This window comes from Caloenas nicobarica, chromosome Z (genome assembly GCF_036013445.1).
Source record: "Caloenas nicobarica isolate bCalNic1 chromosome Z, bCalNic1.hap1, whole genome shotgun sequence".
Classification (NCBI taxonomy): Eukaryota; Metazoa; Chordata; class Aves; order Columbiformes; family Columbidae; genus Caloenas; species Caloenas nicobarica.
In genome coordinates this window covers 12894506-13105692 of record NC_088284.1, presented here as the reverse complement: position 1 = coordinate 13105692, position 211187 = coordinate 12894506, and the positions used below count along the sequence as shown (strand labels likewise).

Here is a 211187-nt window from a genome sequence, read left to right as displayed (position 1 = left end):
ACATGGTCCCCTGTTCAGTGTTTGCTGAGCTGGAGCTGTAGGAAGAATAATTTCCTCAATCATTTTCTGTTACCAGTTTCTGTCATGGTCCTTAACTACAGGCAGAGTTCTGCACACATTTTCTCAATCAAATCTTGGAAAGCAAGAAGGAGCAGTAAATAATTCTTATAGATCTAATTTTTTTTTGTAAGTATAGGGACTACTACTTGGCATGCAGTTGGATTTCTGAATAATCAGTGTCATGTTTAGCAGAGCTAACAAGGAATAGTTTAAAAAGAAGATGCTAAGCCATGAGTTATTCTTTTACTGTACAATGCTAGTATGTAGATATCCAAAATTAACTACAGGAGTGCACAGTGGGGATTTCGTACAAAGGACTTCACTCAGGCTTTACTGCAGCTTAAGAGAATTTAGCACGTAATTTATGATACATCATGCTTAGTATTTTCTGAACCCTGAGCAAATATTTTACTAAATAAGCTTTACAGCACTTCTCTGAAGCAAGGAAATATTATTACCATTTTGCAGATGGGGATTTTGATAGAGAGAGAGGGAGACATATGGACTTAGGGACTCATTAGTGAGGCATTGACAGAGCCACAACTTGTATTTGGACTATGCTTACCATGTAATATTTCTATTTTGATACAAAGATCCATGAAAGCGTCCCTCTGTTTTACTTCCTTCCCTCCACCTTCTCAGGGTTTTGGAAATTACAAGTTAAGGCTGATTAAAGTAACAAATGCCACTTGCCAAAACACAGAATTTAATGTTACAGTTAAATGAAATGGTGAAATTAATTTTTTGCTTTGTACTTCATTTTATTAATAGAAAATTACAGTGAACTTTCTCAAAGCTGATGGCTTGTGTTTCTAAATGCAAAGCTTCTTTGATACGAAAGTATAAGGGAAATTGAAGCTGCTGCTTTTAGTGTAAACATTTTGACTTTTTATGGTCATTTGCAGCCTTGCCATTTGATGACAGGAATTTTCCCAGCACTTCGTTGACATCTACATGAGTCAGATTTTGAATGTGCTGTGCAGGAGATTCATGGGGATGATCAAACATGATGAGATGTAGAAACAGGTGAAATAAACCCAGTACTTACACAGCCCTTGGAATGTATGAAAGCATTTCCCTCCTCTTTCATAGTACTGTTAAATGCTATCATCAGGAATAAGTACTCTGTGATTTTGAAATGAATGCATCCAAAGTACGTAAGCAAATGGTATGAAAAGCTCGAAGCAAGAGATGCCTACATGGAGTAGCTTCTCTGTATTCCAGATACTTTAAAACAGTTCTAAGTTTAAAAGATGATTAATTTCCCAAAGCTTTGAAGCTATGAAGTCGCTGCCTATCAGCACCTAGCCCCTTATCTCTTATTTTAAACAGCCTGTTTGGGAGGAAGGTCAGAATACTGTCATCTATTATACCAACCCTGTAATCCAACCTCATTGTTTACAAGATGCTTATCCTTTACAGCCTAAATAACAGAAACCTCAGGTAAACCAAAAACCCCTGCAGATGTACAATATACTCAGCAAATGTAATGAAGTGTTTCATGTTGTGTGGTCCTTGAACTGAAACATTGCTCTGGATAATATGAATACTAAAGGACTCTTCACATATTTTACAAGCTGAGCAACCCTCAACCAGTTGGCCAGTCTTGCCCTCAGTTTGTAGTTCATGTTGTCCCTTCTACAAATGAAACATGGTTTGTATATTTCTTTCAAGAGTTGAACTATGTGAAATGTAAATTTTCTACCTTATGACATTCATTTTACAATAAAGTGACTGTTTCACAGGATGCTCAGAAGTGCCTCTGTCTTGCACTTTATACCTCAATAGAATCCATGTGTAAAGAAAATTTCCGTAGGAACAAACTTTCCTTGTAGAAGCATCGTTCAGCAGAAAAGACAAAAATTTGGACAGGGCAGGTGTCAGTCTGTCTTTAGGATAAATTGTGTCTGCTGCAGGCATAACAGGCAACAACTTGCGGCTTCTTTTTTCACTCACTGTCCGTGAAAAATGGCAGTTCAAAGCTCAGTGGCACTAGTGCCCTCCTTTCTTCCTCCGGTGTGCAGGTGTAGAGCAGAAACTTGCCTGATTCTTGAGTGACACACTGTCTGGGTGACTCAAGACTAGAGAGAGTTGCATGTGTCCGCACTAGTTAGGTCCAGGGCTGAACTACTGAGGCTTTCACAGGGCAACCAGCAAGTGAGGCACAGAACTACACTTACCCTGGTCCAGATTCCCATGGGTGTCTCGGCAGGGAGTTCACCATCGCTCACTCACTGGTGAGCTCATGCTGGTTTTGTGGCTGGAATCCTTTAGCTCAGCAGGCGCATCTCTGTTCACCACGCAGCCGTACCCCATCCTGCTGCACCACTCAGCTTCAAGCTGCCACCAGGAGTGTCAAGTCTGTACAAAGCTCCATTGCACAGCAGGAGACATCTGATCCAAACCAGGTGTGAGCCATACACTCGCACATCTGCCAGCAAGCAGACAGTACTTAAAGAAAGGGGCCTATAAGAAAGATGCAACAGGCTTTTTAGCAGGGTCTGTAGCGGAAGGACAAGGGGTAATGGTTTTAATCTAAAAGAGGGGAGATTCACGGTAGATATGAAAAATAAATTTTTTATAGTGAGGGTGGCGAAACACTGGCCCAGGTTGCCCAGAGGGGTTGTAGATGCCCCATCCCTGGAAACATTCAGGCTGGATGGGGCTCTGAGCAACCTGATCTAGGTGAAGATGTCTCTGCTCATTGCAGGGGAGTTGGACTAGATGACCTCGAAGGGCCCTTCCAACCCAAACCATTCTACCGTTCTATGAACACACATGCATAAGGAATCCATGCCAGCCATAAGAAGACCAAAAATAATGCCCAGAAGTACAAATTAACCTGTCAGCATGTTTTGAACACATTTAAGCAGTTGAGATGAGTGCTTTTGGTCAGCAGTACTGATCCTACATGGGCAGCCCTAAGGCTCGATTTCCTGGTTTGCAGAACAGTGGCTGTGAAGGAGCACGTCCTTCATGCTGCACGAAAAATATCACACAGTCATTGCTTCAGCAGGTGGATTGAAGGTGACTGCGAGTAGCTGTAGCAGCATTTGTGCCAGGTGAGGAGAAATGCAGTGTTGTCACGTACAACTGGCAGGTCTGGGTTACACGACCTCTCTCTGGAGGCTGAAAGCTTCCTCGTGAGGTTTCCCACTGATGTAAGGACTTGGAAAACTGAAAGCAAACATTTTAATTCCTTTTTTGTTTTGTTTTTCTTTATTCTCTGTTTGAAGTACCATCATCTCAAATATTTCAGAAAGGGGAACTAAAGCTTAGCAACAGCCTGACGCAAGCCCTCCAGGACTCTTTAAGGTGTTATAATCTCTCAAAGCAATGCTCATTATGAAAATGAAGCACATGATAACAGTGGTTTACTGTCTTTTGCTGCACTACAGTGTTGCTGCCTTCTGGTAGACAAGAACACATACAAGGTGCATTCATAGGGTGTTGCCATTAGTGCTGAATTTGGGAGCGGGACAATTTGGGGAGTAGCTCAGCTGACTATGGTTTAACCATCTTTTAAACCAGTTAAACGGAGTGATTAAAAAATAATCAGCAGGTCTTAAGAAGTCATCTCAGGTTGGGTAAGGCTCTGGTCTAATCACTGCACTGAAAGGAACAGGGGCCCCTGTGGAAAAAGTCCTTTTTGAGTACATGAATAAAGGCAAAGTACATTCACAGTAGAGTTCAATCAGTGTTCAAGAAGATAACAGTAAAATCTGGCATTGATTGAGTGCTTGACATAGTTAATTGAATATGTTTCTGTGACTCCTTATATTGTCAGAGAGGGTTTTGTTTAAATGAAGCATTTTAATCCAAAACCTGTTTTCCAGGTGTTCAAGAACTGAAAAACTAACCTTGATGAAGTTTTTTGCAAACAATATAGTCACTCAATATTGCTCAGTAAAAAATCCCGAAAACATCAAACTAAATGTTTAGCTGATCAAAACAAACCAAAAACCCAAAGACTCTCAATAGCAATTTTTCTAGGATTAGTTTAGAAAGCCTTGAAAGTTGTAAGATTTTTTCTGCTTCTCTGTTCTGATTATTTCCCTTAATTAATTTACACAACACATGCTGTCATGTCGAGAGTTAGGCATGTATTTAGTCCTGATAACTACACAGATGCATTTCTATAAGCTATATAACTTCTTGATGGAAATAGTTGTGAGAGGAAAAAATGGTATGTACTTGTTGAAATGCCACAGTACAGAAATCGAAGATACCCAAATGCAAATGTAAATGCTCTAAATTATTACACACTTTTTTCTCTATGCTATAAAGTTTATTTTATATTTCTGTCTATCTGTGGACCTAATACTTCTTTTAGAACTATTTATTTTTAAAGGAATAAGGTTTTCCCTGTCTGCCTCTATTAATGGAATATTTCAAAACATGTATTGGATGCCTACAAGGACTGGGGAAATCCAAATTACAGAAAAAGTTAAGGTCTAATAACCAAAGGGACAGGCAATTTGAGCTAGATGGCGGGAGAACTGTTTTGCCCTATTTAACCAACACCTGTAAAACAACTAGAAGGGAAGATTTCCTACCACATATTTCTGAATTTCTGACTTTCCCAAATGTGAACACTTGTACAAATTTCTGTTCCTCAAGGAGAGCTCTGTGGGGCTCCAAAAAAAACCAAACCAAACCAAACCAAACCAAAACCAAAAAAACCAAACCAACCAACCAACCAACAAACAAAAACAACTAAAAAATCACAATTACAACAAAAAACAAACACAAAAACAACAACCAAATAAACCACTGCACACAACAGAAAAAGCAACCTTAGCATGGCTGATACATCTAGAACTTGAACGTGCCAGAAAGCTCTGTTAAAACCTCAAGCAAACAAGTATTCTGGACTTAATAAACAGTGAAGAAAGGAAACAGGCACAAACCCATATCCTTTCCTTTGTTTGCAGGTCAACTTCAAGAGAAACTAACAATCCCTTCTCAGGTATCAAAGACAGGTTGGAAGCATGCCCAAAGGACTGTTCCTTCTTGAGTGAAGGCACGAAATCCTGGGCTCAGACCTAAACCCTTAAGGTGTAATTTTTCCCAGTGGGAAAGGGAAAGGGAAAGGGAAAGAGCTGCCAAGATTTCAGAGAGGCTGGCTTATGTAACTGGCTTCAACCATTGATTAAATTAGGGAGAACAAACCTCTTGTAATCTGTGGCAGTTTAAAGAGAATTAAACCAGTTTCCCTGTGACTGTGTAGAAAGGGCTGCTCAGCTCAGGTTGTAGAGAAACCCAGTTGCCCCAAGACCTGCTGCAGCCTAGGGCAAAGGCTGCAGCTGAGTGAAAGAAATCCATCCATAAAGAAATAAATAACAAATCAGAGACCAAAGACTGAAAACCCAGCACACTGCAGGGAAAACCGGAGTAGTACCATGAAATGGAATTGAGGGCTGGTTAAAGTGCTGAATGCTTCTCACTTTCTAGACCGTGTAGGACACTCAGCACTGAGGGCTGCTGTGCTTTAATGGAAGCTGTCAGGCAAAAAGTACTCACGAAGTACTCAAAAAGATCAAATACTAATAATAATAAAATAGGGAAAACTCTATTTTGCCAATTAAAATATTCATAGGTTTGGGGGGGATTTTGTGGATTTTTGGAGCAGGGTGTTTCTGTTGTTTTTTAATGCTGACTGCCTGTATTTTCTCAGTTTCTGTCAAGAATGGTGAGCTGCAAAAGCAGCACACAATAGGCACACTGTGCGTTCCCATCGCCCCACTGCAGGAGTCAGAGCAAGTGTCAGGTTGTTGCTCCCAGCGCGGGATCCAGGCTGGCTGGGAGCAGCAGCACAGCCCCACACACCTGCTGAGGTGCCGGGTGCCGGGAGCGACCGCTGCTTCCGCGGCCTGTGCACGAAACTGTTCTGCTTGGAAACGGAGTCATAAACAGGCACAGTCTGAGGAAACTAAGGGCAAAGGCAAAATGTCCTGATATTTCTGCTAGTTTTGGTTCACTGCTAATCTTCTCTATTACTGACCAATGGAGGATGCACCCAAATGCACTCACTGACGCTGAGGCCCCAGCTGGTGTCACAGAATCACAGAATGTCAGGGACTGGAAGGGACCTCGAAAGATCATCCAGTCCAATCCCCCCACCGGAGCAGGAACACCCAGATGAGGTTACACAGGAAGGTGTCCAGGCGGGTTTGAATGTCTGCAGAGAAGGAGAATCCACAACCTCCCTGGGCAGCCTGGGCCAGGCTCTGTCACCCTCACCATGAAGAAGTTTCTTCTCAAATTTAAGTGGAACCTCCTGTGTTCCAGCTTGAACCCATTGCCCCTTGTCTTATCATTGGTTGTCACCGAGAAGAGCCTGGCTCCATCCTCGTGACACCCACCCTTTATATATTTATAAACATTGATGAGGTCACCCCTCAGTCTCCTCTTCTCCAAGCTCAAGAGACCCAGCTCCCTCAGCCTTTCCTCATAAGGGAGATGCTCCACTCCCTTCATCATCTTCGTGGCCCTGCGCTGGACTCTCTCCAGCAGTTCCCTGTCCTTCTGGAACTGAGGGGCCCAGAACTGGACACAATATTCCAGATGCAGCTCAGAGTGTTCCACTGGCGAAGGCAATCTTCCTAGAAAGGCCAGCTAAGCCTTCCTTCACTGCTGACCATTCCCATAGCCTGGTAAGGAAAAGTATTTAACACATGGCATTTGTGGCTGCAAAACCAGTGCTTGTTTAATCCTCTGTTTAACTTAGGCAGCTCGCTTTTAAACAGTTCCCGTCTCCGCTATCCACGACGCTGCTGTAACGCGCCCGCTGCCCCAGACCCCCGCGCTCAGCCGCTGTGAACCTGCACGTGGGCTGAGCAGGACGGTCCGGGCAGGATGAGCAGCCGTGCCGGCGTCGGTGCGGCTCGCAGCTCCGCAGGCACGGCTGCAGGACAGCACCGCGGCCACCACGCAGGAGAGCTGGCACATGCCAGCACGTGCCACCGAGGGGGCTGCTCAATGCCGCTCCGGGAAGGAGGGTGGAAAACTGCCCAAACCCAATAAATGCTTTGGGGATTAATGCACTTTTTTGAATCCTCAGCACTGCTCTGCATCTGTAAAGACAGCAAAGTGCACTCACTGCATCCAGAGAGGGGAACTGCACACCATGCATTAGAAACAGAGACTCTTCATGTGGCCCAGGCTGGTCTGAAACAGTGCGAGTGTACCTGTATCTATACAATAACTGCTAGATCCCAGTTGAAGCCTTTGGCTGGCAAAAATAAAGCAATAGGTCAGCTTATTTTATGGAGGAATCTGTACTTACTGTCTGTGCCAGTTTGTGTTGTCAGGAGGTACATTTGAAGGCTGAAGATTTCCACTGGTAGTCATGAGTTTGTTGGAACATAAATACAGTGTTATTAGACCTGGCATGAAGCTCAGCTTGTCCAGTTTTCTACTCATGCAGCAGCCAGTACCAGATGCTTCAGGATGAACAATCTGTGTAAGTTACGAGAGAGGATCCACACCCACCTCCAGCACTATAAATCACAGATTAATCAGCAAGGCGTGCGTTTCAAGAACAGCTAAAACTTTCCCTAGTCTCTGCCAAAGCAGCTTCACACTGATGTCTACGAAATAGGAATGAAGAACCTGTTCTCTTTTTCAGCTTGATCACTAGTGAAGGTGAGACCTTGAGTGTTCAGAGTTGTCACTAATAACCATTAGATGGGCCCTTATTTCTTGTCAGTCAGCAAGTGAGAAAAACAAGAGAAGGTAGCTTGACCACCTTTCTCAGCAAAATGCCAAAGAACATTAAGTTTTTTCGCTTGCACTTTACAGTCAAGGCCCTCCATATCCTAATCACATTTTTTTTTTAAAAAAAGGTACCATACCTCTAAGTTAAAATCCCTTTGCGAATTTGAAACTAGGATGAAGGTTGAGAAACGCTCTTCTAAGAGGACAACTGACTGACGAATTTGATGAAATCAAATCATCATCACAGAAAACAAATAATCATTTAAACACAGTAAATAAATCTGTCTGTGCATAGGAGCGGTCCATGCTAGACCAAATCTGCCACAGAGTATGTTTTAATGTGAGAATTTGCAGGGTACAAAGAAAGAAAATGCCATACGTGTCACATGTAAAATGCAGGGAACCTTCAATGTGTCCCTCAGGTCCTACCTGCCTCCTGCTGTGGAGTCAAAATCCACGATGGGTATCAGCCTTCACCCCAAGGAAGGGAGGAACTCCTCCAGAAGGGTGCCCTTAGGGAAACCAATACTGGAGTCATTAATTTCCAGATTCTGCCATTTCCTGGGGTGAACATGCACAAATCCAGGATTGCACGAGGTCTAACTTTGGGAGTTTAACAAATTCCTTGCTCCAGCAGCAGTTGCTGAAGCTTTTTCTCTCTTGCATTCTTCCCATTATTTTTACTTTTGTCTTTTACTATGAGTCTCAAGATTGCTGTTGGGGTGCTGTAAAATGTTTTCTGCCTGCCTCAACATGTGGGGCAGGTATCCTGTGAACTCATCCAAGCCAACCCTCCTGCTTGTGAGCTGGCCTGTGGACTTGCTCATCTCCGCCACCACAGGTGTCTGAATAGACCCCTGCTGATAATTTTAGGATTCGGCATGATTCTACAATGTAGTTCCAGACCCCAGTTGCTGTATGCGCATGCCTATTAAGAAAATTATTATACTAATCTCTCAGACAACTCAATAGAGACATCAGTAAAAAAAAAAGTTTAGGAAGTAAAGCTTTTTGTGGAGATGAAGCTTGATAATACAACTGTATGATGCTGTTGATTCAACTTAAACTGCAGTGGCCTCTTCGCCTAGCCCAGAGATGAAAGAGAGGCCTGGGAGCTCTGGAAAATCAAGCATTCTTTGAAATATCTCAGTGACAAAAGGTAGATAAAATCTAGAAGGCAAAGTTATGGCAAGTTTTTTTTGGTCAGACCTTGAGGAGTAAAGTATTTTGACACTGCTCCTTTAAAGATAAAGGGAAAGGCAAGTGCTACATTTCATCTAGTAAATGATTTCTGGAATTGCATTCCTGTGCATTCATGCACAAATCAAGAACACTGTTGTGCCTCAAATATCCATAGGCCTAATGGTGAGACCCCAGATGATGTGTGGCAAACAGCGACATGTACCCTGCAGCACTGAAAACTCAGATGATGGAAGCTCAGTCTCATGCTGCACCATTTCATTTTACTTTGGACTGACAGGCAAGCACGCAGTACTATTTCCAGGCTGCCACTGATGTGAGTCCTGAACCAGGGCAGAAAAAAAAGCTCTTGCCTTCTTTCGCGTTTGTGTGGCACCCCTCCTTTGCAGACGGTGCTCAGAAACACGCCATGCGGTGTGATTTGCTAGTGGCGTGCTTTGCTGAGGAAAGAGTGACAGTCCGTACACCCACTGAAACCATCGCTTCCCAAAAAGCAACTCAGAGCAGGAGAAGCACAGAAGGAAGAAGCTGGGCTTTCAAAGGCTTGCTAGCAGAGAGGATTAATCTGTCTCTCGGCTGCCATGCCCACCGTGTGGGGTTATTCACAGCAGCACAATGTGATACCCTTACTTTTCACAGTGGTTTGCAGAATATTCGGGGCAGCAAGGGTCCAGTGCTTTTAAAACTGGGTTTCACTTAATTCCTTAGGTTTCCACTCAGCATTGGCAACAGCAGCTGCTCTGCAGTGATCAGCACTTCAAGCATCCTTCACACACTGGAGCTCGGCCCAGGCCCCTGACGGGAGATGGTCCCAGCGGCACAGCCCTGCCCCTGCCAGCCCCTCTGTGTGGGACCCCACAAAGGCAGAGAGGAGCTGGGGCGTCCGGACGGCCTTAGTGCTCTGGCCAGGCTTAGGCAGGTGCTGTGACCACCATCTCCTACAAGCAAAAGGTTCTTTTTGGTAAAAAGGATGGGGATTTTTCAGGTAAGTGATATTTCTAGAGTCGATGAAAAAAGGCACAAGAAAGCATTGAAATTTCCTATGGAAAGAACATTTTGACTTTTTTGTTTTGGTAAAACCAGAATCATTCTGTTTGTAAAATTTTAAGAGGATCGTTTTGTTTACAAGGCAGGGCTGTTTGCACTAACCTAACAAATCAGGTGAAGTTTGCTTTGGCCTCAGGGGCTCCCCTGGCACTGTGAGCTTTGTGAGACTGAAAGCATTCCAGATTTTGGGGGTGCTGGGGGAAGGCAGGAGAGTGGGGGTGCTGTGCAAAAAGTGAGTCAGCCTCAGCCTTTTCCATCCGCTGTCCTGCTGAGGAGCTGCTTACTGTGGAGCCGTAGATGCCCATCCCAGTTAGAGGAAGACCTAAGGCAACTTGTCTAAGCATTCCATGGCCTCTTCTGCTCCTTTACGGCTGCAGCTAAGCAAAGAATTGCTGTCAAATACAGCAGCAGAGCGAATGTCTGATCCCCTTCCTTTCCTCACTTCCAAACAGGGTATGGGCCACAGCTGAGAGTAAGGTTGGTGCAACCTCCCTCTATGTGTAGCCACCAGACCACCTGCACTCAGGTGCACTTTCAGCGTCTGAGACTGCTGACACGACCCTCGTGCTGTAAGCTGTGCGGGATGTTCAACACAAAACAGGTTTCAGGCATGGTGAAAGTTAAAACCCAGAGGGATGGAGCATGAGAGTCCACGGGAACTCATTCTGCCTAAGCCTCTGCTCAATGCATGAAGAATTACATTGGGCAGGATGATTTCTCCTAAGTCCTTCTCATTCTCAACATACACACTGTGTGTGCATAGGCTTTATCTATATTGTGTGTAACCTAAAATCTGCCAAACCATACACAATATTTATCTGGACCAAATCATGCAAAAATACGTGTTCTCTCCAAGTATTATCTTCACTTCTGGACATGCCACTTACAATTACCTACTGCCGTACTCACAGATATGGGGCATCTGGCTTTTTGAAGGAAATAGGTGGGTTTGTATTTTTGGGGGGAGGCAGGGTATTTTTTTGCTAGATGTTAAGGGTGTGTCCAGCCTTCCTACCTGCCAGAGCAAGTCCCAAATGAAAAAACACCCCAGGGAGCTGGAAAAGCCCTGCAAAAGCACCTATTCCCTGCTCTGTGCCTCTCACCAGTGCTTGGTCTAACCACAGCCCCGTGTGGACGGTGGGGGCTGCACAGTTTTCTCTGAGGGGCACACAGACAGCGGCCGTGTCCAGCCGGGGAGCAGCACCCCGTTCACCGCCGCACTCAGCTGCAGAGGGGTAGGAACGCACTGATGGCCTCATTCCCGTCTCTCCTCCAGGCTTTGCCCAGGTTAGTTTAGACTGAAGCCAGTTTCTCCTTTTGGTGCTTTACAGGGAGTCTATGGAGGGTCTACGTCCCTTCTCCCCACCTCCCGTTGTGTGCATGTGCTGGGGAGGCCAGGGCAGACAGAGGAGTGTGGCAGATGCTTTACTGGCCCTCCCCACTTTCTGCTCCCTTATATCCCCCCTCTGCCCCATGTGGCGGATGCTCAGGCTCCTGGTTAGTGTTATTTCCAAGCTCTTTGCAGTAACAGACAAGCCCCAAGGAGTTGAAGGGTGAACCAGGACCTGGTGGCTTTAATTGCACCATCAAAGAAAAAAACCCGTCTACTGCATGACTGTGCTGGAGGTTCTTTCCTGTCACTCTTACGCAGGTAATGCAACAATTGAGTCCTTTATTTAATTTCACTTGTTTAAACTGTCAAGAGCTGGCAACCCCTGAAAGAAAGAATTAAGTAAGAGAAGTGGAAAGAGCCCTATCTGCTTGCTCTGTTCATAGCCGTAGTCTGGAGTGCTTTCTTTCTGTGTTTGTACAGTTTCTGGTACAACATGGTCCTGACCCAACTATTCAGATGAACAAGCTGATGCTAAGGAGTTGTTTGCTGGCCTGAGTATACTTTCTTTTTGGTTGTTAATATAAATAATGATAAGTGCTGCTCACTGTTGTCGCAACTATTTCTTTCATCATTCCTCCATTTTTGCTAGGGTTGGTAACTCAGCCATAAAAAAATAGCCTCTGAATGGAAAGTTAGCACAGTCAGGATTAATAATAATTAGCATCTTAAAGAGCTGCAGGGTCTGGTCATAGATTTGGACTGCAAATATTTCTAAAAATACATGCTCTTAAATTAAAATGTATAAAAGCATCTTAAAAAAATCTTATTGATTTGAGAGATGGTTTATAGCAACCTCATAGCAGCTTTACTTACAAAAATACTTGATGTGATTTAATCTCTAAAATGTTTTAATGGCTAACGAGATTTCAGAAGAAGTACTGGTAATTATTTAGATGGAAATATCACAAAGCCTTTTAGCTTTTTATAGGACAAGAAAACCCTGCCATTTGTTGTCTACCGTTACTTGAGTGTGGTCCACTGGGAAAAACAGAGATTTTCACATTTCCTTAATATCCTCCTTGGTCTATTCTGGAATCAATATTCATTGAGACAATATCTGCTGTTCTCCATTCGCGAGCTTCAGGTATTGTGTCTGAAAAAAAAAAATCTGGAAATAAGCAGAGTTTCAGGAGTATTACCTAGACAAAGGCAGAAGAAAATCAGAGGGATGATGCAGAAAGAAGGAAATTAGAAGGGAGGGTCAGCAGGTGCCAGCATTTGACAGCACACTACATAGAAAACCAAAAAAAGCAAGGAGAGATGTGCCACAGTTGTATCTTTTTATACTGTGAAGTAACTCACACTAGTCACCTTGAAGGGTCCCACATCCAGATCTGGCAAAGACCAAGCGTTGTCACACTCCTGATGTTACTTGCTCCTGGTCTGTGGATTCACCTGCTGGTCTCTGTGTGTTTGGTAGCGACTGTCCAACTCCAAGCTGTGAAACCCTTCATGGCATCACCACAAAGGCTCTAAAGCATTTGCTCCTGGAGATCTGGGAGCCCTGGGGCAGCGAAGATAACACCTGAGATAAGAATGGGAAGAGTGAAAGAAACCATGCCGGGATCCATAGTCAATATTCAAACAGTTAAGCAGAAAACTCAAGGCCCACAGAACAGGGACTGCTGTATTCTTTCACAGCTGCAGAGGCTTTAGAGACAGCCTGTTCTAGCCAGTAAAGATCAAGGCACAAGTTTATAAACACTGCTGCTAAGCTGAGATTCACAAAGCAACGCAGTGGGAGCTGATGCACATTTTACTCTCCTTTGAAAGCCTTGGCCGAGGACCCTGTCCAGCCCCACGCGACAGAGTAGCTGGCAGCGGGTGGGCACATTCTGCTGAGGCTCTGAAACCGAAAAAAGCGTTTCACATGACATCCCCAGTCCCTCGGCACCCAGCAGCACCCGCCCTGGCCAAGTATCGGATCTGACCCAAACCCTGCCCAGGCCAATGCTCCTTTCCTGCATTTTGAAACGGCCTCTCCAGCCCAAACACAGGGAAGAGACTTCAACTAGGTTAGCCCCAGACCGGTTTTCCCAAGGATGCTGTATTTTAGTCGGAGCCCCGACAGTGGGCTTGCTCTCCCTGGCAGGGAGCTCCTGCATCCCAATGACTCGCTAACCCGGGCTGTTAGATGGGGGCAAAAAAACTCCCTTGTGCACCCGAGAGCTGCATGGGGAAGACCATCACCCCTCCCGTGGCGCGGCAGAAGGAACTCGGGAACGCATTGAGGTGGGAGGGACTGCATTGTTGGGGGTTGCGCTGCTAGGGGTGCGGGAGGGTTTGCACTGTCGGAGGGGCTATGCTCGGGGGTCTGCGGAGTTCTCACTGTCGGGGGGTGTGGAGGGATGGGGATTTGCACTGCTGGCGGTGGGGGTGTGGAAGGATGGCCCTGGGCAGAGGGACGGCCCTGCTAGGGCTGAGAGGACGGGAGGGCTGGGGGTGCCGGCGGGGGGCTGGAAGCGCGCCCTGTTGATTTTGGGCAGCGCGCAGCCGCAGTGCGGACCGCCGGCGGGTACAAAGCGGCTGCGAGAGGAGTTTGCGGGCTCCCGGCGGTGCGGGCTGGCGGGGGGGCTGGAGTTTTGCGGGGCTCCCGAGCGCCCCACCACGACCACCACCACCTCCCCACCCCCCCGCCGGCGGCCGCGGCGGGGCCCGGAGGTGAGCGGCGGGGGATGCGGACGGGGTGGGCGGGGGGCGTTCGAGGGGGCGGTGCTGCCGCTGCCCCTCTGCCTGAACGGAGCAGCGCGCCCCGGGGGCAGCCGCGGGTCCCTCCGGCGAGGGGAGCGGGCAGCTTGCCGCGGCCGTGTCCCGCTGGCAGGGGGGCGGCAGGCCCGGTGGACCGGTGTGCGAGCGTGTCGCGGAGAGCTGGTGGTGCCGGTAGCCGCTGCCCGGTTTGAGTAGAAATGCGTGGTTTTGCCTAGGAGAGCACGGACGGGCGTCTTTTGTGCATCGCTGCACCTCGTCTCTACTTCGGAGCAGCCAAAGTGCATCGCAGCCCTTCTCAGGGTGCTCGTCTGACCGGTGAGCTCCGCGGAGCAGCCACGGAGCGCCCACCGAGGGCATCGGCGGCTCCCCCGGCCCTGAGCGCCGGCTGCCGCCTTCTTGCTCGCCCCGGCCTGGAAGTGCGGGTGGGGAGCGTCTGTTCAGGGCAGAGGAGTGGGACCGGGTACCAGCGTGTGGGGAGCGGGTCACATCCACAGCAGGAGTTGTGCATCGGTGATTTCTTTAAATCAGCTGTCTTGGATATAGTCTAACTTGTGAGCCGGCACTTATAAATAGACAGTAGAGAATTTTTTTTTTTTTGGGGGGGGGTAGAAGGGAGGTCTCAGGCTTTGATCAGCTTATGAATATGCTTTAACTTGGGCTGCTCTTAATGTATCTCAAAAATCTTTTAAAGATATCCTAAAGTGTTTGAAAACTGTCTCATTCCTTCTGAAACAAAGAACGTTGTGAGGCCCTGTAGCTTGATACACAGTTTTGTGTAAAAACTATTTCAGGCATAATTACAAGCCTCAATAATGACAGCAACTTTTTTGTGACTTCTTTGGCCCTGGGTTTCACATAAGACCAGACTTAGTTTAACTTTCTTGTACTAATGTTAAGTTCAGGTGTAGTGGGCTTCTTGTTAAGTCAAAGCTCTCAAACATTTCATTCACAGCAGAGCCCATCTGTTAGTTCCGTAGCTTAGTTGACAACCTTGTATCTCTGCTAGCCAAGAAAGGTGACCATGACAATTTGCGGATTAAAAATATTGGATATATCTTAATCTTTTATTTCACTCCTTCTAGCAGGGCAACTGGATCTGATTAAAGGTTGTGTGGGTGCATGTTTTGAAGGAAAAGATGAGATAACTGGGAGGAGGCTAATCAGGTTAGTGTGAGTTTTGAAAAGGCTAAGTTAATTTAATAAGCGCCCAAAGTGTGCAAAGAAAGCCCTGCAATTTTTGTTTAGGTGGGGTTTCAAACCCTAGGGAGTGCTGCTTGGGTCTTCAGGTCTGGAGTCAGATTTCCAAAGGGAGCAGGTGCCAGTGGGGCGCAGTGGGGCTGCCCCCCATCTATGTTGCAAGTGGCATCTCTGAAATCCTGTCTCTCTTCTGGCTGGGAACACTTGCCTTGTATTAGTGACTAGATAAAATGGGATCTTCCCTCAAAACTGCCTCTTCAAGAGAAGAGGAGGTGTCCTGCGGCAGGGAAACCCAGGCCCTTAATCTATTTTGAGCAAAAGAGGTTGCAGCTCCAGTGTATGAGGCACGGGAAGGCTTGGGTGTGGGAGATCCCGTGCAGTGCTGGGTGTGGAGAAACGTGGTCACACCAGCGCGGGGGGCAGCACCCCCCAGCAGCACAAGTACAACTCCAGCTGCCACAGAGTGGCTTGGGCAGAAGCGTCGGTGGATACAGGTTCTTGCGTGCCCCAGAATCTGTGGCTTTGCTGACCATGTACTTGGTGGGATTTAATGTTATGCTAAACTCTCTTTTTTCCCTTTGCCTGACATCACAGTGAGATTTTTCCATTTTTATTGCCAGAACACTGACTAGGTAGAAATTCATGAACTGAGGTGGATGGTTCTCTAGTGACAAACATGGTCCTGCCATTAAATAAATTACTGATGACCACTCTGGGTAATTTGGTGACACCTTCTGCAATACTTCAAACTATTATGTATTAGTTTTTGAATTTGTACATACCTGCTTTCTTTTGAGATTTGGGCTTTACTTTAAAATTGCACTGGAGAAACTGAGAATAAAAGTGGGTCCTTAGATTGAAAACTAGTGTGGATTGGGTTTATGTGGTGGTTTAGCGGGTATCTAAAAAAATCCTGCCTCCTTGGGAGAACTGGCAATACATGCATTTCTCATACCACAAATTACTTTTGTATGAGTTGAGTCTGTTTAGTTGCTCTCCCTCAGTATGTGTTTGTCTTTTCCCACACTGGCAGTTCTCTTGGCTTGTAAGCCTCTGGTACAGCTTGCCGTCTCAGTTTCTGCAGTGCCCTGTATGTCTAAATAATAGATGCTGAAAGTGAAATGGAAATGTCTAAATGAAGAATCTCTTTTGCAAATGATGCAGAGCCACCATGAAGAGCTGTCAGAAACAGGCAGCTGACCCTGCTTTTACTTAGTAAAGCATTAGTTGTTAACTGAGGACAGTTGCAAATTTTCTTGTGGTGTCAGCACCTATTGTAGTGGCAGGTCACAGAGAAGGAGGGTTTTTTTCCTAGTCATTTAGCTAATGGAATTGACTAATGGACCAAAGTGAGAGTTTCAGGCGTCGCTGCTTGGACTGTCCGATCCAACTCAATTTGGCTATGTGCTTTAGAAGGGGAAGAAACAGAACTTGCAAAGTGGCTTGAAAGCTTGTGTGTATATGCACGCATGGGTATGAATTTTACCTAACTTTTTGTTGGTTGTGGCAAGATAACAAATGTTAAGCTAATAAGTAGGTTATTGTGTCATAATGATGAGGAGAAATTTGTATGGAATTACAACATGAAGTAGCGATGAACAAGTTGCAAAAAGTTTCGATTCCACTTCTTAAAGATGCAGTAAATGTGGTTTACAGATGGCTTGACGTGCCAGCTGTGTTTTTTCACAGGATCTACTTGAAAAGTTTTTTTGTTTGAGCTATATAAAAATATAAAAAGTCACAATATCTTTTTATAAATCTGATGTAAGCTCTAAAATAAGTTTGTCTTGACTAGAGATTCAGTTTTATGGTCAAACTTATAAAGTGTTTCATTCTAGTGGGAAATGATTCATCTTAAAGTATCTTAATAGTATCTGTTTGTGTGGTAGAATAATTTGTGGTGCTGTAAAAAGGCATTTAGGCATCTCACGGAGAAATCTGGGAAACCACTTAGGCTTGTCAACTCTGACACTCCACAGTTACCTCTTGCTGCCATTATAGGTACTACATATCGAGGGGAAATAGCATGCAAATTATATGGCTGTTACCAGCTGTCAAAAGACTGGGACCTGAAGGGGAGTAATAATACATGTCAAGAAGGAAAAACCAGCATAATTCATTATTTTTTAGCAATTTATATATTTTATGCAGATGACTTCTAGCAGTGTTCTACTGTGAATCATACTCCAACATCTAGCTCATTCTCTAACTATGAATGCTGCCTGTGTGTTTTACTTTGGGAAACTGTGTCTGGAATCGTAGCAGCAGTGTTGAGACTTGTAGTTAAATCTGAATACTAGTTTAGGGCATATTTATATTTTTGCTCTGCCAAAGGTTCCCTGGCAAACTCTGCAAAATAGCAGAAAGATGTATATGATGGTAGTCACTTCTTCAGCGTTAAAGATTTACTTGTCTGTGATGAGGAAAACGGTGCTGCTGTGAATGCTGAAAAATATTTCTGAGCTTTGCTAGTAATGTAAATGCTTCTGTCATACAGAATGAATGGTAAGAGCATTTGATCTCACTTCCAGGCTGTCACAGGCCCTGGGTTCTTACCCCTGTATTAAGCCAAATGACTAGTTTGGCTAAAGCACAACTTAGAAGGCGGCATCCTGTTAGACTTAAAATGTTCCCACAGGCTTCCCTTGCAGTTCATACCAATTTTTTGTCTCTTTCTGTGCTCAAAAATGTTTCTGATTTCTAATTAGAGCTGTACTGGGGAAGGAGAGCTGACAATTAAACATGAGTCATGAATGCATGTTTTGAATGTCCCTTTAATTCTTTGGAGATGTGAGTAGACTGGAGACAGAGGAGCTGGACAAGAACAGTTGGAGCTTAATTGTGGGTAAGCAAATCTGTCAAATTGAGTCTGGCTTTTTTAAAAACCAAACTGCTGTTCATGTACTTGTAGTATGTACAGGCTCCCTATTGCAACAGGAGCCAGAACTAGACCCGATATCTGCTCTGGGTTGGAGGTCGTAACTGCATTTCCCTGAAACGAGGTGTCTGGTGATGGTGGTGGGTGGTGGGGCTGGCCCAGCCTGTTTCTGAGTGCAGGGATGTTGCCTCCCACGTGTTCCTCACACAGAGACAAGTGTCTGTGCCATTCTGAAGCACTGGGCTGTTGATGCATGGCACACAGACCCCAGGAGGAATAAGTGCCAGTGACAGAAGAGTCTCTTCCATGCAAAATACGGGCTGTTTCTCCATCTTCTCTGCAGTTGTGCGTGCCATGAGCTATAGGCATCTCTGACTTCTTGGTGCTGAGTGGTGGTTGATGTCCAGGAGGCCAGTGGGGACACCTCCTTGGGTCTCTTGGGCAAATGTTCCTATCACCATGCTTCCCAGGATGGGTCACTGGTCTGCTCTGGCTTGGTGGTCTTTTAAATCTGCTTCATCATGTGCCAGTGCTCTGAAGTAAAGGATCCCCTTCCTGGCTGTGTGTGCCCTGAGCTGCTGGTGGGGGATGCTGAGGAAATACAAAACGGTTTCACTGCAGCAGCTTTTGCAGAGCTGAAGTGCAGGCGTTACTGGCGAGTCCTTCACTGCACAAACATGCCCATTCCTCGTCCCAAGGACCTGGGGGAATCTACCATCTTCTCTGCCTAAAGGGTGATGATCAGTGCAGTTGCATGAAGCAGGAGTGGTCTGACAGGAGTGGATTGTGCTGGTGCTGTGTTTTCTGAGGAAGTGAAAACAGTCAAAATTTTGGTTATTGGATGAAACGCGAGCCCTGGTAAGGCTGCTTTGTACTGAGGCGTTTTGTACCAGAGACTTCGAGCAATGTGCAGTATCCATACACCTAAGACTGATGAGGGCTAATCTGTCCTTTACCTTATGTCTTGTATGGATCTGTAATTAGTGGACATTGACTTTTAAGCCCTAAGTCCCTGGATTTAATTGTTTTTTCTTCCTGAAGACTTTAATTAGTATTCCTAAGTGTAGCACCAGATAGGGCTCCTACCCGTACAAGTGGCCAATCCTTCTCTTGGTCCCATTGAGCTGGTAGGATTCATGGCTGCTGTGCAGTGATAATGATGTCTGTAGTGTGTGAGCGTGTGGACATTTCAGCCTCCCAACTACATAGCTTGATCATCCCTCCTTCTTGAGAGAAGGAGAAACACTGATTTAGCTTTTATGTGCCTTTTCCTATTTTACATAATTTTCCAGTCCCTTTCAGATAATGTTTGCATGGTTTGTTAAAAATAGAAGTGTTTTTTCAAAGCCTTTTTCATAATTTCTACATATTTCTGATCCCTCCCCAGTTCTGCAGTGTTGTTAATGGGGGGGGGGGAGAATGTTGCCCACATTGACTCAGATGATTTCGAACCGTAAATTCCTAAAGGGGCATCAGAATTGTTTCTCCTTTATTTGGCATCCATACAAACCCCTGCACCTCCTGGCTCTTTTCCGTTGACTACATCTGCCTGTGGTACAGGGGCTGCAGGTAGGCAGTAAATCTGCGCCTAGCTGAAAGCAGCCAGCTCTCCTCTTGTACTTTTGCTGCCAGCTCCTTTGTGATGGTGCTAATATTCATGTGGCTGTGGGACGAAACAGATCGGAGCACTGATCTGGCTGGAAATGAACCTGCTAAAATACACCCCCCAGGCTATTCTTTGTGTGCACAGCATCCCACGCACTGTGCCAGCCTAGCTGGAGAGGGTGGGAGACCTCTCAGCGGCAATATAGGCTCGTGTCAGAAATTAATAGGCATGAAATCATGGTACTATGATTCCGTCTCGAGTCCGCGAAGTGCTGGAGACCGAAGTGACGTGTTCTAAATTTCGGTCCGTTAATGACCATCTTGGCAGATGGTGATCAGAGGCATCCTGGGTCTGTGGGTGGGACTGGGAAAGCTCCTTGCCTGGCGTTTCATATTCATGCATACCACCAGCCTGCAGCCTGTGCATCTCAAAGGTGGAAAAGCATAGTTTAAAACAATGATTTCCCCGGAGTTATTCTGACTCTCCCCACCCCCCTTTTTTTTTTGAACTGCAACTATTTTCCCAGTTTAACGGCTGGGAGTCTCCCCTGGAGGGAGACAATGTCAGAGGTTGAATGTGTTTGTTTAGGTGCATAAACATGGCTGTGCATGGTGGGGCTTCTGTCACAGTGTTTTCATTCACTTCATGAGCTGTTAAATGAGAAAAGGATGGGCCTCATTCCTGAGCTATTTTGGAACAGCTGTGTCAAAAAACCCCCAAGGACCTCACACAATAGTGAACGCTCTGCAAATGTTGCTCTTTTCATCCCCGTCTCAGCATATGGTGATGCAGAGGATCTCTAAAAGTTGCTCTAAACTAATCTGGTTTCGACAGAGAAAGATACATGAGTGTTTTATGCGGCCCTTCAGTATTTCTCCAAAGAGAATTTGCCAAGAAGTGGCTTTTTAGTGTTTTAAAATTGGAGTATAGCAAGTAACAAAGGGCAGTCAAGATGTTGAGTATGAGACAAAAGAATGGGGACATGACCCATGCATAATTTTAAAATGAAACAATATTGCAGAGTTTGTCTCTGATTTCCAGACTTCTGACAGAAGAGAAATTGGAACAAAAGGGCTGGTAGGTCTTGTGTGTTTTGCAGCTTGGCAAAGGCAATTTAAGCCTTTGGGTTTTTCTCACCAGTGTTTTGTTACTAACCCAGCTGCCAGCAGACAGGTTGTACTGTTTTGAACTCCTTCTCTTCAGTATCCTTGCAATGTCAGTAGATTGATATATTAAGATACAATCCACTTCCCACTGCAATCCAGCTTTTGGAAGGCTGCACTAGAGCAGAGCTTTGCTTTTTTTCCTGGCTGCATGTACCTCAATAGACAGAGCAAAATATCTGCTGAGAGAAGATGTTGAGTTTAGCTGAATCTTTCTTCGGCGTAGGAACTGATGCTGGGGTCAATCCTGCTGTGGTTTGGTTTTGGTTTGGAATTTGACTTTTCACTCCAATTACCTACCGATAGACCAAAATGTACTTGCAATTCTGCAATAAATAACTTCAGTGTTCATTGTTTACCAATGTGCATTGTTTACCAACTTCAATGTGCATTTCAGATATCAAACCACGGTGAAACTCAGGCAGTTCATTCCTTGTGACCTGTCATGTAGCTAAGTCTGAGTGCGCAGCCCTTCAGGCTCCATTAGCATGAGTTAACTTTGTAATTGGGTTTCTGGGGCAGATGGGGACAGGAAGCAGAAGCAATTGGGCAGGCCAGGCTTAGCTTTTTTGTTTGGTGTGGTGGCAGTGCACAGGAGAGCAGAAGTAAAAGATGGGTGCAGAATGGCTGGAGAAATCCTAACAAAGTGGAGGACAGTTGTCAAAACTGCATATGGACGTTACGGAATATCATGCAGCTGTACCAAGGTAGGACTTTACAGCTATATCAAAGTAGAATTTCTATAGGTCCTGTGCTTTTCAGAGCCCTTCTCTTGCTCTCTTAAACCTGCTCTGTGTTCTCCAGCTTTCTGCCCATCTGGCAGTAACACCTTGTCTTGTAGAGACTGGCAACCAAAAATGGGCTTGCTGAGTGAAGAGCGGTTGTCACTCAGTTTTGAAACCACTTCTCAATTAAGATGTTAATAGAAATGTAAGTTTTAAAGTTGATCTAAACTCCATTCATAATCTCCAGTTTTCCACAAACAAACTGAAAAGCACACAATTTCAATTTTTGCTATAATTTCTCACAGTTTTAGCCCTTAGAGAGTTTTGCAGAAAGGCCAGTTTCAGCATTAAAACAAAACAAACCCCAACAAACTAACCATAAAATGTGATGGTTCTTGAGCAAGGGAGTTAGTTTTTCAGTTTCCTTTTTAAAGGCATTAAAGGTCATCTGTCTCTTTTCAGGTGTTCATTGTGGGTTTACATGAGTGGGAGTAGAACTAAGCTGCTTCATGGAATTTTTTTAAAACCACACTTCACATTTTTCAGTAAACAGCTTTGCTTTTAAAACAACTGTCTTTATCCCAAGGCTAATCTTAAGACTTACAAAAAGCAATACAAGAAAATATTTTTTAAGTTCCATTCCTTCCTGACATGTCGTGTTGAACTTGTTCTTAAACTTCTAAATTGCCTTTTCTCTCTTTTTTTTCTTTTTTTTTTTTTTTTACTGTTAAGCTCTTAAGGAGTTTTCTTTCCTCAGATGAATCTTAGTCTAATTCTGGCAATCCGGCAATTGCTGACTGCTTTCTCCACATGTGTACTTTACCAGCAGTCTGCTTGGACTCTGTTCTGTGGATGGCAAGTCGGTAACTTAGACAGATGAGAAAATCACCTGCAAGAAGGCCCTGAATGGAATCTGCCTGAACCCAGGAGGTGCTGAAAATGATGTAGGCATGATTAGCTGCAGTTGATGCGTCTCGTCAGCATCATTTAACCAGGCTGACAAACTTCGTGCGTGCTTTTTACTTTGCCCTTGCAATGTTGCAGGCAGTTTTACTCTTTATCAAGTAGACAAGGGCTCTTACGTGTGCCTGTATCTGGAGTGGGAAGTGCCTTAGTCTCAATCCTGATCCTCTTCTGTGATTTATCACTCGGTCTTTATCTATCTTTTGTGTTTTTCTTGTAGTTTCTCACCCCATCATTGCTGCTGCTTGTGACATCATCTTTTTAAGCAATGTGCGAGATCGTCACATCAATGAAAATACTAGTGGCTGCCGGGAGCCTTCTCAGCTGGAGAAATTTAAGGAAAACAAACCCTTCTTTGTGTCCGTGCGCACATCATGATTGTCACGAGTTGTGCGGTAGGCGTGCTAAGGAGATGATGTCGAGACCCAGCACTGGGAGGTGCCCGTTGGCCACCAGTGTGAGCCCCTCTGGGGTGGCTGCAGCAACAGACAGTGTTGGTTCACTGACTCTCTGATTGGACCGAGACATGTGGACTAAGAAAATATGGTACAAATAAAATGGAGTTGTTCAAGAACCTTAAAAATAGCAGGTGACTGAATATGTTCTTCGCACTGTAAGGAATTGTTGGTTTTGGCTGAAGTAGAGTTGGGAGGATTTCAGGTCTGTTTTATCTTTAGCAATTGCATCTTTTGTTAGCCTGGGGGAGAAAAGGCTTGTTGTTGTACAGCTTAAAATCAGATCTCTAGCTCAGGAAGTGTTAAGTGCATGTGTTTATTACTCTTAATGTTGGTATATTTTTCATGTCAGCAACTAGCCAAAAGGGGACCTGCAGTTTGTTTCAGCTGGTAGAAATCAATGACAGACAAGTTTACTGCAAAGTTGCATGTAAAGTTTTGTTTCTACAAGCACGGGCTGAGTGGGACAAGATGAGACCCTTTGCTGTTTTGCAGCCTGCAGTCGAGCCTTGCGACCCTGCCGCAGACCCCCCCTTAAAGGGAATCCTGCAGCTCTGCAGCAACCTCAGCTGCCTCTTGGTCTGGTGTTGTTACCCCTGCAACCTCTCCCATCCCTCCCTACGGGGCAGCAAACCCCCCAGCCCCAGGTCGGCATTGCTGACATTCCTGAGCGCTACGTGTGCCGGCGTGCCTCTGCCTGGCTGGTCCTCTGCCCCGGCTCCGAAACCACCGGCGGCTGTGCGAGCAGCCTGCCTGCTCCTGTCCTCCCTCAATATCCATCAGAGCCCCCCTTCCGGCATAGCTCACATTCCTCAGCCACGTTTCATTCGGGAGCATGTTTTGCTTTGGAGCCTGTTACTGCTTGGTGAAGGAGTTTCCTCGTAGCTGTATGTTAATGGAAGGGCAGTGATTTGCATCCCCCAGATTTAAGCACAGTTTAACATGGTTGGTGCGGTTTCCGGGTAGTTCCAGGTCTTTTTGGTGACTACAGCTGAGTAAGGAGAGTGTGCAGTCAGGGGGCCAGAGGTTTGGCTGTGCACGATCTGAAGGAGAGCCATGGAGTCCTGGAGGAGGCTCAGTGGGTGCTGGTGTCTCTGTGACTATTGTGTGGGGAGGAAGTTTCATTGTCATTTCAGTTAAAAGACCTTTTTTCCCTTCCTCCTTCAAGCAACTTGCTAATTTCCATCACAGAAGTGAGCCAAGGATGTCTCTACTTAGTAAGTTGCAGAAAATAAGATATCTTCAACTGTTTGAGTAAAAATGAGATGATTTATGAGTTGTTTTATGTGTACTGGTGCATTCAAGTATGACTGTTAATTGAACCAGTTAATTCTGTATTACTGCAACATCCAGTTACAGCCATTCTTGTATCAGTGCTGAGAGAGTCCCATTACAAGGAGGTGGACTGGCCTGCGATACTGGTGTTGCCCTGTAGAAGAACTGGCTAGGTATGTAAAGCCTTTTCCCCAGCACATCCAGTCTTCAGAGACACTGGGCTGATGTTCCCCATGTGCTACTAACGCTCTGTCTGACATTCTTTGAGCAAATAAAAAATAGCAATAAAATAATGTATTTATGCACAGCTAGGAGCACGATAGTGCTGGCACTTTGCACTTTCTGTCGTGCAGTAGCTGCTTTGTATATATATTAAAGCTTAGTCAAAATGACTTTGATGGAGCTGGAGCATCTCATCACCTTGATTTCAACACAGAAGTTGTAAAGCTACAAAGCTGCCCTGGTATTACTGCCTTAAGTTTTTATAAATAGGGGTGTAAACATGGGAGGTCCTTGAAAATGTGACCAGTGTCTCTATGCTCTAAGTCAGAAGCAGTAGGTACCGTTTATGTGCCTTTTCTCTCTTACTTGTGTAAATCTTTGTATGTTTGCCTAAAATCCAGAGTAGTACCAAGGCGACAGAAGGGGCCAGAGTAAAGGATGGAAGTCTGTATTCAGTATCGCCTCAAGATTTATGTCTGTGCTGTGTTGCAAAATTGTAATGTTAATGCTGTTGCTCTGAACAAAAGCCATTTGTGGCTTGTTAAACTTTGGAAGAGTGTTAGGCTCAAAGAGGAACATTTTCTTTTCCTTGCTTCCCCAAGTAAAATATTCACTTGGACTATTGCTTGAATACTTAGGTTAGGTTGTCTTTGCCCTGTCAAAATCCAGTGAGGTTTTCTTTGCCAAAACTGAGGTAAGCTGCAGATAAAACTTCACACATGATGAGTTATCTTTCTAATTCGTTTAAGAATTGTGTTCTCTCACCATGAATTACATAAAAGCACTTGCTAAACTGTGTCTAGACTGCAAAGACCTGGATTTGACTGAATCTAATTAAAGCAATGGTCGCTTGCAGGTGAGGATTTAACTGCAGTATATTATCCTAGCTTTTGCTAGAAAGAGATTTGCCTTAGCTGAGATGGTTTTGACTTACATGCAGAGGTAAATTAAAGTAGGATAGCTGAAATGGTGCTCCCCCCCAGCTGCTTAGCCTGCCACGCAGGGAGAGGCATCTGCCCACAGCAGAATGGCTGAACAGCCCATGGAGATGTGGGTTAGCATAGTGTCCTGAGAAAAATTGAAATAAAGTTCCTGCTGGTTCTGAGAATTAGGAGAATAATTCTGGAGAGTTATCAGGAAGCTTATGACTGTACTCTGCAGAACTGAGGCTTCTTTAAAATATCCCAGCTGGAAATATTGGTTTTGAGGCTGGAGGTTAAACATGCTCAAGGTTCAGGTGTAACTGGTGCATGCTGGCCAACCACTCTCCTGACCAAGATTGTGAGCTCATCATCCCATCTGTGCCCATCGCCTCATCTTGACCACTTAAGCCAGGTTGATTATCAGCTGCCTGTTGATTAAGAGGGATTAAGGGGTAGCCTGGATGTCTAACACAGCTGGTTTCTCCCAGCTCTGAACACATGCCTGGAATGGAAGTTGTGGCCTTGCCTGTAGGTCCCTCCTGGGAGACGTTCAGGATAGTTTTTATTGCTGTCTGAAGAAGCACAATGTAATTTCTGGCTTCTGGTAGTTTTACCTTGTGGCCTTGAATGTTTGCCCAGATGTGTCTGTGAAGCATCTCACATCTCGGCTGTTCTCATGCATTTGCTATTCCTCTGTCTCGGTTCTCTGGACTTCTTTTATTTCCTGTAACTTTTCTTTCTAGCACACTCTTTGTTTGCTGCCCTTCAAGTTCTGCCTTCTCCTCCTCTTTTGCCCTGCTTCTGAATGCTCACTCTGTTTATTGAAAGTCTCTACGACAAGACAGAAAAGGGAGGTAACAGGAAGAAAATGGGAGAAATAAAAGGGAGAAGTGAAAAAGCTGTGCCTGACAGAATTCAGGCTCCTCTAATCTGACAAGTAAAACTTTTAGTCTTGAGAAACTGCCCTTTCCTTCATGTTTTCAGCCTGTCATAAGTTCTCTGCTAATTTTGAACTTTGTCTCAAGGGGCTATTGCAGGAGAAGTGGTGAGCCAGCTGTGCAATTCCTTCTCTTCTTTGCAAGTGGCGGAGGACCCCAAAACATAGCTGCCTCACTGTAACACAGCAGCAGTGGGAAACTACCATGACTTTTCAGGCTGCTGCAGTCTTACAAGATGTTCTACTCTGGAAATGGAAAAAGGAGACATACTGGGCTATTCTTGGTACTAAGTTCAAGCCTCAGCATTGCAAAGAAAATTTTTGTGTATCTAATAAAAGATGCACATACTACTTCATGGCAGTTTGCAGAGAGGAAACTTTTCCTGGCAAGGGGCATTGACCCGAAGTTTGTCTTGTCTGTGTGTGTCTGAGAACTTGCATTTTTGCCATCTTCTCAGAAATAGAGCAGAATCCAACCTGTGATAAAACACATGGTGGCCAGGGGTCACAACATGCAAATGCTTCGAGGCGCTGTGGGTGTTTTTGTGAGTGCCGTCTGGTCTTGCCTGTTTGCGGCTGGGTAGTGTGTGGGCTGCGGACCCGTCCCATCGCTGTCCTGTCCTCTCGCCACGGGCTGTGACCAGCTGAGCATGCAGCACAAGGCATGTACTTGCTCTGCCAGCTGCTCTCTTAAGCTCTTCCTGCTTTCTGCAGGAATCTGGTGTTTTCTTAGCTGTGAATGCTCTTCTAGCCTGATTTATGAATGTTTTTTTTCAAGTGACCTTCTGATTTCCTTTCACTGTTAACCTGTTAATTGAGAGCTGGTTGTTACAGGGCTGCTTACATTCTGGGTGAAGAATAGCCACAATTTGTGTTGTACATTCCTGACTGAATCATGTTTTGTTCCTGTGGAAAAAAGGAAGTTGTGCTCTATGACTGGCTTATACTTATCTTGGATGGCCTGGCTGAGACTGAAGTCAGGTGAGGGGAATGATGGTCATGGTACTGTCAGCACCGATGTTGAAGCTGAAAATGGAGTTACAGGCGAAGAAGGCTCCTAGGTTTTTTTTCTTTTTGTGAAAAAAATATAATATTCATCTTGCTAGACGAACATGCTGGGCTTGTCTCTGATCTAGGAAATCTCCACCAGCTCCATCCATTTCATCGACTGTTTCTTGAAAACTTCATTTTAAGTCATGGCTTAATTTCTGCCTGAGGGCAGGAAACACTTCTTTCTTTTGCTTTGCTGGCTACCTGGAGTGGCAGAGATGGTGTCAGAGGCTGAATGCTTTTTTTGCAGGTGAGTTTCTCTTCTGTGTGACTCTGGCACTCATCAGTCGCGTTCATGATGGAAGTTGCAGATCACTGAGATATTTTAACTCCTGACCTAATACCATGTGAGCATTTCCTCTGCTCTTGCCTGGTTTGCTCAGTTCGCTGTTTGGTCAGCTGCTGGGAGCTTGGCTGGAGATGGGCTGGCCTTGGCTCCCAGTTGCACGTAGAGCTGGCTCGTTGATGGTTTATTAGCCTTGTCTGGCTGCTGATGTCACTGGCAGGCGGAGCAGGAGGCTGCAGAGTTAAAATGCTGTCGGTGCTTTCAGCCCACGGGCAGGGCTGGATGGCAAAGTCCGTCAGGCTTATGGGCGAGAAAGGTGATGTGGGTGCACGCCTGGCACCGGGGAAGCAAAGCAGGGTGAGCCACAGAGCCCTGTTGTCCTTGTACCTGTGTTTCCACAGTTTGCTGAATTGTAAGCAGATTTTTCCTATTTTCTTCCATGTACATCTTTTTTTAGGTGTTCCTTTTAACCCTGATTTTTCCTTCAAGTTGCCTGTGTATTTATAATTCCTAATTCCAGTTTAACGACCTTTTTGTATGTGGGGATTGTATGTTATTTGCATCACAACAGAGCCCCATGAGAGACTTGGAGTAATGACAGCTCTGGATCTGGCATTAGGCAGTTCAAAGCACCAGGCAGGAATTTTATCAGGTTTATCCCTTTGTGCTGCAAAGTTTGAAGATGCTGATCCAGTTGGCGCTAGGCAGGTCAAGCGGCACATCTGAGAGTTGCCTAGCTACCAAAACTTGTTTTAAGGAGGAAAAAAAGAGAAGAGTAACAATTGTGTCACCAGGAGGAGTTTCAGGAGTTTAGTTTTATGCCACCTGCAGTAAAAATAAGTTAATAAACATCAAGTGCATCTCTAGGGTTAGTGAGTCACTTTTTTCTTTGGCCTTGTGTATTATGGCCAGTTCCTTTCAACAAGATTGTAGAATCAATTTCCCAAGTCTGGTAATAAAATATATCAGTTAAAATGAGGATGGAGACTGGAAGAAACTACTTAGTTCTATGGACTGTTTCTTTCAACACCTTGAATTAATAACTTTTTTTAATTAAGAGTTTGTCATACCAGAACTATGTAGCAAGCTATGCTTCTAATCTACTTCCCCTCAAGCTGCAAATCTTCTTAACTGCCAAGTGCTCTATTTGCTATAAGAAACACAGGAAAATATGAATACATCGGTACTGAGAGTATATCTGAGGGAGGATGTTGAAAGCAGCCTGCTAGTGTCGTTTTGGTGTTGTCGTTTGTTTTTCGTTTGTTTGGTTGGTTTGGTTTTTTGTTTTGGTTTTGTTTTGTTTTTAATGTTGTGTGTGTGAATGCTTCATTTTAAATGGGACAAAAGGAGATGGCTATTAAACCTCAGCTCTGCCTTCACTTTTCCCAGCTGCCGTGTCAGATCTTTAAGCTCGCTTCTTGCTTCTCTCACTTAGCTCAGGCCCAAAGGTCGCAACAGGGTCATTGCATGTAGACATCTGTGGAGAGCAAGGCACACAAAAAACATCTCTCTCTCCTGCTGCCCAAAGTTATAGTATATTTAACAGGTTTTGCTGAAGTATACCGTTCCGTCGATGTCTCCCACAGCTCCTTTCCTGTTTGAGTTTTGGTGGATCCCTGTTCCGTCAGCTTGCACCAGATAGGTAGCAAGAGAAGGAATTGCTTCTCCAGAAGAAACTTTTCACACACTGCGAATGTGAATGGACCATTTGCTCCACTCCCACCACCTAAATCTTTCCTCTCTGACTGTGCGGGATTTAGAGCCAGCTCACAAGGGCGACAGCTGGTTGGTGTCCAAAGTCCTTTGTGTTGTTTCAACTGGAATCAGGAAATGATTTGTCAGAGGATCAAAGCGCTCTTGGGTGAATTAACTTTTTTTTGCCAAACCATGGGTTGGATGCGGACATATATATTGTCTGATACTTGTATGGACTACCAGTGCTCCTGACATAGGAGTGACTTGTGTCTTTCACTCAGATCATAGTGGGGTTGGCATGACTAACTTCATAGAGCAGCCTGCAGGGACTGTTAAAGTTCACTTTTAGAAACATGGTCAGATGTGCCCGCGGTTGCACGCAGATGGACAGGAGAAGGTGTTTTAGCTCATCTCCTGATGTAACTCAAACTAGCAAAGAAGCTTCCAGTGTTGGCAGTGGCTTGTTTCTTTGCCTCCTCTTCTGCCTCTGTTCCCTGTCACTTGGCACTGCCTCAGCGTTTGGAGGCTACAGAGATGTGACTTCACCTCTGCACTGCTCTTGGGAGGACTTAGGAGCACTCACTGCACAATGCAAATATGCAGTAGGGTCAGACCACTGGACAGGACTTTGCAGCGTGCACCACCTCTGTGTGTGTGACTGTTTTACTGGAAATACCACACTGTGGAAGAGGAGTGAGAAGAGTGCGATCCGGTGCTTGGGGTCGCCTCTTTCCCCAGCGGCAGGCAGGGCATTGCTGCAGGGCCAGCTGCGTGCGTGCCTGTGCAGGCAGCAGGGCCGTGGGAGAAGCGCGAGCTGGAGGCGCAGATGGAGATGCTCCTCTGTTAGAGACTGTGTGTCGGGAGCAAACAAGGCTGGCTGAGGTCTGGGCTTCAGCTGCCTTTGGGGCTCTGGTTGGTGCGTGGGGGGTCAGGGTTGGAAGGCAGTGAGATGCCAGCTGGATAACATCACCTTTCAGCTACTGTTACAGCAAAGCTTTCTGGGGTCGCTGCCTTTAGTCTGATTAGGGATGTGACTTTGCATGACTATTCCAGACAGCAGTCCCAGTCTAATGAAGGACTGACACCTTGTCTTCAATATGTAGGAAAAGTGTTATGTTTTTTCTCAATCAGTCTTAAAGTGAAACACCCCCAAAACTCAAGTACCTTGTTTTTTCCCTGGTCTCTGATTTGAAGCACCATGTTTACCGGTCACCCTAAAGTAACTCCCCTCCCTGTACACATACTTAACCCTTTTTGGGCAGGAGGACCAGGCCCTGCCCTCCGAGAGCTACTGGGGGACATACTGCATGGTGGTCCAGCCATCTACTATGCAGCTGCTGGTACTTGAGAGGACAGTCTTTCTTTGACAGGACACCTCTACTTGACTCACAGCTTAGTCTCTTTGCACATGGAGATTTGGGACGGCAGCAGGACCACAGCCTAGCTCTGGTGCCTGCAGCAGCGATGCGAAAGGCATGTGCTGCAGGACTGCTTAGTCCCAAGCAGGTGGGGTTTGTGCTCTGGAGAGTGGGGAGGAAGCTTGCTGGTACATGGGGAGCTCTTGAGCTATGGAGTTAGTATTTGTCTGACACAAAGTTGTAAGGATGCCTGACTGATATGAACAAAGTTGAATTGAGGCACACAGAAAAGGCTTGACGTGAGCTGTTAATCAGTAACAAACTGAGTCATCCCACAACAGCTTGCGATGCCAAGTAGAGATGTGCGCAGTATAAAAGGAAGGAATGCGCACAAGTGTGTTTATTCTAAGTAGGGAAGGACTCACCCTCATTTTTACACTCAGAAAAAGGACTTTTTATTGCTTTTGAGAAGGAGCAATAGGGTGTAGTAGGAAATGTGTCCCTACACATTTTGTTCTCTGTCTAGTTCTTCAGATCTGATAGTGTTGGTGTGAAATGCTTAGTAATCGCCCAGAGGATAGCTGCATAATTCCTGATTACCCAGGCTGGGTTCTGGCCACTGGCGTTCCTGATCAAGCCTGTCTGTATCTGCAGGGTTCTCTGGCCAGCCTCTTTAAGGTTACCTGTCCAAAGAAGGGCTCAAAGCCAGTCAGTTCGTCAGAGAGGAGACTGTACACAGGAACTGATTATCCTACAGTGGTGTGTCCTATAATGGAGGATTTCTGCTTTAAAAAATAAAATGAAACAAACAGGGCTCCCCTTGTTTCCCCAGAGCAAAATCTGGTATGTTTAAGAAAGTGTCTGGTCCTTGACATTTCAATTCTTTTGCTGTTGGCTCTGAATTGCACACCTGAGATTGAACTGCAGGTGTCTTCAGTTTCAAATGAAGTAAAACACTCTTGCTTCTCAGATTTCAATTAAGTTTGTGTGCTGTGGTAAGGCCAGAAACTATAATCCTTTTTTCCAGGGGAAAAAATGTAGCTGAGGTTGCTGGGTGGGTAGAAAGAAAAGCAGTTTCAGGGTGGGGACAAAGGGACAAACAGTTGAAGTGAGAATACACAGCTGGCTAGGCTGCACATCTGCTGTGCATTCAACATGCACTCTGAATGCCCAGGAGCTGATAGCAGCAAAAAAGTCCTTTTCATTGCCTGTGCTTGCCCAGTTGGCCTGTTGCCCGCTTAGACCCAGGCAGTGTGAAGAAGTGGCCTTGGTGCTCCCTCTTTGCCCTGGGTAGAAGCAGGTAGTGAAGAGAAATAGTGCTGGGAGCATTTAAACATAACTGGAAAAGGAGGATGATATTAGAGCTACTTTGGGTGTTGCACAAGTTTATAGGTTGTCCTGCCTCATCATAAAAAAACCCACCTAAAACAAAACCAACCAACCAAACATAAGAGACAAACCAAAACCTCCATGCTTTGTGTCTAGCTAAAATGAGGGATATCAAAGTCATAGAGTGAGAAGGATGAAAGTTGCTTGGATGGTTGAGTCTTTGTGCTTGTAGGTGGGTTTGTTCTTCAAAGTTTTTATGATTGTGATGTCCCTTTGGCACTCCAAAAGGCTACAAATGAGCTGCAGGTGTTTCAGATGATACTTGATTATGGCCATATCTGTCTGCTGACAGCCAGGACTTTAACTCTTGCTGTCAGGTCTTCTCTTGTTTGTATTGTGATAGTACTACCAGAGCAGCCTTGCTAGGCAGACTGTTGCTGGTCACAGAAAGTTGAGATCCTCAGTGTTAAATTGTGCTAAAATCTCTCTTTGTGGGATCCATTAGTGTTTTTCCATTATTCCTTCTGTCTAACTCATCTCTCGTCTTAGTCCTGTTTCCAAAGAGCTTTTTATAGCCTTTTATCCAGGTTAAATGAGAAGCTAAGAGTACTGCTTCTTTAGCTTTAAGGTGTTTACCTGCCCTTGTCTTGAAATGGCATGTCACCTGCAATCTGCATTCTAGTCCTGCCTTTACAGGAAGACCTTTCTACCCTGTGGCAGCTTATTCAGAGATCATTTATTTCAGAGAAGCTTGTTCACCTAAGAGTTGATGCAAGGACTCTTCCCCGTGTAAAGTCATACCTTTGAAAGCATGTTTGCCTGTGGCATGCTGACCTCTCATCAAAATCGCTGTGCAGTGTAAGTTGGTCCTCTGAAAATTTAACCAGGCTTAAAATAACGTACGCAAGAGTGATGCTGCTTTTCTTTCATGTTTTCTTGCTGCTGATAGGGAAAATGTTACAAACTGATCTCGTGAGATGATTGTGTCTCTTAATGGCATTTCTCAGAACAAATCAAGCCTTTTTTTTTCAAGTGCTATCAAGTCCCTGTTCCTAGATAAGCAGGTACTTTGCAGTTGGAAGCTTTGCAGTGCCTGGGTGATGGGGGAATTAATTAGCAGCCTTCTTTCAAGCTGGTGTCCTTTTTCACTCTTCTCAGATTGCGAAGGGTAAGAATGAGGAGAAAAAACTCATCTGATGATCTCTTTTCTTGGCTTGGTGCTAGCCACGCTGAGGCTATTTATACCAAGCACGCTGAGCAGGATTAGGTGCAAATTTTCACCGGCTGTTCTGATGGATCCCAGGGCCTTCGCAGAGCTGGGCAGTTGCCTCCTCACCTGTCTCTTTGGTCCCTTCCCCTGGAGCAGTCCCTGTCCGTCACTCTGCTGAGAGGTGCTAGGGTGGGAGGGCACGGCCACCTTGGTATGAAGGGCAAGAACCACCACTGTTGCTGCAGGTTTGCTTGTGCTCCTCGGGTTTCACCAAGGATTTGTGGTGATGTGACTGCAGAGCAAAAAGGAAACAACACTTTTCCCGCAAGCTCTCCCTCCCTGCTTAGCACTTCGCTGTCAGAGCAAGAAGTAGCCTTTCTCTCATCTTCATTTTGTTCATTAACCATTAATCTAAGAAAGCAGTCTTTTATTTGTTACTGTTTTGACAGGCTATGAGTATTTGCTGAGAATAAAACATGGAAGTAAATCTGTGAACTTTGTTCCAGCTGCATAGCAAAAAATGAAATTTCTGCAGCTACCTTTGGAAGCAGAACTTTTCACTTGTGTTTGTGTGGAGGTATTGTGGCAGTCTTAGAGTGTATATACACTCTTCCCTTCTACCTCCCCCTGCCCCAACTTGTTGGTCCTATTGTTACAGAAGGCTTTTGTTGATAGAACAGATATATTAGCATTGTAGCATGACACATACAAGCTGCTACTCTTGACCCCTGAGGTTTCTGTGGAAGGTCACCATGGAGAGGCTTGAATTCCTGCGTTAATCACTCCGAAGCAGAATATCCATGCCGGTTTTCCTAAAAGATTAAGAGAATGATACGGCATTGCTTTGAAATGTGATCTCAGAGCATCTTGCTCTTGTGGACAGTTTCTTTCATGTTTAACATATGTATGGATTTTGTGTATTTTTAAACTACTTAATGATTTCTCATTGGAGTAAAAGGTGAATGATAGTTTATCACGCTGGTTGTCTGCTACTGCCTTTGTCTCACCAGAAGCTTTCAGTGCTCTCCTGGGGAATAGCAGTGAAGAGGAAGACTTTGTTTCCCTGTTTTCGTGAAGGGAATGTTTCGAGGTAACTAAGCTACACCTATTATGCAGTTGCTGAAATGTACAGTAACGTACAGCTTCTTTGCAGGTTCAAAAAATAAATACATAAAAAATTACCCAGTGGCTAGGCTTGATAGCTCAAATTCTGCAGGCATCTTTGCAGTCTAAGCTGAAGGTGCTGATGTTGATGTTTTAGGACATCGGGGGAATGTCCTGGAGAGGACTGTGAGCCTTTCCCTCTTTATAACTTGGCTCACACAGCAAGCAGCTACTCGGCTCCAGCCCAGCTATGCTTCGAAATGTGGTATCGAAGTATCTGCTGTATTGTGGGCAACTAATTTTTTAATCATGGGCCCTGGCATGGTCAACACAGCTGGGAGGTTCTGTAGATGCCCATGTTTTGTACAGTGTCTGTGGTTTTCTATATGCTGTCAGTCTGCGGTGGTGTCAGAACACATCAGAATAACTTGACATTGCCTTCAGTTCTGGATGCTCAAAGCACTTCCAAACCGGACTGTACCTCCAGAGAAAAGTTGAACAGACTTGATTCTCACTGCTGTTTTCTCCCCAGAGCAATCTAGTCTCCAACTCCTGTGAACACAGCCTAATATTATTAATGATACAAGGCACCTTATCAGTGCTTAACCTCTGAAGAGGAATAAGGAGGATTGGAAAACTTGTTTATGTGCTTGAATTTCCTCTCCTCGCTTTTCCCCCCGAACCCTCATATATGTATAGACAAGCTAGAGATTACAATATTTTTGGATGGAAGCCCTCTATAATATTGTTTTCTCTCAGTCACTGTTGATGAAAGTGTCATGAAGACACTCACTGCAGGGCAGAGGGGGAGGCGTTCACATTTTTAGTGGGTACTCCAGATGCTTATGTAATGTGCCCAAGCTTGCAGTGGAATACAAAATATTTGTGAGAGGCCCCCAGGTCTATCCACGGATAAGCTATTTTGTCTAGGTTTTCTGAACAAAGCAGGAGAAGGAGCTTAACTGACAAGCCCTAATTAGCTCTGTGCTCTAACAACACTTTCCCAGGAAAATGACTTGGGGAAGGCAGTTATCAAATCACTTCTACATTGGAATCTTAAAACTATAGTATTGACTTTCCCCTTCTCGTATTTACTGGAAAATCAAATACCGAAAAAGACTTGAGAAATTCCTGCTCTTACATAGTGGCAATTAAATTACTCCAACCAGGATTTTATGCAAACTCAGATCCTTGCTCTGCAGCAGTTTCTGTGCTGAAATGCACATAGGTTTTCCTTTCTTTTGGCCACAAACCACTTCTGTTTGACTTAAAGCATTTTCATCACATAGCTCAGACATTTTGAATAGATGCTTTAGGTAAGGCTTAAGAGGGTTGCTCTGTCATCTTTTAATTGATCTTTAAGTTACATAGAAGAGGGAGAGAAACTTCTAAACAAAGCTGCCTGCAGTTTTCAGAAGTGCGTATGAAAGTATGGAGGGTTTAACCTCTGAATAAATCCCTACTTGCAAAAGCAGGTTTCTAGCTAAGAAAAAAACCGCTCCAGTAAGTTCTGCTTATATTGTCTTATAACTTGACACTGACCAATTTTTGTATCTTGAGATTTCATATACACGTGGAAAAACTTTACTCTTAAGGTTTTACTTTACTTCTACATGGTCATTGTGGCAACTCATGTTCCCTGACATACAGGGTTATCCTGCATGAAGGGGAAACATAGATCTTGGAAACTGCAAAATCTGATTTGGATATATTGAGAAGTACTTCACTATATGCATTGCTACAATTTGCAAAGGTTTTTGGAGTTTGTAAAGAAGGGAAAGGAAAGAGGAAGCTGAGCTGCTTGAAGTACAAACCAGAATAATTATTCTAGAATAATTCATGTCTCTCTGCTCCAGCAGTGTTCCAGATGCATGCATTGCCCCTAGTGCATGGGGAATTAGCTGAAATAAACACTGTGTATTCCATATCTATTTGTGGCAAGCACCAGAAATGAAATGGGTTGATCAAGAATGCAGGAAGTGTTTTGTTGTGTAAAGCGCATGGGCAAGTTAGTTGCCCAGAACAGAAACATGTGGATGTTGATATCGAAATAAATTGAGGGGCAACTGGGATCACAGTAACTACAGACGTTGCTGCATCTCACTTGGCCAAGAGTGTGGCTAGGTCTTGAGTTTGAGAACTAGGATAACTTAATCTAACAGGAGAAGACTGTAGTTGGACATTTGTGCACAGTTCTTCTGTCTTCGGGAACCACATTTTCTCCCTATTAAGAAAAAAATGCATACTTAAATGCATACTTATAACTTGAAAGTTTTGAAACTGTTGTGTATTTTGCTAAGCTCTGTCTGTGAATATTGACTTGCGATATTTCATTGTCTTCTGGTTCTGCCATGCAAAACTCAAGAGGTGAATGCCGCTATCCTCGAAGGGAAGAGAAGGCCACATACAGAGGGTCCTTTGCATACTTGGTCTGAGGGGGATATTGCCATAGGCGTAAGCAGCTGTGATGTGAGCTGTGGTTGCTGGTGCAGGTAGGGGCAAGCGTGGTGACTTCTCTTCATTCATCTGTACCATTTGTTGTCCCAGTATAGTGTTTTCATCCCAACAAGCCCTATGGACGGGCTGCTTCTGCTAAAGGTCCCTTGGTCTGACAGAGGCACATGGTTGTGCTGAGAAGGAGGCAGGCGCTGCACAGGTGTGTAAGAGGTGTCACTGTGCAAGGAGGGGCGGATGGTGAGTGATGGGATGTGGCCGGTGCCCTGGCAGGGCTGCGTGAATGAGCATAATGGGGGTGTGGGGCTGGAGGAGAACAAAGTAACGGGCTAAGTTGTTGGGGGGGTCGGGCCATGAAAGCTGAAAATCCCTGATTGTAGCCCACTGTTGTCTGGGCTGTGAGCTGGCAGCACTGTCATTGTGTCTTTGCAACATATGCACAGCTTAAGTCCAAAGAAAATTTATCCTGCTCTAAAAAATTTTGCTCTCTCAGGGCCTCTTGAAAAATCTTCTTAATTGATGGTTTGGACATAATCTAAGCCTGGAGTGTCAGTGTGACTTTTCCATTCATATTTGTTCACGGATGAAAGAATGTGTGGCAAAGACCCAGAGTAATTATGCATGTTTCTAATGTTTCAGCTTGTATAATACCGCCCACCTTCCCAGAGAGGTCAAGTTACTTTTTCAGGCATTGCAGTTCAATGATGTACAGAGTGCTAGAGAGAAACAATGGACTAACAGACCTGTAAGTTTAGTCTTTTTTTTTTTTTTTTTTCTTTTTCATGAAGTAGTGAGATCTGACCTGGTTTGTGTCACTGAGTAGGTTTCTGTGTTGCAGTCTAATGGACTATTTAAAATATATCTAAATGGGACGGTACTTGTGGCTGGAAGTGGTGATTTGTTTTTGAATGGTGGTGCTTAATGTCGAGGAAGTAGAACCGAGTGTGTGTGTGAGAGTGTGAAATCCCTCTGTCCATATCTCTTTTGGTGGACACACCGTTTGCAAACTGCTCCAACAGCCCGGGTAGTCCCACAGAAATCAAAGTAACGCTCGGCAGGAGCTGTGGCAGGATGACGATCAGGTTGGTGGTTTTTGCATCGCGGTGACCCTGAGTTACCCGCGAGCACGCTGAGCCCTGGCACTGACGCGGCGAAGCAGCGTGGCAAAGCTTGCGCTGGATTTTTTATCTGCTTTTCGACTCTGCCCTCTGCCTCCCCTGTCTTCTGCTGGCGGCGCTTGCGGATGAGAGTCTGCAACTTTTCAGGCGGAATTGGTTGAGGTGACTTTGCTCTGTGACCTTCACGTTTTATGGACTGTGTGGGTAGAGGGGATTTTTGCAATTTTAAAGTATTCTTTTGACTGTTTGCAGGAAACAATATGTTGAAGATCCCACAGTTCACATGTGTGTTTTCCCGCAGTCTAGTTTGAGAGATTATGTTGTTAGGTTACTACCTTAATGTCTGTGAGCTGGAGGCTAAAAATCCTGTGTTCAGTGTATTTTTTTTTCCTGTATGTTGTGAATATATAGAGTATTATTATTGTAATGACAGTCTCTCCACTTATTTTTTGGCAGAAGGGACAGGAACACTGCCTTTTGCATATGCCTTCTTTTGTGGAGTTTCTAATCTGTGCCATTGCTGAATATACTAGCTATGATAACAATTTCAAGAGAGGACATCCTGACCAGCACCGCATGTCTCATGGTTGTCCTCCTTTTGCTAGTCTTTCTTGCTTATGCTATGACCACCTACCCTCCTGCTTTGTTTCTAAGGGACACAGAGAAATGTCTTACACAGTGATAGTGCTTGAAATGAAATTGGGGAAAGCTGTTCTCTTAAGAGCTAGTGGTGGGACACTGGAGAATAATCTGTCCTTTCCGTTGTAGGCCACGTGCTTGTTTACTTAATTTTCCTGGTCACTAAATCACTGGAAATGCTCATTTTTTGTCTACCACTCCTTTGTCCAAAATGGATCACCAAGTCTCTAAGATGGTGCTTCTGAAGGTATAAGGACATATAGTGCTTATTCTGGATTAGTTTGCTTCACAGGAGGTAAATTCAGAATGACTTTTTTTTTTATTTTTTAACCTTTTCTTGTTCAAGTAATTGATTCAGATTTTGATGAGACAGCTGTTGTACTTTTTTTTTTTTCCTTTTGCACAAGGGAAATAGCATTGCCATGACAGTACCCCTCAGTGATATGTGGCTGTTTACACTTCTGAGGATCCCTCTTGTTGTAGTCAGCTGTAGTGAGAAGCATAACACCCAATAGTTCAGTACATATTGGGGTTCAGCTATTCATTGCATTTTCAAAGCTTTAGGCAGAAAATAGAACAGAGGCTTATTCTCATCTCAGTTCAGTACTGGAAATTTTTCAGAGCTGTTATAGGGGTGTGTGGTAGGCGTTGAGGGTCATTCCCAAACAGTGCTGGATTTCAGAGGCTGGTCTGCTCTAGGTCTTCCAAAAATTCTATCCCTGGGAACATAAGCTCTGGAGTATCACTAGGGGTATGCTGGTAAGATCCATTTGAAAATCCCAAAGGCAGCTGGGCAACCTGCATATAGAAAAAACCTGATCTGCAAAGCCAAGTGACCTGGTCCAAGGTTTGCCTTGTTGCCAGAGGAGAACATGAGCCCTGATGTCTTTTTTCCTGCCAACTTGAAGTCTCAGGATGTGGCCTGTCCCAAAGAAAGGGGAGGTTTAGCCTCCAGGCCTAGATACAGAGGTGGGTACGTGAGGGATATGGATTCTCTAAGATGCAGGTTCTTAGTGTGGTTCTAGACCAGATCAACTGCCTATTCGTTGTTGTAAGCTATAGCTGTGTCACCCATGAAGATATATAATGATGCTTGACAGCTGGGGAATGTTTTCAATTTTTTATGAGGATGGGGTAATAGCATGAAGAGCAAGATGAGTTTTCAGGGAGGTTTGCTTTTGTCAGTTGAAATCTATCAATTAAGAATGTTGGGGTTCTGTCAAGGTTACTAGTGTTTCTGAGCTGCTGTTTCTGAAGATAACAGCAATCAGCTCTGTATCTTTAACTTAATTTTTTTTGTCTGCTGCCTTTTAAAAGCTGGCAGGCCCCTTTCCATCCCTTCCTCTGCTTGCCCAGGTTGGATGGGACCAGAGGACTAAGCAGGTGGCTTTCGTCAGGAGCAGCCTGTGGCTTGGTGCCCATGTACCACAGGCAGGTGAGAGGCCATCTGAAGTGGGAGCCAGGCAGGCAAGATAGTGTTTTATGGTCCCTTTCAGTTTCATTCTCCACCTTCCCAGTTCCTTTTCATTGTGAGACAAAAGGGTGACCTGTGTGCCCTTTCCTAATCTCTGCTCTCCTTAGGGAAGCAAGCACAGATTTATCATGTGTGGTGCTGCTTGTCAGAGGTGTTTCATGATAGGGTAATGTGAACAAGCAAAGGATATAACTGGATAAGGGATGTAGTACAGGATATAACTAGTGTACTGAGAAAGGTTAAATGATGATGATGATCTGTATCTGAGGGTCTTCCTAGTTTTCCTTCTTTCTTGAACCACTTTTAGGTAACTTCACACCAGTGGTTCAGTTGTGACACCCACTTCTCCCTCCATTCCTTGCCTAACATCAAATATCTCAACTAAACTGTCCTTGTAAAGCTCATCCTGCTTTAGAGCCCTAGGAAATATGTCATGTTTTTAAACTGGGCTGAGTCTTGGTAGCTTAGTTTTGCAGGCACAGAACAAAATTAGATCTGCCCGCAGAATGAGATGTGAAAAAGAAGGGTTAAAAAATCCCCACAAACAAAACTTGGGTGTGCTAATGAACTTTACCTGCCCTTACTGTCTGGACCTATATATGGATGATGAAGGCCCTGAGCAGTGATTTCCCTGCAGATGGGATAAAAGAAAGCACTGTCAATGAAGCTTCATCTTCGACAGCAGCCTCGGTTGTTAGAGTGGATATTTGTGCCATTTCTTTTCAGAAGTTTGCCCGTTTCTGTTTAAAGCTCAGATTGCTGTCTGCCGGTTGAAGATCCGCATTGCGGTGGTGGTTGTGTCATGACGCTGCTTCTTCCTAAGCGAAGATCTCCCTGCAGAAAGCCCATGGTGAACTCCACAGTTTGTATAAGGAAGGTGCTACAGGAGGGAGTGGGACATGTATCTGGCCTCTGAAGGTACAGTGAATGGGTCAGCTGATCTCACCTGACTTAACAGCTAAAGGTGTTAAGATTCAGCACACCTGTGTGTGTGGCTTGCTGTGTTTTACTGTTTTGTCACAATCTTGAGCAGTTTTCGTTGGTTGGAGACTGAAGTGTTTATCTAGACTGTCACTTTTACTGTATACAATTCACATTTAGCCTTTGGGTCAAGAAAATAATAGCAAGTGTTTTGAAGGAGACAGCCTTTTATTAGTCTCAAACTTACATGTGCACCAGATGCCTGTGAGAAAGTATTTCTGGTTTTGAAAATGACTGGATAGCAAATGTTTCTTTTATGACACTTTTCCATTTTCATGAGCTGATGTACTTTGGGTCTAAGTGTGAGAACTGCTACTTTAGCATCTACATATCAAATGCAATTTAATTTATCATAAAATAATGATTATGTTTTTGCAGTGGTGTAGGATTTGTATTAATCCATGCTGGACCTGGCAGACTTATTTGAGTACTTGTCCCCTGTGAGAGGACAAAAGGCTCAAGGAGGATTTTAATGCTGTTTATTTGATGTGGTTTCTCCATGTCTCAGTGCAGCAAACGTTATACTTAGACTAATAGTTGTCCCTGTGCTTTTTCCACAATAAACAGCCTACTTGTTGAAACCAGTCACTGGTTTCTGACCGCTTTCGTGCAAACTCTGGATCAAGGTGAAGCCGCCCTTTCTCGCGCTGCGACCTCTGCCTGTGCAAACTCACTGAAATGTGAGAAGCCAGCCTTGCCTGCCAGGTTCTAGCTGAGCTGGTGTATCCCATTTACCAGCAATGTGAGTCCCCTCGCTAAAGTAACTCATGCATAAATTCATGGGGCTGTGCTTTGCAGAAGGTCTGCATATCTTGAGAGAAGCCAGATGAACAGAATTGTCTTGGAAATAACCTCATTTTTAGTTGTGGATTGATGGGGAGGAGGAAGAGGCGACTGGAAGGGGCTGTTCAGACTCTGCAATTGTCTGTTCTGCTTGGTGGTAAAACACTTTTCCCTGATTTTGGCTTGCTTGAGTCACAGCGAATGACCCTTCTGCGTCTTTCCATCCTGCGTTGTTGGGCAGGCTACAAGGATGTGTTCTGCTGCAGGTTGTATTCTCTGTCAGATGCTCCCTGTCCTGTTTGCTCTCTGGCTGCTAAAAACCCAGGTCCCATTGGGACACGCACTTCAGGCTACTGCTGAGTACATTATTCCTTATAGCGTGTGTTTTAACAAGTCACAAGAAGCTCAAAGTCCATTTGCCGTACGTGAAGAGCTGGTCTCTGTACCAAGTGGTAGCATCAGGTACAGCAGATAAGGTGTTCTGGCTTTAGCCCAAGAATTGTTTTATCACCAGAATATTGAAAGGAAAGTTACTTTGGCAACAATTTAACCTTTTTTTTTTTTTTTTTCAGTGTGCTAACAACCACACCATTATCTGCTATTTACAACCTACTAACTAGTGAACATTTACGCTAACACTACAGGGGTCTGTCCTTGCTCTGAGACTTGCTGAGAAATTAAAATGCTTTGAGGTGAATTGCTGCAGGTGATTGTGTAAGATAATGGTGATTGTCTGCCATAGCTTCTCTGAGATGCTGTCCTGGACCCTCTCTGCTGGGGCCAAGGAGACTGTCCATAGGTACACCCTCTCATGTTCCTACTCGGAGCAGCTTAGGATCCTCAGTAACACCAGTCAATTATTTTACTGTTTGTTAAGAATTAGTGCAGTGTCCAGCTTGGTATTGTCTGCTGTAGGCCACAGACTTAAATAAAAAAGAGCTCTATGACAGATTCTGAGAGGAAGCATCTCTCCACTGGGGATTCGTTGTGTCTGTAAGAGTCTTTCATGTGAAAGAGACCACCCATAGGGTTGTGCGAGTTATCGAATGGCACCATACATCAGCATGGGGAGATTCCCAAGGCAGCAGGGCAGTCATGTTACTGTGGCGCCCTGCCCAGATTAATTAGTCTCTCTGCACGGTTAATTAGCATGGTGCTTTGTGCCATGCAGACATAGCCTTATTTATTTCCTTTAGCAATTATAAGAACTTATGCCAGTGAGATACACCGAGATTGCATATTGGTTTTGACTACTTAAAAGCTTTCTGTCCAAAGATTTCGAATGTATTCACCAGAAAACAGTGTCTTTACCATTGGAAATATTACCTTCAAATTTATATTTAAAATAATGTCTCCTTCCCAGCAAGAGTGTAACTGGTGCTATGCAGTGCATCTTTAACTGACTTTGAAGTGTCTGAAGCAACATCTGAGGCATATCTCAATAAGTTATCCAGGCATGTCCTTGCAGTTGAGGGGGCTGGTGTTTTTTCAGACCAGAATAAATTACTCTTTAGATAAGTGAATCTGGCTGCTGTCTGCTGGAGGGATGTGCGTGTGTTGGAGGAATGTGTGGGCAGAGGTGTTGAACAATATTAAAATGGAAAATGGGAAAAGATGGAATATGTGTGTTACCCACCTGTGGAAAACTTGTGAAGCTAGAGTACGCTGTGAAGTACATAGACTTTACATGAAAAGTTTGTGAAACCGTGTCTCTGGGAATTTAAGGAATACCTGTTGCACAGCTTTGTTTAACTGTAAAATGCTATCAAGGTTAAAGCTTCCTGTAAAAATGACAGCTTTACCAGCAAATGTGTTCCCTTTGTATATGTAATATCTCTGCTTAACTCTTTTACTATGTTTGTTTTCATTTCTGCTTTTGTTTGCTTCTCCTGAGCACTTTGTGCTAATCACTAAGTTTTCTGCCTGGGAATGAATTTAGATTGCCATTTGTGAGGCAGTTTAGACAAATAATTACTTTTTGATATGAGATATATAGATATGTTTTATATAGATTCAAATTTTGCTTACAGTATTACATATATTTTTTTAAACTTCCATTGTATCAGAATGTTTTCTGATCTTTGGTGTTTTTGTTAATACCTGTTAGGTATGGTTTGTTCCCTCCTTAAGGAAACAAAATGGGGGTGTGGTGTAATTTTTTTTGCTTTGGTTGGGCTTGAATGTGTAGGAGATGGTTGTCAGATGGTTGTGTACATATGTATGCTGTGATTTGTTTGGAGTAAAAAGCAAAATTGAAGCATTCTTTCCATCTGATGTGGAAACTGGTAAGGTATGTGACGAATTTTGGCTCCCGAAGGACTTCTGACTTTTGTTCAGTCCTCTTCGAGAAAGAGGAGCAACTTCCACAGAGCTGTCACAGTTTATCCTGGGAGCTTAAGACACATCCTAGTCCTGGCCCTTGGTGTTGCAAATGTCCCAGCAGCATCCTTTACAACTCTTCACCATGAGCACAGCCTCAGGATGCAGCTGACTTGGACTGTATGTGTCAGTGGCTGTGAGGCAGGATGGCGAGGTGCAAGGAGGTGTCTGTATGTGTGCACCTGTGGTTTTGGGAGGTTTGCTCATTTGGGAGATTAAACATGCCAGGTGAGTTGGAGCTGAAAAAAAAAGTGGCTAAACCTTGGTGACAGAACACCATTAGCTGAATTGCTGTGGAGGAAAGAGCTGTTCCATGTGTCGTAGTGGTCTAGGCAGGAACTCCGCTGCAGCTGGAGTGTCTTTATTCAGTAAGGGTAAGGGTTGAGAGTATGCGCGAGTCCTTGCAAGATGAGAAATTTTTAAAAAGCCTATTGAAGGAAATGAGACAAACCTGTCTGTAGATGTTTCTCTTTTAACTGCAGTCTATAAAATATTTCCATGTGTCTTTCATGTATACCAACATCCCAGTTTATATAGTCCTACTGCTTAGATCACACAGGTTTCTGCTGCATTTCCCAGTTCAAACTAGAACCAGGTTACTTTTCCTTAAGCACTTGCTTAACACTTGTTGTGTTTTTGTAGCTGGCATGGCCGGTGCACCCTTACATATCTGAAACTTGGTTTCTGTGCGTTCACACGGACTGTTTGAACAAAGAGGATTTAAGTTGGGAAGGCAGTGCAGGGTGACATACCTATTGCAAGATGTGTGCTTTCTTTCCACGGTGCTGTTACCAAAGTATTGCTTGTACATTTCACCTTGGAAGCAAAAAATGACTTAGCCTTTCATATGTGTGATTGTTGCTAATTTTATTATTGTTCAGCAGCATAGGTTTACCAGGCATCAGCAGTTTTAAACATGTGATATATTGCCCAACATGTACAATGACTAATTGGTGCTTTTCATTTCTCTTCTTGTAGGGTGACTCTCAGGTTCCTTAATATGCTGTCAAATGCTGAAGCATTGAACTAGCTGAATCCTCTGAATTATTTCTGACATTTAAAAAGGCCTAAAGGAAAGTAGAGGACTGGCACTTCGGTTACAATATTTTAAGGTAAGATATGACTTCTTTTGCTGGGGACACGGGAGTAGGATAGACGTGGTCCCACAGACTGTCCTAGCCCTACCTCTTGCTCTGTAATAAACCACACTAACGTGAAGTCTTAGACTGGAGCCAACTGTCAGTATTTGTTGGTCATGACTAAATTCACTGACTTCAGTAAGGTAAAAATTGATGCAACAGAGAAACAACTTGGTTTCTTTTCCTAAATCACCAATTTTACACTCTCAAATGCTTATATCTGTTTCCATTAGAATGCCTTAATCCTTCATCTATGTATTAATAATGTCTTAGTAGTAAAACAATTTAGTCTTCAGTCCCTATTGGATGTCAGGCTGAGACAAATTCTTCACCAGGAAAAATATGGATTAAGAAAAACTGAGGACTGTAGCTGGAAAAGTGACCATTCTGCTTTGACTAGAGCTGCTGCTGCCACTGTTTTCATTAATTAATTATGTGTATTTTGTACTTAACTTTTGGATTCATAGCTGAATTGTATGCTGCTCTGTAGTCCTTATTCTATGATTCTATGCCTCTCAGCAGCCCAGTAGATCAGCCACAGACAAGACCAAGGGTATGTTTGTGCAATGCCCAGTGCCCAGCATGGTCTCCTCTTGCAGCAGAGTCGTTTTGGTGACCAGAGACTGGATGTAAGCACCCCAGTGGGACAGGGATATCTAGAAATGTTGCTGTGCAAAGATACAAATTGGGTTAAGAGCAAAGGCAAAGGGAAGGCCTGAATTAAATCTGTAATAAAAGAAATCCAGATGGGCAATACCCATGTAAGGACTCCCTTTGCCATTCCCTCAGGTTTGACAGCTGCTGTTTGGAGTGGCAGCAGAATCCTATTTTTATTTACTATCTGGGACTGCCACTGCCCACCTTGTTATGTGCATGGCAATGTGCTGCAAGTTCAGATGAGAGATAAGACACACCAAAAACTGAACTCTTCTCTTGAAGAGCAAAGATTTAGTCTCTTGGCTGTTCTGACTATTTAGGATAGATCACTGCAGATTTATTTTTGTTTTGTGCTGCTTTCACTGTTTTAATCAGGGTGAAAGCAAGCAGTGGGGGACAACTTGTTTGGCTTTTGAATGTGGAGTAAATCTTGTGCTTACAGATGTGGCCTTGAATTGCTGACAGCTGTTGTGACAAGTAAAGGGCTATTGAATCTAGTGCTCCTAAAGATGCAGGGGCACCTGCTGTTTTTCCCAAACTGCGAAACTCAGTATGGAAGAGTCTTCTTCCTTCTCAGTGTGGAAGAGTCTGCTGTCTTTCTTCATTACTTTCTGAACTTGCCATTTAGAAGAGCTGCGTGCCTGTGTGTACGTGCATGTACCCAGACTCCACTGGCTCTCCCTTTGGCTCCCTTGCGTAAAACTCAGTTCAGAGAGGGCAGAGGGTGCTGTCGTGCACCCGTGGCAAGCTGCTGTCAGTGGGAAGCCTGCCTGCAGCTTCCACTGCAGACTTCACACCAGCACGGTTCAAATCAGCCCTGGGCTCTTGCTCGTAGACCGGTGCGTGTCCTTCCTTGCAGGATGCTGTTCTTCGCTTGGCTGTGACGAGGCTTTCACGCTTCTGGAGCTCCTTCTTTTCATCAGGAAAAGCATTCGTAGGTGAATTTTGTCTTTTCTGGTTGCAAAGAAGTGCTTTGCACAGGAGGTGGGGGAAAGCTGCCACGACTGTTCCTGGGCCCTCAGGCAAGGCTATAGCCGACGGGGAGGAGAAATGCTTAGAAAAGGCTAAATAAGGAAATTTATTAGCACTGTGACCAGGCTCGTCCCAGTCCCTGCGTGGCTGTGTGCCACAGCCACGTCCTGGCTGTAGAAGTGTGTACCCAAGCATGGCCTTCAAAGTGAAGGAAATGTGGATATGTGCATAGAGAGGCTCTCAGGTTGCCCTTGCAGGTCCCCGGCCCTGGCAGCCCGGTGCGCTGCAGCAGGTCCCACTACACTAGCATGGTGACAGCCTGGCTGTCCGGCAGGCCGCGTGGGTGGCCATGCAAGGTGTGGGCTGGGAGAGGAGGGGAGCAGCCTGTAAGGGAACACATGCAGACAGAGAGGAAGAGTATGGTTGCAGAAAGGCTGCAAAACCCAGAGCAGACTTGTATCTGCTGTTAAAGAGCCAAAGCAGCGGTGATTGCTGACTGCCTGGTGGCTCCTCAGAAAGCATGGGAGCACCACGTACAGTCGTGAAGAAATGGACAGTAAAGGCAGCTCTCATGTCAGCTCTCCTTACAAGGTGGTAGCTATGGAGAGGAGCAGCATGAGGAGATGGGCTTCTCACGTGTTCTGGATTTAAGTATCCCTCATGTTATATACATATCTTCTTTGCATATCCTTACACCAACTGGCATAGCAAACTGTCCTGCTGTACATTGGAGTAGTGCTGGGCTGTAACGCGGTGATACAGAGGAGATGATAGTACAGGCATTAATGGCAATAGCCATCACTGTAGAGAGGTACTACAAGTTAAACATCGGTACACCATGGCTACTAATTAAGCAAGTCTTTGGAGAAGTGGGCTCGGTTTCTCATCATAAAATACACTGTTTGAAGATTATGTCTGCCCGTGATCGCATGTAACACAATAACACTTCATTCTGCTCGAGGCATCCCTGTTTGCATTGGTGCAGATAACTGCTACTTTGGAATACTAGTGTGACCGCTTCAGTGCTTTTTGCCTGTGAGTTACAAAGGCAGCATCCCACTGGAGCGACACACTCCGTGGAGGGGGCCTGAGAGCGTTTTCACCAACAGCTGGAGCTTGGTTGCCCTTTGACAGGAATTTAGTGAGAAGATTTAACCAAGTCTGACTCTTCACTTTCTGAATTTTCTGGACTCGCTGGAGCACTTAAATTAGAGTATTACACTAGTTGGCTTCAGAGGTCCATGAGCTACTTGCATCTGCAAAGGGGATCTGATTTTTGAGAAAGCACACCTGTTGTAGGTGAAGTTAAATTTTGCTGTAGAGTAGCATACACCTTAACTAGAAAATTAAGGTGTGTACAAATTCAAATACCACTGGTCAGAGTTGATTTTTATTTTTCCTTTCCACATCTGCACAATGCAGTCATTTTTATTTGTCTGGATATTTCCACTTGACCAAATTAGGGCAGATGTGGACTAAGTCCTGTCTCTTGCATCCTTCCTGATTTTAGTTGTGGTTGTGATTAAATCCTCCACAAAGCCATCAAGCTGCCCAGCCACGCTGTGTTACATCCTCCACCTCCCCACGTTGTACTTAGGTAGATTTTTCCAGGCAGGGATGTCATTGTGTCACGCCAGTTGCCAGAGAGGCCCAGTTACCAGAGGGACCCAGAAGGTCCTGCCTGGAGTGGTGCTCTGGTTGTAAAAGGCTGTCACAGACCTTACACTTGCCAATATTTTTGAGAGGGAAGCTGAGCAGCGCAACTGTAGAAGACACAGTCGCCGAACCCACCTCCTGGTGGTGCTGCCATCCACCTTGTGGCCGGTTACCCCTGACTCCACACCTGAGACTGCTGGATGCACAGACCTGCAGTCTGCACCTTTTTGCTGCTGTGCGCCAGCTCGTGTGCCCCAAGTTCCTTGATGCTCTCCTGTGTTTCAGGCATTCAAGTGCTGGGACTGCTGTGGTAGGAGGAGGTGGGACTGCCTGAAAACAACTGACTTGTGCCATACTGTCCCGTGGTTAATTTGGCCTGTGGAAGGGACCCCACCTCTCACTTGTTTACTGGTGCCATAAATGTTGCTGAGGAGATTTCAGTGCAATAACTAGTTCTTTATCTTGATGAAAGACTTATGTGTGCTTTTCTGATTTATATGACTTGTGAAGGATTAAAAAATAAGTCTATTAATCTTTGGAGCTACCTAAATGTAAACAAAACCTGTCAAAACAATCTTTGTGTTTTAGCTCTTTCGTTGTCAGAACCTGACCTGTTCAGCACCTTTCAGGTTTTTCAAAGACTGACAGTCAATTTCTAGTATAGAAAATGTTTTAATCTTAATAAATTCAGGGGTTTGAGTTGTTGCATGTATATATATTTTTTTTCCTTTTTGCGATTTCTCTACATGTAAGGCAAAAGAATAACTCATCTCTCCTTCTGCTAAATGTACTTTTACTTTTTCAAAGGAGCTGCTTTGTCCACTAGGAACTGTGGCTCAGCATGCTAATAAAACTCACTTTATGCCTTTAAAATGTTTATTCAAAGTGGCCTGGCTGGCTTACAGTAGCTGTGTGGGTGGACTGTCCTTGAGTTTTGTAGACTTAATTTAGTACTACACAATACCCAGTGATGGAAAACAGCTATAAATTGTCTGTGCGCAGCCATGCATTATTGATAAAGGGTAGAATAAGCTCCACAATTTCTTTATTTGATGTTGTTAGTGCAACAGCTGGCTGATTTGTTAAGACTTTTTTCCCCTATTGGCTGTAAAATATCTCTTCATCTTGAACTCTTGAATTTCCTCCTGAATTTTGATTTGTGTGGGGGTGAAAGCTTGCTTTTTCTCCAGTGCTACTAAAGCTAGTGAAAATCTTTCCACAGAGTAGAAACAAGATTCATTTCTGGGACAGCTAAGCAAACAGTAAGTTTAACTGTATGCAAAAGATATAACTTTTTTAATTGTCACAAATATTTAGAAATGGAATATGAAGCATAAAGTGTCATAGTAGATTTAGGGAAAAATTCCCATAATATACGTGATTTGGCACATGCTTAGAGAAAATGCTTTACAGTGAGTTAGGTGTGCTTTGTAATTTCAGTGTTCCCTCAAAGTTTATGAAAAATCTCAACAGTCTTAAATTTGTCATGCCTTTTTTTTCCTGTTGACACTTAGATGAGTAGGGAGTCTACTGAATATAATTTGCATATAAAACTGTGCTGTAAACTAAACAGTTCTTTCCCTGTATTTGTACAAAACGATGAGCTGCTCAACACACTGGAAATTAATAAATAGATAAGTAAAAAATAAAACTTGCCAGCAAAACTATCAAAGGCTTAGTCTTCCCAACAAGTGTCCAACACTGAAACTTCTTCTAAAACTATAATTTCTGGGCTGGTAACTTCCTACAGGTTGTTATTCTAATACAGCAGAGGAAATATACTATTTGTGGCAAGCAAGTATTGTGTTTGAGTATGTAATTGTTTATTTCCCTCTTTCATGTGTGTCAATACATATCCTTTGGTAGAAGTTATACAAACCTCTACAGTGTTAGGGTAGTGAAAAGTATAAATATAGTTAGTCTTCATGAGCCATACTGATGTTTATAATGGTTTCCTCTATTCCATGGAGAATTGCTGTGTATTAGTTCAGTTTTCCATATATTTACAGCCTTTTAAGTTAAGAAGTGGTTAAGTAATGAGGTAATTAAACTGGTTGTGTAGTTTCAGTCAGGAAGCAGAAAAAACGAATAAGGAAAAGACTAACATGATTGACAGAGGCTTGCTGGAGATTTACATGAAGAATAACTCATTCTTGAAAACTTTTTCATTTTCTGATGGAAATTGTGGGGTAAATCAAATACAATGGCTATGAATGATTAAAATGCAAAAGTTATTAATTCTTACTGACTTCGTAAATCTCTAACTCCTTCACTACTAATATAAAATCATATAATAATATAATATAATAAAAGGGGTCTTGGGGCTGTGAGGATTTAAATGAAAACTTCAACATCTTGAAGATGACTATTTTGATATTCAAGATCATGAATTTTGTGGCTTGCTTGATGCATAAAAAGCTGTGGTGGAAGGGGAATGGGAGGTTTTCCATAGGTCATCTGATAGTCTGTGATAATTCAGTTGATTGATTCAAGTGGGAGATTTTCCATTAGTCCAAATATTTATGCAATTCAGACCTAATACAGATGACTAAAAATTCTCTGCTGGTTGAAGAGGATACCTTTGATTTGATCTTACAGAAGATACAAACAAATAGACATTGAAATGACTGATTTTGGTTTTGGAGCAAGTGTGCAGCTGTTTGTGTTTTTGTACAGAGGGCCAGAGCTCAGCCGTGTTACTACAGTTCTGGCTTTGTTACAGCCTTCCGTTCAGATGGTGTGGGAGTGGGAGTGTGTGTGTGTGTGTAGGTTTTTTTTCTGAAACAAGTATGAAATATAATTCTGAAAATTCCTTGTTCCTGCTCTTTGTCCAAAAGAGCCTCTTTCACTGGCATTGTTAGTGGCTACTGTAATGAGAAACTGTAGGATAAGGAAACACCACAAAGTACAATGAGGATGGATTCTCTGCACCTGGGAACTCTCTGCAGGCAGTGCATGGATGAAGTTACTCTGACCTCTTCATTTATTCCCCTGGAAGTCAGTCAGAAGTAGTCCAACAAACACAAAAGAAGTTTAAAGAAATTTAGCATTTCTTAATTTTCTCAAACTAACGAAATATGCCTTAGTCCAGAAGGGTCAAGTGACTTTCAGAAAGTTATCTAGGCTAGAAATCTACTATGCAAGTGACCTGAATATTGCTTGCTACCATCCCAAATTCTTTACCCTTGGGAAAGCGATTGTGGAGGAGGCCTTGAGAGTGGGATGGATGAGATGGTAAGAGATCAACTTCACGTGACTGATCTCTGCCGGCCACGTTCAAAATACAGAGACAGCTGCAGCAAAATCTTCCTCCTATCCCCTGTAAGTATGGCTCTTAAAAATATGAGGAAAATAAATGGAACAAAATCAGTGTTTGATACATACAGCTGGCCCAGGTGTTGCAGGAATGGCATGATGCAAAAGGACTTGAAAGTAGTTGATTTAAAAAAAAAAAAAGTTTCACCAAGGGAAAACACAGAGGCAGTTCCTAGCAGTCAGTATAAATGCAAAGTGGTAGGAAAACCGTGAGGCAAGTGGTCTTAGCTTGTGAGCATAAGTTATCTGACAGCTTTCCATTACTTTCCAGTTCCTCTCAACTGCATCGAAATATATGATGTTAATTTTTTTTTTCTTCCAGTATTGGAATTAAGGTGTGTGTGCGTGTGTGTGAGAGACACCCTTCGATTATTTTTAAAGGTACTGCCTAAAATATTCTCATTTTGAAAGCATGGGGCAGGAGGGTAAAACGTGTGTGGTCGCATCCATTCCCGCCCAGGTGTAACACCAAGTGCTTGGTCTATAACAAGTTGCAGCATGTCCTGTTATAGGAAAACTCCTCTTTCCATTCTCCCTTGTCTTGGTGCGAAAATATGTATAAAACTTGTTTGGGTGGGACAAACTTTTTGATCAGTGCTGCAAAACCTGTCTTGGTTATAACACAGATGCCTTGTGCTCAGATTACCTCACCTTTGAAATCTGCAGCCCATTGCCACATAGCCAGGCGAAGCCTTGGGTGGGATTAGTGCTTATTGCAGAACGTGGCTCAGCCCAGCTGCAGTACCAACACCGGTTCTGCCAGCTAGGTTGCAGGACGTGCTCGTCCTGTGCAAAACAGGTACATCATCATGGCAAAAATATTTTTTTTTTTTCTTCTCGTTTTTGTTGTTACACAATATTGCCCTCCACTAATTTGAAAGAGATGGAGAGAATAACGAATTACATGCTGATTTTAGCAAATTACCTTTGATAATAACAGTTACCTGCTCTGAGGGGTTCTGCAGTGACAGAAACTGATTCTAAATGAGACCATTTAATAGATTCACTGGATACCCAGCCCAAACTAACTTTCAGCTGTGAAAGTAATGAATTTTCTGAAAAACTTGCTTTAAGTAGAGCTATATCCTTGCCCAATGTCCATAACCATGATAACTAATCATGTCTTGTCCTTCTAGAGGCTTCTATTGATTATCTTTCCATAATTTGGTTGGTAAGTCCTTTCTTTTTTGCGGAGGGCAGACACTTTAACCCTCTTCTCCCAACAACCATTTTGCTGGCAACTCTCTTGCAGTTTCTATGAAATGTGGAGTGCCAAGGAGCATTACCCATCTGCTATCTATAGCACATATAGCCTCAGGGTGCTTTCCTGTTCTCCTCCTCGTCTTTCCTCCTCCTTTCCGTGCTGCTCTTAATGATGCTCAAGGATGGGTGCACAGATTTTCCCAGTATGCATCAATGCAAACATGGCTAAGCTGTACGCAATATAAATGAACGTGGTTAGAAATGTCAGAAGAATTACTGGGTAGGTAGAAACTGAGCTATGTTGTTTAGGAAAATGGTCGCACCTCCAGCTAATTACAAAATAATGGGACAGGCAGTTATGTGTTGCCTCACTGCAAGCTTCAGGTATCTGAAACATGGTCTAGTTTTTAGTGCTGAAGTTTGCTTTGAAATGGAAAATTGAGCATATAAGGTTTGGACCCAGCAGGATATTATTATGCACCTGGAATACTGTGCTATAAAAATGCAGAATTTTGCTTATAATGTTTATATTGTTTTGTTTGTATTGTTTTATTTATTTTGTGCTAGACAAATTGTAATCCTGAAAGCTTTCTGCAGTGTGCCTATAGGAAAACCAATGCTGGAAGGTGAGGTTAAAAAATACAGAATAGGCTGGAAGCTCCATTTTAAGGGGCCATCATGAATGATAGGGCTTGATATGTCTTAAACCCAAGGAACTTCCCTCCTGCAATAGTTTTGAGGTAAGTACAACTTCTAGGGAGTCACCACCTTGACGTGGAGCCTGTTGTTTACTTTGGAGTGAAATCACAAGTGACTTTAGCAGGTTTTGTTCCAGCTTTCTCTGCTTTCTTAGCCTTGGCCTAAAGCGTTTTGACATCTTTTGCTGCCTTGCTTCCACATAGCGACAGCTGATGAGGGACCACAGCTGCCTCTGTAGAGATGCATCAGCAAAGAAAAGTTGCCTTCCCTGAAAAAGAAGGATGCAAGGGAAAGATGCATGCTATTGTTGCCCTGAGATCAGCATGAAGGTTCAGGTGCTAGCAAAGTCACGAGCGTGCAAGACAGATTTAGGCACAGGAGTTGTTGCAGCTGAATGTAGCTGTCAGTTTTCGGAGTGTAAAAGGAAAATTTGTCATTGACTTTGCTGAAAGGCTAATAGCTACTATGCTTGAAATATTCCTCAAAAACCTCAAAGTTAATTCTCTGGAAAGTAAATAGGTAATGTTGCCTTTTTTTTTTTTTCTAAATTTTCTGCACTGATTTTTAAACTTCAGAATAACATTAAAAGGGTCAGTGGAAAAACCATTTTCAGAGTTTCTGGAATGTGTCTGTGATTTTCAAAGGGTAAAATAGTTCCTGTGTTAAATTCAAAAGAGTGGCAAGACATATCATTTTAGATCTGTCCTCAGCAAAGAACGGATTATTGCTTGTTTTGGCCAGATTAAAAATTGTAGGAAAGAAGGAAAGTGTTTTCTGCAAGGTTGTCCTTTGTTTCTGAGTAATGCTAGCATCCCAAACTTGTTTCTCTGTCACACCACTTCTAGTTAACTGCTGCCTTTGTTTTGCTCCAAATTCTACAGTATAAAATTAAGTACCAACATCCCTCCGCTTTAAAAGGAAAAAAAAAGTCTTTCAGCAGGATTCCTCATGTTTTAAAGAGAAATAAGCAAGCCAGGAGACTGCCTTTCAAAGTCAGTAATTGATGTGATTTCTATTCAGGGAGGAGTTTGGCTTGTTTAGTGTAACTTTGCAGCAGAAATATGCATCTCACTATTTTTTGTGTCTATTTAACTTTTGGCTGTGCGTTTTAAGGTGCCTGTAAAATTCCTTTTGGTTGTGGCTGAGATCAGGCTAAGCAGGTAAGCATAGTTTTAAATGTATAATAGTGTGGCTTGGCTGAGGTTGGTTAATTGGGCTTGGCTTTTAATTGAAAATGCATAGAAATAAGAATCAGTAATTTACTTAAAACTTATATCTCCTTTTGGAGAGTACAAGCAATTTTTATTCGTGTTAAAAAGAAGGGGGTGTTACTGAGATGTTGTGTCCATTGCTAGGTATCTGAAACAATTCATGATTAGTGGTCACTGAGTAATTGGACTGTGCTGGAAATCTGTTTTCTCTTCACATACCTAAGGAAAAAAGTGCTCAGAAGTTCAAGGGATTTTGCAGGCAAAGGAGTCGTACAAATACAGGAGAACTTGGGGACATGCATGGGCAATGAACTGTGGTCTGAAGGAGCTGAGAGAGGAAAAAGCAGCTTTCTTCTGCTGGTTCACTCTACAGCCTTGAACATCTTTTCTGTATCAGGTTTTCCCTCAGAAGAAGAGTATCTGCTTAACTCATGCTAGCCCAGCATTAGCTGTGCTCACAGCTGTGCTTTTTGAACACATAAAGTGACTTAAATATTAATTATGTAGAGATTTATGCATGTACTTTAGGGATGGGTAATTGGTTGGTTGGTTTTTTGTTTTTGTTTTTGGTGGTTTTTTTAATTTTGAGATTGCTAATGTATTAAGCAACAAAAGCTATAAAGCCCAGATTTGAAAGGAAAATAATACGCATTATTTCAGATATAAAGAGCTTCAGAGGATGACTGTCATGCTCCCTCTTGTGTAGGTAATTACGGGTTGCCTAATATAGTACTACAACATCTTCTATACTTGAGTAGGGCACTTCTGAAAAGACTCTCTGGGAGCGATGGTAGAGATAATTCATTTAAGTCTGTTATGAGCTGGTGATAGCAGTTGTTATCCAGAGAATTCTGCACTTTGAAACTTCATCTCCAAATGTATATGCCCTTCATATAGGAATAATGGATATACAGGTAGGACCACATAAAAAGATAATGCGAGAGCCTGTAAAAAGAGGGGACAGGTGTGGAGGAAGGGTGTATAGGAGATAACAGGACTTCAGAAAAGATGGAGAGCCACAGTACTGTTCCACTTGTGAAGACTTTTCTGATGCAGTGCAAGGCTGATGATGGTGTACAGATCATCATGGAAAACCAGCCATGTGGGAAGATTGGGGATAGTTTCCTATTTTTCTTTACAGGACTTGAAATAGAAGCTTGAACATACTGCCTATTTCAGCAGCAACTAGCTTGTAAAGAGGCTGAGAAGAAAGAGATTAAGCATCTGAAAATTAAAAATCTGTGTAGCGTATTAAGCCAAATAAACATGGAACAGGTCATAGTCCATTAATCTCCCATTCTGGTAATTTTTCGGGGAAAAAAAGTCAAAAGTAGTTCCCAGTGTTGCAGTATCACTCTGTGCATAGGGCGTGACTTCCCCCCACGTTTCTGTTAAAGGTTTATTTAATGTTTTGGGTTTTTTTTTTCCCTGCCCTTTGCTCTACAGAACAGTTCTCAGACAAAGCGGGAGAAACAGGTTAATTTTTTTACTGACGAGGCATGCAGGTCATCATAAGTTTTAGGGGAAAAAAAAAAGTAATAAGGAAGCAGAGATGACCTTGTGTTTCACATTAATTACTAGCAGTGGGGAAGATGCCTCCTCAGACAGGGAACGGCTGTCCCTGATCAGGCGAGAGAGGAACTGAAAAAAGTGTTCAAAATAATGAAAGTTATTCAGTTTGTCACTAGTTTGTAAATCCCAAGTGTAAGTTATGATAGTTTCTTTGTAGTAATGATGTGGTTAAAAATAGTTTATAGTAGGGAATGTGTTGACATTCAGTTAATCTGTACAGCCTACAGCTGGCTTTGTCTTTGTAAACCTCAATAAATACAATGGTTGGGCTAGAGGCATGAATCACTTTGGAGAAACAAAATGCTTCATTGAGAACATCAGAACTTTGCAGTGGGTTTTATTTGTCATTTTACTGCAGATGAGATAATTTAGGTTAAAAAAAAAAGTAAAATATTTATGTTCCTTAAATTTTTATTCTGTGTGTTGTTTTTTCTTTGTTTGTTTGTTTCCTGTATATTCCGTAATCTGTCTTCCCTGTGTTTTCTCCTCTGAGCGGTCTGGAAAGGCCTTCTGATTCAATTTTTAAATCAAGAATATTGCTACAGCATGATATTTTGCCAGTGTTCCCCGCAGAGCAGTGAGAAGTGGCGGCCGTAAAGTGGATTAACAAGTTAAAGCAGTTGTCATTCAGAGAATTGTATTAGTACCCTATGTCTCTTAGTGCATGGTGTCATGAAACAGGTGCCGGAAAGCAATCACTTGGCATTAGCATTTAACGAAAGTTTTGCTACATCGGTCCTGTGTGGAATTGTTCCCTCGCGGCTCCGTGATGGGTGTTTACCGAGCATGCTGCAAAGGCTGATCTCGGAGGTCAGCCTTGGCTGTGAGGTTCTCGGTGGGTAGGGGGCTGAGGGACCTTGGGTGACGGTACCTTAGCAGATGGCCGGCGATTCATGATCCTTGCAAGGCTGTTTCGCATTCTCAGACTTATTAATGAGGCCTAACAGCTGTATATCCAACCCTACTGACAACGCCGTAGTTACCGAGGTTATAAAACATGCACCTTTCTTTAGCACTGGGTTTAAAAACTAAGGTGGGCCTTGCTTTCCCTGTAAATATTTAGCGTATGTTTAGAGTCATGGTTTTGGACAGAGTGGGTATTGCTGTTACAGAGTGAAGGATTTTGGTGCAGGAAACACACGTTCGCATTGCACTGTGGTTTTGGAAGAAGAAATTGGGGCGGGGGATCACAGAAAGAGGGGAATACCAGAAAAAAAATCATTATTTAGGGAGAATGGAGGAGGCGGGTGGGTGTGTGTGATTTCTGCATACAGAGGGCTCCCCTTCAGCTGATCCTTTGTCAGCTGGAGAAGTTTCCCAGTTTGGGTCAAGGCTGGACAGCTGTGCTCTGGAGAGACAAGGAGGGGAGGAGAAATGCATGGTTCGGAAAGCAAGCAATGCTAATTCAACATGCTAGCCAGCAGAAAACTAACCTGACAAAATAAAGATTTCTACTGTGTTAGTGAAATGAATCAACTGAGTAAGACTCAGAGTGAGAGCCTGCGTAAGAAATGGGACAGAACTGCACGGGAATGGTAATTTATCTTAATTGTTTTCTGTTTTGACATTCACTGTGTTGTTCCTCACACAGAGGAATTCAGGGAAGTGCTGCATGCTGGGTTTCAGTGTGTGGTTGTGAAAGCCAATTTAATTCTTAGGCAATGGAGAGTGAAATGTAAAATTATTCTGTTTCATTTTAGGAGGCAGTAGTTGTTCATGCTTCAGTCTGTAAACATAGTCTCTAAGAAAGAATACTTTCAGGCACGTCCAAGATCATGGGTTCATTCTTTTGTTCATTTGTTGTAACCAATAAAAGCTGTTTTCATCTGACTACTGTTATTCATGGGCATCTGTGACTTTCTTTCCGCCTGTGATCAGAAAAAGTTAGAATCCCTGCAGAGGTTTTTTGGGCATTTCCATCTGGGATACTAATAGCTATTATCATATTCTGATTGCTTTCTCTCCTCTCTTGGGAAGCCAGGGGCTATTTTGTTTTTGACTTTAATACTGCATGTATAAAAATGAGCATGATTAGAAAGAAAAACAAATTTTTACCAGCAAACTATTAGTACGGTGTTGTCGCTTTAACAAAGTAAACCAATGCCAATAGACTCAGCATAATTCTGTTTTCCAAAGTGGTAAATTGTTATGGAATTCAGGTGATTTTGGGGTCACAGTTCCCAAAGTCAGGAACCCCATGGCAGCTCTGCAGGAGCAGGGGTTTGTCCTATGTCTACTGTGTGAAGATGATCATTTGGAGGGTAGGAGTTGCGCTGGAGGTGGATGCATCTGGCAGTGTCCATTAGGTGGCTCTCGTTTATGGTACATGTATTTTAAACTATATGCAGGCTAACTTTAAAGGGCATTAGCTGTTTTTGTGTCCTCTCAGACAGTTAGAACAAATCAAGAGGCCATAAATTCAGACTTCCTCAAAAGCTGGCAGCTTTTGGTATCCTGAAGAGCTCTGCAAATATTGCCCTATCTCTGCTTGCTTCTGTTATTTATAAACTGTTCTCTGTTGCAGGCTCTACAAATGAGATTATAAAATTATTTGAGATAGCAGTGCAGTCTGTTACAAGACACTGGAAAGTGATTATGCTGTTTCATTATGAAAAATGTCGTTTTCAGAAGAAGTTGAAAACGTGACGAAAGCACTAATGGGAGTTATGACTCCTTCCAATGTGGAGCAAGGCTGCTGCAAAATTCAAGCTGCTTTCTTGTTTGCTCTTTAAATTAAAATCTGGTAGAAGGATGAGGAAGTCCCGTTCAAAGCAGCAGGTGATATTCATGCCTTTGAATGGGCAGACATGCTGGAGCAACCACTGAGTGGACTAATCTGTCCCTTTCTGTTACTTGAGCAATGAATCCTGGAGAATAACGATTACAATTCAAATACGTGATAATTGCCACTTGCATGGTTACATGTTTTGGCCGGGATGGCTAGGCTGATTTTTAGATGCTGTCCTCCATGCAAAGCAAGCACTGTGGAATCTGCCTGCCGTGGCACCGTGGGTACTGGCACGGGGGCTGCTCTGAAGATTTGTTGGAGAGGGGAATAATACCAAGGCTGTGTGTGATAGTCCCCTGCCCCCTGAAGCCGCAGCAATGCGGCAGAGCCACAGGCTTTCTTTCTGCGTCTTGCAGATCCCTCCACAGATTGGATATCTGTGGGAACCCGAGGAGAAGCCTTGGAAGCATTGTCGCCTTGACTGTGCTTTGCAAGAAGGACAAACAAACCTTTTTGGGGGACAGTGGAGGGAGGAAGGGCACCAGTTTCCTGCTGGTTGCTCACTGTCATCTTGGGAACAGGCGCAAGGAAGGGTGGATGGGAGATCTGGCCACCGAAGAGGGGCACCCTCTTTGTGCCTCTTGGATTTAACTGGATTAAACCCTCCCCAGAGAGTGCGGCTCAGCGACCTCCCTGCATGCAGCACACCGACCCATCTGCATGCCTGCATGTGAGCTGGACTGGGGGACTAAATGGGCATAAAACCAGCACTACAGGGAAAAAAAACCACACAACATCTTCTAGCTATTGGTCTGTCTGATCAGCTTACAGTGAGGCACCCGGGGGACAGGCAGGCCTGGGCAGAGTGGTGGGGTTGGAACAGTTGCTCCGTCTAGCAGCCAGCGCTGAGATCGGCTGAGGCGTGCGGCAGAACTCCTGGTTTGGGGGTGGCCGCTGGCCCCCGCTGGCCCCAGGCTCCTTGCTGTCCGCTCTGCTCTCCTGTGTTTTCCGGGGAGCAGAGGTGGTGGTTTTCCTGGCGACTCACCTGCCTGCGCACAGGCTGCACTTCTTGAAGAAGGAAGTCTGAAAGGAAACAAGGACTTTTTACCTTTTCAGCCGAATTGTATCAAATGTCTTTCCGAAAGGAAGTAGCGCCGCTGGCTTGGGTTTCTGTAAGGAAGGAGATACGTTTTAGAGAAACTGAGATCCTGAGAATCGTGTATCTGTGGCAAAGTAGAGGCAAACTACAAGTAATAGTGTTATTTATTATGGGATTTGGTGCCTTGCCAAGAGGCGGTATGCAAATAAACTTAACTAGTGGTTTTATTTCAGCAAATGTACACATTTTATACCGGATCTGGTATAGATGATTCCCCATGTGTCTGCTGTGACAGCACAGACAGATGCACATTCTATGCAGCACTGCCAAAATTGTTTAATTTCTGAAAGGCAGCTTGTGTACTTTGTACTTATTTGATACCATACATAGGATATACAGAAGTATAGTAAGAGTTTGCTGTACAGCTTCAGTCACTGCAGGTTAGTAATTGACAACTGTTCTACTGGTGGGGTGTTCTTTTGTTGTGAGACTGTAGAATTAATCCAAACAGTGTTATACTTTATGCTTGAGAGAGTTTTCATAAATCTTTGTTACAAGCCTGTCATCAGATGCATGTCATGTATGAAAGAAACAGAACACCATAGTGATCACAGGCAAATTAGTCTAAACTGCCTAATCAGGAAAGACAATTTGGCAGCTTTAATGTGCTTGGGTAAGTTGAAACTCGTGGTTTCTTCTGTGTTTACTGCAGACTTTGTCCTTAAAAAAGAAAGTTATCCTGATGGTGCTGTTCTAGGTTTTAGATTACAGCAATGACAGATATCAGAGAAATCTCCTTCTACCTTACTTTTTTGTTATTAGGCTTTGCATATAGTTGTGTGTCCAGGTTTCGAGTAACGAGAAGGTTAAACGTTGCAAGCGGTGTCTCTGAGTGTCTGTATTGGCTTCTTGATGAATTCTGTCAGTCTTTCTGTTGTCTCCTGATATATATGCATAAAAACACAACTTGCTTCCGAAACAGTTGTAAGTTTTGAAACTTGGCTGTAGGGTTCCAGAACCATGGCTCACTTCACGCTGAAAGCGTTAAAGGCAGTTGATCTGTAGTGGGACGGTTCCCAGGGCTTTTGAGCCATCCATATCAACACTACTAAAAATGTTCTTGGGGAAAGAGGGGGAGCGGGTGCACCGTGGCATTCGTTTATGCACCCGTGAGGCTACAGCTGGGAACTAGGAGGAGGTCAGAGATGTGCCGTGGTACCTCCCCTCGGCCCAGGAGTGCCCGAGCGGGCTGGATCCCATCCCTGGAGATACACGAAAACCCTCTCTGGCACAATCCTTCTGTGGCAGAGCTGACGCTGTCGTGCTGCTTCAATTCCCCTCCTAATTCTTGGTGCCTTCAGAGCTCCGGACAAGGGCATGACTCGAATGAGCATGACAGCCATTCACTGGTAGGCACTTTGAATGCTGTGTCATCCTTGAGTCCCCTTCAGCGCTCGCCTGCAGAGTAATTCTGGAGGAGAGGAAGTGTGGGTTTTTCTTTTCCCTGTGCAGTACTTTCTGTTAAGCACCCGTGTCGCTATGAACGTAGCAATTCATGATTGCTCCATAGGCACCCGGCCTCCTTTGGATGTGGTGTGGCACAGCCTATGCTCTTGTGCTCAGCAGCATCCTCTCAATGCAGTGTTACCCCAGGGGTGCTCCACACGCCCTCCCTTTTGTCACCCTAGGGCTTCCCACGCCTCTCAGCAGTGTCTGTTTTACAGAGCGAAGTGTCCCTGATCAGTGTTCCCAAAATGTGCTGAACGAACGAGTCTAAGGGAGAAGTACAGCTCCCAAGCAAGATATTCCACGTGAACTGATGTATTAGCTGTCAGATGCCCTGCAGAACTGCCAGTTTTGACCCATGTGGAAATAGGATTGTTCTTAATCAAGACTGCGAATCTAAACTGCATTTGATTGTTTTTTTTAAAAAAAAAAAAAGCTGTGTTAGTATTGCACAGTGTTAATACTACACAAATTGTTATGCATTGGCTTCAATATAATACGCAAGATAATTATTCTCAGGATTTGGATGTGGCTCATTAATCGAAGTCTCCTGCTAGCCTGCCTGTCTCCTAGTACAGAAACCACAAGGGGCAAACTGGGCAGAATGGTGAGTAGTTGGGTTTCATATGCTTGTACAGTAAGTGCAGTTACTGGAACCCCGATATTTGCCCGTGGCATTTGTGACAAGGACACAACTGATGTCAGGGTGACCCCAGTCTGCTGCCTGATGCCCTTCTGCCTGCAGAGCTGAACTGCGGGCAGCTAAACAGCTGGGAAATAAGCAGCCCTATGTCCCCAAGGGCTTGGGACAAGTCTCTAGGGAGGGCTGTGCATAATGACAACCACCATGGGGCAGAGGGCTGCAGCGCCTCCCTAACCCAGCCAGCTTGGTTGTGAGGCCAGAGGGGTTTCAGCATATCGAAGGTGATGCAGTTTGGGATTCATGCTTTATTCCTGGTAAACTGGCGTGAAAAGTCTTTTAACAAATATATTAAAAGTATTTGCTTTTTCAATGTTCGAATATTCTGGGCGAAAAACTGCTCCAGAGGCTCGGTTTTACTTTTAGGGCTCTGCAAGTCCTGGGACATGTGGTAGGTGGCTCAAGAGATAAGGAGGTGCTGTGTGGAGTAATCATCAAGATATACAACTTAAAGCGAGGAAGAAAAGCCAAGAAAAAACAAAGCAATCTCCAGAGGTTCCCAGGAGTTTCTGTAACAGTTGTGAGGGAGAGCAGCCATAGCAGTTTGGCAGCAAGCACCTCTGTTTTTCTCAAGAGCCAGGCTGCTTTAGGACTCAGCTATCAGATAATATCTCTGTAAATGCATGAGTATGCCCTGAAGGATGTTCTCTCTCTCTCTGTTCAACAGGATGGCCTCCTTTGCAAACACTGTTTTTCATAACATGCTGTGTATATAAATAAATCATGCTAATTAGAAAGGTGAGCAGATTTTCCTCTCCATCTGAGAAGAACAGATTTTCAGCACAACATGCTACCGGTGTGAAAAGGACCTTTTTTGTTTGGTTGGTTTTTTTCCTAGTCAGTAATAATCCCTAGATTTGCTAGGTTTCTCTCAAGAAATGTGTAGCTTACGTTAGGCATTCCTTAGCAAAATGCCTTATTTGTAGACAACACCCTCACAAACAAGTTCTGTCTGTGGGCACTCTCGCACAACCTGAACGGAGAGCTAGTCAAATATTTCCATGTCTTTGAAATTTAGTTAGCAATTCTGGATAAGTTTTGGCATGTGTCTGTGGAGATAGCGTACAGAGCTTGTGCCTCCTTTGAAATGTCGTTCCAAATCACTTGGAAATGCTAAGTGTTGATTTTAAAAAAGAAAACCAGAAAGCCAGCTGTCTGGAAAGCTTTAAGAGAAGTGCAAGCTTGCTACACCATACCTAGATTCTTTCTACAGTTGCAGAGTTTAGCACACATTTGTCCATAAAAAGATGAGGTTAAACCCTTAAAATTGACACAGTCACTTCCAGCCGCTTATGTTAATGCTGCTACTAGTGGAAGAAACAATCTGCATTGGTGCTTTCCCTCTGTCACTTTGTTTTATTTATGGAGGTGTGGCTGTACTGAATTCAATCAAGGTCCACAAGGTTCAGTTAGTTCTCAGGTGGCGACTAGAGAAAAATGCCCAAGGAATATAAGAACAGGGTAGGCACATAATGCATTCTCAGAATATACCACCAACCTCCAACAATTTGTGGTCCAGAACTTTCTCCAGCCACAGGTTATTTCTTTGTGTGTTTCAATAGTGTTTGGTGGACAAATCACAGAATCACAGAATCACAGAATGTTAGGGATTGGAAGGGACCTCGAAAGATCATCCAGTCCAATCCCCCTGCAAGAGCAGGAACACCTAGGTGAGGTTACACAGGAAGGTGTCCAGGCGGGTTTTGAATGTCTCCAGAGAAGGAGAATCCACAACCTCCCTGGGCAGCCTGTTCCAGTGTCCGTCACCCTGACTGAGAAGAAGTTTCTTCTCAAATTTAAGTGGAACCTCTTGTGTTCCAGCTTGAACTCATTACCCCTTGTCTTACTGTTGGTTGTCACCGAGAAGAGCCTGGCTCCATCCTCGTGACACCCACCCTTTATATATTTATAAACATTGATGAGGTCACCCCTCAGTCTCCTCTTCTCCAAGCTAAAGAGACCCAGCTCCCTCAGCCTTTCCTCACAAGGGAGATGCTCCACTCCCTTCATCATCTTTGTGGCCCTGCGCTGGACTCTCTCCAGCAGTTCCCTGTCCTTCTGGAACTGAGGGGCCCAGAACTGGACACAATATTCCAGATGAGGTCTCACCAGGGCAGAGTAGAGGGGAAGGAGAACCTCTCTCGACCTACTAACCACCCCCCTTCTAATACACCCCAGGATGCCATTGGCCTTCTTGGCCACAAGGGCACAGTGCTGGCTCATGGTCATCCTGCTGTCCACCAGGACCCCCAGGTCCCTTTCCCCTACACTGCTCTCTAATAGGTCATTCCCCAACCTGTACTGGAACCTGGGGTTGTTCCTGCCCAGATGCAAGACTCTACATTTTCCCTTGTTATATTTCATTAAATTTTTCCCTGCCCAACTCTCTAGCCTGTCCAGATCTCGCTGGATGGCAGCACAGCCCTCTGGCGTGTCAGCCACTCCTCCCAGCTTGGTGTCATCAGCAAACTTGCTGATAGTACACTCAATTCCCTCATCCAAGTCATTGATGAATATATTGAACAGTATTGGTCCCAGAACTGACCCTTGAGGCACTCCACTAGATACAGGCCTCCAACCAGACTCTGCCTCATTGACCACGACTCTCTGGCTTCTCTCCTTCAGCCAGTTTGCAGTCCACCTCACTACCTGATCATCCAGTCCACACTTCCTCAGTTTAGCAGTGAGGATGCTGTGGGAGACGGTGTCAAATGCTTTACTGAAGTCAAGGTAGACCACATCCACTGCTCTGCCATCGTCAATCCACCTTGTTACGTCTTCATAAAAGGCTATGAGGTTGGTCAAGCACGACTTCCCCTTGGTGAAGCCATGTTGACTGTCCCTGATGACCCTCTTATCCTTGATATGTCTTAAGATGGCACCAAGGATAAGGTGTTCCATCACTAATATCTAGTGCTTTTCTTCCATCCAGAGTTTTTAAATACATGTAGACTTCTAGCACAGTCAACATCCTGTGGCAAGGAGTTTCATGGGTTACTTATGTCATATGAATGCACCTCACTTTTGCCTTCTCTTTTTATCTTGCCTGGTGTCCCCTAGTTTTCACAAACTTCGGAAACATTTGTTCCCTGTTCTTAGTTTCCAAGCCACATATTTGATATACATTTTTATTAATGAAAGTTTCCATTTTCTCGGATACACCAGTTAAAAACTCCAAACAAACAAATAAGAAAACTTTAAAATGAGGCAGGGTGCTGGTATTTATTGTACAGAATTTCTCCTGCCCAATCTTGTGTTGATAGCTGAATACTGTGAAAAATACCTGGTTTTCCTTGCTATTGTGAGAGGCTTCTTGTTAAACTGGTAAAAATATGATCGTAGAACTTTTAGATTTATTTCTTTTGTCTTCCATTTTGAAGTCTCTTGAGTATTTCTAGCCCTGAATAGGAGGAGGAGGGCAGGAATCAAGGATATCCTGTTCTGCTTGTGCATGCATTAGCAGAGATGAGGGGTTTTACATATTTAACAAAGACTTGCTGCTTTTTTCATAGCATTTGATAGTCATTGTTTTAGTGTGAGAGAGGAGGAAACAATCTCTGCCAGTGAAATTCTTGTCCTTCCTTGCCACTCAGGTTTGGTCTCTTGATTGCCGTGATATCATCAGTGTCACTACTCATCAGCTCTGCCTTCAGATGGTGACACATGAATTGCCAGTGTTGGTGAGCTGGCCAAGGAGTTGCCAAGTCCTCCTCTCCTTCCCTCCCTCCCTCCCTCCAAGATTTATAAGTGACCACCTTTACAGCAGGAGTTGTTGGCAGGGTAAAGGAGTATCTTTGGTACTTGAGTGACCCAGTGCTGTCTCTCTGGGTTGTGGCCACTGATGGGCTGCAGCTAGCCTGGACCTAGGTATGGCAGAGTAGAGCTGCAGGTCAAGGTAATACCTCCTAAATTCGCAGCACCAGCTGGCCACTGTGGCTTTGAGCGAGGCTGTAAGAGGTGACCACCATGGCCCCTGGAGCTGGCACAACAGGTGGTGGCCACTTTTGGGAGGCTGACACTGTCGTTTTACTTGCCACAGTGTCTTACAGACTGAGCCATTAGACTTCTCCTCTCTGACTTTTTGCTAAGTTGGGAAAGGTGAATATTTTTTCAGTTTTTGTTGTTGTTTTTTCAAGATGCTGAAGGACAGCAGAAGTGACTGCCGCCTTGTGCACCTGCAGAAAGGTGACTGGGTTTACCGGGCAGCTGTATTGTGCTGTGGACTAGTTTACTTTTCTCTGCAGTGGATGCACTCCCCTGAAGCGAACTCTTTCCTATTACCAAGCAAAAAAAGCATTCTAATTCCACTTGAAAGAAAGGTGTCAGACTGGGGTATGTCCACTGGTGGCTGATCCAGCCTCTCGGGGCTGTTTAGTGGTATGGGTGAGCTAAGTGGTGCAGGAAACAACAACTTCCCATGGTGTGGAAACATATGCAGGCTTGTGGGCTTTTTTTTCCTCCAAGGATTTTTAGGACACAAAACAGAAAACCTCTAGCAATTGATAAGAATGCAGAGTCTCCTTCAGACAATGCCAGTAGCAAAGTATTTGTTCTTTTAAAAAGCTTTAAGCTCCACACTTGTACGTTTCTTGTAAATTAGTGGAACCTGTTTCTTTATAACAAAACCAAGGAACTTTCCATTCTCTTCTGGGATGCTGTTGAGAGAGTGAACATCACTGGTTTGCTGCTCTCAAGGTCTCCGGCCCCAAGGTCAAAAGGAAACTCATATGGAAGACTGGTTCTGAGGAGAGTCATGTTTTCCTAGCAGGAAAACCACTCTGGTTCCCCTCACAGATGTGCTGAGCTAAGTAACTGTGCAAGTGTCCTGCCTGAGAGCCGCGAGTAGGCAGGTTTGGTTGGACACCAAGGCTTCTGGTATAATTGTCATTACCAATTCAGGGTGTAATAAACAACAAAAATGACGGTGAGCAGAATGCTGATGTAAGGATTTTTTTCACTGTTACAAGTATCTTTTTCAGATGCCTTACTGCAAGAGGGTGTTATACTTAATGCACAAACATTCTGTTTTTCATGTAGAAAAACTCAAAACTGCTAAAAACTGGGTGCGTCCAGGTGTCCTGCCGAGGAATTGCTATACCCCAAATGAAATGCAAACCTCATATTAACATCATGTAACTTGGGCAGTTAATCAAAGTGATGGGTTTCATTATTTTCCCTTTATGAGCTGATGGGGGGAAGCAGACAGACTCCTGCAGTGGGTAAGTCACAGCATTTATTGGAAGTTTTGGCTCCTGCTCTTGGGACCTGCCGCCTCTTCCCCGACTCTGGGCAGAGGCAGACCTCCACACTTACCCATGCAACTGGGATGCTAAATGTTAGAGACATGAACACCCCTTTGTTAGGAAGAGAGCCCATACTAAAAAGATGCACTTTTTTGGGGGTGTTAGGCAGTGGTGCTTGAAACAGCCAGACTCAATACCAAGTTGCCGATATGATTTCCTTACTCATCCTGCTGACCAGAAGGCCAAATAGCCCCTGTGGACCCCTCAGCATCCCAGGATGACCCAGTGGGCAGGGGGCTGAGTGACCAGCACCACATCCCACAGCTCTTCCCCGTCCTTGGCAGGTAGCTGGGACAGAAACTGGCCCAAGGTCCTGCTCCCTGCCTTGGCTGCTCATTCCTGTTGCCCCGTCCCCTCGGCAGTGCTGGCTCAGAAACCACCGTGGGAAGCAGCCATGGCCAAGCCCTGGTGTTGAGTTTTTCCGCGTAGCAGCTGCATAACCCTCATCCTGTGCAGTTTACTTCTGACAGCGACCACAGCCGGCGGTGCTTTGGCTTCAGACGTACTGCAGTGATTAGTGTAACACGCAAATAATAATTTCGTCGTAACATCTGCCACCCTCTTGGGGTGAGGCCACATGTTTTCCCCATGGGCTGACACTTGCTGGATGTATTTCATCAGGTTCCCAGACACACCCTGGTTTCTGTACAATTGATGTGCTTATTAAAAAGGGAGCAGAAACACTTCTTCAGTTCCAAATACCTGATTTAACAATAAACTCTCATTCCTGTTTGTGAACAACTCTTTCTTCCCACCCCTCATCTCAGATCTTTGGGTACTGTGATCTGCACTTACAACAATAGGAGATACCTGTGTTGGCCATGGAAAAGGAAGGAGAGGAGAATTATACAATTCATTATCTCCTTTTGCTGCTGTTTATGGGAGAAACACACTGACAACCTTCTCCCTTAAAACCAGCAGTCGCATCTTTCTTCTTTTTAAAAAGCAGCTCTTCGCACTAGATGGCAGTGTGGATAGTGCTAAGGAAAACTTGTTTTAGTTGCAAAAATTATAAGAATTATGGTAAACAGTATTCAACATAAGAGCACTCAGTAGTGATGACAAAAGGACCTTTCACTGCTTGTTTGCCACGTATCCATGTTGAGGAGAAATGGATATTCCAGGTCTGAAGGGCTGTGCTAGGAGATGTACATTCTCAGCGTTGCAAATGTTTGCAGTTTTCTCCTTTTCATTTCCTCGTCTTGCATCTCAGAAGAGCTGAAGTCCTACAGGGCTGAATGTTCATGTACTCACTTTTAAAAATGCATTGCTGCCATCCTGCATACATGACCCCTGAGGAGGATACTGGTGAAGGAATAGGGACAACTGCTAAATATTGAGAAATATGCTAAAATTATTGGCTCAGAATACAGATTCCTGGCCAAGGGTTAGCAGTGGATAAATAAGTGTATCAAGTGCAGATGTCTTGAAGGAACTATCAAAACTAAGCATCATAAAGAAAAAATATGGCGTCCTTCTATATATAAAGATATTAAGCACAGTAAATAAACTTTGTTAAATAAGAATACATTGTGCCGTACTTCAGCATCAACATGAGAGTAAAAGCCTGGTGAACACTGACAATTCTATAGAAATTCAGTAACGCTACATTCCACTGAAAGAAATAGAAGGGCAGATGTAAATTGAGACATGGTATCTGGAGTTCCTTTCTGAGTAAATGGTCATAAACCTGTTAGACACTAGAAGAAATAAAGATCCACATTCTGAGCCATTCATGCCAAAGCATGTCTGCCTGTGAGATGGTGAAGTTTGTGCTCCTACATTTTCTTGTTAGCAAGACCTGCCTACCAGGAGATAGAAGGAATTCTCCTGGAAAGGAACCTGAGATAATGGCGAATACACTTGGATTTTTTTTTGAGTTGGGAAAAGAGTTGCTATCAAGTGTAAGAAACTTTCTAATTATGTACAAGCAGTAGGTTAGGTAGAAAAACTACCATGCAGGCACCTCTGTGGAAAATGTATTTGTCTTAGATGTGCAAAGGTGTATTTCCACTAGGTATTTTGTGCTATGTCCTTTAGCTCTCATACGTAATACAAATAAGAAACTAAAATTAGTGATTTGAGACTGATTATCAGAAAGGTTTTAAGGTCAAGTTAATTACATTGGTAGGAGAGAGAATTATGACATTTTTAATTGCAAATAGGCAGCCAGTATCCAGATGCTCTTATGCTGAAGTGACAAAATCTTTCCATGGCTTGTGCTGGCTGCATGAGCTAAGAGTTTGAAGGATAAAATTAAAAAAAAAAAAAAAAAGGCAGACAATCAACAGAAGGAATAGACCCTGGCTTGCAGTCTATCAAACTTGACATCTATTAAGTAAAAGCTGATTAATATGTGTAATGTTATGTGTGTCTATATAACAAAGATTTAAAATACAAATGCACCTTGTTTTTGTAACACAAGCAGGTTTGGGAAAAATAAAATCCTTTAATTGAAGTTCTTGACCTGGGGAATGTATTTTAATGCAAAAATGTTTTAATCCTTAAAGCCAGTTAAGCAGAAATAGAATGGTCAGAATGTTTAGCTGAACAAGCTTAATTTCCCCATTTGCAGGGTCCATATTCTTTGCTTGTTTTGTTCAGATGTCTGCTAGTTAACACATTGGATTATTCATTAATTTAAATACAATTTAGAGTTTATCCACAGATTAATGCTATTGGAATTAGTAGTTTTTTCTCTGTTGACCATTGCTCTTTGCCTATTTTTTATTAAGTTGCTTACTATTGAGTTTCTTAATGACACGGAAATTGTCATGTGATATAGGCTGGATTAGATACTCAAAAAAAAAATTGCATTCCTTGCAAGTGAAGAGACCAAATTGGATAACATTTACTTGCATTCTCTAAGTGACTGAAAGGGGCATTGCTGTGAAATGGTCTGGATTTCTGTGTCTTTTTACATTTACAGTTTAGTATTTATAAAATGCTGATGCTCTGTCACAGCTCTGTTCTCACAGGCAGTGATATTAAGTATAGCTGTGGGAAGACGTGGCAGGCAAATTGGGAGCACTGACTTTACACAGCAACTTCTTACAGAATCACTCAGCTTTCACTGAGCAGCAAAGCTAGAGGACTACGTAAAAAACAGTTATACTTGAATGTGAAACTCTTATCTTTCTGCCACAGGGAATCTTTGTGGTTGGATGAAGGACGTCTTGTTGGAAGCAGGAGATAACTGAAAGCATAGACAAAGATAGGCTCTCGCTGGAAGAGCACGTCCCATCCGAGCACAGCCTGTGACTGCAGCCTCAGCTCATGTTTGTGGCAATTCTGCTGTCTGCTGGGCAGAGAGCTGGTACCAGATCTACGAACTGCTGGTACCTGCCCTGGTTCTTATCCCCAGCTGCTCTGGCTCTCCCCTTAAATGTGTTTCTGCCACAATTCGCAGCCAAGCTGAAAGCTGTCGTCCTTCGTGCTCGTAATAAAATCAGGCTTCCAACCACTTACAAGCCGTCTCTTTTTGCTAAACTGTTAAACTAATTGGTGGTGTGGTTTAGTCAATGGTGCAGTTCCTTCATTTGTGATCATGAGAAGAGACTGTGTTTCTTTTAAATGACTAGGATTTTGCTTAATTAAACGTGGAATAAAACAATCTCTAACCTTACCAGCTTGTTTTGAAATGGATAACGAGGTTAGAGCCACAACATATTATGTGGTCAGATTACTGTACAGTGTTCAGCCGTCCTTCTGAAGTGAATGAGGAGTGACAGTTTTAATAGAAAAAGTTAGGAAAGATATTCTGGGTAAAGAAAATGCAGTTGGGTTTGTCTGTAAGCTGCACAGAATATCCAAGTTAAAAATATATGGAGAAAGGATGCTTCAGTTTTCATCTCTTCCGTTTTCCCTGCCTGTCTTGTATTAGAAGAGGGTACCAAAGCTATTATGTTTTACTTTTTCTCCTCCCCTTTTTTGAGTTAAAAAGAAAAAAAAGTAATTAAAATAAATGCCCCCACACCCTTTCTGGTCCACCAGTACATTATTTGCACTGTAACCATTGTAGGGGAATATTTCTGGAATACTGGTTCCCTAGGGGTGCTTATTAAGAATCATTGCTGTTTGTATAACACTGTGGTACTAAACAAACAAACAGAAACCTCAATCCCTCCTCCCAGTTTAGAGGGACAGATGACCATAAAGAGAGCTAGCAGTGCCAATGAAAAGGTTGTGGTCTACCGAAGATAAATGGAAATACACGCATGCTATAATATAAAAGTTACAGAAAATTGGGTAATAACTGGTTTGCATTATGCTGTAACCACTGGGCTGAGTGTGCTTGAAGTCAAGTATATTTCTGTGAGTAAGAGAGGAAGAACTTGTTGACAGGAACGATTTTTAAATGCCAGTGCTTTGACCAGAGGCAAAAGGAAGCTTTATTTGTACAGCTGCGTCTCACTGATATGATGCCTCCTGCAGAAGTGAAGCCTCTGTAGGAAAAAGTTGGATTATTCCAAAGAAAACTCTGGCCGGTGCTCTCAGCACGGATTTTTAGGAAACTTTCCTGATTCAATACTGGTTGAATTAGTTTGAACTGAGAGGAGTATACAGTTTCCTGAAGGAGTAGCCACAATGCTGGGAAATAAGATTTATGGTCCTTTACCTGTCTGTCGATTATTCACCATTTTGCGGGAAATAAGATTAATATTACCACTGCCTTACCCAGTTTTGCCCTCAACAGTTGAAATTGAGCTGAAAACCTCCTATTTTCCAGTCTGATCAGTGAATAGATATATGTTTATACATATCCTGTGTCTTTTGTAAGTATTGAGAATCAGACTTCTTGGTGGAAAATGGTCACATATTGCAAAATACCAGTGGCATCTGCACCTGAATTTGTTGGCTGACCAAGCTTAGGAAGTGAGTCACAAAGTTAGCATTTACAAATTTGAGGAATTATTTTCTCCAGCTGAGTGAGATTTTGCCAAAAGCTTTGGCATCATTTAACAGAGTTCAATCAACCAGTGAATTTTTGGGGACAGTTCAAGCATTTTCAGAGTGGGTTACACACCAAGAAACAGGCCTATACAAGGTCAGCCACATGTTCACGTGGGAGCTCTGATCCCAGCGGAGTGTGTGCACAGCGACTGCTCTGAACATGGGCTCGACTCTATTGTGAATTTCTTGCAACAGCTGCTTATCAGTTGGCACGGGTCACTGCTTGCACATTTTAACCGCTAATGCCTGGGAAAGTTGGGTGTTTGTGCATCCTGTACCTACCTATTATTAATATTCCCCACGACACTCTGTGAAATATGTGGGAATTATACCTTGGTGCTTGCTGTTAGCTTTTAGTTTATCAGCTCACAGTACCTGCTGCCTTAAGGTAAAAGAAACGGCTGAGCAGGAGGGCAGGACAGGGCAGCTCACGCTTTGGTTTTGGGGCGTATGGGGAACCAGCAGAACCTTGCGTGATGCCTTCAGCGGGTCCCAGTGCTGCAGGCTGGTCAGGGAACTAAATTACTCAATTACTAAATTAGCAGTGTCTCTGTGTGTTTTTCGTTTGGTTGGTTGGGGTTTTTTTCTGCTGTTTTCACTCTCTGAATGGGCCTTCTGTGGGATATTATTGTCCTGCAGGAGCAAAGGCAAAGTAGTGCAAACTAATAGCGGTGCAGACCACCGGCAAGCTTCATGGAAGCAACCGGCTGGGAAGGCTGTTCTTGGTGATGACCACTTGCAATGTCCCTTTACCATTTACTGTGAAACTGCCCCTCTAAATCCAAGGGAGGCTTACAGATCCTGTGGGTATTTGAGTCAAAATTCAGAGTGTTTTAAGAGTGTAAAGGTATAGCACGCACACCTAGCATGTTACTAGCTGAACTCTCCTAAGATTGCTTTCTATATAGGATGCAGCTCCTCTAGTGGATTCATGCCTTTGGAAAAATCCAAAAAGGGTCCTCATAATTCCTTGAAATCTGCCCCTCATTAGCTGAGAAGTCTCCATATTTATGTAGAAAATTTTCCTGGAAAAAATGATATGCCTCTTGGCTTGCACCGTGTCTGCCTGTCCTGTTTTATTTTGAATTGTGTTGGTTGGGAGTGTTAGGCGGTCTACTGCTGTACCTGTGGTGTAGGGGCAGGGACTACAGTCTTGCCAAGAGCAGCAGTATTTGCCTGATTAAACCTGTATATAGAGTCAGAAATTTTCTGAAGAAAGTTTTCTAAAACTAGCACAAATCTGCCACAAGTCAATGCGATACACTTTCGTTTTATAATATACATAAATGACCTTAATTTCATCAGCAGATCAGGTAAGGTCAAGAATAGGACTGGTTAGGACATAAAGAATAAAGGCAATAAATCAATAAAATTAGTGATTAATTTTATCTAGGATTAGAGGTTGGTGTGAGAGAGTTGGCAGGAAAGAATTAAAACACTTCACTGGGAGATTTGGTTCTCTTTTATTCCTGTTATTTATTCCTCCTACTTCTAACCAATGCAAATTTCCACCCATGCTGGAACTTCGAGGTGGTGCAAAACACAGCTGGCCCTGAGAGACATTGAAAAATCTGATCTCTTTTCACTCCCTTTAGTGGCTGCTCCATAGAGGTATGCACTGCCGTGTCCACTGACAGATTTTGGCAAATTTGAAAGTAAACGGTATAGATTCCTCCTGATGGTGATTAGAAGCCACTTGCCTTGACACCAAAAGCTGGAAAAAAAAAAAAAAGTAATTCCTTGATAGTATCCTGCAAACAGGATTTAAGTGTTGTGGTTTGAATGTTAAAAGTTAATTTTGGTTGCTATTAGTGAAAGTTTGGGCACTGAAGAGGAAGACACCATAAGCTTTTAAAGGTGCCCACTTTCTGTACTTAAGAGATTTTGTTTAAAAAAAAAAAAAATCTAATTTTTGTAGAAAATGTGGTCACCAGTGGTTGCATGGGGCAAAACTTTTGTTCTTGTGGAAACTCTCTTGTTTTGTTCTGAAATACTGTGTTTTGGTGTTATTCTGAAATCTTACTCTGAAATGCTGTTGGCAGCAGTTCGTATTTGTAAGAGCAGCACTTCTCAGTGCTGCAGAGGAAAAAGCTCAAGCATCTGTCGTCATCCTGGCAAATGATAACAGGGATGAGCACAGTGGCTTGTGGAACATGGTTTTCTACAGTACTTTGCTCGGCAGGCTGAATGGGTGAAACTAATATAGTTTCTAAAGGAGCGTCCAAATATCTTTGTGCTGCATGCTGTCACTGGTTGTACTTTGTCCTTCCTTCAGAAACAGGCAAACTGATTAAAGTATAATTTCTAATTAACTCCAAAACTCAGTCTGCAGTATTTCTTTTTACTGTTACTAAGGCCTTGAAAAGTGTTCACATGGAGAAATTACTTACATCTTTAGACAGTAGTTGTGGCCTCCTTCCAGGATGAGTCAACGCTAACTTGCAGTGTTTATCAACACTTTTCAATAAAATGAAATTTATATTTACAGATAATATTCATATGCATAGAGTAGCTGTGATTCCTAGAGATTTACTTTTGTTTTAGTGAGTTATCTTCATTGTTGCTTTTGAATGCTCTTCTGTTATTGCAGCAATGTAAATACCTACTAATCTCGCAGGTTCTGGGAGGGGCTGGCTGATGTCTTCGCAGGTCTAGAGAGTACAGGAAGCGATTTCTGTTGTTCCATCCCACCTTGCATCAGCAAGAAGTGCGCTACTGAGAACCAAATGTTCTCCCAACAGTTGCGTTCTTTCTCCTGCTGTTCATTGCTGCAAGTCAATAAAACAAAGTGGAATTTCTTAAAGCTGCCTTTTCTGTGTTTTTATCTTTAATGCTATTGTTTTCCCAGCAAATAGCTGCTGCCAAATGTTATGTCTCTTCAGGTTTTGCCTTCACAGAATCACAGAATGTCAGGGATTGGAAGGGACCTCGAAAGATCTAGTCCAATCCCCCTGCCGGAGCAGGAACACCCAGATGAGGTTACACAGGAAGGCATCCAGGCGGGTTTTGAATGTCTCCAGAGAAGGAGACTCCACAACCCCCCTGGGCAGCCTGTTCCAGGGCTCTGGCAGCCTCAGTGACAAGATGTTTCCTCTCATATTTAAGTGGAACCTTCTGTGTTCCAGTTTGTACCCATAACCGTACTTGCTAACTGGCGCTTTTTGGGAAGGTTTGTGTCTGTAGCTTTTTGGGGCATAGCAGCCGCATGCAGGATGCTTCAAGAGGCAAGATGATGAGTCACGTTCGCGTACACAGCTGTGTTTATTCCAGTACGAGCTAAAAGCTGCCTACCTCCAAAACACACTGCCATAAGTGAGCACCATCAGAGCAACTGGAAGTCTGGGGAGTCAGGGTTTATGTGCCTGTCCTGCAGCAAGATCGGCTGCCTCGAGCTCTCAGCAGAGAGACGTAAACGCCACGAAGAGCCGTGCATTTGCAGGTCCCACTGAGCTCATGCGGAGACGATGGTGGGAGGCACCTTGCTGAGAGGGTGGTCAGTCTGGGCTAGCCGCTGGCTTTGGCCTTGAAAATACTGATGCATCTTCATAGCTCTCATGTGAAAGGCCACCTCCTGCCTGAGGCACAAATCCCATTAGTTATGAAACAAGAAATCCTGCTGTTAACACTGGTACTAGCTAAAAAAATTGTTTTGACTGCTTTTTATGCTACTGCTTCCCGTGTACCTGGGAGCAGACTAGATTGTGGAGGGGGATATTCCCATGTCTTGCGGCTCAGGTGTTCCCTGCTGTAACTACTAGCAATTCTCTGAGTACACTTTGAAAGTCTTCTGCTGCTTCTGCAAGTCCTCCATGAACTTCCTAAGGCGAATTAAGTGCCCAATACCTGTGAAGTTCTGCATTCTGCTTTTTCTAGTTGCAATGTCCACTGCTAAGTTAACCTTTTCTGTTTCTCAAGAATGCGTTCTGGTATCTCAGATGCAATATCAGGTAGCGGCTGGTGACCTGGTTGTGATACTCTGCAACGTGATGAGACCCCATGTATTTTGAAAAAAAAACGCCACCCACTACAAATGTCAGCAGTTATCATAGCTGCCTCGTTGTTATTCTAAGTCAACTGCTGCCGTGTGATTTATGCACCAAAAGAAAAATACAACAGTTCTCTTAAAGCTAGTTGAGAGCTACTTTTACTTGAACAGATACAGAGAGATGCATACGAAGTTGTCCGGTTTTATGCTGCAGCTACGGGATGTCAGTTAAGCATAAAGTTTACAATCATTCAGTTATTTTCTATGCTGTCAGCCATGAATGTACTTCACAGTGAAGAATGTGCTGTGACTCTGCACATCAATTTGTGAGGTGTGTGGTGCCCAGGAAGGTTTGACCTGCCGTTTAGATCTGTCCGTGTTTACCGTCTGCTTTCCTAGTTTTGGTGGGAGTAGAGATGATGCAAACTGAAGAATTTTCCATAGGAGTTTTGTTATGTAAGCACCATTTACCTTTCTTAAAATTGGCCCATATGGAGCACATCCTACCTCACAGCTGCTCATGAAAATAGCACTTGTCTGTGTGTCTTTATTGGCTCATGTGCCTGAGCTATCGTATTATGAATTTTAGCTATACTTAGAAGGGAACTAATGCTGGCTTTCACCCTTTAAGAACTTGATTTTGATGGGTGACCTAGCTAGCCTTTTCTCATTCTTAGTAATGTCCTATTTTAATAGCAGTGAGTTTTCAGTGTGATGGCAGCAGGTAAGAGGCATACTGAAATCTGTTTATATCCTCAAATAACTAGGATAACTGTAATCTTTTTTTTCCTTTTGCCGATTCTCAATGTGCTGTAAAATAAATAATGGATAGCAAAAATAAACACTTGAATCATAATAGTCAGTTGTATACATAAATATAGTCTACTTCTTAAATCACAGCTTTAAAATAATAATTCACACACTCTGTTAAACATTTCAGTACTTAAAGTTTCTCCTCCACAAACGTTGTCTTAGTGTTGCTTGCCTGATACTTCTCTCCCTTCTTTCCGTTTTTTCTGGTGGAGCAGATACCCTTTTACTATGTTGGAAACGTTGTTATCCTGATTACAAGCTTGTATTTCATACTGGCAATTCAGTACTAGTAGGAGTAAACTGTGGCAGTGTTTTGTACTCTGTACTTTCGTACTCTTCGAAAATCAGAGCATGTTTTTGTCAACAAGGTGTTTCCCCAGCAGAAAAGATTGCAGAGATCTTCCTTCCACCTTGGTGACAGCCTCTCTAAATGTGGAACTGCTTTTTTTTGAGTAGGGAAATGTACAATATTTCTAAGTACAGTGCAATCTAATTTCTTAGTCTTTTATTTAAGGTATTGCTTAATGGCACAACATGGGATATGCCCTGTGTGTAAGTATATATATATAAGATATGTAATGGCATTTAGAAATAGGGAATGGAAAATGAAATATTTACTTAAGGAAATACTTGCCTAGCTTATACCTTCTGCTTTTGAAAATTCACTGTGGGATAACAGCAGGACACTGCATTCTTTTTGTTCGTTTTCTTGGTGGCACTTTGCTTCTGGATGTTATTTGCTTCTTTGTTCAGAAACAAAGTGGGAAACATGGATTAATAATTAGCAATAAATATGTCATCAGAAATTCAATTGTAACTTCTGTGCCTGCTTTTGCTATGTAAGCAGAGTGGGGGGAGCAAGTCATTCCACTACAGCGGACAGAAGCAAAGAGTAAGTTAGTATTTCCTTATATGGTGATTACATAGCTTTGGAAAATTAAGAAATCAAAAGTAGTAGGAGGGAAAGTATTTGCAGAGGTCTTTAATCCTAAAATGTACTGTTACTTTGTAACATAACAATTCCCATTGCTTGTTTTTTGGCACTAGACCTGTTGCTCTGAGGAATATGAGCAGATGGAAATTAAGGCTGGTTAGCCCTGGGCAAAGTGCATGCATCCTTGGTGACAGAAACTGTAAAAATAAGTAGTTCCTCCAAATAGGTAAAGTAGGGGAAAAAGAGCTTCACTGTATCTAAGAACAAGCCAGGGAGAGAACTTCTGCTATAACACCCTTCTCCTCTAAAAATATTTATCAAGATTTAATATCAGTAAAAGATTATATTTCTCACTAAAAAATAGTATTTTTAGGCTTTGTAGGTAAGTTACACTGGCTGCAGAAGGGACTTTGAAGTTCTGCTCTGACCCAGAAAACCAGAAACTAAGTCTTTAAAAATTTTCTTTTCTATATGGCTGGGACAGACCTTGTTCAAGTTCAGCAGCTCTGTTCTTGATTATGCATGGAGTGAGGGAAAAGGGGGACAGGTATAAATAAGTTGCGTATTTTCCGGTTTGCAGTTCTTCCAAGAAGATATTTGGATCTGCTTTTAGCTCTGTATTTGTTCAGTCACTGCTGCATGGGGCTGTCTTGTGGCTGAGTGTTAAATCACAAATTCGTGGGCACTGGGGGTGGGGAGAGCTCGAAATACTGGCTTGGCTTCCTGGGGAAGCAAGATGTGGTTGGGAATAACCTCACAAAGAACGTTCCCCTCTGCAGCCCCTTGGCAGTATGGTTTGAGGAGGGCATTGTGCTGCGGACTATTTTGTTCTCCAGACAATGAGAATGAATATGAAAGACATTCTTTTGTTACTCAGAACATGTGATTTAGTTTTAGTTTTACACATGCCACATAGTTTCCTGCCTAGGAGTGGCCTTCTGCGGAGGAACACACATGAATGACATTGAAGACACATTGCTTCATTGGCAGTGCTGCTGTGTTCCTTTCAGGAGATTATGTTCTTGTATTGGTTTTTTCCCAGAGTTTGGTTAGTGCTGAAAGATGCACTGCTCTCTATTTATGTCTGTGTGCTTACATGGTGACTGAAAAGACACATCTTATTCTGCTATTTCTTAATGCGTTGCTGTCCAATAATACATCAGCCAGAAAGGTTTTAAAGGTAACATATTTATGGATCTCCATAGAAAGGTACAGCCTTTGCAGTTTGTGCTGTACTTGATCTACTGTCTCAGGGTTGTGGGAAGGTGACTTTCAGATCTATACGTCATTTGAGGAATTTCAAATTTGATTCTAGCTTGACGTGTACTGTAAGATATAGCTGGCGCCTTTGTTCATAAAGCGTGTCTGCTCGAGTCAGCACTGAGATGTAGTTTTGGCTGATAGACAATTTGAATGAAAGCTGAGTTTATTTGGATGTGACTGACAGGTGCAAAAATGAGTGTTAGTGCTGAACCTTGATGCTGCATGTGGCAATAGTGCTACACACATCCCAACAAGAGGACACCTTCTTGCTTGTGAGCACCTCCGTCTCCTTGGCTCCCTGTGGCAGAGTGGCTCATGCCAGCAACCAGATGCAGGGCTTTATATGAGAATCCATAGGTGAGAGCTCCCTAAGGTGAAGTTCTTGTGCAATTAGTCAATCAGTACATTTTTGTCTATACTGGCACCTCTCAGAACTTGCCACCACACAGTTGTTTGAAAGACAGGGGGCAGGAGCATGAGAAGATGCTTTGCATAATTAATACAAGCATTAGCTCACCCTCTCACTGAGAAGGAGGAAGGTAGATTATTCAAACTCTAGGCTGACTTAAATTACTTGGATTAAATGACAAAGTCCCTGAACATAAGTAACAGGTTGCTTTAATGTTGGTTTGACTAGGCGGCACAGAGAAACACCCCCTGTGATGGACACCAGCGTTGTCCCAACTTGTGGTCCCCTCCTTTGGGTGGGTAGGTTCTCTGCAGGTGGCCACATGCAGCAAGGTGTTTTTTGCCATATGCAAGGCAGAGGCAGCATGACGCAGAAAGCTGACAAGTCTTCTCTGTGAGTTGATGAGCAGGAGCTCTTTGGAGATACCGAGCTAGCCTGGCTCAACTGTGCTCCACTGCAGGTGCTGCCACGCAGTCTCCAGTTACTTCATGCCAGCTCCAGGTCAAAATGTTGTTTGGGTTTGGTGACCCTTTGCATGCTTAGTAATGAGAGGTGATTTTGCATTTGTGGAATGGCTGGCAGGTTTTGCTGCTGTGACATCCCTTGACCCTCCTGCCAGCGTGTGCAGCAGTGCACTCCGCAGGCTGTGGTGTGGAGGTGATGGCTTTAGTGGAGGGACCAAAGAAACCTGCTTATCCCTGGGATGAATGCAAAAAGCTTCAGAAAGATGGTCTGTGGCCACAGGAGGAGGCAAGAAAAATTGTGCACACATGCTGGCTGTTTCTGAGGGATGCTGTGTGATGGGGTGGGAGGGGAAGGCAGCCTGGGGGATGTCCTGAGTGTGATCTCTGGCTGAGAGGAGGTTGTGTTTGTGGTCTCAGTGCAATGGAAAAGTTGTGGGGAGACAGGTTCCCCCCACATTTCCAAAGGGCCACAGCAACTGAAAGATAAATAGTCCCGTGTTAATACTGAGCTTGTAGACATAATCTAGCATTTAGTAGTGATGGATGTTGGTGGTGTGGGCTGTAGAGTCACATGGAGAGTAGGACTTTATAGTCCTCTGTTGTGTACTGTGATAGAGGAAAAGTGAGAGGCTGTCCCTTCGAATAGTGTCTTCTTGCCCGTAAAGTTTTCCATTTGCACTGTGGAAAAAACCAATAATTTTATCCGTTCCTGTAAGGTAAGGACTGGTTGATATTGAAGTCCACAGGACCCTTATTAGTAGGAAAAGAAAGAAAAGACATACCAGGATTTGGGGTCTTGTTTTTGGCACAGGAAGCAGTATTTAGGGCTAGAGGGGGACAAAGCTGATTTGCTGGTAGAGCTGCCTCATGTAAAGATACACTTTCAGCTGGGACCACCATGGAATAGCTACATGGGCAAATGCTGCTAGACAAAAGTCTTCAAATTCAGTTAGCAACTGTCCCACAGCATCACGGTTGCAATGCATTCCACTTTTTTATCATATCAGATTTATAGTTATTCTATGTATAGCATCTCAGACCTAAAATCAGAAGAAGAGACAGACCAAGATTTGGCTGTCTGCCTCTAAATATGTTTCGTGCTTGTGCCACTGTGTATCAACTGTCACCAAAAACTAAATACTTGGACACTTTGCTGAAGAGTTAAATTTGTCTGTTTACCAGAGTTTGTACCTTAAAATCCTTGCAGCTTGTCTTAGATGCTAAGTGTAAATGAGATCATAGTACATTTAATGAGCTGTTCATAAACATTCTTGATTGGTTTATTCATCTCAACTTTCAAATTTATCAACCTTTAAATTCACTTTAAATAAGTGAATTAATTTCAGAGTATTGGGATCTGCGGATGTGTTTTTACAATTATTATTCAATCCTCGGTGCTTAAGCCAAGCGAGTGAAAAGGGTGCTGTGTTCTGCCTGCTGTGCTGAGTGAACAGATGTGATTGGTGGTTTATGGACATGCTGTAGAGGAGAAAGTGGAACCGCTCCTTGTGCCAGGCACAGCAGCGCTGGGGTTGTCAGCGCTGGGAGGCCACAGGTATACTGCAGCTGGCAGGCATGAATCATCCCCACTGTGCAATTGTTCTTCTCCTAACTTAACACATGTTTTTGAAGACTTTACATTTGTTATTGGTGCTGCATTCAGGTCTTTGTCATGGTGGATGAAAATGCTGCTCAGAACGTTTTGTTTCCCTCTTGAAGAATGATCAGATGGAACTGCTTCAAAACATGGAAATTTCATCCTTCTCACTTCTCCACAAGAAAAATGTGGATAGCCCAGTTGCATCCTTTGGGTTCCCTGTCACAGCAAGTATTACAACCAATAGCAATATCATACCAGCCTGAATTCATGTATTTTCATGTGACTCATTATTCACTGGCATAAACCAAAGGGAGTGTCTTCCACATCACCCACTAGGAATTTCAGGTATAAAATAGGAAAGTTTTTGTTTTGTTTTGTTTTTTCTTTTCTGTGGTGGATTGTGTTTCTTTTTCTAGTCGATTTTTTTCTTCTCACGTATAAACAGAGATTGTTTTCTGAGTTACAACACTGTGCAGCCTTCTAAATGGTTTTTTTGGGGTTGTTTTTTCTTTTTTTAAAATTTCTTCTGTAATGTAATGTGATGACAATGATGTTGTCAGGAAAGACTGCAAGAAAATCTGCATTGTCTGAGACTGGAGGCTGCTGGCTGTGGGGGGACCTTGCAGCACTGTGTGATGGGTGTCATCCGAACATACCTGCCCATGTTCAGGCTCACAGCATGTGAGGGAAGATCACACTCTTGCACGTTACACATGGGCCACTAAGTCAGCAGACTGGACAAACCAAGAAGATTTTAACCGAGTTCTATATAGATGGGGTGTCCTTTTTTATCATGAGTGACAAAAGCATGCCACCTATGATGTACAGAATCCATACACAGAGGTCATTTTACCAATGAACACTGATCCTGATAGTGAGAAAACAGTGAGAGCTGCCACACCTGGCTGACAGTGAGTCTGCTGGATCTTGGAGAACAGGTATGGCTACCTAAAGTCCATTAGGCTGGCCTGATGTACATTTGGATATTTGAGAGGGCTGCCACCAACCTCTTGGCTGATAATAATTACTAAAATTGAGGTTTCCCTTCTTGTGTTAGCTGGTTATTATAGCCAAGCTTGGTTACACTGAGAAAAGTATTGAATGTACTTTACCACATTTTGTAAGATCATTCTTGGAGACAGTTTTTAATAAGATGTTATTCATTATGAGGGTCTTCGTATGATGAGTATACATGAAAGGGTTCAAATTAGAGCAAGTAAAATTATCTGGGGATGGAGTTGCCTTATGAGCTGGGAGAGAAGATTGAGGCTTATAAAATCACAACTAGTGTGGATAAACTGGATCTGCACTGATGTTCACCACGTCCTGCAATGCAAAAATTTGGTTGCACTCAGTAAAATTTTTAGGACACTGGTTTAAAACAAGAAGAAAGTATGCATTGGGTATTGGCAGCCTGGGACTCTCTGCCCTAGGAGGCAGCAGAAGCACGTGGCATCAGCAGGATCAGAAAGGGGCTAGTCGAACTCACAGGTGACTTACGTTGATATTGAAATGACATGGTAAGGATATGCCTTCAGACATTCCCAATCCAACGATTGTTGGTGCTGGGAGAGCAGAGAAGCACAGACTATAACTCATAATCAGGCACGTGTACTGTCCTTAAATAGGATCTCTTGTTGCCAGTATTGAAAACAAGATCATCTATATGGACTGTTTGTCTGGCTCCACGGGATGCTTGTTATGTTTGTGTCTGCTGGGTGGTATTTTGAAATCCAACCACTGTTACTTGGTACTGGCAAGTTAATGAGTGTCTTGTGTAGAACAGCTGATTTATTTTCTGGATCCTCCAGACCTACTTGGGACAACGCCATATGAAAGGAAACTAAAACCCAACAGCAGGTAGTAGAGCATTGCTGTCACTGCTGGCAAAAGTGACAGAGCAATACTGGAGGAAATTCAGAAAATCACTGGGTTATTTAGGGTGGCTAGAAGGATTGAAAGATTCTCATGTACGTCAATTTTCTGAGGTGTTTTCTGTACCAAAAGCAGCACAGTAAAGCCCAGCTCCTGTGCAGCAGGTAGGTGACGTGGGAGAATGAAGCAGAAGCTTTGTAGAAGCTGAAGAGATTAGGAGGGGACCATTTTCAAGTATGCTGAAGAAAACCCCTCAAACCCTTATGTAACTGAAGGTTGTACATTTACTCTGTCCTTGCAGAAATAACAAGGCAGGCAGACAGTTTAATGTTGTTCTGCTTAGGCAGGGAGAAGACAGTTTAGGACATACCCATGAAAGTGACTAATAGCTAATTCCAATATAACCTGAGAATTAGAGCCTGGCATTGCAGTAATTGGGAGTTTGTGGTTCAAAAGCAACGAAGCTCAGGGTCGGGTTTGATTGTTTTTGGTTTTGTGGCAGAAGGGAAGCATATGCCCTGCCTGGGAGCACTCTGACTGTTCTCTGGTTTGCTGACTCAGGTCCCAGAGTTTCTGAGCCATCATTCTCCTCTTAACAGAGCTTAGCCTAGCTTTTGCCTGGAGCTCTGCTGTAAAGAGACATTTTACAGGCCAATGCCATAAGTGGAAGGAGTGAGGAAAGCAGGCAGGTAAATTCATGCTGACCATAGCCATATCTTGTTAATTAACTTGCCTGTTGAAAGGATTTACAAGGCTTCTTTTGCTCCTATCATACTGCAGATCCTGCAGAAAAAAGCATACAATTGTGAGAGATGCCTTTTTTTGGTTGTCGGCTTAAATATAGTCCAAAATAAATTGCTTGTCATATTGCATATAGTAAGAATCATCTCTGTATCATCTCTGTTGATGGAGGGTGCTGAACCACAACAGACTGCTGCCTGAGGCTGCAGGAAAGACTGATCCCAGGGAATTTTTACTTTTGCGCTTTAGGGTGGCCTAGGCAAACACCTATGCTAGTGATGTAGTTTGTTCAGTTAGTAGCAGCAACTGAATTTAAATAGTTTTGCTTGTGATTTGGATACAACATTAAAAAGTCATTAACTCTATAAAGTATGTCAATGGGTGAATTGTTACATGTTCAAATAATTAAGTGAAACTGAAAATGATTCACGGTTTACCCTTATCTTAAAGTTGACCGCTCTGCATCTTACCTGAAAAACATCCTCATATACCTGCATTCTTACCTGTTTTTTAACTTCAAGTATTTAAAAAATAAAATCTTCCTTACAAATGTTGCCTCTCTGTTTATTGGCCACCTGTTTTGATAAACATATGGATAAGAACACAACTACAGTAAGGGTAATATTGAAAAGAGCATACCAGTGAGATACACAGTCATTCTCCCAGAGTAGATACCAACCACAGATCAACTCCCCACACATTTTCTCTTTTGCTGCTGCTCACTTCAGCCTTTACTTCATTTAAATTGCACCTGGCATATTTGGTTGAGGATATGAATTAGGTTGCAGACGTTCCCATTTCCTGCAGAGATGCACAAGTTTGGGAAGTGCTGGCCCCTGTGGCTAAGCAGGAGGAAGGATTTCCAATGCCAATTTCTTCTTCCAGCTAGAAGAATTACCATCCTTGCGCTTAGATGCGTTTTGCATGTCTCTTGGCTCTTCTTTGCAAATGTTATCAGTATCTTGCAGAATGAAACTGGGCAAGTTCTACTGATGGGATGACCCACATGTGTGGCAAAGTGTACCAGTTCTTCCTCGAGGGTTGCATCTCATGGGTAGACTTGTTCTGTCAAAACCCTCTATCCCAGGCCTATTTCATCACCCTTTGCACTTACTGGACTGCATTGCAGAGCTGGTTTCCCTCATGGGACCATCCCCTGACTGCATCCATCTGAACAACTGGGAGCCAGTACCTTTGAATCCTGCACAGCTCTGCCCCACAATGCTCCCACTCTTGGTCAAGAACTTGCGAAGCAGCATCTTAGTGCCTCAGCCACACTCACCCTGTGGTTGGTTCAAGATATCTGCAGATCTGGAGCTTGTGTTGAGTGGTTGATGTGACTGTTTACTCTTAACAGTCTGTGTGTGCCATGAGAAAAAAAAAGTTATATGCATATCTACTTAGCCTGAAGCCCCATTGTCTGGGAAGCCAAGGCCTGTCTTGAATCCCACAAGCATTTGTGCATCACCATTTCCCACACATGACTGCAGTCCCTGGACAGGAGAACTTTCATTATTGCTTTTCTGGGTTAAGAGCTGAGTTCAGTTTCTCTTTTCATAACTGTGTTGCCAACATGTCATTCTAGAACTGCTCCTAGATCAAACCTCAACTGTTTTCTGTCTTAACCATCTCTTGTACATATCAGGCTGAAGTGGGAGCCTGGATCTTCTACAAGGTCGGTGTATCTTCAGTCTGCAGCTCTTCTGCGTGGATGCCAGAACAGACGTGTATTTACCAAGATATTGCTGGTGCAGAAATACTGGCGTAGGTGTAGGTGAACTGGCAGGATGCAAGACAAAGGAGGAGCAAGGTTCTTGTCCCTTGTGACTAGGACAGGATTAGGACATAGGCTTCACGTTCTGCCTACAGAATCACCATTCTGGAAAAACCTGTAAAAGCTCGGGTGTCGTGATAGTTTGTAGAAACTGAGGGTCATGTGTGTTTAAGGTTTCTGCTATTGAACCTCGAGGCAGAAGAGAGTTTGAATATCTAATTCAAAACACTTTAAACAACTGCTTCGCTGAGCAATAACGCTTAATATAGCTAGTCTCTGCTTGCTTTGCATTTGCCCTGGGGTCTGCAAGTCACGGTATTCACAGGCAGGCATGGAGTGAGCATGTAAAAACACATGGGCAGAAAGTCGAAGAGTTAGGAATAGAATATATAAGCTCCTCTACCAATTTTCTTTTGTAAGGTGTCTGTACTGGAGAATGTGCTTCAGTGTGGAGCAGGCTGAGTTTTCCTCCTCTGTTTATTTCAGCTGGTCTCCAGTGTTGTCCTGTGCCTTGCCCACACAAGACACTTCTGCTGAAGTGCAGCTGTTGGGGTGTGTGTTGCTGGAGAATAACATTCAATACCTTTGTAAAAATGGTCCATGCACATGCTGGTGCAGTTTCAGAAATTCAGTTCCCAATGCTGTGTCTCAAAGCAGTATAAATTGCTTCCTCCAGGAGTCTGCTGAGATAGATCAGAATTTTTCCATACTTTGACAGCTGTTTAAAAGGCAGGTTGTCAATTGCAGTTACATTTCATCTTAAATAAATAAAAAAATTCGTTTCTTCCACTTACCTTTGTAGCAAATTATGAGACCCCATGTTTTTATCTTTTTTCCCCCCCTATCTGTTAGATGGAATTTGCTTCCTAAATTATTTTATTAATCCTCATTTAAGCTCAGAAGCATGATTGTTTTAACTAAAGATGAGTTTGTTTCTTAATGGAGGTACTTAAGCCTGCACTACTTTGAAACCAATAGGAGCATACCCAGAAGGGAGTTTGTACCAGGTCAATTACATCTCTCTAAGCCACAATAAAATGTAGACCTGAGGCCCTGTTCTTGCTTTCAGCAGTGTCTTAATTTTATGTCAATCCTTACCTCAACTGCATTTGTTTCTCATCATTGGGAAGTTCTTCCCGTGCCTGCCTGTGATGGGGACTAGTGTTTTTGAAACCGACAGGATGAAGCTTACCAGATTTTACTTTTAAACCCATTATGAGTTTCCAGGCATGCCATAGCATGGATTGTAAGTCATGGCTCTCTTCTGCGGTTGACCTGCTCTCATTTGGGACTGCACTGCACCTGAAAGACGTGGGTTTTCCACGAGGCACGTTCACATCCAGGTGTCCATACCCACCCTCTTGTCCAAGTGTTAGTGCAGTGGGTGATGTGAGCAGAGTTAGCTCAGGGAGCGCGCTTACATCCATCCACCCCTGCACAAGTGCTGAGACAGGACCCTGGAGGACTTCAGCTTTTTTTTTCCTGAGCAGGCTCCCTTGAGCTCTCTGTGCATCTAGTGGGATAGGAAGCTGCAGATCTGCAGAACACGAGTTGCCTGGTAAGGCAAGGGCTATCTGAGACAGTGTGGGTATTTTACTGTGCTTTGTTGGTTAGGTTTACAGTGGTGCAAGCCTTCTGCTTCAGCAGTGTACAGTAAATGTATATAGTGAAAGCAGGCAAGGACACCTCTTAAGTGCTAGTGAGAAGCACAGAGCTCTGCTGAACAAATTAGAGGTGGGTGAATTAATTCGGTCCTGTTTACCCTGGGGTGCACTGATGGGAGCATCTAATGTCCAGCTAAGTGCAGCCTGCCCTGAGACAATGGCTGTCCTGAAAAACTTAACATGGAGACAGATGAAGATTTTCAGTAAGCATTCATTGTGACTCAGAAAAAGTTGCCTTTTTTGAACTTAAAGCATGACTTTATATCCTGATGGGAATGATACTTTAGAACTTCTGCCTTTGAAGAGAAGTAGTTAATATTTTCCTAAAAGCTCACAGATTTCAAGCTTCAGTCCTGGCTGCAAACTCAGCCAGCAACAGGCTTTTCTATTTTTTTTTTCACCATGCTTCGTTGTTTCAGAAATCTGATCATTATTGTTATGCCTAGAATCTTGTGATGGGCCTCTTCACGTCATAGCCTGTGCTGGGTATCTGCTTTATTTTGTTGTTTGTAGACGTTTGCTTGTACAGTCTTCATGATGGCTTCAAGTCCTGCCCTCCTTTCAGCAACAGGTCATAAATTTAAGGGTATACAGCAGAGCTGGGGGGAGGAGGAGTTGCAATGGAGGTCTTTCTGCATTCTTGGAAAATTGGTGTCAGGATTGTACTAAAAATGGAGTGATTTGTGCTTGTGTTCCTTGAAGGGGAAAACTAAGCTGTATTAGCCCATTGTGATAGAGCAGCGTCAGTTTTAAGAGACAGCTGCTTTGTCAGTCGGTAAACCTTTGACTCAGATTCGCATTGTGCTTGCATTAATTCATTTCTGGATTTTCTTTTCCTTTGCTAATCTGCTTAGCTTTTAAATACTTCCACACACATACTGTCAGAGCCGAATCAAATATAATTGGAAAAATGTGACTGGTTTGTTGAGCAGCTGTCAGCGTGAGTCGGACTGGGGTCGGTGAAGCAGGGTGTTCATCGTACACCTAAGCTCCACCTGTTTGAGTCAACAAAATGAAATGCTGTTTGGATGGTAGAAAACTTGAAGCAGAGCCAGGAGAAGGTGTCTCTGCAGCCCCAGACGAGTCAAATCTGTTGCTCTGAGGATGAGGGCTGTGGTCAGGCTGCCACCATGGTGGGCCGGGAAGGAGGGGCTGGAGGCCCGTGGCAGGCCAGGCAAGGCCGGCTTTGCAGAGCCAGCCAGCCGGGCACAAAACTGCTCCTGGTTTTGCTTCTGCCTCTCGCTTGGCTGCTACTCGGCAGCCCAGGGTGACAGCACCCTTTTCCTGTACCCCCAGCCTGAGGTTCAGCCGGGCGCTGCTTCTCGGTCGAATCTGCCACACGTGGGTTGAAAGAAAACGCGACGCCCAGAAAGCCTGTCGCTGCTGGGACCTGCAGGGGATGGGTCTCATGGTCAGCCATGCACGTCCCAGCCCAGGGTCCGTGGTGGCTTTGGTCCCTCCACAGGTTCCAGGCAGCAGCTGCCGGGTTTGTCAGGCAGTGGAGATGCACCCGGTGGCTTTGGCTGCATCCGCTGTGGGTCCTTCTGTCCTCACCTCCCCGGGGGACATCTGAGCTCCGAAACTGCAACCGGTCCCCTAGCTCGCTGGTACGGCTCTTCTGTAGGTGCTCTTCACCTAAAAATCTTAAACCTTGGGTAGCTTAAAACTTAACGCAGGTGCTAGCAAATGTGAGGAAGCTGCTGTGGTACAAGGGAGGCTAGGGACAAACTGCAAAAAAGCTCAAGGCAGACCAGAAAATCCAAGGCCAATTGCACATTCAGCTGTTTGCATCCTTGCTGAGGACAGATCCAGAGCAGTGGTCCTCCTTAGAGATTATCAGAGGGCCACAATTCAGCTTCCCATGCCAGGAGAGCTGTGGGTTTTGTGATAGCTAGGATGCTGATTAAGAGGAAAATAAGTTACTGCTAGAGTGAAGTTTGCACTGAAGATAAGACTGGACACTCAGAAATGGCTGATACTTAACCTACCTGACTTCTTAAAACTGTAGGTTTTTAACTGCCTTTTTCTTGTCTGTTTCAGGTTGCATGTCTGGTTGGACTTGATGCATGGCATTTGCATGACACCTAACAGCCCAGCTCTGGATGTGTCACTGAACAAACATGGCCTACGCAGCAAATACTAACGGCAGCGCTACAGGTAACTAATCGGGAACGCTCTTCCATCTTGGATTATTATTTAAAAAACAACCCAACTTTTTTCTTAAATTGTGAAAGCAGAAGAAAAGGGAAGTAGCAGTAGTTAAAACTAAATGCTGAGAACTGATTTCCTGGCAGATCAGAGCCTGTCTGTTCCCCCACCAACCCAAATAACCTTTTTAATATTTAAAGTGTGGAAAGTTGTTTGCAAAGATGTAATGGCTGGCGGGCACTCAGTCGTTCAGGATGCAGTGCTGTCTGCTTTCATGGACCTGCACTGGCCTAGGGGTTTGCTCCAAAACATCTCGTGGTTGTTATCCTGTGCCTCTAATTAACTTAGGAGATTAACCAGCCCTTACACATTGAATCCCCATCCCTTCGTGGTCACCCTTACTGATCAGGCTGATTTTGTTTCTGGCTTCTCATCAAAACATAAAAGCATTTCCCAAGCAACATTAGGAGGGAAATGTTCAGTTCACTTTTTCACTATTTTAAGAAACTCCTGAGATGGCTGGTTTGGTTTGAAATAGATCACTTGCCATGTTCAAAGGTTGCTGAGGATGAGTGGCGGATCGGGAGGGGGCAGAGATTGCAGAATGCTTGATAAATGCACAACAGCAGCGTTCCTCCTGCGGTTGTGTCAATATTTTCCTGTCCTCCCGATCACTGCACAAACATAGCTTTAGCCCAATAAAGCTGAGGCCACTACAGTGGGATTATATGGAAAATTTCAAGTGCATGGCAGGAGCTTTGGGTGCTCTTTTGCAATCTTGTAATGTAGGTATGATGGGAAGTGGATTTGCCACTGAAGGCAGGGGGTTGCTGGGAGCACTTTGAATATCCTGGGAAAGAAGATTAAATATCTTTTTGCTGTTCATGTGAACAGAAATTTCAGCTTCTCCCGCCCCCTGCCCCCCAAAGCTCGTGCAGTCATGTTCAAATGCTACTCGCTAGATCATGACATACACATACTGAGAAATGGCTTATCTGGTGGATTTTAGCACCAGCCTCCTCTGAAAGTATGTTCTGGTATGGAAACAAAGCCTAAATTACTTGCTGTGCTCAGTGTAGAATTGTTCTAATTAGTGCAAGGGATTAAAGCATTTTGTGTGCAGGAAATTAGAAATATGGAATGTCATCATCTGCAATTTATGCAAAACAAAGTCTTTTTTTAAAGGCTAGTGGAAGTTACATGAAGACATTTGAGTCAGTATTATTTGTTGATGCTTTAAAGTTAAATTAATCAATGTTGTTAAATCCTGAGACCACAGAAAAAGGATATTTTCTGTGTCCCCCTCCTCCATTTTTATACAACTATAAGTATATTCTCTGAGGAAGAAACTATATCCTTTTGTAATCCTTTTGAGAAGGCAGACTTCAAAACCTTTGCTGTGTGACTTAACTGTAGCTGTTTACTGCCTAAACCCTCCACATAACTTGACTTTTTTTAGTAATATGCTTTTAACTTAAGTCATGCAAAACAATTTCCTCTGCTTACAAGGAAAGAAAAATTGTGTATGGAGTGTTACTGATTGGTTTACTAATTTCCTTCTCCCTTGCCCCTCCAGTACAACTGTCTGTTGAAAAAGTTGGTAAGCTGATGTGTAAGTCTAAAAGAAGCTAAATGCTTGTACTGGGGATGAGTTAATCCAAGACGAAGTTTTACTTTCAGGATTGCTATGCAAACAAGGCTTGTTGCAGGGTAGAAGCTGTTTGTTCACTTACTCATAGAAAGACGCTATAATGAATTGCAAGTATTTAATTCAGAACTAAATTGGAAAACATATTGCAGAGACTGTCAGGACTTGTTGGCTTTGCAAACCCTTGAGGCCGGCGTTCTAACATGCAGCTATGTATGCCCGTGTCTCCAAAACCTCAGCAGTTCATAATGGACAGAATACTGGGCTGCAAATACCTGTGATTTGTTATCCTGCTGTGCTGCCTGGGAGAGAATGCCTTCGAATGAGCAGGAACTGATTTGGGCGTTGGAGGTATTGAAGCAAGTTTCTTAATTGCATGGAGCTCTAAGAGTGGAAAGACAAACTTCAGGGGTGGTGTTTTATGCACCCTCTGAATCTATCAGCAACAGGAAAAAGAACTAGAAAGACTTGTTATGGACTACTAAGCTGCGTTTATGTTACTTGAGTATTTTGGCAAGTTTGACCACCTGTTCAGCTGCATTCAAGTACAAGGTGACTAAGGAGCAGTGGTTTGCTTTGGTTAGCTTGAGAATGTGAGTACTTGCACTGTTAAATGATTATGCCTGTGTGCCATTCGGTGAATTTTTTCAGTGTACAAGCCTATATGGACTAATGCTGCTGCAGATAAAATCTATAGAGGAATGCTTGAATTTGGAACTCGTTTCCAGGAAAGGATCAAGCTATTTTGCATTTGTATAGAGATACTTTTAAAAAGATGTTTATGGGAAGTATATTTGCTGTAAATATTTTCAGTGAGTGTGTATGTGAGATGAGCTACAAAGCAAGTGATGACTTTATCGTGGAAGCATCTATCATAAATTTCTTTGTCTCTTGCGTATCTCGGTAAAGACATAAACTTTAAACGTGGCGAACGATAACAGAGACTGTGATTTAGACTGAAGTACTGTTTGTCAATAATTTTGTTTGCTGCTGGCTTAAAGTTTTATCACTCTTTTCCTGGTATCATTGCATAGAGCTCTTACAGTGAACTATATTTCTGTAAGCTGCAAAGTTTTTGTTCATCTTCATACATTTTGGAAGCTGGTTCAGAGATTTGGTACTGATTTTGGACTAGGCGCTGCCACAGTTTTGCTGAAAATAGCTGCAGTCTCTCTCACAACTAGTGATAAATCAGTGCTTGCAGAAAAATTTCCTTTATCAGTTGGGTGCTGGCTGGTCACAACTGTTTGCTGTTTTCAAGCCTACCCCAGTAGCATGTGAGGTTACTTACTGCTCAGCCTGGTAAGCTCAGCAGGGTTAAGGGGTGCAGCTGGGTTAAGGGGTGCAGCCGATGTCCAGAGCGCGTCACGCACTCATCCACGGAGCTGCAGCAGGAGCTGGGAAATACCCAGTGTCCGTGGGGAGCTACTGAGAGGCTGGACTTGTTTTGGTACACAATACAAATTAATTTCTCTTTGCATAGTACAAGGAAAGAAAAAAAGAGTGATGGTTTCTCGAAATAGTGTCTTCATTACCCACTGGGTGAAACTTCCAGTAATTGTTAGCTTCTGTGCTTGCTAGGTCTGATGCATTGATCATCTATTTAATGAGGCTCTGCAAACATTTGTGTAGTGGTATCTGTAGAAGGGTCCTCCAGTCAGCTACAAAAAGTACAGTAGACACGAGCCTAAAACTTAGGAACCTAAAAGTTATGGGGCAGTTTGGAAATACTTCTGGCTGGATTTTCTTTCCTTTCACTAATACTTGATTTGCTGAAACTTTGTTTTCGAAATGCATGCTCTGAAAGCCACCGAATGGTGTGAAATTCAAGTCCCATTCCATTTATTCTGATGTAGAAAACAAGGAAGCAGCAAAACAAACATAGGAGACTGATTTTAAAAAGATAAAGTATTAAAAACTGTATCTGTTTCTAACCATAATGAACACATCAGTTTTATTTGACTTCCCCAAGCACTTCATGCTCTGTATCCAGAGACTGCAGATATGTCAGTCAGCTCTTTAACAAGGACGTAAAAAAAGCGTTTTAACAGAAGAAAAGCTTTTCCAGTTTTCCTGAGTAGGGCGTGCTGCAGGGGTCAGTATAGCAAGGCTGTTGCACAAACCCCTTACTTTGCCGTAAAGCAAATGCATTTTGTTTTCTGTACGTGGAGTCTGAGATTTTCCTGATTCTTTCCTTTCTTCCTTCTGTCTGCACCTTCCTTCTCACTCTTGTTTAAGGATTTGTATTTCCATGCCTTCCCGTACCACTTTTAACGTGCTTCGTACTTACAGGAGTGCTACATCTTACATGGGTTCATTTGCGCTGCTTCCCTGTGTGTTTATCTCTGCTACGCGCTTTACCTCCTTCACATTCCTACACAGTTCGTAAAGCAGTGGCATTGTAGCAACTCACCATCATTTTAACTGTGGGCGTCTCTGCACCTCTAAGGCAGAAACTGCTGCTGTGATAGCCAGTGTGCAGGCATCAAGGGTCTTTGTTCCCAGTGTACTCCTCTCAGCTTCACGGGGACAAGGGAGATGTCACCCCCAGCAGACCTGGGCACCCTCCTCGGCTCTGCAGAGCGAACCGCGGGCGGTTTGGTGGCAGATACAAACCATGCTGGAGCGCTGGTTCCCCTGCAGCAGCCTGGTGTCCCTCTGGTTATTTTATACATGCACAGTTACTCTGCGGCACCCTGTGGGCCTCTGCTTAGATTGTATTTGAGTGGTTTTCTTGACCCCTAAGTGAAATTACAACTGTGCGCCAGTTAGTCGGAGAACGAGGCCATTACAAGAGTCTGCTGCCTGAATTAATGGTTTTTTTGAGATATTAACGTCAGTGTGACTCAAAGGACCAAATGTTTAATAAACGTGTTTTCCATCTGCCGGTATATAAATGCTTAAGCAACTGTTGTAAAAGAATATGAAAACCCCTGTTGACTTATTAACCCTTTTTATTGAAGCAAATAAACAGAACACGTTTGCTTTATCATACACATCCTCTGCATTGATTCCTGACAATTCTTACCAAACATTTGTAGGCACACTTTCCTTTCAGTTACTGGATTTGAGTTGGAGTCTCTCCTATGATGTGATTTTCCTGATGTGTCTAATCTTAGGCAACGTGCGTGGAGTTGCATGATTTCCAGCCTAACAATCTGCAGTCTGAGAAGAAAGTGCTGTGCACTGCAACATTACTACTATTACTAATTTTAGCAGAATATCCACCAGTTTTCATTAGAGACCTTCAGTCAACAAATGAATGGGAAGTGTTTGATTGCTAGGCGGCAGTCAGTTTGATGGAGTTTTTCCTCCCGAGTATTGCAGTGCCTGCTACACGAGCCCTGCTGACAGCCGTGCTCTGATGCTTTCCTGCAGGGTGGGTGTCACCAAGGTATCAGTGCAGTGCTACTGACACCCCAGCTCTGAGCTTACCAGCCTTAAATGCATTGAGTTTGCTTAGCTTAGCAGATGCAAATGACCAGGGTTCAGGTGAGTTTGTATTTTTACCAAGTCAGCCATGCAAACAATGGTAATTTGGTTGAGTCAGGGCTGTGAAATGAGAGGCTATTTAAGCCTGGGCTTGCTCCCTTACCATGCTCCCTGCTCCAAGCCTGCATCTGATAACCATCAGATTTAATGGAGATGAGTGTACACCAAAGGTGTGCTTTGGCTTGGCAGCTGGTGGAAGACTCCTGCCATTGGGAGAGCCTGCTGAATTGCCATGTAGTCTTGTGCTTTCTGGATGGGCAGATGGTATGCAGGACTGCCACTGGGATCATGCTCCTGCCTCACCCATGAGTGATCTAGTGAGTCACTCTGGTGGTGCCCAGTATCTAAAAACAAGCTAGGGTGGGACCCTGAAATCTGTGGGGTGAAGAGTGAGTGAGCCTCCAGAGATTTCACATCAGCTTTATCATAAGGCATACCAAAATTTCCACCAATATGCTATAGTACACTCACTGATACCAGATCTGCCTTAAGGACAGATGACTGGAGATGGAGCACATGATCTCACAGCCAATGCCAACTTTCTAATTGAATTAATATGTATTTCTTCTGCAGTTGCTAGTTGATCTCTGTAATCCAAGGGTGGATTTGCTGCTGCAACAGAAAGCTTGAAAACACATTTACTTGCATTTGCCCAAACCAGAGCACTTTACTAGACCACAGAGGATTAGGGATGTGCATCTTCTTTTACATAGAACTTGTTGCTGGAAGAATGCCCATCAGGCTTGATTTTGGAATCTGCTGGAAAGGGATAGCCCAGTCCTTTGAAATGTAAATTGGCTGTAATGGGACGCAGATGGTCCAAGACACAAAGCCATGTAAGATCCAGATGCTTTGCAGAAGGACAAAGCACCGTGAGAAACGGAACAGATTTAATTAGTTTGTCTTTTGTTCAGAGATTAGTGTGGTTGTGTCTTGTTCTGAGTTACCTTCTGCTGCTGCCCAGAAGCTTTTTACATCTCACCTAGACCAACGACTGTGTTAGTTTCTCTCTGACGCAGGCTTGCTCGTGGAGTAAGGCATGCTTTCCTTGTCTGAGCTCTTGAGATGCACTTGCATGAACAGCACCTGGACCTTCTCAAGTGGCCTGCTGCTGTCCCCTGTGGAAACACACGCCCTCTACACCCTTGGAGGCAGCTAAGGGTGCTGATCTTGTATTTTAAAGCCAATAATGCTCCAGGGACTAAACAGGCATGGCTTGCTGTTTATGGTACCCTGCAACCTCACTAAACTGGAGGTGATTAACCGTGATAAAAGCCCTTAGGTCTTGTGATGGAAGGCACTACTTTGCACTGACCTGGTGGCAGTCTGGTGAGAGGTGCCTGTGTGGAGGGGCAGCCCGTGGGGATGGGTGAGGGGTAAGCACCGGTAGCGGACACGCAGGTGTCATGGGAAAAACACCAAGGAAAAGCTTTTTCCAGACTTGAAAAGTTATTCTCACTCCATCTTCTTCCTTCCCCCCACTCTCAAGATACATAACACAGCAAATCTTCCTGTGGCCATTTAACCCAAAAGAGTGTATTTTTCTCCCAAACCGTTCTACAGTATTCCTCACTCCCTCCCCAGATTCTCCTGCAGAAAGCAGTTTATGAATAATGCATATGAATCTCCTCCCTGTGGGATGGGAGCGGATTTTGTTCCCTTTGAAAGGATATGGTCCCTTAGGGAAATGGCTCAGATGGAAATAGCCTGATTACAGCTGGTTGTCTTCTGTTTGTGAACACTGAGTGCCTGCATTTATACGTGTTCCTTGCAGAAGGGTTATTGCTGAAGCAGAAGTCCTTGGGAAGCTTCTTGTGGTGGCCAGCTCTCTGGTCCCTGCCTTTGTGCCATTTGTATGGCTTTGGATTAGAGATGACGGAAGGGCAGTCCTTCCCATATCATGTTTTCACAGCAGTTTTAGGGGCTGAGGGAGCGCTGGGGCTGCCCACACTGGCATTGCTGCTGTTATCTCCATTTCCTTCCTCTGGAAACACGACTCCCCTTGGTGGCAGAGTAGATTCCTGCCAAGATGTCCCCATATGACCAGCTCAGAGCTTCTAGACAGAAGCGTGGCTGTGGCTATCCTCCCCTTTCTTTCTCCCATTCCCTCCTCTGATTTCATCACGAAATCACACCATATTGGCTGAAAGTGGTGGCTGACCGCTGTGGGATGCAGCTTGCAGTGTGTGGGACTTAGCAGATCAGCTGGGTCCAAATAGGGCTCCCCCCCATCTCTCTACCTCTTTAAGACTCCTCATAGCATATGCTTAGTCTGCATTAGGTAGTCTCCTGAGATTTTTCTTCACCTGACTTCAGGCATACTATGAAAAACTACGTGCTCAGACGCTCTGAGAGGTAGGTGAGAGTGAGATCCCATCATATTCTTCATGCTTTTGGTCCATCCTTCCCTACTTAAAAACCTTCTGCCTTGTAGAAGTAGTTAATGTGACCCCCTCTCACAGCCCATCCCTTTTCTTGCTCAATTTCTCCTCCTAAGTTATCTCACATTGTAATGAGTGTTTTCTGTAATTGTCTTCTCTTTTTTAATTAGTGTAGCCCTATATGTTTTTTCTTCATAACAATATGTTGCTTTCTTTCAACATACAGGACCAGTCTGTGATATTTCTGTATTGCCCTTCAGTATTTGTTTGAAAGTAAGAGAGAGAAGATGAAGGGAGGGGGTGGAAACTGTTTTTAATAGCTGTGTTTGAAGGTTTGGTCAGATTAGGGTGAGGATCAAATTAACTGGTAATTGGGAACAGATTGTTCTCCCTATGTAAACCAGACATGGCTGGTCTGGAGTAGTCTGTTGTTGCTGAGGGGCATGTTTGTTGATATACTCCTAGCCCCTTCCCTTCCCTCTTTTTACAAAACCAACCCCTATGCCTGAAGCACTGTTGTATGGGTTACAGAAGGTCTAATAATAAAAAGAAAACAGTTGTGCAATTTAGCTGCTGTTACTGGAATTTCAGGTCTAATCCTAGCAAACAGGTCAAGTTTTAACACTTCATGTACACTGCTTGATAAAGCTGAAGTGTGCAGCTTTCAAAAAAAAAAAAGGTACAGTGCAAGAAACAAAATGCACGGTTGTGGTTTAAAAAGCGGACTGAAATGTGCATATGACAGAAGCACAAAGCCAAGATCAGAGCAGTCATGTTTCAAGGGATTACAAGGATCAACAGTGTTTTTCACTTAGTTGCCCATGGCTAAGCTCTTTCTCCCCTTCTTCTGCCTTCCTACAGCAGAAATTGTGATTCTTAAATTTTACATATTTTTTCCATATCTTAAGTATGAAAGTGAAAAAAAAGAATTTTAGAATCATTCTCTCCTGCTCCTGTCCTCTGTTTTTTTATGTGGAGACAGATGGCTGTTACATAGCTTTTAAGCTTGCCAGTACTTGAATGTGCTCACAAGGCTGTGCATCCGCTGCATCGCCCTTTAGACTTTCACCATTCTCCCTTGCCATCATTAGTTACAGTCCCGTTCCCCTCCTCCGCTCTCAGACGCTGTGTCTGCCATCAGGGATGCTCCTTGTTTCCTTTTTGTTCCCTGATACTCCTACAGGCCCCTTTCTCCAGTGCTTCCTCTCACCCCAGCTCTCCCTGAAGACACACAGGGACCTCTCCCCAGGTGCCGTCCCTGTGCCCCCCGATACCCAGCCCTCCTCTGCCTCCCACTCTGCCTTCAACGCTCAGAGGCTTCCTCACCGCCTGTCTTCAGTGCTGTGGAAAAGGGTGACGATTCTGGGAAAATCACTTCCTCTCTCCCTTTGCAGGGAGAAGTTGTAAGGCTGCAACTCCACAAGCATGTGCATGGCTCAGCCAGACATCTCATCCCATATCCCTGTAGGACAAGACACCAGGTACAGCCAAGGCCACAGCAGCAGGAGAGACATCTCTGTGCAAAACTTGAGTGTAGCATCTCTTGTTCCACTTCAGCTTTACCATCTCCTCCGATCTTCCTGCTGTGTGGAGTACTGCACACACTGTTTATCACCCACATGGCACATTAATGATAGACATGCTGCATAGTCTTGCCCATGGATCCCCATTAGTTATCCATGGAACTTGTTTTTTTCCCCAGTTTGTGTAGCACTTTCCTTGCCCCAGCCTTTTGTATCATCAGTATGTTACTGTGGGTAAAAGTGCAGTATTTCTGGATTAGTAATTGTTACTAGAAGCCCATGTTATTTGATTGCAGTCTTGATCCGCGAGGGAAGGAGATGCCTGAAACTGTAGCCTGTACAGTCTCCCTGGCAAAGCTGTGAGTTCCCTCCTGCACCCCCTGCCTCTGCCCAGCTGGGGAGGTGGGGGGTGATGACTGAAGGACACTGGTACCTCCCACGCTGGCAGGATCCTCCACCTGACCCCAAATGACTCAGTCTGCATTTTTCAAATGCACCGGGAGACAGTCTCTGGGCTGACACATCCACTTGAGCTCCCAGCAGGCAGAAGTGCACTTTGCATCCTTGTCTGTGGCATAAGAAGCCTGTACATGTATTTCCAGATTTGAGAAAGCATGTCTTTCTTTTACAGCCATGGATTTTTCCTTTCTCATGTGTTCACATTCAGCGTCATTCACTTTTCATCTCTGTACAATGGGAAAGCAAAGCTGACCCACAAAGCCATGCTGGGAGCTGCAAACCAGGTTGCTAGCTCACTCAGTTCTAACACCCCAGAACAAGCAAGTATGCCCGACCATTTACACACACAAATCAGCAAATTTGAAGGCTTGAATGGTCTACTTCTTCCCACAACAAAACTTTTCCAAGGGGGCATACTGGGAGAGGAGCAGAGATCACAACTTGCCTCATGGCATACAAAATACCAAGGAGTTGAAGGTTGTTCTGTGTGAAGTTAGACCCTGGTGGGCACTTAACAATGAAACGGGGCGCATTTTTCGGTTGTCTCCACTCTCTGGGTGGATGCTAACTAGTGAGGGACCTAACTGTAGCCTGTAAAGTCTCATACGGACGTTGTGAGTTATGTAGTCACTAGGTCACATTAATCATCCATAACTGTCTCCAGGCACTTGACCAGTAGATCTCCTTACAGTACTAACACATCAGCTGCACTCTGACATTTTGAACCCAGTTATTGAATACCTCACAGCTACCCTGAAAATACACATTTGACACTGCGACTTAAAACCCATCCTGGGCCACCCCTGGCTCAGGAAGTCTCTCAGTCACAGGTTTCTGAAAGCTGAGAGGAGAAATGTTGCTGTATGTTTACTTTCTTCTTATGCCCTTCCAGAGGCATCTGCTAGGGAGGAGAAGGTGAATAAGCCAGATCGGTTTTAGGTCTGACCTGAATAGCTAGTGGGTTTTAAATCTTTCTGTAGAAACTGGCTGCCAAATTCTGAAAGGCTGTAAAGAAAGGCTGTAAAGAAAACAAAAACAAAAGCACCACAGCAATGGTCCCAAAACAAAATCCACCAAAATAAAACCCAGAAGAACCCCATATCCAATGTTCACCAAAATGCAACAGCCATGTTTTTGGGAGTAGGAACATAAACCTGAGAGTGGTGGGTCAGACCCAGCTCTGCGCTCCCCTGGACCAGATTGCTGTAGTCAGGCAGATCATTTGGTTATTTCCAAGCAGAGCCACTCCAGCACTGAGAAAATGGTCTATTGGAGGCAAAGAGCTGTGGTTCATTCATTGCCTTTCACAGATGTATTGTGCCCTCTCTGCCTTTTGTTTTCAAAAGGGATGTGAAATAACCTGCCCTTTAGATAAGAATTTACCAGCTGGATGGCTGTCCATACACTAAACCTTACATTCCCTCCTGCAGACCAAATCAGGGGTTTTGGTCACTGGGGAGCTGTGCTGTGACCTCAGTTTTGTTTCTACTGTAAACAGGAGCTGAGTGAGTTTATTTGGCACCATAATGGTCTCAAAGGCCAAGAGAATAAATACGCATGTGCTTTTTGCCTTTAGGTTTTACTGGTGCCAACCTGGACATGTGCCTCCATATTTGACTTGCTGGACAAGGGATGAAGTGCTGATACATGTTATGGCTAACTGCTTGCACTCGTGGCAGGTCTTTTTCAGCCTGCCTAGTTGACCAAGCTTTGAGGAGAGTCCACTGAAGGTGCATGACTTGATGCAGGGCTCGTTCAGATGTCAAGCCCTTGCAACCACAGAGTAATGAGAAACAGATGGAGCACGTGGAGAGAGCTGCTAAAATCTGTTCTTCTCTAAACAGGATATCATGCTGTCTTTTTTTAGAAAAACGAAATCATGCAATGTTAGAGTTTTTTTTTTCTCTAAGCAGAATCCTAACTCTTGAGAAGGATGTTTCAGCCATGTCTTCTATTCTCATACTGCATGACAGATGTCACTTTTTTCATAGCAGAAAACTAGGTGGGTATTCTCATGTTCTCCCGTCCTGGTGTGAGGAACCGGCTGAGGGAGCTACAGATGCCCACAAGTAACACCCAGTGCTGCTGTGCACTGCTTGTCCGCAGCCAGCTGCTCACTCGCTCTGCAGGTCGAAAGACCAGGTTTGAAGGGCAGCAAGCACAAAGCGGTGCCTGCAGGCTCTGGCCAGTGTCTCAAGGGCTGAATTGCTTTTCTTTCCCTGAACAGAAAGTATGGGTCATGTTTCAGCTGCCTTAGAGCTTTTCTGTCTTCTAGGAGAAACTTCAAAGCGTGGTTAGAGGCTGTTCCCAAAGCATTGTTATGGAAAGCTGTTTTTCTTTATGGATGGGCTGGTTAGAGCAAAGACCAAACCCAAACCAAGTTTGTGGTCCATATATGTAACAAGTCAGCTAAATCTAGAGATCTTCCTCAGGCTTCTTTTAGGAACTCATGTTTTATAGTGTATGCATCACTGACTTGCAATTCAAGGAAATAAATGTAAAATTACCTAGAGGGCAGGATCTAGTTTATAGTCCAAAAGCTGATGCCTGTAAGTATTAAATATTACTTTACTTCATATTAAATACCACTGAAGCCACTAGACATGTTCAGGAAACACTTTTATTGTAAGTCTGTGCTATTTTAGCTGAAAGCACTGGGGAGGACTTGGACCTCTCTCCTGTCATTTCAGCAAAAGATCCCACTTCTGTTCGAAGCACAACTCTTCCAATCTGCAGTGATCTTGGAAGTTATTTCAACAATTCATGCTTCTTTTTTTCTTTCCTTTTAACTGTTCTTGGGAATCTAGATGGAAGGCGTATTAATAAAACTCTTCCACTTCAGCTGTGAAGTCTTAGGACCATTATCCTTGTTAAATTAACCTCTCTCCTTGCCCATTCATCTTTGCAGTCCTTATTTGGCTGTACTACAGCAACTGTTGTTGTAAGCAGAGGTTAAGAGAGATGGAGCTGAGGCCTCTGAGGATCTCTTTATGATGCTGAGAAGTGACCTTCTTTGCATCTAGAATCCCAGTTAACTTTACTTGAGCGAATACTTGGGATTATGTGGAAACAAAAAAATTGAGTACAGAAAAATCAAATATGTTTGTGCATCATTTCGAAAGTGCTTGCAGTAGCATGAAGGTTGTCTCATTTTATTTTGGCTGTTTCAGAAAAAAAGACAACTCTCTGTCTGTAACTTCATACTAAACGTTTTTATTTTTATCCCTCAAATTATAAGTTGCATTTGAGAGGAGTAAACAAAACAAGATTGAATGTAACACAGGCAGAATTGTGGTGGTTACAACAGAGGTAATTGTTCTGCCCAAATTATATCAATGAACCTTTCTGTGCTCTCAGTCCACACGTGGGAGTGAGAAATGAGGGGGGTGGGGAGGAAGGGCTTGAGGAAGAAAGGAGAGCGGGTGGCAGAGAAGTCACCTGAGCTTTTAATTCCCTCTTGGGAATTAAATCCGTCTTCATCAGAGAAAAAAATATTATTTTCATAGTGGTTTTTTGGTACAGTTCCTTTTCTCCTGCTGTCCATTTTCTGTATTTTAACCCTTGGGGAGCTGGAGGCATCACGCAGCATCTGACGTACTGTGAAGAAAACCACTGGCGCAGCGCTGGGCTGGCTGCCGGGCTGGGACTGTCTCAGGAAATTCCAAATGAGTATAAATAAATGCTCTGTAGCAACCTCTGGGCTCCCTGCCTGCTGATGTGTCAGGAATACGCACTCCCTTTAAGGCAAAGGAAAGTGTGCTTCAGACTTAATTTCCTGAAAAACGAAAGGCGGCGAGGTCCGAGGGTTTGCTGCTGGGTGGATCGGTGAGTGGGACTCTGGAACGGGGCAGGGGGAGAGGTGAAGTGCTGAGAAAAGGGATGGTGGGCACCCAGGGTAGCACAGCTGAAACCAGCCCCTGGCGTTCTTATAGGATATTAAGTTGGGATGGGGTTTTTTTCCGTTTTTTAACAGTGCCTGATTAGCTGGGTTGTCTCGGCAGTGCTGCCATCTGAAGGGAGTTTGCACTTGCTGTTTCACTCACCTCTGGTAGCCTCTGGTTTTGTTGTTACATACGGAATAGTTTATTTCCTTCAACAAATGCAGGTTTTCTAGTGAGAGATAGGTGTTGTGAACACTCAAGTGAAGGGTGCGCTGCACCTATTTACTGTAAGACATCATTTCAGCAGCAGAAAGGGTAGCTGTTACCCTTCAAGTTGCTAATTTTTAATACTGTTCAAAGGCTTTCAGTTATAAGCCACTGGTTTTATCTATTTAGAATGTGCATAAAGAATTATTTCTAATAATGAACTTTTCCGTATTTTCTCTGATGATCACTTTTTTAACTTCTTGGAGAAAATCAGTTCATCAGTCTGAACTTATTTTAAGTGCAGAGAAAAACCTTTTGGTGTTTTTGGAAAATGCAAATTGCTTATGCTTTTGAAGTTGGAAGGCAACACACGTCTTATCTCATACAAGGAATCAGTACTAGATTAATATAAAAAGGGGTAGGAGGGAACAATTCCCGGTATTTGAAATATCACACTGATTATGCAGCATAAACCATATTCCCTATGGAGGTAAGCATGTGACAAAATAATGTCCTTCTAGCACTCATAAATATAAATATTTGTAGAACCATTCTTGCAGAAGACAATTCTCCCATTTTTCCACCCTGTGCACAGCTGTGAGACCAAACTGAAACTGTAAATCCGTTTTAATATTCCATGGCAGGTTTATATCCCAGGAGTCCAGATTCTTTCCTGATGGTTACTCCTGTTACAATAGCCCTATGTATCTGTTCTCCACTTCTCACCTCTTCAGAGATTTATAGGCACAGAAGGGTAATGATATTATAAATCTAAATATTTTGATTTTGTGATTCAGCTGTTCTTGGCTAGAAAGCAAACACTGCCTTCTTTGCTTGGGTTTGAGCAGGTAACACTGATGCACAGTTGTGTTAAAAGGCGTTTTCAGGCAAACACCTGGCTTTGATCCATGACTCCTTTGGTCACCATGGAGCTGGGGATATGATCTGGATGCGTGAGGAAGAAGAGAAATATTTGGGGGGTTTGCTCCTCTTCTGCTTTGCCAGCCCTCTGTCTGGGTTTTGTGAAGCCCATCCTATGTGGATGCAAGCCTTCATCTTTATGATTATTTTTCCTTTGTCATCTTTGTCGTGACACTGAAGTGGTGTAAAGTAACAGGGGATGATGTACTGTTGGAAGAGCAGGGCAGATATGCCACACTTTCAAGGGTTGGCAAGGGAGGCAGGGAAGCTTCAGGGTTTCTTTTGTGCAGCAGAGGACAGCAAGCTGCCTTACCAACACTGGGACCCAGCTGTGCATGCATTAGCCTCGCTGGCTGAACCAGTTAGCCCAGATCTGTTGGGATGTCTTTTCAGAAAGGAGGGCTATGGTAGTCTGAAACAGCGCTGCTCTCCTACTGTGTTCAGTAGAGCACGTCATGTGGCTTTCTCCCAGGCTGTGAGGAGCTTGTGATTGGTATCTACTGTTTGCCATAACTTAGATTATTTTTCCAGGCCTGAGTTAGTCTGATTTGGAAAGTATCTTTAAACTGAATGCTCTTCATTTGTCATAAATGTGCCTGGAACCATAAGTGTGCACACAGTAGAAAGTGAATGAAATAAATGATTCAGGGAACGATAAAGGGCAGTTCTCAAGTTGACAACTACTGCAAGATTAAAAAAATGCACATGGAATCAGGTGCTTGGAAAGAATAACTTCATACCAGTTTGGATTTTCCGTGTTGGCATCTGGTTTTCAAATGTAAGCAGACAGGGCTGAGATGCCCCCCATTTCAAGCCTAGAAGTAAAGGATGACTGTTGACACCTCGTCGCTCTTTCTGGTGATACTGGAGAGAGCAGGAGGCTGACTGTGCTACAAGGAGATGAGCGCCTTTCAGGGAAGAGCATTTTCTGTGGCTGAGCCAAAGAAGACCCTGGGGTTCACTTTCAATGTAAGGCAAGCTCTTTCTTCCTCAGTTACATTTCCTGACACGGCTCCTTGGTTGAAGTGGCATTTGCAGAGGATGATTTGGGAAACACATCAGCGCAATGCAACTAAGGCTGCCACTTGCTTGATGGTGGACGTGCTGGTCACGCTCAGAGCCACGGTGCACCCGCTGGCTGACTTGTGGCAGCAGTTTGCCCAAGTGGCCACTGTTTTTAGAGTAGTCTGTACCCAGAGGTTGCAGCGCTGCTGACAAAAGCAGCAGCCCCAACCATGGTTGCTGCTCTGCTCTTCTTGCTGCTGGTGGGGCAGTTAGAATAAGCTAATGACTACATCCCTTCCCACCCATGCCCTACTCCCTACCAGTCGCGGTTTGATTTCCCCTGGGACCTTTGAGTCAGAACCTGTGACGGAGGCAAAACAGACTGACCTCTTAGTTTTGAGCTTCTGTGGTTACTGGCCTTGAGGTGGTGCACACACAGGCTGTCCCACCGCAGAACTGCCAGATCTAGAGCTATTCCCAGAAAGTGAGAGCAGTTGAAAAGGAGACTTCATATCAGCTTCAAATAAGGGAGTTGTCGAAAATATAAAGCAGATTTTGTGAATTTTGATAAGGGGGCATACTGCAGTCATTCTCAGAACAGCTGGTTGTGTTTGCCCCCTCCCCCAGCAACAGATTTCCCATAAACAAGATTAATCCTTTATTCAGGGTTAATCAATTGCATGACTTTCTTATAGCCTGTATTTTCTATTTTAAATGAACTTCTGTTTGAGCTGCAAGTTTTCAGTTCAGAGATTCTAGAAGTAAAAGTTAAAGACGTTCAAAAGACCAGAGACGGTTAGGAGGTGTGTTTTTTGAAAGGTGGTTTCTACTTTCAGCTCACAGAAATAATTTTTAGTTGTGGTTACATGATGTTCACATATAAACTCTGTAGGTAACTCTTTTTTACCATGTGAAAGAAAACCTTTAATGGTGTAAAAAAAAGGTAACGTGACCTTGAAAGCCCCCTTCCTAACAGCAAAAAGCCTGTTCATTTTATATATATATATATGCCTTTGAGTAGCAGGCTGGTGAGCAGTCTGAGCATTTTCTATGTGATAACAAAATGCTGTGGTTTTCATAGCTATGAACAGTAGCCAGCATGTAGTTAGCAAACACGCAGCAAAGGGAGAAGAATAAAAAAAGCCAGAGTCTCTTTTACAAGGTTAAGAAATGGTTCTGTGGTTTAGGAATTGACCCTTGAGGAGGAGGTGACTGTGGGTCATCCACACTAGTGCATCCATCTGATTGCTAATACCAAGGTGAGAGCTGGCTCACCGTTTTTAATCTAATGCTAAACAATTTTTTTATTATGTTTTTATTATAATGATAATCCTGGTATAATACTAAGCAACTAACAGTTTTCAGGTTCAGAAGAACATAGCTGCTTGAGAGACTGTTTTCACTGTGGGTTGATGAAGTCAATGGAAGAGCCTAGTTAAGACAGTGGAAAGACCTGATTCTTTTAATGGCCTTAGCATTGTGGCTGTGATAGTTTTGATTTTTTCTTCTATTGCCTTAATGGTCCTACTTCTTCTAGAAAGAGCACAGTATTAAGACAGCAGATCTGTTCTATTAAGACAGCAGATCCATTCTTAAAATGCCTTCTTTTACCAACGTTGTGTGGTAAGTACAGCATCCAGCCCAGTCCCTTAGTGTTTGCATTCACAGTGCAAACAAAACACAGCAGCCCTCTGAACCATCCTTCTTCAACATTGCTGCTGCTTATGTTCATAAGGTAGTGTCCTTAATTCACTTTTGTGAGGTTTCCCACTACGAATATCTAAGCTGGATCTTCTACATCTTGAAATAAAAACCTATTTATTACATGGTGTTGGAGCTTCAGCCTTTCTCTGTTATTATTATCAGGGAAGTTGCTATCCCCCATTTTTCGATTACAGCCCAAACCCAAAGTACTGAGTATTTAGATGTCAGATTTAAAAGTCAGCTCCCCAGCTGAGGTATTGGCCCATAAATTTTAAAAAGTAATCTAAAAACCTTATAAAAATATCTTACAATTTTTCTGTTCCTCGTTTTTCTTTGAGATTAAATTTGCAGCAAGCATTTTACACTGGAGATTTATTTCTTCAGTAAAACGTGCAGTAAATGGAATTCTTCTGTAACAGGAGAATCTTCCGCACCTGTAGCTGTGGGGTTGGTAGCAGGGTCAGTCATCCCTCTCTGGCTGGGGCATTTTGGTTCGGACTGTAGTACCCCATACCCTGCAGCCTCAGGTGCACCAGGAGTTAAATCCCATTTGCTCCAGGAGCAGCTGTAGCTGAGTAATAGCAAAACAGATTACCTTGAAGAGGGGAAGGTGTTATCAGCCACCTCTAGGCTGTAGTGTAGTGTGCTGGGCAATTGTGACGCTGCTTGTAGAAGCAGATGTGGGTTATCCAGCCTGGCGTGTACTGCAGGAAGGGTGGCTGGGGCCAGCACCAGGGTATCGTCGTGGGCAGCTTCGTGGCTGGACTCTGGTGTGCTGCGGTGGTTCTTCTCCATCTGGGGGACAAGCAGCCAGCTAGGGCAGCCTGAGCTCCACAGCTGTGGCGTGCTCCATGCCATGCTGTGTGCTTCACCGCGCAGGGAAAGACAAAACACTCGCTGCTCCTGCTGTGTGGCGAAGGGCAGAAACAACCTTCTCTTTCTGTTTTTCCCTCTCAGTTGCTGGAATAAAATAAAAATCTGACAGATTGATTGTCTGGCTTTTGGGCTTTTTTCTCCACACCTTTGAAAATATTGGGGACTTAGGCTGAATTGTTGGAGAGCTAGTAATTTCATGGCATCCTCTCTATATTGCTAGCCAACAGAAAGCTGATCAAATGAGTGTGCTGCAAGGCCAAGGTCTATTTTCCAAGTGTTTGGAGTGGAGGTTTTCTGTTGTTGTTTGTTCTTTGGTTTTGATTTTTCACTTATATTCAAATCTTAACACCTGAAAAGGAGAATGAAAGAACAATTGTTAGTTCTTCCATTCTGCTTTTTCTTTTTGAATAAGTGCTCAGCCTTATATGTTTTGGCTCTTTTCAGAATGCAAGGGCCATACTCATTTATATATGCTGAAGAACAGAAAGAGAAAAGAACAATAGTATTTGGGGTGGGAGGAGAGGGTAAAAGCATGAGTTTTGTCTCTGTTGCAGTAAAGAATCAAAAAGTTGGAATTATTTTTTTTTTAATCCCCTCTTTTCCTACCCTAGATACCATTTAAACTGAAGTTGAGCATGTAAGAATACTGATTAAACTCCACTTATGCCAGCTATTGCCTCTGTATTTTCCTTTGCAGCATTCTTTATGAATTGTCTTATGCCATAACTCTGGAAGGACACTCTGTTATGCATAACATTATTTCAATGGAAAAGGCTTCTTTAATAGCAGTCACATCCAAGATAAAAATGCCTTAGAGAAGATATCATAACCAGATGGGGAGAGAAGGCTTTAGATGTGATGTCTGTATTTTTCAAGGCACTTTAAACTTTTAGCTTCAGAAATACATCTTTAGTTGCTTCTCTTTGCTCTTCCTGGACCCTCAAAGGTAGTTTGACAATAAAGTTTTCCTAGTTTGCAGAACCAAAACTCTGTTTACATTTTCACTGCTTTTCTCTCCCTCGGAAGTCCTGAAGCATATCAAGTAAATGTCATGGGTTTTTTCCAGTTCTCCTGGTCTGCGAGCAGACACCATTAGTGTGGACTTGGGTATGGCTGACTCAATATTTTAACATACTGCATTGGATAGGATATAATTTAATAGAAGTTGGCAAGACTGGAATGTTTGGACAGAGCCAGTCCCAGCAGGGCAGGAGGCGAGAACTAAAGAGTGCGTTTTTTAAATGCTGCTTGTGTCCTGCCCATGGTTATCCTGCAGCAGGGAGAGGGAAATGAAGTCTTTGCATACTTCTGGAGAAATGCGTTAATAACGACGGTACCACAATGAGGCCTCTGTGCTGCAGAGTGTTTTACTTCACAGGTACTGGCCTGGAAGTATGATGTGCTTGTGTCTCATTGCATTTAGTGACATTTCAGAAGAAAACAGGAGTGTCTGCAGCATTTTCACAGACAAAAGTGTCTGTGTTTGTGTGTCTGCCCATACTATTTCAGTGTAACACAGTGATATGATTAAACTTTGCCTGAGCTACTATAGAGACTGCAAAATAGTTCTTCTAATTTCAGCAGTGCCCATGATCAGTTGGCCAGGGGTGGGACAAGAAGCCTAACGAGAGTGTTCATGCTGCCCGGTATTTTCTGCAATACTTCTGTGTGTGTTGGGGTGAATGGGGTGGGATTCTCTTGCTCACTTTCTGGTTGAGGGGCAAATAGATACAGCTTCCTCTGAGGTTAATCTTGTGTAGCACTTGGTACTCACCCACCGAAGCCAGAGAGTAAGGGCATCCATGGTTGATCCAGGACCTAAGGGCTGAAAGGAAGAAGGGCTGCACTTTTATTGAGTGTTTACTCATTTCCTTTTTATTAGATTTTTTTTTTCTTTTGGAACCAACAAAAGCATTTTTAGAGCTTGAAAACGTCCATCCATTTTGCTTTGTTCCACGCTTAACAGGCACACCCATTTGGGCCCTTTCTCTGAGACAACAAAATGCACAAAGGCTTGGCGCAGCTCCTGCACACTGCATCAGTGTTGTATTGTTGAGAGATTGCATGCCCGATCCTTGTTTGTCTTAATGTATCAAGAAATGTCTCCAGACATCAACTCACAATACTGGGATTTTGTACGTGGAGTGTTCACTTTGTGGTTTTAAGGATAAATAATAGGCAGTCAGCTCCACATGCAGTCTTGTGTAGTGGCAGATAGGAACTGTGTCCTGGTACTGCAGACAGCTTATGCTGAGGACTAAAAGGATTTCATTGTGAAGACACTGAGTTGCCTCCAGGTGTTGTGGAGAGGTTTAGCGACAGATTCAGTGTCGATGTTTTTATTTTTATTATTATTTATTTTTGATAGGTTTCTCTTGAGCAATCTTAATACCATTCTGTGAAGAAGAAAAAAATCTATCTGAGGTTCCAGTTTGGCTCTCATGACTTAACATGAGATTTGCATGTCTTTTTAGAGGTTTTATGAATAGCTTTCTGAAGATGCATTAATTCTTAAGTCCTGGGACTTCCAAAGACTCTGTCCCTCCCTCCTCCATCAAACACTTATATGTTGTGCCCAAGGACAGTGTACAGGAGCTGCCTGACTTCACTGGTGTAGTGATGGGAGAATCAGAGATGTTGCTGGCTAGGAAGACAAGGACCGAGACAAGCAGAGGAAAGGAACTGGGAAAAATGAGAGAGCAGGTAAAATTGATGGAACTTGAATTTACATGGGTTGGGTGAAGTGACTAGAACGCAGCCTGGGATGAAAGGCAAGATTATAACCAGATTTTGGGTTAGAATTGGTGGAGCAAGCAAATGGAAGTCAGTAGAGAAAATGCGTCAGAAATCCAAAGCGTCGGAAAAAGGCTGAAGGAGATCAGAAGACTACAGGGGGTGAGGGCCAGTGTGAGAGCAGGGACAAACCTCGGGTGCAGTCAGGGAGGAAGGGTGACCATCCTGAGGCGAGGAGCTGTGGGGTGTGGACAGTTGTCTGTCTGTGGGGAACGGAGCCAGGATGAGAATCTGGGAACAGAACAGAGAATTTTTAAAGAATATTCTGTCTCATTCCCTCCCTGTCAGTGGGAGTCCTGGAGGCTTTTTGCCTGCCTGACATTGAGGCAGTCCTGATGGAAGGAGCTGTGTGTGCTTATGTGCTTAAAGTATGTGCGTATGCATGTATTTTTGCTTCCACTCTGGTATTTAGATGGCTATTTTTGGTGCATCTATAAGTAAATACCACAGCATACTGAGACTCTGGTCTTTCAGCAGAAACATGTGGTCGGGGTTGGGGGGGCTGTTTGTGTCTTCTGAACAGTCTGTCCATACTGCAGGACCAAGATACCAATGTGCTCAGGTCAGCCCCACTTCAGTGGCTCCCACAGGTGCCTGCATCTCCATCCTTATTGTTTTCCTGTGCCAGTGAATGTAGATTTTCCCTGAGCAGCATCCTCCTTCTGTCTACTGCTCAGGGAGTCCTGTGGTAGCCAAAAGCAAAAAGGATCACCATGAAAGCACTTATACCGTCTGTAGACAAAGCTTTTCTTAAGCATGCAAGGAAACAAGGAAACTGGAAAAACAGGAGCTTTTTCTGCGCGCCCCCCCCCCCCCCTTCTTCTAAACCTTTTCACTACAACATTAAGTCACTTCCTGTAGTTGCAGTAAGTCGAGTTTCTTTCCACTCCCGGCGCCCTCCCCCAAGGCTTATATTCCTTTAAGCGGACGCGACTCCCAAACCTCGCCTCTTTAAAAAAGGGAGCGAGGGAGCCAAATTCCCTTGCAGTCGCGGTAGCAGCCCGCTGCGCCCCGCGCTCGGGGCGGGCGTGGGCGCGGCAGCGCGGCGGGGCAGCGGCCCGGGCGCGGGGAGGCGCGCAGGGCGGGCGGCGCTGGCGGAGCTCGGCGCCGCAGCCGGTGCGCCTGGCCGGCCGGGGCAGCGCGGCCGCTCTTCCTTATGGGGTGAAGAAGGAGAAGGCGGGAGGGAGGCAGGGCTCCGGCGTGTGACACATGAAGCTGGGGCAGTCATACGTGGCTGGAAGATTTGCAGTGTGGGGGCAGAGGCATGTGGCTAATTCAGGTAACCGGAAAGCTGGCTTTTATTATTCCTCCAGCTCATAACTCGCAACAGTTGGTTTTGTGTTGTTTTTTGTTGTTTCTTTTAAGTGGGAGGGAAGGAGCAGGTTACAGTATAAATATTCAGCCCCAGGAAGCGCTGCGGATCTGTTAAAGTTTTATTTGGATTGCGTTGGGGAGGAGCAAGTCCTGTGTCTAGAGGGCAGACAGGTTTTCCTTGCGTGCGAGGTGACAATCTTCATCAGCAGTGGAATTTGGGAGCCTGCTGGAAGGGGGTCCCGCTGCCTGTCTTGGTGCTGAGGACTTTGTGCAGTTTAAAATGAAAGACGCAGAGGCGCTGGTGGAAGTAACATGAGCTGAGGTGAGAGCAAACTGGTATTGCCGCTCTTGTGGCAGCGAACCCATAAAACAGCGGCAGATCTGTGTAAAGTCTAATGGCATCGATTGCATAAGGAGTGGGGTCAGAGTTCCCGTTGCCTGCTTGCATGCACCCTCTAGAGAAGTTGGTCTCCGGACGATTCATGCGGTACGTTGTGATCCTGTCATCTCTACGTGACAGCGTAGCATGTGTGTGACACGGGAAGACTGGAGGGGTTGGTTTCGGGGAAGGACAGTTTTGAGCTACTGGCTGTGCTACTTCTGTCCCCCTTTGTTAACAGACGTTATCTGTGTGTGTGCGTGTGTACACATTTATGTGGGTATGCGCTTCTGTGCATTTGAAAACCTACTGATGAGCATTTGAAAACCTACTGATTAACTTTTAAAAGTTAATCAGGATTTAGTGTTGAGGGTCAGTCAGCGGAAAGCTGGTCTGCTCGCTGAGCTGCAGCAGCAGTTTCTGCCTCCGGCGTGCTGTGAGCACCCGTCTTTCTGCGCTTGTGTTTCAGCACATAGTTTACTGAGACATAGTTTCTTTTCCAATACTGATTTTGTTTCTTCTTTTCCAGAGAAAGCGGAAGTTATTATAAACGGAGAAGATGAAAAAGAACGGAAAGACCCCTATTTTGTGGAAACACCTTACGGCTACCAGCTAGACTTGGATTTTCTGAAGTATGTGGATGATATACAAAAGGGGAATACCATTAAGAAATTAAACATCCGGAAGAAGAGGAAGGCTGTACCAGCCTCAGCGGGTAACAAGAACTCTGGTGGCCAGTGCAGCGGCTGGACCTCCACAGAGTCTCTCTCTTCATCGAACAGTGATGAGAACAAGCAGTCTTGTCTGGCAGCGACGAGTCAAGTAACCTCATCCATTGCTGCGAGACCCTCGGTTTCTTTTGAAGCATCTCCTTCTTATTTAACCGTTCCTGAGAGTAAGCAGCTTCCTCCTCCTTCCCCCCAGCTTCCTCGGCACAACCTCCATGTAACAAAAACACTCATGGAAACGCGGAGGCGACTTGAGCAGGAGAGGATAATGCAGGTCACGCCCGGAGATGTCCGCAGGCCCCGGCTTTCCAGCTTTGGAGGCATGGGCTCCACGAGCTCCCTCCCCTCTTTCGTGGGGTCCAGCGGGTACAGCCACGTGTCTCAGCAGCTGCAGAATGGGCATCAGGGGAACGGAGACTATGGCGCCTGCTTCAGCTCCTCCTTGGGCAGTTCTATTCGTCACAGTCCCATGAGCTCGGGAATATCCACACCGGTCACCAATGTGAGCCCGGTGCATCTGCAGCACATCAGGGAGCAGATGGCCATTGCCCTCAAGCGTCTCAAGGAGCTTGAGGAGCAAGTCAAGACTATTCCTGTGCTGCAGGTCAAAATTTCAGTGTTACAGGAAGAGAAAAGGCACATGATGGCCGAACTCAAAAACCAGAGGAAAGCCACTCAAAATGACATATGTGGTTTCAGAAAGCGATCTTACAGTGCAGGAAATGCAGAGCAGTGGGAACACCTGTCTCAGGTGAGAAGAGGTGGAGAACTGTATATAGATTGTGAGGAAGAGGTGGAGAGCATGGAACAGAGCTCTCAGAGCATAGAGGAGTTTAGGCAACTGACTGCTGAGATGCAAGCCCTGGAGAAAAAAATCCAGGATAGTAACTATGAAAGTCCAGGAAACCTTCGGGTGAACAGAGAAAGCCTGACAAAAGAAACCCGATCTGTTGCAGTAGGTGCTGATGAGAACATGAACGATGTGGTTATATACAACAGATCTGTGAGGCAACACAGAGAAGTAGCTGTGGGGACAGAGAAAGAAATGAGAGAGTCTGGGGTTGGGGTGACAGAGGCCATGCTTGGCTTGTCTACGGAGGCTGAGAAAGAGATAGAGCTTCAGCAGCAGACCATCGAAGCCCTTAAGGAGAAGATTTACAGATTAGAAGTTCAGTTAAAGGAAACGACCCATGACAGGGAAATGACCAAATTAAAACAGGAGCTGCAGGCAGCTGGGTCTAGGAAAAGAGTGGATAAAGCCATGATGGCTCAGCCCTGTGCCGTCAGCAGGATGGTGGAAGCCGTCGTACAAATGAGAGACCAAATGGTGGGAGACCACGTGGATGTTGCCCATTCGTCGGTGGGAAACCACCTGCAGGTGAGCAGCGTTGGCATCTCCTGCAGACCTGCTGTGCGGAGCGCAGCCGCGGGCCCCGAGCTGCCGATGAGCCGGTGGCTGGTGAGGGAGAGGGCAGAGGTGCAAGACCAGGGCACGGGGAGGTCTGTGGAGCTGCACGATAAGGCGGTGGGCACAGAGACAAGCGTCTGTGAAGCAGGAGTCAACACGGAGGAGCTGGCAGGTGCTCCAAGCCCCGGCCAGCCAGCGCGGGCAGGCGGAGCAGTGAGGTCTGTGGGCTGCGGGGATTGCTCGGTGGATGTGGCGGTTTGTGCCCCCAAGGAGCGTGTGTCCCGCGAAACAGCCACAGAGGCTGTGTGCAGGACAGAGGCGATGGTGATGGCCGTGCCTTCTATGGCTAGCCAGCAAACCAGCACTGCCTTGGAGATGGTGAGCCAGTGCACCAGCACGGAGGTGGCCTCCCTGGCAGACTGCGGGACAAACACCTCTCTGAGCAGCTACGATAAACAGACCAACACGGAGAGCGTGGAGACACGGAGTGTGGCGGTAGGAGATGGTCGAGTGAAAGACATACACGCGTCTGCTAAAATGCGTTCGGTTGGAGTGGGCACCTTGCTCTCTAGCCACCCTGGCTTTGAAAAGCCCTCTGCAATAAAAACCAAAGACTGTGGTGTTGGGCAGATAAACGTTCATGAGAACTACCTGGTTGGTCTTAAAATGAGAAGCATTGCTTGTGGACCCCCTCCATTGCCAGTTGTTCCGGCCGGCACCAGGAGCATCGGTGTTGGTGGAGAGTCTGTGATTGAGCCGGTGAGTGGTCTTTTGGAAAGCCCTCTGCCTCCGCCTGAGCTGAGGACGGGCTTGGATCACTACATCGAGCGCGTGCAGAAGCTGCTGCAGGAACAGCAGATGCTGCTTGCTGAAAATTACAGTGAACTGGCAGAAGCCTTTGGGGAGCCCCACTCCCAGATTGGATCTCTCAATTCGCAGCTCATCAGCACCCTCACCTCCATCAACTCCGTCATGAAATACGCCAGCACGGAGGAGCTGCGGAGCCTGGACCTTCAGAAACAGTGCATGGAGAGAAGTGCCGCATCAGGTAAGCCCAGCGTCCGGGCGTGCATTCGGTCTGCTCCTCGCCAGCACTGCAGGTCAGTCACCTGCTGGGCTCTCACATAGTCTGGAAGCAAGTGTGCAGCCCTCCCTGATGAAATGCAGAACGCGACATGGTTGCTGGACATGCCTGTTGGGTATTCTCTGCAGCCCCATCATTGGCAGCTGAAAAACCAGTGATGGTTTTACTTCTCGCAGTCCAGCAGACTCTGAAGGGCCAAATGATAATGATGACTCTGACCAGGGTTTGCAGGGTAAGCAAAGTATGCAAGGTTTGACCGCTGTACAAGGTGCTGACTCCATTTTATAACTTCAGGAGTATTCAAGGTTAATGACTGTGGCTTTGGAGTTTTGTTCTTCCTTTAAACTTTTTAAGAACTAGAGTGTCAGATTTGACAGAGTTGAAAGTCACATTCGATGTCTGTATCGGACTGTTTCCATGGACATTCCCCTGGATTTTGTAGTTTCTTCCATTGCCTTTGTTCCTTGAAACTCTCAGCCAGAGAGCTGTGGGGTGCTTTCCCCATTCCAGCAAGGTTGATGGCAACTCCAGAGCACTTCATAGAAACCACATCTTGCATCTTCTCTTGTTCCAATAACTGTTTGTCCTAATCCCTAATTACAGCCTCATCTTTGAAAGGCATAAGCTGTAATTACTGCTGGAAGTTTTGGTGACACTCAGGAAAGGCAAGAATTGACATTTAAATGCTCCTTGCATTTTATTTATCAACTTTTAAATCTATACAATCAATTCGAGGGATTTTTTTAATCTCCTGGAGTAAAGTAGCTTACTTTTTAAAAAAAATATTATTCTTTGGGGGAATCTGATAGTCTGGTTTAAAACTTCACAATTTTTTCGAAGTCCTCATTGGTGAGTCCAACCACATTACTGTTAAATTTATAAATGGTGGCTTACTGGAAACCAATATGTAATGACTAGCAGCGACTGTTAGATCCTGTCTTCTTAGTCCTGCCATACGGTAACTGAAACACAGTTTAAGGAAATGAGAAAAACTTGTGCAAAATCATCTGAATCGTGTGCTGAAATAGAAGAAAAAATCTCAAGTAAATAGCATGTAATGTCGGCATAATAATATTGGATAATGGACTGCTATATAAAGAACCTGAAGCTTATTTACTGTCTTAAAAGTTACCTATTTTTGTTAAAAGGCAGCTTGGTAAATCTGATTCTTTTCAGTGTTCATGCACTAAACTGAACCATCCATTAAATGAGCTGAAATAAATATTTTAACTTCCCATATAAAGCTATAGGCAACATTTACATAGCGGTAAAGAAAATGCATGATACCCTGTCTGCATATATGTAATATGATACTGTATGTGCAATATTATTACCTTTCTGGCATGCATTTTATATTTTGAGTTTCTTACAACTAACGATACTATAATAATAAGAGTATCTATCAGACACCAGAAGTGTCTTTAAAAGCAGTGAACGACAATTTTTACTAGCTGTAAATCCTCAGTTCCCTTCTCTGCTTTTACTGCAAAGTATCAGATGTGTAGTCTAGAGACTTAAAAATATTTAGACACAGGTGGAGTGATGGATCATATTTTACTAAAGATGTTCTTACTCAGATTCAGATTTCACATTCTTCATAAAATTATTTTGGAATAATCTTATTTTAACTTGTAATGCCATTATCTTTAGCTGTGGATGCTGAGTGTGAAATCTCTTTATTTTTAGTCCCTGGTGAGAACTGCATGCCAGGACTGTATGCATAAATCAAGCTCTAGGCTATAGCAGTTTAGACCCATGGAGAATGGGGGTGGGAAGGAGGTCATGAGCCTGAAATGTTTCCCCTTCTTTTTTCTATAAATTTTGAAAATACTGCCTTTACTACATTTATCTGCTGGTCCTGCTGCCTGTTTCTGTGGTTTTACAAGTCACATGTTACTTTTTCCTGCAAAAGGCCTTTTGCTGAATGAAGCACTGACTTAAATAATTCTGTAAGCATTGGAACTAATAAAATTGTCTTTTTTTTTTTTTTTCCCCCATGCATCAGTATCTCCTGATAGCTTGTGAGCCCTTAGTAAGTCTTTCCTCATGTTTAGCTCTCCTGGATCTAGCTTTTCAAGAGTCTCATGCGTGAACTCACTAGCACCCATTTCTCCAGGCCTGTCATCTCAGCCTGGTTTCTCTAAAGCTTGTATAAAATATGAAAATCTTTGAGAGCACTGAGTCTCTCCATCTGGTTTGGTTAAAATGAGCAGTCAGGTTTAGGTTATTGAAAGAAGCATGACCTCACAAGCCTCTGTTTCTTAGAAAAACAGCCCGAAAATAGAGGCAGAAGCATCTGGTTTCAGATTAGCAACAGTAGTGTTGTCTTTAATATTCAAAGAGCATCCTTAGGAAGTGCTTCTTACAGGCCAGGTCCTTTTAGGGCAGAAACACCTGAGCTGGCTTTCAGGCAGGTCATTGGGGTACCAGTTTGCCATATTAAAGGGTTAGTGGTCCATACTGCTTCTGATACCTGAGGTGGCGCATCAGCCAAATTCTCAGCTTTACAGATTTTTGTCCCTGCTAGTGCTGGTGAGATGGGGCTGTGCTGCAGGGGCGTCTGCCACCTGACAGCCCATGACAGCAGCTTGTGGCAGGTTATGGAGATGCAGGCATGAGAACTGGAACCTGCTGAGTGGGACACGGGCTGGCTCTGCAGCTGGCATCTTTAGACACACACCAAGCAGAACTCTGAGATGATCTCTGAACCAGGCCTATTAGCAATTAGTATATTGCTTGTTGCAAAATAAGCACCATCACTTCCATAACTAAGCAACTCTTATTTACATATGCACTGTCTTTCAGAAGCCCTAACAGAGTCAGGGAAGTCAAACCTGCTGGCCAGGCAAGCTGATTTCCAAACTGCAAAGTCATTTTAGCCAGCATTGGCACCCTGTCTGTGCCCAGCTGGATCGAATGGCTGAGGATGACAAACCTAGATGCTAATGCATCCTTACTCTTAGCCCAGGTAGCATACAGGATCACTAAGAGATGCGAGCAGGTTCTTGTTCTCCACCTTTTGTCACAGAATTTTTGAGAGGTTTCAGAAAGTTATGTTTTAGTAATAATGTGATGTGTTTTGCAAAATATCAGCCAGAGGCCTAATGTCACTTGTTAGGGTTTTAATTACATGGACTTTTAATGAGTCTTGTAGATGGATGTCTTTCACAGGCAAGGAGTTTGCAAGGACGGTATTTAAAAACAACTGCTCTACCAATGCCCCGAAAAATTACCTGAGCATATTTGACCTGAAGATGCATGGTTATTTTGCCTCAGTGATCTTTGGAGTATCAGCTTTATGGTCACTTTTTGGAGCAATCCTGACTGAGCACCCCAGTGGAAGCATTACACTAATTGTTGTGAGGAAAGAAGCAACTTCTTGAATTAAGTTTTGAGAGAGCGAAAGAAGTGTGAAGCAAGTGGTGTGGAAGGTCTCAGGTGTTAGGAAAATGTGATGTGCCATCTGGTGGGAAGATCTTTCAAGGTTTTTCGGCTCTAACTTTCACCCAGAGGTGGGGAGGCAGGCCAAGGGACGATGGAAGGACCGAAGGAATGGTGGTGGTGGTGGTGGTGCAAGAAACCTCTGATGTCCAAAGCTGGTGTGTAGGACTGATGGTGTGGCCATGGTTGGCTCTCTGTCCGTTGCCTTTCATAATGCAAAACCAGCAGGGAACTGGAGAAAGCGGCTTTCTCTTACAGCTCTTCTGTTTGACAAAGTTTTGTAGCCTTTTCTCTCAAAGACTGTGTAGCTGAATGGCTTCGCAGCCCCTCTCCAGGCAGCATGGACCATGCTAGTGCAGTTGGAGCCTTGAGGTTTGCCTGAGGCTCAGGAGCTGGTGCTGTCTGAGGCGCAGGCATGTCGGTGGACCTGCCAAAACAGTGGGCTGCTACAGATCACACTGGTCGTCTGCGTCTAGGCAAGGGAGTGAAACCCTCAGCTTCTACTCTGCCACAGATGCATGCCTTAATCACCAGGTTAAGTTTCTGTACAGACGTGCTTGTTTGTGTAACAAACAGTACCCATCCATCTCTCCCTGCGGAGAGAGTGACTGATGCACGTGAAGCATTTTTGATATTCCCTGTAAGATAGTGCATGGTGCAAAACAGCCATGCAGATGGTCACATCTGTGTGCCAGATGAGTACTATTTGTTCACGTGTGTCTCAAAGAGTACAGTGCCTCATTTGCGGTTTTCACGTGACAGGTGTTAGCTATTGACCTGCTGGTTGTGACAACATATAAAGCTCAAATGCCTCTCTTGTTCAAAAATGGCAGCAACCTCTATTTTAGGAGCTGAAGCATTTAGCTGTGGGGTTTTTTCTGTTTTAGATACTCATTCTCTCAGAAGAGAAGCAGGGCCTTGGTCAGTAATTGTATTATAAAGTAGTCATTCAAGTGAAACTCCATAGACCTCTTTAAAGAGTTTTGATGTACCTTCCCTGGTCGTGTGTTAACACAAGCTTATTACTATTATCATTATTATCATTAGAACATTTGCTGTTTTCATTCTGCGGCAGCACTACATGGTGCGTTTGAATCTGAAAGCTGCTCTATCTCCTCATTTCTGCTTCAGTTAATAAAAAGTATAATTTGCCACACTATAATTACTTTTTTCTTTCAAGTCTGTTGCTGCTTAGAGAGTGGCAAGCTCCAGCCTGCTAGCTTGTCCCTTAGAGTGACTTGGGTAAAACCCCAGTTCCCGGCCTGTGCTGTGGCATAGGGATGTGATGTTCAGGCACTGAGCTTTGTTCAGAGCTCAGCTGCCATGGTAACAGGCTTATCTATGGACACTTAATGGCAGGAGATTCCCGTTTTTCCAAGGAGGTGGTGTTGTCGTATTTCAGGAACAACAAAGCATCAGCTGAGAAGATCAACTCCTCATAAATGAGAAAGAACTAAAAGTTCTGAGATTACTTTCCTGCTGTGCCTAGCATCATGAGATGCTTTGATCCACCACTCATCAGAGAAATTAAGGATGGCTTCCACTGAGGTTCACACGCAGTTGTCTTGGAAAAGAGAGCATTTCATAAATAAGATGATTAGCTGTTTCACAGACGTGTAATTTTTTGTGTTCAATCTTGTTCAATTAAAGGAATCAGTTTTCACTTCTAGTTTCAACAAACTGGCTTCACAAGCTAGTTTGGGATGGAGAATAGCTTCTCAACACAAAGAATATGGTTGAACTGAGAGTCAAAAAGAAACTGAGATTGTTATTGCGCTCCAATTTAAAGAGCACTCCTGTTAGAAGCAGCATTTTCCCTGGAGCCAGATGGTAGTTGCAACACTGATCTGTGCCTGGGTCCCAAGTGAATCTGGCTTCTGTCGGTTTATCATATAAAAAGTTCACGTGTGGCAGGTTTTTTTCCGGAATTTTAAATTCACTGATTCTTAACCTGGAAAGGCTCAAAAGTACCTTTTAAAATTAAACTATGCTTAGTCTTCTGGAGGTAACACATTAATCGGATGGATGGGTTAATATCAATCATTGTAAATGTTTAAATGTGACATGTTTGCTCATCATTGCCTTTTTATTTACCTTAGCATTTTTTTTTCTTCAGTAGTTCTGATGCATAGACCAGTATATTAAAAATTATTTCTATGAAAAAATAACTATTTAAAGAAAAAGCAACTTTATAAGATTCAAGACACTGGACAAGACTGTGTTCTTCAGTTACAGTAATTCCATGGTGAGCTTATTGCTACCATGAAGAAATCATACAGTGTGAAAGAGAAGTATTTCCTTGCTGTGTATACTCCAGACAAAAATTTATGCCATGTTTTTAACAGGGAGTCAGTTGTATCATTGGCTGTTATATTGTGCAAATAAATGCTTGTACTGGTCAACAGGTTAAAAATAAAATCTCTCTGCAGTTACCACATAGGCAACAAGCTCATGTCCTTTTTTTAGCTAGAAGCCTGTGATGTTCCAGCCAGAGAGCTAAGTTCTCATCCTGATGGTATTTAATTCCCTTGGCCTCATATGCACTGCTCTTGATTTCCAGTTGTATAAAAGTATTGTCAAGCTAAACTGGTTTTATAGTAATACTTAGGTTTAATTCCATCAGACTAAATGGAGTTTTTCAATAGCAGGTGCAGGCCAGACCTCTGTTACCACAAGCTCAGCACAAATTCAGGGGAAAAATACAGCTGAAAACTCACCCAGTGGATTCCCTGACCCAACTTACTACATAACCACTCATGCTCTCATAAATGGGAAGGAAGGTCTGCAGTTAGGAAGTGAAACAGTATTTTAGTAACAATAAATGGATTTTATAGGTGCCAGAAATGGCATGGGTAATCTGACATATAGTAGTTTTGCTGTCACCCTGGTTTAAATTGGTGAGATTTTCAAAAGAAGTACCATTTATTTAGGAGAAAACGTTCCTTCTGAAAAATTAAAACCAGGTGCTCTCATTCCCTCAAACCACTGGAACGAAACCACTGAAGATGCTTCAATCACTGGTTTCCTTCTGAAATTGATGGAAGTAGCTTTCTGCATAAGGGCTTATGAACAGTTGAAGTCTCTAAGTTTTGTCTTATCATACTTCTGCTTTTAAATTACTTGTTAACTTTTCCAGCATCCACTACTGTATTGCAAAATAGATTCAGAAATTCCTGGAAGCTCCATGCTGTCGTTAGCGACGCGATATCAACACCTAGAAACCGATGTCGAGTTTGCGTTATTCTCCTGCAGCAGTTAACTGACAAAAATGAGCTGGCTCACTGTCAGCATTGCGCACCCTGACGCGGTGTCACTGGGGAGGATTCTGTGCGGGCATACTTGAGATCTGTGTGGGGCGAGACGAAGAGTCTGTTCTCAGTTTTGTGTAGACTGCTGGTGATCTTCAGCCAGGTTTTCGCTTCCACACTTGAGAAGCGTGTGGTGCCTGCGGCCCCGACAGCAACCCTGCAGCCTTGTTGGAGGAAGAGGGAACTTGGCTCGTTCGGCATTTTGGTTTGGGCTGCAGTTGATTGGTCTGTTAAATGATTAACCATAGTGTTGGGTAGCATAGCTGCTTCCTTCATCCATTTTTCCAAGCGATTTCACTGGGTTTGCTCTCCAACATCTTGATATTGGCTGTCTTCTAAAGGGGAAGGCCTGAGAGCTGATGTTAAATGCTAATTAATGGCTTGCAGCATTAATGCTGTGTTGGGCTCAAAGCTGTCTTTCCTTGAACCTTAAGTGCTGTAAATGCGGTAAGTGTGAACATCTAACAGCTGTCTTGGGAGACTTGAGTGTATTGGCCAGTTTGTCTAATGCACACTTATTTGTTTTGTACTGGTTCCCAAGCCTTGGTGTCATCCTCTTTTGTCTTATGCTGGAGGCCGAGCAGGACACATCTTCATAGAATCATAGAATGGTTTGAGTTGGAAGGAACCTTAAAGATCATCTAGTTCCAACACGGCCTCCGTGGGCAGGGACACCTTCCAGTAGACCAGGTTGCTCAAAGCCCCATCCAGCCTGGCCTTGGACGCTCCCAGGGATGGGGCATCCACAAATTCTCTGGGCAGCCTGTGCCAGGGCCTCACCACCCTCATGGGGAAGAATTTCTTCCTCATGTCTAATCTAATGTAAATGTACTCTCAGTTTAAGGCCGTTACCCCTTGTCAGGTACATGCCTGTGTAAAAGTCTCCCTCCAGCTTTCTTGTAGGTCCCCTTTAAGGACTGAAGGGCTGCTATAAGGTCTCCTCAGAGCTGCTGCCTTCTTCGTTTGAAGGCATGGACAGCATGCCCCAGGTCCTGAGCTCAGTGTGGTGCTTTTCAGCCACCGAGAGATGAACCAGAAGAGGGAACCTACTTAGATCTTGTTGCATCAGTGGTGGCTTTAGCTAGGAGAGAGTCTGTGCTGCGGGGGAGGCAAGTCTGCTGCTGGCCTTCTCCTTTCTCTGTGTCCTACCCTGCAGCTCCCTCCCCAGCTGTGTCCCAGGGCAGGAGGGAGACACCTGAGGAAGTTCAGACTCTGGCTTTGGGCAGCTGAGCGTTGCTGAGGGGATCGACAGGGTGCACCAAGGTGCCATCAGCTCACGTCAGGCAGGGCCCCCCGTCTCCTCTGCCAGAGCTCTGCCAGCACCCTCAGCTCCGGCACGTATAAACCCACCCGTGTCCCCAGGACATGCTGCGGGTGTCTCAGCCGCCCTCAGAGGACTGTGGCGCCTGGCAGAGGACAGAGAGGCTTCATCTGACAGTAAACCCATGCAGCTTCAGAGGCTTTGCTGCCGCATCAGGGCAGCTTTCCTCCGCTCCCTCCCAAGTCCTCGGTGGGGAGGCGGAAGCAGAAAGGGGTAACCTCGTAAAACCAGCCGAGGCAGCTGCCACCAGCCGCAGCTGGAAGCAGTTCCTCCATTTGGTACTCTTTCATTGTAGCTGTCACTGCTCCAAGCAAGCGGTGGGAGAGACCATTCCCTTGTTTTTCAGCTAAGGGAGTTTAAAAATCATTGGTTTTGGCCTGGTGCTCCGTCTCGTTGGCAGCCCTCTTCTCCTTGGCTGGTGGATGAGGGATGACCCGACCAAGTCAGTCACCACTGCAGAGTGAGGAGGGGCAGGGGAGCAGGGCCAGGGCTTCCCTCTCGATCTCCGTGGGAGCCCATTTCGTCCCAAGTGCACGGGCACATCTCTAGAGGGGTCGCTCCTGCACAGCAAGCACCGGCTGCTGCCTTCAGCGCCCACTTCTGCGAGAGAGCAGAAACTTTTTGTCTACAGCTGTAGTGACATGTGTCTCAGTACCCTGCCGTTCTCCTTCCCGGGCAGGCGGCTTCCCTCCGGAGCCTGGAGAAGCCGCAGGCAGCGGTGGAAGGGGGCAATAGGTCTCGTTGCTGGAGAAGGCGCCTTGGAAGTGCACAAGGGGCGAGACTCGGTTGGGAGCTCAGAGACTTGGGTGGGAACAGGAGAAAAGAGGAGCAAGCTGCTGGGAAGTGGCGACGTTTGGAAAAATCAGCTTCGTTATGTCTTGTTATAGGAAAAAAAAATACTGAGGTGAAGCAAAAAGTGGGAAAGGCAGTCTAGCAAGAGCAGTAGAGGTGTCAACTGTATTTCTAAAAGTAAATTTTTTGAATTTACCATACTACAATCTGTTAGCATCCTGTGCAGTGCCGCTCATCTATTTGAACGAGGAGGCTGTGGCTTAATTCTTGAAAAGGTAAAAAAAACTGTGGAGGCAGAAGTGATTGAAGCAAGCGCTGAAAGAAGGAAGGGATGGTGGTTTAAGTTAAATGTTATCTTCTTTTTTTTCCCCTTGAAATGCTAGCAAGATTACTTAAGAATGTGTGTGTAAAAAAAAAAAAAGTGTGTTCCACCAACAAAAGCATTTGTGCAGCTTTGTAGAGCAGTTGTAATAGCACAGCTGGAGGAACTCCAGGAGAATCTGTAAAAGTCTGTGTGTAATTAGTGCTGCCTTTTAAACACACAAGGGAAAAAATGAGTCGATGCCAGCAAATCCGAAAAAAGAAAAAAAAAGGTATAACCCAAACATTTGGAATTTGGTTTAAATACAACTACTAGCTCAATACAATCCTGTCCAAAAGAAAAAAAAAGGAAAAAAAAAAAGAAAGAAATGCAGTGGGTGGGAGTTTGTTGCAGTTATCTCAGTAACTGGGTAAAGTATATAACTTTCAGAATTAGTGGAATGCTGGCAAAAAGGGAAGTTTCCTGAAAAGTTTCTGCTTTCATGGAAAATGACATTTCTTAATAAAAAGTAAGATAAAAAGGACGCTGCTTTTGCAGAAGGAACATGCAGAGCCCGCGAACGCGCTCTCCAGGCATGTCAGCGATGGGCAGCACAGCGAGTCCGCCTGAGCCAGGGTGGTGGGAGCTGGGATTACTGCGCCTACCAAAAGAGAAGGAAAAGGAAGGACCATTCCTTTCATCCGTTTTAAAGCAAATATCTTTATAGTTTTTCATTGTATTGTATGTTTTCATGGAAAGAAAAACTCACGGCTATTTTTTGGTGTGTTTTCTGAAAAGTATCACACCCTTTTCCTATTGGATCCTCAGAAAAGAGTATTGTAAAACACGTGTTGCCCTTGTTTTTTTCCAGTTGTTTTTTTGGGTTTTTTTTTCCCCTCTGTTTATCACAGTGTTGACAGAAATGTTTTAGTCTGACTCCTCTGTGATGCCTACTGTCTTCTCTGGCAGGTGCTACTTTGGAGTACATTCCTCACGGCCAGCTTGCAAACACCCACTTAACTTCAAATTTGCGAGCGCTGAAATTGGAGCAGGATATGGTACCTGCTCAGGAAGAGAGGAAGACTCCCCTGGTGGACGCCGTTCGGGGAAGGAAGTCCTTTTCTTCTCAGGACAAAACTCTCTCTCCAATTAACCTGACAGATGACCAGCTTGCCTCTGGCCTCTATGGTAATAACTGGCTCACATTCATCTTTCATCATGCTGATGGAGTTTGAATATGAAATACAGTTAAATGGGGTTTTCAGGGTTCTCAAAATTGCAAAAGCAGGGAAAGATGCAGCCACGGGGGCAGTTGCAGTGTGAGACCCTCCGTCTCCAGGTAGTGGTTAGTTTTTAAATGGCAAGTTGTAGTGCATGAGTGAAATGCCATTTAGTGTCTTCATAAGAATGATGTACTGAGGGACAAAGGGTTAATAAAATAACTTTTTTTAAAAAGGCTTGCATTTGTATGAATGTTTTTCATGTTTTATGCTTGGAGATGGGTTTGAAAGTTTTTTCAGTGAATACTAGAATCTGAAAGACCAGCCTTGACTGAACCTTTCCCACCCTGTTGAATAGGTTATTGTTAAATGAGCTGTCTGTACTAATGTGCTGTTTCTGGCAATTAGCTGCTGTCATCTGACAAGAAGAATTAAGATTTCTTTAATGGAGCAGAGTAGCCCATATCAGTATTAGGAGTCTTTCACAGATAGCAAAGAAAAAAGAAGTGTCTTTTCTTAAAGTTTTCTAAAGCATCATAAAGATTAGCAGCATGTTGGAGGATGGAAAAGTTAGGCTAAACTAGTTTTCCATTTCCAAAGTTGTTTCTGGAAATGTTCTTCTGTATTTCCAGTGTGCGTTTCACACCATGACTGTAAATAGAAAAAGATCAGAAAGCCCAGCTTCAATTGGTAAATTAAACAGAAAGCTGTTTGTTTTGAAAAAATTGTCTAAAGCTGCTGCAGTCAAAGCCGCCTGCAGATTTGTACTGATACATGTGCTTTGCCTCCATTGTCAACAGTGTGTACTAATAATGAAAACACACTCAAATCCATCATGAAGAAAAGGGACGGGAAAAAGGATTTGAGCAACACCAAGAAGAACCTGCAGTTTGTCGGCATTAATGGCGGGTAAGAGACCTGTCTCCAAAATACCTGTCATTGTAGCACTTTCACAGTGGGAAGGAAAGGAGGAGCCCAGGAGCTGGTGCAGAGCTTTAGTCCTACAGGCTGAGGTGCATCTGCTGAGTTTAAGGGTCAGAGGGAAGAACATAACAGCTGAACTCATCTTAATCACCTGTGACCCTTTTGTGCTTTCAAATCATACGTGGCATCAGTATCAAGTACCTGTAGATTACATTGCTGCCAAATTTAACACGGGAAAATGAAACAAACTCAGCCATCAGAATGTTTGTCAGGCAATATTTTAGTAAGGCAAACTTTAATATGTCTTTGGCAGCTGGCAAGTGCAGCATTGTGTTATGGAACAATACAGCAAGAGATGGTATTGCCTAAGAATTAAATTTTCTGACTTCATGTTTGATAGATACAGGAACTTTACTAGACAAATACAGAAAACAGTATAGAAAACTATGTTCTTTTAAAATATGATTTACCCCTGCAGAACGTTGTAAAGAACTTTTAAATGGTTTCACCGAAGTGGTTTTGTATAGCTTTTCTAGCCCTTTCCTCAGGTCATATTTTCTTTAGTACAAATTCCTTGTGCGCTACAGAGCCTAAATATTGCAATTAATTAATTTCATACATACTGACTAAAAGTATTATTGCTTATAGTGGGGGAATGTTGTCACACATAAATCCCTCTTAAGAATAGGCTTAGTACATAATTCATCAGCTTTTGAGGTTGGTGACTTAAGACAATTCATTAGAATCAGCATTATAATTGTCCAGATCATTTATATGTCACATAGAATACCAAAATGTTTTGGATCATCACAGGAAAAAATGTTAAAATTGTGGCTGTTGGCTTTAGATAGAGTTGTTAGCTTACATGCTTGTATCTACCTAGCAAGGCAACAACACAATTCACTCCGAACAAAGGAGTTTCATTTTGGGGCTAAGGCAAGGTCTGACAGAGTGTTAAGACTTCTGTTTAAAAAAGGTTGTTCTTCTTTCGTTACACACTGTGCACATAATAATCACAGTGCCGGTTGGTAGTGACTCTGCGTTCAGTGAGTAGAAAAGGTTCTGTGAGTAGAAGACAGGAGCACTAAGCCTTTGCAAGACATTTTTCGACTTGCCCCAGCGCAGGCGAGTTCCAACCACTGCTGGATGGCGCTGAGCAAGCGCCCCTGCCCGTTCTTCCCCCAGGTACGAGACAACGTCCAGTGACGACTCCAGCTCGGAGGAGAGCTCTTCATCAGATTCGGAAGAGGAGCGCGAGGAGCACGAGTACGCCGGCGGACAGCACACAGAAGAGGGGCAGCCCGTGCCCTGCGCTCCGGAGGTCTGCGCCGTGGGGGCAGAGAAGGACAGCCCCCCCCCAGAGTGTGAGGCCGAGGAGGTGGAAATCAGAGAGAGGTAAGCTGCTCACCCTCTCCTCACCACCTCTGAGGGGGTCACCACTGCCTCATTGCACAGGGTGAGCTGTGGGCTGTGCCCAAGCTGGTGGAGAAAGCGCCAGCTGCATCACTGCTCGACTGCTGCCCACATCCCTCTTCCTCCAGCGGGTAACCAGAGGGAGTTCCGTGGCAAAATGACCCTATGTGAGTGGGGAGGAGGTGTCAGAGAGTGTCCTTTCCAGCGGCTGACCTCCGCAACTTTAAATGGTCCATTTATATTGAGTCCCAGGCAGCTCCTCCCTGGCAGAGGCTCTTTCATTTGGGAGCAGGCAATGCCTTGTTATCAGCTTGGCCTGTAAAACAGTAAGTGAGCAAGCGAGTCTTGAACCATGCATGCCAGGTCAGTAGCCTGCTGGGAGCGCATCTTGCATTTGCACCTTCCACAGCATCTCAGCCGTGGCTGGTACTGCTCAGCAAGACGGTTGGGTGCAGCAGCAAGGAGGTCATCCAACCCTGAGGTCACATACTTCATATGAGGCAGGTACTGTGGTATGCTTTAAGGCCACTGTCATGCATTTGTTCAGCATTTCATGTCTAAGTTACTTTTGAAATAGCTGGTAATGAGCTATTTAAGGTAGCATTTGACAAGCAAGGCATGATTTTGTTTTGGCACATGGAGAGCAGTAGTGTGGTGAGTTTTTACTGATTCTTTATCAAAAGAAAGTATAAACATAGACAGTAAAGGGATATTTTATAGAAACTGAGTTTGCTGGATGTTTACAAGTATGCTAGCTTGGAAGATTATGTAAGTGGAAGAATAACAGTAAGAGAGCTAGGACAAAACTAATACGTTACGTTTCACTGGAGTTCTAGCTTAGCATCAAACTTAGCTGTAATTATCAACTGCTGAATAAAAGAGGTGCAGAAATTCATCATTATGAGTTATTCGTACGCCTTGGAGCTGTGAGTTTTGAAGTCCCCTGAGCTTTATTTTTACAGTACTGTAGGGTAGCCTGTTATTTCACAGGTGGCGTAAGTAGATGGGCAATTTCACAAAGGGGTTCTCTGATTTGTTTACCCTAGCAAGGGGTGATGGTGAAGAGGGGCAGCAGGACGCCTTAGATGGCCACATGTACTTGGGGCTGCCTTGGCAATGGTCTTTGAAGGGAGAAGGCAGGGCGCATGGCCTCATGAGACCAAGCGTGGTCCATATGATGTTGGAGCATTTCATTGCTCTGGGAGCACCAGCAGCTGGCTTCTAACCCTGGAGGGCTAAAATGCCTGCCTTACACACGAGTGTGTTAGCTTTTCCACTTGTTAGGAGAATTTTCCTGGAAAATTACCTGCGTGCTCTTTGGCAGTTTACAGGCAGAGATGGTTGGCTACAGCCTGGCATGCCATGTGGCACGTGTATGGGCCTTCTTATTTTTTTCAGCTGTTCCCTGAGCTTTGAAGTTTTTGGTGGAAAGGGTGCAGAAGTGAGAATATGAAGGGGAACTAGAGAAAGACTAAATTTCCAGAGTGGATGGGCTGAGAAAGTCTGGTTTGGGTGAACAGGATAAAGCGGGAGCCGGCAGGGAGGCAACGCCTGTGCCCTTTCACACTGGTTAATTCCATTTCCGTCACAACTATCGGCATTTCCTCTTGTTAATCAAGTAATCAAAGCACAAAGTATGTAATACATGCTCTGCAGTCGTAGAGCAGTAGGTGAGAATTTCCACTAGAAGGTTGCCAAGTCTAAAGCACAGAAGTGAGGTCTCGCCTGCTCTCCATTCCCACTGCTCCTCCCCCCTGCATCTGGGAAACACATTTTTCCTCCTTTCGGAGGCCCGTGGCCCTGCCAGCGGCTCCGTGTGCCGCGGAGGGAGAGAGTCCCCACAGAAAAGAGCTGCCAGAGCCTCTTCCGCATTGCAGCAGCTCATCACTTGCCTGAAAATGTTCACTCTCTCATGACTTTCAGAAAGGTAAATGTTTCTGTGCTGAAACATCGAGAGAAAAACTGAAATGCACCATGTATTCTGCTGTCTCCCTCAGATACGAACTAAGTGAAAAGATGCTTTCTGCTTGTTACCTGCTGAGAAACAACATTGATGACCCCAAGGCATTGACCAACAAAGATGTGGTAAGCAATGCAGGGCAAAATTCTCTCTGAGCTGCAACAGAAAAACTTCAGGGAGGGATAACTTCTCATTTTGCGGGACCAGCACCACAGTGGCTAGGCAGAAGAGGATTTCATCTTCCCTGGAAGAGTCACAAACTGCTTCTTCTATCAGGAGACTTTTGTGCAGAGAATGTACTTGTGTTTTGTGTGCTGGGGTGTTGTCATCCTGAGCCACACACATAAAAACAATAACATGAAAGCGCAGCTTCAACACATCCGTGCATTCACATATTATTTTTGTAAGTGTTGCTTTACACCGCTGTGGTTGGCTCTCAGGCCTCTCATTAACAGACTGCACAGGGTGAGGAGCCTGTTTTCTTCCCATGACAAAAGCTCGGAGTCTGTTCTGAAACTGAACGTGCTTTGCCTCCTAAGCACAGGGACACTGTTTCTGTCTCGGTTACCAGCAGAGAGTAAGGAGGATTAATTGTTAATGCTTAGTCTCAAGAAATAAGGTTGTGTTTGCTTCGAATTGCAATTGCCCAAATGCTTCATATAAGAATTGTCTGTGCTACTTTGTGAGGGCAATCTGAAAGCAAAGGAACACTGCGCAGTGGTACGAAATTGAATTTTGCATTTGTTACAGTTGTGTGGTGATGTAAAAGCAACAATCCAGTGCCAGCCTCCTCTACTACAAAGCATCTGCAGCTTCTTAAAGACAATAACATTGTCTTTAATAACATAACAGACACAAATATCGTCTGTGTCTAGTTACAACATTTGTGGTCCGGTGGGGGTTTTGAAAGGTGGTTTAATATAATAAGGTCGTGATGAGTAGTTTTTAATCACGTGTTAGTCCTTCAGGAGTAGTTTAGGCATTCAAATAACAAATGCTTCAGGGCAAGTCAGAGTTGAAAGTGTCAAAAATGTCATAACCAGGTGATAATCTCTGTCTTGGAAGTGTAATTTGAATTTACATGTTTCTTTCTTGTGCTTCAAGTCTTTGCCAAAGCATAAGTGGTGCTTTGTATCTGAAAACTGCAGACTAATCAGCTCTTGTTCTCTCTCTGCTGATAAAGAAGTTTTGTCCAAAAAGGGTAAATTTCAGTACAGCTAGAAATCTGTATAAATTGTCCCAACCTCTTCCAACATACTGAGATCTTGTAGTTGCTGAAGGAATTGCATCACATGCCGTGAAAGCTATAAATATGTTTATTCACCCCAAAACAGTATTTGCTTTTTTCATGACAGTGTGATGTTGTTGGCTCAGGTTCAGCTTGTGATCCTCTGTACTGCCCAGCTCTTCTCCTGCAGAACGGCTGTCCAGCCAGTTCTCCCATACTTCGTGCATTTGATAATTCATGCCTTGGGACTGGGCCTAATTGAGTTTGCATGCTGTTAAGTTCCCAAGAAATGTGCATTTCCACTGCATGTAGTCTTGGGTTCATCAGTGATTTATGAACTTCGTTAAGGATTTCATGGAAATAGTTACCTCAAGTCTTTTTTCTGTTCAGCAGTATTTGATACCCATTAATCCTGGGGGTAACTTGTCTTAAAATTCCACACCCTCAGAGGTGAACCATTCCTGAAAATCAGGTGAAATGAGAGGAGGTAAAGAATTGGTGTTTTAAAGAAGGGTTTAGTCAGAGGGGAAGCTGCAGCCTGTACATCTTGTTTGTGAGCTGAATACTTTCTTCCCACATTTGACTAAAAAAGACTTGACCTCCTACATCACTGACTTGTGGGATGGAAAATCCTTTAAATAGATTGCCCGTATGTCAATTTTTATGTCTTGGTTTTGGCAGAGGTTTTGTTTAAATACCATCCAGCACGAGTGGTTTCGTGTCTCAAGTCAGAAGTCAGCTGTTCCTGAAATGGTTGGAGACTACATAACTGCTTTTGAAGAGATTTCTCCTGCTGTCCTCAGACATATCATCAATATGGCAGATGGAAATGGAAACACAGCTCTGCATTACAGCGTCTCACATTCTAACTTCGAAATTGTAAAGCTGCTTCTGGATGCAAGTAGGTTGACTTGTTTCCATATTTTTTAAAATTATTTTTGATTTTTTGCAATCCTCACAGGCCAAATTCTTGATGAGCAAGGGGTCACGTCTGTGCTTCCTCCAGCAGCTGTTTTAACTGTTAGCAGTTACATGGTGGCTCACTTGGGTAGTCTAGAATCCTTGTTTCTGCTGCTAACTTTGGAGGTAACGGTGTGGGGTCTTGAAGAAGTTAGTTACAAAAACACTCAAGTAAGAGTTGACCAGTGTTCGTGACACTTGGGTAGATCCCTGACTGTTGGACTGTGGTCCGAGTTCAGCAGCACCAGCCCCCAGCAGTTTTCTCTGGAGGCAGCACAGCTGCTGCTCAGCCAAAGGTAGGGTGCTGGTGGAGGAAGATGAATTCAGGTATAAACATTGACGTTAAACATTCAAAGTAGTCTAGATTTGTCTTACTAGAGCAATGCAGAAGATTTTTCTGGCCACTGCCTTGGCACTTTTGTACTTCCCTCCTGAGAAACTGGAGAAATACGGCATTTTGCCATGCAGGAGCATTTCCCTGATCCATGAGCAATGTGATGATGCTTCATTTAGTTGCTTTTATTGTTTCTTTCTTCTCTCAGCCCCCTTCCCACACACATGCAAAGAGGGTAATGGCAGAGGGGAGACTCCAGAGCATCTGCTCCCTGCACGTGCTAAGCCAGAAGGCAGTCAGCAGAAGGTGTCACATGTTGAAGCTGGTCCTAAGCAGGATGCAATCTGTTTAAGCTAGTTTTGTTCCCTGGCTGAAGTTTGTTTCCCTGAACTGGTTATAAAACTTGTCACGGTTGTGAAGCTTAACCAGACCAATGACATGGCTGGAGTGTAAGCCAAGTGGCAATATTTACAAATCCAGAAGGGTGACATCAGATAAACAAGGATATTAATGGTACAAATCTCAACTTTGATAACCCAGTGCATTTGCTGCTGCAAAGACTTCCTGGGCAGGAGGGTGCTTTGAAATCTGTGGTCCCATTTGAAGGCAGCCTGTTGGGAAGAGTGAGTCACGGCGGGGGAATGCAGGGAATGTCAGGAGCACAGTGAAACGGGGCAGACTGGCTCTGCAGCGCAGCGCTGGGAGGAACCTGCCCCTCCGCTGCCCTGGGTACCTCAGGGAAGCGTGAGCACCCTCATCTGCTGCTGGGAGGCTGGACTGCTGTAGTTTACAGCAGCTGGTGTATTTCTGTGAAGACAGCGGGTTTTAGCTGTAAAATCCAACGACCGGGACTAGTGCCAGGTGTGCAGGAACACGCTGCACGTGCCAGTGCTTGGGAAGTATTTGCAAACAGGCAAATTCCTTCAGGTTTCTACTGTCTCCCTCTGGATCATGTTTAAATGGTCACTACAGTACGCTTTGCAATATTGTTATATCACAGGCAGATTCTTTGTCCAAGAACTCCACATCTGTGTGCTTGGTGGGAAGAACAGATGAGACAAGAGACTCTTCGTATCACCATGCAGTGTTACCAAGAGGACAAACAGGAAAACAGTTCTGGTCATTAGCCCTATAGAAAAGGAGCTGAAATATCTCGGAAAACACCTCTACTTAAGTAGTCTAGTCAGGGTAGGAGAGCGTTACTTCCAATAATTATTCACTACTCATGAAGTAATGCATGTAGCAGAGTGTAATGTTCTGTGGCTTCAGTGTCTTCCCAGAAGTGACTTCTGGAAGTAAGGTTGGGCTACTGGTTATAAGGTATCACAGGTGATGTCTGTGGAACATGAAAAAATGTACATTTTCTTACATCTGCACTTGTATTGCTTCTGCAATGTTCTTTTCACTTAAAGAAAAAAAAGTGCCTTTGGTAATAAATCTGAAGGATATCCTGAAGCATTTTTGCTTGTTAAGGTATCTGTTGCGCAAGTTAAACCCAAGCCTAGAGATACTGTTTATGTAAGTATGAGTCCTTGCTTTCCAATACGATGAGCACACTGAAAGCCCTGCTGCCTGGTAGACTAATAACCCTGCTGGATTTCTGCAGAATTTTAGGGACAGAGAGACACTGGAGGTTAGACTTCAATGAAAAGGAGAACTCTTGTCAGCTGCTGGCACTAGTTAGAAGATTTGATTGTATTTGTTCCCAGAGTACTTTTGCTCCCAGTCAAATCCTCTGTAGAGCTGGAAACAGTCTTTAATTGAAAGGATTTTTCTGCAGCTCCAAAACATGTCAAAGTACACTTGCAGATCTTTAAAATAACACCAGTTACAGGAAAATATTTGTGCTGAAGAGAAACAGCTTTTCCACTGACCATGTTGCTGGGCCTTTTTTGGTTTGCAATGTGGATCCCCTCAGGAGAGGAGCTTAAAGACTCTCCGTATGGTATTCCTGGGGTTCAGACCCATGACTCCAGTGGTCATGTCAGATTTCAGACCACTTGCTTTTACAAAAGATAAAAAATGCACAAAGAAGGCCCTGAATGATGGCATATAAAATGGCTTTGTGCTCTCCTTTGTGTTGCACACATAGTAGCAGAGAATCCTTTTCTTTCTCAGACTCAAGAGCACCCCTGTTTATGTTTTTCTTCCCCACTTTCCCTTGAATTGCTTCTATTATGAGAGCAATTGCTGCATTTTCTTTTTATAGGCTGTTCTACTAACAGTTTATTCAGTTCGTTAGCACAATTGCTGCTTTTTGGGTTCCTGCTTTCCAAAGAAATTATCTCATCCCTCTGCAGATGTCTGTAACGTAAATCATCAGAACAAGGCCGGCTATACCCCCATCATGCTTGCTGCGCTTGCAGCTGTGGAAGCGGAAAAGGACATGAGGATAGTGGAGGAACTGTTCAGCTGTGGGGACGTGAACGCTAAAGCCAGCCAGGTCAGTCATGGTTCACGAGACACCATTCCTACTCCTGTGGCTTTTTATCTTTCCTTCCACGCTGCCATCCCTGCTCCATTGCAGGCTTTTGCACTTATTCAGTCTCACCTTCTGCGATCTGTGATGTTTGTGTTTATGTTTTTGGTTGCCGTATACAAAACAGCTGTGTAAGAACAGTTGAGCCTCAGGTCTAGATCTCTTCTAAAAATAAGTATTTTATATTATATGAAAGAATCATTACTGAATTTTAGGAGTCATTTACAAATTCTGCAACGTTTAGCTCCTTCCAAGGAACTCCAGATGTCTGGAGATAGATCTGCTATCTTACTTCAATTTACTAAATAGCTATGTGAATGCAGGGTATATTATACATAAAAGGTGTTTAAATTATGGTAAGCAGAGCCTTGAGTGCTGTATAAAATAACTATTATCTTTTTTTTTTTCCCCCTAGAAGAAGCACAGTGCCAAAAAATCAGTGTGCATGCTTTGTCGCTGATTGTCTGTGTGGTGATTTAGGTTTTCCTCTTCTTTCCATGCAGGCTGGTCAGACCGCACTGATGCTAGCTGTGAGTCATGGGCGGATAGACATGGTGAAAGCTTTACTGGCCTGTGGTGCAGACGTCAATATCCAGGATGACGAAGGCTCTACAGCTCTGATGTGTGCTAGTGAACACGGACATGTAGAGATTGTCAAACTTCTGCTGGCTCAGCCTGGGTGTAATGGCACCCTTGAGGACAACGTGAGTTGCGTTTCCTGACAGTGCTTCATCAGATAGTTTCTCCACTCTGGAATGTTTTTCTAATTCAGTTTTTTTTTGGTGCAGAGGAGAGCTGCTGAAATCTTACGTGAATCTCTGACTAACAGCACCAAAGAACCAAATGCATGAATCCTCTGCGTAATGGTAGCAAGTGCTGTGATTATTTGGCTAGTGTCTCTGCTTTTCTAGCAGACCTACCCAGTAACTATTTTTGTGGTTAGCTGTAGATGTAGGTTTAACCCGGTGGGCAGCTAAAAACCACACACACGGCCATTTGCTTACTCCCCCCACCCCAGGAGAATGGGGGAGAATCAGAAGAAAAGGTTAAACCTCATGGGTTAAGATAAAGACAGTTTAATAAGACAGGAAGGGAATAATAATGATAATAATGATGATGATAATAATAATAATAAATTAATAAATAAATAAATAAAACCAAAAGATACACAATGCAATTGCTCACCACCCATTGACTGATACCCAGCCAATGCCTGAGCAGTGATCGCTGCTCCCCGGCCAGCTCCCCATGTTTATTGACTGAGCATGACATTACATGGTATGGAATAACCCTTTGGCCAGTCTGGGTCAGCTGCCCTGGCTGTGCCCCCTCCCAGCTTCTTGTGCACCTGCAGCCTTCTGGCTGAAAAGTCTCTGACTTGGTATAAACATTGCTCAGCAACAACAAAAACATTAGTGTATTATCAACATTCTTCTAATACTAAACCCAAAACACATCACTATACCAGCTACTAGTAATAAAATTAACTCTATCCCAGTCGAAACCAGTGGCAGTGGCCAGAATCACAGAATGTCAGGGACTGGAAGGGACCTCGAAAGATCATCCAGTCCAATCCCCCTGCCGGAGCAGGAACACCCAGTTGAGGTTACACAGGAAGGTGTCCAGGCGGGTTTTGAATGTCTGCAGAGAAGGAGACTCTACAACCCCCCTGGGCAGCCTGTTCCAGTGCTCTGTTACCCTCACTGTGAAGTTTCTTCTCATATTTAAGTGGAACCTCCTATGTTTCAGTTTGCACCCATTGCCCCTTGTCCTATCATTGGTTGTCACCGAGAAGAGCCTGGCTCCATCCTCCTGACACTCACCCTTTATATATTTATAAACATTAATGAGGTCACCCTTCAGTCTCCTCCAAGCTAAAGAGCCCCAGCTACCTCAGCCTTTCCTCATAAGGGAGATGCTTCACTCCCTTAATCATCTTCATGGCCCTGTGCTGGACTCTCTCCAGCAGTTCCCTGTCCTTCCTGAACTGAGGGGCCTAGAACTGGACACAATATTCCAGATGCGGTCTCACCAGAAGAGATAAACCATTTGCAAGGTCATGGTAAAACATCTTCCTTTCTCACATTCCTTCCCCCTTTCCCAGGAGTCTTCCAGTTTTCAGTTAGGACCTTATCTGGTGATTTAATGACCTTCCTGTGTTGATTTCTGTGTCCATGGCAAACACCAGCCCTACAGTTCTCTTCATAGAATGTTCACACAGTATCCACACCATGACTTACAGGTTCGGCTTTGGTCATGAAGCTACGTTGTCCTAACAATAAACAAATACAGGCTTGACAGTGCCAAATGGGACACTTGCATATTTCTTGTTCGCAAAGATCATTGCAGCCTACACTGTCAGCAGACAATTGGATCTCCAGACTGCTCAAGCTTGAAAATGTTGACTTAGCTGGTTTCTTGCCAGTACTGTGTTCTCATTAACAACATCAGTTCTTGGGTTATGTTTCCGTTCTTCCTATTGCTTTCACCCACTGAGCACTGAAATGGAGCCTAGGTTTGGGATTTGGATGGCCGGTGGGTGGTTATTTGTTGAAGCTGTTGCAGAGAGGCAGAGACATGATTTCTGTTCATTGACTTCACCTGCTGCAGAACCCAGCTCAGCTGCCCGGTGGTGGGGGTTGTAGCCACGTGATGCACCAATTTCAGGAGGGGAAGGAAGCAAGGAAGGCACAGTTGGGGATGTGGCAGCTTTGTACAGCTGTGACCCTCTGACAGCTCAGGGGTTCACATCGCAGGTTGTCTGCTTCTTCCTGGACCAAAAACAGTCTATAGGGAAACCAGCAGGTCAATATATTACCCTTTAGGCAAAAGTAGTCTTTGCTTCTAGTAGCCTCAACAGCTATGGTTTCTGAAAGCAGTATCTTCTGAAAAACAGAGGAGACAGTATTTGACCAGAAAAGTCCATTTGTTTGCAGTAAGACCTGCATCAAGGAGCATTTGGAATTATGAATGCAACTGCTCTTAGTGGGAGCCATAACACAACAATTATCATGATAGTACAGCAATTATAATGATATTTGATTAGCATTTATCCCTCCCTTATCTTCTCTTCCACTCCTCACTGACATTGTCGTTTCTCTCAGGCCAATCTTCTGAAATCACTGGTCTTACACAGCACTACATGTAACGTTATAGTGATAATGGCGTGCTTATTCTTCCTCAGCAATAATCGAGACTCCTCATTGAGCGAAATTATGAGGCCTCTGACAATTGGACTGCCTCATAAAACAGCAGTGCAAGGCCTATTGTCACTTAATTATAATAAAAGAAATTAAACAAGACTCTAAATTAACCCAACTGTCTGAGCAGTGGGGCCTCCACTTCATAACTTCCCTTCTCAGTAGGCTGTTGGGGCTTTTAAGAGGTCCGTTAATGCACATAAGCACTAATTCTGTTATTTCTTCTTTTTTCCTCTCAGGATGGCAGCACAGCACTTTCAATAGCCCTGGAAGCTGGACATAAGGACATAGCAGTTCTTCTTTATGCGCATGTCAACTTTTCCAAAACCCAGTCACCGGTTAGTACGCAACCTCCTGCAGTTTACATTTTAACTTGCTGCTCTTGAACATAGTAGTAAAACATAAACAAATTACACAACCACACTCAGCAGCTGTACAGCCATACAGCATATCAATTTTCAGGTTTATTCACAGGGTAATTTTTATGCTGGTAAGTGAAGTGTACATTTTTAAATACCGGTTGTCTGCAGAAGGCTGGACCCTTGCTGGTGGATACCTCCTCCCTTTTATCTGGGGGTGAAGACAGCACACTAACAAGGTTCACTGACTGGCTATTGTGCAGAGGTACTGTTCCATTACTGTAATGCTAATTATTGACCTGGTCACCAAAACACAGCTGTTTCTACAGCTGTCCTAAGTGTTATGGCAAATATCTACCTGCTTTCAGAGCCTCAACTCACTGTCCTGATAAACTGCTGCTAAACATTTTGCTGTCTAAACAACACGCATGTGCAGTTAGTAGGTCGTGTGGTAGCTGGCACTGTTCTTCCTCAAATGAAAAAAAAAAAATTAATCTGTGCAATTAGAGGCAAGGAATTGAGCAGGGTGCTTGTGGGCGCTGTGTTCTCATTTGGCTGGCTGGAATAATTTCTCTTTGATTAATTGTTCTTTCCTCTTTTCTAGGGCACTCCCAGGCTTAGCAGAAAGACATCTCCTGGTCCCACCCACAGAGCCACGTTTGAGTAGTAGTGCATGAATATCTGTAAAAATCCCTATGCCATCTTTAAGCTGCTAAATGTTACTGTTTTACTGAGACAGATACTGAATGTAATTGTCTTGTGCCTGAACTCACCAGCAAAGTGAAAGCAGAGATCTAGTGCTAAAGATAGAAAACTGTAAACTTGAAGCAAGCCTATAGTTAAGTAGTGCTCAGCTGAGAACCTTAGCCAGAACTGTTCTTTTGCTCACCTGCTTGTCTTTCTGTACACTGGCATATATCCTGTTTTTCTTTGCTTTAGATTATCCTTTCCTATGTTATATGCAGCCTAAGACTTCTAAAGCTATCCATGCAGGGGTCTCCCCGTGACTTGTTTTTAATCATTCTAAAACATATTTATATTTACTGTGCCTAGACTTTATCACAGTAATGTTTTAATAAATTTCATTCCAATGTGATTTTGGTGTTTTTAATTACTTTGAAATTCAGAAGTTGCAGTTGCTTATATAGTCAGCTCCATGGATCTTGAGCTGGTGGGTGAGTGGGTAGATGTTGGGGATAGAGCCTCTCGTCAGGTCTGAAGTTCACTAAATAAGTTGTTGCTAATTGGGGATAATGTATAACTTTTTATATGAAAGATACTAGTATCTATAAAATTAACTCGCACAGTATTTTCAACATTTTATATTCCTTAATAAATAAAAACTACATGAAGAATTACATGTCCTGTTACCATATTTTTATTAACTGCATCAGTCTATAAGCTCCATACATGTTTATTGGAGAGTAAAATTAGAGGTACCAGCTGTATATTCCCCTTGAGTGGAACCGAGCATAGTTCTCGGTGCATATTTATGGAATGCTATTACCTTGTCACATTCACTTTAGTCATGTGTATTGAAATGTTTGAAGTGCCTTAGACTCTTGCCATATTTTCAGAATAAAATTTCATTATGCTGTTTTACTTCTCTCCTGTTTTACGTGTGATTTGTCATCTTCCAAATATGCAGAGGCAAAGCAGGATGGATTGGAAAGACAACGCAGGGAGGACTGGATAGCTGAACCCTTGGGGGTTGCTGATGCAAAGAGCATCAGTGCCCAAACTAGATTTTTCCTGCTGACTGGCAGAGTAAAAAGCTTTGCCTGAGATGATCTGCCTTCACTGGTCTTGCACTTGCTGCGAAGGCTGTTTGTGAGAGAAGTGGCCTCTCTCTTGGCCATGTGCAGCATCATGGGGAGGCATCAAAGGGTGGTGTTCCAGCAGTTTGACCTAGCCCTCTGCCAAGTAATTACCAACTGAAATGAAAGTCTTTGAGCTTTATCTTCCAAGCAGTCCTGGCAGCTTAGTGAAGGGGATGCTTTTTAAAAGGCACCAGAGCGGTTCCTAAGCTAGGGCCTCCATATCCTTGTCAGTTCAGACCTACTTGAGGAGACAGAGAAACACACTTCAGTGCTTTCCTTCAAGGGACCTATACACTTCTGTTCCTGTGTGTCTCTCCTCACTGTTTAAGTCCTTATCAAACAGCTTTTCCTATATAGTCCCTTTGGAATAGGGACCCACTGAAGCCATCTTTATTCCACTTGGCCTATGTGGGCTCGGTGGCTTGGACTGAATGAAGTTTCTGTGAGCTCCCTCAGAGCTGGTTTGGTCCATCTCTGTAGATACTAGAGTCTTTCTGCTGAGGGGCACATATCTTAACATAGCTGTCCCAAAAAAGGCCCCCTCCACTTGGAGGTCAGTCCATTTTTGCTACTGCCCCCCTCTGGCCAACTTTCTTCCCACTCTTCAATTAGCATCTAACACTGGATGCTGTCTCACCTGGGTCCTACCTGCCAGTTACAGAAGTATGTCACCAGTTTGCCAAATTACTGTGAAAATAAGGTCTTCCCTCTGACACCAGACTGGTGGCAAGTGGCAGCAGCAGCTGTAAAAGATTAAACAGAAGAAAATGCCGCTGGCTTTGCTGGCCGCGCTGGGTCAGAGGTGGTGGGTGCAGGCTGTCCTGTGCAGCAGGGAGCTGAGCTGTGCCCCACACCTGCCTCCACGCCATGTCCTGAGACCTGGTCACGCGCAGTACAGGTCACCAGCACAGGCTTCCCAATAAAGCCCTCGTTCACTTAGGGGCTGGGTGGGTTTCTCATTCCGCAGAATTAGTACACGTTGGATCTCTCTGCCTTGGGCATGGCAAGAGTGGCTTTTGTTTAATTTTCAGATCTGTTGATCTGCCACCTCTTCCAACAGTTCCAACAACTGTCTGGAAAGCAAAGTCAAGATAATCTGCGCTTGTCTTTATGAGTTTAAAACACACATGGTGCTGGAGATAAACAAATCAAGCTGACGAAGTGAAGAAAAAGGGTAACTGCTTTAATCTTTCTCCAGAACTTGTTCAAATTTTACAGAAAATTCAGTTCACTTATTTGTACATACTTGCCTGCATCTAATGGATTAAACTCTTGTCTACTGGAGAGACATTATATTGCCGGTACAGAATTTGGATGAGGGACGGGTTTCTACTTTTGGTTTTACCAATAATATAATCTTTATTTAGCACTGGTTTGACCCAAAACAGTCTAATTCTGCTTTCTTAAGGAAGTTAGTAATCATACCTTTAACTCTGGGAGTTGGACTTGATGACCTTTACGGGTCCCTTCCAAGTTGAGATATTCTGTGATTCTATGACAGCGGTTTTAAAGCCTGCAGCTTATTCTCCAAAGTCTCACTGTTAAAGAGTATGCTGAACCATTGAATAATGTCTTCTTCAGTAGTGCCACTGTATTGCTGTAGGAGATAACTTTAATTAGTAACATGTTAAATAGATCTTTGCCCAAAAATATTTTTTTAAACAGTGATCTCTCTTGCTGCATTACTACCTTGCTGCTGTGCTGCATTTGCAGGCATGTACATTTGTACATACTGTAGCCTGAAGCTAAAAAAAAATTTGAAATGCCTGTGAATTTAGCTTTTCAGAGCAGAGGGCCATGACAGTTATTTTCTGGGTTGGCACAGGTCCCTGTTTCTCCTTCCAGAAATCAGTGTGAGTCCTGGGTGCAATGGGAGTCCTGGGTGCACGCCTATTGTGGAAGAATTTTTAAAACCTGGTCCAGTGGTTTAAGTGACTAGTGGCACAGGGAGAGTCGCCAAATGTACTTTAATACATTTTTTTTTTTAACCTGGAAAAAAGCATAGGAAGAGGAATGTGGAAATAAACGCTCCTTTTTTTTCTTTTTCTCTTTTCTTTTTTTTTTCTGTTTTTTATCCCTGTAGAGAATTAGTACATCAGAAACCAAAATATTGGGGGTTAAATTTTTTTTAGTGATTCTATTGCTTTCTAATGGCCTTGACTGCCAGAAGTCTGGGGAGGAATATGACCCTTCCAACAGCATGCAAGAGTCAGGTTATGCAACTCAGAGTTCCTGGATTTATTTAGATGCCATTTTCCTGGTAAGAGAAATGGTTGACCCAGAATTGGCCTCCTAGAGGTCTAGAAAATGTTAGATGAAGCTGTGTACTCTGCTTTTCTGTGCAATGTTCAGTTTCTTCCCAAAAGCTCTGTGCCTTGGTGTAAAATGCCTTGTAAAGCAAAGTGCCCCAGTTTTAGCTGCATGGTGAAGCAGACTATTGTGGTGTGCCATGTCAGGAAGATTGCCAAAAGCAACCAAAACTTTGGATGTGTTGGTGGAAACGGGTGAAAAATACCAAATAAAGGGATTGGTTTACTGAGTCATTGAATATAATTTCTGGCCTAAAATCCTATTAGGGGAGACTTCATGGACTGAGCAGTAAAAAAAAAAAAAAAACCAAACAAAAACTTCTCTTAGCTTCCCTTAGCATTTGTTTCCCATGGATGGCCCTCCTGTCTCCAAGAGGTTGACACCTGAAGCGGTTCACACTGTGGAAGTCAGGCCCTTCCCTGGGAAATAGTTCAGAGGTTCCCAAAAGCGTTTGTATCCACCAATGCCTTCTGCAAGCAAGTTTAATTCTACCTGCCAATGCTGGATAGAATTCATCACAGGTGCTGGGATTAAGGGGTTTACTGTGCATACCAGCTCTTAACAGAGCTCCCACCGACACTCTCCTCAGCATTTGTTTTTCAGTTCAGATCAGATGATGATTGACTCAGTATATTCAAGCATGATGTTGTCACCACCTTTGAACTCTGACTGTCAGTGAACATATAAAAGCTCTGGCACTTTTTCAAGATTGTAAAATACGTCACTGTCTTTTTCCAGTAATACTGTCACACATCAAGTGAAGCCGCCACTTACAATCACCCTAAGAGATAAAAAGCAATGGTTACTGGTACGGACTCTTAAAATTATGGAAATTAGCCAACACAATATTGATCTAAATGCAATGACTGAAGAAGACATTTTTGGAAGATGTACTTTCAGAGGTTTTACCTTCTTGATGCAGCTGGAAGAACTCAAGTTATTCTAGAAATAGCTTTCATGTCTGTTTCTCCTCATGTCTCATACTTTTGGCTGAGAAGTCTGGCTGCTCTGGGTCCAGTTCAGCCATGGTGTGAATAATGCAAGCGTTGGCATTGATCCCTGATGCACAGGACTGGCTCTGTTTGCTGGGATGGAAGCGGCCCAAAGGCTACAGAGGTCCTCCTGGCTTTGAAAGGCAGCAGCAGAGCTGGCTGAAACAGCACTCAGGCTCCTACTGCAGCTGCGAGCAGCTCTCTGCATTGGGCTCTGTGTCTGCACATGGGTCTGGAAACTTCACCCCTTCCTTCTCTTGTGTCTGCGCCCAGGTCCATCGACCAAAAGCTTAACTACAAGCATTTCCTCATCAAAAAGAGACGCTTTCAGATGATCAGTTCATGTGGGGATGCTTGGGCCTGCCTCTGAGAGCCTGATGGAGGACAAGGGACAGAGGTAGGAGGTCAGGGAGTGACACTGGAAGACACACAAGGAGGATTTTGCATTAAACACACTTAAAAATGGCCACAATGAGATGAGAGGAAATGGGTACCCAGATTCAGGTTTGGTTCAGATTTTAGTTGGGACTGTGGAAGTATTAGCCTTCACTACTCACAGCCTAATGTGATGCCTATGGAAGTAAATTAAAAAATTCCTCCCTGTTTTACTTCACTGTGGCTGTTGAGTCTCTGCACATGCATATGCTGAACAGAAGTGCCTGGCTAGAGCTGAGCTACCTGGTTGCTGTCTTTTTCCATCGGTTGCTCCACTTTCTGTTTGGTTGGTATGACATCATCCAGCCTATCAGCACCTCATCTCTTCTCAACAAGTACCACTGGACAGCCAAGTGCTGTTAAGGAGCTCCAGAATTTCACGCTACCTGCAGGAATATTTGGGAACCTCTCTCTAAGATACTATGAAGGAAATAGTATAACTTTTTTTTTTTTTTTTCCCAAAGATGATTTTAACCACTTCTTAAAGTTGTTTGTAAAACAGCACATCTGTTTTCCTGCCAGGTTTTTAGGCAATGGGAGCAAAATGGGTGAGTAAATCTTGCTGGAAGTGGTACAGCCTTACAGCTGTATACATACATTGGTCAATATATCAGACAGTTCTTTATTATAGGTTATTAAATAATTCAGTGCCTCAAAACCTCTGCTGTAAGTGTTCTGCTTCCTTAATGATACGCACTTTCAGCTTTTCCTGCTAAAATAAAAAGATAAGTATGTTTCCTCATACACACGCACCCACCCCACGTGTGATCCCTGAAGAGATCTCAGGAATGAGAAGATCATCAGGAAAAACAGTCAGCAGCGGAAAAGACAAATTACCTTTTAAATAATTCTTGCTATACAAAACCACTCTCCAAAGACCTCTACAGTAGAGGCCCATAAATAAGGGCACCACTATACTCTTAAGCACAGTATCATTAAATACATTCAGCCATGAAAAGCAGAAGTCAGTCTCCATGTTGTCTAAACACCACTACAGCCATTTGCAGGAATATTATTTAGACAACATAAGGGCTAATGTTTTCTCGAAAGCAGTGCATGTGCTTTTTGTATGATCTCTAATTGCTGATCTGAATGGAAGTAGCAAAGAGATAGTTCCAGGAGATAACACTGGTAATTTTTTTCTTCAGCTTTTCACTTGCTGGCTTTAGCCACTGTTGCAGGAATAGCCCTTGCTGCATTCTCCCTAAGAGCTTTGGCCAGCCGCAGGGTTGAAAGAGTAGCTCGTGCTCCCCTAGTAACACTGTCCTGCCTCACTCAGACACGTTAACTTCACTGAGATGAAGACAGACCATTTTTTTGCATGCCATGGCAAAGAGGCAGATTAATAAAGATCCTTCTCCACTTCCTGGCCATGGTATCACACTTTTGAGACATGAAAAGCCACCTGCTCTCTCTGGCACTTGTCCCACAGTGCCCCTGCATTGCTCTCGGGCATTTTCTGGGGCCAGAAGAGCAACTTTTCTGCAGGCCCAGGGGTGAGTAGACTTGGAGCCAGCCAGTTACCAGTCCTTGGTACTGGGGAGGTGTGAGCAGGCAGGGGCTGGTCCAGGAAATGCTCCCCCCTCACCAGGTACTCAGTCTTGCAAATTTATCATGAGAATTTTCCAGTCTAACCACACACATCTGCTTGGAGGCCCTTTATTGTGGTGGTTTAATCTGCACCACTAGCCTAGCAGGAGGAGCAAGAAGCAAGTTAATGGCTTCTGCAGCGGATGCTGATTTGGGAGGAGTGTGAGCAGAACAGCTGCACAAAGAGATCGAGAGAGATTAAAAACACAGTATGATAATAAAATGAGATTTGGGTTAGGAAAATCAGACTGAAACAACTGAGGAAAAATAATGTAAGTTTGTGGGAGTGAGAAAAAGCTGAATATCTGTAATGCTGAAAGAGAACCTGCCAGAGAGTGAATTAAACAAGAGCTGGCAGTGCAATAAGAGCAAAAATGGACCAGAACTGGCAGCACGATGAGAGAAGAAAAATGGCCCGTGCATTTTTTGTGTCCATTTCAGGCGAATAGGGAAGCACCTGACCCTGGAAGACAGAATGCAACTTGACACCATTCACGTTGTGTCCCCAGGGAAACAGCTCCAAAGGCTGCCACCATCAACCCCACAAACTGCAGCTGTTAACAAGTTGGAAGCTGAAAATAGGGAAGAAGTTTAAAAGGAGTACTTTTGTTTTGCTAAGAGACAAAGCCTGTAAATAGGGAATTTAAAACATCCCACAGTATGTGACTGCTGAAGTAGTAAGTCACACTGATGATTAGCAAATGGGCAGTAAAGCAAAGAGATACAGCTGAAGGTGAGAAAGTTCTTTGGGTTAGTTCTGCAAAAAATGGAGTTTAGTTCTTGGGAAGCCTGGGTGAGTTTTCAAATGAATATGAGCTTGTCACCACCTCTTTGTATCACAAGATGACTGTCTATTCTTGCCTTTGTACAACAGCTCATATTTGGTGAGAATTGGATCAGCAATTGGAAAAAAAAGAGAATGGGTAAGGATGCGTGTGAGTTTCTGAAAACTTCTACAGATAGACTGTAAGTCCTTCATTTAAGGTGTGTGAACAAAATCATCCAGCGCCTTTCTGTTCTGCTGCACCGACCCGCCGGAGAGCCCAGCGGCTCCCAAGCAGCCACGGGTGTCCTCCCACCACCGCGGGGACTTCCCTGCGGAGCAGGGAGACCTCTGCAGACGGGATAAACCCAACACCGCAAGCGTGCAGGGGAAGATAACCGGACTCTGACAGAGCAGTTAGTCACTGCGTTTTGTTGGGGTTTGTTTTGGGTTTTTCTGAGGGTTTTTTGGGGGTTTTGGGTGTTTTTTCAGTATTCTGGTGTTGTTTCGGTCATTTCCTTCTCGGTGACAACCAACAGTAAGACAAGGGGTAATGGGTTCAAGCTGGAACACAAGAGGTTCCACTTAAATTTGAGAAGAAACTTCTTCTCAGTGAGGGTGACGGAACACTGGAACAGGCTGCCCAGGGAGCTTGTGGAGTCTCCTTCTCTGGAGACATTCAAAACCCGCCTGGACGCCTTCTGTGTAACCTCACCTAGGTGTTCCTGCCCTGGCAGGAGGATTGGACTAGATGATCTTTCGAGGTCCCTTCCAATCCCTAACATTCTGTGATTCTGTGATTCTTTTAATTACCTCCTTTCAACTGCTGACATTTCAGGGCCGGCATGTACAAGCCAAACATATGCAAGTCTCGGTCTTAGAGAATTACGTTCCCTAACTAAAATAACATTGAATTAGTAGCCTGTATTCTATCCAAGTTTTGTGCTTGTATGGAGACCCAACAGTATTTTCCTGAGCTCTGGGATCAGGAGATGGAAAAATGCTGTGTCCTGTGCGCTAGGATTGCCTTTGGAAGAAGTGTCGAGCATTGCAAAACAACTGCTGACAGAAACGTAAGCTCCACAGACAAAGGAGCCTTGCCATGTAACCCTGTGCTGAACTGCAAAACCCCTACAGCTCTTCTACCAAGTCAGCATGGAAGAAGTTTAGGAGCCTGACATTACCTACTAGGAAATCTCTGGAGGTAGTATTTATGGCTTGCAAGGAGCTCGTCTAGCCAAGAGCAAGAGGTATTAGGATGGCTACCCAGGTTCTGAGATCTACCTCTCCTCCAGGAATTCAAGATTCCTTCAAATTACAGGATGATTGTCTTGAGGATGCTAACAAAACCACCTGCCATGCAGCCTGGTTCAGGAGCCATGTTTCTGGTGTCCAGGTGTGCCTTTTCCAGCTAAAGTGTGATAAACACACAAACACATCACCTCCTGCTCCTGACCAGCAGCCAGATCAAAAGTGACACTTGCCCTAAGTTACAGCAGCTGAGGATCAACGCTGGAACTCTCTTCCAACTGCAGAAAGGTTTGTGTATTATTCTCTTCAAGCCTGAAAGAAACAGGTTCTTCAAATGCAGGTACAGACCTGGAAAATGGGCTGTCATCTACCATGGGTCTGTCCAGCAGAACCCACGGTCTGCTGCTGCAACACATTATTACCAATGGGCAGGAAAAACATTTGGGATGGACATGCTGCTCCAACACAGAAATACTTGAGCTGAGGAACTAGCTATCCCAAAGACTTTCACCTGAAATGTAACACAGATGGCCTGGAAGTACTTGAAATAGCTGACTGCCTTCCGCAGGCAGCAAACCTGATGCTTCTCTGTGCCTGAGCAGAGCTGAATATGTCAATCTCAACATTAAACAAAAGCACAGCACAATGATGCTTACGTTACCATCCTGAACTGCCTCGTCATCTCTTTGAGGTGCTTGTGTGGCAAAGGAGGAGGCTGCGTGTGGAAAGTTAGCCTTGGCTTTAAAAGAAGCTTTGAGGAAAGCATGAGCCCCAATTTGCAAGGAAATGCACAACATTTCTGTCCTTGCCTCCTATACTTCTCCCCAGCATTCCTGATTGTGAGTAACCTGAGTCCATTATAATGAGGTTGCCTTTCCTGCTGCTTTGATTACATAAAAAAACACAACACAGTGTGAAAGTCAGTCCTCCATCTCCCTGACAGAAGGAGGGTTGTATTATCCAGCATTTTGAGGCCAAAGCACTCCTAAATTCCAGTGCTGGAACTAACACTGTCTCGCTCTACCACCTTTACCTTCACTGGTCCACTTATAAACTATAATTAACAGTGCAATCTCATATGACTTGGTCTGGGATACCAGCTATTTTTACTGTCTTTCATGAGTGGTCAAATGGTTAATATCAAGAAGTTAATACTGGTGATAGCAATGATTTTAGAGACCTTTTTTGAATAGGAAGAAAAGGCAAGTACAAGATATTCCTTGTATAATAACAACATTGCCAAGCTCTGTAACACCTCCTATTTTAACAAAGGGGATGTAATGATGTGACCAGGTGAGTAGATTTTCTTTTAAGGGGGTGTATGGGTAATTTTCATTCCCAAAGTTTGCTTTGAAAAAATGATACGAGGGATCTCACTGGAGCACATAAGAATGAACAGCTACTGAAAGTTGCTTAAGGCATGTGTTCTTCACCCAGTGGACCAGAACATCACCAGGCTGATAGGCTACCAGGTAAGTGAGCATCCAGGTGGGTATCATTCAGCTGGTAGAACACAGTGCATCCTGCAGAGAGGACTTATGGTCTATTGTGTTAATAGATCCTTCGGCAAGTCTAGAGATGTACCCTGCTTACCTTCAGGTGCCTAATGAACAGTGTTCTAAGACATAATTGTTGTGAATTCACAGAAGCTGCCTTCCAGTAGTGAAAAGGCAATCTCCATGCCTTAGTTTCTTAAAAACAGGTAAGAGAAAACAATAGCTTAAACAACCATGCAGCAAAGCTGCTCTTTGTTCTCAACCTCACTGTGTGTTATCTGTTATCATTTCAAACTCTGAGGGTATTTATACATGTTTTACTCAGGCAATGTGAATATTTGCATGCACTGAGCTGGGGTGGCCGATCGGGGCTTAGAACAGCTTTATTCTGGCATCTGCAAGAGATACTGTTTGCATAGAGATGAAAGAAAATTAAGACATCTGACTAATTAGTTTCCACACAATGTTCCCACCACCTGACAAGGCATCTCCATGTCTAGACAAAGCCAGCCTAATTACAATTAATAGCCTGACAGCTGAACTCATTTGTAACAATGTGTCATCTTCTTTAGCGCCTCCTAGCCAATAGACTTGGAGAAACTCAATTAACTCGTAATTAGCCAATGTGTTCCCAAGATGCACAGATATCATTGACCCCAACACAACTGACTGGCATGCAAGTGAAGAAGGAAACTGTTACCTAAGGAAGCCAGCTAAGTGCTCTGAATATCTCTGTGGTGCTAAGCAAGGCCTAACGTGAGAGCTGTAGGTCTCCTGGGACCCAGAGCTCCCAGGTCGTTCCTCTGAACTGGATTCCCAGGATGGACGAGGGATGAGCCCATGAGCCCTTGAAGACTGGAAGGCCCAGCACACTGTCTGCAGCATTTGGGGACCACCTCTGAACTGCCTGATTGCTCTGGGGCCGCTGGGGCACTGAGGGGACATGGGGGAGGCTGTGGGCACAGAGATCCAGGCTGACAAAGAAGAAGAAACCCTCTCTCTCTGCCTAGGAGATGTGAAAGGTCAGCGGCACACATCAAGTCATTTCACAGCATGGCTGATTAAGTAACAGTCATTTGACTTTGATTAAAACACTTGGAAGAGCTCAGCTGTGGCTGGAGACAATTCTGACTCCCTCGCCCCCCTTGCCCTGCACCTCCTCAGTGGGTTTGAAAGACTTCATGTGCGAAGGGGGGAAGAAATGAGGGAAAAGCAGCACGAAACTTTGCTCTTAGACAAATGTGCTATACTGACTGATTGTAATGGGAAGTCCCACAGAAGGAAATGTGCTCCCCTGGGAGCAGAATATTATATGAAAAAAGATACTTCGTATTTATTTAGGCTTAAAGAAAAAAGAAGACAATAAATTCAGAAGGAGCTGTTGTAAGAGTATTTTTTCTTCTATCAAGCACTGGAATTAGGAGCAACAAATAATAATGCACAAATAATTAAGTAAATTGGCCAGACAACAAATCAACACAGCAAGAACTGGCCCTTCAGATACCTCATTTGAAAATGCCCCTCACAATCATGGAACTCTAGCAGTTTTGGGTTACTGAAGATCAAGAACGTAAAATAATAAACACTTGCACAATTCAAAAGAAATTGTAGGTAATAAAGCAAGTGCTTTATAATTTGAAATGATCTATTTGTTCCTTTAAATACCAATGGGCTTGCTCAATGAAGTGGGAATTTAACTGTATCCGTTAAAAGATTAAAGATCATAAATAAAAAAGTAGCAATTAATTGCATTGCCTATTTTTAAGAGGTTGGAGCTTAGTTTGTCACACTCTGGCAGTCTATCAAACTCAGCTCCATTACAGACGTCTTAAGCTGAATTGATGATGATATTCAAAACTAAGGGCATTCTCTGCAGTAGTTCTACCCTGATGAAAGAGCTCAAATGTATAGATGGCTTATGTGATTCTATCATTCTTACAGTGTGAATTACAAATGTTCGAGATGTCAGCTTAATGAGTCATGCAGGAGTCTTCAATGTTCTAAGTCACTGGATCCAATTAATTTTTAAGTGTGCCTAAAATGAACAATGAAGACTGAGAAGAAGCAATCCAGTGGTTTCCCCAGACTCACTTTTTTACTTCTGTAAGTCAGACCTAGTAACGCTTCCAAATAGCTATCCAAGTCAATTATTAAAAATGATTGAAATTTCCAAGGAGCTGACAGCGTGTTCTCTTCAGCCTTTAAATCTGCAGTGAAATGATTCTGACTTGCACAAAAAAATGAAGAAATGGAAAATGTAGATGTTTGTAAAAAAGATTGATTTTTCTTTTCTTTACCTGTTACTAGTAAAACTAGTCACATCAGTGACAAGACAAACATATGCATTTTTAAAATATCTTCATTCTATTTGCTTCATTGTGCTTGAATACTGCTTTAGCTTTGTACTGTACTTGGGACAATGGAGTGAATTTTATTTCCAGTGACTCACATTTTCATTGAGCACTGCGGGCCAATGTCATCAACTGGACTCACAACTATGAAGAGCCATCCGTTGCTACAGACAGGTTTTTCTTGATTTTTACATATTTTTTTACCATAACTCCGACATTTGGACCGTTGAACTCTAGATCCTGAGTAGTGTGTATCTTGCTAACATGTTTGCTCAGGCAAGAATCTCTGCTGACTTAGTTCTCAGTTGTAGCTCATCTGAAGTTTCCGATGTGGGGGCTCCCTTTCCACATGTCAGGAGAACGCCAGCAAGCAGAGTGTGAATGAAACTCAAACTTCAAGAGTCATTAAGGCAGGCTACCTGCTGTGGCAGGCCTGTCGTCTAATTTGGGATACAGCTGATGCTGCTCCCTGTCCCTTGCCAACACCCCTTCTTGCACCCTTTGGAGAAGGGTCTCCTGGATGGGTTTCACACCTTATCTTCCCTGTGGGTCTGGATTTGTACGAAGAGAAGGTGAAGCCCCTCCCCAGGGACTCCCCTAAGTCTCAAAGAGGAAAAGCAGCAAATAGCCAAGTGGTGGCCATGCTATAAACTGCTTCAGTTGTTCACTCAGTGAACATGAACTCCTGAGACCAAGACAGCAAACGAAAAAGGAGTTTAAGGAGAAAAGGACCGAGTACCACATTGGAGCACCCTACACCTAAAGGCCACATGCCCTAGAAATATGTTTTTGAGCAAGGAAGAATGAAATACTTTAAGTCTTATGACTGAAAGATTCAGCTTGATTGACTGGACTTCTAGCAAAAGTCACCAGTGGCTTATCCGATTTCATTTATCCTGAGTGATGCTGCTGGTGCCAACACTATTATAGTACCACAGAGAAGTATCTGAGAGGCACCTCTAGGAATGGTTTTAAACTATTGTAAATTGGGCAATTCAAGGGAAGGTTTGTGTTTGGATCTGCCTGTCTTAAGAAGAAACTCTGACCTTTTGTTGTGTTGCAGGTGGTTTTAGAGGCATAACCTGAAAACAGAAAATGTCAAAACATAAATACAGAGGAAGACCAAAAAAAAAAAACCTATATGCTGCCAGAAGGTGTCAATAAAATTATCCACCTGGAAGACAAAACTTTCTATGGGGTTGCATTTTAAGAGCCAAGGGACAAAACTTCAGCTTTCCTGTAAGTTAAAGGAGGTTTAAAATAAGAAATGAATGAAAGAAAGAGAACAGCACAAGTACACAAGTGAAACTGAAAAAAAAAAAATGCATGGCTTATTTATGCCACCTACTGGATTTTTCCCGAAATATCATTTCAATTGGTTTAGTTGTCATGATCATCTGTCACTCCAGCAAATACTGAAGTTTGCATTGGGAGGCTACTCACACAAGTAGACCAGCTGATATCAAGCCGATGACTCATGAGGAAATGACATGTGTGGACTAACACAGCTCCAGGACTGGAGATGGGGGTAGATGTACACCTGTTCATTCTACTAACATGATAGCTGTAGGGCAGCCAAGATGCTCAATGCTGCGGGCGAGCACTCAAGTCCAGCACTGAGGAGTTTCCCAGATCCCATCAGTACCTCAAGGGAACGTGCTGGCACCGTTTCTCTCCTTTGGTTGACTCCCTCTGGCTGTCTTTGATATTTCGTTCTAAATGTCCAGAGTGTTTATGGACATGATGCTTTCAAACAATGAGAACTGGCAGGGGAAAAACCCTTCTGGCTGGATGCACATACAGCAAAAAGACCCATATTAAACAGAATCAGACCTGCCCGCTGACAGAAGAAAAAAACAACAAACAAACAAAAAAAACCCACACCACACCAAAAAAACCCAACCAAACAAACGAAAAATACAAAAAACCCCCACAAACCAAAAACAAACAAACAAAACCAACAAATGAACCAAACAAAAAGAAACCCACCATATTAAACAGAATCAGATCTAGCAGATCTCTAAGATGGACTTACTAAATGTTCTCAACTCCGCTGACCTCTGTGAAACTAAAGGTCTTCACTTTCTAGGCCATGGTGTCAGAATCAAGCCCTCTTTTAATCTGTGACCTCTCTATAGAGATGCTCAGTCATGCCAAGTGTGGCGGTGGGGACCTGGCTTGTTCACATCTTTACTTCATAATGATGATCTTATGAGCAAATAAAACATTTTTGCAATGTTCAAGGGATCAGCCAAAAGCATGCATTGGCAGATTGTCACTAACAGATGACATTTCGTACTTTAAAGACTTATACAAAAAAAAAGCTAAAACGAAAGGATATCTATCACCTACTTAGGAAAAAAAAAGGCAAAATATAATTTTATTATTTTTTTTTCCTTTTGACCAGAAACATTAATTACCATTATTTCCAAAGGTGCTGGCAAACTGCAGTAACGTTTAGTCACTGACATGATCACTGGATTCAAATCAGAGATGCCCGGATTTACATTAAATGAATGATCATGATTTCCAGAAGACTTGCAGTGAGACTGCTCTGATTGTTGTTAGAACCACTGGCAGTTTATAACCATCTCCTGTTCCTTCACGACTCCAATAGATGTCAAATCCAGTATTGTGTTGCCATTCTCACCAAATACCTGTTAAAAAATTTGAGACGAACATTACACACTGAAACCGTACTCAAAGTGTGGCTTGAGCTAGCAAAACCAAAGCAGTTCATCATTAAAGGATCAACCATGTACTTGTATTCATCAGGCATCTAGGTATTTTGGTGGTATTCATCCAGAACACAAAATACTAGACAGGTACTAAAAACGTTAATATTTTGCTCCTCACAAACAGGTTCAGTAACATTATGGATAACACAGACCTGTGCAGTTAGCCTGAAAAGCACGAGTAGAAGGTACTAGTTATGTGAAAGACAGTTGAATTAATGTTCTTCTTGGAACTGTTGCATTTTCTGCATCTTGTGATTAATCTCTGAGCTTGGCTGTCCCACTTAGTTCCCAGTGAAATGTCATATATAAGCAGCTGGTGACTGCTATTATTTCTCCTTTGTCTGTCTTTTCCTGCTTTATGCATTGTGCTTATCTTTTTTCACTCCTTCCAGTTTTTCTCTTCCTCCTTCTGTCATTTTTGATGTACTTTTTCTTCTCCTACCTTTTCATACCTCAGTTTGTTGGGTTTTATTTTGCCTTTCTTGCTCTTTTGATTTAGCCTCCTTTCATCTCCTTTTTTAATTTGCATTTTCAATTGACTTCAAGACAATTCGCATTTGAGCACCTGAAAACATACCTGCAGTGTGTTCAACCATGCACAGAACTTCACAAACTGGATTTTCACTTTCAAGATCACGTCTAGACACCAGCTTTGGAGCTTGATCAATGCCCCTACGAGCTGAGAATTTCTCAACTGATTTTGTTCAGGGTGGAATTTCACATTTCAATATATGAGGCTAGGCACGCCTGTATGCGTTGTTCATCTCCTTAAACATTAGTGATATACACCATTAGGTGTATAGGCAATCATATTTTTGTTCCACTGAACATTGTATTAATCTTCTCCTCTTTTGCAGGAAAAGGTGCAGCTACCGACATCAGAAACGTCAATCCCAGCAAAGCCAGGCAAGGAAAAAGTTTAAGTTTCCGTGAGTTGAATGCTTGTCACACCCTCGCCCCAAGCCCACCCAGCTTCTGCTGATGCCTCACTTGAGGACCACCTGACTGCAGCAGACTGCGGCTTAATGGGAGTGTTTTAATGTGGTCTTTCCAGAGAATGGAATGTGCCATAAATGTCTCCTACATTGTACCATGAAGAAAAATGTTAGTTAAATGTAATTTAGTGAAAGCTAATAGAAAGCATCAAGCAGCAAGGATCTGCAGCTTTCTTCAGGCTGGGATTGGCACTGATTGTTTCAAGCAGAGAGGCTCAGTCTGAGCAGAATTAGCTGGGAGATAGCTGATCTTGAAGAGAGAGAAGCTTTCCTTGGCTTCTTCTACTTCTAGCAGAAATAAATTTCTACCCACTGTAACTTATTACCATCTGATATGCTGAGTCATGAAGCTGGGGTTATAGAAATCTTTATGCAATCTTTATAAATCAGCCTCACATAATCTCAGGTGCTTTCTGCTTCATCTCTGTTGAGTCACTCATTTGACAGTTGTCATTCATCTTAGATTGAGATGTAATTTAATAGTTTCATTTCAGCATGAAGATAGCGTCATCTAAAGTCGAGCCTGGAAAGATTTAAAGGTGTAACAGAGGAAATATTAATACTGTAAATAATATCTGTAGGGCTGCATGGGTCTATAAATCACCTAGTGCCAAGTTGGAAGGGGAGCCTACGTAAAAATCAAAAGCATCTTCTCCTGTGATCACCTCCAGAGTAAGCCGGCTCCAGCCACCCACACCCGCTCCAGAGGTGCTGGTTACGGACTTGTCGCTGCAGCCGCACTGTCGGGGCGTGTTGGGATCGCTTCCCACACAGATATTGATCTGTGTCCATACCCATTTAGGGTTATGAGTGTAAGGTAACCTGCAAAAAGGGCACATAATGCAGCAAGCAGCCAGAAGCCTCACAAAGGAGAGCACCTGAGCTGCTGCAAACTCGAGTGTTTTATTTGGGGGTCACACCTCCACCCGGGCCAGGCCACATCGGTCGCCTAACCAAACCTGGCCTACCCAGCCCACAGGAACACAGGGCTTAACGACGGCCTGTCCGCCTCCCGCCTTGCTCCCGCAGCCCGCGGCCCGCGCAGGGCCCCCGCCGGGAAGGGCAGTGCAGCCGCAGGGCTGCGGGGCGGCCGCCGCGCCGAGCCCCGCCGCCACCTCCAGCGCGAAGCCGGCGCTTGGCGCTGCCCCGGCCCAGCACCCGCCGCCCCGCCGGCCACCCGCCGGCCGTCCGCCCGGCCGGGGCGGGAGCGGCCTCTCCCCAGCGTGCGGCCGGCGCGGGCCGGGCTAGGCGGCAAGGAGGAGGCGGGGAGGGAGGGGTGGCCGCTCCCCACCCCGGTGCCTGCCCCGCGGGGGAGAGAGGGCTTCATGGCCGCACGGGCCGGCCGGGGGGGCCGCGGCGGGAGGGGCGACGCCCGGGTGCCACCGCCCGCCAAAACGCGCAGGGTGGCGGGACGGGGCAGGGCAGAGCCGCGCCGACCCCTCGCCCGGCCGCCCCCAGCCCGCCGCGATGCCCAGTGACACCCCGGCCTTCAGCAAGCCCTCGGACGCCGCGGGGCCGGGGGACAAGGCGGGAGGCTTCGGGAAGGCGGCGGCCCACATGGCGGCCGCCCCGGCGGACGGGGTCGCCGCCGCCGCGGCGGGGAAGAAGCCGCCGCGCCTGCCCAAGTGTGCCCGCTGCCGCAACCACGGCTACTCCTCGCCGCTGAAGGGGCACAAGCGGTTCTGCATGTGGCGGGACTGCCAGTGCAAGAAGTGCAGCCTGATCGCCGAGCGGCAGCGGGTGATGGCAGCGCAGGTGAGCCCCGCGGGGCGGCCGCGGCCGCCTCGGCGGGCTCTGCCCGGGGAGGGTGGGCTGTCGTGCCGGCGTTGTGCCGGCGGCGGGGTCGTGCCTCCGCGTCCGGAGGGGTCCGGTGCCCGCGGGAGCCAGGCGGCCGGCGCCGCGGGGTGCGGCGGGGCGGTGCGCTGAGACAGCGCGGCCGCGGTGGCCGCGCCCCGGGGTGCGCTTAGGCCGCCGGCTGCCTGAGTTGGCGGAGCTTTTCGCTAGTTTTCCCGTATGTTAATATTACTTTTTAATTTATTTTTTGCATAAAAAACAGGAGATGCCCTGAAGGCGTGTAGGGTTTAAGTCCCGGTGAGGCAGAGCGGCAGCCGTGAGCGCTTGGCTGCTCCCGTCCGAACGCGCGTCTCCGCCCGACAACGGACAAAGCCCAAGGGCGCGGATCTGTTTTAACACCTTCAGAGAGGAAGGCTTGTAGTTAACGTCGAATTGCCGTTTTTCGGCTTGTTTTTAAATAGATAATGAATAATTTAGGGAATTAATTGGTTAGCGAGAGTATTTCCCACTGGCAGTGTCGTATTCGGTGTTACCTGCTTTTCCTGATGCTAGGCGGCTTTAGCTGAACGCATTTCTAAAAACACTTCTAACGGCGTGCTGCCTGATTTTGCATAGAGCGGCTCTGTAGACAGCTCCGTAGTCGGGTCATCGTAAATCTAAACGAAGATTCCATAGCATTCGCTAAGAAACCGAACTGCATCCAGTTCTATGCTAGAGTAACTTTTTTTCCGTAGGTAGTACCGCTGAAGTCACAAGTCTTTGGCATGTAAATGGCAGCTGTATTAGTCCTTTTGATCCTTATCTTGTAAACTTCATTAAGAGGAGTCCTGGGGCTGTTAGGGCTACAAGCGTGATTGATCTCCATGAGTCGAGTTCCACGTTCTGGTTCGTGCAAACAGTCTATTGCGGGCAAATTAATTGTAAGGCGTTAGGGCTGCTGGTGCAGGAGCAGGCGGGGGTATCAGACTCACCGACCCAGTCTGCAACTATAGTGCTTTCAGAGCTTTGTGATCGTGCATGAAGTGAATGTCCAGTTGACAGATTTTTAAGAACCTTAGCAGCCCTGGATTAAATCCTTCCCTACTTTTAAATTTAATTATTCAGTGCAGGTATATTAAACGTCCTTTGAACCTACTGGGAGCTTTTGTTCATTTACATAATTTCTCCTTGTCGGTGGTGTGGTACTCCAGAAATTGGTATTATGCCCAAGTAACATGCACTTTCTCTGCATGATGTGAATCACTGAATAATATGGATCGCTTTGCTGCCTGCCTCGGGGGAGGGAGCACGAAACAGGGTGTTGCCTGGACAAGTGTCCCCTTCTGCACAGGCTGTTCTCCTGCCACCCGGCAGCTTCTGTCAGGAGGTGAATGCCTCCTGCTAGCAGGTACTGGCAGTGGCCTTCCTGGGGGTTTTCTCTTCCCTGACTAGTGTTTGAAAGTGGCTTTGAAAGCCTCCCTAACTGAACCTTATCTGTGTAGGAGTTACACATTGAAAATCTGTCTTTCCTCCTTTTGATATATTTCTGCAATAAGCCCCTTGGCACTGGAGGAATTTTGCAGGTCAAGGTTATTGGCTTGTGAAGTCAAAGTTACCCATGGTGTTTGCAAGTTAACACCCCATTTGGGCTGCCTCTATTGCAAGAGCTATTAGTATTTAACAGTATTATGCGTCCGTATTAGAAAAATGTTGCTGTTGGACGTGGAAATAGAGGGAAATCCTGTCCAAGTTACCCAGGAGAATATCCAGCAAGAAAAGCCTGTGATCCCAGTCTGTAATCTGGGACAGATTTCTGAGGTTCAAATGCAGATGCAAATCAGTCACCTGGCAAGTTGCAGGGTAGGTATCTGTAAAGCCCCCAGCGTTGTGCTCACTGCCTGGACAACATGCCATACTTGTCACAGGAGGATCACTGCGCAAAACTGATCTGCCAGTTCAGAGGAAGCAGAAGGGATCCTCTGTATCTTCAGTAAGCAGGCAATGTGTTTTGTTTGCATCCATGTCCAGACTGCATGGTACCTGTGGGCTTTGCCATTGCCAGATGGGCTATGGAGTAAGCTACTGATGTGTGTTGGGAAAGACACAGGGAGTTCCTGCTCCTCCAGGCCTGGCCAGCTTTCTGCTATGTGTGTCACACTGGCTGAGATTCTTGCAGGATGATTCCCTACGTTTGCCGTGCTTCTGCCATGATAGCTCTCTGTGCACTGAAGTTGCCTTGAAGGGATAGATTGCCAGCAAAGAGCTAGCAAGGAAGCCCAGCAGGCTTGGACAGAGCAGCAGATTGCAGGTACAAGCCCTCATAAACAGCTGCTTTATATTGATGAAGAGACACAGCAGAGCCTTGCAAGCAGATAAATTTCTTATCTCCAGCCGCTGTGTATCAGCAGAGAGGAGGGTAGTGATTCTATGCTTTTTACAGGGTACTTTGCTGAGGGGCAACTCTGTTGGGTAGGTACAGTCAGCTTTAATGTCTTCATCTGGCTTTATTGGAGAGAAATGTGTATAGCACTGGCATTTTGTAGGTTTGTTTGTATGTGTTTGGACAGAAAAAGGGGCTGGCTCTAAATATCTGTATAACCTCCTCTATCCACGGGCTGGGTCGTGACATCAACACCATAGAGAGTACCAAGAGGGGAAAACAGCCTTGTGTTTGAGTCTTTCACTGGTGCCACTACAATTTGTGCTGAAGCCAGAGAGCATGCCCTGCGTCTGTCTTCTTGTTCCCAGGTTGCTCTGAGAAGGCAGCAAGCTCAGGAAGAGGAGCTGGGAATCAGCCACCCGGTGCCCCTGCCCAGCGCCCCCGAGACGTTCGTTAAGAAGAACACTGGTGGCAGCTCTTGTCTCTTGTTGGAAAACAGCAGCCCTACCCACTCGACGAGCACAGCCATGACGGCAGCGAGCACAGCGTCAGGTAAAGCGCTGGGATGGCAGCTGCTGCGGGCAGGGGCTGGTGTTCCTACACCTGCCTGCTGTTCGCTGCAGCCGCGGGGTGGTGGAGAGCCCCCTCTCCAGGAACGGCGTGGCACTGTTAGCAGAAGGGAAGAACCCGAGATGGGTCTTTCATATTCTGATTGATTATTTTTACTTGAAAATAAAAATCAGTTTGGTATAAACTAGCGCTGTAATTGAATTTGGTAGGGTGTATACCTGCAGGTAGAGATGCATAAGGAGCTTTTTTCCTTTCTCCCAAAATTTGTGCTCGTGCAACAGTCCTGGCCACCGCGTGTTGGCTGGCTGTGTAACTTCTTCAGAGCTGGAGAGTGTTCAGCATTGTATAGGAGCCAAGTGTGTAGGTAATGTCATTGGCCCCAGCAGCAGAGAGCTGCCACCTTATGTGACCTGATCTGTTCTGTGTGGCCAGGTGTGATGAACTACAAAAGACTGACACAGCCCTTCCACTCTGCTGCATGTTACTGTATTGCATGTAATTCGTGTCAAACAAACAAACCCCAAACCAAAAAACGTTTGTCTGCAGATTCAGTAAAACTATGGCTAAGCACAATGAGGACTTAGAAGAGCTGAAGTGAAGACTCTAGGCAAAATGCTTTTTCCAGTGAAGAGGTTATGCATGACAGATACATTAATTGAATATGTATAAAAATGAAACTGATGTAATTGACTTCTGCTGTTTAGACAGAAAAAAAAGCAAACAGAGGAAAGGAAAAGGAAACTTTATTCATTTTTAATAATCTGTGCTGATGTCAGTAATACAGGTGAATATAGTTCCTAGTTAAAAAGATGCTTCTGAAGTGGACAGTGCCTTGCACCAACTAATAAAAGGACAGCACATATGTGAGTCTGTCAAACAACATCACTCTGTTTTGCAGGCCATTTAAATCAGGTGGATTTGTTGCATCTGTTGCAGACAGGCAGTTTCAGACCAATGTGGAGGAATTTCTTTGGAAAGCTTGTAGAAGAACTGGTTGATAAAACAATAAATAGCTTTTTATTAGCTTTTTGGTTTTCATTATTGCAGTCATGTTAGTGCCACATTTGAATCGAGGCAATTACTCCTTTCATATTTTGATTACTGCATGCTTTGTCTATATATGTGGAAAAAGCTGGCTGGAGATTAAAGTAGTATATTCACTAATGTATAGAGATTGCATGTAACTTAAGAGAACAAGAAAACCCTTGCTTATACAGAAAGGCCAAAAAATGAACTGTCAGCAAAATTTGCATAAGTTTTGGTAATGTTTTTAAAATGTCAGTGGAAGTATTTAATTTATTAATCTCACTTTAATAATTTCTTATTAATTGAATGAAATTATGGACTTTTAGTGAAAAACATTAATTAAACAAGCTTAAGGCAATTCGCATGCTTGAATAAAGTCTTGAAAATGTGAAAATGCGTAATTTTAAAGTAATTTGAATTGTTTGAAAATTTTTGGTCAAAGCAATTGTAAAAGGTTTGCAGTCATCTTTCTTAGAGTGGATTTCTCTTTGTGAGCAATTCAAATACATTGTTTCTGAAGCATCTTACTAAATAACTGTGTGTGGGTGACAACATTTGAAATACACAGCTTCATATGGAGATAGAAGGTGTGATTACAGCCAAGAATCAAGGCAGGGTCAGTTTTGTTCACCAGAAATGGAAGAATCTGGGGATGAACAGGAAATTGGGTTCATCATTTTGTTTTTAGGCACCTAAATAGCAACAGAAATTCATGCTTAGCTCGAAGGCAACTGCACTGCATAAAGTCTTGTCCCAAATAACTCTGTTGAAAGCAGTGTAGGTGCTCCTGGGTGTGGATTTAATGCCACTGGTGACTGTGCGCTGGCTCTGAACCTGCAGCAGGTGCTCTGTGTTTGTCCGGACCTGTGGGGTGGCTTCATCAGACGTTTGACTACAAGGCTTCACCCTGGAAAGCCTGATTATTTTCAGTGAGCAATACTGCTTAAATATTCTGATGCTCGCTTTTTTTTTTTTTTAGCACACAAAGATCTTTTGTTAAATAAGTGGTATGAAGTTCTCGTTTTAGGTGTCAGGTTGTTTTAGGACCAGTTACTCGAAGGATTCTTGCGCTGCTGTTTTATCATTTTACTGGTACCCTCAACTGCAAGCAAAACGGGAGAGCCCGTCAGAGCAAGAGTCGCAGTGTCTGCGTTTGGTAGGCTGAGATGCTGATTTTGCAAGATTTTGCAATAATTACTAAGGCAGGCAGAGAGAGCAAAACCCTTCATGGCGGGGGAAGTCAGCAGCTCCCTGCAAGCCCCGGAGGAACCGGGCACTGCTGGGAATGCAACGTGCCCTGTACAACACACGCTAGACTGGGCAAGAGATGGTCGTGTCAGTGGTAACTCTGTTCCTCCTGTAAGTTTTGAGCTTCACGAGCGCAGTTTTTCTTCTGGAGTTCCATCACGCAGGGTGTTGTTTGCCAGCGGGGGAGTAATGTATGAAGGAGTCACACAAATCAGACATAGTGCCAGAGTCTTTCCTTGCTGTATCCGTTTTATTGGCAGATCAGAAATATTGTGACACCTGGAGAGACCAAAGGCAATTTTTCAGATCCTTTTGTGACGTGCTGTTTTTGAAAAGGGGAAAAATGAGTTATCATGGTCATACTGTAGAGGTTTGTGCATTTACCATCACAAGCTTGGAAACTGTGTTTACTTTGGATGGAGCATATCTTCCCCACTCAAAAGCAAACTAGGAATTTGCAGGGTAGTTGGAAGGGAGCAGACCATGGTCGTGGGAAATTAGCAGAACCTTTTGCAAATAGATTTTGTAGTTTCTGTGCATTTTCCCTTTAAAAGTTGCGGATTGCTGAGAGCAAAGGCTGTTTAATGGTACAGCGTAGCAAGAAGTCATGATCCCAGGGCATCTGAAGTAATTGCCCTTCTTTCTATAGGGTAAGTACGTCTTGTTAGGTTAACTAGTGTGGAAAACTCAGGAAAATATTATGATGAGGCTTTTAAAATGTGCCTTTCAGACATACTCAGTTTTTAAAACTCGAGTTCTTCCCTGTTGCATGTCAGTTTGGTACCATTTTAGTATTTAGAAATCACCATGGTGGCGGCGGGGGAAGCGCGATCCTGAAACACCTTCAGGCGAGAGCTGCTCGCACTAAAGGAAGGAGGCAGTGCATTTCACCTTCCCTCTATTTTGTTTGGTCCTTGTCACAGACTAAGGGTCACGTTTGGTGGGTGGGTTGGCTGCAACACACGCCGCCTGATGACTGGGAGGTGCTGGAAAGCACCCCTGCTTTCTGCTGCTCGCGTTGGCCCTGTTTAGATGGGGTTACTGCATGGTGCTGAGTGCCAGCCCCTGCCCCTGTGCTCCGCGGTGGCTGGTGTCCCGTTGGCTTTGCAATGACCATTAATATTGGCATTGTTCAGGTGCCTTCACAGTATCGCTGACTGGCAAGTTAAACATATCATTGTCAGCAATTGGGAGGAATAAGCTTGCGCTTATTATTTCCCCTTGCTACGTTTATTATGTGTGACAGAAGCGAAATAGTGTTCTTTTCACATTTCACTAAGTAGGTGCTGCCTTCTCTTTGAAACTGAGGAACATATATATTTTTTTATCTGCTCATAAATACGGACTGTAGTGGGGTCTGCAGTAATAACTATGACTAATGAATAGTGGTACTGAGATCTCCTTGAAATTGCAGTGCCCTCGATGCCTCTGAAAACCGTACCTTGCCTTCTTTACTCTTCCTTTGCTTTTTAGATGTTTTCTTTTGCATTGACCTTTTCCACAGCACTGTATTGTGATTTCAAAAAATGATGCCATGACCTTGCACATGTTGTGCTGCACAGGTAATGAGGTAAAAAAGTTGTTATAATTGGAAGGTATCATGTCCTGGTTTAAAAAAAAAAAAAAAGAGACTTTTTTTTTAGAGGAAGTCATTTTAAGTCTTTACAGTATACTATCACATGCTGTCTGAATTTCGGTGTTGTTAAAAAGTCTCATTATAGTCAATTGATGGATAACATGAGGAAGCTGCCATGGATATTTCACCGTGAGAGTGCTTAAGCACTGGAGCACAGGAGGTTTCATTTAAATTTGAGAAGAAGCTTCTTCTCAGTGAGGGTGACAGACACTGGAACAGGCTGCCCAGGGAGGTTGTGGAGTCTCCTTCTCTGCAGACATTCAAACCCGCCTGGACCCCTTCCTGTGTAACCTCATTTGGGTGTTCCTGCTCCGGCGGGGGGATTGGACTGGATGAGCTTTCAAGGTCCCTTCCAACCCCTGACATTCTGTGATTCTTCGTGATTCTCTGAACAGGTTACCTAGAGAGGTTATGGAGCCTCCATCCTTTCGGAGACTCAATACTCTGCTGGATGGTGCCCAAGCAGCATGATCCAGCTGTGAAGCTGGCCCTGCTTTGAGCAGAGTTTTGGCCAGCTGGCCTCCAGAGGTCCTTTCCAAACTAAACTTTCTCTCAATCTATGAAATGCCCACTTTTTTGTATTAAGTTAACGTGTTGAAATTTGAAATTCAGCCAGCCTCAGGTACTGATCAGAATTTGCAATCCTGGGAAAGAAATGCTGACTCTTTTGACCTAAAAACACTTAATTACTAAATCTATGGTAGATTTCAACAGAAAATCAGCATCGTGGGGCTTGACAAGTGGTGGAGAGGACTAGTGTTAATAGTTCAGGTGGCAGCAGCCTCAGCAGGGCTGAGCAGGAAGAAGGAGGAGGCATTATGTGTTCTGTCTGCTTGTACCAGGGCTAACATGATGGCAGTGTGTCCTCAGAGGTCCTGGTGGGTCTGCAGTGGTTACGGGCCCATCATCCTGCTCTTTCCTTTTGTTTTTGTCTCCTCGCTACTTTCTAATGATTATTTTCTGCTGCTGCTGCCCCAGTTTTGGTTGTTGACTGTCTCCTGGTCCTGCTGGCTTTCCTTCAATACTGAGAGCCAGGCAGCCCCAGCCATTGATTCTTGGTGCTTTTCCCCAGCTTCTCCCATAGGCAACAACTCTGTTCAAAAGAAAAGACCATAGTTGGACATAATGTGTCTTTACTGGATTGTAACAGCTGGTAAAGAACTAAGTTTTGCATCCTTCACCTGTGAATAACTGATACCCTTCCATCCATAAGGAAGATGTGCCAGGGGAAGCTTAGGTTGGACATTAGGAAAAGGTTCTTCACCCAGAGGGCGCTGGACACTGGAACAGGCTCCCCAGGGAGGTGTCACAGCCCCAGGCCTGACAGTGTTCAAGAAGAGACTGGACAATCCCTCAAACACATGGTGTGAACTTCGGGGCTGTCCTATGCAGGGACAGGAGTTGGACTCAATGATTCTTGTGGGTCCCTTCCAACTCAGGACATTCTATGATTATATTCTGTGATTCTATGAACTGTATTAACCTCTCTTGCACTGGCATTATTTCCACAACACAGGCTGTTGTTTTGTGGAGCAGTTGCTGGAGGTGGTCTTCTGCCCGTATGGGGGTTTCATCAGTTGCTAAATCTCTTTCAAGTTGGACTAAGTAAATATGCAGGGAGTGTTTCACTTTGAACAAACTTTCCTTGGTTTAGGATAAAGCTTCACCTAATAGACTTCCAAAATTTCTGACCGATACAACTCTGTAATGAGCAAAGCTCTTCACGGTGTGGTGGCTATGCCTTTGTAATTTTATGTTCCTGCAGAAAACACGTGCTTTTTTGCTCAGAGTTGTTTAGAAAGGCATTGCTTGTGAAGCCAGGGGGGCGTTCCTGCATCTCTCCACTGCTTTGGTTTCCCTGTACTTGGGAATGCTGCAAAGGAGTTTTAAGCATCTCATTATAAAAGGACATAGATAAATCTGAAAGCATAGAGAGAAGGGTGACAAAAATGATGTATGGCTTGTAGAAAAGGAGACTAAGGGTGGATATAACAGTCTATAAATATTTGAGAGGTAATAATATGGAGGAGGGCGAGGGATTATTTACAGTGCTTGAGACAGCATAACAAGGAGCAACGGCTTGAAACTAAAAAAGACAAAATTAAATTAGACAGTAGACACTTTTTCTCCTAACTAGAAGTGCAATTAGCAGTGGAGTGACCTGCATAAGGACAAGGGGGTAAGTGAAGCATAATCAGGAGTGGTGTTTAAGAGTGTGTTAGATTACGATCTCAAGTGATTAATATGGGGGTAAACTCTGATCAATGTGCAGGTTAAACTAGATGACAGAAATCTCCTGCAGCTTTTTCATCTCCTGTATGATTCATTGCCTCTGGCCATTGTTTGACTGTGTTAAATAAATCATAATGTTACAGGGTTCTGCATCCCTGATTAGATGTTTCCAGTTAATTCTCCAGTTCTGGAGCCTGCAGCTTGCAAAGCTTGCACTTTCCCTGCGCCTCCTTTCAAGCAATATTCATTCTTCGTCTTTGCAGCTTTGTGTGTGTGTGTGTGTAGGTGCCTGCGTTTTATCTGAGCTAATGTCTGAAGTGCCATACATGTTTATTCAGTAATGCACAGACCCTGACAAAACTGCAGTATTTCTGTCGTGTTGGTGAACCAGGTAGAACTAGTGGCAATTTTCAGAATTAAGTCCCTAGATGAAGAAGTTTTACTTTTCCTTTCAGGCTTTTGATCCTATCTGGAGCTTCAGTGGATGTGTAAAAACAGATAGTAGCATAAAAAGATTTGGAAAACCTGGGAGAAGGTTTTCTGTGCGGGTGGTGCAGGGCTGGGGCTGGAGAAAGCCTTCTGCAGCGTGTCAGGATCAGGGGAGCCGCTGGGCTGGCCATGACCTACCCAGACCTGCTTCTGTGACCACCTTTTGGCCAGAGGGGTGGAGGTGAATACCCACAGGCAGCTCAGCAGGTATTTCCATCCTTCTTTCACGTTTCAGAAGAGCTTTTTTCCCCTAAAGAATTTGGAGTAGATTTTTTTTTTCCCCCAGAAATCTTTCACCCTCATGCTGTCTGTGTTTACAACATCTTTCTCTCTGACTTTTCTCACACCAGGTGAGGTTTCCAGATGTAGAGCTGCCAGTTAGAGCAAGATCCCCGCCGAGCGGCTCTGAACAGGCTTTGCCATGTACACCGACCTTGTACCTGGAGCTGAGGGTTTCTCTTCCTACCAAAGACCACTGGGGCTGGTGGGCAGCCCCTGTTGTTCTTTGTGCCTTGGAAGCTCTTCTTCTGTCACGCTGGCATTTGCATATGTGCGTTCACATTTAGAGAGTTATCTGTGCCAGCTTGTGCTTTCCATTTGTCATGAACACCAAGATAAGGAATGTAGCAGGAGCAGAAGATGTACTAAGAATTTTCTATCCGAGGGCACATTATTACTCTGTCTGCAGCTAACCTCGTTCCTTTCTGCGTCCTTGAAACAGTTATTATGACTTATCTGAATGTGTGGGGCTTTCTTTTTGTTTTTAGAAAAGATATAAGTGGGGAGTGAAAGGAGTACTGCACGCTTCCTTAACTGAGCAGTGGTGTGATTTCTTGCCTTTTTTTCACATGCTTTCTTATACCTTGAAGACTGCTTTCATTCAATTTATTTATCAACTAACTTCTTAATTCAGCCTGTTGGCCCATTTTCAATAGATTTGTCACTTATATGGGGACTAAAATGCCGTTTCAAAGGTATCTTTTGTAGGAACACTTTTGCATGTTTATTCTAATTCTTCTTTTTGTTTGTTTTTTTTTTTTTCCTGAACTTTGCCAAACTTTCTCCTGAGTTTAACTACATGCTAGTCTTAATCAGAGTTGTGAATAGCTCAGTTACTGAAGTACAAACATAATTCGTGAATTTCTGTCTTATGTTTTCTTGAAGAGCTTGTGGATAGTCAGTTAACCACTGACCTTCTCTTCCTTTGCAATGAGATTGGATGCCTAATTATTTTATGATTTTTTTTTTTGCAGTTCCTGTCTCTTACTCTTTGTTAACATTATTTCTATTGCTTACAGCACAGCCCACCATTTTCTGACTTGGAGACCTACAGCCGTGTGCACAACAGAAGCTCACCTGATGTAACCCATTGTAGTTCCAGTTGCTCTGCATTTCTGTCGATCAGTTGTGCATGAATAAAATTCCTTAGTGATCCATTTGCATTTGCATGGAAGCAGATTTTGTGAATGCAAATGTTGTTGCATCTGTGCAACACTGGCAATCCTGTACAAAAGTGATGCGCGTGCTTGTGATTTTTGCTTATTTGCCCAGGCCCAGTGGGTGTCTACAATGGTTCTTTACCACTCCTGATATTAGTTTTTCCATCATCTATTAGGCAGAGAGAGTGAAAAAGCCCTCCTGTTATTTCTAGTTGGTCTTTTTTAGAAACCTTTTGGGTTTCTGTCATCATATAGCTTATAACCAAGCATGAACTCCAGCTAATTCCAACCATTGCCCTACTCCCTTTATTATTTTTAGTGTGAGCCATAATGATTTTATCCCAGTCATATTTCCTCCAAGGTCTCCTATCTCAAACACTTGTAAAGCCTTCCCTCCCTTCTAATGTTCTCTTTGATCTCTTGTTAATGACTTAAATCCCTTTACATTTTATCCACACCGAGTTCTTTCTCCTCCTCTCAATTTGCTTCTTTGTGCCTGCAGGTGTCTGGGCTGTTTTCCATCACTGTCTAGAAATCTGGTTTTCTTTCCTAGTTTCCCTCTCTTTTTATTTCTTCCTCTTTTTTTTCTTCCTTTTTTTTTTCAAGTCATGTTGATTTTAAGTTTTGCTGCTGTTGCACCGTTTAGTAGCTTGTTGGATGTCTGAATGCAAGGAGTTAAAATGGCTGTAAATTTCTTTCTCAAGTATCTCAAGATGATTAATAACATTTAAACATATATATGCACACATAGTAGTCATACTCCCAGCTGTTCTACTGGAGATTGAAAATGGCACTTGTTACTCATGCTCCTAGTTTTCTGAAGCACTAATTTTATTGGTCCTGATCCTGTTAACTGTCATGCTTGCTAATAATTTTAGATATGTAAATAATCCTGCTGTCTCAGTTCAGCATGAACAAACATATCCTGGAGCATTAAAATAGTGCATAGCATCCTCACAGATTCAAAGCCGTGTTCAACGTTTTTGAATGCTTTTTCTTGACTAAAGCTGTTCTTTTTTTGCCAATCAAGTTTTGAATATGATCACTATAGCTGTATTATAAAGACCAAAAGTGCAAGTAAGGAAAGAGCAAGCATTGCCCCCCAGCTCACAGAAAGAGATCAACTACTCTGCTCTAGTCAGTGGCAGAAGACATTGAAAGTGGAATTTGCTGCTGCAGACACGTTATTGAGAGCCTGGAGCTTGCATTAAGTGTAGAAATAAAAATTATTTTTCTGTAGGTTTTATTTCTTCAGCCATATTAGGAGGATTTTTAAGTTGCATGCGAAATGTTTGCAGCAGATCATTTTTATTAAGTGTATACTAAATGTGAACAAATGCACCTTCTCCAGTTTTACTGAAATCAGTGGTGGTATTTCAGCTCCTCTTAGCTGGAGCTGGATTGAGGCTGTGTGTATGACTGGAAAACTTACTATGCCAAGCAGCAATCTTCTGATTGGCATTTCTGCATCCTTGGTTTTTTTTCTCCCAAATAATATTTTCCTTTAAAAAAATACTGTTTTGTGTGAAGTTTAAAATTAACTAAAAATCTTAAAATTGGGAGGGTTTTGAATTGTATTAAGAACACACACACACACAGAGAATTAACAAGAATTTGACCCCTTATGAGATAATAATTCTGCATCTGGAAGAGAGGAAGAAATGCTCAATAATTTTTTCTGACCTCTGCTTTGAAAAAAGGCAGGTGATATTGCTGTATATGGAGATGGTGACATTTTGCTTTCATTTCACTGAAATCAGCAGGATTGAATGACTTGCATACAGCATTTATAAAACAACAACCAAACAAACATAACAGAAAACTTGGCTGAGAATCTCTCTGGTCCATTAATGATGATTTCCAGTGTGTCTTTTAACACTGGGGAAACTCCTAGGGCCTGGAAGAAAGCTGATGTCATGTCTGTGTTTAAAAAAGTGAGTGTGGTAGGATGAGTGGCTACAAATCCATCAGCCTGACATCATTTTTGTGAAAACAGCGGAACAGTCTGCAGCAAACTGAAATGTGCAGGAGAGGGAGAAATGCAGCTGTTACAGGATGCTCACACAATGTGAATTAACAGAAGTTTATGGGTAAAAGATTCTGTCAAGTTAGTAATCTTCTGTCATTACAAAATTGCTTGACGAAGTGACCTATTGATGCCATCAAATTCTGCAAAGCATTTGATTTTTATACCCGCTGATGCCTTGATTAGTAAACTGAATTGACAGAAAATCCATGCTGTATGTGTTACATGGTTTTAAGAAGTATGATCCTGGTCATCTGACAACATAGGCCTAAGCGGGAAAGCTGACAGGATGGTGTTTCTGGAGGCATCTCTTGGCTGTAAGCTGCGTGGCCTTCTGTTGGTATCTTGGAAGCAAGCCTGGAATCACCACAGGTCATCATGGTAGGTGACAGAAGGGCCTGGCAAGCAGTGCAGAAGACATACATGCACTGTGGGAAGGCTTGGTTAGATGATGGGTCACATGCAACCTATGGCCACTTTAACCCATACCAGCAGTGGAAAACGGAGGAGTCCCCAAAGAACATTGTCACTGCACATGAGCTGGTGGCCAGAGGGTACTGTGCTGAATGCTGGTGGTTCCCGGTGGAACAGGATGACCAAGGACGGGCACAGCCCTTCCAGGCGGACCTGTGGTGATGGGAGGGAGGTTTGGTGTGTTCTGTGCCTGAGTCTGGTGAGGTACCTGTGGAACTAGTAGGACTCCTTCCCTGGGGACTCTGAACGTAGTGAAAAGTGGGCTCCAAGTGGATATTGTAAGGGAGGTGGTTGGTGGTTTTTAAGTAGGCAGCCCACACCAGGCTCAGCAGCATCACTGGGCCGAAGCGATGGGAGGCTGGGAGAGCAGGTGAGGGATGTACAACATCTGTTTGCCCCATTTGTACTGTTCCCTAGGTTTCTCTTTATAGCTAGTGCAGAGGATGTGGCTGTGGTCTGGACCCTCACATCTGGGCTTGAACTTGGTAGGACTCAGGTGGGAGACACAGAAATGATTAAAAGACCAGAAAACATGTCCTGGAGTGAGAGACAGCAATTTGTGTTGCCCTTTAATGACTCCCTTATCTAAGATTTAATTAATCCCCAGTGTGATTGCTCAGGATTGCTTATACCTTTGCCAGACTAGACCAACTCAAGTTGAAATCTTCTGTTTCATTTCATGGGATGGGTTTTGATGTTGTGAACAGAAGCAGCATGCAGATGCAGGATCCCATTAAAAGTTTTGAGTGCATCCACCGTGAGGCTCAAGCAAGGCAATAACAACCTTAATTCTGGGATTTCCCAGATATTCTTGAAATATGCTGTCCTGCTGTGTAGCTTTTATCCTAGCGTGCCTCTTTCTGGCAAATGTTATTCTTGATAAGATGTGCTGTCCTGCTTAGGACTGGTTTAGCCCTTCATAGGTGGAACTGGAAAAGCTCAAGGGTTGTTCCTAGAGGAGAGAAAAAAGTAATACTCATTCCTTCAGGGTGAAAATGAATATTTTTCTGGCAGTCGAGTGAATCCTCAGAAGCAGGAGAGTGCAGCCGTTAATGTCTGGGCAAATAAAGCCACATCCTGCCCCCAGGACACGTGCCTGCTCCAGCAGACGCTCCTGCCTTTATGCCCACTCCTCATGGGTAGCACCGGCTGAACTGGTGGTCCAGTCGCTTCATCCAGCGAGTGGTGCTGTGGGACACCCCGCCTCTGCCCTAGCTGTCAGAGCTGCTGCAGGAAAGGTGCAGCGACTGGTTCTTTTGTCTTAGGGTTGTGGGAGGAGGTGAAAAGCATGGTAGGAGTTGGCAGGTGGTAAATGCCCGGGCAAGGCGTAGCTGTGATAAAGGAGGTAGGGTGGATCAGTCCCTGGGCACTTCAGCTCCAGGAAAGAGGCCAGGAGTTGCAAGAGGCTCAGAGTTGTTGGACCACACATTTTTTTCTTTTTTTTTTCCTTCTTTTTTAAAAAATGTTTATTTCTGCTCTGAGAAGAAAGGCATGTATCTGCTGAGCAACTGTGTTTCCTGGGTACAGTCGGAGAGGTACCTGTAGAGTGCAGTAGCAATAAGCTGTTTTGGTATGATTTATTCTCTTTAGCCTGGAGACACAGCTGCTTTTAGCCCACGCGTCTGATATCGCTGGTAAGAGATTTCTCCACCTCTCCCACAGCTGGGCATCCAAGGCTATTTAGGCAGGTGATCCCAAACAAAGAGGAGAAAGAGCCATTGGATTTGGCATTTGAGGTTGGAATGGGGTTGTAGTATTGTTGGCAATTGGGAGAGGGAACAAAAAGCATGATTTTCTCGAAAACCTTTCTGATCAAAACAGTTGGGAGGATTGCAGAGGTGGTTTTGCCTAGGTGAATGAGAGTAGGACAGCCCTGTATGTCTCAGAAACTGGGCTCCGGGACAGGGTACAAGCACAAGCTCCTCTCCTGCTCTTCGCCTGTGTTTGCTGGCTCATCTGGAATGCAGGGTGACTCTCCCTTCCCTGTACGGCTGCTGAGGTCTCCCCCTCCCTGCTGCCTGAGAGCCAGCACGGAGTGCTGGGACAGAGGTCTGCAGACTGGTGAGGAGCACAGAGAATGGTCTTGTCTTCCCAGCAGTGGCTCGAGTAGTCATCTCGCAAGGCCTGAATTCAGGGATGCTTTCAGGAGTCACTCTGCTTTTAGGGAGAGGGCTTTCTCTGGCAGATCTGAAAGGCTACAGTAATTCATACTGTGCACTTTTAGGCCAAATCCTTGATGTTTATTTGTCATGATGGCAGAAAAGTATCTCACATTTTCTTGTATTGGGGAAGTTTGTTTAATCACACAGCTCAAAAGCATCAAAATTATTTTTTACTAGAATTTGCTAAGCAATGGTTTCTTAAATATCTCTTTTCAGATGGGCTTGAGTTTGTACATATAAGCATCCAAAAGAGAGGTTTTAAGATAAAGCACCTTTTGGAGTATATTGATAAAAAGAGGACTAAGGGCAAAACAAAAATCAGGATGCAGAAAGTCAGCTGTCATATTTGCTCGAGAGCCTTGCTTCTCTGTAGGGTCCAGTTCCAGTGTCCTTATGAAGAAGAGGGACATTGTGTGGTCTCATAGTGTAATTAGCTGTTAGCCAGAGCGAATGGTGCTGGGATACAGGTCGGTGTCTGGTCCTTCACTGGGAGCTTTGAGAGCAATGGAGACAAAAACCCGGTCCTTTGCAGACTTGCATCAGTATCCATAAAGGACAATCACTGTGAATCTTGTATTGGCCCAACTTTGTCTCTTAGGAACCTGTAGTGCATTTACAGAAGCCGTAAATTGGGGATGGGAGTGGTTGTTGGTGGTGCTGGTGTTTAAAGCCCTCTTTCTGCTTACTGAAGGAGTAATAAATGGGCTTCTTTGTGAAAGAGCAGGGCTCAGAAGAGTTACACAGGTGTGAAAAGAACCTGAAATGGTGAAATCAGACTCTGGGGAGGGAGGGGAGGAAGAGAAAAGGTAGCATTGGAGACGAGAGCACCTAGGACCTTCTGCAGAGCCTGATGTTCAGCCTCAGCCTTGTGTTGCTGTCGTGTTCTTCATGTTCACTTTTGAGAGACTCCAGCGTCTTCCCATTCCCTTCCTTCTTTTACTGAAGTAGTTTCCTCTGCTCTTTTCACGTTAGCTATAGCAGGAAGTGGGAATAGGGAAGGCGTTAGTGTGTAGGATTTTGTATGGTGTTGCCATGCAGGGTACAAATAATAAATGACCCACTGCATACTTCGGCAATTTACTGCCAGCTTTGTATGTGCTGTCACAAGTGCTCAAAAGGTCAAAAAAGCTTCCTTAACAAATTTGATAAGATAATGCAGTGAGCTGTAACAGCATAAAGTCCTGGGGGCCATAGACCGGAGTAGAAGAAATAATTATGCATGGTAATGGGTAATTACAGATAATAGCCTTTTTTAGGGGTGGCAGAAAATACACAGCCCCACAGCCTTGCCTGGAATGAACATTGTGTAGCACATTAACTTTATAGCAAGCTGAAAGTTCAGCGCTGGAACTGAAGATAATCCGCAACTTCTAATGGGAAGAGAACAGAAATACTCCTCCCAAAGGCAGAGCAAGCATGCGGGTTTTGTTCCTTGGGAGATGGCATGTCTCAGCAGAAAGTAAGTAATGGTGCCAGCTTTCTTTGACATCTGAAATACCTCTGTCATGATTGTCTGGTGGGAGAAACATATTGTTCCAGCGTTTCTGATTATGATGGTAGGGAGTGATTTCACACTGGCCTCATTCAAGGCTACTGTTTGACCTCAAAGCTAGCTATGAATTGAAGTAATGCATTGCAAGACTTAATATTGCCAAACCAATTAATAGGACCGTACTCATGCTTTATATTCTGAGCAAGGGGTAACTGTCAGGTATGGATCCGAGACTCTTTTGAGGTCTTGAAGGCAAGTGTTTTCTGACTGAATTATTAATTTCTGGCATCTTAATGGCATAGCTGTCTCCTGCTGCAGAGTCTGGCTTGTAGGAAGTTGTTAACACTTCAGTGATGAAAACAGTCACTCTGAATTGAAAACTGAAGGAAATATAAACTGCCAGAAGCTGAACTCTGCACACTGGGCAATGGCTATACCTTCCTGCTCCTTTACTAAATGGGTTACTTGAGTAGACAGAGTTCTTAATTTTCTTGTGTGTGTATGTGTAGTCTCTAGGCACAGAAGAAGTAAAAACTGCTAACCATAAGAACTCACGTCAATAAATGCAGACCATGAAATGATCTTAATTGCCACACTGCATATACAGAATCCCTTTTCCGAAATGTACAATCATATGGAGACTGATCAGCTGTTATGGCCATGTGAGTAAACTGAACCATGTCACTGCATGCTCCAAGACTTTGAAACGTGACTATATGTGCTATCCTGATTTTTAAAACAGTTCCTGCTGTGTGTCTGTCCCATGCTGACTAATATTCTACCCACATTACCACGTGTGGTCCAATAACCATTCCCAGTAGGCAATTTGGTGCTTCTGGCCTGTTGTGGATGCTGAGAAAGTCTAACAGTATGGACTCGGTGTCATTTGTCCTCAGCATCAGAGACTTTCCCAGGCATGTTTAAATTACTGTTATCATTGTATAATAAGATGTATAACTGGCCCTTAATAGTACTAGTAGGAGTAGAAAATACTCCATGTTTATATAGAGAATGAGTGGATGTTACAGGCAGAACTTCAGTGTTTGCATTTCTCGGTGTGTAGGCTTAAATACACGTTTGGATCTGTGGGATAGAGATGATGACAGAAATTCTTGTAAATTCCGTGACATTTCTCCTTTCTTCTCCTAAAAAGTAAGAAGGGAAAGAATGATCTATATACTGGCTTCTTGTTGATTTTTCCATGCATATCCGCAATTCGTGTAAATCACCATAGCTTTATTGAAGTAAATGGTCTGAGACTGGTTTACATTAACCGAGGACTGGACCACTGTTTTTCACCATGCTCTGCTAAGTGAAGACAGGAGCCCCTCATAGGTTACTGAATGTATAGGGCCCATATGTGTAACTGACCCCAGGAACTCTCCTTCCTTAAAAGAAAATCCCAGCTGTCCTGAAATGAATTACTGGTTAACTACTATTAATATGCCGTAGAGCTAGAGAGTCCTCTACAACACTGCAAGATCAATAGCAGTATTTATCGTGCATCATATTGATCTTCTATGAAAGAGTGGGCCATATTTCACACTGTGTACATAGTGCAAAAAAAGTAGCATCAGTTCTGTACAAGAATTAGTAAAGACAGAGAAAAGAGCTTAGAGATCCAAGGGCACAGCTGCATGAAGGGACGCTGCTGTCTCACTGCAAGAGTGTTGCTCACATGTGGAGAGCCTCTGATGGCCCTACGTTGGAGATTTGATGATCCAAAAACTGAGCAAGAATTTTAACCACTCTTTTTTTTGGTTTGCTTTTCTGGTTTCTCTTCCTTCTTGCACAGGTTCACTCACATATTTTTAATCATGTCCTGTTTGCAACTTGCAAAATGTTAAAGTTTGTGGCTAGTGGCAGGGGAAAGACTGAGGAGCCCAGTTTCCCTGTGGAAGGTGAAGACAGCCAAGGACTGAGCCCAGTTGATGCAGCAGCCCTCTTGTTTCGAAGGGCAGGTGGAGGGGCAGAGTGGGAGTCTGACAGCACAGCAGCAGTTGCCTGGTTGAGAGCTTAATTTATCTGGAAAATTGCTCCCCTTAGAGCAATGAACCCCAGGGCTGCCCCTCGTGCAGGTGTAGTAATGCGGTGAGCTCTGGGGAATGGGAGGGCCCTCTCCTTGCCAGCAGAGCCATTCGTCTGTGCTGAATTACATTTAGGGGAAAAAAAATCCAAAAACCAAACAACAACCACCGCCTCCCTCCCACCCCCCCCCAAAAAACCAAACAAAATAAACCCCAAACCACAAACAAACAACTGAAAGCTGCTTTCTTAACCTTGGTATTCTCTCCTTGCTGGTGGAAAACAGCCGTGGGCTGACAGCCTCCCTTGAGGAGGACACCTTGCTCATTGAGCATCTGGAGGTGAGGCTGCAGGAAGGTTCAGACAGAGGTAGAAGTCAAGAATTCTGGACACAGGCCGAAGACCAAGCAGAGGAACCCCAGTTAGTTAAAGTTTAATGGCAGCCATTGCTTCCAATAGATCTGCCCTATTCTGCAAACGGTGGCCATGCCTGAGGGTGCTGCAGCCCAGAAGCAGTGTGGTTGCCCGCCAGCTGGCTGTCAGACTTCAGGTGGAGAGAACCAGCATGGATAGTGCAAAAACTCCCCTGGGCATGCCATAAACATGAAATCTCTGTGCAGATCTCCAAATGCCTTGTATCCCTAGGACAGTTTAGCAGGGTTCTTTGGCCTTTAATTCTGCTCCCCTTGGCACTTCGCACTTCTTTGAAGGTACCCCATGTAGGTGCTGGCTGGTCTGAACTGCTTTTCTTCCTGAGCTTTCATTGCTCAGATGAAAAGTCAAGACTTTGTGGGCTTCCTCCATTAATAGCAAAACTCCTTCCCCTTAAGGTATTTACAGTTCTGCATGTTCTGTAGGTGTTGTACATGTACGACGTATGCATTAGTAGGAGGAGATGATGTGATTCAGCCAGGCTGGATGGGGTAAGAGAGTAGAGCTGGACTGCAGACCTGCCCATGACCCATTGCATGCTGAAGACCTGCAAGAGCTCAGTTCCCCAGAAGCATCCTTCCCTCAGGCTGGCAGTTTCGGGACTGTGAGGAGCTTAGAGTGACCTGTGGAGTGCTTCGACCTGGTCTGACCTGACATCTGCCCATAGTCCAGATGGCACAAAGCTATGTCTTGTATGAGATGGCTCCCTTCTCCCAGGTGAAGCACCAAGTCTCCTCCAGATGCTTCAGAAAAAAAGCAGGGACAGGTCCTAAAGCGTGCATCAAAGAAAATCTCATGTCCTAAATTTGGAGGATAGTATGAGTTGAAGCATGTGGCAGCTTTCTCCTGCTCTTTGTCAGGTGTTGCCAGTCCTTCCATCTTCAGAAGCATGATGTGGCTTGGGATTTAGAGAAAATTAACTCTTCTGGCCGTCTTTGCAATGCCATTGCCAGAGTCCTGGTTCTGTATGGAGGTGGGTATGTCTGTCCCTTCACCTGCACTTTTGCCTTCTCTCATGGCTCCTGTTTTTGTTGCTGATCTGCTGGAGCACACCACTGTGGTGTGGCTGCAACTCAGAAGGGTTATGTGCCAGGGATGATGCGAAGACCAGGGATTCCATAATTCTGCATTCATAACAGAAAAATGCCCCAGGCTGCTGACACCTGGGGATTTATGTGTATGGGTACATGCGTGGCTGAATGAGCAGGTGACCGGCTATACAGATGCAGCACTGAGTCTTGAGAGGGCAGCTGATAGTTCTGTAGAGGCTACTGGAGAGCAGGGGGACAGCTGAAGTAAAGCAGAGGATTGTTCTGGTGAGCACTGAACCGCAACGGATGGCAGCAAGTCAACTGTTTTGCACCTCTGGTGGCAAATGTTGGTAGCCCCCACCACAGATAGGTAGAGAGAGAAAAGAAGAGATGAAAAGCATATTTTTTTCTCCCACTTAATATAGCGGAAGACTGCAGCCACTGCTCTTTCATCAGGAGGCAGCTGTAGCGCTACCAGCCACTGCAACATCAGGGAGTCATCAAGGTTGCTTGTATGATTTTTGTGGATAGTTATGGGCAGGTCTCTGTTCTGGTCTAGCCCATCTCGTCCCATGTTGGGAAGTATAGTGCACGAGACCTTTCCAAAATTTGCAGGAAAACATCCTACTTTCTCCCTCCTCTTCCTTTTAGCTGCGGATACCTCAGTGTAGCTCACCTTTGATTTGTAGGTGTAAAGAGGCTCCATCTTGCTGGTGCTAGTATTCTTAGTGGAAAGTATTATCCCTTCTTACAATGCACTGCAAGTGGAAAGACACTGCAAAGATTTCAAGAGAAATTGCACATCTGTGCAACATAGCCCTGCCAGAAGTCCTGCAGCCTCCTGGCTGCCCCACGTAGCTCTGTCTCATGTGAAATCTGTATCCTGGCAGGGAACATGTTGGAGGATTCTACTTTTGGCTTCTATTTTACAGCATGAAAAACAGAACAATTGCACCACAGCTTTATTCGGGAGCTAAGTTTCGGGAGGGAAGTCAGGCTTATGCTGTGATTTATCAGAATTGTTGGCTTCTCAGTGCGATTGGTCTAAGTTCTGATTGTATCAAAGAAATTGACAAAAGGACCTGAAGATAGGCCTGCCTGGATGCAGAATAGTAGCAATAATAAAATTTCATTAATATATCGAAGTGCCAAAACTGTGAAGGGTCTTTTGTGGCATTTTAGACTCCCCTATTCTGTGTGCAAATTTGAGAGGTACTCCCAGTAATGAAATGAAAAAGGCCAGCTGGCTTGGTTCTCATTTGCATAGGGGTGAGGCACAGAAAAATCAGATGCAGGAGGCATAAAATACTCTGTTTACTAATAAATGAATATAGTTCATTTAGGTCAACAAAATGCCAGCAAACGCTGAATGAGGGCACTATATAATTTAGTGACCTGGAAGGAGACTATCCATGATTGCAGAGAGCTTTCATTACAGTTGAAGAAGTGAAACAGAATTGCATTGTAAATGCCAATAATTGGTAAAATAGGTCATTGCATCTAGTGCGCAGCTAATACATAGTACAGTGGAAGCTGTTACCGTGACTCTGAGAGGCTGTTAAATGCCACCATATTCATTTTGCAAGGTAGCCAAGGTACAGATATACCAAAAGAAAGACACAAAGCAAACTAGGCAACACGTCTCTTAGAGCTGTTGTTTCCCATGTGCCTGTTGTCCATGCTGCTTCATCTCCATACCGATAGTCTCGAGAGCTCATCAGTATTCTTTAAGCTACATGCTTTTCTCCTCCACAGTGTAGTTAGACAACATCATGGGACGAGCACGAGCTCCTTGCAGAAGGGATCATTATGCTGCAAACATCGTAAAGGTTGGTACAGAGCAGGTTACGAGGGTGCGAGCTAGAACCAGAGCTGCAGGGATGGTGGGATTTACAGTTGCTCCTGTGTTGGGATCTAAATGTATATCCACTGTGTGCTTAGACTTTCTAAGGTTGTGGCAGTTTTTTGCTCTGTCTGGCTTGGCCAGGTAGCTGATGCAGCATGTCAGAGAGTGCTCGACTGTGAAACAGTACTGACAAGCGCCTGCCTTTTTCAGCCTTGCAAATATCGCAAGGCACTGGCTGACACCAGAGTGAGGAAAACAGGACTTACAGCATCCCCTGAGAAATACTCCCATTGTAGGGAGCAATGGGGAGGCAGACCTTTGTGGGTACAGCCTGCAGGGAGAGCAGCCACCTGGCCTTGGGTCTGGAGGCACTGCAGAGAGCAGGCGGCAAGTCACCAGCAATCCCCTCCGCCTCCTCTTTTGCCAGTGGTGTGGAAGCTTGTTCTGCTCTGTGGTTTTGTAGGTAAATGGCAGCTAAATTTGGTTATGGAGGCTGGGCAAGGATTGAGGGCCTCATTGCTCAGAGGTAGCATGTGGGTTTCTCAGACACCTTGGCTGATGGTGTGATGCTTTTTCTCCTGTAGCTTCTCTTGGCCTTGTGGTTGTTTGTCCTTTTTAGAGGCATAGAAAGTGTCCTCTCACGTGCAGGACACTGACTGAAGAGGGGTCATCCTGTAGCTAGAGCCTTTCTGCTTTGAGGGAGTTAAAAGAGACTTAGCACACTGTTAAAATTTAAAAATAATAAAGGGCTGATGTGAATCGTCATCAAATCAATTGATGCTGCTTGAGGACTCGGAGCATTGTCTTAACCTTCAGTTGGTTTTGTCCTGTTTTGCAGTGTGTGTAGGTTGTAGTCTTGGCCTTTGAGTAGGCATCAGTCCACTTGAGTTTCCACCAAACATCCAGCCATGTTTCCCTTTCAACTCCTGCCTCTTCTTATTTACTACTTTCTGTCCAGCCTTCAGGACAAGTAGTAGCTCATTAGAAGGTGAAAGGTAATGGTCTTCATGGAGCCTCCTGTCTCATAATGGTTTGTTTTTTTCTTTTCCAGAGGGACGGATGCTCATTCAGGACATCCCTTCCATCCCCAGCAGAGGGCACTTGGAGAGCACGTCTGATTTGGTTGTGGACTCCACCTACTACAGCAGTTTTTACCAGCCATCCCTGTATCCTTACTATAACAACCTGTACAACTACTCCCAGTACCAAATGGCAGTGGCCAGTGAGCCTTCCTCAAGCGAGACGGGGGGTACGATTGTAGGGTCGGCCATGAAAAACAGCCTTCGAAGCCTCCCAGCAACATACATGCAAACCCAGTCGGGAAAACAGTGGCAGGTATGATGTTACAGAGGTGTTACACAGACAAGTGAAGTGGACGCTGAGCTGTTTCTTGGGCCTGATTCTGACCTCCTGTTTGCTGGTTTCATGGCAGTGCAAAAATAGAACCAGATTCCAGGGTGTGATTAGAACCCACGTTAGGAAAATTAGCCAAAACAGGTGGCACAATGAAAGCGATGATACAGGTGTAGGTGGGTTGCTGCAAGTACAGATAAAGAGCACCCACTTGATTTTATGTTTTGAGTTACGTCCTAGTAGATTATGGGCTCTTTTCCAGAGAAGTCTAACTGAATTACCCAATGTAGCATCCTGGGAGCTTCATATGTCATTTCTGAAAGGCTTTGCTCCTCAGGAACCTGTTCTCTTCCATTCGTCACATCCAAGGCACTGCAGTGACCCAGGAGACCATGCTGTTGTGCAGTGGGTTGGTGGCAGTCGGTTGAATGTGACATGGTGTGTTGCTCATGGTGTGTTTTGGCAGTGTCAGCTCCAAGTCTTGCAATTTCAACGTGAGTAGCTGAAGTTACAGGCTGCGCTGCAGAGGTTCACACCAGAGTTCTGTGTATGTCATTAGTTAGGGTACAAAGCAAATCGAGCCCTCTCACTCCAGGACTCGGTAATTGTAGCCTCCAACTCAGTACCCATCGGAGACTGGAAAAAGGGGAAATCTACCCAGGCATGGGATTCTTGGCAAAATAAGTGAAGCCATTTCAGTGACCCTGATACTGTTTGGTCTTGGGCTGCAGTGGTGCCTTTCTGTCTGAGATTGAACTCGGGAGGCTACAACCTCTGAGTCAGCATACAGCCATGTCCCTTGTTCAAAGGCAGAAGAGGGCAGAGCTCTTTTGTAGAGCACCAAAAGAAGGCAGGCTGCTTCTGCAAAGGCTCTGTTGTGAAACCACTCAACAACAAAAGATTGAATGTCCACCAAAGCCTCCTTTCTGAAGGGAGCAGGTGGTTTGTCCTCTTTGCTGACAGGGAATTCCTCTCACAGTTCTGGCACAGGGACCAGCTCTGAAAGGGCATTTTAACTTCTGATACCAAGGAAATGAAGCTAAGACCAGGGTGATTACTGTAGCAGTCCACATCACCTTCAGTGAGGCTTTCCTATCATAAGACACTTTTTTCATGGAAACGTCCTTCTGAAAATGCAGAGGCCTCCTGGTGCAACAGCTGGCAGGTCCATGAGTTTTAAGATCTTGGCTTTACAGCAGTATGCATTTAGTGCTATTCAGTATGCATTTAGTACTATTCCATGTCCCTTTTTCGCCATGAGTACAGCTGCATGGGGGGAAAAAAGCTGTCTCCCTTCCTTTTGCGATGTGAGCCCACATCATGAGAGCTTTCTTCTCTCAGTTTGTTGATAGGCTTCACCACAGTCACCTTCAAATCCATGGAGGTACGCTTTTTCAGTTAGGTTAGTTGATAGCACCCTCTCTATTTGCTGAATTTAATCACCAGATCAGTGGAAGAATTAGTTGAGGCAAGCTGGGCATAGATTTTGTGTGTGGTAATGAGGTGAGGTGCCGGCATTTTTTTAGCTTTTTCATTTTGGTTGATTGGGTTAACCTGGAATGTTATAGAATATTTCAGATAGAAAATTACTTCTGAAGCTTTTTCAGTACCTAACTTGTAGGAACCTACTGCAGAGCTGATGCTTATAGACACCATCACAACACAAATGAGGGACAGCAATGTGCATCTTGTGAAAATAACGTTTCTGCAGGCTGCTAGTCCCACACTTCACCGTTTCTCCAACCACTAGAGACTTCTGTGATTTTATTTGCTTGGGAAACAGGAAAGTAAGTCACAAGTATTGACTATCCCAGCACATAGTGTTTGAGGAAGAGATACATGAGGATATGTTAAACCTTCGAATGAAGATGGTGTCCTGTTGGTTCTATTGTCATGTACTGCCATTTGAAACTAGACTGTATGTGTAGGAAGTCTTGGCCTAAAGGGTCCATGGTCTCACTGTGAGATTGCCTGTTTCTTGTGGGAGCTTTGACACCACTTAAATAAAAGCAAGAATGTGTTTTCCATGCAGTTTTCTCTTGGGGCTATGCAGAATCTGTAACTAACTTTTGCTTAGGTGCTACTCAAATTAGTGGAATACCAAAGAGGTGATTAAGGACAAGAAGAGGTGGTTGTTGTCAAAAAGGACCATTTTCCTTCCAGCAGCAGGCTTCAAGTGCTGGGTGTTCATTCCCATCTGCAGGATGTGTTGCGTGGTTCCATTCACCTCCATGTGAATTTAGTGATTTAGCTCACCTAAGATTTTCATTTCTCCTGACCAAACTTTTGGGATCTTTCAGTGCTGTTCTGGTAAGATGTCTGTGCAGAGAGACTAGAAGTAATGTTTCTTACCTGCAGAAGTGACATCTCCCGAGCTTCTTAATGGCCCTGGACCTGCTCTCCTGTTCAGTAGGGCAAGGTGTAGTTCACTGTCAGTGTCATGTAACTTACAAACCTTCTCAGAGGCTGGTCTGCAAGAAGGACTGTTATTTCTGGAAGAGTTGCTAATCATGGGGTTTGCATACTGGTATGACAGCATAACATTGCACAAATAATCATAAAATGTTTTAGTGAGAGCTGGACTAGATAACGTTTGATGACAGTGGGTGCAGTGATGCTGAGGTTGTAATACACTGTGTGGCACTGAGGGTGGTTTGTTGTAAGACCTCCCAGCTGCTGCACGTGGTTAAACATTGATTCTGCACATGGAGGTTACCAGCAAGGGAAGATCACAGAAATGTAGTCTTAAATGGAGAAGCATGAATGAGTTTCTCTGTCAAGCATGTTAAGGAGATACAGAATGAGTTTCAAAGCGTGATCCACAGAGAGGAATGAGACCTTGCTTACACGTTGCTGGCAAATGTATGGGGCTGCTTCTCTCCAGAGGAAACACAGAGCTGTACCTACACAGGGATTTTTGCTGGCCTGCTTCTGCTGACTGGGTTTATTTTTTACATGCGTAGGCTTTCTTAACCAGTCTTCTGGTAGGGATGAGTCTGCTTATGTGACTGGTAGTGCTATAACTCTTTTGATCAAGGTTTTTTATTCTTTCTTCTTTACCAAAATGATAGCTGTGCAATGCCTGCTGTAAGCAAACCAGGTCAGCTTGCTGAGCTGTGAGCCCACAGGAGGGTTTCTTTGTTGGTGTAAGCCACCCATGTGCTCACTGGAAGGTATCCTAGTTTATGCCGTGTAGACAAGACACTTGCCTTTTCCATGCTCTGTGGGTGGAGGCTCACTTGTCCTGGAATAACTGTAATCACACAAGGAGAATTACATACTTAAAGTAAGATAACTTCTGGATGCAGACAAGGCCTTGAACAGCCCAGCTGCCTGCTGTTTCAGAATTTAGGGAGCAAGGGAGAAAAACCAGGGAGGAAACATGTGCATGTGTGTGGGATGGGATGAGGATTAAAGCATCATTGAGCCTTGGCAAATAAGATGAATCACTGAATCTTTAATGTAGATTAATGTCAGTTATCATTAGTCTTTGTTCTTTGCAGAGACTCGCATACTTGAGTGGATTCATAGAGTTGCAAATTTTTTAGATATTTCTGTGTAGGTTTTGTTCATTTGTATATACTTTTCCCAGAAGCTTAATGAAGATGATAGTTTTGGTCAAGATGCGTTCAGTCATTTATGTTCTGCTGCTTTTGCCAGCTCTAAGGCAGATAATGAGTTGATCAGATATCTGATGTTGCACCTGAAAGAAAGACAAGCTTAGATCGGAGAGGAAATGTAGCAGATGTGGTGGTTACTGTGCATCTCCTTTCACTCCAGTTCTGTGTGAGCATCTGGACCCTCCCTTGAAGCTTTCATAATTGTTTCATTACAACAGGAATTTATGTGCATTCAATCCAATTAACAGTTAAATGAGTTCACCAACATTAGTACTACAGGTCAGAGCACGCTGGTGTACAGTGGAAGTTGGTGCTTCTGAAACCCATCTCGCTGCCACCCACTTAGGGACAGCAACTGGAAAACGATGGGGTGACTGCAGTATTTTCTGCCACAACAGAAGTAAAACCTGGATGGACACATCCAAATCTAATCAGGTTTAATTCTGCAAGCTGGCAATAAAACTGCTGGTGCTTGACCCGCAGCATAAGGATAATTGGGACTCCTTGTGGGTCGACATCCTCCCCAAAAAGTGTTAAAACTCTTCTGGCTCCTACAGACAGACTATAAGAAATCTGCAAGATGTAGAATGTGCCCCCACGTGTGGGGACTAGTGGCTGCGTTTTCTTTGTTACTTGGGTAACTCCAGGGCTCTGGCTTTGGAGAAAGGTTAAGGCTGACCAGGAGGTATTGGACAAATTTCAGAATTTTATGTAATTTCTGTTTCATGCTCTGAGGTTTGTTTGTTTTGGTTTTGTGTGTGTTTGTGAGGTTTTTGTCTGCTTTGTTTTTAATACAGCTTTGCAAAACAATATTCTCGCTTCCAAAACCTCAACTTTTTTGTTCTTTTCTTAAATCAGTTTAGAGTAAAAAACCTGAAATTAAATATGGGTGAGAATCAGACTAAGAAATTTTAGCTCATTTTCTAATATGGGAATTACATTTACCATTTGGAAGTGAAATATGTAGCATTGCTGAGGTAGGAAATACTTTTTAAGGATTTATTAAAAAGTAGCAAACATATTAAACTGTATTTTGCCAAATACAGAAAAGTGTGGCCATGACAGGGCAGCTAGCAGTTTGATCTCTTAAGAATAGCTGCTTGCTAGTAAAAAAGATTGCTCTTTTGAACTTCTGCAACCTGTTTCTAGTTTCTGGCACAGTTTTTCCTCCAGTAAGCCTGGTCTTCTTACATAAATGTGCAGTCTAACTCTCCAGAAATAGGTGCAAAATGTATAAAACGTGTGTGTAAATATGGTGCAAGTCACCCGACACAATCCCAATTTTATGTGTAAGCAGTGTATTATATACTGTATTCATAACATACCCTTCACACTACAGATTTATGCTAAAAGTATCCTAATGTTTCTGACAGCTCATGTGTGACATGAATGCAATCCATATTTCTTGGAGGAGCTAATCTAAGCGGTTTATTTTCCGATACTGCTGATAGGGCTATATCTCTAGGTGTCACCGCAGTTGAGATTCTGATGGTAACATATTGTTTATGGGTCACTGCCTTTGTCTAAAAGAATAGGTTGGAACAGAATAGCAAAGGTTAATTAAGTTTGTCTATCAAGGAGGGACAGATATAGATGTCTCTTGTATTTTCTGTGCTAGAATCAAAGTTAGTCAAGGCAGGGTATCATAGACTCGTTTTTCCCTCGTGCTGGAAAATATGCTTAGCTGGTTTTAGGAGTGAAACAAAGCCACCTTGGGCAGCGTGAGTGCAGCAGTAGTTGCCAGGGGTCAGCTCATGGGCGGTAGCATGGCGAGGTGGGAGGGGAGCGGCAGCCCTGGTTTACAGCTGGGGAAACTGAGGCAAGGAAGTGTTAAATAATTTGCCCACAGTCACGCAGCCCACAGGTGACAGAGCTGAGATTCCTGATGTTTAGATTTCCACCCAGGTGCCCAGCTGATGCCTTCTTGCCTTATGCCGAAAAACAGCCCATGGATTCTGTTGTTTACAAGCAATGACACATAAATGTAACATGCAGTTTTATGCCTCCTAAGGCTGGCTTTATTTTTGAGATCAAGTCAAAAGGAGGAGGCTATGTTAAAACTTTTGTGAGAGTTTCTCTGGTGTTTCCATAATTACTGTTTTTATTTTGAGGTAGCTGTTGGTGAATCATGGGTGAGACAGAGGGATGGAAAGCCTGGCTAAAATGATTTGGCCAAGATCCCATGGCACAGCAGTGGCAGAGCCAAGGGATACTGCTTTGATCTCTTCTGTTGCTCTGAATTTTTTGTAGCCCTTGTCACCCAAGATTAGCATCTACAACCTCCTCCTCCTCCATGTCCTTCTTGGGAGTAAGCCCCATAGTCAGGATCAACTGCAAAATGTGAAGGTGCCACTAAGATTAGCACTGACATGCTTGCAAGGAGATTGCGGCTGGCAGCTTCTGCAAATAAAATAATTACCCAAGTGATGTTCTGTCTGAATAAATCATCTGGGAAGAACAGAACCATTTTCTAGTCTCTGAAGCTGGAAGAAAAAGTGAGCCACCACTTGTGCCTGCATTGCTTCTTTGCTGTCTCTGGTCTAGCTACCTGCTCTCCTCGGGTCTTCCTCCATGAAGAAGATGTGTAGAGGTTATGCAGATGCTGCCAGGAACTTGGAAGGAGGAGCTGGGCTTTATGTTACTCTTCCACCAGCTGATAAGAAAGCTTTTTTGCAGGAGCGGTCTGAACTGATGCAGGAGCACTTTCTTTATGCTCCCCTGGCTTTTGCTGTGTATTCTGTCACTTTTGGGCAGTGCTGTAGGGCTGCCCTGACTGTTGTGCTCAGTGACAGACAAATCATGCTTCCAGCTTGCCTGTTTGTGGATGTGCTGCATCCGCCTCTTGATTCCCCATACTGGCTTTTCAAGGGAACAGGGAACGAATTTCCACTGCGTGCATGGTCTTTTAATCAGACCATATTTATTTGTTCATGAATCACAAGCATCCCACTGTTGCTTGCAGTATGTCCTTTAAAAAGCTACTGAGTGTGCCCTGTTTTGTACAATTTAGAGGAACCTGTAAATGTTCAACAGGCCAAATGTGCTTCCCCAATGACCTGTGTCTCCCACTGCAGTCATTGAGGTACCTGGTGAATCAGTCCTGCAGCAGCGCACCAGCAATGTGTGGCTGGAAGGGGATGCACTGTAAATGAGCAGCTCGGGAGTTCACCTTGCTCTCTGCAGAGAGCAGTTCCTCATCTAAAACGTGCCTTGCTCTGCCTGTGGTGGTACAAACCAGAGTGGCTTGTGGGACCATCCCAGCCCTTGACTGTCTTGGCCTTGCGGTAGGGCTGGAAGGGGCGAGGGAAGCAGGAGGAGACACCGGAGAGCCAGACATCTCCTCCTGTGAGCCTTGTGTGTCCCCAGCATTCCCCCAGGGATGATCCCAAACCTGGCACCTGGTTGCAGTGTTTGGAAGGAAGAGCTGTCCTGGGTTAGAAATAGTCTGAATATTGCAGGGCCTCCCCAGGGATGTTCTTGTCTCCCTTTCTGGCACCCAGAATGTGCAAGGACTTTGTAGAGCTGCAGGAGTTAATACAGAGCAAATGCCCTTCCTCATGGGGTAGCGATCTCCTAAGCCCCCTTTTTAATGCAGTGCTAAGGTCAAGAATTTTTATGACTGTGGGTTTTGGCTTTTTTTTTTTTTTTTACTGTTACTGTAAAATAGGATTGCTAAGCACTATAAAAAGGAAACCTTATGGTTCAGATTTACTGCGGTGTGTATTCCAAACAGTTTAATAAAACAAAACCAAAAGCTTTTAGATTTTCTCCAGTGGTTAATACACAACATATTCTTTGCAGAGCCAAGCCTCTGGCTGTTGGTTGAACCATGGTTCGTAGACTTGGTGTGGGTAATAAGATTATAAAACATGTCTCTTGCTAGCCAGCTACCACACACTAATAATATTAGTAGTAATAATTCATTGCATCCAGAGATTTTAAGTGAGCTGGTTTTTTTAAGAAATGGAGAAAACCCACTGCATCCACTCTACAGGGAAAGGAAACATGCAGGGGATCATGATTGTTCCAGTGCCAGGGAGTGATCCCTCCATTTTGTGACAGCTGAAATAATGCTGTCTCCTGCAGGTGACCTTTTCTGACGTGTGCACTTGCACAAGGGAGAGGTGGAGATGTGAGGACCGTGGGTGCCGTCCACAGCCCTGCCCCACCAAGGGATGGAAGACGGTCTTTGCAAACGGGCAGGCCGAGGAGAGTTCACTAACTTTTTTTTCCCAGTGCCTCTAGAGCTGTTGAGGTGTGCAGATATGCAGATGCAGAATGGCCTTTGGGCTGAGCTTTTGGGCAGTTTGTATTGTTAATCCATAATTTCACGGCAGAGGCAGCCTGGGTTTTGTTGAGGCAGTCCGTGCAAAGCACAGATGTCTGTTTCTGTCTGTTTCTGTTTCTGCCCTTTTTCAGTACAGAAGAGAGGACGTCAGTGACTCTTTTGAGTTCAGGCTTGCTTGGGATGACACAATAAATTTTTTTAACAGCAATTTACTATTTATCATGGATGAAACTTCGACGCATGTTGAACTTTTCTGCATGTGTAGGGTGCGGATGGTAGAAAAATCACCATTTAAGTATTGCTTTAATTTGTAATAGAAAAACACTTTCAGAGACTAAAAGTGTGTCCTGCCAATCCCTCAGTACATGTGCAAATACCGTGTGGCTGTGCTGCTGTCAGGAGGCAGGCAGAGTTGCCTTTGCCTCCTGTAAACAGCCGCCGGTCTCTCTGCAAACCTGACTCCACGTGGAAAGCAGGATGATCTCCGTCTCAGAGAGCACCAGCAGGATTTCATGTGACTTGGGCCATCTAATTTCCAGCTAGGCGTACTAAGATGAATATTGAATTATTAAAGGGTTCCCTTGAAAACAAGGGGTGACTGCATTCTAGCTGCTTCGCTGGGAGGTGGGGGTGGCTTTTCCTGCCTGGACCAGATCCTGGGGGTCTGCTGGGGTGGTGTGGCTGCCTGGGACACCAGGTTCACCCCCTGCTTCTGCTGCTCCCCAGCTCTGAGCTCTGCAGCTCGGGAAGGGCTGAGGGCCGGAGCTGCATGTGTGGCTGGCTGGGGCCCGAGGGAATCGCAGTGGAGGGGGCAGAACTCCACTAACCGAGGTGAGACACGGCTGGAAAGGCTGTCAAGCACTTCAGCTTGGAAAGGCACATCTAATGGCATAGCTGGGTGTGCGTTGCTGCTGGTACAGCTACCTTCACAGCTGGTGCAAAACGGCGGTATTTTTTCTCTGCCCATGAGCTTTCCGTCTTAAGATCTTTCACCACCCGGTAGACTTAAGGAGACCAGATAGTGTTACCTTTCCTGTTGAAAATCTTGATCTTGTGAAGTGTTTCGCTGCATTTTTTTCAGCACTGTAAGCATGTTACATGGTAGGACTTCGGAACAAATAGTAATAGATGGTAGTTCTTTCATAAGCAAAAATTTAAAAAACCATTACCACCTCTCTGAGGAGATCAGTTTGGATGATTTCAGGGCATTGGAGTGGGATAAATTTTGATTTCTGAGTGCTGCCAACTTGGCTGCAGGAGGGAGAAGAGGTTGTCTGGTGGACACCGTGCTGACACAGTGGACCTGCTGGCTAGTGTCCAGCTGTGGCTCCGCTACAGGCTTCCCGTGTAGTCTGTCCATAACTTGTTTTCTTTAGATAAATCAGGAAAATATTTTTCCATCTCACTGGATTGTAAGAAAAGTGATGTATTCTGTGCATGTGTCACTGCTCAGATGTTGTGGAGCATGTCCTGAGTGAGTCAGTTGGTAGGACTGTCATCCTCAGCTGCCCACCTGGCAGAGCAGTTATCAGCAGTCTGAGATGGGCTAGTCTCTGAGAAGGCATAGGGGCTGGACGGACACTTCACTTCTGCTGCTGGCGTGGTGCATGCAGCTGAAGAGGTCTGGAAAGCTTTCCATGGTGGTGTCTGTGCCATAAGGAGGGGACTTGCCAGGAGGCTCCTTGCAGTGAAGGATACATGCTCGTGTGCCAGCTTCACCTGTTGTAAGATGAACCAGCCAGAGGTATGCTGGTGGTGGTGCTGCTGCTGCTAGGTCACATCGCACACCATGCCAGCTCATGTGTAGCTGAGCAGTGTGGGCACACCATGAGCCAACCAAAGCAAAAACCCAAGGCCAGCATGTCAGGACTTGACTTCCCATCCATGTGCCGTGACCTCCTTCAAAGCCATGTGCGTGTGGGGCAGCGGGTGTCCACATGGTGCTGGAGCTCAGCTTTCACAGGCTGCTGTTGTGCTTCTGTCTCCACAGGTGAAGGGCATGGAGAGCCGCCATGCCGTCAGCTCGCAGTACCGCATGTGCTCCTACTACCCACCCACTTCCTACCTGGGACAGGGGGTTGGCGGTCCCACATGCCTCCCCCAGATCTTGACCTCTGAGGACGTCCCTTCCTACTCGGAGTCGAAAGCAAGAGGTAAGTGGACCCACCAGGGCATCTGGGACCACTTTGGCTTGGGGCAAGCATCCAGAAGATGTGGCTTGCTGATGGAAGGAAGCTAGATGTCAGAAGGTAGGTGTTTACAAAGACAGTGTCTAATTTCTGGAGGGCTTGTAGTGTGGTGGCAATGTAGGGCTGTTATTGTACAGTAGTACGAGCGTGTATTTCAGAATCGTAGAATGTCCTGAGTTGGAAGGGACCCACAAAGATCATTGAGTCCAACTCCTGTCCCTGCATATGACAACCCCAAAGTTCACACTATGCGTCTGAGAACATTGTGCAAATGCTTCTTGAACACTGTCAGGCTTGGGCTGTGACACCTCCCTGGGGAGCCTGTTCCAGTGCTCCAGCACCCTCTGGGTGAAGAACCTTTGCTTAGTGTCCAACCTAAACCTCCCCCAGCACATCTTCCTGCCATTCCCTCGGGTTCTGTCACTGGTCACCAGAGAGAAGAGCTCAGCCCTGCTCCTCCTCCTCCCCTTGTGAGGAAGCTGTAGCCGCCATGAGCTCTCCCCTCAGTCTCCTCCAGGCTGAACAAACCAAGTGACTTCAGCAGCTCCTCATACAGCTTCCCCTCCAAACCCTTCACCAACTGACTTCAGTTAAACTTCACCAACAGAAGTCTGATGGTTCAGGAGCGCAGTTAGGCGATACCTTTCTGCTCATGTGTATGTCCCTAAGTTGTATGAAGAGTCACTTGAGGTACCATCTTCGGTGCCCACCACCAACCAACTCTCTCAGAAGAACGAAGAGATATCTTTGCCCCAACCAAGGAATTATCTTTCCTCTCTTTTCCTCTCAGAAATGCTGTCCATGATTTTTTCCACAGGCCTCCCACTGACCCTTTGCTCTCCTTTCTGAACCATGTATGGGAACTATTCCTTTGTCGCAACCATGTTGTGAAGCCCTTGGCAGAATTGCTTCCTCATTTGCTTTCACAGATCACACCATATTACTTCATTTAAAACATTTGCAGATGAATTTGTCGTTTCACATCCAGTGTTTCTTGGTTGTCGTAATGATTACTATAATCTGCAAGATTACTCTTAATTTCCAAGAAGGCATTGGTGAATTTACACGGTGGTTTTCACAGTGTTTCTCTCTCTTCCTTGTTCCTTGCTGTGGCAGCAGGTGGAGTGCACACACAGGTGTTAACATGGCCATGTTGGAACAAACTCTGCCTAGCTGCTTCCCTATCCCTGGCATGAGACAGTAAGAGGTGCTAGAGAAATGAGAAGAGAAACAAAGAGCAGGGTGGCCCTACTTTATATATCCCAAATCCTCACACTCCTACAGCATTCCAAGGCATCCTGAGCTGTTGATTGCCCCTGAAACATTGGTTTTGGTTACCAGGAGCAGACATGCACTTCATGAATAGAGCTAACCATTTTGTGAACTTCTCAGGCTTTTCATCTTTCTGTAGCAATGGATTTGGCACTTTAGTTTTGTGTGGCCTGTGTGAAGTGTTTCCTTTCATTTAGTTCACACCTGCCAAATTTTTGTGCAGTTTGTTGTGGTTTATTGTTTTGTTTGCTTTTTTTTCACAGAATGACACTGCTGGCATCAGCATCCATCCTCGTTTGCTTCTCTGATGTGCTTATACATTGAAATTAATCTTCTCCTCTTTAGATCAGATGGAAGGATATATAGGTTCTGTAGTTGTTTTCAGTCATGGCCTTTCTGTGGCTGAAGTCCTAGTGTCTGTTGCATTTTTTTATTGTGATGAAAAATATGGTCATTGTGTCATGACAGGACCTTAAGGATGCAAATGAAGTTTTGGAAGGTGAGGTGCTTATAAAGTCATACTTGTGGCTGGTGTAAATCAGCACTTAGACCTTGAATTCAGTAACTCCAGAATGATTTATGCTGAGGAGGTGGCTGCTCTTCTGTAGTGGCTGTTTTCTGAAAGTCTTCCAACTAACAACATATCAGATAGATGACGAAACAACACATGGTGTGATGAAACTTCAGACTTTTCCTCCCTCTCCAGTAGTTTTAAGTGGCTTAGAGAAATCAGTGATCCTTGGTTCATTTTCCTTCTCTTTTCTTCAATTTTATTTTCTTCCCTCTTTTCTGACCACCATTGAACAGTGACGTCTTCCGTTCTGCCCATTGGTCAGCAAAGCAGTTGGCTTATTGCTCAACTGCAGTTGACACTTTTTCTTGCATCCATCACTACTAACTCACTAAGAAGTCTTACCAGTTGAGTGTTCTTACAAATAGACAAAAGACCTTATACCCTTTGTTCCCAAATGCACTTCAGTAATTTTTCATCACTGTAAAACAAAGTTGTGTGTAATGTGCCACTGATTTTTAAACTGCATAAATACTGTATTTTCAATAATCCCTGACTGCTTCTCCAGACAGTATTCCACACACAGATATTGTTCCCTAAGTTACACCATCAATCAGAAACCGACAAGCAGTGAGATGTAATTTACTGAAATCAAACAATGTTTTCCAGACTCTGAAGAAGTGTTTTTCCATAGCAGGGAGCTAGTGGGTGAAAGAGGCACCAATATTTTTATGAGAAACTTGAACATGTGAGCAGGACTGTACCCATTTCATGCACTTCTTAGAAGCAGCATCTTTTTTTTTATTCCTGTTTTTGGAGGAGATGGCTGCTTTTACTTTTTCCGTCTACAGACAAAATAATATTCACAGGCTGTTAGTCAATGATTCAGAGTCCTATGATGTTTTTCTTCTAGTGCTTTTCACAGTCCTCAGAGGGTTTGAGGGCTTTTGTCTCTTTTTTGTCATCTGTGTGAGTGCCGAGTCAGCCACCAGGCTGTGGGCAGTATTGAAGACGATGGCCCACTTGTCCAAAGGACTGACTGCTGATGCTGCCAAGTGTTATCTTGTGCAAAAGACACGTTCTTACGCCTTTCTGTACTGATTGCTGGGCTGAACTTTCTGTACTGGTGGCACGTTTCTGCAGGGTTGGTGATTGCTATTTGTTAAAGAGAACTCTCGTCCATGTTTTAAGTGAGCAAGTAATATTTTGCTCATTCTTCATTTGTTGCTGTTGAAATGATAACCATTCTCAGAGCTTTGTTTTCTTTCTAAGAACACATGTTTATAGATTTTAGGTCCAGAAGGGAACATTAGGATCATCTAATCTTCCTTGCTGTATAATGCAGACTGTAAAACTTCACCTAATAACTCCTGCAGCAAGCCCATAATTATTTTTTGAGATCTATGTGAAGACTTCTGTGTTGTTAATCCAGAAATTTTACAGGAAGGTGACAGTCCTTGTAGAAGACCAACAGATCAAAAGAAGGATTTTACAGCCGAATTTTCAAAACACTGGAAACCTGTATCTCTAACAAAAATGATTATTAAATTCCCAGCCACATGTCAGAGGTGATCTTAGAACACATGCAGTCTATTACCCACGTTTCAGTTGTAACTTCAGCTTTATAGAGGTTTTACCACTTCATATATTATCTCAGTTAGTATTTCAGTCAGACCATTTCATTAATTTTGTTCTGCTAAGTTAACTGCCTGCTTAGACCAGTTATGTCGAAAGGGAGGAGAGATGAGCTAGCGGACCACTGATTTACACTTTCTTTGTTTTTATGAATGATGCAAAATTCTCAGGAAGCTTCTGACATTTGTACATGAGGTCATACCCTGTTACAGTGTGTTGCATATAGTAATGGGCTGACATTTTCTGAATGGCAAAACACCATCAGTCAACCTCCTTGCAGTTTGAAGTGATTCTAAGTAAAATGGTTTTGCTTCCAACTAAGCACAGCTGCTGCTCTTCCAGCTGAAACTGGACAAAATGGGGAGAAAAAGAAGAAAAACTAGTGACAAATGGCAAAGGGATGTTTTCAGAGGGCTTGCTTAGATCACCAGGTTGTAAGTTTTATAGAATAATTTCTACATAGGAGAGGGATTTTGTACTCTCTACCTTCAAAAGATTTTTGCTTTCCTTTTTCCTACTTTGTTGCTAGTTTTTTAAAACTAAAACAAGAACAATTACAGGAAAATATATATGAGGGGTTGTTATCAATCCCTGTTCTTGCAAAGCATACTTCAAAACACGTCTTTGTTTTGGAAGAAGTCAAACCGAGAGATCCTTCTGCAAGAAGTGGAGGAATGAGAATGCATCACAACAGGGTATTTCATCTCCAAGAGCAAACTGCCTTCTAAGTGCCTTATTCCCATTGATTTCATGCTTGAATCAAGACTGGGTGCCTTGCTCTGGGTTCTGTTTCCACTGAGTAAGTTGAGCGTTTGCTTATCTGTATGGGAGTAATTTCTAGGTTTGGGACACTGGCAGAAAGAAATAGCGTTTGAATAGGATGCAAAGGAAAAATATCCCTCTGTTTGCAGACACCTTTGGTTTTATACTAGTTACCTTGTCTTAAAGTTAGCATGGAATAAAAATTCCTCTTTATCATCAGTATGTGAAACGTTGAGCTAAATTATTCTTTGTCTGTGCCTCTGGTGAAGGAGATGGCTTGCATTTAAAACGTTGCGCTGATGAATGGATTCGAATTTTCATTTTCCTGTCTGAATGTCAGGATAGTTAGTAACACAAGTGATGAAGCACTGGAGAAGTGCTGTATTTGCAGCCTGAACATAAAGCAGGAGGCTGAAATTCTTCCCAAACACAGATGAGAACTTGTATAAAGTGTTCGTTTTGATATGGAGAACGTCAACGGTTTTGTTTAAATCAGCAAACAGAATTTTCCAAAGGAGAACATTTCCAGTAACAGGGGTTTTTGTCAGCAGAACAGTTTCCAGCACTTTCAAAACACTTTTCAAAGAGTCAGTCCTGTCTAGAAGTTAAATAACTCATATCTCCAGCTTTACAGCCGTGGAAATCAGTGCAGCACAAACATTTCCAGGGGCTGCATTTAAAGACTCGTACTGCCGTACCTCTGCTTGGATGCTGTATGGAAAACAGTGCTGATCCATTGAAGAATCATGCCCAAACTATGGAGCAGCTCTGTAAAGAGTCTCTTCAGTGGTTTTGCAATCAAGGGCATGTTAGGAACAGTCTCCCTGCTTAAGACAAAAAGTTACATTTCAGCAAAAGCATTGGTGGAATGTAAGGAATGCCATCCGCGAGAAACACCACAAGAGGCTGGAGGTTTCTGTCTTTCAGACTGGATTACCACATGCCAGTTATGCCCCTTTTTTGAGATATCCTATGTTTTGCATGAACCTGTGTCCTTGAAATGCCACGCAAGTGTAACACTCCAGAGCCACAGGTGGCACCTGGTTGTAGGATCAGAAAGATGAGGGAGTCCTGGTATGCAAAAGGTCTTTGAGACCACGTCCTTGAACTTGAGCTGCTTTCTGCAAGCATTCAAGTTACACACTGCAACAAAGCAGGCTGGTTTGGTATGGCTAAAGAAATCAACCCAAAGAGCAGAAAAAAACCCCTTACATCTATCTGCTCTTTATTTGCAGCCAGTTGAGAAGTTGCATTGGCAGAGCTGTGCCAACAAAGCTCTTAGGAAGTAGGGCACAATAGTAGAAAATAGCCCAAGGTCTTCTTCACCAGTGGGCTATAAACAGTCTGCATAAGCTAAAGAGTAGCGCCTTCAGTCCCAAGGGGTCCAGGTGTTATCAGGTATCAGAGGTACCGCTTCTGTTCTATGCACCCCTCTAGCAGAGCATCAGCAGAAATACATCTTGAATGTGGAGGGGCTTCAGCAGCAGACTTATGTGGGCAGGAAAACATTTTGCTCCTAGAACTGATACAGTTCAGCAATATTTAGTTTGGGTGTTCTCTGTGTTTGTGTATCTGTGTATCTTTTGCTTTAAAAGTAACCTCTATTCAAGAGTATGCTATCCTTAGTGATGAAGGAGCAAGCAGTATTTGCTGAAAACTCAAGATTATATTTTCTACTAACTATCCATCTTACGTCAAACTTTTAGAAGGAAATTTTGAAGTAAGGCAAAAGAAAAAATGAAGGGGTAATCTTCTAAATCTGCAGGTTTTTGAGCAGTCAGTTTAAGTGGGCTGCTCGATCTTTGTGCAAATGTTTATCTTTTTTTCTGCATTCTCATTGCTGCCACTTACAGTCCCTGGTGGCTACGCCGTGTGCGGCTTCCCTGAGGTGCTCATTAAAAGGATGGCAAGCAGATTTTATAACGTGCTTCTGCAAGCCTTGGTTTACATTGCTGGTCGTGCATGTGCCTTGCAACACTTTACAGACCTCTTTAGGCAGATGCCCTTCTAACATGTCATTTTCATTTTCAAGAAAATTTTGGGCTTAGCTGACTAGATGGTTCTTGGGCTTGGGGTTTTTTAATCTTTTAAACAAAGCAAGTCACTAACTCTGTGACATTCATATTTCATTGTTTCATTAGCTGTAACAGCAGCTGTCAAAATACATTTGAGAATGTGAGACATATTCATATAAGCTCTGGTAATTCATTTTTCTGTGTATTGAAGCCTTTTTCTAAATTATTGGCCTGTGGTGTAATAAATGAGATTGGTTTGATGAAGATTTGACCAATATTAAAATAACTTCATCAGGTCTGAAGGGAATTCCTGAAAAGAAATTAATGTAAGCATTTGCTTACATCCCATTCTGCTTCAGTTTATTCCTGATTAAAAGGCTCATTTAAGTAGTTTCTTCTCTAAATGCAACCTTTATGTTACATTCACTCAAAAGCACACAAAAATAAAATAATACGCGCACCAAAGCAACTTGTCATTGGGCAATTGCAGAATTACAGGTCTGATTCATGCCTTTTGCTGATTCATGCTGGGGTGGTTGCTGAGCCCTTGCTGTTTGCTCTGGGGCAGGCTGCTGGTCCTGCCGCAGGAGCAGCTAACAAGCTATATTTTTGGTGATTCCCACACCCCGCCCCGATCTCTTTTTGTAGAAGTGCAGATATTACTGGACCAAGGACTGAGCATCCTTTAGGAGGAATGCTAAGCTCTCTTGAAAACTGTGTGTGAATGCTTTCATTTGTCAGTGGGCTAGCGAGGGAATGGGGTCGTTTGAACCGTCAGGAGGTGCCAGTGGGACCCCATCCACCCACACCAGAAGAACCAAGTCCACCCAGAAGGGAGTCAGCCCAGGCAGCTGCTAAGCAGTTGAAGAAAGGGATGTGTTTATCTATGCCGTTATATTTTGTATGGCTCAAAGGACGCAAGGGTTTTAACATTCAAGCCTGCGTTTTGGTTAAGCATTGCAGGCATTGTGGGTTGGTAAAACAGAGGTTTAAGGAAAGTCCTTCCATTCTGAGAAATATCAAATTGGCAATACAGTGGGCTGTGGCAGGTTCAGATCCAAAGCAATCAGTTTAAACCTACTGCCAAAATCTCTGCTTTTCTGAGTTTTCTTCTGTGAAAAGAAGTTCCTGGTGTCCCATCAGTCCCGGTCTGAAAACAACTGGTTTTGATGCCTGCCCTTCAGTCTTGCTGGCCCCGGCTGAGGGTGCAGCCACGAGTGGGGCACAGGGGCGAGCGATGCCACCGCGGCAGCACGCTGCAGAGACACCGGGCAGCGCTGGATTTGCGCCCAGGGTCAGCATCTCTGTGTGAGCCTGTGCCAGAGTGCTGTCCTGGGATAAGTAATGGCTCTGTTCCCTTTCCCCGTACACTTTCTGTCTTTTCCTTTACGTTCTCTAATGGAAGGAAGTTTCTTCTCAGTCCCTTTTGCAGTTAGAGGCATCTTAGAGACAAGTGGTTTATACCCACAGCACCCCTGGACTTTCTGCATATTCGATCTGCTCTTTGTGTGGGACAGAGGATGTTACTGCAGCTGGAGAAGCTGTGTGGGTTTTTCATAACACTTAGAAGGGTGTTGGATACTTCACTGGAAAAAAAAACAGCATAGGTTAAGTGGCTGGTGTGGTGTTGACATTCTGATTTTATTACCTCTGGATACAGAGGTACATTCTAGATACATTCTGATTTTATTACCTCTGGATACAGCACTTTTCCCACTGCAAGCAGAAATTGATAGAAATCATTAATAGCAAGAACAAACTTTACTGTAAAATGATAAAACAAATGGAGACATCTTGTCAGGACAGTGGTGATAACGGTGTGCTTACCCAGGCATGGTCTGTAATTGTAACAAAGAGAGGTGCTGCTCGCCTCTTCGTTTTGCTTTAATGGGCAGTTGCATCCTTGTAGTTTGGTTAAGAGAAGAGAAGACTCACTCCATATTCAGCTACAATCTTGTCTGTGCGTGAGGGCCTGCATTGAGCATCTCACAGTTCACACCAGCTTTGCAGTTCAGGGGGAGTCTCTGAGCTGATTCTTCTGCAGCCTCTTCTGCTTATGAAGCAACTCCCTGCAGATCATGAGAAGCTCTAGCAAAAGAAGCATTTCCTGCTGATCTCTAAAGAAAAGGGAAGATAAAAAGTCAGAATTACTAAGGCTCTGCAGTGTGGAGCAGCCTGTACTGGCTTTGACTCTAGCAGGGAGGCGATGAGCTGAGTTGGGACTCTTTGCAAGAAGTTGTTGCAAACCATGGTGCTGCCCCCACACCAGAATGACCTCAGGGAAAACGAAGAAGGGTAACATCTCTCCCCATTGCCATGCTTGCATGCCACGGGTAGTCTGTCTGTGCATTATACCCTGTCACAAGGGTAAACTTCTGACAGAAGAGAGCAGGAGTCGCTTTTCTATAAGCAGTGGGCAAAGGAGCTGGGGGATGGCCAGGCGCTGTGTGTAGCCGCACAAGATACAGGGGAATCGTGATGTGTGAGTAGACAGCCCATTGTTCATTCTGCTGTTTTATAAATATGCATATTGATATTGCATGTGTAAATAATACCAGGGTATGTTGCCTGCACATGATGTATGTAACCCTGCGGGGCAGAGTGGGGGACAGATACCAAGGCTACTTAATGGGCTTTCTTAATTTAGCAGCCATTAGCGTGCCTCCCCATCAAATGTTTTTAATTCTATGCTTCAGTGTAACCAATGGGTTTATTTCCAGTGCTCCTCACAGGCATAGTTTAGGCCAAGTACAAGTTGAATAACCTTCAGGAAAGCTGTGCTGTCCTTCTGTCAGCCGCTGTCTTTGAAAATTGCCTGCAGAGTTAGTGAGCAGGAACAGTTAAGATTTACAAACAATGATGAAGCTTGTCATGCATCTTTCACCATTCATCATCTGGGTGCCGTGGCTGGGCGGTGAAGTGTTCTTCATAAAAACCAGCTCAGTGTGAAATACACCTCGCGGCAATGTTTACTGCTCTGAAACTCGTCAGCAGCCCTTTATAGTAAATCCAGATTGCGATGTGACATTACAGTATATCATTGCAGAGCGCGCTGGGGTTTACACTAGGAATGAGTGCAGTTCACACCAGATGAGATGTCGAAATTGAGTTATGTAGGAATTTGGCTGTTATATGGGGATAGCTTTTGTTTTCTGAGGACTGAAAGTTAGCTTTATATATATAATATATATAATCTACACATACCTGTACTTGTGTGTGGGTGCCTATATCGATATAGAGGTATATATACATGGATATATGGATACACACATGCTATGCGCACGTTCTATATACAAACACTACCCGTGTTCAAATACAGATTTCTCTAACGGGACTCTGTCTTATTTTTATGCTATTTCTTAAAAATATTTCAGTATTTAATTGAAGTGTTGCATTTTAGCGATAGTTTTTCAGCAGCCTTTTGTTTTCAAAAGATACTATTGAAAACACAGTTCCTTGAACATGGTAGTTTTATGATTCCTGGCTCGACATACAGAGTGGAAGTTTTGCTGCAGGATTTTTATTTTAGGTTAATTGTGGTTTTTGTAGGGTGGCTATAGCAGATGCTAAGATTGAATTTCTGGGTAGCAAAGCCAGGGGACCAGCGAGGTGAGTGTTAACATACAGCTGGTCGCTGCCTTTGGGAGGACGGGGCTCCAGCAGGGCAGAGCGCTGAGCAGCAGCTCAGCTGGAGGAGGTTGCTTCTGAGGTCTACAGACGATGCAGCCAGCTGGTAACTGCTGAAACAGTGATAAGGCCCATTGCTGGGCTCTGATTTGAGTGGGTTTTGGTTGGTTTTGTGTGTGCGAACGTCTCTCAGAGCTTGGGAGATGGAACTTTGAGCAGAAGATTTTAGGCAAATTTACCCAGAAACCTTAAAATACAGAAACTACAAAAGTTACTGGTACATCTAGCTGTGCGCTGGGATGGCAGATGTTCTTCCTGCTTGTTGTAGTCCCTTCAGATGCAGTGTAGACACAAGGTCATTGAGAATAGTGGGTGCCTTTGTCCATTACATAAGTAGGAAGCCAGTGCAAAATATAACCAAGACATTTTGTGTATGTGTAAATGGAGGCTGAGTCTTTGGAAATAAATCTGCTGTCTTGCGGATCTGGTAGCCTGAGAAATATCCCTGGAGTTAAGCGGTGCTGGCCGTATGAAGTCACGCTGTGTAGTTTGGCCTGCGGACAAGGACGGTAACCTGCGTTAGGTGCTCTGGTGGCAGTTAACTGGTTAAAAAGAAATGAAAGAAAAGATTGGAGGTAAACCAGCAAAGTTTTTAAGTGCTCCCCATGATGTTGTTATTTCAGTGCTATACTGCAAAACCTGGAAATTAAGTTGTATTTCACTGTCTTTAGTGCTCTGACTGCTTTGACCTCTGTGTTTGAAACAGAACTGGCATGTTCTGGACTATTCATTGAAGCCTTTTGCTTTTATTATTGCCTGGCTTTTCAACCAGCGGGAGAGATGGGATGTGTGAAATACTATTATATTTAATTTTAGATTTCTGAGACATGCTTGGGTATTAAATACAGTTCAGATGTGGAAAAAGGAGTGGGACTGCAGGTGGTACTACCAGAGAGAGCTAACTATACTTCATTTGTCCTCCTCAGCTGTTTTCAGCTCCTATAGTTGTTTTCTGCTTTGAGTGCTAATCCTGCAGTGAAATCATACTTTTCTAGCTCAGAACAGTTTCCACAAATGCGCTTATTGTTACTGATTTTATTTAGTTGATTTATTATGTTTTTTCTAAAAAAACCCAAACGCTGTTAAGGTTACCTTTGAGTCTGCTGCAGGCAGTTTGAAGGCAAAGCTTCAGATCCACTAACTGTGTAAATACAGAGGCTTCCAGGCATACCAGTGGCATTCTAGACCTTGTTCATATTCACATTTAGCTTAATAATACAGTATTAATCTCGTCTGCTTCTTTACCAGAGGCTTTAAAGCATCCAGTGAGGTTTCTTAGAGGTGATGGGGGTGGGGGTGAGAGGGTGGAAGTGTTAAGCATTATTTACAATTTTTTTTTTTTTTACTTTCTCCTTCTATTTTGAGAGGGGAAAGTTTAGACATCTTTTATGGTACTCTCGTGGCTTGAATTAGAGGGGTGGAGAATAAAGCTGTCACTTAGAAAGTAGTGGTTTCAGGTGCCAGAATGTTGCATGTAAAATCAAAGGGACATATTTCTTCACAATCTTGACTGCTTTATGTACCCATTCAGTTTCTAGTAAGTTTACTAAGCTGCAGTCTTCAGATATGTATAGTAAGTGGTGCCTTGACATAGGGATGCTGTAACAGCCTTAGGAAGCCTGGAGTCTTTATGAATATTAGGTTAGTGCAAAAGTAATTGTGGTTTTTTCATTGTTGAAGTTTGCCATTTGATATCGGGATACATTCTTAAATAAATGTGGTTATGTTATACATCATTTTAATGCACTTTTCTCGCTTTATGGTTTTTTTACTACTGACTTATTCCTTGCTGTTTATTTTATATTTAGTTTAGACTATGGAAATTATGTTAGATAAAAAGCAAATTAGAGTGATTTTCTTACTCGAATTCAAAATGGGTCCTAAAGCAGCAGAGGCAACTTGTAACATCAGCAACGCATTTGGCCCAGGATCTGCTGATGAATGTACAGTGCTGTGGTGGTGCAAAAAGTTTCACAAAGGAGACGAGAGCCCTGAAGATGAGGAGTGTAGTGGCCGGGCATCGGAAGCTGACAACGACCAATGTAGAGTAATCATTTAAGCTGATCCTCTTACCACTACATGAGAAGTTGCCGAAGAACTCAACATCAACTGTTCCACAGTCGTTCGGCATTTGAAGTGCATTGGAAAGGTGAAAAAGCTCAATAAGTGGGTGCCTTGTGAGCTGACTGGTGGCAACCATTCCATCTGAGAATCTGCTCAGCAAATCGATGAGATGCACTGAAAACTGCAACTCAAGCAGCCGGCACTGGTCAACAGAAAGGGCCTGATTCTTCTCCACGACGATGCCCAAGCGCATGTCACACAACCAATGCTTCAGAAGTTGAACGAATTGGGCTACAGAGTTTTCCCTCATCCGCCATATTCACCTGATCTCTCGCCAACCGACTGCCACTTCTTCAAGCATCTCGACAACTTTTTGCAGGGAAAACACTTCCACGACCCGCAGAATGTAGAAAATGCTTTCCAAGAGTTTTCGAATCCCAAATCATTGATTTTTGTGCTACAGGCATAAACAAACTTATTTCTTGTTGGCAAAAATATGTTGACTGTAATGGTTCCTATTTTGATTAATAAAGGTGTGTTTGAGCCTAGTTATAATGATCTAAAATTCACAGTCCAAAACTGCAATTACTTTTGCACTAACCTAATACATACTCAAAACACTATTGTAAAGCTTGTCATTTAATTTGCCATTCTTGCAGGTGACTCCTTCTCTTGCAGTGTCTGCTGTTTGTAGGTTGAAAGTGACTTCGGGAGCTAGGGCAGGAATTGGGAAAAATACTCCAGAAGGGTGCCACATTAACAGTATTTAGTGCAGTGCTGGCATCCAATTGTTGCCATCCAGACATCTCCAAATTTGAGTTAAATGGGTAGGTGCTGGCTGGGACTAAGTAAAAAAAAAAAAAAGTGTCTGGTGTGCAAAGTTAAGTGACTTAATTTTATGTTGTTTTTTTCACACTCATACAAAGGTCTCGTGGTGGGGTGGCATTTTGTTATGGTGACCCTGCAAAGAATCAAAGCAAACATATCTATAGAGCACTGTAAAAATAGTCGGGGAGGAAATTGCTCAGAATGGGGAGGAAAAAAAAACCCCAACACACCACAAATAAGCTGACAGTATGTTGGCCGATTTTAATGAATGTCTTGCAGCATCCAGGAATTGTCAATCATACCTTAATGTTTCTAGAAGTGAAAAGTCAATGTGTAGTTGTTTAATTTGACATGACTCTCAGGTTGAGAAAGTGTGATCGCTGGAGGGGACAGTTAAGTAGCTGTGCTCGGTGTCAGCCTGTCTCGCTCGGACTGCTGCACTAAACGCTTTCCTGATGAGCTATAGATTTGGTTAAATACCAGGATAATTGCTAGCTACAGCACCCAGCACTCTTTTAATGCCTTGTACTACATCTGTATTAGCTCTTGCCTGAGGCTGTTTGAGGTTTCTACAGGGAAGAAGGCGTGTAGGTTCAATTATGTTGTTCTCCTTCGGGTTTTGAAGGGCAATTGTTGCAGAGCTAAACAAGCTATAATAAATTACATTCCGGGTCTTCCGAACCTGTTGAAGAAGATCAGATATGCAAGTGTTGTAGCTGCCTTCTGCTTTAAGTGGCATTTTGTTAGTCTGCCACAGCAAGAACACACAAAGAATGATTTAGACAAAGTGTTTTTTAACTTGAAAAATGGAAAAATACCGAACTCATCTTGCTACGCTGGTGCAAAGCCAGCGAGCTTGTTTTGCATGCTGTGAAAGTATTTACTTCCCCTCATTGCTTCCACACATGTAAATAAGATCATATGCAAATCCATATTCGTGCTTATTGTGCCTAATCCAAATAGGAGGGGGACTTAGCTCTCCCCTCTGTAATTAGGAGGGTGTCAGCATTTTCATTAGCCTGTTGGTGCTGTTGGCGTTTTGAGGGGAAGACGTGGAGCAGCCGAGTGCTCCCTTCAGCTGGGACAAGATGTGAGAGAAGCTGGAAGCATCTGTCCACGGAGGTGGGAATTGCAGCTCACTTTAAAAAATGTTTGAAAGAGGTCATGGGGCCGGGGCAGGGGGCATTTATTTTTGAAATATGCTTCTCTTAAAAGTCTGAAAATATCTGGAGACTGGTTTTCAAGTATCTTCAAAATTGAACACTTCATTTGTTGAAATTCATTTTAGTATGTGATCCAGAAAGAGTGGGAGCCAAGTTAACCACATAGGACTCCGTGTGGCTCATTTCGAAATAAACCAAGCAATTGTGATTTTGTTTCTTCTTTAACACTGGCATTTACATATTTGCATTTATTTCCTGCTTTTTCATAATTTTACAGTGCCATTTTTAAAGCTCTATGCCTGATGTTTATCTCACAGTATCTGTTAAATCAGTTAAGTTGAACAAGTAGAAGGTTTGCATAAGGTCTGCATCACACCCCATGTGCTGTGGGTAGCATGTTTATTTACCCCTAGCATGGCACTAATCATGTCTTAGACTGCTGAAAGTAAAAGAATGTTTTAGTCTAGTTTGTCACTGGTTTTGTTTCCTTTCTGGACATGAAAGAAAAAGAAAAATCAATGAGCTCTCTTTCCTGTTCACTTATAAATCATTTTCCCGTTCTAGTTCTGTCTCAGAGCAGTTGCAGACACTGCAAGGAATGTTTTATTTTCCCACTCTGAAACAACTATTTACACTAGATTTTTTTTAGTGATTTTTTGTATTGGCTTTTGGCTATATAAAACACATTTTGATATATTTCAGTCAGACCTAGATTTGAGCTAGCTGTGTACCCTTAAATGCAGTTTAAAATCTCCTAAATACTCTAAATCAATACTTTGCTTTATCCATGTGTTGGATAAATATGAGCTTCCAGTTCATAAAGCTATCTCTACCAGCTCTGTCAAACACATCTTGCCTGAACTCCTCCCTGAGTCACAAGGGTTTTCAGGGACTTTAATTTTGTGGATTGAGTCTCTGATTTTTCTAAGGGATAAAACTGCATGTGAGTGTGTGCAAACAGAGTCTCCAGTGGAGTGAAACAACACTGGCTTGTTGAGAGGTGTCTGGTGTGTTGCTGTTACATGGATGCTTTTGCAGGGACTAACCCAGATGGAGCTGTTACAGCCTAAACTGTAGTTAAAAAGGAGTGAGGAGAGAGAAATGTGGGTTGCCCCTTTGTTTGAAAGTACTTAGCTCTCCTCTGTACCTCTGACTCTGTCCGGCTTGGATGCCTTCATCGGCTTTTCTTGCTGCATTCAGCTGCTGTGCCTGTCTGCTACACGTGGCAGGGAGGGAAGAAGCCTGCCTTGATCCCGACAGCACCAGGTACCCGGTCGCTCTGCGTGGTGCAAGCTCCTTGCAGCCCCTGCCCTCTCCCCCTTCCCTGCCCTGTGTCTGCTCTGTGACGCACCAGGGAATGAGCTCCGCGTTTTGCTTCCTTTCTGTTCTCCCCGCCTTGCCCTTAACAGCATTAGATCATTTTTGTATTGACCCAAGTTGCATTCAGTGCAGTAGAAATTAATTGAGGCATGGTGTTGGAGTGGCCCTCTTGAAGGCAAGGCAGACTTTGACACAGCCACCAGTGTCTGGATTGGCTCACTAGACCCGAAGAACCTGTCTTAAAATTTTCTCTACAACAGATGACAATAATAAAATTACGAGTGATTGATTGATTGATTGATTTTAGAGCTTTTCTGCTACTTAAGGTCCACCTTTCTGACTTCAGACTGTGGCAAGCAAGGGCAAGGAAAGCCCATGTTGAAAATTGGTCAGATACACTCAGGCCCACTCCAGTAACCTAAGTAAGGAAAGATGGCATGAGAGCACTGATGTGACCTAGTACCCTTGTAGGAAACTAAAACAACCGAGGTTTTTAGGCCTTCTTGACCTGCAGCTTGTAGACCATAAACTGTGATCTCAGGGGAGTTTGACCCTTCCTAGCAAGGCAGCTGCTGTCAGGATCCTGAAGAAAGTGCTGGAGGATGGTGGATTGTCAGTCACAGAATCACAGAAAGTTAGGGATTGGAAGGGACCTCGAAAGATCATCCAGTCCAATCCCCCTGCAAGAGCAGGAACACCTAGGTGAGGTTACACAGGAAGGGGTCCAGGCGGGTTTGAATGTCTCCAGAGAAGGAGACTCCACAACCTCCCTGGGCAGCCTGTTCCAGTGTTCCATCACCCTCACTGTGAAAAAGTTTCTTCCCATATTTAAGTGGAACCTCTTATGTTCCAGTTTGTACCCATTACCCTTTGTCCTATCATTGATTGTCACAGAGAAGAGCCTGGCTCCATCCTCGTGACACCCACCCTTTATATATTTATAAACATTGATGAGGTCACCCCTCAGTCTCCTCTTCTCCAAGCTCAAGAGCCCCAGCTCCCTCAGCCTTTCCTCATAAGGGAGATGCTCCACTCCCTTCATCATCTTCGTGGCCCTGCGCTGGACTCTCTCCAGCAGTTCCCTGTCCTTCTGGAACTGAGGGGCCCAGTCCCACCAGGTCTGCATGGCCATGGCTGTATGAAATCTGCAGGACCTCCTGGGCCTGGGGAGCTGCCGCTGGCAACACCAGCAGCATCACCAGGCACAGCCCGTGCCCCGCGGCTGGTGGCACACGGTCACCGCGAGCAGGACCAGCCTCCGTGCCGCACCACTGTTTCACAGTCTGCATTTAATGCTGCGATTGTGTTCATGGAAGCAAACGTAAATATAATGCAGCAGGTCTGTCTTAAGCCTAATGTTGTGTGAAACTTCATTTAACTTATTTGACTATCTCAAAAATGTTTTGTGTTCGGTTTTTGTCCCTATTTTCTCAAGTATTGTGACTTATTGCAGCAAGATGCCTAAACTTCAGAGGGCATAAATCTCACTTTAAAATAAGTAGCAACATATTTTCTCTGTTCATGCATATACCCATCTTGAGCTGTGTATTTCATCAATACTTGCTGAACCGTTTTACTGCAAATCTGCTTGACTTGCTTCCGAATTAAAGTTAATATTATAGATGGTAATACCATGGTAACCTTGAGTCACTTTAAAGCCTTCTGGGCTTTTTAAACTGCAGATTCACTTAAATTGCAAGCTGTAAATGACAAGACTTCTTCTTTCTTCCCTCTTGTTCAGTTTTGAGCAGAGTTGTTGATGAGTACAGTCTTGCTCATGCTGAAGTCAGTGACAAACCTCCTGCTGTTTTCGCTAGTATGGTACAAGTTGCAGGTCCTTGTTTTCTCCCTTCCCCCTCTCCCAAGAGAAGCTTGCATTATAAGAGCATTGAAGAAAACAAATCTATTCTTTGCAAGTGAAAAATCTATTGTGTCTACCATAACAGATCACTTTCATTAGACTTAGCATTTTCTCTGATTGTTTAGTAACTTCTGGATTTCCAAAAGCTTGCAAATCATGTCCAAAAAAATCTTTCAAGCTGTATAATATGGTACTTTTGCAGTGAGCCAGTACTTTCTAAAAGTAAGACTTGTCATTAAACCTGAAAGAGTTGCTGCCATCATTATTAGCTATTTAGTTACTCTTTGAGCATTGTGACTGATGACAGTGGGCATGGATTTCATCTTTGTTTTATAGATTGAAAGTGACATTAGCAACAATAAAAATGTAAAAAGGAGTGACCAGAATTAACATTTACATTTATATGGCTAGTCCTGGTGTAGTGCAAACTGTGATATTCTCCCTTTTTTCCTGATGTGCTAGTGAAGATTAACAGCCTTTCTGACTGTGGAGCAGAGAGACATTCAGCCAAAGTAGTGTTATGTTTGGATTTCTGTGTGGAGCACCAGAAGTTTATACGTGATTATTAAAGCTCTTAGGATGCTATTTCTGTCCTTTAGTATAGCTACACAAGGGAGAAATCTTGTGCTCTCGTTTTGTCTCTCTGCATATTCTGCTGCTTGATAACATGATCCTGAACCTTGAGGGCACTCTTTCTTTTAAAATCGCCATTGCTTTTCAAAAAACATTTCGTTGCCACACCTGTGGCAAATGGCAATGCGTGTTCTAGGTAGGACAACTGATGCTTCTAGAGGTAGTTGTTCCCAAGGAACTTCTTGTTTTGACAGGTTTGAAATATATATACCAAGCAAAATAAAGGCAACTGTGTTTTTGTCATAGCAATGCCCAGAAGCAGATAAAGAGTTGGAGTCACGTGCTATCTCCTGCGTCGCATTGCAGGTAGGTGTAGCGTGTGAGGTCTTTCCTCAAAATGGGGAGCAGACCCCACTTCTGTCCCTCTGCACCCTGCAGTGTCTGCAGTCATCCCACAGAGAAGCAGCGGGCAGCCTTCTGCCCCTTCGTTCTCACGTGCTGCTAGGCGACAGCTGTGGTAAGCGTGTGTGACTACATTGCCACTTGTTAATGGCCACCGGCGATGTCCGTTTCGGTCACCTCTGTGTGGCATTATCGGTGGGTTAGGTGGTGCTGGGGACATGTGGCAGAGCCTGCATCATCAGCATAGGAGAAGATGCAGACCCCAAAGGAGATGGACGGTAAGAAGTCTCCAGAAGATTAGCGTGAGGTCACCAAATATTGCCTGAGGGGGCTGTAGGGTGGAGAGAGATGACACTGTGTTCTCTTCATGGAAATTGTTCTGATAAAATCTTGAGCTCTGAAAAAAATCCAACCTACTAGTTGTGTTTGCTAAAATCATACATTTCTGCAAAGTCACGGTGGGACAAGCAGAGGGCTCAGCTGGACACCTGCCTTCTTTCCTCAACAGGCTCACATGGATGGTGGGTCCTGTCCTGGGGTTTGGAGTTGTAGGCAGTCTGTTGCTGGTTTTGCCTTGCCACCAGAGGTTGCCACCTGCTCACATGGTTGTGTGGCCTCCTGTGACCTGCATCTGTGGAATGGTTTGTTTTCTTTTTCATGGGAAAAAAACCCAAAACCAAACCCACTGCCTTTTCAAAAAAATGCAGCTCATGGGAAAGGCCAGCGAGTCCCAAGCCTCCTTGGCCCCATACCACACCAATTTTCTGCAAAACCAGTCCTGGCTGGATAAAATACCCAGAAAAGGTGTTCGGGCATGTGCACTAGTAGCTGGCAAGATAATGAGATGTTTCTCATGAGAAGTGA

At 44.1% G+C, this 211187-nt stretch overlaps 2 protein-coding genes across 5 annotated transcripts in view; both read left to right on the top strand.

Annotated features, from left to right (window-relative positions):
• Positions 1–14046: 14046 nt before the first annotated feature.
• KANK1 (KN motif and ankyrin repeat domains 1) lies at positions 14047–141364 on the top strand. 3 transcript variants are annotated; one of them, XM_065655941.1, is made up of 13 exons: positions 14047–14080; positions 45311–45444; positions 90608–90724; positions 113828–116482; positions 126651–126869; positions 127702–127810; positions 129011–129220; positions 131236–131323; positions 133108–133327; positions 136021–136163; positions 136703–136903; positions 139639–139737; positions 140363–141364. In XM_065655941.1, exons 3-13 carry the CDS (start codon positions 90688–90690, stop codon positions 140423–140425), a joined length of 4044 nt encoding a protein of 1347 aa, XP_065512013.1. In that variant the 5' UTR covers positions 14047–14080; positions 45311–45444; positions 90608–90687; the 3' UTR covers positions 140426–141364. The 3 variants fall into 3 exon arrangements, with proteins under 3 accessions (XP_065512013.1, XP_065512014.1, XP_065512012.1); XM_065655942.1 differs by lacking the exons at positions 14047–14080; positions 45311–45444; positions 90608–90724 and adding an exon at positions 104002–104043; XM_065655940.1 differs by lacking the exons at positions 14047–14080; positions 45311–45444; positions 90608–90724 and adding an exon at positions 112660–112884.
• Positions 141365–157917: 16553 nt separating this feature from the next.
• Positions 157918–211187, top strand: part of DMRT1 (doublesex and mab-3 related transcription factor 1) — a 62057-nt gene continuing 8787 nt past the window's right edge. Inside the window, exons 1-5 of one of the 2 annotated variants that reach the window (XM_065657144.1) lie at positions 157918–158254; positions 161021–161199; positions 166003–166010; positions 181832–182115; positions 192032–192194. In XM_065657144.1, coding sequence (XP_065513216.1) covers positions 157967–158254; positions 161021–161199; positions 166003–166010; positions 181832–182115; positions 192032–192194 — 922 coding nt within the window. In that variant the 5' untranslated portion in view covers positions 157918–157966. Of the gene's footprint in view, positions 158255–161020; positions 161205–166002; positions 166011–181831; positions 182116–192031; positions 192195–211187 lie in introns of both variants that reach the window. The other variant, XM_065657146.1, reaches the window with a different exon arrangement.

Bases quoted from the DNA above. Each gene is read 5' to 3' on its own strand.
- KANK1 (XM_065655940.1), top strand. From the start codon at position 112,815: ATGAAGCTGGGGCAGTCATACGTGGCTGGAAGATTTGCAGTGTGGGGG. The intron at 112,885-113,827 runs GTAACCGGAAAG...CTTCTTTTCCAG, and splicing joins GAGGCATGTGGCTAATTCAG to AGAAAGCGGAAGTTATTATA. The intron at 116,483-126,650 runs GTAAGCCCAGCG...CTTCTCTGGCAG, and splicing joins GGAGAGAAGTGCCGCATCAG to GTGCTACTTTGGAGTACATT.